At 42.9% G+C, this 258,945-nt stretch overlaps 3 protein-coding genes across 5 annotated transcripts; 2 read left to right on the forward strand and 1 right to left on the reverse strand.

Annotated features, from left to right (window-relative positions):
• The first annotated feature begins 2,443 nt into the window (after nt 1-2,443).
• On the forward strand, nt 2,444-242,594 carry LOC106605061 (plectin). Its single transcript, XM_082974927.1, has 73 exons — nt 2,444-2,719; nt 3,115-3,334; nt 140,477-140,538; nt 145,393-145,482; nt 147,262-147,339; nt 147,557-147,649; nt 150,234-150,400; nt 157,867-157,982; nt 158,495-158,595; nt 159,309-159,428; nt 161,654-161,749; nt 161,976-162,103; nt 164,501-164,594; nt 165,130-165,284; nt 165,555-165,855; nt 166,106-166,183; nt 166,340-166,501; nt 166,712-166,816; nt 167,054-167,149; nt 167,295-167,420; nt 167,749-167,901; nt 168,124-168,281; nt 168,534-168,660; nt 169,450-169,633; nt 170,796-170,953; nt 173,366-173,547; nt 173,731-173,869; nt 174,252-174,608; nt 174,866-174,949; nt 175,071-175,172; nt 175,314-175,412; nt 177,054-180,398; nt 180,903-187,253; nt 191,309-191,325; nt 206,661-207,360; nt 207,630-207,686; nt 207,870-208,040; nt 210,319-210,485; nt 210,672-210,831; nt 212,255-212,339; nt 212,831-213,075; nt 213,305-213,424; nt 213,660-213,767; nt 213,883-214,101; nt 214,664-214,867; nt 215,158-215,389; nt 215,756-215,982; nt 216,213-216,335; nt 216,436-216,537; nt 218,636-218,737; nt 218,936-219,100; nt 219,362-219,517; nt 219,712-219,909; nt 220,367-220,495; nt 230,301-230,471; nt 230,732-230,887; nt 231,070-231,276; nt 231,487-231,606; nt 231,765-231,934; nt 232,257-232,416; nt 232,569-232,763; nt 233,040-233,165; nt 233,820-233,963; nt 234,473-234,661; nt 235,075-235,189; nt 235,834-236,003; nt 236,281-236,443; nt 236,726-236,880; nt 237,017-237,091; nt 237,245-237,362; nt 237,763-237,917; nt 238,155-238,275; nt 238,399-242,594. Exons 1-73 carry the CDS (start codon nt 2,624-2,626, stop codon nt 238,422-238,424), a joined length of 20,346 nt encoding a protein of 6,781 aa, XP_082831053.1. The 5' UTR covers nt 2,444-2,623; the 3' UTR covers nt 238,425-242,594.
• On the reverse strand, nt 224,554-228,314 carry LOC106605064 (nuclear factor 7, brain). Its single transcript, XM_014200325.3, has 6 exons — nt 227,859-228,314; nt 226,684-226,779; nt 226,363-226,593; nt 226,236-226,258; nt 226,028-226,155; nt 224,554-225,927 (listed from the first exon to the last, which is right to left on the reverse strand). Exons 1-6 carry the CDS (start codon nt 228,252-228,254, stop codon nt 225,398-225,400), a joined length of 1,404 nt encoding a protein of 467 aa, XP_014055800.2. The 5' UTR covers nt 228,255-228,314; the 3' UTR covers nt 224,554-225,397.
• Nucleotides 242,595-245,428: 2,834 nt separating the features above from the next.
• LOC106605066 (riboflavin transporter 2-like) lies at nt 245,429-252,431 on the forward strand. 3 transcript variants are annotated; one of them, XM_045718332.2, is made up of 5 exons: nt 248,048-248,326; nt 248,575-248,622; nt 249,501-250,585; nt 250,914-251,037; nt 251,338-252,431. In XM_045718332.2, exons 3-5 carry the CDS (start codon nt 249,546-249,548, stop codon nt 251,548-251,550), a joined length of 1,377 nt encoding a protein of 458 aa, XP_045574288.1. In that variant the 5' UTR covers nt 248,048-248,326; nt 248,575-248,622; nt 249,501-249,545; the 3' UTR covers nt 251,551-252,431. The 3 variants fall into 3 exon arrangements, with proteins under 3 accessions (XP_014055803.1, XP_045574288.1, XP_014055802.1); XM_014200328.3 differs by lacking the exons at nt 248,048-248,326; nt 248,575-248,622 and adding an exon at nt 245,429-245,634; XM_014200327.3 differs by lacking the exon at nt 248,575-248,622 and having other exon boundaries at nt 248,056-248,326.
• Nucleotides 252,432-258,945: the final 6,514 nt, after the last annotated feature.

Here is a 258,945-nt window from a genome sequence, read left to right on the forward strand (position 1 = left end):
CTGAGGCGACCCAAAAAATGTATTCAGCCTATTGCTTGCCTTCAACATAAAATAAAACAATTTATAAAAAAAGGACATTTCCCTAATGAAAATACATCTCCCCCTACAATTATGTCAATGTATTACAATGTACATAAGTATTCACACGAAACACACTGTAGCCTGCACGTAGCCTACATAAGGTAGCCTACAATGTAGGTACGGTACTGCATGGTATACAAACACCGCTTCCAGCTGCCCTCCTGGCGGTGATTCTAAATATTTATTCAGATATTAAAATCCTCCTGCTGCAGGATTATTTTTCTCCTGTGACGAAAGGGGTCAAATTAAAATCCAACATCTGTACAGTACATTGTCCATGCTCATTTCCAGGTGTCAAAGGTACAGTAAGAAGGTGACAGTAAAGTACATATTTTCAAGGAAACCTAGACATACTGGCTGAATGGACTAGAACAGAAGAATAGAATTGTACTTTATTAGTCCATCAGAAATTGGCATTATTCTACTCTGCTCCCAACTGCCCACCAGACAACACACAACACACGTTGAATGGAGCACAGGGCATCCGCAGTGCAGTGCCCCAGGAGCTATGTAGGGGTTAAGTTCCTTTCTCAACGGCATAACGTCCGGAGATGCTACAAAGGAACTTAAACCAGCAACGTTCCAGCTACTGGTCTGTGTTTCTAACACCTGGGCTATCTACTGCCACCAGATGCACTGTGTCTCTATAAAGGACTCATTTGCACTCAGTCCAGGTTGACACTTCACAGTAGCATGTCTCTGGGATAGTGCTTCACTATCTAGGACAATCATTTGCAACTCAAATATGCAATATGCATGTCTATTAAGATAACATGGTTCTTCTCTACATCAGCTACAGTTGGTCTTTGTTTTGGCATTGACTTCACACCACCTTGCTGATTGCCACGTTTCATGAGGTGACAGGGAGACACTAGTTATCTTATCATCCTATCCATCTCGTTAGTAACTCTTTCAGGAAACACAGTTAAATAAACAGAAACAACTCTCGCTCCATTGGCTATAATGAGGCCTAGTCTGACCCACATCCTCATAGCTGAGACTAATTTCACTGTACCCCGATATATTTTACTCGCTTCACTGTATCGCCTGTGTACCCACTTTTCCAGAAGTCGGGAGGACTTCGAGTTTGGTATCAGCCAGACCTACATTCCACTGCCAGAGAGCCTTTCTGTCTGTCACCATGCCAACCAAGGATTACATGGGAAGCAAGTAAATATGTTAGTAGTTCCCGAGTCAGGAGGGGTTGAAATCTGAACAAGTTGATAAAATTATGCACTGAAGGTGATTAGTAAAGATATAGGTAGTTTCAGTTTCAGAATACTAGAGCAAAGTTTCCAATTTCATGCACTGTGGGTTCAACACATGACTTCTTGGTGTGGCAGTTTGCCTTACGGCTAGCTTCAAAATGCTAATTGGAATGTACAGCCTAACGACTTTGCGTCTATGTGGCTGTTTTCTTTGTTCTGCGTTTCTCCATTTACGTATAGATTTTGGAACTGCAACTCCTCCAGGTCGCTTTAATTTTTGATTTACGGCATTTCCAAAAGTACCATATGGGAAGCAAATGCCGTAGTCTCTCATGAAAGATGTGAGATTTGGTTTTGGGAGCTGAGATTATGGCCATTATCTTATGCTAGACAATGTATTAGACATAACAAATAAAGTTGACTTTAGTCCCTTGTCCACCAAAATAAACACACCCAACACAACAGGAAATCGTAAACAAACCCTTACCATGCACAGGGAAGAACAAGGCTAATGAAATTATGTAATCGGAGGCAGAGATCGTTAATTCATGATGTTTTCCTGTAAACATCATAAAATGCAAAACGTGCTCCCACGTGGCCTGGTTGTCATAGCAACATAACTTCAAGATGAGAGAATACGTCACGCTAGTTTCTTATTTACTTTACAACAAATACATGTATCGGTGACACTTTATTTGGATAGTCCATTTCTAGACGCTCTACAGACTGTCAGTAACATTTCAACTAACTAACTATCTACTAACACTAACCCTAACATTAACCCTTGCCTTATTCTAAACCTAACCCTAATCATAACCTTATCAACAGATAGTTTGCTGATAGTATGACTATCTGTAAAAATCGATGCAGAAATGCCTTATGCTTTTGTCTTCATCTTGTTACAGTATAATCAAATAATTTGATTACAAATATTAACAGATTTGGTATAGCTTACATGTTTTAACCCCCAAAAACAAAGACATTAGTGCATTGTAATTGTGTAACATTAGCAGAGTGGGTTTTTGCATCCCGAGCAGAGGTTAAGGTCCGTCACCTACCGATAGTGGCCACTTAGTCAGACTTTATCCAGGAAGCTCAATAGTTCATAGTCAGCCTCTTCTCGTTTTCCTATCAAGTGCCCAAGTCTACGGACAGTAAGGAATGCAAATGGGAATTTGCACTTTGTTCCACTGTATGACTGTAATATGGAAATATTTTTCTTAACATTTATCTTGGCTGCATATTTTCATGGTGGTTAATCATCAACTGGGAGTTGGGCACACAGCGAAAGTCTCCCTCCTTTTAACACGTGAAAGTTGCCTGGCTGACCCTAAATGAGCTACAAATGCTGGGTGTTTTTTAGACACCTTGACTGGCAGCAGCTGGTTGATATCCTGGTGTGTTGGCTAAGGCTTGCCGTTTATCCAGTGGTAAGTAGATCATAGAATGTTGTAGTCATTATCCTACTGATATCTGGAAATCTTTTTAGCTAACATGGATGCATGCTCTGTCATTGGTGGGACACGTTTTTTGGATGCAACATGACATGCTAGGGGATCCCAGAGAGTCATACTGTAAACCACAATAGTTCCAGTGTATCCACTTGACCCATGTTAGGAAAGGCTTCCAACTCAACCTGTTATAGACATTGCCAGTGTGTCTACCTGTGTCTGTGTATATTTGTATAATGTGGACTGTATGCGGTGTTCAATTGTGGATCTCAAAGTATTCAAATATGAACTATGTATGCTTCTAATATGCATAGGTCTATACACGTGCAATGTCTCACTGCTGCTCTCCTCCATGTCATTCTACTGTACTGTAGGTGATGGCGTCGGGGCGTAAGGACAGACAGAAGGACAGGGACCGGGAGAGGGAGAGAGCCCTGCTAGAAAGATATGGAGAGAGGAGCTTCCCTCCCCCCTGCCCTGGGGACACACTCCCCTGGAACCTGGACAAACACCAGAGGGTCAAACGCTCTAAGTCTGCCTCGGGCTCCGGGGACGTCCTGGACCCAGCTGAGAGGGCCGTCATCCGCATCGCAGGTAGGCAGTCTGCTGTCTGCAGCCCCACGACACTCCTCCTGCCAAATCTCACACATGCTGCTTTGCTATGCTACTGTTCCCACCAGGCCTCATACTAGAAAATTGGGTCTGCACTAGCTTTGTCTGAATGGGGCTAATGACACATTCTGTGTATGAGTGTGTTTAGCATACCAGCCATTGAAGTAGTTGATTTCTGTAGAATTCTGTTGACTGTTTTCATTGGCAGTAGCCTACTATGTGTATGTGTGTGTGTGTACGAGTACTGTGTTGGGTAGGTGTCTTTGGACTAAGTTTCACCAACTGAACAGGTTGTGTGGGTCCACAGAGTGTGGGGCCATAGCCAAGTATTAGGTGTGGTTGTCCATACAGGGCTCAATCAATAGAGAGGTATCTAATTCACATTGTTTATTTAGATAGTGGGAGCACATAACGTTGATGTTGCCTTCTTATTAGCTGCTCCTCCCATATACTGTAATTCGTTGGGTGGTTGTGCAGTGAGAAAACAGAACAGTTTCAGAGACATTAAGTCATCTATTTACATATTTGTCACAACTGCATCTCTCAAATGGTAGCCGAGAATATCTTATAATGGGGACGGTTGTAGATTCTCTACAGCAGTGGTTCCCAAACTTTTTATAGTCCTGTACCCCTTCAAACATTCAACCTCCAGCTACGTACCCCCTCTAGCACCAGGGTCAGCGCACTCTCAAATGTTGTTTTTTGCCGTCATTGTAAGCCTGGCAACACACACACACTATATGATACATTTAGAACCCGGCTCCTGGAAAGTGACAAAGAGCTCTTATAGGACCAGGGCACAAAATAATAATCAAGCATTTTGCTCTTTATTTCGCCATCCTACATATAAAACCTTATTTGTTCATCAAAAATGGTGAATAACTCACCACAGGTTAAGGAGAAGGGTGTGCTTGAAAGGATGCACATAACTCTGCAATGTTGGGTTGTATTGGAGAGAGTCTCAGTCTTAAATCATTTTCCACACACAGTATGTTCCTGTATTTAGTTTTCATGCTAGTGAAGGCCGAGAATCCACACTTACATAGGTACGTGGTTGCAAAGGGCATCAGTGTCTTAACAGCGCGATTTGCCAAAGCAGGATACTCTGAGCGCAGCCCAATCCAGAAATCTGGTAGTGGCTTCTGATTAAATAAAATTTTCACAGAACCGCTTGTTGGTTCTTGTTCAGATATTGGTAAGTGGACTGGAGGCAGGGCATGAGAGCGATAACGAATCCAGTTGTTTGTGTCATCCGTTTCGGGAAAGTACCTGCGTAATTGTGCACCCAACTCACTCAGGTGCTTCGCTATATCACATTTGACATTGTTCGTAAGATTGAGTTCATTTGCACACAAAAAAATTATACAACTATGGAAAGACCTGTGTGTTGTCCTTGTTAATGCAGACAGAGAAGACCTCCAACTTCATAATCATAGCCTCAATTTTGTCCCACACATTGAATATAGTTGTGGAGAGTCCCAGTAATCCTAGATTCAGATCATTCAGGCGAGAAAAAACATCAACCAGATAGGCCAGTCATGTGAGAAACTCGTTGTCATGCAAGCGGTCAGACAAGTGAAAATAATGGTCAGTAAAGAAAACTTTAAGCTCATCTCTCAATTAAAAAAAAATGTGTCAATACTTTGCCCCTTGATAACCAGCGCACTTCTTTATGTTGTAAAAGCGTTACATGGTTGCTTCCCATATCATTGCATAGTGCAGAAAATACACGAGAGTTCAGGGGCCTTTCTTTAACAAAGTTAACCATTTTCACTATAGTGTCCAAAATGTCTTTCAAGCTGTCAGGCATTCCCTTGGTGTCACGTTCCTCGTATTCTCCCTCATCGGAAGATATGTCGAAATCACTCGATGACCAATACGCAGCAGGTTGACTGTTCCACATCATCTTTATTTTAGATGGAAACGACAAAACAAAATAAACACTCAGAGGAGAAAGGTGACAGTTTCACAGGTGAAACGAAACACAGTGCAAAATTACAATTACCCACAAAAATCAAACACAAACACACCCCACTATATGGGACTCTCAATCAAAGGCAGATAGACAACACCTGCCTTCAACTGAGAGTCCCAACCCCAATTAACCCAACAGACATACACTCACCAAACTCCACATAGAAATACCTAACCTAGAACCTACCCCAACACTCACAACCCCACTATACCATAACCAAACATAACTGCCACGTCCTGACCAAATATAATACAAAAAAACCTAAGTATATGGTCAGGACGTGACATTACCCCCCCCTAAAGGTGCATACACTGAATGCACAAAACCAACAGAAAAAAAAAACAAAAAAAAAAACACACAATTAACCTCCTAACTAAAGGGAGGGAAGGGAGGGTGGCTGCCGTCAACGACGGCACAGTGCTACACCCCCCCTCCCCAACCCACCTATATTGGAGGTGGCTCCGGTTCTGGCCTACTGTCCAACAGACCGTAGACAGACCTGTTGGGCTTAGGACAGTAGGCAGACTTCTTTGGTTCTGGTTCGTGGGCCGACTCCGTCGGTCCCAGGCTGTAAGCAGACTCCTTCGGTCCTGGGAGGTGGCACAGGACTCACCAGGCTGGGGAGACCCACTGAAGGCCTGGTCCTGGGAGGTGGCACAGGATGAACCAGGATGGGGAGACCCACTGGAGGCCTGGTCCGAGGAGGTGGCACAGGACGGACCAGGATGGGGAGACCCACTGAAGGCCTGGTCCTGGGAGGTGGCACAGGACTCACCAGGCTGGGGAGACCCACTGAAGGCCTGGTCCTGGGAGGTGGCACAGGACGGACCAGGATGGGGAGACCCACTGGAGGCCTGGTCCTGGGAGGTGGCACAGGATGAACCAGGATGGGGAGACCCACTGAAGGCCTGGTCCTGGGAGGTGGCACAGGATGAACCAGGATGGGGAGACCCACTGGAGGCCTGGTCCGAGGAGGAGGCACAGGATAAACCGGGCTGTGGGGGAGCACTGGAGTTCTGGTACGGACACTCTTTACCCACACTCCAGGCTGAATGCCCACTTTGGCCCGGCACGGGCGGAGAGCAGGCATTGGGCGAACTGGACCCTCCCAGCGCTCTGGAGACACAGTGCGCAACGCCGGCGCAGGATAACCTGGACCGAGGAGGCGCACTGGAGACCAGACGCGCTGAGCTGGCACCATCCGCCCTGGCTCGATGCCTGCACTCGCATGGCACTTGCGGGGGGCTGGTATGTAGCGCACCGGGCTTTGAACGCGCACTGGGGACACCGTGCGCTCCACAGCATAACACGGTGTCTTACCAGTACCACGCTGCTTCCGGTAAGCACGGGGAGTTGGCTTAGGTCTACCACCTGACTCCGCCAATCTCCCCGTGTGCCCCCCCCCAAAAAAATTGTGGGGCTGCCTCCCGTGTCCGTTGCGCTCCCTCTCCTCATACCAGCGCCTCTCAGCTCTCGCCGCCTCGATCTCCCACTGTGGGCGGCGATAATCCCCAGCTTGAGCCCATGGACCTTTCCCGTCCAGGATTTCCTCCCAAGTCCATGACTCCAGATAGCTTTTCTCCTGGTGCCTCTCCTTGTGCTGCTCCTTCCTCTGCTGCTTGGTCCGTTGTTGGTGGGTAATTCTGTCACGTTCCTCGTATTCTCCCTCATCGGAAGATATGTCGAAATCACTCGATGACCAATACGCAGCAGGTTGACTGTTCCACATCATCTTTATTTTAGATGGAAACGACAAAACAAAATAAACACTCAGAGGAGAAAGGTGACAGTTTCACAGGTGAAACGAAACACAGTGCAAAATTACAATTACCCACAAAAATCAAACACAAACACACCCCACTATATGGGACTCTCAATCAAAGGCAGATAGACAACACCTGCCTTCAACTGAGAGTCCCAACCCCAATTAACCCAACAGACATACACTCACCAAACTCCACATAGAAATACCTAACCTAGAACCTACCCCAACACTCACAACCCCACTATACCATAACCAAACATAACTGCCACGTCCTGACCAAATATAATACAAAAAAACCTAAGTATATGGTCAGGACGTGACACTTGGCAGCAAGAGCCTCTCGGTGGATGCTGCAGTGTACCCAAATGGCGTCAGGAGCAACTACTTGGACGCGCTTTACCGCTCCACAATGTCTCCCTGTCATGACTTTTGCGCCAACAGTACAGATACCAACACATCTTGACCACCAAAGTTCATTTGATGTCACAAAGCTGTCCAGTACTTTAAAAATATCCTCCCCTGTTGTCTTGGTTTCCAGTGGTTTGCAGAAGAGGATGTCTTCCTTAATTGACCCCCCCCATAAACATAACGGACATATACCAGGAGCTGTGCCAGGCCCGCCACATCTGTTGACTCATCCAGCTGTAACGAGTAGAATTCACTGCCTTGTATGCAAAGCAGTAATTGTTTCAAAGCAATCTCCTGCCATGTCACTGATGCGTCGTGGAACAGTGTTGTTTGATGAAGACATTGTCTGTGTAGTTTTTGGGCCTTTTCCCCCTGCATTGTCCCAGCCATATCCATGGCAGCAGGAAGAATTAAGTCCTCCACAATAGTATGGGGCTTGCCTGTCCTAGCCACTTGGTAGCTCACCATATAAGATGCTTCTAGAACCTTCTTATTAATGGTATCTGTTGCTTTATTACATGTCTTACTACTCTAAAGTCGGATTAATTCTCGCTCAAAAAACTCCTGTGGCTTATTTTTCAAATTGGTATGTTTTGTTTCTAAATATCTGCACAAGAGTGAAGGTTTCATCGAGTTGTGAGATAGTACTTTTGCACATATAACACACTGTGGCTGAGGAAAGGCACTACTCCCAATATAAGTGAACCCCAAATCAATGTAGTTGTCATCATATTTGCGCCTCTTCGATGGTCCAACGTCCCTGTCTGTTGTTCGGTGCGTTCCCGGGTAAGGGGGCAGTAGCTCTTCGGCTGCATCAGATTCACAACTGTCAGTGTCCATGCTAGCTGGGCTAACAACAAATGTAGAATTACTGATGCTAGCATTGGATGTGCTCGTGGAAGCAGAACAACTTGTGTCGTCGACAGGTGCAGGTGTAGTACTGCTGGTAGTAGCAGTACTACCAGTAGAGGTGGTATGTGTGTCTATGTACGCGGGCCATACTTTTTTTTAACCCTTTATCCATTTTCGAGCAAACGGAATGAGCAGCAGCTACTTTTGGCTACATTCGGACCGTTAGTGGATTTCCTGCGAGAGAGTAACAGTTAATGTGATTGGATGTTATTTATGTGACTAGGCTACCTGTATTTGACGTCGTGTTGTTATTTCGCTGAACACTAGATGGTTTCATTTTATTGTTGGCAGTGTAACGAGGCCACTCAGGCAAGAAAAAAAACTCACCAAAATGTATAGCCCCATCGGAAAATAGAAATGGACTGTTTGAAAATCTAAAAAATATATATCTAAAAAATTAAAAAATTAAATTCTTTTGTTATTTTTATTTATTTTTTAAATGTGAATCACATTTTTATTTGGCGTACCCCCGAAGGCATTGCGTGTACGTACCCCAATTTGGGAATACCTGCCCTACAGTATACTGACACCATATTCACTCAGTCTATCTGTACTATTGATGTCCCTGATTGGGTGTATTGGGCACACGTGTAAGTAAGTAAGTTGGCCTGGCGTCAAGAGCCCAATAAGATTACATTTCACCATTGTATTGCCATGGCAACATGGAGTGTGAGTTTATGACCTCAGGTGCACGTTGGAGTGAACACATTCCCCTGAGTCCCATATCTGGTTGCAGTTAACAGTGCTAAAAACACCCCTCCTCATTACAAATAGTCTTCATTAGAAGCTTGGAGGAAATTGATGTTCCTTCCCCTCATTCTGTAGCATAATTAGAATAAGAACAACGTCATTGTCCACACACCATGTGAAAATGTGCCTTTGCTTCACTATAGCATTTTTGACATCAAACACAAACAACATTAATACATCATTATCGACATCTATCTAATTTCAATGAAACTATTCAGTGTTTTGCTTTTCTCCTCTCTGGTTAAAGTAAGGTTAAATCTACCAAGTGTTTTCTGATGAAGGCTTTGAGGCCTAAACGCATCCATTGCAACTGCTGAGATTGAAAATAAGTCTAAGAAATAGCCTACTCTTTTTCATTATATACTGTATGATTTTTTTCTTTGGGGAGGGGGGGGGGATGTCTCCTTTCCCCTGTCTCCTATGCTCTTCCTCTGTCATAGGACCTGGTGGGGCTGTGTCAGCACGCATGGGGCAGCCTTTGTTCTATTCTCTGCTGACATGCTGCCCAACGTAGGCTATAAACCCTGACAGTAAGGGGAATCATGCATATATCTCAGCCGCTAGCTCTCCGACAGCCAGCCAGGGGCATTAAGCTAAGTCTGGGGGGGTGCACATTTCAAATGGCAAGTGTACTGCCTCTGCTGCTGCATCTGTGTGTGCACTGCACAGGTACTTGGATGTGTATACATTACAGTGGGGCAAAAAAGTATTTAGTCAGCCACCAATTGTGCAAGTTCTCCCACTTAAAAAGATGAGAGAGGCCTGTCATTTTCATCATAGGTACACGTCAACTATGACAGACAAAATGAGAAAAAAAATCCACAAAATCACATTGTAGGATTTTTTATGAATTTATTTGCAAATGATGGTGGAAAATAAGTATTTGGTCACCTACAAACAAGCAAGATTTCTGGCTCTCACAGACCTGTAACTTCTTCTTTAAGAGGCTCCTCTGTCCTTCACTCGTTACCTGTATTAATGGCACCTGTTTGAACTTGTTATCAGTATAAAAGACACCTGTCCACAACCTCAAACAGTCACACTCCAAACTCCACTATGGCCAAGACCAAAGAGCTGTCAAAGGACACCAGAAACAAAATTGTAGACCTGCACCAGGCTGGGAAGACTGAATCTGCAATAGGTAAGCAGCTTGGTTTGAAGAAATCAACTGTGGGAGCAATTATTAGGAAATGGAAGACATACAAGACCACTGATAATCTCCCTCGATCTGGGGCTCCACGCAAGATCTCACCCCGTGGGGTCAAAATGATCACAAGAACGGTGAGCAAAAATCCCAGAACCACACGGTGGGACCTAGTGAATGACCTGCAGAGAGCTGGGACCAAAGTAACAAAGCCTACCATCAGTAACACACTACGCCGCCAGGGACTCAAATCCAGCAGTGCCAGACGTGTCCCCCTGCTTAAGCCAGTACATGTCCAGGCCCGTCTGAAGTTTGCTAGAGAGCATTTGGATGATCCAGAAGAGGATTGGGAGAATGTCATATGGTCAGATGAAACCAAAATATAACTTTTTGGTAAAAACTAAACTCGTCGTGTTTGGAGGACAAAGAATGCTGAGTTGCATCCAAAGAACACCATACCTACTGTGAAGCATGGGGGTGGAAACATCATGCTTTGGGGCTGTTTTTCTGCAAAGGGACCAGGACGACTGATCCGTGTAAAGGAAAGAATGAATGGGGCCATGTATCGTGAGATTTTGAGTGAAAACCTCCTTCCATCAGCAAGGGCATTGAAGATGAAACGTGGCTGGGTCTTTCAGCATGACAATGATCCCAAACACACCGCCCGGGCAACGAAGGAGTGGCTTCGTAAGAAGCATTTCAAGGTCCTGGAGTGGCCTAGCCAATCTCCAGATCTCAACCCCATAGAAAATCTTTGGAGGGAGTTGAAAGTCCGTGTTGCCCAGCGACAGCCCCAAAACATCACTGCTCTAGAGGAGATCTGCATGGAGGAATGGGCCAAAAATACCAGCAACAGTGTGTGAAAACCTTGTGAAAACTTACAGAAAACGTTTGACCTGTGTCATTGCCAACAAAGGGTATATAACAAAGTATTGAGAAACTTTTGTTATTGACCAAATACTTATTTTCCACCATAATTTGCAAATAAATTCATTAAAAATTCTAAAATATGATTTTCTGGATTTTTCTTTCTCATTTTGTCTGTCAAAGTTGAAGTGTACCTATGATGAAAATTACTGGCCTCTCTCATCTTTTTAAGTGGGAGAACTTGCACAATTGGTGGCTGACTAAATACTTTTTTGCCCCACTGTATGTGGGAAGCCTTTGCCGAGATGCATCCGCATTTTCTATACTTCTCCCAATGTGTGCACTTGCACATTCCACATCATGGATTTAACGACGGTAGAAAGTGTTAATGCTCACTTTGGGAAAAGTGTGGAGAATTGGGACCCACGTCGGTCATGTTTGTCAGTCGCAGGTGTATGGCACCAATTAAAGCCATGCATGTGTTGCACAGGAGGCTGCTGAAGGGAGAACGGCTCATAATAATGTCCGGAACGGAGCAATTGGAATGGCATCAAACACATGGAAAACATGTGTTTGATGTATTTGATACCATTCCACCCATTCTGCTCCAGTCATTAACACAAGCAAGTTTCCCCCAATGAGGTGCCACCAACCTCCTGTGCATTATGGGAGTAGGCTTTGCTCTGGGTGCAGTAGTGTTCGCTAGAGGCAGGTGTGTATGTGCAGGCTGGCAGGAACCGGAGAACTGTGCCTACTGCAGATAGTTCGCTCTTAAACACATGTATGCACTAACCTCTCCCTCGTGTGGCGAGTCTTAGACAGACAGGTTTTCAAATGTACTACTATGTATCTAATTACTTCATAGAGGCTGATTTGAATCCCTTATGGGAGCTCTCTGGCTCAGAGGAAGGAGCTGGAGAGTTGTTGGGCTCCTCTATCATGTGTTAAGGTTATAAATGAAATGGCATGAAGCTGCATCACACCTAGCAGTGACATGTGGAGTATGGCTATTTATCATATAACACTCTCCTTTGGCACACTTGGAACGTGTACGCGCCAGGGCAGAAGATTGTGTGGCATCCTTAATGTGTCCCCTGGGACCTGAACTCCAGAGCAGTGTCCCCACTTTTCAGTCACTCACACCAATGGTCAAGGGAGAGGAAGAGACTCAGGACAGCCACCCAGTGGTTGAGTGAAGGTTGGTTGAGTGAAGGTTCACCATTCACAGTGTACAGCCTTGGTAGGACTAGTGTATACCCCGACCAGAGAATTCACCGTGGATTACAATACAATACACGTTTTGAACGCCAACACCACTAGATATACTAGCCTTGATTTTGGAGGGCTGAAGAAAATCATTCAATGATTTCATCTTAGACAGGAGTAATGAAGAAATATGTTGACACTGTTGACGCATATTCATGACAGGTGAAAAAAATGCTACAATGTATTACAACATCTGGTGCCGTGCTAGTTGGACACTTTGACGGCCTTGTTGTGCTCGGAGCTGTAATGTGTGTGAACGGTGTCTGCTTCTGACAGGGTCCTCCTGGGGTAAGGCTTTACTTAACCGGCTAACATCCCTACTGAGTGGCCGTCTATTATTCATAACAGAGCTGCTATGATCTGAAGCTGTCAAAGTCACGGCGCCGTGCATGAATGCACGCACGCATGCGCACATACACACACACACACACACACACAGAGCAGATTTTAATGTGGAAAAGAGCCATTTGATGAATAGGTCCGTGTGATTCTGCACTGACTGTAATATCGATGACTGGATGAGTCAAAAGTCCTCTCTGTTCCTCTCAGAGTGTGTTTCCTGTGCTGTAAACAGAGTGAAAGAGAGTCTCTTCAGTCAGTGTAATAAATAATCCACCATTCACACGCATTGGTACTGTCTCAGTCACTGAGGGACTTTGGGTTGAAGCCATGCCTGAGGCCTGCCATCAGTAGAATCACTAAAAAGAACAGGCTGTCTGTCATTACACACTGTGGTACAGCATGTGACTTATTTTGCCTCTCGCAGATCTCCAAACACCTCAGGCATTTGCTAGACAGGGGCACTGTAGTGTGTCAGTGGAACCTTTTCTCCATCCCTCCAAAAGCCTCCAGACTGCAGTAGCTGTATTCACCACCAGGTGTCAGTCTGCATGGGAAAGCTTTCGACCCGGTCCATTTGAGCCTCTGGAAAATGTGCCTCATTCATTCTCTGTCGTTTTAAATAGAATGCATTACATAGAATATTCCATTGTGGCTGATCTTATTGGCACAATGGCTCTCCTTTCATTTCATAGAGGATACGTTTCATACTTATTGAAAAGTCAGTCAGAGGGGTTCAATTTCCTTTTTATGTGTGGAAATGACTTTGGACGCAGCATAAAATGGCTCACTGACAAAGCTCCATTGCATGCTCACGCAAATGAATGACTAAAACACGTTACTAGTATGTCACCAAGATAGAATGTCAGACTGAATGACTTGTCAGTAACCAGAGGGTGGCACCAGCCTGTTTCCCTGGCATTCTCCTGTACTGTCACTGTCAACATCATTACACAGTCCTTACAGAGTCATTAGACATGTAGTACACTGCTCATAAAACTCCATATAAGCTGGAGGCTACCTAAGCAATAGGGATTCTATATGTAATTATATATGAACCTAAGCCATGTTTTGAGACTCCTGTCCTGGCTGTAACTGATTAGCATAGAGATATGTTGTCAGAGGTAGGAGTGAGAGAGGGAGCGATCGATCGATAAACTGAGAGATGGGCTTTAGGAGGCCTCTGTCAGACACTTTGTAGCTCTCTCTCTCTCTCTCTCTCTCTCTCTCTCTCTCTCTCTCTCTCTCTCTCTCTCTCTCTCTCTCTCTCTCTCTCTCTCTCTCTCTCTCTCTCCACTAAGGGACAGCTGGCAGGAAGGTCACTTTGAAACACACACAGACCAGTGACACATTTATGTAATATTCTTAGTGTCAGCCATCTTGGTCATCACATAGATGTTGGTCTGTGACACAGATTTGATTTGTTACAGATAAATCTAATTAGAAACAAGCAGAGTGCCCAGCCCAAGGCAAACGCAAGGCCAAAAAAGCTGATATTGTTTCAGTAGAACATTGGAATAATAGTCCTGATAGACAGTATCTCTCTACGACCTTCAAATCCAGATTAATTTATCACTTGCCATATTAATTTCCTTCCCCATTGCAAAGGACTATAAATCATAGCGTGCATAAATAACGACCCACACACACGCAGTTGTAACCAGTGTGAAATGGCTAGCTAGTTAGTGGGGTGCGCGCTAATAGTGTTTGAATCGGTGACGTCACTCGCTCTTAGACCTTGAAGTAGTGTAGTTGTTCCCCTTGCTCTGCAAGGGCCGTGGCTTTTGTGGAGCGATGGGTAACGATGCTTCGTGGGAGGGAGTTGTTCACGTGTGCAGAGGGTCCCTGGTTCGAGCCCAGGTAGCGGCGAGGAGAGGGATGGAAGTTATACTGTTACACAGTTGTAGTTATGGCTTTAGAATTACAGCTCAGGAGTCTGTTATCTCCCCTGAGATAGGCTTTCTGACAAAATTTGTTTTGTGTGTGTTTGTGCTTAACTGTGTGTACGTGTGTATGTGCACGCACATCTGTGTGTACATGTGTGTATGTGCGTGCATACTGTATCTTTGTGTGTGTGTGCCTTTGCCTGCAATCTGCAGCTTCCCTGTATCCGTTCTGCTTACAATAAATGCGCTCATCGCCACCATCCTCCAGCAGAGTATTCATTAATCCCTCAGACATACATTTATAAAAGCTGCTGAGATTTGTGTGGGCCCTCTGGTTAATGACACTTCACTCTCAGGATGTACAAGGCTGAGAGAAACATTAATGAACGCTGATGGATGCTTACAGCAAACTGGCTGTTTGAGCCAGCCATACATTCTTAAAAAAACGAACGGTTCATAAAGGGTTCTACGGCTGTCAACTTTCCTTGTTAGAGAACACTTTTTTGGTTCCATGTAGAACCCTTTCACCCAATCAAGATAATCAAATAAAAGGTTATACTTGGAACCAAAAGAGTTTTACCTAGAACCAAAAAGGGCTCTCCCTACAAGGAAAGTCCAAGAACCCTTTATGGTTTTAGGAAGCACCTTTTTTTCTAAGAATAGGCCTACTTGAATATCAAACCATCTCTGTGCTTCCTGCAGAAGAAAGGAGAGTACAGAGACCTATAGGTGTGAGGTTACTGAGGTGGCATGTTTCAAGCCTGAGTGCCTTCATCAATGGCATTACACACATGGGAAAGCTATGAAGGACTCCCAAGCCACCTGGGTCAAAGCAAATGGCACAGGTCAAAGTTGGGCATGTTTAATTCCGTGTTTGTGCCATCTGTGTTTACATGTTAAACATGTTCATGCAGTGTCACTCACCTCAAAGGCCGAAGTGGACATGTTGAATTTCACGCCCATGTCAGTTGTATTTGTGCAAGGTCATACATCCCCAGGTGCTGTCAGCACGCACAGTATCATACATCACACACTCAGTGTCACACACATGCACACTAGGGATGTGACAAATGTAAAAAATATATTTTGAAACGACAAGAAAAAAAATCCAAAATTACATGTGAATTCACAATGCAGATATGGTCAGGCATATGACCGCTAGGGAGCCATTCAGTCTTGGCTACCATACGGAGCTCACCTTATTACTGTCCCCAACCCACTCAGCAACGAGGGTAGTAAATTACGTTTTTTAGGTTCTCTGCCGTGTGCCTCTCCTCCATTTTCTCAGTCCCATTCCCTCAGTCTCAGTTCTCTTCAATGGCTCGTTGCAGTGATGCATGACAGGACTTCGCCTTCCCTGTGGCTCAGTTGGTAGAGCATGGTGTTTGCAACGCCAGCATGGTGTGTGCAACGCCAGGGTTGTGGGTTCGATTCACACAGGGGGCCAGTACAAAAAAAGAAAAAAACAATGCATGAAATGTATGTATTCACTACTGTAAGTTGCTCTGGATAAGAGTGTCTGCTAAATGACTAAAATGTAAATGTGTTCATAGATGTCCAACAATCTGTTGTTAACGCCGTGTATGGGGTGTTTGAGAGCTTGCGCTTTTGTACTTGCAGAGTAAGCATTATACAATTTCTCCATCCGGGCCGTCACTGTTTTTCGACTTGGCGTGCTTGTAGTCTGGTTCTAGATATGCCATTAGGGTATTGAAGGTGACAACCTCTACCGTTGACAATGGCTGCATATCAACTGCAATCATTTCTGTAATCAGCGCTGTGATTTTGTCACTCCGTCTCTTATTGCACTTATTTTGTGTGAAGAGCCTGTCTGTCTGTTGTCAGGGGGCCTGCGCAGCTGCCAGCAACGGTTTGGGTCTCACGGTGCCTCCCTTTCAAGCATTGCACCTGTACTGCCACTGTAGCTCAATTCCACTTCGCAAAGTTTTGCATTTCACAACCTTTTCATTGAACTTCTCAAAGTATTGCCATACAGGACTTCGCTGCTGTCACTTCCCTGTCTCACTCTCTGCCATTTTCCCAAGTGTTAACGTGGCAAATCATTTTCAAGATGCATATCTCCTCCTACTAGCGTTAGGCAATATACAGATTCTCATACCGTCATAACGTTTCTGTACCATACCGGGGCATATGGTATAACTGAAAGTGCACACAAGGGGCGCTATTTAAAAAAATATATATCCAGGAGGGGATTGAACTATAAGAAATCTAAGATGTTAACAAGAAGCTTGATCTTGACATTTAGCCACGTAGCTAGCAAGTTAGCAAACCAAATGCATAGCTGGAGCCCTGAGCTGGATACAGTGCATTTGGAAAGTATTCAGACCCCTTGAATTGTCCAAATTTTGTTACGGTACATCTTTATTCTAAAATGGTTTCAATTATTTTCTTTCCTCATCAATCTACACACAATACCCCATAACAACAAAGCAAAAACAGTTTATTTGAACATTTTTGCAAATGTATTTAAAAAAATGATATCACATTTTCATAAGTATTCAGACCCTTTACTCAGTACTCTGTTGAAGCACCGTTGGCAGCGATTACAGCCTCGAGTCTTTTGGGGTATGACGCTACAAGCTTGGCACACCTGTATTTGGAGAGTTTATCCCATTCTTCTCTGCAGATCCTCTCAAGCTCTGTCAGGTTGGATGGAGTGCGTCGCTGCACAGCTATTTTCAGGTCTCTCCAGAGATGTTCGATAGGGTTCAAGTCCAGCTGGGCCACTCAAGGACATTCAGAGACTTGTCCCGAAGCCACTCTTGCGTTGTCTTGGCTGTGTGCTTAGTCGTTGTCCTGTTGGAAGGTGAACCTTCGCCCCGTCTGAGGTCCTGAGCGCTCTGGAGCAGGTTTTCATCAAGGATCTCTCTGTACTTTGCTCCATTCATCTTTCCCTCAATCCTGACAAGTCTCCCAGTCCCTGCCGCTGAAAAACATCCCCACCGCATGATGCTGCCACCATGCGTAGGGATGGTGCCAGGTTTCCTCCAAACATGACGCTTGGCATTCACGCCAATAAGTCCAATCTTGGTTTCATCAGACCAGAGAATCTTGTTTTTCATGGTCTGAGAGTCTGTAGGTGGCTTTTGGCAAACTCCAAATGGGCTGTCATGTGCCTTTTACTGGGGAGTGGCTTCTGTCTGGCCAGAAGCCACTAAAAAGGTCTGATTGGTGGAGTTCTGCATAGATGGTTGTCCTTCTGGAAGGTTCTCCCATCTCCACAGAGGAACTGTCAGAATGACCATCGGGTTCTTGGTCACCTCCCTGACCAAGGCCCTTCTCCCTCGATTGCTCAGTTTGGCTGGACGGCCAGCTCTAGGAAGAGTCTTGGTGGTTCCAAACTGTATACTGTAATTTATTTGACACATCTTAGATTTCTTACACCTCAATCACACCGAAGTACATTCATTTCCAATGGAACGCTGCATTTGCCCTGCAACATTGCGTTGCAGAGGCAGTTGCATCTCGTTCTGTGTGGTGCATACTTTGGATTTGTTGAAGGTATGCATCAGATTGTATCCGTAGACTTGACAGAAAGTAGCAAAATGTGAATGTTGAACTTTTGTTGCACACATATCCAGTAAAACTATGGTGGGATTACATAATAAAGTGACTGCAGAATTTCTTAGAATATTTTATTCATTCATTTGCCAAGTAGCATACATATGATTTATTATAAATATGTCACGTGTGTATGTGTAGGAACGGACCAAGGCGCAGCGTGCGTATCGTTCCACATCTTTATTATATTGTGAAACTTAGCCAAACAAACAATAAACTATAAACAAAACATAAACCGTGACGACAGAGGTGCAACATGCACTAACTCAAAATAATCTCCCACAAACACAGGTGGGAAAACAACTACTTAAATATGATCCCCAATTAGAGACAACGTGACCTCTAATTGGGAATCATACAAAAAAAACAATATAGAAAAAAGAACCTAGAACACAACATAGAACAAATAAACTAGATAAACCCCCCAGTCATGCCCTGACCTACTCTACCATAGAAAATAAGAGCACTCTATGTTCAGGACGTGACAAAATAGTCGAGAGAATGATTTATTTCAGCTTTTATTTCTTTCATCACATTCCCAGTGGGTCAGACGTTTACATACACTCAATTAGTATTTGGTAGCATTGCCTTTAAATTGTTTAACCTGGGTCAAACATTTTGGGTAGCCATCCACAAGCTTCCCACAATAAGTTGCGTGAATTTTGGACCATTCCTCTTAACAGAGCTGGTGTAATTGAGCCAGGTTTGTAGGCCTCCTTGCTCGCACACGCTTTTTCAGTTCTGCCCACAAATTTTCAATAGGATTGAGGTCAGGACTTTGTGATGGCCAATCCAATACCTTGACTTTGTTGTCCTTAAGCCATTTTGCCACAACTTTGGAAGTATGCTTGGGGTCATTGCCCATTTGAAAGACCCATTTGCGACCAAGCTTTAACTTCCTGACTGATGTCTTGAGATGTTGCTTCAATATATCCACATAATTTTCTGTCCTCATGATGCCATCTATTTTGTGAAGTGCACCAGTCTCTCCTGCAGCAAAGCATCCCCACAACATGATGCTGCCTCCCCCGTGCTTCACGGTTGGGATGGTGTTCTTCGGCTTGCAAGCGTCACCCCTTTTTTCCTCTAAACATAACGATGGTCATTATGGCCAAACAGTTCTATTTTTGTTTCATCAGACCAGAGGACATTGTCCCCATGTGCAGTTGCAAACCGTAGTCTGGCTTTTTTATGGTGGTTTTGGAGCAGTGGCTTCTTCCTTGCTGAGCGGCCTTTCAGGTTATGTCGATATAGGACTCGTTTTACTGTGGATATAGATTCTTTTGTACCTGTTTCCTCCAGCAAGGTCCTTTGCTGTTGTTCTGGGATTGATTTGCACTTTTCGCACCAAAGTACATTCACCTCTAGGAGACAGAACGTGTCTCCTTCCTGAGCGGCATGACGGCTGCGTGGTCCCATGGTGTTTATACTTGCGTACTATTGTTTGTACAGATGAACGTGGTACCTTCAGGTGTTTGGAAATTGCTCCCAAGGATGAACCAGACTTGTGGAGGTCTACAATTTTTTTTCCTGAGGTTTTGGCTGATTTATTTTGATTTTCCCATGATGTCAAGCAAAGAGGCACAGAGTTTGAAGGTAGGTCTTGAAATACATCCACAGGTACACCTCCAATTGACTCAAATTATGTCAATTAGCCTATCAGAAGCTTCTAAAGCCATGACATCATTTTCTGGAATTTTCCAAGCTGTTTAAAGGCACAGTCAACTTAGTGTATGTAAACTTCTGACCCACTGGAATTGTGATACAGTGAATTATAAGTGAAATAATCTTTCTGTAAACATTTGTTGGAAAAATGACTTGTGTCATGCACAAATTAGATGTCCTAACTGACTTGCCAAAACTATAGTTTGTTAACAAGAAATGTTAATGACTCCAAACTACGTGTATGTAAACTTCTGACTTCAACTGTACCTTATGTCACCAGGGCAGGTGCCAACAACGCCACACACTTCTCATCGGCAGCAGGTGAAATCCCATGGCAGTATGCCGTGGAGTGAAATGGCTATTTTTAAGAGCTCCCTAACAGAAAGGTTATTTTAAGAGCCACCCACCGTTGTCCATAAAATAGCATATTTTCCTCTGCTTGTTTTATGTCTCATTGCCCTTCTTCATTTGGAAGTTATAGTAAGGGAAATTTGGGAGTAAAGTCCACACCTTAATCCCTTCCCTCTCCCATTAACATCAGTATTATACACACCTGGCATTAGTTATACAACATACAGTTAGTATGATAACAATTGGTAACCTACAAATAGTAGAGTTTTCCACCATCTTCACTGGTCAGACAAAATGCAAGTTGGAAAAAAACAAATTAGGAAGAGAATGGATTTTTACTTTCATCTTGTCTTTTATCTGCAAAGGTATGGGAGGAAATTAAGATTAAATCTAAATGAGATACTAATAAACAAATGAAACTGACTATGAAAAAAATTGAATTTAATAAGTATTCAAGTACAGGAAAGAACATGACACGTATGTGTGTTATAAAAATGTTACAAAAAACAAAACAAATCTTGAAAGAGGTGTGTGTGTATGTGCACACATCAGCTGTAATCTATAAGAGAACAACAACTGCAGATGTGTACAGGGACTACTAATAAAGCCTAGAGCTAGTAGGGGGACTTCAGACATTGCCATAAAGAGAGAGAGGGCAGGGCACTGGAGATCTGAGGTGGAGAGAAGAGTGGAGGAGAGCTGTGTCTGTAGCCACAATACAGGTAAACACAAATTTCAACTTTAGTCTTGTAAAAGAACAACAAGAGCATCTGAATTCTCCCGCGTGTGAGTTTCAATCCAGTCAATTTTCATGCAATCTATGGACAACTAACAATGAATGCTATCCTAAGTAATGAGTAACTACTTACTTTATGAATTCCATGACTTTATACTATAAAAGCCTACTAACAAGGACATAGTAAGTTGGAAAATCTCAATTGAGGACAGTTGCATAATCTCAGTTGCATTTCCTTGATTCCTTGCGTCCTCTCCCCTCACCTCCCACTCAAAACCCATTGGAGTAGAAGGTCAGCGTGAAGGCACCGGACATTCCCTCTCTCTGACCTTCTCCTTCAATGGGCTTTGATAAGGAGGCGAGGAGAGAGGATGTGAGGAGTCAAAGGAAATAGAGTTTACATTCTCCTATGGAGAGAGAGAGAGAGAGTAATACAGATAGTCCACCCACCCCCTCACCAGTATGCCTTCCTTCTCCACTCTGCTCCATCCCTATGGTTAGTGTCACAGGCCGGCTCATAGCCTGTGGCAAAAATGAGGGGACATGAACAACAGGTATAGGCCAATCAAAAGGTTCTTTATTGTAAACCAAAAACGATTAACTTTAAACAACCTATGATGAAAATTACAGGCCTCTCATCTTTTTAAGTGGGAGAACTTGCACAATTGGTGGCTGACTAAATACTTTTTTGCCCCACTGTATACATGTGCCTCATATTAATCTGAAATACCAATTAGCCTACATGAGTATACTTAAAAAATAACCCACTTTACTTCACTATCGCAATACTTGTGACACTACCTGTGTTGTGGAAAAAAAACGTACCATTGACCTCGGCTTCGAAAAGCAGCTGATGAATTTTAACCTTGACCGCTGCTTTTCTTTGCTGAGGCAGCCTCTTCAGTGTTGGCACCAGGCTCATGGCAAAGAGGTTCTCTTCATCCTCCTTCCTGTGAGCATCAGGTTGGGCTGCATCCTTCTCGACGGCTGGGAGGAGCCTCTGCTGAAATGAGTTGAGTGGATCTGGGGGCTGGTACTTCCGATGACGCCTGGTGTGATGTTGTTCCTCTTCATTTCTCTCCCTGTTCCTCTCCTCGTTTGTCTCCGTGGCCACATCCTGTTCAACGAGGTCCTCTGCGGTCACGTCCGTGAGGGTCATAATAATCTCACCGGCTCCCAGATATAGAGGTGCTTCCTCCATTTCAGTATCTTCCATCGCTGCACTGGTGAAAGCGGTGGTCACACTTGTGGATGATGTAGAGGATATGTAAAATTGTAAAACTGTAAAATTGCCACTTGTTGTCCTAGGCACAATAAATGGATCCAGAAAAGAAAGGGTGTGGCAGAAGCGCCAAGGCCGCTGGCCTGAAGCTGCTGGCCCAGACCTCTTCTTCTCTTTCTCTGCCCTTCTCTCTCGATCTCTCTCTCTCTGATACCTGTCCCTGAGTCCTCTCCACTTCCTTCTACATTTTTCTTCTACATAGACATGAACATGATAAGCCAAACCATCACCAAGCATAACTATAGTTATTAGATAGCTGACATGGCCATCTCACCTACTGTACGCACAGACACACACAGGGTTGGGGAGTAACGGATTGCATGTAAGGGATTACAACAACAAAAAACGGTAACTGTAATCTGTTACGTTACTAGCAAAAATATTGTAATGGGATTACAGATACCTTTGAAAAACTAGATGATTACTTTCAGGATTACTTTTCAATTCAGAAAAAAATTACTTGACACTTCTCTGTTTTCTCAGACATTCAAATCAGCATTGAAAAAACGTTAAAGTTTATTCCACCTGAGCGAGTCTGACCACAAATCAGAGAACACTATGATGACATAGAAAATGTGTTTGATGGATTGCGGGAAAAGAGCAGGAATAGGCTTTTGTAGGCTACAGTCCAAGCTATGTCTTCCAATGGTACGAGTGCTGTCGGCATCCAAAGATTATCCAACTTGAATCAACACTTGGAGGTAAGGATGACAGTAGTGGTGTAGTCTATGGTGATACGGATATCACTTACTATTGATATCTACATAGCGCATTGATGTGAATCACACTGCTACTCTCTCATTTAGCTATTTGTGCCTTATGGATTGTGGTTGTTGTGGATGACTGTTAAAAAATCTAAATGTTTATTTGAACCCAATAATGGTTGAATTCAAGAAGTTTAAGCTGCCTATCAATCATTGTTTTTGAAACCAGTGGACAGCCAGTGAAAAATGTGCTCTTGCAACAGCTGCATAGTGCGGATCCCAGCCTATGGAATAAAAGTGGGGCTTTTATTGCTCAATCTCATTCATGCTGATAAAAAAAAATTTAATCCATATGCCTAATGGACACATGCTCAAACTCGCACACTTTTGATAGACTTAAAGGGGCAATCTGTAGTTGCTACATCCTTTTTTGGACTTATAAATGATATATATATATATATATATCCATTGCTTCTTGAAGAATAGAACTTATAAATGCCTCATGAGCTTAGTTCAACTGTCACACTCCACGAGAACCCCAAATATAAGCTTGTTTTTCTCCAATGTACGTAAACATTGTAAATGTAAACAAACACTGTATAGCCTCATAACATGGTTAAAACAATAATGCTGATATCATGATTGGTCAGTCCTTGCATCCATAGCTCTGTCTATTAATCTGAGAGTGATTACATTTCTCCAGGCCCATCCCTCAGCTTTTTACCAAAGCAGAGACCAGGCGACCATTTTGTTATTGTTTCATCTGTGGATTTGTCCTTTAAACAGCTGCATATTATCAAGATATCAAAGTTTAAACAATAGGCCTATAGCAAATGCAGCATATGACATTCATTTTTCACATTTAAATAGCACTTTTCAGTAGTGCTCAAAGCATGCCATTCCATGAGTGCAGCATTTATTTTTCAACTCAAATCAATGAGCCCAATCAGTCCTCCATGGTAACAAAATAAACAACAGAGTAGGGCTGGCTAATAAATCCTTTGTTTGGGGTTATGTTCAGGTAAAACAGTTTGCTTAATCTATATTTCCAAGTCCTATTCGTGAAGATCAAGGGGTATAACATTTAGTGGAATGACTGGAATTCTGATAGACTTTGGTTTTTAATGTAAAGATATAATTTAATTGTATTATTATATGTAGTAGAAAGCAATGGTTTAGAAGAAGCCCACATAACCAACCCATAAAGTAAAATGTAACATCCATATGTGGCCAGCTATGTAAACTTCAACATTGATTTATCCTGCAATAGATGTGATTCAATTGGTAACATACATTTTTGTCTTCTTCTAATGCCTCTTAAGGGGAAAGTAATCTAAAAGTAAATGAATGTAATCAGATTACGTTACTGAGGTTGGGTAATCCAAAAGTTACGTTACTGATTACAATTTTGGACAGGTAACTAGTGACTGTAACGGATTACATTTAGAAAGTAATCTACCCAACTGTGCATGCACGGTTATCTGACCAAATGATCAGGGGTAGTATCTACCATCATTTCTATTACTATTTATCTCACACATACACACTCTCTCACATACACACTCACACTCTTTCACATAAACACACACAGGGTTATTTGGCCAAATTATCAGGGGTAGTAACTGGCATAATTTATATTACTATCTCTCTCTCTCACCACACACACACTTCACAAGCTAGCTAGCCACATCTAGAACAAGCTCACAACTAAACTGACCTGGCAATCCTTCTATCGTGGACACGTTGTGTTTATGTGTCAAAAAGACAGGATTCTGCTAAAATACTTAAGCAGTGAAGTTCTTATAGTTGTAAGCAGTGGCATAGCACACACACCCTCCCCCTTCGGCCCCCAACCACAAATAACCAAAAAATCATACCTTTGGTATTTCGAAGTACCCCACACACACACACACACACACACACACTTAATACCACCACCCAACGCCATCACTACTACACACTACACACCCAACCATACAAAAAACAGAAACTTGCACTTGACTTTTCCAATTAGACTTTGCTGATCATTTCTTTATTGAGGAAAATGTACTTACTATGACTGTGATATGTGGTTGTGTCACCTAGCGATCTTAAGAAGAATGCACTAACTATAAGTCGCTCTGGATAACAGCGTCTGCTAAATGACTACAATGTAAATGTAATACACATGCACACCCACACACACAAACCCAAACCTTCTCGAACCCTCTCATGTGAACAACGTGTGTGAGTAACTTAAGCCCCATGCAAATTGCCACATGCCTACGCACACAGCATAGCACACGTGTTGTCTGCACGTATTGTAACAGGCCCACAGTGTGGTTACTTAGGTCCTATTTGGATATATTTGGCTGTTTTCGCTGCATAACATTTAGAAGTTGTCCCTTTTCTGTCCCTTTTCAGGTTTAGAAGAAGTGACTGCTAGATGCTAACTCCTGTTCGTATAAGATGGTTAGCATAGCTAGCATACAGAAATCGGTAGTTAAAAGTCGTTTTTAACTGTAATGAAGTTGATTGGTGACAATGACATGAACATGTGTTGGGGTTGGTCCATACAAGCATTATACTCAGATTTCTACCTCAACATAGTGTGAAATACACATATAAACAATAGCCTAAATGTAGGCTAATTTTGCTGAGGGGGCAATGAGGAGACTCAGTTATTTTCCCCATGGCCCTTTCCCCCACGCTTTTCCATGGCAATTTCATTATTTTGATCGAGTTCAATTGCCCTCTTTACCGCATCTACAGTGTGATGAAGCCTACTCTAGTTTTCTATTGTTAAGGCACATGGCAACAATAGAAAACTAGAGTTAGCTTCAGCACAGTACATACAGTACAGTACATACAGTACAAACAGCACATACAGCACAGTACATACAGCACAGTACATACAGCACAGTACATACAGTACAGTAAAGTATGGATGCAAGCTTGGTCTCATATCTGTTTGTGCCGTCTTGCCAACTCCTATGACCATTGTCACGCCAATGTTTGGCTTGACAATAATAATAATAATTTAGCTAATATATATTTTGTGCTTTCATAACAATCTGAAAGTGCTTCAAAAGCAAAAAAATAAATAAAAAAGCAATACATCATTATGAGTAGAATAGCTATAGTTAGGTAAATCAATAGAGGCCAAGTCTTTGAGTGTGTGCATCCTGCAAAGATGGAAAGGGACAGTTCATGGCTTGATTAGAGGAATAACCAACAATGGCCATAGGAGTTGGAAATACAGTATAAACAGATCTGGGACCAGGCTAGATGAAAATGTGGTGAATCAACAGGTGTGTGTAGTCCTGTCATGTGCCAGTAGTGAAACAGTTTCCATTTCCTGTCGAAGTGTGGATGTTTGTCTGGAACGGCAAAAACGGCTCCTTTTCCAGTGGCGAGTGAGGCGTTTGGACTTATCCTGTTTCCTCCCAGGAAAGCCTCCTGGCTGATGTCAGGGACTGGGCTTGGTCATGAGAAACTCGCTGATAGAACGGCCAGGACGGAAATGAAACAACGAGGGGAGATTTTCCTACGGTACTGTCTCTACTCCCTGCCAGTGTGCTGCTGAGGGGATCTGACATTTAAAGACACAGAAATATAACAGACTATACTTGGAGGAGTTAACACTAGAACCCTTGGGCCTCGACGGACCCACATTCAAGCTAATGAGCAGTCATTCTGACTGCAACATTCTAACATTGTAATTAATACATTTCATATATGCTATTGCAAAAATAATAATTTGGTAGTGTTTATGAAGGCCGTGGGTAACATTTATTCAATATTTTATAACACAATAGCATTTTTATTAGTTTATGTTACTGTAGGCTATAAGTAAAAAAAATATATAATTCAAGTGTTCAATCAATTTTATTTGTGTTTGTTACAACTATGAAACAGAAAGCATATGTGTTGGAACACGGTAAAAGCTTCTTTTTATAACGACAAAATAAAATGAAAATACACCAACCACCAAAACGCACGGTCAAGACGCACGGTCAAATGATGAAAACATCGTTATAAGCGCCAAGTGGCCTTGATAAATAGTGAAACTCAGCACAAACGAAATAATGACATAATGAATATAACAGCAGTCCAATATGACAGCAGTCCAAAATAGTCAATTATTGTCAGCTTGTGTGCGTCTTCACGCAATGGCGTGAATTTGATTTAATTTAGCAGTTATCCCTTGTCTTAACAATTTTCGTAACTTTCACTTGCTTGACACACTTTGACATACCTTTATTTGTTTGTAGTGCGTAATAGTCTCCGGTTTTCTCTTTATAGATGCCTTATTGTGCACAGAGGGAGGGAGCTCCAGTCTCACTTTGTTCATGGTGCCGGCCAGACTTGTTTTCTTTGCAAGCGACTTGTTCGGCAATGACGGTGTCGAATTTGGCCATAGTGACATTTCTCCCCTTGCCAACATAAGGTTCCACAAGCCTGATCACCACATTCTCCATCACTCGCTCACCTGCTGCCCATTGTGGATATTTTCTCAGATGTTGAAAGCCGTTCAGCGTGTACAATTACACGTGCTCTCACTGTGTAGCTTACTTCAAGTGAGCCAGAGTAGACTGATAGGACTGCTTTGATTTGGTGGACTGATGTTGGTTACATACCATTTTAAGACTAGAATTAGAATGGATCAATACAATAGAATGAGCCGCCCTGTTCTTCATTCACAGTGGCTGATTACATAATTAAGCATCGTTCACTTCCCCTCGCTCGTCAACTCACCCATTCTCCCCGTCATACTTTACTTCATTTATTTAATCTGTTGTTCTATGTGTGAAATTCGTTTTGGTATAACTCCAGTTCTGTTTGTGATATTAAGATTCTAACACTGACATTGTGTTACATAGACTTACAGTATTTAGGAAAGGTCAGGGACGGAGGGGGCATGACCTTCAAAATGGCAGAGTAATAATAATAAAACAAATCATGAGCAGTCAAAATGGCTGCTTTAGCGGTTCTAGTGTTAATGCATGGAATGGATACTTTATTCTTTTGATGTGACTCTTCACTATGAAATAAACACCGTTTTATGTTAATGTCGCCTGTATGGCTGGATGGATGCTTTCAGTACAATGTCAGCAATATTAGTTTTATTGCTTTCCCACCCCTATAGATGATTCGCCAACACTTCACGAAACGTCGGCTTGTATGGGTGCTGTAATGAGGCCGCTAAATCAGGTGCGATATTAAATTGTCATGACATAAAATATCTATATATAATTGTCTGGACTGTCAAGTAGAGGAGCTGCTGAATATTCAGTGTTGCTTGCTCTCGGCGTGTTCTCCTGAGGATGTCAACGTCATATCTGCACTGTAACTCGTTTTTAAACGTATTCATCAATTGAGAGACAAAACATTTACTTCCACTGCCTGGTGAATGACCCGGACACGCCAGCTAGGCAGCAACAGCATAGTGCATTGGCATAATCTGGGGAAAGGAGGGAAAAATATCCTTGATCATTAGATTTAGTTGCTTTTATTTGGTTTCTGTGATTAGGATCGCAAATACTGTACATTAGAGTATTATTATTTTTCTTCAAAACTGTGTTTGGGTCTTGCATCTAATAATGAGAATGTTTTTCTTTTTTTCTTTTTTAACCGTGAGTCAGATGGGAATTGGGCCAGCAGTAGAAATGCGGTAGCAGCTTGTTTGTGTGTGTCTTACTTGTGTAGAGGTTGCTACTGGGTATGACTGAGTTTTGTTTGGAAAGTATATGCTAAATATGTTTTTTTTTACCCAATAAATAACTAGGAGGTTATACATAGGGAGTGTGCGACTCTCTTTGTTTTCATAGCTTTACTGCTGTGCAATAGTTTAATGGTGTGCCTGCCTGATAAGTCCTGCTGGAGTGCCCAATGCTGCTCTCTCACACGTTCTCGCCTCTCTCTCTCTCTCTTTCTACGTGCTTCCCCTGCCATGTGTCTTTAAGAGGAGGGACCTGGTATTTATATTGAGTATTTATCTGCTACGTGAGGGGGGAGGGGGGGGCGGGTGCTGACCACTGGAATGAAGTTGAGAGCTGTGGAGAGCTCATACACAACTGTGAGAACTACAGAGAGGACAGACAGACAGACAGCAGAGGTTTCCAACAGGGAAAGAGAGAGAGGAGCCACTGACCTCAAAAGAAGAAGAAGGAAAAGGAGAAGGACAATAAAAAGAGGAGAAGAGGGTGACGGTCTCCATTGACAGCCATGGCCATGTATGAACCCGCATGCCTGCCCCCCAATGCAGAGGAGCAGGACTTCATCCAGGCATACGAGAACGTCAGGGAGAAGTACAAAGGTACATGCCAGCTAGGGCCCACACACTCACATAGAGGAGTGACTGCTGCTACTTCCAGTTATGACAGGATAGAGTCTGTGTGTGTGACTGAGGACGTGTGGGGGAGAGGGAGAGTGTGTGTGATATTAGTAGCTCTGCACAGGGGTGTTAACAGTATATGTGTTTGTATGAGCCTGTGTCTCTTCATCTGTCTTCCTGCACGTCTTCTACACCCTTGTGTGTGTGTGTGTGTGTGTGTGTGTGTGTGTGTGTGTGTGTGTGTGTGTGTGCGTGCGCGCAACAGGGAGTGCAGCCAGCCAGCCACAAGCTGCTCCTCCAGAGTGCTGAGGGATGTATTGATTGGATCACATGTTTGCTGTCACTCTGCCGGTCTCTCTCTGTGGCTCTCTGTGGCTCTCTGTGGCAGTTGTCAAAGTTCAATGTGTAGATTTACTCCACTGCTTTATCTTGATATGTGAACATAGCCAACTAGGTCTACCATTCTAACCTTTGACCTTAATGAAATGGAGAGGAGAGGGGCTTACATGTACAGTAAGTGCACATCTGATTGTGTTATCTTTTGCCCAGCTACAGTTTATGGGACGTGGACAGGTGTTGCTTCTCTACAATGACGTATACTGTCCATCAATTTACCGGAGCATATTATCACATTATGTGTAATCGACCACAATGAATATAAATGTTCTCTTTAATTGTCTCTTTTGAGCCACTTGGCTAATGTTCCTGGGAAAGAATGTTCTGTCATTCATAGTCTGTCACATCCATTGGTTGACGTGTCAAGATCTTCTTTTTGTTCATGATGTTCATATTGTATATAGGCTGGAATTCAATGTACAGTCTTTGTTTAAAGCGATCACCCTGCTTCCACACATCTGAAGGCATACCTGTGAGGGGAGTTTACCTGATAGTTTGTATAGGGCTGTACCCAAGACCAGTCTGTGATTTTATATCACCATGGGGAAAAAAAGCTAATGTGTAAATACATACTGCAATGTGGACTTGATTGAATTGAGCCCACAGTCAGAATATAGTGGGTTGGGGATGCACAGGTGATTATGCACTATCTCAATCATAGACTATCATTCTTCATCCATTGACGATCAGGCCTCATCCACTATCCTCATCCACAGAAAACCCCATCCACACCCCGAAACCCCTCCATTGCTATTTCACATCTGCGTTAGTGTGCCTTTGTACCCTTAACTCCTTCTCTCCATATTCCCATCTCTCTCCATGTCATTCCTTATCCCCTTACTGTTCTGTACATCAAAGCTTTAACTCCCTCCATTTCTCTCATCCTGGTGTTCCTTCTCTCTCCTTCTCCCTACATCTTGCTCCCCTTTATGTATCCCCATTCTGCTTTCCCCTAGTACGTAGTCCTTCCAGCTGATCTTTCCTTCAGAAAACAGAGAGCTCCTCTATAAATATCGCCCCAGTTTTTTGTCTCAGAGAGAATCTGGAGAATGAGCCCCTGTGCTGAATCAATTTAGCTGTTTCTGGGTGGATCTGCACATTTGTGGGTTTCTGTTTGTGCACTATATGGGTGTGCGTGTGTGTGTGTGTGTGTGGGCACATGCATGCACGTGTGTTTTTGTTTTATTTCAAGATTAGTTCACTGTGTGTGTGTGTGTGTGTGTGTGTGTGTGTGTGTGTGTGTGTGTGTGTGTGTGTGTGTGTGTGTGTGTGTGTGTGTGTGTGTGTGTGTGTGTGTGTGTGTGCCAAGAACGGTGGCAGCCAGGCAGGTGTTTGTATTTAAGACGTTCCTCTGTGTTCTCTATTCAGTCTCTGTCCTACAGGCAAGGAACGTAAAACAGGCAGACTGTCCTGCTCTGCTCCCATTATCCTTATTAAGGCACATGAGTCAGGGAGGCAATGAGCTGCTCATCTGTCTCTCTCCATCTCTCCCAGTTTCTCTCTGTCTCAGCCCCCCCCCCCCCTTCTCTCTCCATCCATCTCTGTCTGTCGCTCTCTCTCTCTCTCTCTCTCTCCATCCCTCCGTCTCTGTCTCTCTCTGTCTCAACCCCCTCTCTGTCTCTCGCCATCCCTCCCTGTATCCCCGTCTCTCTCACCTCTCTTTCTCTCACCTCTTATCTCTCTTTCTCTTTCCGTCTCTCCATCTCTCCCAGTATGTCTCATTCGCTGTCTCTCGCCTCTCACCTCTCTCTCCTTCCTGGTTGCTTGAGTTCATTATTTTAGTCTGTGAACCTGTGTTATTTTCTGTGATGTCATGGTGGTGTTTACTCAATACCATGCACAGGTGAATCTGAGGTCATGACTCATCAGACTTCTTGAAGGCAAGACCCCTTGCCGTCAACTCTTGTTCTTCTCTGCGTATCTCTGTATATAGTAGGATGTGTGTGTTTTAGTGTACCTACTGATGTCCGATAATAGAAAGTATTTAGTCTGTAAACATTGCTAGGTGGCTCGCAGTTCACATGTCTAGTTGTTCTTCCGCTAGGCGTCTTTAGCCATAGCAGCATACCGTGACAGTATTGGAGTTTCACTGGGAGATTTTATTTCATTGTCCACACTCACCACTCACCAGAGAATTCCCCGTTAGTTTTCTCGCCTCACTGTTAGAAGTAGGAACGGTTGCCATAGAAGTGCTGGATTATGGAACACTTGAATGACTGCGCTCGGGAATCTGGGGTGGAGTTGTCAGCCGATGATTCAGAAATGATTATATTCAATGAGAGAAGAAAGTTGGTGATGCATATTATGAGATATGTATATCTGTATAGAATGCTGAGTCATTGCTCTGGTAGTTTGTACTGATTGCCCTCCATTACATTAGTCAGAGTTTATATACGGTAGAAGACGTATCCCCCTGGGTGATGAAACAACTATTTGAGAATTCTCACTGTTCCTCCCATTCTGTCATACAGCAAGATGGACAACATGACACTACAGTCTTACATTCATCACAGTACGTACAGTATATAGAATGTGTCCCTCTCTTAGGAGTCACTCAGCCTGTGCTCCTTGATCCACTGTCATATCTTGAAGACGGACAGCATTAATGGATAACAATACTGTCACACGTTTGTAAGTGTGTATATAAGACGTACCCCTCTGTAGGAGTTAGTCAAACATTTCTCTTTGGTTCATTCGCAGATCGGGAGGCAACATGACGCTACTGTCTTACATTCGTCAGAGTTTGTGTATAGGACATATCCCTCTTTGGAAGTTAGTCAGCCTGTGCTCTACATATTTCATTCTCTTGTGCTGTCTCATCCCAGCATGGCGGAGGGAGGGAGGGAGGGAGGCAGGCTGGCTAGCTGGCTGACTGTCTTCCCAGCGTCCTCTAATTCACTTTGTGACGGCAGGTGATGTGGGCGGGTTGTCACTGGGCAGCCGGTGAGGAGGATTGCCCCGGTCTGGATGGACGTGCCGGGTGGACGGGCGGACTACGGTTGGCATCCACGCTCTCTCCCACCGCCAACTTCCATGGCGCCCTCTTACGCCCTGCGGGGGCTTAAAATAACCCCCAAATATAGCCCAGCCTTGTTCGGCCGGCCAATTAAATAGTTATTTTTGGCCCGGGGGCAGACTTTGATTGTACTATCTTTTTCTGGGGTATTAAACAAATATATGGACTGTGGTTAATAATTTGATTTGATCTAAATGTGCTTATGTTTTGGAACGATGGAATCATTACTCATGCCACTCAAAAAAAATTATGAATCTCTATAGCTCAATTAAGAATCTATCAGTGGATGACTTCAGTTATATTTAGGTGTCTTGTGTAAAGTCCTTTGGGAAGTGGTCAGTTACCCAGCTTTATGAATGAACAAACTATTTAAAACCAGTGGTGTCTATTCTAGCTGTGTAGTGTGCGAGTGTAGTGTGTTTGCCGCTTTAAAGCGGTGAGTGAGTGTGTATACTGAACAAATAGAAATGTAAATCAAATCAAATTTTATTTGTCACATGTGCCGAATACAAAAAGGTGTAGACCTTAGTGAAACGCTTACTAAACAAGCCCTTAACCAACAATGCAGTTAAGAAAATACCACTCCCACCCCCCCAAAAAAAACAGAATAACAAATCATTATCGAGCAACAGTAAATAACAGGGCTATATACAGGGTGTACCGGTTCAGAGTCAATGTGCGGGGGCACCAGTGTCGAGGTAATATGTACATGTAGAGTTATTAAAGTGACTATGCATAGATAATAAGAGAGTTGCAGCAGCGTAGCCATTTGATTAGCTGTTCAGGAGTCTTATGGCTTGGGGGTAGAAGCGGTTTAGAAGCCTCTTGGACCTAGACTTGGCACATTGGTACCGCTTGCCGTGCGGTAGCAGAGAGAACAGTCTATGACATAGGTGGCTGGAGTTGAGGGAGCGTGCAATGCTGACTGCTGGAATGTCCAAACAGGAGAAAAGGGGCAGTAAGACACGGTTTTAACTCTAGACACAAAAAAAGTAGGAAAAATACAGAGGGTACGGGGCAACAGAGGACGAACAGCAGAGGGGCTAATCATCTTGAAGCGGGGGGAAAGGTCTTGGTTTCCGGGGCTGTAACCGCGGCCCTATAGCGGCGTGGCATTGCCTCAGGCTTGACCTTCTTGGATACCTGTCGGTGCTGCGGAAGCGAAGTGGCCCGGGCCTTACTGAACCCCTCCTAGAGGTCCTGGTACTCTGCGGGGCTGGCGGAGAGGTGTGGGGGCAATTTTCAAGCCCCCAGGAAGATGTTCCGGGGCAGGCACAACTGACTTCAGGCAATGAGTGTGGCAAGACGGGCTGGGCCAGTTCGTACTATCACGTTTCAGGTAAGACCCAAATGCAGACTGTTGAAGTAACAATGTTTATTACAGCAACAGGCAAACGACAGGTGAAGGCAGGCAGGGGTTGATAATCCAGAGTAGTGAGGCAAAAGTACAGGACGGCAGGCAGGCTCAGGGCGGGCAGAAAAGGTCAAAACCGAGAAAACCAGGAACAATCACTAGACAGGAACAGAGGGAAAACCGCTGGTAGGCTTGACGAAACAAATCGAACTGGCAACAGACAAACAAAGAACACAGGTATAAGTACCCAGGGGATAATGGGGAAAATGGGCGACACCTGGAGGGGGGTGGAGACAAACACAAGGACAGGTGAAACAGATCAGGGCGTGACACCCTGCCCTAATCTATGGATTAGGAGGAGTGGGAGGCCATGTTGCCTAGAAGGCCTGCATCCCGGAGTCGCCTCTTCACTGTTGACGTTGAGACTGGTGTTTTGTGGGTACTATTTAATGAAGCTGCCGGTTGAGGACTTGTGAGGCATCTGTTTCTCAAACTAGACTCTCTGATGTACTTGCCCTCTTGCTCAGTTGTGCACCGGGGCCTCCCACTCTTTCTATTCTGGTTAGAGCCAGTTTGCGCTGTTCTGTGAAGAGAGTAGTACACAGCGTTGTATGAGATCTTCAGTTTCTTGGCAATTTGTCGCATGGAATAGCCTTCATTTCTCAGAACGTATAGACTGACGAGTTTCAGAAGAAAGTACTTTGTTTTTGGCAATTTTGAGCCTGTAATCGAATGCTACAGATACTCAACTATTCTAAAGAAGGCTAGTTTTATTGCTTCTTTAATCAGAACAACAGTTTTCAGCTGTGCTAACATAATTGCAAAAGTGTTTTTGAATGATCAATTTGCCTTTTAAAATGATAAACTTGGATTAGCTAACACAACGTGCCATTGGAACACAGGAGTCATTGGTTGCTGATAATGGGCCTCTGTACGCCTATGTACACTGTATTTCTGATCAATTTGATGTTATTTTACTGGGCAATTTTTTGTATTTTCTTTAAAAAACAAGGACATTTCTAAGTGACCAGTTTTGGACATACAAAACTGTAGAAACACCAGGAAATCAGCTCCAAGTGATTCTAATTCAGGAACTCTGTTCCCAAGTATTTCCATGCATAATAGAGAGAGACATGATCGTATACAAATGTAAGCAAGGTTTAAAATGAATATGTTTTAGTCAAATATTATATCTGTTTGGGCTTCTTGCGGTCAATTTGTAGTCTACAAATGATTTGTAATTATGTTCAGGCCCCCCAACACATCCTCTCAAGAAAAATCGTCCCGCAGCTGAATGCAGTTGATGATCCCTGAATTAGGGCCTACTGAATTTATTTCAATTGACTGATTTCCTGTAACTCAGTAAAATCGTTGAAATTGTTGCATGTTGCGTTTATTTTATTGTTCACTTTATATATGAGATGGCAGATCAGGTTTCCCGCAGTGGACAGGCCAGTGAGTGATGGGTGTGTGGTGGGCCTAAGGAGCTTTTTGTGGCTGATAGGGATTTTAAGGATCAGACTCAGTGATACATCAGATCTCCATGAATCACTGCTCTCTCTCTCTCTCTCTCTCTCTCTCTCTCTCTCTCTCTCACACACTCTCTGTCTCTCACTCATACACACTGTCCACTCCCTCATTCTTCTTTCTTTAAAAAAATGTAATCATTTTCACTCCCTCGTTCTTTCTCTCTCTGTCTCTCTGTTCTCTAAGACTCTGCATGCATCTCAGTCTCCTGTCGACAGGCTGAATTAAGGACTCCCAAAATGTTTTTTTGTGTGTTTTTATACCTTTAATTTACTAGGCACATCAGTTAAGAACAAATTCTTATTTTCAATGATGGCCTAGGAACAGTGGGCTAACTGCCTTGTTCAGGGGCAGAACAACAGATTTGTACCTTGTCAGCTCAGGGATTCGATCTTGCAACCTTTCGGTTACTTGTCCAATGCTCTAACCACTAGGCTACGCTGCCGCCCCAAAGTGTAACCACTTGAAATGGAAATCCATACATATACAGTATGTATGGATCTATTCATATACCACTTGCTTTTACCTTGCTACAGAAGTACTGAATTTGAATAATACATATATTTGAGAACCATGTAACCATGCTAATCACATGTGTTTCTGTCTGTCTTGTGTTCTGTCTCATAGGTAAGCATTGTCCCTCTCCTCATTGACTCCAACACAGGAGAGGGTCACTCTTTATGACTTGGTCAATGGGTGCATTGGAATCAGGTGTTGTAGCCTACTGTACTGTCTTAAATTGCTTTGCTGACAACATACCTGTGATTTTCCAGTAGTACCCTCAGTGCATGTGTCTACTTGTAAATCACCCCTCACCCTCTGCGGGAATTGTCCTACTGTGGCCCCTATGGCTATAGCTCTGTGAATCACACACACACACACACACACACACACACACACACACACACACACAGTGAACTGATGCGGAGGTCAACACAAATGCTATGTGAATGCTAAATGAAGTCATGAATAATTGAGCCTAGGTAAAAAATCTAAGTGTGTGCTGTCTACTGTGTAAAATGTGTAACATTATAAGGACATTTTCCTTAATTGAGTCGCTGCCAACAAGTTCCCTTTCAAAGAGCTTAAGTTGGCCGTTTTCCGGAGCAGACATTTAGAAGGAAAATCTCAGTAATGGAAATTTTCTGTACAGTATGTCTGTGAAATCGTTGCAGCAGAAATGCAGCGGGCTCAGAGAGTGTGAGAGTGAAAAAAATAGAGCAAGCGAGGGAGAGTATGTTAGAGTTGGAGAGAGAGAGCGGGAGAGAGAGATGGGTAAAGTATGAGTGTGAGAGTGAGTCCTTTTTTCCGTCGGACTGAACTCTGAGAGGTGTCAGAACCATGCTAAGGGAAAGACCCCGGGTTATTCCGGGTCTTTTCCCAGCCTCTATGTGTTTCTGTATTCTTGTCATTTCAGAATTCTTAGGGCCGGTGGCAGGAGCCTGGGATAGATCAGCACTCAGGTGAGAGGTCACTTCAGGGCCAGGAGGATCATGGCTAGACGGGATCCAGCTTTTGTCAAATTAACGTCAGATTTGACTTTTCGTAGCAGGTTAGGAGAACTTATGCAGCACCTTAGGATAATTAACCTATCAGGTTAGGATAATTAGGTTAAGGTTAGGAAAAGGGTTAGGGTTAGCTAAAATGCAACAAAAAAAATCAACTTTGGACTCTAATTTGACAAAAGCTTGAATACCTCCTGGCCGGTCATGGCTAGACCCTTCTAGCCATATCCGACCAGGGGGGATGATAATAGATGCTTTGCAGAGATTCCTCTGGCCTTATATGGGCTTAGGAGGGTCCGCTAGGATGCTTTCCAATTATTTACTGTCCGTTTCCTGTCAGAGAGGCATAGCTGTGCAGAAGCTACTGTTCTGTTTGATTGGATTACTGCAAGTGCAGAATCACATCGGCTTATTCATCAAATTGCTTTTTTCTACAGTAAAATCTTCAGTGTCTCTGTGTGCGCGCACTCCCTCACGCATAATGTCTGTTGAAACTCCGTTTTTAACAATGTTGTCAAACATTACACTTGAGGGAGCAGTCTGCTGATAAAGTTGGTGAAATGCTGAGCCGTCTCATTCGCGTACGGGCATGGTTTTGTCCACCTCATCTCCTCTCTTCTCAAGCTACATGACTTAACATCTTGTTTGATGTTTCTCAGCCATCTTTGTTTGAAAGCGGCATGATTGACAGTTTAGTTGAGTGACAGGTGTCAGCGTTTGATGGAGTGACAGCTCTGCATACCGCGAAAAACCTTTCAGATCTCCTTCACCCCTGCTTTAGTTTCAATCTCACGGGTCGATTATAAGCAGGAGTCACCGCATCATTTTTGCAAGAGTTCCTTTTTATGGAGACATGACTTTCATTCAACTGTTGTTGGGAATTATGTGGAAAACAACGTTTGCACCTGGACTGGGTTTGACACAATGCCTCTCTTTCTTCCTCCATCTCTCTGTGTGCCTCTGCCTCTGCCTAGGGCTACTAGGGTTAGGCTCTGGCACTTTATTAACTGCACTATGTGTCTGGGACGGCTGCCCCAAGGCGTCAGTAAGCAATGAACACATATAGGAGTAATCGTATTGCTCCTGCAGATGCACACACAGATGCATGCAACCACATGCACTCGCACCCACGCATGCACTCACACAGGCACACACACATGCAGGCATGTAGCGACAGTTACATATCGCAGTATTATATCGACACTTTGACTCACGAGTATCGATTTGATCAAAAATGTAATAAATTGTTAGGTAGAATTAGCTAGTGCTAGTCTGCTGTGCCTGCGCAAAAACTCTGATATTGTTCATCCTATAGCTTGTTCTCCAGCTTCTTTTGAAATCATAGGCCAACATCTGTTCAGCACTTTTATTTCCATGACTGATCAAAACAAATGTTCTCATGCCCTCTCTTGTTTCTCTGCAGCAGACATATAGTGAGCAATAGGTTCTCAGATAGCACACATGCGTCTGCCCAACGTAGGCGCGATGTATACAGGATAAAGCAAGAAGATGCCATTTGGACATTTGCTCTTGGCCAAGATGTCTTGCAGATGCATTTAGAGTTCTACATCGTTTATACATTGGCCAGACATCAACATTCCTATTCTGATGTCTCGCCGACATCTTCCCAATGTGCAAACGCTCTCAAAACTACACATCCCCCCCCCCCCCCCCCCCCCACGCAATTTGATACGTCGGCCAATGGTGTGCGTGTTATCAAGGGTTTGAAACATCAAATCACAATAAAAGCTCAGTATCGAATCACAATACATGTAGAATCATAAGAATCGCAATACATATCATATTGGCACTTCCCAGCTCTACATGCACATGGGCAAGCAGGCGCACATGGACACACGCACACACAGTAGGTACGCACTCATGCACGTATTTGCATGCGTACTTGTATGCACACACACACACACACACACACACACACACACACACACACACACACACACACACACACACACACACACACACACACGAACACACACACACACACTCACCCGGGGATTGGGACATGGAAGGAATGGGCCGTTAAAGAGGCATTTGGTGTCATCTCCAATCATTGCTCTAGAATCTTCCTTCCACCTCGTTTCCCAACCCTCCCTTCTCACATGCTCATTATAACCATAGCGAGGATGGTTTGTGTGTGTGTGTGTGTGTGTGTGTGTGTGTGTGTGTGTGTGTGTGTGTGTGTGTGTGTGTGTGTGTGTGTGTCTGAAAGGACTAATAGGTGTGTGTGTTTGAACATTGACATCTATGTCAAGGTGCGTGTCAACGTATCAGGATGGATTGGATTTAGTGTGAATGGCCGTAGTGTGAATTATTTTCCATGGGCCTTATTGAACCTCTTCTCTGGTGTGGAGTCTGTGTTCGTGCTGGGATGAGTTTTTAAATGGAAGTGTCTGTCTGTATGCTCTGTGAAGGAGAACGTGCTCTGTTTGATTGGCTGATGTCAATCCGTACCCTCCAGAGAGAGGGTACGGATTGAAATAGACATGAAACAGTTGAGCATTCTTCTAGCGGGTAACAGTGCACAAACAAGTCCCTAAAAGGTCATATGTTTATTAGTGATACTGTGAGCAATCAGTGAGAGATGTGGGTGCTTTCCGTGTGGAAGAGATTTAGATCTGTGTGTGTGTGTGTGTGTGTGTGTGTGTGTGTGTGTGTGTGTGTGTGTGTGTGTGTGTGTGTGTGTTAGTGGTCTGCCTTGTCATTCTCTAGCACATTGCTGCTTCCAGACACGCTGCGCAATGACGAGCCGGCATGACAGATTCACCACGAGGCCCAGGGATGCCACAGCAGGTCATCCTGCACAGCTGCCGCACACACAAGAATGCGTGCACGCATGCATGCACGTGAGTGCACACACACACACACACACACACACACACACACACACACACACACACACACACACACACACACGTAGAAAACCCTGGGGTAATACAGACTGCCCTTGAGGTATCACTTGCTACATTCTCCTCTGGTAGCAGGCTGCTTGGTTTGCCGCACATAGGCATGCTAAAGACTTTTGAGAAGTGTTACCTGGTGGCAGAGACAAATACCTAGCAAGCCATAATTCCCCAGCCTCAACAATACCAAACAAAACACTGAGCTTACACACTGTAACTTTTACCTCAGTCTGAGTGACAGAAGTTGCCGTTACCCAAACTTCTTGTATAGATAAGGAGTACCAACTTCTCTATCAGATGTGTGAACAAGGTCTCGGATACGGTTGTGGTAACTGCTTTTGATTGCTATTGATTGCATTTTGTATTACAATTTTTTTGGGGGGGTATTCTCATTTGAAAAGGAGACCTGGGTCTCAATATGACTCCCTGCAGAAAGAAAGGTTAAATAAAATGTAACGTTGGTCTCTAACCTCTCCAGCCCAGAGGGGTGTACCTCTTCTCCTGTGGGGAAGAATGGCCACACTGGAAATCAGATTGTTTTTATTTTCTTATCAAAGCGCTAAGAGAACAGCTAATTTTGGGCTTCCTGTTGTAGCCGCACTTTGGCACAGAGCAGTGTTGTCTCACAGAAACAAGGGATTGTGGGGCTTCCAGAGAAGGAAATGGCACTCTCCCCTCTTCCCCTCCTGTAGACATTTTTAATCAGTCAGAGCAAACTGGGGTCAAGGTCGTTCAGTGTTTTTCAGCATTTCTCAACCGTAGCAAAGCAAGGTCCTATCTGAGCTCTGTTATTAGCGCTCTCAAAAGCAGCGCGAATAATCAAATATGAAAAGATATTCAGCAACTCTTGGTAGGACAATGGAAGTTAGCTTTGACATTGTCCTACCAAGAGTTGATGAATATCTTTCGGCTTCAGTCTGCTCCAATGTTCACTGTTCACCTTGGTCTGAAAGGGAGTTGGCTTCAGCATTTCACCTCTGTAGGAGCCTGTGCTCTATCCACGACAAAGACTGACCAGATGAATCCAGGTGAAAGCTTTGATCCCTTATTGATGTCACTTGTTAAATCCACTTAATTCAGTGTAGATGAAGTTGAGGAGATCGGTTAAAGAAGGACTTTTAAGCCCTGAGACAGTTGAAACTTGGATTGTGTATGTGTGCCATTCAGAGGGCGAATGGGCAAGACAAAAGATTGAAATGCTTTTGAAAAGGTTATGGTTGTAGGTGTCAACTGCAACGCTGCTGAGTTTTTCACGCTCAACAGTTTCCCGTGTGTATTAAAATGGTCCACCACGCAAAGGACATCCAGCCAAATTGACACAACTGTGGGAAGCGTTGGAGTTAACATGGGCCCAGCATCCCTGTGGAACGCTTTCGACACCTTGTAGAGTCCATGCCCCGACGAATTGAGGCTGATCTGAGGGCAAAAATGGGGGGGGGACGACGACTCAATATTAGGAAGGTGTTCTTAATGTTTTGTACACTCAGTGTATAGTGTAAATGTCATGTCTTCTGGCTGACATCTTCACTGTGCAGTTCTAGTGTCATGTTAGGAATCTGTAGCTCAATGACAGGGTTTGTGTACATGGATATTTCCGTGACAACTATTTGTTGTGTCACTGCCAGTGCACATGTCTTTGTGTGAGTGTGTTTCTTTTAAAGGGCTTGTTTCTGTTTTTACTGAACTGATAGTACTTGACCTGAATTGTTGCGCAATAATCCTTAATAATCTCATATGTACATACTCTATTCTATTCTACTGTGTTTTAGTCAATGCCACTCCGACATTGCCCGTCCTAATATTTATATATATCTTAATTCCATTTTTGTACTTTTCGATGAATGTGTATTGTTGTGAATTGTTAGATACTACTGCACTGTTGGAGCTAGGATGTGTATTTGACCAATAAATGTGATTCGATTTGAATAAAGCATAATCCCAATGCATTGTAGTGTATGTGAATGGATTATTTGTGAAATTCTAGCGGTGACCGTTTCAGATGTCACATAAAGGAACGTTGTTAGCCTAGATAAACCAGTGTGAATGCTGCTCTCACTAATTGAGCACAGCATTCGGTCTGGCTTTACCAAGCTAGTAAAGCTGTGGTCATTTTAATGTATTTCACCTGGTTGCAGACGATAGATTCCCCCAGGGCCTGCTGGATGTGGTCCTTATGTGGCAGCAGTTAGAGGAGAGAGACGTATGTTTATTCTGGAGATGCTGAGGCTCCTGTAACAGAATCAATACAACAGTGGCCAGTTCCAGACAGAGGCAGACATCTTGGATGAGTCTGGCCAGGCTCCCGGGGAACACGAAGGAGCCAAGCCGGCGCCTTCAATGAAAAACTCCTTGCATCATTACATATACCAGGTATATAGAGGGAGAGAGGGAGAGAGAGAGAGAGAGAGAGAGACAGGAGGGAGAGAGAGGGGCTCTTACAGTCTTCCTCTCAGTGCTACTGTATTGATCAGCTGTGAGGTTGGCTTCCACTCAGCAGTTTGTTTAGATTATTAGACATGTGTAAGGTGACAGTAAAGCCCTGTCACTGTGGGCCTCATGTTCAGCCCTGAAACGGCTGTCTGTTTCTGCTGATTCGCTGCAATGATATCTTGGCAAGCGATAAGAGATGCACTCCCCCCCCCAAGGAGACAGCCTCTTGGCAAGGGCAACATTTTGAGCCATATGTGAGCCATTACAGCTCCCATGGCAACCTGCTATCCTCCCTGTGAAACTACAACATGCTGACTCAGCAGTTTTTTTTATCGATCTAGGAAATGCGTGTAACCTATTAGAAATGCGTGTTACTGTGGGTGGCATCCATAATGAATATGCTGTTTCATATAGGTTTTATGTAAGAAATATGGTAAAACTACTCCACTTCCCACATGCCCAAGCACATATATGATTGTGATTTGATCTGTTTGTGACTCATTTTCTTAAACAAACCAAAATAGCATTTTCTTGTCGTCTTGACAGTAACTGCTGTCTTGTTCCCTGTAAAGTTTTCTATATAAAAAAAAAAGTGTTCTCTTTTCACCCTTTTCCCACTGAGAGTCCTACTCAGAGAGTTGGGGATAGTTTGGCTGTACAGTGTAAGCACAGCCCCTAGTGGAACGTAGTCCACATAACAACATCTACAAACTCTTGGATCCACTGTTCAATTATTTGAAAGAGCAGAATGTGTCAGGCTTTGGATAAAAAGTACCTCTGGAATACTATAGCCAAATAATGAACAGGGACAGCGAATGAGTACTGTGATTATTAACTTTCAAATATTGCAATGGATACTCTATTTTTGAATTGAGTTTGAATTTGAACATGGATTTTTACAGAAGGACATGCATGTTTCGATCATCTGAAACTCACAGAATTAGGTATGCCTTCAGCTGGTGGTTACAGCATGTCTACATAAAGCTGCTGAGATGACAGCGTCTCTCCAGTGTCCAGCTCCAGCCCTCTGACCTTGACTTCTGTGGCCATTCCCTTCGAGCATGGGTGTGTGCTTTAAACCCTGGGGCCTGGTCTGGTCCCTGGTCTGGGACAGAACATAGAGGAAACCTGGCTGCAGTCATCACATTCTGTGCTCCATTACCCTCCAGCCCCATTCCATGCATTCCTGCACCAGGCCAACGCACGCCATCCCACCAGACGCCCAGCCTTTTGGGTCGGAAAACCAGCTCCCTGGGCAGAGTTAGGGCAGCTGCATGCTGTATGCCTGTCAACATTCTGTAGGCAAGCAGACATAGTGAAGCAGATCCACAGTGACAGTACCCACTCATTCTCTCACCACACACCACAGTTTATAGACAGAACTCCACATCAAGATTGTAATGTCAATAAAATGTCATGGTGTAAATAATGACTTAAGTAATAGCTGTTTGAAATACATATTCAGTTCTTATTAGAGACTTTTTGAATATTGAATGAAAGTTATGGAAGTTGATAAGCTCCAATTATTGCATGGATGATTTGGCCTTTCGGGAAGTGTATTCAGCAATATCCTCCTGGGGGCATAAGGTTGAAACTCAGGGTTCTCTTACAGTGTGTTAACATTATCTTCTTCTTATATTGAGAAGTGAATATCCGGTGAGGTGGAAGATAAGGCACTATGATCCTGTAGTGGACAGCCTTTAGTAGCAGGAAACAATGGGGGAGGTGTGTCGGGCAGAATGTGTGCCAAAGCACCCTGCCCTCTCAGCACACTCTTACAGGGGATTATATCTTGTGTGTGTGTGTGTGTGCATTTTATGCAGCTGATGTGTTTATCACTCTATGTGGGGTATTTAGCCTCTAGATTACTCAAGTGCACCTGCAAGAGGTCCTCAATTACCATCACCAGTGAGTGACCTGTGCTGAGGATCACTTTAATGAAGTAGACAGTGAGTGATGTTTCACAGGGATATTTGCTAAGTGTGTGAGTGTATGTGTCCTCTTTGTAGTGTGTGATCCAGAGACTGGGACCTGTTGTGTTTGGCTTGTGCCCGTCCATTGACTAATAGTTTTATCACCAGATACTGGCTCTGTGCAAGGCTTTTCTCTCAGTGCTGGGGGAAAGCTGTCCGGCCTAGCCGCTGCCCTGCGCTCTAAGCTGTCACATTGGACTGGAGATTTGTGTGGCTGTGTGACCTCAGAGAGATGGAATGTTTTGTCTGGACGTTCACAGCGGTGCTACCGGCGTAAACTGGCCAGAGTCTGCGAACACATTCATGGCCCCAACATTCAGGGGCGAAAGAATAGGGCTCTGAAATGGACAGGGCTCTGAAATGGACTGGGCTCTGAAATGGACAGGACTGTGAGGGAGTGTCCACTCCGATACTAGGTGCTACACTATCCCACACAGCCTTTCTGTGGTAGATTGAAAGAAAGAGAGCACTGGAAAAAGTTCTATCCTACATCCCACATTCAATCCACATCCACATGCTAGCACAATCTACAGTACTTTTTCTCTCTGCAAATGTAGAGTCCTGCTCTTCCCCTTAACCCTCCACAGAAAGCCAGTAATATCTTGACTCAAGCTACGTGTGAAAAGCATCACTGGGAGAGTGAAACGGGCTATTGGATTCATCATGGTTTTGAGAGGAGAAAAGAGTTAACACTTTAACCGGGACCACGAATAAACAGCTGTGCGGATTGACATGTTCCCCGTAAGTCTGCACTCTGCATATAAACTGCAGACAAGCACATAGCTCCAACACAGGCCCTACTGTTACAACAAAAGGCCTCTCTGCCTCACAACTTCATTCCACTGAGACTCATTGTCAGTAACAAATGCCCGCTACTGCTAATGATACAAAGTTCCATCTCTGTATCCTTGACCATATGTGACCAAGATTACTATTACTGGAACAACCCCCTTCAAAAACCCTTGTGGTCACAACTGTTTGTTATCTCGAATACACCCATCCATACTGTAGCTCAGACTTGTTTTTAAATAGCATTTGAAATCATTCAAATAGTTTGGACATGTGCTGGGGCCTTGCTGGAGTCCAAGATGGGCAGGGTTTGCACTTTTGGGAATATCAAGCTCAATCAATCACAGCTGAAGTATTTGAAAGATGACAAATGCTATGTAAACCAGGTCTGATGTGCCTAAATCTCAGTCAGTCAGTAAGGCTCTATCAAACATGAAGTGATGCTGGTGAAATATGTCTGGGAAATACCATTAAACCTCCCTCTGGCCAAACTTCAGACGTTTGCTGACTCATACAGTAGGCTGTAGTTACAATAGCAGAGGATGAATTCGATTTCCATTCATGCCGCCAAACTAGGAGTTCCTTAATTGATAGCCAGCAGCCCTGTTTGAATTTGCTCAGTGCTTATTCAAGCACACAACCAAATAAGATCATGACTGAACACAAGCAGTCAACACACTAATCAAGCATGCGAATAAATAGACTTATGGGCTCTATCTGGTCTTTATTCAGGAAGACAGAACATATCATTTTTCGTAGGGATTCATTAGAATGCACATTTGGATGTATTTCATCTAGGATGCAATGTTTACTGTGTGAAAACAAATACATTCAATGGGGTGTTAGGCTTATTCAAACACGCACAAATCTCTATGGGTGGAATGCTGTTTTGTCATATCCTTATCCTTAAAACTCCTGCTACTAGTATCAGTAGTTTATCTATCGTATCTATTGGATAAGGACTAGGGACTCCCGCTGACGTGTGCCCATCATCACTAGCATGACATCTGATCTAAGTTGGGTAGAGTAGAGGGAATACAGTATATCTCTGCTATTATCTTCTCAAACTCATTAACACATGCTGAAGAGATTCTCATGATGAATAATGAGGCACTTCTTTGGGTCCGGGGTGGAAAAATGCATTCAGCATTTAATCACATGCATGCAATACCACAAATTAAATTGGCCAGACGTATTCATCTCTCCACACCTTCTATCCTGTTTCACCCTGTTGCACCTGTGAGTGACATGTGAGCAGTCCAGTTCAAAGCAGTCCAGTTTTAAATTGGATCCACTTCTCTCTTAGTCAGCTCACCCATCTCAATGTTATTTGAGAGTTTTGTTGCTATTGTCACATCTAATTCATTACAGTTTTTGCCTATTACCTTCTGTTGGTTACAGGCTGGTTAGTCTGTCACACTGACAAATTGGGAGGTACAGGAAGAGAGGGAGGCACAGGTCCAAAGGGATGCTGGTGTGAGCCAATCCAAACAACAGTCACCCCATACACAGCTGTGCCATCTCTCTGTGTCTTTCTTTAGCTGTTTAGTCTCTCTGGTACTGTGGCATGCTGGGATAGCAGGGAACACATCCATAAGGAAATAGTCAGGGATCCCAGCCATGGACACACACACACACACACTGTTTTGTGTATGTATTTTTCCTTGACATTACATAATGGTTAGACTACCAGTTCCTTTGCTGCCAACAATATGTCACTCGTTTCCTCCCCCCTTCCTTTATTATATGAGAGAGAGAAAGCGATACTGATTGTGACTCAAATAATAGCAGAGGGTTGTGTACTCTGAATCAGACTGATGCTTCAGAATATATGGTCATTTCCATGTACAGTGCATTCGGAAAGTATTCAGACCCCTTGACTTTTTTCACATTTTGTCACATTACAGTCTTATTCTAAAATGGGTTAAATATATATTTTTCCTCATAAATCTACACACAATACCCCAAAATATATATATATATTTTTTTAACTGAAATATCACATTTACATAAGTATTCAGACCCTTTACTTAGTATTTTGTTGAAACAACTTTAGCAGTGATTACAGCCTGGAGTCTTTTTGGGTAGGACGCTACAAGTTTGACACACCTATATTTGGGGAGTTTCTCCAATTCTTCTCTGCAGATCCTCTCAAGCTCTGTCAGGTTGGACGGGGAGTGTCGCTGCACAGCTATTTTCAGGTCTCTCCAGAGATATTAGATCGGGTTCAAGTCCGGGCTCTGGATGGGCCACTCAAGGACATTGAGAGGCTTGTCCCGAAGCCACATCTGCGTTGTCCTGGCTGTGTGCATAGGGTTGTTGTCCTGTCGGAAGGTGAACAGTCACACCAGTTTGATGTCCTGAGCGCTCCGGGGCAGGTTATCATCAAGGATCTCTCTGTACTTTTCTTTGTTCATCTTTCCCTTGATCCTGACTAGTCTCCCATTCCTTGTCGATGAAAAACATCCCCACAGCATGATGCTGCCACCACCCTGCTTCACCGTAGGGATGGTGCCAGGTTTCCTCCAGACGTGATGCTTGACATTCAGGCCAAAGAGTTCAATCTTGGTTTCATCAACCCAGAGAATCTTGTTTCTCATGGTCTGAGACCTTTAGGTGCCTTTTAGAAAATGTATGTGCCTTTTACTGAGGAGTGGCTTCCGTCTGGCCACTCTACCATAAAGACCTGATTGGTGGAGGGCTGCAGAGATGGTTGTTCTTCTGGAAGGTTCTTCCATCTCCACAGTGGAACTCTGGAGCTCTGTCAGAGTGACCATCGGGCTCTTGGTCACCTCCCTGACCAAGGCCCTTCTCCCCCGATTGTTCAGTTTGGCCGGGCGGCCAGCTCTAGGAAGAGTCTTGGTGGTTCCAAACTTCTTCCATTTAAGAATGAGGGAGGCCACTGTGTTCTTGGGGACATTTAATGCTGCAGATATTTTTTGGTACCCTTCCCCAGATCTGTGCCTCGACACAATCCTGTCTCGGAGCTCTACGGACAATTTCTTCAACCTCATGACTTGGTTTTTGCTCTGACATGCACTGTCAACTCTGGGAGCTCAATTTAGAGTCTCATAGCAAAGGCATACTTATGTAAATAATGTATCTTTTTTACTTAATAAATTAGCAAAAATGTCTAAAAACCTGTTTTCGCTTTGTCATTATGGGGTGTTGTATGTAGATTGAGGGAAAAATAAGAATTTAATACTTTTTAGATTAAGGCTGTAACGTAACAAAATGTGGAAAAAGTAAATGGGTCTGAATACTTTCTGAATGCACTGTAAAATGACCCATGAGTACCAACTTGTGAAGTTCTTAGGAGCACATCAAATTTGGTGTCAAATGAAAGTGAAGAGCCTTTTTTTATTCTTATAAAAGAAGGCCTATATACATTTTGTCAGCTATTTTCCATCCTAAAATTAGGAATTAGCAAAGGCTTTGATTTCTGGTCAAACAGATGGAAAAGAGGTCTTAGAAAACATATACTAGAAAAAGTCTTAAAAGGTATTATAAATACATTAAAACGTCAATAATGTTGAAGTTAAGTCCCTTGTGAACTAATATCAAAATTCATATTTAATTTTGCATAAATTATTTGCCCTCTGTTTGAGACATATTGCCTAGTATCTTGAAATTGTTAGAAAAACCCCACATACTGTATCTTTAAGATACTGTACAATATTTTCATTCGTTTTTTTCTCATGAGGAGGGAGGATAATGAAAGTTCACAGAAGTAACAAATAAAGGTAGAGCTACCAATTAGTGTTTTTACATAAAAAAAAATAATTGATTAAGTTATTAAAAGTGAGCAGCGGTCTAAGGCACTGCATCTCAGTGCTAGAGGGGACACTACAGACACCCTGGTTTGAATCCATGCTGTATCACAACCAGCCATGATTGAGAGTCACATAGGGCGGTGCACAATTGGCACAGCGTCATCCGGTATAGGCTGTCATTGTAAATAAGAATTTGTTCTTAACTGACTTGCCTAGTTAAATTTTAAAAACCATGTCGTTCTGTAACAGAATGACTGAAAATCTTTAACAGAATGACTGCAATTGAATTGGCTAAAATAGGTAATTATAGTAGTCACAAACCACAGTTGGTTCACATGCTACTGTCCTTCCACTGGCATACTGTTATGTTCAGCTCATAATTGTGAAAACAGTCTGGATAACCGCTCGCTCTCTGTCTCTCTTTTCTCTGTCATTCTCTTCTCTCTGTCTCGCTCTCGCACTCCTCTCCTCTCCAGTTAATGTCACCTCTTCCGGCTCTTACTGAATAGTTGAGTAGAGTATAGGTCAGTACAGTACTGTAGAGTTTAGTACAGTAGAGCACACTACAGAGTACAGCGTAATTTACTGTACTGAACTCTGCTGTGCTGTACTGTACTCTATTGTGATCTACTGTGATGTCTAAACTTGTGTAACATAGACGTCTATGATTGGTTCAGATTTGGTCTGGTCCGTACCAACCAAATCTGGTCTTTTTTGGGGGTGGGGAGCGCATTAGAATAATAGTCAATGTGTAGAATAATACCCAAACAATCAGGTGTTAATCCACTTCACTTACTGTAGTTCAATAAGCAAAATGTTTTTTTTTCCCAACTCAAGGTGTCATCATATTTGACACCCCATTATTTTTGCAAACATCTTTGAATGTTACTTCAGAGTAGATATTTAAGAGAGATTTTGGAAAACTGAGGGAGATTTTCCCGTCATTCTGTTATGAAACTCTACATCTGCACTGTTCTTCAAGTATACGTGTTTTAGTAAAATGTTCAGTGGACATTTTTGAAAGTAGCCCTTGTGCATAGAGTTGTATAGTTTGTTTTCGTTTGGCATACATTTTACCTTCATATGGATCATATGGACGCTAGCGTCCCATCTCGACAACTTCCGGTGAAATTGCAGAGTGGCAAATTCAAATTAAATTACTATAAATATTTAACTTTCATGAAATCACAAGTGCAATACATCAAAATAAAGCTTAACTTGTTGTTAATCCAACCGTCATGTCAGATTTCAAAAAGGCTTTACAGCGAAAGCAAACCATGCGATTATCTGAGGACAGCGCTCAGCAAACAAAACATTACAAACAGTTAGCAGCCAAGTAGATTAGTCACGAAAGTCAGAAATAGCAATAAAATGAATCACTTACATTTGATGATCTTTGTATGGTTGCACTCACAAGACTTCCAGTTACACAATAAATGTTCGTTTTGTTCGATAAAGTCCCTCTTTATATCCAAAAACCTAAATTTTGTTGGCGCGTTTGTTCAGTAATCCAATGGCTCAAATGTGGTCACAACGGGCAGACGAAAATTCCAAATAGTATCCGTAAAGTTCGTAGAAACATGTCAAACGATGTTTATAATCAACCCTCAGGTTGTTTTTGCCTAAATAATCGCTAATATTTCAACCGGACAATAGCGTCGTCAATATAAAAGAAAAACAAGAAAGGCGAACTCTCGGTCGTGCACAGTAACCAGCTCTGAGGACATCCCAGCATCCACTCACTCAATGTGGCCATTCTCCCTCATTTTTCAGAATAAAAGCCTGAAACAATGTCTAAAGACTGTTCACAACTATTGGAAGCCATAGGGAACGGAATCTGGGTCCTATCCCTTTAAATGGTGGATAGGCTTTCATTGAAAAAAGCCATTTCAAAATAATGGCACTTCCTGGATGGATTTTCCTCAGGTTTTTGCCTACCATATCAGTTCTGTTATACTCGCAGATATTATTTTAACAGTTTGGAAACTTTAGAGTGTTTTCTATCCAAATCTACCAATTATATGCATATCCTAGCTTCTGGGCCTGAGTAGCAGGCAGTATACTTTGGGCACGCTTTTCATCCAAAATTCCGAATGCTGCCCCATATCCTAAAAAAGTTAAAGTGAGTCTCAGCATCATTATTTTACCATGGAATTGTCCATAGTCAATCATTTACATGAGGATCTCACTACTATCATTAGTTATTGTGTGGTTTTAGGGAGAGTTGTCTCCGTCCATGAGAGTGGAGCAGAGGTTGCTGTGAAATATGCTCAGATTTTGTGCCTCTCTGTCTTCAGTGTAGCCGGGGCGCTCTGTGTAATATTGAAGGAACTCAGGGGACTCTAAAGATGGGATGGGGTGGGTTATGTTGAAATTGAACATGGACCGTAACTGGAACATTTGACACAGTCCAAAGACTGGCAGTTTTTCCAGTGGCATTCCAATGTCAGATCAGCAGCTAAACAGTGATATTTGAGTATTGGTTAGTTGCCACTGTGGACAGTTACTGTAAGCATTAGAGTAGATGGTGAAAGTAATGTCATGTTGATGTGTTCTTCATTAACCTCTATGGGCTAGGTGGGACGCTCAACAGCCAGTGTAATCCCGTGGCGCGATATTCAAATACCTCAAAAATGCAAAAACTTCAATTTTTCAAACATATGACTATTTTACACCATTTTAAAGACAAGACTCTCGTTAATCTAACCACACTGTCCGATTTCAAAAAGGCTTTACAACGAAAGCAAAACATTAGATTATGTCAGCAGAGTACCCAGCCAGAAATAATCAGACACCCATTTTTCAAGCTAGCATATAATGTCACATAAACCCAAACCACAGCTAAATGCAGCACTAACCTTTGATGATCTTCATCAGATGACAACCCTAGGACATTATGTTATACAATACATGCATGTTTTGTTCAATCAAGTTCATATTTATATCAAAAAACAGCTTTTTACATTAGCATGTGACTAGCATGTGACTAGCATTCCGACTGAACACTGCCGGTGAATTTACTAAATTACTCACGATAAACGTTCACAAAAAACAACAATTATTTTAAGAATTATAGATACAGAACTCCTCTATGCACTCGATATGTCCGATTTTAAAATAGCTTTTCGGTGAAAGCACATTTTGCAATATTCTAAGTAGATAGCCCGGCATCACAGGGCTAGCTATTTAGACACCCAGCAAGTTTAGCACTCACCAAAGTCAGATTTACTATAAGAAAAATGTTATTACCTTTGCTGTTCTTCGTCAGAATGCACTCCCAGGACTTCTACTTCAATAACAAATGTTGGTTTGGTCCCAAATAATCCATTGTTATATCCAAATAGCGGCGTTTTGTTCGTGCGTTCAAGACACTATCCGAAAGGGTAAATAAGGGTGACGAGCATGGCGCATTTCGTGACAAAAAATGTCTAAATATTCCATTACCGTACTTCGAAGCATGTCAACCGCTGTTTAAAATCAATTGTTATGCCATTTTTCTCGTTAAAAAAAGCGATAATATTCCGACCGGGAAAGCATGTATACGTACAAAGAGAGAGAAAATAAAAACATCTCGTGCCCTCGCGCACGAGCCTGAGTCTCAGAGTACTCTGACCAGCCACTATCCAAACGCGATAATGTGTTTCAGCCTGGGGCTGCCTCGATATCATTCAGCTTTTTCCTGGGCTCTGAGAGCCTATGGGAAGTTACTTTTCCTGGGTCAATAGTTCTGCAGTGATCATGGTTTTGTAATGCAGATGTCAAGCAGTGCCTGACGATTTGAAATATTATACCACCAGGTTTGACACAGTACACCTGTGCTGCTGCAGGTGAAATTAGGTTTTATTAATGGGAGTGGTTCTGATTGTACCTATTCACAAAGGGCAATGTATAGCGTAAATTAACACTGAAAGACAAGGTTGTCGTCTCCAATGTTAAAGGCCAGATTTACAGTGGGGTTACTGTTTGCGTATCCTCTCACTGTTTCCCCCAAGCCTGACCGGGGATTGCTCTCATACGGGTGTGTGAGATGGCGTCTAGCCTGTGTGTTGATAAGGGATCTTCCTTCCTTAGTTTTATCTTCCATTTCCACATGACTTGGGATTTCTGGTCTGTCTGGTTCGGAACTGGGTGTGGCACGGGGATTTTATTCCTCCCCAGCTTCACTTTCCATCCTTCCCACCCATCTCTCTGTATGTCTATTACTCTATCATTCCCCTTTCCCCCTCTCCCCCCTCTCTCTTTCTCTCTTTCTAGCTCTCTCTCTCTGCCGCCGTCTCTACTTTAAAACTCACCATCACTCAAACTCTACTTGTTACAGGAATGAGTCTGAATGGCAGAGTTACACTGTGATTGGTTGAGCTATAATGAAACGGATGCCAGTGCCCTGCAACCATTGGCTGAGTCATGGTGAACGAGAGGACTGTGCTGTGCAGTGATTTGCAGAGGCACAGCCCTCAGTCAAAAGCCGGCTTTAGGCGGAGGGAGGAAGGGAGGAGCTTCCTGCAGTGTATATTCCTGTACACACAGGGTGTGTGTGTGTGCATGTGTATTTGAGAGGGACCCAAACACAGCAGCCTCTCCCGGCAAGCAGCACTACAGAGACCGAAAGAAAGAGAGCAAAAAGAGGGAGACAGAGATTGGGCAGTTCCTAAGCCTGTAGAGGAGTAGCCAGGACTCACAGACGCTTGCAAAGTCAACTTGAGGCAGAGGTACACAGTAGGAGCTGCACCGAGAACTGGCGTCAACATCATCACTGTCATCAACATCACAGAGAACTGTCATCAACCATCAACAGGAGGCCAGAGAGTCATAATGGATGGCCACAGGTCCATTCAGCAGGAGATCACTTCTCTCAAAGGTACTTTCTGTCTGGACCGTGGGCAGACTTTACTTTGTACTGTCACTGCAGAGTTACAGTATACTTGTATCGGGAGAGTTTACAGAGGAACTCTCTGTGCGTGCATCATTGTACTTAACCAGGGACAGAGACAAAGACTGTACAGACACAGACAGACAGACGAACAGACAGAGAGAGAGAGAGAGGAGAGAGACACAGCGGGAGGGCAAAGGGCAATGCCATGGTGACATTGAGACTCAGATTTTTCACTTTAAAATGTATGTCGAACAAAAACCAATGATTGCAAAGTTAAACAAACCGTACAAATCTATGCAGAATTTCCACTGAAAGTTTTACAAAACACATTTACTATAAGTACATTCCAGATGCAAAGTTTGGTAACAGAATGACGGTACAAACGGCACAAACCGTCAATCTGTTACCAAACTTTGCATCTGCATTGTTCTTAACATTTTCTTAAGAGTAGTAGTACTTGTGCATAGAGATGTATGGTTTGTTTAACTTTACAATCATTGGTTTTTGTTTGACATACATTTTAAAGTGAAACATCTGTCTCAGTTGTCTCTCAGTTGTCACTCTGTTACTGTGGAATTGCCCCAAAGCAACATTGTTTTTGTTTTTTAGGCAGTCTGGGAGGGAGGGGCGTCCGGCAATGGCATTGTTTTCAGAGCAGTGGGGGAAGTTCTAGGAGAATATCTCCAAGGTCAGACATTTATTCTGAAGCCCTGCATGTGTGTTTCAGAGAGAGAAAGAGTGTGTGTGTGTGTGTGAGAGAGAGAAAAGATGGACTGCGAGAAGACATACAGGGAAGAGTGTCTGTTTGTGTCTCTTAAGTCTGCATTGTTTGTATAGAAATGCTACTATGTCTTTGCTTCGACTGACCTGTCACCTGACAGACACCTGCAGTCCGAGAGGAGTCAGTGTGTAGTAGTGTGCTGACGGGTGTCATGGTAGCGCTAGCATCTCAACCTCACATTTCCTATGCAAACCCATCAGGCAAATCTGACTTGCACCTTTCCAGCGGTTAGTACTACTATGGCTACTCAAACCCTATGAATGAACCATTTAGAGATTTGTATTGTCTTTTCTTTAGGTCTATGCAAACATGCTGGAGTAACCAGTCAGGTTTTGTCTTCTAAAGAATGCTTCCCCATTACAGTTTCTGTTGTCATGATGTGATGACGGACACGTGATTTCATCAGCAAAACAATGCTAAGTAGGTCGAACATGTAGACCTACAACTATCTGCCACCATTTATTTGTATTATTTTGAATAGGGACAACTGTGGGACAATTAGCATGACCATAGCCTAAATTATGAGTGTTTTGATGAGGATGACGACGATGAGGATGATGTTGTCCACGATACTTACTTGCTTGTTTGCCACGTGTGTGTGTGTGTGTGTGTGTTTGCCACGTGTGTGTGTGTGTGTGTGTGTGTGTGTGTGTGTGTGTGTGTGTGTGTGTGTGTGTGTGTGTGTGTGTGTGTGTGTGTGTGTGTGTGTGTGTGTGTGTGTGTGTGTGTGTGTGTGTGTGTGTGTGTGTGTGTGAAAAATGAAATCATTCAGTAATAATCCTGTGGAGCACCAGACAGTGGTGTGACCTAATGATGTCATGACGGGCACTCCTTGACCCTGCTACCCGGCCAGCAGAGCTGAGATGACATTTCACCAGGGGGTGTGAGAGCAAAAGGAAGGTGTTTGTGTGTGTGTGTGTGCGCACGTGCGTGTGATCTTAATGAATTGAGTGAGGATACAGCAAATTCACCAACCTCACGCTGACACAAATGCAGGTCTACCAGACCCATGGGACGACTGTTGCGAGGGGGTAATATAATTTGACTCCTGTCTTAGGCTGGCTTAAGTACTCCTCTCAGCCACTGTGTTCATCAGAAGTCCAGGATCAATCGCTCTGTATAATTACAGACATGTCATTCGCACTCTCATGATTCCATATGTGTTATTTCATAGTTTTGATGTCTTCACTATTGTTCTACATTGTAGAAAATAGTAAAAAATAAAGCAAAACCCTTGAATGAGTAGGTGTGTCCAAACTTTTGACTGGTACTATATATATATATATATATATATATATATATATTTTTTTTTTTTTTAATTTGTTTTTTGCTATGTCTTTGTTGCAAATGCTTTGAGGCCAAACTGGTGGCAGTTGTGAAAAAAGACAATAGTTGGAAGAGCTGCAGAGTTAATTGAAAATAGTATTCATTATATTATTATTATATTTGATTTAGATGCTTTTTTTTATTAAGTAGGCTATTTTCTCTTGAACCATATGGTCTATTCACTATAAAGTCATGGACAGTATGGACACAGATTAAAACATATATACTATATATAAATACATTACTTTTTAAGGTATTCAAGTATAATTTACAAAAATTACCATGGATTGCCATAGATTACCTGTTAATTACCAAAATGATTGAAGACTCCGGCAGGTGCGTTTCTAGAATTTGCAGATATTGGGGGCATAGCCCAAAGCCAGTAGAGGTTCTTGGGGCATCATTGAGAGATTAGAACATTGAGAGTTTTGATATTTTTCAAGTGACTTACACCTTCCCACCTGCCACAACAGACATTGCCAGTACTCAATTACAGTAGCTCCTGTGGGTCTCTACTCTGGAACATACACTGTAGATGTATTGCCATAAACCTCCATACCACTCAACAACTTCAAACATAGGCTCTGACCTGTCCAATGAGACAAACTGAGTAAAGAATCCTACTGAAATTAGAATCCATAGAGCAGCTTTAAGTGATAGTCTACTGGGTGCTCACCCCTCCTCTGCCTCTCTTCATCGCTTTCTCTGTTGTCTGTTGCTGTCTCTCGTCTGCCCTCTTTTCTCATCCTTTCCTGGTTGTAAAAAGTGTAAAAGTAAACAATTGTTTTAATAGTAATTTCAAAAGATTTTTCACCTGTCTGTTTCACCTGTTATAATCTGTGCAAATAAATTGAACTAATTAGTCTATAGAGCAGCTTGAAGTGATAGTCTACTGTGTGCTCAACACACCTCTGTTTGCCATCTTCTGTCACTTTCTCTGTGTCTTGTCTGTTGCTGTCTCAGGTTGTTGTTTGTTACTGTCTTCTTTGTCTATCCTCTTCAGTTATAGCCTGTTCTGTTCTTCTGGTGTCTCTCTCCATCATATCATATTCTTCTGTTGCTGTCTCTGTGTCTCGTCTGGTGTGTCTCTTTAGTTTTGTAGTCTAAAACAGTCAAGGAGATACTGGGGTAGCTTAACTTGTTTTGAGCCTGTGTCTGGGTCACTGAAATCATCCTCTTCCCTACCAGTTGCCCCTGGCTGCTGCTGTTCTTAGTGTTCCACTAGCCTGATGTTCTCATCTGTCCTCCTCCTTGCCTCATTTGCAAGGTAGCAAGGTAGAGGTGCAACATGTCATTAGTTATATTTAAAGGGTGACTGTACTTCCTGATTTGGCCTCGCTTTAGATTTGGTTAATTAGGAAATGCTAGTGGCCATTACTGAATTCAAATTAGTTGGTTTCAGGGTGTGGTTGATGTGGGTGTCGTGTGTGTGTGTGTGTGAGTGTGTGTGTGTGTGTGTGTGTGTGTGTGTGTGTGTGTGTGTGTGTGTGTGTGTGTGTGTGTGTGTGTGTGTGTGTGTGTGTGTGTGCGCGAGTGTGTGTGAGAGTGAGTGTGAGCGCAGAGAGTGTATGTTCGCAGGGGGACATAGTTGGCCAAATTCAGCCAGCTGGTGTGCGACTTGACTTTTACTTTGGATGGCCTATCTCAGGGGCTAGTTAGGGACCGTCAATAAATGATGCAATGTAAATGAGACAATATTTTCATGTTGCGCACTTTTTTAGTTTTTCTCATTAAATGCTTTCAATATTTGTGTATTACTTGTGTGCTGCCAGCTGTGGGAATGTGGGCAGGGTTGAATCAAACCCAACCTTCATTTACGTTGTGATGCAGTCATGACCACAAGTCTCACAAAACTTTTTTGACAAATTATCCTATTTACACTTTGTAGTCCATTTTGACAGTATAATAAATGTTTCTGACTCATATCGATGCCACATAGGCTATTTTTTAAAATGATAAGTTGTGTTTTAGGTGCAGTTGCATTTTAAAGTTACTGTATACTGACACGACCAGGGCAACTCAACTGTAAAGAAAATTTCAAGTGTCCGCATAACCGAGCAACACAACTCCAAACATGACAGATAAGAAGCTATATAGGCTATATCAATATAAAGAGACATGAGAACCAAAACATTTTACCTGTAGAATGGAATAATACCTTTATGATTTATTTTGTCTGTTCTACCAGCTAATATGAGATTTTAAAATTACATAACATTTGAAGACACATAACTATGTACAAGTAACTGTAACAATAATGGGAAAAAATGTAGTAAATTAGGGATACAAAGTATTTTGAAAGCGGGTGCTTCCACACAGGTGTGGTTCCTAAATTCATTAAGCAATTACCATCCCATAATGCTAAGGGTCATGTATAAAGTTGACCATTATTTTGACTACCTTGGCTAGAGCTCAGTGACTTTGAAAGAGGAGTCTCAAAGTAGCATACTTGGTGTGTGTATGTCTCAGCCACCAGATCTCAACCCAGTTGAACACTTATTGGAGATTCTGGAGCGGAGTCTGAGATAGCGTTTTCCACCACCATCAACAAAACACCAAATTATGGTATTTCTCAATGAAGAATAGTGTCGCATCCCTCCAATAGAGTGCCAGACACTTGTAAAATCTATGCCAAGGCGCATTGAAACTGTTCTGCCGGCTCTTGGTGACCCAACGCTCTATTAAGACACTGTGGTGTTTCCTTTATTTTGTCAGTTACCAGTATTTCAATGTTTTGTTCACCTACAATCTAACCACAAAACTGGCCATATTTTCCCCTCTCTTTCTGGCTGCCCTCCCCTTTCCCTGATATACATGGAGTACACAGTGCAATCAAATGCTTACTTGCAGGTTAACCTCTCGACAATGCAACAAGTATAGTATAAGTAAGTACCCACTGGGCACAGATGTCAGTTCAACGTCTATTCCACATTGGTTCAAGGTAACTTAACTGAAATTATATGGAAACAACGTTGATTCAACCAGTTTGGGTCTAGAGTGTCACCCCCTTTGAAGAGGGGTTGACCGCAGCAGCTTTCCAATCTTTGGGAATCTCAGACGATACGAAAGAGAGGTTGAACAGGCTAGAAATAGGGGTTGCAACAATTTCGGCAGATAGTTTTACAAAGAGAGGGTCCAGATTGTCTAGCCCGGCTGATTTGTAGGGGTCCAGATTTTGCAGCTCTTTCAGAACATCAGCTATCTGGATTTGGATGAAGGAGAAATGGTGGGGGCTTTGGCGGGTTGCTGTGGAGGGTGCCGGGCAGTTGACCGGGGTAGGGGTAGCCAGGTGGAAAGCATGGCCAGCCGTAGAGAAATGCTTGTTGAAATTCTCAATTATAGTGGATTTATCGGTGGTAACAGTGTTTCCTAGCGTCAGAGCAGTGGGCAGCTGGGAGGAGGTGCTCTTATTCTCCATGGACTTTACAGTGTCCCAGAACCTTTTTGAGTTTGTACTACAGGATGCAAATTTCTGTTTGAAAAAGCTAGCCTTAGCTTTCCTAACTGCCTGTGTATATTTGTTCCTAACTTCCCTGAAAAGTTGCATATCACGGGTGCTATCCGATGCTAATGCAGAACGCCACAGGATGTTTTTGTGCTGGTCAAGGGCAGACAGGTCAGGAGTGAACCAAGGACTATATCTATTCCTAGTTTTAAAAAAATTGAATGGGGCATGCTTATTTAAGATGGTGAGGAAGGCACTTTTAAAGAATAACCAGGCATCCTCTACTGACGGGATGAGGTCAATGTCATTGACCGGGGCAGAGAGGGGGGGGGGGGGGGGGGGGTCTATAGCAAGAGGCAACAGTGAGAGACTTGTTTCTGGAAAGGTGAATTTTTAGAAGTAGAAGCTCGAATTGTTTGGGTACAGACTTGGAAAGTAATACAGAACTCTGCAGGCTATCTTTGCAGTACATTGCAACACCGCCCCCTTTGGCAGTTCTATATTGGCGGAAATTGTTATAGTTAGGGATGGAGATTTCAGGGGTTTTGGTGGTTTTCCTAAGCCAGGATTCAGACACGGCTAAGACACCATATATAATGATTAAACATGAAACTATTTGTGAAAAGATGTAATGTGATGTTAACCTTCTGAATGGATTTTCATAAAAAGATTAACTAGTCAGTGGCTACACCCCCATGAACCCAGACATCACATTAGGCGTCATGGACTGCCCTTTTCTCTGAAGTGTATAAAACTAGTGCTTTTGCTGTTCGTTACTCATCTTGTTGGCTGACGAAAGTAAAAGTGGACAGTTCAATATGCGCCTTGAAATTTGATAAGGACACGTGCCGTTGCATCCCCAATGTGTCTGTCTTCACTTGTAGCCTACTTCAGAGCTGCGATACCTGTGAAAAGGACCCGATCACGTGACAGGCATTGGCTAATAACAATTGAGATATCTGAGAGAGTCACGTGAGTGAGAGGTGCTTTGGAGCGTGGTGATTGGCAGCTTGGAGAAGGGAATTAGAATTATTATATTCAGCCCAAGGGCACAACGGCTGCAAGGCCTAGATTTTTTTTAGGGGGCATTACGGCAACACAAGGGGCCATGGCCGTCGATGCGGCCGGGAAATTCAAGGCCTGGTGAGTGGTCCACTACATTCTGAAATCTCAACCAATTAGAGCAGGCACCGCGTCACACCAGGGGCTTCTAGCAGTGCCTGCTACTGCCTTGCGCAGTATATTGTATTGTTTATTTTTTGTCTGTTTATTTTTGTCAGTAAAACATTTGTTTTAAATACTGCATAGTGCAAGTGGTGTGGTTATGGAAACTCATATCAGACAAATATATATACCTTTCAAAAGTTTGGGGTCACTTAGAAATGTCCTTGTTTTTGAAAGAAAAGCTACTTTTTTTGTCCATTAAAATAACATCAAATTGATCAGAAATACAGTGTAGACATTGTTAATGTTGTAAATTACTATTGTAGCTGGAAACGGCTGATTTATTTTATTGAATATGTACATAGGCGTACAGAGGCCCATTATCAGCAACCATCACTCCTGTGTTCCAACGGCACGTTGTGTTAGCTAATCCAAGTTTATAATTTTAAAAGGCTAATTGAACATTACAAAAACCTTTTGCAATTATGTTTGCACAGCTGAAAACTGTAGTTCTGATTAAAGAACCAATAAAACTGGCCTTTAGAATAGTTGAGTATCTAGAGCATCAGCATTTGGGGGTTCGATTACAGGCTCAAAATGGCCAGAAACAAATAACTTTCTTCTGAATCTCGTCAGTCTATTCTTGTTCTGAGAAATGAAGGCTATTCCATGCGACAAATTTCCAAGAAACTGAACATCTCGTACAACACTGTGTACTACTCCCTTCACAGAACAGCGCAAACTGGCTCTAACCATAATAGAAAGAGGAGTGGGAGGCCCCGGTGGACAATTGAGCAAGCGTCTAGTTTGAGAAACAAACGCCTCACAAGTCCTCAACTGGCAGCTTCATTAAATAGTACCCGCAAAACACCAGTCTCAACGTCAACAGTGAAGAGGCGACTCAAGGATGCTGGCCTTTTAGGCAGAGCTGCAAAGAAAAAGCCATATCTCAGACTGGCCAATAAAAAAAAAGATTAAGATAGGCAAAAGAACAGACACTGGACAGAGGAAGATTGGAAAAATTGAGGATTCTTTGACGAAAGCAAAGTTTCAAGGACACAATTATTATTTCAATTAAAAATCATTATTTAAAACCTTGTCAACATCTTTACTACATTTCCTATTCATTTTGCAACTCATTTCATGTATGTTTTCATGGAAAACAAGTGAATTTCTAAGTGACCCCAAACTTTTGAACGGTAAATATATATATATATATATTTTTTTAAAGTACCATCAAAAGGTTTGGGGCTGGACCAAAAACAACCAGGACTGAAGCCCAGACCTAGTAATCCCAGACCTAGTAATCCCAGACCTAGTAATGCTGCAGGATTTTGGTAACTTTGGTCAATTACAGATAGCTTTGCAACCCTATGTAAGGGGGAATCCCTGGGTCTTGTGTGAGTGGCATGCAGGGAGGTACTCCACATCCTGTCTTCCTGAAGTTCCTGCACCCTAATTTCCTTGGAGCCGAGGACAGTCAGACCAAGAACTGCAATACTGAACTCCTGTTTCCTTTCCAGGAAAGGAAGGAAACATAAAAAACAACTGTGTTATTTTGCTTGTACTTACCTAGTGTATACAGTCGTGGCCAAAAGTTTTGAGAATGACACAAATATACATTTTCACAAAGTAAGCTGCATCAGTTTGTATGATGGCAATTTGCATATACTCCAGAATGTTATGAAGAGTGATCAGATGAATTGTAATTTATTGCACAGTCCCTCTTTGCCATGTAAATTAACTGAATCCCCCCAAAAACATTTCCACTGCATTTCAGCCCTGCCACAAAAGGACCAGCTGACATCATGTCAGTGATTCTCTCATTAACACAGGTGTGAGTGTTGACGAAGACAAGGCTGAAGATCACTCTGTCATGCTGACTGAGTTTGAATAACAGACTGGAAGCTTCAAAAGGAGGGTGGTGCTTGGAATCATTGTTCTTCCTCTGTCAACCATGGTTACCTGCAAGGAAACACGTGCCGTCCTCATTGCTTTGCACAAAAAGGGCTTCACAGGCAAGGATATTGCTGCCAGTAAGATTGCACCTAAATCAACCATTTATCAGATCATCAAGAACTTCAAGGAGAGCGGTTCAATTGTTGTGAAGAAGGCTTCAGGGTGCCCAAGAAAGTCCAGCATGCGCCAGGACCGTCTCCTAAAGTTGATTCAGCTGCGGGATCGGGGCACCACCAGTACAGAGCTTGCTCAGGAATGGCAGCAGGCAGGTGTGAGTGCATCTGCACGCACAGTGAGGCAAAGACTTTTGGAGGATAGCCTGGTGTCAAGAAGGGCAGCAAAGAAGCTACTTCTCTCCAGGAAAAACATCAGGGACAGACTGATATTCTGCAAAAGGTACAGGGATTGGACTGCTGAGGACTGGGGTAAAGTCATTTTCTCTGATGAATCCCCTTTCCGATTGTTTGGGGCACCGGAAAAAAGCTTGTCCGGAGATGACAAGGTGAGCGCTACCATCAGTCCTGTGTCATGCCAACAGTAAAGCATCCTGAGACCATTCATGTGTGGGGTTGCTTCTCAGCCAAGGGAGTGGGCTCACTCACAATTTTGCCTAAGAACACAGCCATTTTGCCTAAGAACACAGCCATGAATAAAGAATGGTACCAACACATCCTCCGAGAGCAACTTCTCCCAACCATCCAGGAACAGTTTGGTGACGAACAATGCCTTTTCCATCATAATGGAGCAACTTGCCATAAGGAAAAAGTGATAACTAAGTGGTCCGGGGAACAAAACATCAATATTTTGGATCCATGGCCAGGAAACTCTCCAGACCTTAATCCCATTGAGAATTTGTGGTCAATCCTCAAGAGGCGGGTGGACAAACAAAAACCCACAAATTCTGACAAACTCTGACAAGCATTGATTATGCAAGAATGGGCTGCCATCAGTCAGGATGTGGCCCAGAAGTTAATTGACAGCATGCCAGGGCGGATTGCAGAGGTCTTGAAAAAGAAGGGTCAACACTGCATCAACTCTTTGCATCAACTTCATGTAATTGTCAATAAAAGCCTTTGACACTTATGAAATGCTTGTAATTATACCTCAGTATTTCATAGTAACATCTGACAAAAATATCTAAAGACACTGAAGCAGCAAACGTTGTGGAAACTAATATTTGTGTCATTCTCAAAACTTTTGGCCACGACTGTACACTATCATGTAGTTAAAGTAGGTGTGCCCATGCCTGATAAGTCTGGATGCTATTGTTTATGATTTGATATATTATCTTTGTTGTAATTAAAAAGGTTAAGCTCTTTGATTAGCAAATATGAAATTATCTTTCTTCTTAGCCATAAAGCTCTAACTGCCCTCATCTGGCTGGGTAATAATATAATAATGTGTGCTATTTAGCAGACACTTTTGTCCAAAGTACAGTGCAGTGAGGCTGTACATGTTATGGTTCCAGTGGGTATTGAACTAACAACCCTGGTGTTGCTTGTGCCACACTATTACCAACTGAGCCACACAGGCCCACAGTCAGTAAGAGTACTGACCCCTGTTAGCTCCATGTGATTGTGTGGATTGTTTGCACTGGGTTGTGCCCTCACACTGTGCTGGGCTAGTCCCTGAATGGCAAGCAGGGTGGCATAAAATACCTCAGCCTCTTTCAGAATCGAAGTGCTGAGACTTGACCTAGTTTTGCTGAGAGATGTTGGTGTGCCTAACCCCCTCTCTCTATTGTATACGCCTAAAAAACTCCTAATGCCACATGACGAGACTTTTAAAATCAATCAAACACAAATTGGTACTTTACTGAGCATAGGCCTTGAAACTCAATGTAAATTGTATTTTCCGTAGGTGTTTGTTTGGTAAAGCCTCAACAAAATGTACAGACAAGTATCAATATGCAAGGAGTTTGGGATGGTTATTTTCTCCTCAGAGATGTTATTCAACTTCAGTAGTTTAGTGTAGCCTATGTTCTTTGATGTGTCAACCTGAAGCTACTCTACCATCATCAAGACCATGTGAACAGAGTGCCATGCCAATAACAAACTGACCCTGATCAAATTACCACCAGTCTGATGATGATGATGATTACAGAGCACTGTTAGACATCAGTTTGACAGTCAAATCTACCCCACTGTATTGCTACACTGCTTTTCAGTCAGACTTCAAGAAGCTCCACGGTAGGATGTATGATGAATGTTGGTTCATTTGACGACAGCGTGAGAGAGAGGGGTCTCCTGACCTATCGGTGTTTGCTTAACCCTTTTCCTGGCCCTTTGTGTGTGTGTGTGTGTGTGTGTGTGTGTGTGTGTGTGTGTGTGTGTGTGTGTGTGTGTGTGTGTGTGTGTGTGTGTGTGTGCGTGTGTGTGTGTGTGTGTGTGTGTGTGTGTGTGTGTGTGCGTGCGTGTGTGTGACCATGTTTGACAGTGTTATTTTACAGCTGACTGATCATCCCCAGCGCCTCCCCCACACACCTCCTGACTCATTAGGAAAGACACAAAGGTGTGAGGACAGACAGCTTCTCAGCAAGGCATGTTCTGGTTGGCCTTTGGCCTGGGGTCAGGGGGCTGGGGTTCACAGGACCTTACTGGTGGTCCACACTTACTGCACTGTTTATTTGTTTCTTCCAATTGCCTGCTATATCTCCCCAATAGGTCTTCTTTCTTGATTTCCCTCCATCTTCTTAAGTTTCATCAGTGTTGATGTGTTGTAGGATTCCTCCTGCACCATTTCTCATACTCAGGAATGCAAAGTACAGATTTACTTGTCGTCATTGATCTCACTTGTTACTAAAATTGTGGAATCAGCTGTTTTGACACATTTAGTGGAAGCCTATGGGAGCAGCTAGCTTGCTAAACATGGTGGGGATTTGTCTGTGTGTGTGCTGCTGTGAATACAGTACTATGCTGTGTGTACTGTGTGTGTGTGTGTATATACATGTAAATTACTTTCAGAAAGTATTCATACCCCTTGATCAGTTACATATTTTGTTGTTACAGCCTGAATTCATAATGGATTCAAATCAATGTTCTTTCTCATACACAATACCTCATAATGACGAAGTGAAAAAATGAAAATGAAATACAGAAATATCGAATTTACATAAGTATTCACACCCCTGAGTCAATATATGTTAGAATCTCCTTTGCAGCGATTACAGCTGTGACTCTTTCTTGGTAAGTCTACCCTGAGAGCTTTCCACACCTGGATTGTACAATATGTGCACATTATTCTTTTTTTAATTATTCAAGCTCTAGACAGCCATTTTCAAGTCTTGCCATAGATTTTCAAGCCGATTTAAGTCAAAACTGTAACTAGGCCACTCAGGCACATTCAATATCGTCTTGGTAAGCAACTCCAGTGTATATTTGGCCTTGTGTTTTAGGTTATTGTCCTACTGAAACGTGAATTTGTCTTCCAGTGTCTGTTGGAAAGCAGACTGAACAAGGTTTTCCTCTAGGATTTTTCCTGTGCTTAGCTCTATTCATTATTTTTTATCCCCCAAAAAACTCCCTAGTCCTTGCCAATGACAAGCATACCCATAACATGATCCAGCCACCACCATACTTGAAAATATGAAGAGCAGTACTCAGTGATGTGTTGTGTTGGATTTGCCCCAAACCTAACATTGTATTGAGAACATAAAGTTAATTTCTTTGCCACATTTTTTGCAATTTTACTTTAGTGCTTTATTGCAAACGGGATGCATGTTTTGGAATATGTTTTGTTCTGTACAGGCTTACTTCTTTTCACTGTTTTCTCATTTGTAAAAATGTCTTAAAACATAATTCCACTTTGATGTGTGCCAAACAGCTGTGCCAAACTTGTAGCGTCATACCCAAGAAGACTCCAAGCTGTAATCACTGCTAAAGGTGTTTCAACAAAATACTAAGTAAAGAGTCTGAATACTTATGTAAATGTGATATTTCAGTTAAAAAATATATATACATTTGCCAAAATGTCCTAAACCTGTTTTTGGGGTATTGTGTGTAGATTTATGAGGAAAAATATATATTTAACCCATTTTAGAATAAGACTGTAATGTAACAAAATGTGAAAAAAGTCAAGGGGTCTGAATACTTTCCAAATGCACTGTACATGGAAATTACCCTATATTCTGAAGCATCAGTCTGATTCAGAGTACACAACCCTCTGCTATTATTTGAGTCACAATCAGTATCGCTTTCTCTCTCTCATATAATAAAGGAAGGGGGGAGGAAACGAGTGACATATTGTTGGCAGCAAAGGAACTGGTAGTCTAACCATTCTGTAATGTCAAGGAAAAATACATACACAAAACAGGGGGGTGTGTGTGTGTGTGTGTGTGTGTGTGTGTGTGTGTGTGTGTGTGTGTGTGTGTGTGTGTGTGTGTGTGTGTGTGTGTGTGTGTCTGTGTGTGTGTCTGTGTGTGTGGGCCAGTGACACAAAATATACATTTAATCCATTTTATACTCAGGGTTGTGAATACTTCCTGAAGGCACTCTGTATGTACATGTTCAGGGATTCAGTGAATCAGATTCTGGTGAGAGTTTAGAAGGAGGAGAGACAACAAAGACAGGAAGGAAACGCTGCAAGAGTTTTTTGAAGACTCAAGAAATTGTAGTTGCTTTTATGGGAATCTGATATCAGATGAAAGGGCAGTATTCTGTACATGGGAGCTACTGTAAAGCCATGACCCCTTGTGTGTGAAGTGGCTGTTTGCTTTTTTAGTTTGAGCCTGCCTCAGTCTGGGCAGAATGAAAGGAATTCTACAAGAAGACATGGATAGTGTGGAGCTTACTCCTTGAACTAGAGATTTACAGATGCTGTATCTTAATTTGATCATCCTGGTGTTGCAAGAAATGCCCATGTGTAGTGTATTCAAGGTTTAAAAAGCCTTCTAAAATCTATAATTTCCCCCAAAATGTTTTACTTGATTTTCCCAAATGAAAAATGTATCAACCCCCCCAACAATTCTCCAGTAATGATAATCCACATAACAATTCTCATTTCCTGTGGCTGCCGGACTATTTTCCTCCTGTGTGAAACTTGCTCAAATTAAGATACGACATCTGTACATCTATAATACTGTACCTGCACTGCTGTGGTGGGTCTAGTAGAAACACAGGTTATTTTCCGGGTGATGTTTCAATTGTCAAACCAAGTCAGCTGTTAATAGTGTTGTTTGCAAGCCAATAAACTGTGTCAGGGATGGGCAACTTTGATGGGGGTGGGGGCTACAAAAAATCTCATCATGAGGTGCCGCAGTTGCTCGTGGGTCATTTTAGAAAATTAACATTTTAGAGTTAATTTTGTGCAATTCTACACATTTTGCCATGGGGCGTATAGAAAATGTAGCAGTTTTAAAGAAAGTTTGCTGCAATTCTATACATTTTGATATGGGGTGGAGAGAGAATTTTGCTATTTTATGACTCATTTCATGCAATTCTACTCATTTTGCCATGGGCTGGAGAGGCAAATTTTCTGTTTTACACCTAATTTCCTGCAACTCTACACATTTTGTTGTAGGGTGGAGAGAAATGTTTGCAGTTTTTTATATGACATCTTAGTGAAACTGACTAACAAAATCAATGGGGGTAATTCGACCAATGTTTATATAGCTGGCCACTAGACTCATTTACCAATCTGAAAGATGTTAGTCACTCAGTTAGCCCATGTCAGCTATCAGTGTCTGAGAAAAACTGCTGATGCACAACCAAATTTTGAAATTGCACCTTGTTTATTCTACTATTCTAACCTGCAACAGTAAGTTGAGACCCCGACTGAAGGCCTTCAAAAGGGAGTCATGCGGGCCGCCAGTTGCCCACCCCTGAATAATGTTATGAAATCCAGAGGATTACTCTTCCATCTGTTCAGAGTGCAAGGATTCCCCAAAATAGGACAGAATGCCTAGGGAACAATGCAGATGTAGGATATGAGGCCAGCAGATGAGATATCTGGCTAGTGCTGAGTGATTTAACTTTTATTTTTAATTTTTATTTTTTACAGTTAATTTACCTGATGTTGGTTTAATTACTTGAATTCCCATTTTGTTTACATGTTCTTGTGAGCTGAGCGCACTGTTTCTTTAGAGAGAAATCAAATCATTCATGAGAGAAATCAAGTCAAGAACTATGTGGGACGCTGGGCAAATATTCAACCGAGTTCAGCGCAGAAACATGGTAATTAACTTCAATGATCATAATGCATTGCACTTGTTCTTCCCGGCTTGATAGTTGTAGTATGCATCTACTTTGAAGAACTAATCAAATCATTTTGTGAGACAGCTCTGCAGCATACTTAGTCAGCTACTAGCTAGCCAGCTAGTCACTAGCCTAGCTAAAATGATGTCTCAAAGACAGTACAGTATGGGGCACATAGAGAGAACGTTTGGATGTCTGGCTGGCTGGCTGGCTGGCTGCTTCTACCTGAGCAGAGATGAGATGATGATTTTAAGGAATGAAAAATTATAAAGTCATCAAATAAAAACAAAGTAATATATATAATTTCCTCTTTTTCTATTGATGTCTACCCAATGTGGACCTGACAGGGACAATGAAATGTTTTCAATGTTTTGGCAATTGAATGTTCACTATATTGGGCTTTGGAATTTCCAATAAAAAGTTCAAAAATTATTTTAATGTCATTATTTGATCATGCATTTCATGTACATTTTTTTGGTTGATGTTGAAAACCGTGATTATTTTGTTATCATACCTAAATCGAACCGACCTCAAAATCCCTCCGCACTAGGCTATATCTGGCATACTTGTTATCACTCAGTCTGTAGCTTGTTCCATTTTTTCTGCCATCTACTGTTGACTTGAGGACATCCATTTCCTACTATGGTTTCAAACATAGACCGACATGTTTTTTGGGGTCCAATTCCTATTTATTGATTAGCAGTTACTATTAGCCAATACAGATTTCTCGGTAAAAGGCCAATATCGGCCAATAATATAGGTGAACCGATATATCGCTCTAAATAAATGGGGATTGGGGAAGAGTTGCATTGGAGAGGCAATTGGAAGGGAAGATTTGCCTAGGACTGGGTGGTCATGGTAGTACAGTATGAGGGGCCAAGTTTATTGTTTGAGCCAGGACATCGGGATTAACATCACATTTTTCTCTGTATACATCAATGATGTCATTCTTGCTGCGGGGCATTCTAAAATCCACCTCTAGATCCACTGCAGACGACACCATTCTGTATACATCTGGCCCTTCTTTGGACACTGTGTTAACAAACCTCCAAACGAGCTTCGACGCCATACAACACTTCTTCCGTGGTCTCCAACTGCTCTTAAATGCTAGGAAAACCAAATGCATGCTCTTCAACCGATCGCAACCCGCACCCGCCCGCCCGACTAGCATCACTACTCTGGACGGTTCTGACTTAGAATATGTGGACAATTATAAATACCTAGGTGTCTGACTAAACTGTAAACTCTCCTTCCAGACTCACATCAATCATCTCCAATCCAAAATTAAATCTAGAATCGGCTTCCTATTTCGCACAAAGGCTCCTTCACTCATGCTGCCAAACATAACCTCGTAAAACTGACTATCCTGCCGATCCTTGACTTCGGCGATGTCATTTACAAAATAGCCTCCAACACTCTACTCAGCAAATTGGATGCAGTCTATCACAGTGCCATCCGTTTTGTCACCAAAGCCCCATATAATACCCACCACTGCGACCTGTATGCCCTCGTTGGCTGGTCTTTGCTACATATTCGTCGCCAATCCCACTGGTCATCTATAAGACTTTGTTAGGTAAAGCTCCGCCTTATCTCAGCTCACTGGTCACGATAGCAACACCCACCCGTAGCACGCGCTCCAGCAGGTATATTTCACTGGTCACCCCCAAAGCCAACAACTCCTTTGGCTGCCTGTCCTTCCAGTTCTCTGCTGCCTATGACTGGAACGAATTGCAAAAATCACTGAAGTTGGAAACTTATATCTCCCTCACTAACTTCAAGCATCAGCTGTCAGAGCAGCTTACGATCGCTGCATCTGTAGATAGCCCATCTGTAAATAGCCCATCCAACCAACTACCAACCTCATCCCCATATTTGTTTTTGTTTTTCTACTCTTTTGCACACCAGTATTTCTACTTGCACATCCTCATCTGCACATATATCACTCCAGTGTAAATTGCTAAATTGTAATTACTTCGCCACTATGGCCTATTTATTGCCTTACCTCCTTACTTCATTTGCACACACTGTATACAGATTTTTCTATTGTGTTATTTACTGTAACGTTTGTTTATGTGTAACTCTGTGTTGTTGTTTTTGTCGCAGTGCTTTGCTTTATCTTGGCCAGGTCACAGTTGTAAATGAGAACTTGTTCTCAACTGGCCTACCTGGTTAAATAAAGGTGAAATAATAAAAAATAAATGAACATGACCTTGATCTACTGTAATGTTCTATCCGAAGGCAACACCCTTTGCAGGGCAGTGGCCCTGATTGACATCTCATTACTCTTTTGAAGTTATTTGCCCAAGTCTTAAAAGGAGTGTTTGGCTTTCCCATGGATCACTGGTGGTATGGTGGTTGGGGATGCGTCACTGCCTGCTCTATCAGGAAGAATCAGAACGCCCTGTTCAGTTTTATCTGACCCATTCGTCTGTCTAGTCTGAGAGTCCTGAAACAACAACAGTACACTTGGGATTTATCACTGATGCTCTAGTCAGCTGGCTACTGTATACTAGCGGAGGTGGCTACCGTGTTTTGGTGTGTAGAACAATGGCTGGGTGGCTGCTGGTCCCATTGTCGTCTGGTATTGTTTATGTCTGCTTGTTTTGGTGGGGCAGGGAATGGGATCTCCCATCCGACGGTTGTCCTTCCCAGTTTATCCCAATTACTTCATCTGGGAATCCCATCAAACACTCTGGCCTTGATCCTGAGGGAGATGTTGATGGATTGTGTTTGTGTGTGTGTGTGTGTGTGTGTGTGTGTGTGTGTGTGTGTGTGTGTGTGTGCGTACTTGCAAACATGTGTGTATGTTGGTGCGATATGGAAATACTGCCTTAGATATCATAACACTGTCCCTGGATAACCACTCAAGGATAGCTTCTATTGAATGATCTCTTATATATAGGGGGATTTTTAAAGCATTTCAGTTGGTAGGAACAGAAAAGGTTGAGAACCCTTGAACTAGTTAGTAATAACAACCTTTTAGTGAATATAGCCATTGTCAGCAGTGTCCTATTATTGTTGAACAAACAATGCTGAATCATACATTCATACAGCTGTATTAGTTAAACTTCAACAAGCTTGGCAGCACATCAACATTTCCAAAATGTCACCAGATGGGATTCAGACCTGCATTCCTGTGGTTTCACATCAATTCACAATTTCCCACAACCACTCTGCCACACCGGCACTACAAGCTTCCTGAAAGCAGGACATTCCTTTGACATGGTCATCACTGGTAGGAAATGCATCACAGGACTGTTTTCGGCCTCTGTTGTCCAGCTATTCACAGTGATTGTGAGGCCCAGGGGAGCAGTACACTAGATAAACATAAGGCATTTTCCTCCACAGCTGCAGGTTAGGGCTTTCTGGGTGAAGTGGGTGAAGTGTCCCTCTGCTGGTGGTTAATATGTGGTCAGGACAGAAGCAGAAACAGGGTGCAGCTGGGTTTTATTCACTAGTGCACACCGTAGCAAAATGTTTTGCAACGGAAAAGAAAGAGATTTTTTTTGGTATTTCGTAAAAAAATGTTTTATGAGAGATTACAATAAATGGCATTGGACAACAACGACAAACATTCTCCACGCTTTTCTTTTTAAACCGCCGACCAAACAGACAGTCGCGTCCCTCACCGCCGTAACAATCACATCCCTCGCCTCCGGTAACCCCCCGCCCCATCTAGTGTTACTAAGATTTGAAAAAAGATTGTGTCCATTGTCTTGGTGCGGAGATACAGTTTCACTCAGCTCAATGGTCACAGTGGGGCCTCTTTTGAGGTCAGTGTTTGCGTACTGCTGCAGTCGTACTTAGCTTGTGTCGTGCTTACATACAGTATGCCATTAGGCCATGATAACTGTAAATGATTAACTGCATGCACATACAATCATCAGTCTCCAGCTGCTCAACACTGCACCTTTTTGAACTACACCACCGTGAAGCTACACGTGTAGTAACGCATGGCACACATACACCACACATGCTACACATTCTTTAGTGTTACAGTGACTTATCAAGTCTAATGTTGTACACTACACCTATTTGCTTTGTACTTACTCGGTATAAATGCTGCATAAAGGTCAAGAAACAACCTCTAGCCCCACCCCTTAGACTTCCATAGACTTGTATAGATCTTTAATAATTGGGTGGGCGCAAGCAATACAGTGTAAAGTATACATTTAGTCTACTAGAGGGCAAGGTGGAGCTATTACCATATTTCTTACACCTGTCTAATTCTTTCACATCTACATGCAGTGTTTAAGGGAAGGGGATAGTAGATTGTTTCTACATAGGGCACATTATGTATTCTACGGCATGCCCAAACAGACTGTACCAGCCCCCCCCCCCCCTCAGAAGAAGGGTTGGCAGAGGGCCATGCCACTAAACCACTCTGTCACTGTGCCAGAATACTCAACCCCCCCCCCCCCCCCCCCACTGCTGCTTTCATCAAGTCTGTTCGTCTGTCCGTCCATCTGTATCTCTGTCTGCATGTCTAGCTATCTGTCCGTCTGGCTGTCAGTCAGGATATATACTTCACTCAACCACAGGATCTCTCAGGAGGTGCAAACTGTTTTAACGCCGCTAGCTAAGCTATGAACCGGGCAATAGAGGATGGCAGCTGGGGATGTTATCAAAGTATTGCACTTGTCTCCCTTATAATGAATCACGAGCCTGCGTCTCACGTCTCAAGTGCACAGTGTAAGTGGTTGGCTGGTTTGCATTTGTCACTGAATCGAATGCAGAATCATTTTCGGGATTCTTGTTCTGTTCTTTTGAAGTTTTTATTCCCGCTGGCCTTTGTTGCTGATCTGAATACCTCGCCTCTCTCAAAGCACTTGAGTGCTGCATTGACACACGCATACACACACACACACACACACACACACACACACACACACACACACACACACACACACACACACACACACACACACACACACACACACACACACACACACACACACACACACACACAAGCGGTGCTTACATGGGCCTTATGAGTGAGGGCGGCTCTAACCTGTGAAGAGGGGGAGGGGGCCTCCTATTCTGTGGAACTATGAGGTGTGACATGTTAGAAAGGGAGAGGACGATAGACAGAGACCAGGCTGCACAAACTGAGATCAAGAGACGGGGAGAAAGAAAAAGAAAAGGTTTAGCAAGAACTCAAGAGACCCACCTCCTGCAGTTCCAAAGGTCTCAGTAGCTGCTAAGGCATGTCTTCTTCCTACTCCTCGACCAAAGGTAAGACAGCGGATTGTGTTAGCGGTACAAATGTGGACGCCGAAAGTGAAGAAATCCAAAGAATGGTGGAGGAAACAAATGCAGGTGCAGAGTATGCGTGACAGACCCTCTGGACTAGCCGGGGAGTATAGACTATAGCACCATAGACACCATAGACCATAGCAGACTAGAGCCAACACACAACAAGTGTCTGTCTGTCTGTCTGTCTGTCTGTCTGTCTGTCTGTCTGTCTGTCTGTCTGTCTGTCTGTCTGTCTGTCTGTCTGTCTGTCTGTCTGTCTGTCTGTCTGTCTGTCTGTCTGTCTGTCTGTCTGTCTGTCTGTCTGTCTGTCTGTCTGTATCTATCCAGGGGCTGCATATTGTAGGCCAGGGCGATTCAGATCCTTCTGCACCATATTTACTTCAAGGTTACAAAGGCATAATGTGTGTGTGTGTGTGGGAATGAAATATGGGGAGGTGCAGAGACCACACATGCATATCTACAGAGATTAGTGCATACAAGTTGATGACATAAACAAACATAATGTGTTGAGCCTGGTTCTTAAGGTTCAGCCTGGCTGACTGCCAATGGGCTGTTTACGCTACAGTTCAGCTAGTTTACTGTGTGCTCCTTCTGTCTGTGCTTGCAGGGTAGACAAGACCGCAAGCTTGAGTGCTGGTAATGGTTGTGTATACCTTAGTCATTTTTGCTCTTGGTTTTGTTGTCCTTATACCTCTGCCTTGGTCCTGTATGTGATTGATGTTCATTTCTAGACTGCCCCAACAACTGCCCCAACAATTGGTTATTTTAATGTCATAAGAATCCCAAGTCTAACTGTTGATGTGGGTGAATCTGTTTGCTGTTTTGCAGGATCAAGCAACTGTACCCACCTGACCTCTGTTCTACCTCTACTACATACTAATCTGTCTACCACACACACACACACACACACACACACACACACACACACACACCACACACACACACACACACACACACACACACACACACACACACACACACACACACACACATATATACACTGCTCAAAAAAATCAAGGGAACACTTAAACAACACAATGTAACTCCAAGTCAATCACACTTCTGTGAAATCAAACTGTCCACTTAGGAAGCAACACTGATTGACAATAAATTTCACATGCTGTTGTGCAAATGGAATAGACAACAGGTGGAAATTATAGGCAATTAGCAAGACACCCCCAATAAAGGAGTGGTTCTGCAGGTGGGGACCACAGACCACTTCTCAGTTCCTATGCTTCCTGGCTGATGTTTTGGTCACTTTTGAATGCTGGCGGTGCTTTCACTCTAGTGGTAGCATGAGACGGAGTCTACAACCCACACAAGTGGCTCAGGTAGTGCAGCTCATCCAGGATGGCACATCAATGCGAGCTGTGGCAAGAAGGTTTGCTGTGTCTGTCAGCGTAGAGTCCAGAGCATGGAGGCGCTACCAGGAGACAGGCCAGTACATCAGGAGATGTGGAGGAGGCCGTAGGAGGGCAACAACCCAGCAGCAGGACCGCTACCTCCGCCTTTGTGCAAGGAGGAGCAGGAGAAGCACTGCCAGAGCCCTGCAAAATGACCTCCAGCAGGCCACAAATGTGCATGTGTCTGCTCAAACGGACTCCATGAGGGTGGTACGAGGGCCCGACGTCCACAGGTGGGGGTTGTGCTTTACAGCCCAACACTGTGCAGGACGTTTGGCATTTGCCAGAGAACACCAAGATTGGCAAATTCGCCCTGTGCTCTTCACAGATTAAAGCAGGTTCACACTGAGCACGTGACAGACATGACAGAGTCTGGAGACGCCGTGGAGAACGTTCTGCTGCCTGCAACATCCTCCAGCATGACCGGTTTGGCGGTGGGTCAGTCATGGTGTGGGGTGGCATTTCTTTGGGGGGCCGCACAGCCCTCCATGTGCTCGCCAGAGGTAGCCTGACTGCCATTAGATACCGAGATGAGATCCTCAGACCCCTTGTGAGACCATATGCTGGTGCGGTTGGCCCTGGGTTCCTCCTAATGCAAGACAATGCTAGACCTCATGTGGCTGGAGTGTGTCAGCAGTTCCTGCAAGAGGAAGGCATTGATGCTATGGACTGGCCCGCCCGTTCCCCAGACCTGAATCCAATTGAGCACATCTGGGACATCATGTCTCGCTCCATCCACCAACGCCACGTTGCACCACAGACTGTCCAGGAGTTGGCGGATGCTTTAGTCCAGGTCTGGGAGGAGATCCCTCAGGAGACCATCCGCCACCTCATCAGGAGCATGCCCAGGCGTTGTAGGGAGGTCATACAGGCACGTCGAGGCCACACACACTACTGAGCCTCATTTTGACTTGTTTTAAGGACATTACATCAAAGTTGGATCAGCCTGTAGTGTGGTTTTCCACTTTAATTTTGAGTGTGACTCCAAATCCAGACCTCCATGGGTTGATAAATTGGATTTCCATAGATTATTTTTGTGTGATTTTGTTGTCAGCACATTCAACTATGTAAAGAAAAAACTATTTAATAAGATTATTTCTTTCATTCAGATCTAGGATGTGTTGTTTAAGTGTTCCCTTTATTTTTCTGAGCAGTGTATATACGCACACAGAATGCAGCAAGGCCTATACAGACAGATGGATGCACTACACTGTGCACACACACACATCTGCTTGTCTGTCAAAGGTTCAATAAATTAAATTCACCCCCATCATTTAAACTCTTTCGTTGATAGCCCTCTTCCTGCCCTCCTCTCAACTCATTGTATGAAAAGGTCCTGGGGGGGGGGGGGGGACGACGACGACGCAATGAATTGACGAAAGACTTGAGATTCACCTCAAACTAATCCAGACCAGACCAGTGCTTTATGGGAACAGCTGGCATCAGTTATGTACTGTAGAGGTTGAGCTCATTAGGCCTCCATTTCTGGCTCCTCTTCTAAACACTAAGCAGCACGGTGACCTCTCCAGATCAGCCCGTCTGTCTGTCTGTCCAACTGAATGTGAGGCTGCAGCTAATTTATAGTCTAGTGGCCACTGCCTAGGCTCCTTCTCATTAAGAGTATTTTAATGGAGAGTGTGTTTGTGTGCGTGTCCATGTGCGTCTGCGTCTGTCTCAGTGTGAAAGGTCCCTCTGTCTCCATCGACCTCCCATGGAATGGAATGAGGAGCGTGTCTGGCTGTGATTTTTGTGGCCAGTTGAGTTTAGGAAAAGCATATTATGCAGAGTTTCTGATTGTCGTGTGTGTGTAGTGGGTTGGTGGATGTGTGGGTGGGTGGGTGCGTGGGTGGATGTGTGTGTGGGCACGTGCATGTGTATGTGGGCATGTGAATGTGTGTGTGTGTGTGTGTGTGTGTGTGTGTGTGTGTGTGTCCTCAGAGAAGAACATTTCTCAATAAAGTAGTGTATATTTAAGTCATGGTGTCAACCTTGAATATAACCGATTACAATGATAGAGTTACAATGCTTTTTTCTACTTTTTGACGCGCTCCCTTGAGGCTTGACAGGTTTGAGTCTTTCTGGCCCTTGTGCAGCTGGTTTGCGTCCTTCCAGGAAATGTGACTGTCCTGGAATGTTCCAGAGTAGGAGTCGTTATGAGTTCAGATTGTTTCCATCCCAGATTGTCATTGTGCTCTTTGATTGTTGTCCATTTCCAAAGTGCACAGAACAACCCGTACGTCACACAGAACGTTTTTTCCCCCCCCACCCACAATCATCACTCACTTGCCTGGTCCCAGATCTGTCTGTGCTGTCTTGTCAACTCCTATAGGAGCTGGCAAGACGGCACAAACAGATCTGGAACAAGGCTACGTCACTGTTAAACATCTTGAATCATGGAATCTTGGGTGTTAGTTCCTCTGAGGATACCACCCTCGTAGTAGATCATTGATGAGTAAATGATGCCGGCTGTTGTACACCATTGCCTCTTTTAGACAAGGCCTATTTTAAGGCTACTCTATAGAGGTCCTCTGGTTCAGAAATGTCACCAAGGTGGTGATTTAACGTAGTGTTGGTTATGCACTGGAAATAGCAGCAGGGCTTCGTGGGTGGTAAATGCACAGGGCAGGTTGGAGTGACCTCAGTTTCAGGCCAGCTGTAGTGGATGAAATGTCATAGTAGCCTAGTTTAAGTTGAAGTTGATAAAAAATGAAAAACGTCACTATCTCACGTTGAGGAACACTCCGAAATAAACACATCACATAATGACAAGCTACAAAGGCGTTACTCTTTTAGGTTTAAAGGCTAAAGTAGGCAACAATAGGCTATAAAGTGAATGCACCAATTTGTAAGTCGCTCTGGATAAGAGCGTCTGCTAAATGACTTAAATGTAAATGTAAATGCTATATGGGTACTTGCTACATTTTAAAAAGGTAGATGCCCAGGTAAATTATACAGTGTCAAGTCAGTTAATGACTAAGTGTCAGTATTTGACTTGATATTTGAAGTAGACCTACTAGCCTCTGTCTCTAGTAGGAAAGTTATATTGAACTTGTATTAGTAGATCATTTCTACATTGATATACAGTTAGTATTAGATTATACTAGTATAATTATACTTCCATTTGGGATGAATGGTCAAAACCCACAAGTGCCCCAAAGTAAGCTTATTGACTTATGGCAAAAGCTTAATATGACACATTTTGAACATATGGCTCTACTCTTTTATCCCAGCAGGTGGCAATGTTGGCAAGTCAACCAGGCCTTGCCATGGTGTTAGGTCTCTCGGTGCAAACTAGGTTGATGTGTCAGGAGGATTATATACAGTGCACACTTGTACAACGACCATAAATCTATCAGTGAAACATCCTACTACTAAGCTATCCCCTCTGAAAGCTCAATACTTGTGGCTTACTCTGCTATTCAATTGTTTTTGTTTGCAAAACTCCGATGTGAAAGAAACGTTGAAACAATTCAAGTTGTAGGCTGATCCCGTTGTTCTCTTTTAACTGAAGGCAATGTTTCGACCCTGTATCACAGACGAAGTGGGAAGAAGATTTGCCCTAGAGATTTACTCCTGCTAACCACGGGAAGTTGAATAGCCTCACATGAATGGGTTCTGAGACACGCAGCTGTTTAACTTAAGACTTTGAAAGAGTCTTGGGTTGTTAAATTGATATGTTTGTCTTGGTATGCTTTACTAATTGCGAACATATGGAAGATGCGCATTGTCTATACCTATTTAAAAGGTTTTATGTTCAAATAATATATGCAATGAACTAATGTCTTGTTTCTCTGTCTTTTTCAGGTGAGTTCTTCTTCCGTTGTTTGACTCATCAGCAGGAAGGGTAGGACACCAGGGTCTTCTGCCGTCTGTCTCAGTATAGGTACAACACTCTAATAACATGAGCATAACATTATAAGGGATAGAAGGAATCCACATAAAGGTAAATGTATGAGAAAATGTTGGACAGATAATGTTATTGTAATGGATGGAAATAATGTTTGCCATGAGTGTTCTCTGGCAGGTTTATTGGTGGTGCTGTTTTGCATTTGCCGGATACGGTATCTGTATGCAAGGCTGGGATTTGTATAAGAGATGACGGGACAATGTGTACAGATGTAGAAGTGCAGCCTTTCTATTTCTTTGCCAAGTCCATCACAATGATGCATCGAGTTTCAGGGCAGTGTAGTTGTGCAGGGAGCTGCCTTGTGTCCAATAGTTAGGGGATATTTGAGTGTTTCAAGGTGAACAGCAATGGACAGTGAGGTAATAGCAATTGTCTCCAAGGTGGCGTATTTGGGAAATGATTCATTGGCATGTAGATATGAAATTCCTTACATGTGCATGTAGAACACACACATATATATATATACATATATACACACACTCGCACACACATAATGCAACAAGGCCTATACAGACAGATGGATGCACTACACTGTGCACACAGACACATCTGCTTTTCTGTCAAAGGTACAATACAGATAGCCAACTGTTGTTTCAGTCTGTTTTTGACGGATCTAAAGTTTTTCTGAACATGGCCTAAAGCACAGTAACACACACACACACACACACACACACACACCACACACACACACACACACACACACACACACACACACACACACACACACACACACACACACACACACACACACACACAACATGTGTTAATCATACTGAAACATCACTGTAACAGGGTTGGTTTTGATGCTGTCTTGAAAGAGAGCCCCTCTAGTGAAGGAGAAGGGCTGGGCTGTGACTTGCCCTATTCCAGACCATCTATACTCACGTCTTAAAACTCTCTGGAATGCTCCACGCCCCTTTTGACCTGTGAAGGTGCTGTAACACCTAGATGAGAAACACCTGAGTCAGAGGGCTTGCCAAAAACTGGAGACTGGGAGAGGTCACCACCATGGTGCAGTTTTGGTAGAGGAGCGTGTTGTTGTTGTTTTTTTAGGATGGGTGGTGTAGATAAAGCAACACACGTGCTCTAACTTTCGACTTTGCATCCAGTTTTGTGAAATCAGTATGTGAAGAATGTGTGTGTGGGTGGGTCTGACACAGCTTGAAAGGACTTTTCAGTTCAGCAATTTACTTTCAAGTAGCTAGAGTCAACAGAGTCTTGACTGTACATGCGTTTACATGTCTTTTGCAGACCCTCAGAAAGCAGCAGGTGGTCTACAAAAACATGTAGAATGAAAGTACAGTTAGAGATAGCATGCTGATAAAGTAACAGTTGAGGTGCATGGTTGAGCAGGCCAAGGACTCTACAACCCTCTTGCTAGCTAGGCTAGAGTACACTCTTAGAAAAAAAGGTTCCACCCTCTGTGGAAAGGGTTCTACATGGAACCCAAAAGGATTCTACCTGGAACCAAAAAGGGTTCTTCAAAGGGTTCTGCTGTGGGAACAGTTGAAGAACCCTTTTAGGTTCTCGACAGCACCTGTCATTTCAGCACCTGAGGGCATGCAAAAAACCTGGCCACACCATGCATGTGTCCTCTTTCTGTTAGACAATCGAAGGGAGGTTATTTTGAAAGTAAATCCATCTGGTTGGCATTAAATTCCTCTCTAGGGAGGCTGGTATTACTTTCCATCCACCAGTGTCATTCAAGAATGTCCGCTCATCTTTATTCTTGCGAGCCATTATCAAATCTTAAGCTCGCTATGATTCTCTCTGTGAGAGACTACCTCCACCTTCCACCACAGGATAAAATTAACCCATATATTATACGTGTCTATGTGAATGCAGAGCCGTAGGATTATCTTACTGATTTAAGTCTGTTTCTAATCACAAACGAAATCCTCCATAAGATCAAAGTATGTTTGTTGACTTTCATGTATTGTCTCTAGTGGCCATAATAGGTTACTGTACTACTACTCTCTGGGGAGCTGCAAAGCGTAAATCTCAGATTTGTCAAGGGAGAAACATGATAGGCTGCTGGCCATAGATATACTATATACTATACTGTGCAGCTTTTTTCTCTCTCTCTCTCGCTCTCTTTCCTTCTCTTGCTCTCTCTCCCTCGCACTCTTTTTCTCTCACTCTCCCTCTCTCTGTCTCTCTCTCTCTCCCCCCACAAGTCCACACTCTCTGAAGGACAAACTGTGAACACGCTGTAACTCACACCGTAACTCACACTGTTGCCCTTAGCCCCTTCTGGGTGGGGTCTGAGAGGCCCACATACTGTAGGCTTTTTTATAACCAGAGGAATCTGTCCTCGGCATTGTTTAATTTAATGACCAGCGCTGAAATGAAGGACTGAAGAGCGAGTGTACTCTGCCTGTTGTTTGGATTGGCTCTTTTTCTGCAAGGAGTGTGTTTGCTTTGCTAGGTACTCATAGTGTAAAACAGGATAGGGGCGAGACCCAGTCCAGCCTTGTTAATAAGTGAAGGCAGCGATGGTGACTGGTGACATTAGCAAATGCTAGATATTAAGAGCCCAGAAAATGTCAGGTGCTGTATTAAAAAGAATTGACGCTTGAGTTGAGGCTAGATCATTTTGGTCATGATATGTTTGGCTCTAGATATAGCCTAATGCTGGAGGACTCAGAGAATGACCTTTTTTCTAGAGCAGTGAATCCTAATGCTATTGAGTTGATGTGGGCTTAAAGGCTTAGCATCTCAACCACCACTGAACAGCGCCCCTCTGCGATCATTCTCAACCTTAACCGCCGTGTGATATTTGAATTGCTCTGCTGCGCTGTAACTTTGGGGTGCGGTGGATTTGTGGATTTGTTGTTCTGCCCCTGTGGCCCTGCTGAACACATGGAGCCGGGCCAGAGGTGTCTCAAAGACACCGTGTGAAAAAAAGAAAAGAAAGCTTACGCTATGAGATTGTGCTCTTGGATTATTGCGTAACATTTAAGCAATATCCTCCCAATCATTTCCCTTGGTGTGGCATGTTTATCTTTGTGACAGATCCTTGACCTACAACAGCTATAGTGATGTTGACTTTATAAGCGTAATAAGAGTTCTAACAGTCACCTCTAGCTATTTGGCATGTTGTCTTGGGTTTATGCTGTGTAATGACTCAGAAGTTAGGACTGCTACATTTTATACACTGAACTATACATGTAGAACTCCTACGAGCCTAAATGTAGTAGGAAATTTGTCCTACATGTAGTAGGAAATTAATCCTAAATGTAGTAGGAAATTGGTCCTAAATTTAGTAGGAAATTAGTCCTAAATGTAGTAGGAAATTAGTCCTAAATGTAGTAGTAAATCAGTCCTAAATGTAGGACTCCTACATTTAGGACTCCAACATTTATAGACTGCTAGTGGAGGTCTCACCTGTTCTACCCATAAGAGTAAACAAGCTGAGAAGGATCTGAACCATAGAAATATAATTCTAGTAATTCTGTTTCTATGGGCTCAACTTATATAAAAGCACAGTTTGGTCATGCGAAAGGTCTCGGAAGTTTCTTCATCTCTGCAAATACACAACATTACCAAATGTATGTGGACACCTGCTCGTCAAACATCTCATTCCAAAATCATGGGCAATAATATGAGGTTGGTCCCCCCTTTGCTCCTATAACAGCCTCCACTCTTCAGGGAAGGCTTTCCACTAGATGTCCAGCCACAAGAGCATTAGTGAGGTCGGGACTGATGTTGGGCAATTAGGCCTGGCTCGCAGTTGGTGTTCCAATTCATCCCAAAGGTGATCGATGGGGTTGAGGTCAGGGCTCTGTGCAGGCCTGTCAAGTTCTTTCACACCGATCTCGACAAACCATTTCTGTATGGACCTCGCTTTGTGCATGGGGACATTGTCATGCTGAAACAGGAAAGGTCCCTCCTCAAACTGCTGTAGCGTTAAGATTTCCCTTCACTTGAGCTAACTGCCTAGCCTGAACCATGAAAAACTGCCCCAGACCAGTATTCATCTTCCACCAAACTTTACAGTTGGCAGTATGCATTGGGGCAAGTAGCGTTCTCTTGGCATCCGCCAAACCCAGATTCGTCCGTAGGACTGCTAGATGGTGAAGTGTGATTCATCACTCCAGAGAACGCGTTTCCACTGCTCCAGAGTCCAATGGTGTCACGGCTGTTATAAGGAACAGACCAAGATGCAGCGTTTTCGTAGTTCCACATAATTTATTTACTGTGAAACTAAAATGCACTTAACAAAACACTGAAGGGAAAAACAACAAACCGTGATGCAGGAGGAACACACACACTCACAAAATATAATCACCCACAAGGTCAGGTGGGACAAACATCAACTTAAATATGGCCTCCAATTAGAGACAACGACAACCAGCTGCCTCTAATTGGAGGTCATGCCAAACAACGACCAACATAGAAATACAAAAACTGGAACTGAACATAGACATACAAAAACAGATAAACACCCCCTGTCACGCCCTGACCACTCTACCATAGAAAATAACAACTTACTATGGTCAGGACATGACAAATGGTGGTAAGCTTCACACCACTCCAGCCGACACTTGGCATTGCGCATGGTGATCTTAGGCTTGTGCGGCTGCTTGGCCGTGGAAACAAATTTCATGAATGTTCCAGACAAACATTTATTGTGCTGACGTTGCTTCCAGAGGCAGTTTGGAACTCGGTAGTGAGTGTTGCAACCGAGGACAGATGATTTTTTACGCGCTACGCGCTTCAGCACTTGGCGGCCCCGTTCTGTGAGGTTGTGTGGCCTACCACTTCGTGACTGGGCGGTTGTTGCTCCTAGACGTTTCCACTTCACAATAACAGTACCTTCAGTTGACTGGGGCAGCTCTAGCAGGGCAGAAATTTGACAAACTGACTTGTTGGAAAGGTGGTATCCTATAACGGTGCCATGTTTAAAGTCACTGAGCTCTTCAGTAAGGCCATTCTATTGGCAATGTTTGTCTATGGAGATTGCATGGCTGTGTGCTCGATTGTATACACCTGTCAGCAACTGGTGTGGCTGAAATAGCCGACTCCATTAATTTGAAGGGGTGTCCACATACTTTTGGATATATAGTGTATATATTGCTTCACTTCAGTTGCTGGGGATTTTTCTTGGCATTGTAACTTCCTGTAGTGCCCTTGCATTCAGCCTTAACATTCAGAAATGTACACGTTTACCATTAATTTCTCCCTCCAGCACCTCTGTATAGATGGTTTGACTTCACTTCATGGTTGACTTTATACCTGTCAGTCACTGCCGTTGGGGCGTCGCCTGTCTCTCTTCACCTCCATAACAATGGTATGGGAGGATTTCAGGAACTGTGTATTTTCCCTCCGAGCATACACTTAGAATAAACAATGTAGTCATTGTTTAAGGAATGCTCCTCTTTACTTTCCTCTAAAATAAAATTTGATAAATGTAAAAGTTGTACTGAAACATTGCACTCTTAGAGCAAAAATAATGTCCTCAAGTTTCCAGTTAAGAGATAAACAACTTCCAGTCGGATTATGGCTGGTCTATGCCTCTTTTAGCCTCCCTAAGTGGGTAAAATCTATTGATTAGTTCAGTAGATGTTGAACCAAGGTTGCTATAGTATTTTAACCAGAGGGTCTATTTTATTTGCCTGCTCACCTCACTTTTCAAAATGTTTAATCTCTTAACCTAACGCCATACACATTTTATTAAATGTTTATCTCATCTCTATTAGGCTGCTATTCACAAATCTGCTCAAACCTAACAACTTACGTTGACTGCTGAGAGAGATGTACTGTAGGTTATAGTAGGCCTGCACAGCCATTCTGCAGAACAGTTATCTGCCGAGTGTCATTAAGATGGGTACTACACACATGATAGTTGGTATAAGGATTCAGAAAGAGAGCTTAGGGATAGTTCCCTTTCTGGTTCTCCAGCTAATGCCTGTAGAATGAACACATCCTGCTATGTGGCTGTCTCTGACTACTGTATCCCTGTCCCTGGAATCCCAAAGAGCTCCCTTTGTGGAGAGATCAGCTCATAGACAGTCCATTTGATGATAGCTAGAGAGGAACGACAATGTTGGAAAGTTACTGCTGACATTGATGTCCAGAGCTGTTAGAGGAAGGACCCTTTTTTTCTCAGCAACAAACAAACTAAATAAATTACAGCAAGCTGCTTTTATAGTTCTGGCAGTTCTTCCAGTTATTTTTTTCCTCTCCTTTTCCGCTCAGAGGAAAGAATGAGACTGATTCATTCTCTCCAAATGGAGGGATTTTTATGGGCAAAATGTGGATAGTAAATCACCTTATTGTGTGTGTGTGTGTGTTTCATTTGTGTGGTGCCCGCTGTGCCCTGTGTGCATACTATGTGGGTGTGTTTGTTGGTTTAAATGTTGACGAAGTTGATTGTCAGGATGCCTGCCTAAAAATATAATACAGCCAAGCCTCTTCAGGTTGCAATGCAAATTCTCCCCCAGTCACTGCCAGTAAGGAAGGGTATCCTGTGTCAGTTTTGTTTCGGCGACGGTTGCTGGGACAACAGTCGCGTTCTTTCTGTCCGTGACCTCAGCCACGGACAGTTATTTACGTAGCCTGTGTCCCATTTACAGGCGGCGTTACTATGGAAACGCGTGGATCAGCATGACCACTCCCATGTGTGGTTTTGTAGTCGCTGAATGTCGCTGAGTCATAGCACAAACATTCCCAAGGTTTTAATTGTGCTTTTGCTCTCTCAACACTGACTTAACTGCTGCCCTTTGTTTTACTGTGGGACACTTTTGAGTGTGAGACTTTTTTTCTTTGTCACCCAGATCCTTCCTCTGCTGTGCCTTCCCCATGCTGTGTAGTTTAACTTCCTTAATCATATTAACACTGTGGAATGAATGCTTCCCTCTGGTCTGGAAGCAGCCGCCGGCTCTGGGTGGCGCAAATGGGCCGAGCCCAGTGTTGGCTGGCACTCCTGGCCCGACGGACATTTTCTCACTGCTCCTCCATCTTAGTTCCATTTCAAACTCGGACAGGAAGTACAGGAGAAAATTAATAACACTTATCACTCCACAAACGGCCTGGTTAATAGTGTAAGAAGAAGTTAATGATAGGGTATTGGTTGTAGTGTGTCTTATACAAACAATGTTGATGCAACTCTTATTGAAACAGTGTCCTTGTAGTGTTATCTTAATTCCACACTGCTCTTGTGATTAAAAACAGAAATAATGCCACAGGCGTTTCTACATGTTCAAATGACACCCCAAAATGAAAAACCTCATAAGAGAGTTATCACCAGTGCTGTCTAGGAAAGCAAGCACAGACAGGTCTGACGCCTGCAGGATTATTTTGTTGTTGAAATCTGTTGTCTTTTCTGCCTCGATCTTGTCCTTCAAAGTGCGTTGTTAAATCGACTAAGAAGGCATCCAGGCAAGAGAACTAATGTGCACTGACTCATATCTGTGTGTCCCAAATGTGTTGCGAATGTTGTCTTCCAGACCATGTCCTCTCCCAAAAGATGTACAATTTGTGTAATCCATCCCCAGCCACTCAAAACAAAGAGAGTATTGATTATTAATACAGGCTTTAACTGTTATGGAGGCTTGAGTAAGGGAGGATATCTGGATCTCTTTTTCGATTTCTCCCACATTTCACCCTCCAACTGTCTGCAGAAGAACGGAATGTTTCTTTTAACAACCTGGACAAGGCCTAGTCACTCTCCTCCATGAATTCAGGGATGAGTGAGTAGGAGAGAGTAGAAGAGAGGCGAAGATTGACTGTGGGGTGAACTTGGGTAACATTGCAATACTGTATTGCTGCTTTTACTGAGTAAGACTGAGTATAAGCGAAGCAGGCCAGAATCACGTCTTGCTTTTGTCCCTTCTCTAGTTTTCTCTCTGCCTCTCTATTGCTCCATGGCAATGTCCGCCCTTCGTCTTAATCAGCAAGGCTGAAATTTGTGAGGCCTCCAGGGACAAGGCGCCATGTGTGTGTGTGTGTGTGTGTGTGTGTGTGTGTGTGTGTGTGTGTGTGTGTGTGTGTGTGTGTGTGTGTGTGTGTGTGTGTGTGTGTTTGTGTGTCTCGCCTGACCGAGTGTTTCTGGGACAATGTGTGGGTGCTCTTAGATGTAGGGTGTACGGGGTAGCGAGAGAGAGGGGCGGGCAGGAGCCCGGAGAAGGACACATTGGCTCCTGGGAAGGACTCAGATTTATGGTGTAGGCCTCCTCAGATGTTGCTTTGTCTTTATGGGCACATTGGACATAAGATGAAAAGAAGCCCTTGTTCCAGCCCCCCCGGCACCTCTACCCCCCCCCCCCCCCCCCTCTTTCTTGTCACATCTTGCATGCAGTGTGGATCTGCAAGATGGGCAATAGGTTTCACATGGGGGAGAGGAGTGGTTTGATCCTGGCCTAAGGAAGTGGTGGAAGGTTTAGTATAGTCTAATGGGTCTGGGGCGTTGGAGAGGTTGGAGTGCATGGACCCAGGAGAATCTGAGGTGACACTGAGAGGTCAAAGCGCCGTGGACATGGCTGAGAGGTCAATGGGCGACCCTCTGGGAGACCGCTTCTGGCGCAGCCCTAAGAAAGGTAGGAGACAAACCAGACTGATATGTCATTCCTAAGAAAGGTAGGAGACAAACCAGACTGATACAACATTCCTAAGAAAGGTAGGAGACAAACCAGACTGATACAACATTCCTAAGAAAGGTAGGAGACAAACCAGACTGATACAACATTCCTAAGAAAGGTAGGAGACAAACCAGACTGATACGTCATTCCTAAGAAAGGTAGGAGACAAACCAGACTGATACGACATTCCTAAGAAAGGTATTTCCTTTGGACAGGTGGATGGTTGAGGTGCATGCCTTAAAGTGTTGTTCAGAGCACTCCTCCCTCTCCCACATTATTTTTTCCCAGTTGCTTTTCAGTTTCCCACATTTACAAACGTTTTAGACGGATATGTTCTGCAGGTACTGCCATCAGCCAAGTGTGTGACTGAGATGATTTATTTTGGTCTAATTATAAATACGATAGAGTTTGTGGCTACTTTCTTTTACGTTCTAAGCGTGGCTGTCCTGCTTTCCATTCTGCGTAGTCTGCCATCCAGAGGGGCTATAGCGGAGAGATTGATATGAGAGATTATTGGACCCCATAGTCTGCCTATCAATGGTTAATCCTGACTGGAGAAAAAATGAAATAATCATTCTGATGTTTTGGCTGCTGCAGAGCTGTGCTGTGTGGAAATCTATGGCTCTCACAGGGGATCTGTTTCACATTCCCTCCTGACCTCCGATCAGATCCCTATGTCTGCGGGAACTTGTTTACAGCACACAAAGCCTTGGTGTACAAAATGTACCACCAAACTCTCAAACCTGATTTTCATTATGAAATGTTACACGAAAATATGGGATTTTTGGCATACATCTTACTTTTTCTCTTCAGAATTGAAACATTGATGTGAAATGAAGCTTTGCTCGATAGTCTGACAGGTTTTACAATACCAATGATGTAGTTGATAAATATGGTACCATAATGTAATATACTGTAAATCTGCACGACTCCGCTACAGACCCGTGGTTTCAGCCCTTGCCCATAGTGAGTTCCATTGGGCTCCTCTGCCAGGGACTGCAGGGGGCGCAGTTACAGTTAGGTTGGTCAGCGTGCACACCACTGTCCTCCACCAAATGTCAGCTCATTAAATTAAGACAAGTAGCAACACTGGGAGAGGGAGAGGTGCTTATATTCATTGGGTGAGGGATCATCTCTGACTTTATATCCACTTTCCACTCTGGAAAAGGAGAAGTCGTTTTTTACCTCAAGCTCTGCACCCAATTTATAGGTTTTCCATGTGTGTTTTGTGCCTCTGAGAACTCGACAACAGCCAAGCTGCTCTCCCTGACACCAACGCTGCTGCTAAAATGATTATTAATACCACTACGCTACTGTTCATTGATTATTGATTGCCATTATTAGTATCTATCTATTTATCCTGCTACTGGTCACTTACTGCTGTTAACATTTATATTACCATTAGTATATTACCGTAAGTATTTGTACCTATATTCTTGCTACCAGTCACTTTTCAGCCCTGTTTACATGTATATCCACCTATCATGCCTACACTGACACTCTTGCACACTCTCACACTAACACCTATACACATATTTACCATCACGCACACACTCAGCCACCACGTATGCTGCTGCCATATTGTTTACTATTATTAATATTATTATTATTTTCTCCTGCTACCAGTCACTTTCTCCTAAGCCCTGCCTACATGTACAGTTGAAGTCGGAAGTTTACATACACTAAGGTTGGAGTCATTAAAACTCATTTTTCAACCACTCCACAAATTTCTTGTTAACAAACTATAGTTTTGGCAAGTCGGTTAGGACATCTACTTTGTGCATGACACAAGTAATTTTTCCAGATGATTTCACTTATAATTCACTGTATTACAATTCCAGTGGGTCAGAAGTTTACATACACTAAGTTGACTGTGCCTTTAAACAGCTTGGAAAATTCCAGAAAATTATGTCATGGCTTTAGAAGCTTCTGATAGGCTAATTGACATAATTTGAGTCAATTGGAGGTGTACCTAATGCCTACCTTCAAACTCAGTGCCTCTTTGCTTGACATCATGGGAAAATCAAAAGAAATCAGCCAAGACCTCAGAAAAAGAATTGTAGACCTCCACAAGTCTGGTTCATCCTTGGGAGCAATTTCCAAACGCCTGAAGGTACCACGTTCATCTGTACAAACAATAGTACGCAAGTAGAAACACCATGGAACCACACAGCCATCATACCGCTCAGGAAGGAGACGCGTTCTGTCTCTTAGAGATGAACGTACTTTGGTGCAAAAAGTGCAAATCAATCACAGAACAACAGCAAAGGACCTTGTGAAGATGCTGGAGGAAACAGGTACAAAAGTATCTATATCCACAGTAAAACAAGTCATATATCGACATAACCTGAAAGGCCGCTCAGCAAGGAAGAAGCCACTGCTCCAAAACCACCATAAAAAAGCCAGACTACAGTTTGCAACAAAGATTGTACTTTTTGGAGAAATGTCCTCTGGTCTGATGAAACAAAAATAGAACTGTTTGGCCATAATGACCATCGTTATGTTTGGAGGAAAAAGGGGGATCCTTGCAAGCCAAAGAACACCATCCCAACCGTGAAGCACGGGGGTGGCAGCATCATGTTGTGGAGATGTTTTGCTGCAGGAGGGACTGGTGCACTTCACAAAATAGATGACATCATGAGGACAGAACATTATGTGGATATATTGAAGCAACATCTCAAAACATCAGTCAGGAAGTTAAAGCTTGGTCGCAAATGGGTCTTCCAAATGGACAATGACCCCAAGCATACTTCCAAAGTTGTGGCAAAATGGCTTAAGGACAACAAAGTTAAGGTATTGGAGTGACCATCACACCGCCCTGACCTTAATCCTATAGACAATTTGTGGGCAGAACTGAAAAAGAGTGTGCGAGCAAGGAGGCCTATAAACCTGACTCAGTTACACCAGCTCTGTCAGGTGGTTTGGGCCAAAATTCACCCAAAATATTGTGGAAATCTTGTGGAAGGCTACCCGAAACGTTTGACCCAAGTTAAACAATTTAAAGGCAATGCTATCAAATACTAATTGAGTGTATGTAAACTTCTGACCCACTGGGAATGTGATGAAATAAATAAAATCTGAAATAAATCACTCTCTCTGCTATTATTCTGACATTTCACGTTCTTAAAATAAAGTGGTGATCCAAACTGACCTAAGACAGGGAATTGTTACTAGAATTAAATGTCAGGAATTGTGAAAAACTGAGTTTAAATGTATTTGGCTAAGGTGTATGTAAACCTCCGACTTCAACTGTACATATCTACCTCAACTACTCCAGTATCCCTGCACATTGTACATTTGGTACTGGTACTGACCCTGGATATAGCTTACATTCTCCTTTTTATTTTAATTTTATTGTTATACTAGTTTGATATTGAATACTGCACTGTTTGGAAGGGCTTGCAAGATAAGCATTTCACTGTAGTTTTGCATGTGACAAATAACACTTGAAACTTCCTCTTGTATAACACACAATAGGCTATTCTTCAGATGTGACATCAGCATAATTTTTATATAGGTGAACTCTGCCAATGACTGTCCAAGAGAAAAGTGCTTGGCACACCAACATCTTATGTAAACGCGTAGTTTTTACCACTTATCCATTCCGACTTGCCTTACTTGATTCCAAAACTATTTCATTTATTAGGCAGCGTCTGGAGACAGTTCTAGCTTGGCTGAGTTTGCAGAACAGCTCTTGGAGTCTGACATTGATCTCTGCACAATATGTGTGTTTCTCTCTCTCTGTTCACTTCTCATGGCCTCAACATCCTCTGTGTTAACATGCCATAACTTTCTCCCCTCACAGTCGAAGTAGATGTTTAATTTAAATTATCTGAGAACAGTCAACTTGTTTATTTTACTCACAATGTGTGGAATGCCAATGGCACCTCTTTTTCTCTCCTTCTCTCTCTCTCTTTTAGCCAGCTCATGAACAAAACACTGCTCCTTTGTCTGCAACAGTCCTCTGTGGTTTCCCAGTCTTTCCTTCTGGTGTTCTTTGATGGTTTACCGACAGAGGCTGTCCTTGCGATGCCAACTCACCCACCACACCTCTCTTCTCTGTTCCTCTGGTTTAGAACTTCATGCCAAGTCACACCAGTGCCCCTGAAGCCCTCCATTGTGGATCTTACTAGATCATCCCAATTTATTCGCCCGCTTCGTGCCAGGGGTTAATCTATGCTGCTCTGGCCCTCTTGTGTTTCAAAGGTGCCACTCAAGACTGGCCAAGTTGCTAATTGGCATGGCCCATGAGTGAAGCTGCCATGAACAAGACACACTGTAGATCAAGGTTACCTCAGTGAATGAGCTTTCTGGCCCTTAAGGTCGCTTGATGCTGCTCTGGTCATAAACCATGTTATAACAAGTGATCACTCAAGAGATATAGAATTATGGGTTTAAAACCTGCTGACCTTTGTTATTTTTTTAAGCTGTTAGTCACCTGGATGACACTTTTAACCATTACCGTACAGAGAAGGGGTTAAAAGGTGCTTTCTAAAACTAAGTATCAAATCAAATGTATTTATATAGCCCTTCTTACATCAGCTGATATCTCAAAGTGCTGTACAGAAACCCAGCCTAAAACCCCAAACAGCAAGCAATGCAGGTGTAGAAGCACGGTGGCTAGGAAAAACTCCCTAGAAAGGCCTAAACCTAGGAAGAAACCTAGAGAGGAACCAGGCTATGAGGGGTGGCCAGTCCTCTTCTGACTGTGCCGGGTGGAGATTATAACAGCACATGGCCAAGATGTTCAAATGTTCATAAATGACCAGCATGGTCAAATAATAATAATCATAGTAGTTGTCGAGGGTGCAACAAGTCAGTAACACAAGAGTAAGTGTCAGTTGGCTTTTTCATAGCCGATCTTTGAGAGTATCTCTACCGCTCCAGCTGTCTCTAGAGAGTTGAAAACAGCAGGTCTGGGACAGGTAGCACATCCGGTGAACAGGTCAGGGTTCCAGCAGGTCTGGGACAGCAGGTCTGGGAAAGGTAGCACGTCCAGTGAACAGGTCAGGGTTCCATAGCTGCACGCAGAACAGTTGGAACTGGAGCAGCAGCGCGGCCAGGTGAACTGGGGACAGCAAGGAGTCATCAAGCCAGGTAGTCCTGAGGCATGGTCCTAGGGCTCAGGTCCTCTGAGAGAGAGAAAGAAAGAAAGAAAGAAAGAAAGAAAGAAAGAAAGAAAGAAAGCAAGAACGAAAGAAAGAAAGAAAGAAAGAAAGAAAGAAAGAAAGAAAGAAAGAAAGAAAGAAAGAAAGAGAGAAAGAGAGAATTAGAGTGAACATATTTAAATTCACACAGGACACCGGAAAAGACAAGAGAAATACCCCAGATGTGACAGACTGACCCTAGCCCCCGACACAAACTACTGCAGCATAAATACTGGAGGCTGAGACAGGAGGGGTCAGGAGACACTGTGGCCCCATCCGATGAAACCCCCGGACAGGGCCAAACAGGTAGGATATAACCCCACCCACTTTGCCAAAGCACAGCCCCCACACCACTGGAGGGATATCTCCAACCACCAACATACCATCCCGGGACAAGGCCGAGTATAGCCCACAAAGATCTCCGCCACGGCACAACCCAAGGGGGGGCGCCAACCCAGACAGGAAGACCACGTCAGTGACTCAACCCACTCAAGTGACGCACCCCTCCCAGGGACGGCATGGAAGAACACCAGTAAGCCAGTGACTCAGCCCCTGTAATAGGGGTAGAGGCAGAGAATCCCAGTGGAAAGAGGGGAAACCGGCCAGGCAGAGACAGCAAGGGCGGTTCGTTGCTCCAGCCTTTCCGTTCACCTTCACACCCCTGGGCCAGACTACACTTAATCATAGGACCTACTGAAGAGATGTGTCTTCAGTAAAGACTTAAAGGTTGAGACTGAGTCTGCGTCTCTCACATGGGTAGGCAGACTATTCCATAAAAATGGAGCTCTATATGAGAAAGCCTTGCCTCCAGCTGTTTGCTTAGAAATTCTAGGAACAATTAGGAGGCCCGCGTCTTGTGACCGTAGCGTACGTGTAGGTATGTACGGCAGGACCAAATCGGAAAGATAGGTAGGAGCGAGCCCATGTAATGCTTTGTAGGTTAGCAGTAAAACCTGGAATCAGCCCTTGCCTTAACAGGAAGCCAGTGTAGGGAGGCTAGCACTGGAGTAATATGATCAATTTTTTATGGTTCTAGTCAGGATTCTAGCAGCCGTATTTAGCACTAACTGAAGTTTATTTAGTGCTTTATCCGGGTAGCCGGAAAGTAGAGCATTTCAGTAGTCCAACCTAGAAGTAACAAAGGCATGGATTAATTTTTCGGTGTCATTTTTGGACAGAAAGTTTCTTCAAAAGAGAGATCAGGGTCCAAAGTAACGTCGAGGTCCTTCACAGTGTCTGTCAAGTTGCTGAGGCTCCCAAAACCCTGTTACCCCAATTGGGATGGTGTTCTTCGGCTTGCAAGCCTCCCCCTTTTTCCTCCAAACATAATGATTGTCATTATGGCCAAACAGTTCTATTTTTGTTTAATCAGAGGACATTTCTCCAAGTGCAGTTGCAAACTGTAGTCTTGCTTTTTTATGGTGGTTTTGGAGCAGTAGCTTCTTCCTTGCTGAGCAGCCTTTTAGGTTATGTCAATATAGGACTTGTTTTACTGTGGATATAGATACTTTTGTACCTGTTTCCTCCAGCATCTTCACATGGTCCTTTGCTGTTGTTCTGTGAATGATTTGCACTTTTCGCACCAAAGTATGTTCATCTCTAAGAGACAGAACGCGTCTCCTTCCTGAGCGGTATGACGGCTGCATGGTCCCATGGTCTTTCTACTTGCATACTATTGTTTCTACAGATGAACATGTTACCTTCAAGCATTTGGAAATTGCTCCCAAGGATGAACCAGACTTGTGGAGGTCTACAATTTCTTTTTCTGAGGTCTTGGCTGTTTTCTTTTGATTTTCCCACAATGTCAAGCAAAGAGGCACTGCGTTTGAAGGTAGGCATTGAAATACATCCACAGGTACACCTCCAATTGACTCAAATTATGTCAATTAGCCTATCAGAAGCTTCTAAAGCCATGACATCATTTTCTGGAATTTTCCAAGCTCTTTAAAGACACAGTCAACTTAGCGTATGTAAACTTCTGACCCACTGGAATTGTGATACAGTGAATTATTAGTGAAATAATCTGTAAACAATTGTTGTAAAAATGACTTGTGTCATGCACAAAGTAGATGTCCTAACCAACTTGCCAAAACTGTAGTTTGTTAACAAGAAATTTGTGGAGTGGTTGAAAAACAAGTTTTAATGACTCCAACCTAAGTGTATGTAAACTTCTGACTTCAACTGTACATGGAGACTTAATCAAGTCATCTTGACTAGTCGTCTTGACTTAATAAGCTAGTCGTCTTGACTACTTTCTTGTCTCTTTCTCTCTTGCATCAAAGGTTAAACATTTTTTAATACGAGACAGAATGCGATCGGATCATCATCTAATTGGCCTTCACATAACTCTTATAGAATTTCCACGTGGAGGGGGATATTAGACATTTTATCAAGGTTTACTGGAGGACAACTTATTTTTAACTAAGACAAAATCATTTATAACTGGATTTTTCTAGTATAATATAGGTTAATTAAATCCCCTTATTGTTTGGGATACCTTTAAATGTACCTTCAGAGGTCATTCAAAATTCATTAATAATAAAAAAGCGGTTTCTGGCTAAAGAGACAAGACTAACAAGGGAAATACATTATCTAATAGTACAGGTAGAGAGCAATCACAACAATACTATAGAGATACAAAATAAGTTAGAGGAAAAACAAAAAGAACTTGAGGAACTTATTCAAGAATGATCTAATGTAATCTGTTACAAAAATAAAGCGAACTGGATGGAATATGGAGAAAAATGCACCAAATTCTTCCTGAATCTCCAATACAGGAACGCTAACAAAAAGAATTTGCAGAAACTCGTTACTGAAGATGGAGTCATCTATGATTCTCCGAATGATATTGTAAAAGAGGAAGCTAAATATTTTAGGCAGATGTTCTCTTTTCCGTCTCATCCTCTCCCACTAAAGGAAGATTACGGTAAGGAATTCTTTCCAAATAATATAAAAATGGAAAATTAACAAATGTACAGAAAGATCAGTGCGAAGGCCAAATTACAGAGGAATAACTTTTTGAGGCTATTAAATCCTTACACTCTGGAAAAACCCCAGGGCTTGATGGCATACCGGTCGAGGTATATCAAGCCTTTTTTGATATACTAAAAGCTCCATTGTTAGATTGTTTTAACTACTCCTATGGAAATGGTAGTCTGTCAGGTACTCAGCAAGAAGGTCTGATTTCACTATTATTAAAACAAGGCCCAGATGGCAAATATAAAGATCCAGTCTATCTAAAAAACTGGAGGCCTCTTTCACTTCAATGTTGTGATGCAAAAATACTAGTGAAATACATAGCACTCAGAATTAAAAGGGTTTTACCAGGTATTGTTCATCCTGATCAGACAGGTTTTTTACATGGGCGATACATTGGATATAATATACGACATCTACTAGAAATAATATAACATCATGAAACATCTAAGAAGCCAGGCCTGGTATTTATAGCGGATTTTGAAAAGGAATTTGATAAATTAAGACTGGATTTTATTTATAAAGGCCTGGATTTTTTCAATTTTGGGGATTATCTTAGTAAATAATGGCTATAGCTCAAAGAGTTTTGAATTGTCAAGAGGAGTTAAACAAGGGTGTCCGCTGTCACCATAACTATTCTTGATGGCCATAGAAATGCTAACTATTAAAATCAGATCCAATAACAACATTAGAGGATTAGAAATCCAAGGCTTAAAAACAAAGGTGTCCATGTATGCTGATGACTCAAGTTTTCTATTAAGTCCGCAAGCTGGATCCCTGTAATGTCTCATTGAAGATCTAGATAACTTTTCTGTACTCTGGACTAAAACCGAATTATGATAAGTATAAAATATTACGTATTGGATCTTTAAAAAATACAACTTTTACATTACAGTTTACCGATAACATGGGCTGATGGTGAAGTAGGCATACTTGGTATTGATATCACAAAAAATATAAATAAGCTCTCCACAATGAATTTCAATAGAAAACTTGTAAAAATAGACAAGATCCTGCAATCATGGAGAGGTAAATACCTGTCTATTTATGGAAAAATTGCCCTGATTAACTCCTTAGTCATATCTCAGTTTACTCACTTACTTACGGCGCTGCCTACTCCTGATGATTCATTTTTCAAATCATATGAGCAAAAAATATTTTGCTTTATCTGGGATGCTAAACCAGACAAAATAAAGCGTGTCTGTCTGTATAATGAATATGAATTGGGTGGTTGAGTTTATTAAATATAAAAGCACTAAACCTCTCTCTAAAAGCTTCACTTATTCAAAAGTTTTACTTGAACCCAAAAGGGTTCTCAGGTAGATCACTAAGAAAAGCTCATCCATTGTTTAAAAATTGCCTTTTTGCCTTTGTGCAGATTGCCATGTCTCATTTTCGATTATTTGAAAATTATACTTTTTTCAAAGTATCTCTCTTTTTCAAACAAGCATTGCACAGCTGGCTACAATTTCAATTTCATCCACCTGAAAAGTTAGAAGAAATATTACAACAAATATTAAGGCTGGACTCAAATGTGCTGGTTGATAAAATACCTGTATTTATGCGAAAGATGTTTGAAAATTGTATTTTGTTCTTAAGTGATATTGTAAATTGGAATGGTACAGTTATGTCCTTCATGGAGTTATCAGAATTATCGATTCCATGGTACAGGGTGTATGAGATGATATATAAAACAACGCAAGATTCAAGACTTTGTGCTTTTCAGCTAAAATGATTATATAGAATTCTTGCCATCAACAAAATGTTGAATATTTGGGGCATAAAATCCTCAATGCTCTGCAGATTTTGTTGTGAGGATACAGAATCAATAGACCATTTATTATGGTATTGCCCTCAGGTAGCCTGTTTCTGGTCTCAGCTTCAGGAATGGCTGAAAATGCATAGCATTGATCTAAAATTGACCCTAGAAATAGTACTGTTAGGAGATCTGGAGAGACTGGATCAGTTAATTAATAGAAATATACACTGCTTGCACAATTATTAGGCAAGTGAGTATTCTGATCTTATCATTGTTTCTATTCACATTTTCGAACTCCAAACCATATAAACTTGAATGCTTATTGGATTTAATAATTTTCAGGTGATATGTATTTGTGTAATGAGGGAGGGTGTGGCGAAAGTGAATTACACCTTATATCAAGGTGTGCATAATTATTAGGCAGCCTCATTACCTCAGGTAAAATGGGCCAAAAAAGAAATGTAACTGACGCTGAAAAACCAAAAATTTAAAATGCCTTTCAGACGGATGCGACACTCTTTAAATAGCTCAACTATTGAGCTGTGACCACCGGACATTCAAATGTTTTGTTGCGAATAGTCAACTGGGGCGCAAAAAACGCATGGGGAAGAAAAAGCGCAAATTAACTGCAAAAGACTTGAGAAGAATTAAACATCAAACTACCAAGAACCCATTATCCTCCAGTGCCACCGTATTCCAGAACTGCAACCGACCTGGAGTGTTCAGAAGTACAAGGTGTCAAGTGCTCAGAGACATGGCCAAGGTCAAGAAGACGGAAACAAGACCACCACTGAATAAGATTCACAAGTTGAAGCGTCAAGATTGGGAAAATAAATACCTGAAGACAGATTTTTCAAAGGTTTTATGGACAGATGAAATGAAAGTGACTCTTGATGGACCAAATGGATGGGCCCGTGGCTGGATCAGTAATGGACACAGGGCACCACTTTGAGTCAGGTGCTAGCAAGGTGAAGGAGGGGTACTGGTATGGGCTGCTATCATTGAGAATGAGGTAGTTGGACCTTTTCGGGTTGAAGATGGACTGAAACTCAATTCCCAAACCTACTGCCAGTTTCTGGAAGATTCTTTCGTCAAACAGTGGTACAGGAAGAAGTCCTCAGCATTCTAGATGGCCATGATCTTTATGCAGGACAATGCTCCATCACATGCATCCAAGTACTCCACTGCTTGGCTAGCCAGCAAGGGCCTCAAAGATGCCTGAATAATGACCTGGCCCCCTTCCTCACCTGACTTAAATCCTATTGAGAACTTGTGGGCCCTTCTCAAACGTGAGATTTACAGTGATGGAAGACAATACACCTTTTTGAACAGCATTTGGGAGGCTGTGGTTGCTGCTTCAGCGAAAATTGATCGGGAATGGAATTAATTGTATTTAAAAAAATATATATCTTCTTGGGGGGACTGTGGTAGGGGTCTCGAATGGTTGAGGGACAGCTATTGAGGACTGTGGGGGGATCTTGGAGGGTTCAGGTTCACTTTTTTGGCTTTGTGGGAGATCTGTCAACGTGTCCTTGAGCAGGGCATTGACCCTGGATGCTTCCGTGTGTCGCTCTGAATGGGAGTCTATTGGATGACTGGTGTGGTGTAGTTGTTGAGCAGCTTCACTGCAAGTATATTGTATGTTTCGGATATTAAAATTTTTAAAAAGAATCCTGTTGACTCGCTCTCCTTATTTCTCTCAAGTTGAGATCAGGTCAACTCCAGCCAATTTTTACATTCTTCCTCCCAGAGACAGAGGGTAGGAGTCTCAGTCATTTATTAGCAGCTGTAATTACATCTACAAGCCACATGAATTTCAGCTCCATTTGATTCCTGGACATATTACTCTCAATGCAACAGATATACACAACTGGTCTCTAAGAAATATCCTGATGACCTTTGTTTCCCCCTGGGAGTGGCTGGAATCGCTCGGGGTCTGATATCAGAGTGGGCAGGCAGTAGGCACGTGTCTTGGATGGGCCATTGAGCCCCAGAGCACAGACCGTTACAGTGGGCATGGAGCCCAGTCAGCGTCGCTGGTGTGGGTGCTGACATGTCTATTCTGGGCAGTGTGGGTTCTCTGACACGTCCTAGCAGACTTACCAGGAACAGGATCTGGCTGGAGTGGACTTTCCTACAATCACGCCTCTCTTTTGTTTCTGATGATCTCGTTCATCTCTCGATCTATTATCAATGTCTATTTCCACTGCCTGGACCGACGTTGTCCCATTGCCAACTTCAGCAGTCCAGAGATAACAGCTTATTCAATACAGTGGAAACTCTTCCCCCTCCGTTAGACATCTATTTCTGACCATTCATTTGTCTGATAATGCAAACATACAGTATTAGCAATCATAAAGCAATTGCAACCATTATGACATGTTGAAAGACTGAATTGATGGTCAGCTGTGTTAAAGAGAGTCATGTTTTTGAGGAAGGGGTTATAAATGGGTCTGGGCATTTAGCCAGTTCATAGGTCAATATGAGACATTGGGTGGTTCAGTTAGCACTGTGTGCACAAACGGTGGATGAAATCCCACTGATGGGCAGTTCTAAGAGGAGGGTTCAGGCATGTGGATGCAAATTATCCCTAATGAGGAGTGCTGGCATGGGTAGAGGGGCACAACTAGGGGACATGGCATGGCACAGTGAAATTGGGGCTAATGCCAGTTTATAGTTTTTAACCAGGAGCACATTTTCTTAAGAAAGTAATAGTGTAATCTCTGTTCATTATAACCTGATAGATCATGATGCAGTGCAGGAATGCAGTTATTCCTTTTGAAATGGATGATTAATTGGATACATTTCGTTTTTAAAGGAAAAATGAAATAGTGACTTATAGATCTGTCGTTATCATTGAAAACAAGTCTAAGAAGCGATAGATCTGTTCTATGTGCGCTATTTCTATGCTTCCCTTGCTTAAGTTTAGTTTTTGCTTCTTTTACTTTCGGTTTTGTATGCCAGTTTCAAACAGCTGAAAATACAATATTTTTGGTAATTGAAAATATATTTTACAGTGGTTTAGATGGTACAATGATTCTCTACAGTTGTTTTGTCACATCGCATTTTAGCAACCAGGAAATGGCAAAGGCATTTTTGCATATTGCAACTTTTAATAGGCTTACAAATGCATACCTGCACCACCTTCCTTTCTGTGGTTAGGCAGACTGTAGCATGTCAATGATCATCCATTCCATTTATTTTGTAATCGCAAGGAATGTGTTTGCAGTAGTTACCTTCAGCATTCCTTGTGGTTTTACGCTATTAACTGTGGCCACCGCCACTTCTTGTGAAAGAGTTGCTAGGCTTGAGTGTCTGTAAATACACGTTATGTTAAAAGGTTACGGTGTTTTATAATTTAGCTATCCATGTTGGCAATAGAATAAGCTTTCAAATGATGTCCACCTGACCCAGATTGCAATTTATAATGGAATGTTTTTGGATTATGTAAACAACAACAGTAATTGTGTGATGGTGGGAACACAAAGCTGTGTTCCAAACAAAACAACAAGTGTGCTTTCTTCAGTTCCTCAGCGGCAAAAAAAGCCCCTTACAGTTGAAAACTATTTTCTTGGGTCATAAAAGTGCATTGAAATTACCCAGTTTGGACAGGTGTGTGGCCAATTGGAGACACCAGTTAGACCTCTCACTCAAACCTTTGTAATCATGTTTTTCTTATCTTGCCCCTACTCCAAAACTACAGTGAATATTCTTATTATGTTGAATATATCCAGAGTATTTTCAGATTTTGTTATTGATTGACAAATGCTGTGAAAAGTACAGTAAATGTCAAAATGCACAAAAAAATCTACATTGTAATGTTTGGATTCAGTCTTGTGTCAGGTGAACAGTTGTGTCCTCACTTTTGGTCGGACAATTTCCAGTCTTTTCTTTCAATTGCTACCCTACTCATGCATATGCTTTTTATAGTTCCTTTTTTAGAAACATTTCAATTTGTCCCTATATAACGCATAAAAACAAGTCTTCAGTGTTCATGAAGTAGGCTATTATTGTGGCAGTAGGCACTTTTTTTAAATGAACGCCTTGGATCTAATTGCATGCAGTTAGGTTTAACGAGTTGTCTGTATTCCTAAAATACAGACCTAAAGAGCGCAATTACATCAGGTGATTATTTAGGATGACTTGATTGGTGATGGGAGGCTGACTTGCGCCTAATGGTTGTATAGTTTGACAGAGAGCGCAATGCTAACTGTTGCAGACAGCTGTCTGTGAAGTGACAATAGAGTCAAGCTGCCCTGAACAACATATTTATGGCCCACTGCAGCCCTGAAAGAGGATATAGAGAGAAATAGTAATGGTGTCTTTTTGTAGGCACTAACTCCACCATGGGTCCTTGGACAAAGCCTATGGGGAAATGGATGGTGTTTTTGGAGGGTTTTTGGATATACGCCAAAAGTAAGGTTTGTGGTATACGTTTTGTTCTATGAGATAATCTTCATCAGCTAACGTCACTTTTGAATTTTGAAGCATTTATGTAATCGTAAAAAATCATAATTCATAAAGGTCATGTTAACTGACTGATATTATCTCATAGAACAAAACGTATTTCCTAAGCCTGTTCCATTGCCATTTTTGTTCCATTGCCAGTGTTCCAGTTCAGAGTAAGACAAATAGAGCTCGCCAGCTTGTAGTCCTAAAACCCGGAAATGAGTTACCTCTGGTTCGTTCAGCCATTCCTATTGGGAAAATGAATGGGGAAAGAATAGGGTTTTGGGATAAACGCCCAAAATAAGGTCACCTCTGACCTTATTTTGGGCGTTTATCCCAAAACCCTATTCTTTCCCCATTCATTTTCCCAATAGGAATGGCTGAACGAACCAGAGGTAACTCATTTCCGGGTTTTAGGACTACAAGCTGGCGAGCTCTATTTGTCTTACTCTGAACTGGAACACTGGCAATGGAACAAAAATATAAATAATTCAGTGTATGGATCTGGATCTGACTGCAACCCACTGTGGTTGGAAATAGTAGCCTATGAGTTTCCTCATGGCTCTTTTTCGTTGTCGCCGCAGGCGTTACTCACATACAGGCACTACTCAGTGAGTTTCTGTCCCAAGTTTTTCGTGTACCTGATAAATGGGTGAACAGAATCTAATTTAGACTAATGAAATGTTCAGCCTCGATCTCCTCCCCTAAGGGCACGGTGTCCAGTTTTTCTCTCTTACACACGTGCATGCACTAGAGACTCTCTCTGACACATCGATAGATGAGAGAGACAGATGCACTGAAGAGAGAGAAGTGATCTCGGGGGAAGGTAATCTGATATCATGTTACTGGGTGCTGTGAAAGGGCAGCTATAATGCACAGGCTCTTTATATAGTCGAGTCAGGAAATACAAGTTCACTGGCTATATCAGGGCATCAACCTTCCATATGAGCCGTTTGGACAGTGGGAATAAGTGGTTCTTACAGCCTGTTGCATCACTTTAATGGGTTCCGTTGGGAGAAGTTGGTGGGACTCTTTTATTTCCTCTCCACCTGGTGCTGACTGTAATCGACCAACAAAACACTGACGTGAATGGAATTGAATTAAATCAATTGATTGATTAGTTTTATGAGTGGGATCTGGCTATACCTCTTTGGCTCGTAAACAAGATTGATTAGTGAAATCATTTCAGTCTATAGGGCTATTTGTGTTTTCAACCGTGACTTGTCTAACTATCAAGTTACAGTAATCTAGTTTTAGTCGGTCACATCAAAGCTTATGTCCACATTACCGTAGCTGTGGCTGTAGCCTATCTCTCTTTTATCTCTCACACTATCTATATATGTCATACTACATTCAAGAAGAAAGTATTTCTGCTTTCTTAGGCATGGGGTCTGGAGACATGCGGTTCTCAGTCAGATCCTCTGTGTCTAGGGCAAAAGTCATGCAGTCAGTGATACTGGATCTGAAATGTGTAAACCAGGGTAGTTGACGGTGACAAGCTTCTCGTAAGTAAATGTCTAGTGTGTCTCTGCAGTGTAGGATGGTATGCCTAAAGGGTGTCTCCCTTTACTGTCGCTAGCTAATCTTTCCTGTTCCAACCCACTACAACAGTGAGTGACAACGTATGTGGGTGGGCGTCTTCTTTTAGTAACAGCCCTGCATATGCTCAAGTACTACAGAGGTGTGTTAGTAGCTTCCATTCATTTGACTTTTCTTTCACTCGCGTATCCTAATCTAATCTCGATTGCACACATGTATTTACCCCCTCATCAGTCATTTTCGGCCTTCTGTCATTGTTTAAGTTTGTTTACTGAGAAGGTTTTTTTTTCCATTCCAACTTTTCCTCAACTGTGGAGAGAAGGTAGGAGGAGCCGTTTGGAGTAGTGTGCCTCTCTCTCGTTCTCTCCCTCTCTCACACACACACATACACACACACACACACTCTCTCTCTCTCCTTCTGTCACTGCCGCTGCATGCATCAGACCGGAGTCTGTTCACTTCCAAGCAAGTCTGACTGAAGGGGGGAACAGTATTCTATTGACTTAGTTTCTGGATTCTTCACAACATTTTCTCAGAAAAACGTTCTCTGTTTCCTCACGCGCTCAAAGGCAACAAGAAGAGAGTGAAGAAGAAGCAATAAGAGAAAATAAGAGGATTTATTCATACTTTTTGTGATTGGATTGAAAAGCACGTGCAGACGGTTTTAGCCACTGGACCCTTTCAGAGACTGAGAAGTGAGGTCATCCTGTAATACATTCTCCCTTGGCGGAGTGGCTCCAGCTTTGCTGTTAGTCATACTTTGAAGAGACAAACACACACACACACACACACACACAGAGCAACAATGGTGGCCGGAATGGTGATGCCCTTGGTGGACTTGAGGGCCATCTACGAGCTCCTGTTTCGCCATGGTGTCATGGTGGCCAAGAAAGACAAGCGGCCCCAGACCAAACACCCAGAGATCCCCAGCGTGGGAAACCTGCAGGTGATCCGCGCCATGGCCTCCCTCAAGTCCAGGGGCTACTTGAGGGAGACTTTCGCCTGGAGGCACTTCTATTGGTACCTGACCAACGAGGGCATTGTTTACCTGCGCGACTACCTCCGTCTGCCTGCTGAGATCGTCCCCTCTTCCCTGCAAAGGGTTCACCATCCAACAGCAACCTTGGCCAATGCCCAAAGGGCAGCGCGTGGGGTCCAGTCAGTGGACGGCCCCACATCTTATGTCCCCAAACCTGGCAGGGAAGAGAGTCAGGAGGCGATGGCTGAGCGCCAGGTCTACCGACACAGGAGGCTGGACGCAGCCGAGGAGGAAGGCCCCTCTGACAGGACGCCAAGGTTCAGAGGTCGCCCAATGGCCTCCGAGCCGGTCAGACCAAGAGCATCATGGGAATCTGAGTCCCAGGCCCAGCCTCCCCTGTGGAAGGGGCGGGGCTTCCGCACTGAGGCTTCAATGATGGAGGAAAGCCAGGGGAAGAGGGCCTCCACGGTTACCTTCTCTCAGACCACTGAGGCTAGTAGCAGTAAAGCAGTGGTGTCCTCCCAGGAGAAGATCATCACTAAGGTTCGTGCAGAAAGGTCCCAGGTGGTTCCGGTTCAGAAACATTCTACTTCAACACATGAATCACAGGTCAGCATCAAGTCAGTCTCCTCCAAAACAGCCCTCCCATTAGCTGTTACTGCAGTAGCTAGTGCTGCAGGAGCTGGGGCTGCAGCAGTGAAGGTCTCAACTGAATCCTCTTTCAATAAAGCAGGTAAAGAGAAGCCCAAGAAAGCTACAGCTGTTGAGGAGGCCCCCAAAGTCTCTGCTGAACCTGTACTCAGTAAGCCAGCCATCCCAGCACCCCTGCCCCCTACTAAAAAAACAGAAGTGAAGGTGATTCCAGAACCCAAGAAAGCATCAGAAATGACTGTCCCCCAAGAGACCCCCAAACTCTCAACCGAACCCACCAAATCATTCAAAGTTGATATCACTGATCCCTTATCAGTGGTCAATGGCAAAGACAGTGTTGTCACTGAAAAGGTTATTGAAAAGGTTATTGAAACTAAAAAAGGGATGATTGAAGATTGCTCCAAATCAAAGAAGAAGAAAAAATCTCCCAGAGAAATAACGAAGGCTGTGATGGCTGAATCACCTGTCACAAAGGTGTCCCCAGAAAAAGGACTGAAGACCCCTGAGGAAGAAACACAGGAGCCCCCCAAACCCCCACCAGCTTTTATATCATCAATAAAGCCCAAGGGACCAGAATCCACTAAAGAAACGAAGGCTGAGGTTCGAAGAGAAACTAAGGCTGAGGTTCAAAAATCAAATGAGGCTGATCATCAGACCCCCAAACCAGCAGTGGAACAGAGCAACACTAAGTCTATAGTATCACAAGCTGCACCCCACCCCATTGCAGCCCCTCAAGTGCAGGAGAAGGCTGAGACGACCAATAAAGTGACCTCAGGCTCATCTGGAAGATTTACCCACGGGTCAGAGATGAGTGTCACTAAAGTGGAAATGGTGAAAGTGCAGAAGACCATAAAGATGGAGATGACACAGGAAGCCCTCAAACCTGTGGAGATTACCTTTACACTGCCACCGCAACCACCACAACCTGCCATAGTGCCGGAGGCTAAAGCCCCTATAGAAACAGCTGTGGTTGATTCATCAAAGGCAAAAAAAGCGAAAAAGAAAAAGCAGGTTTGTTCCCCAGACTGTGAGACCACAACCACAAAATCATTATCCCCACCTGCAGCTAAAACATTATCACCAACAGAGAAGGTGACGATGACCAGGGCCGCCGTTAAGATTGACCTCCCAAACACCCCTGGGGCAAAAGTAATGGACTGCTCTCCAAAGATGCCTCAGGAAAGAATGTGGTCTGAGGAAACCAGCATGGCAGCAGCTGTGCAGGCTGGGGCCCCTGCTTTAGACAAAGGAGAGGCGGAGCCTGCCCAGCTCTCTGCTGGAAAAAAACGGGAGGACTCGAAATCAAAAACCTCTGCAAGGGAAGCACCCGTTGCAGCCGGAGAGACAGCGTCAGCCAGAGCCGAGGCACGGGCCAGCCTACACACTGAGCAGGGGGAGCTTCCCAGAGTTGTTGCACAACACGCTCTAACAGCAGCACAGAGCACAGAGGAGAAGAAGAAAAGTCTATCTGTTCCTCCCAAGGCCTCGGAGCAGGAGAAGGAGAAGGACAAGGAACCCCCACAGATCCCTGCTACCACTGCAGCCACCACCCCTCTGCCAGCACAGCCTCACCTGGAGTACACCTGTGACCAGCCTGTAGACGAGGCCAACATGAGGAAGAAGATAGTAGTGGTGGAGGAGGTGATTGAGGTGCAGCGCATCACTAGCCCGGAGGCAGTGGCTGGAGGAGAGGTTCCTCCTGCTGTTGTACCTGAGATAACAGGGCAAGAACTGGACTTTGATGTCCTGCACGCACTGGCCGTTGAACGGGCTCTCCTGGCCGGAGGAGCGGTGGTCGAGTCCGCCCAGAGCACCATCTCCGACGATGACTGGGACCACTCTCTGGACGTACCCGAGGAGAAGACCTTCCCCAACTTCATAGAAGGTTTGAGAGAATTTCTTGTTTCCCCCTAGTTACTTCCTGTCCTGTGTGTTTGATGTGTGATGTCACTGCAGTTGCCAAGGTTTCCTCCCTTGTATGTACTGTGGGAAGTCGTAGGTGGGCGTTGTGGTGATGGCACTGCCATGTCTTTTACCATGTGCTATTATGTTCTATTTGCTTATGGAATAAACTGTGTTTTAGGTTATTATACTTCTCTTCACAGTATATCATTTGAAGTTGAACTTATGGTATTACGTTGGTGAGCAGAAATCTGTATTATAGTCCCAAACCCTAGTTTTCTGTGTTTGATCTATTCTATTATAGAGTCGGTTGCTCATTAGGGATAGTTTCAGTGAGATGACGAATGAGTACAAACCAATTACGATGAAGCTGTGATTTAGGCATCTGTGAGAGAGAGCATGCTACTTTAGTTTCACTGGCCGGGGAGATAACTCACACTACAAAGTGACAAATGTGATAGATGTCCATGCATAACTGCATATTGTAGCATACGAAGCATGTTGAAACACGTACTTTATTCTACAGACCTCAGTGCCACATGACTTTGGTTTTAGACTTGAGCAATGCACACTCACTGTCTCCCTGCCAGAAATGATTCAGACCTGCAGTAATTCCCGCGGTGTGGCTATGCTCTACGCCTAGCTTACTCCCCTCCTGTCTTTTCTCCGTGGAGATGACCTGCGTGATAAAGGGAAGAAGAGAATGAATGAGAGAAGGGGGGTGTGGTGCTTTTGGACACTTTCTCTCTCTCTCTCTGTGTGTGTTTGTTTTAGTCAGGAAGGCTGTGTTCTTGGCACTGTGATTATTCTTTTTTTGGAACGCTGGTCTCCAGTTCCTGGTTTCCCCTCTCGGGTCAGATAATAGTATGCCGTTGTATGTGTTATCTAACAACAGGCTTCGTTAGGTGGGCTTTCTGAACAATATGTTATCACGCCTGCTGACAGCTCCCTGCCCCACCCCCCACCCCAGATTGGCTCATGAAAAGTGCTGGAATGTGCATAAAAATGTTGGCAATGCTATCCTGTGTTGTTGGCTTTGACTGAACTGAAAGTATAAATCGTTGTTTCTCTGCTGTTTGCTGTTATTAAAGCAAGATGCGTGTTGGTTGACACTGGTTTTTGAGATGTGTTATGTGGGTGTTAATGGGTGTATATTGTAGCATATAACCCTTGCACAGAGTGGCAAGAGACAGCAGTACACATGGGCGTTGTCTGTACTGTTGTGTGAGAGAGAGAACAGACATGAAATTGGAATAGTTTGCTCATACCATAGCTGTACTATTCTGGGTGTGTTTTCTCGGTTCCACACGTGACACTGCTTCTGCAGGTCTGGTGTAAATTAGCAGCATTGCTCATATGACAGGCAGTGGTCAAGCTGTGTTAGTCATCAGGAGAATGACTCCACTTTCAGAAATTTGAGGTTAGTGTGTGTTTACAGATCACCCAGTCAACAGCATTTAGAGCGTTTGAGATCTGGGTCAAATAACACGCCTGGATGCAAAATCTTCTTCAAAATGTCCAGTGGCATATTGTTATACTGTATGCTAGGGCATTACATTCCTTTTCTTTTGGCATCAGTGCAAAATGTAAAGAAAATAAGGTTCCTTGCTCTTTATGTGAATATCATGGGATAAAAAAAAAAGCTGTATAACTGATCGGGCAGGAAAGCCCAACATGCTTCAGAGTGCCATCCTAACCACCGATAATACCAATGTTTGCTAACTCACTGCTGCCACCTACAGTGGAGGATTCATAATAGCCATGTGTATACGCGAATTACCCCAGAAATACCACTGTGAAAGCGTAGTGCCTTTCTTTGGGCTATTTTTAGTCATTTTGGAATGCATGTCATGTGACCAATCATGGAGTTTGTCAATCATACCGTAAGATACATTAGGCACGGTATCTATTTGAAGGAATATATCCGGCAGGGATTGAAAATGCCGTCAAATGGAGATGTTTAGCAGACACCACATTGGTATGTGGGTGTCTCTTCACGTCTGATGATCCTAGAGCGTATTAGTATTGATAGTATTGATGGTATGAAGTCTAATTATATAGCTGTAAGATTCAGTAATACCCTCAGATTGTTCTGCACCATGCCTACTTTTATACAAAGTTGGGTAGCACTGTCTGAGACTCTCAGAACTCAGTCAACCCTTTCTCAGACTTCTGTCAATACGGCTTAGGTAGAAATCAAAACAGGGAACTTTAGATCTGGCATTGACAGGTTCGTACCTTGTCGCTTTAAAGCTCTTTATACATCAGGCCAAGCCAACCGTGACTCTTGATCTGGGAAATCCCAGGAAAACACTTACACTGTGTCTGTGACATTTGCAATCATGTGTGATGAATGAATAGCACTGCATGTTCAAACAAAAGCTACATTGTTTATGATAAATGGGGCTGCCTGCTGGCACCATGTAAAAGTGGGGCACAACAGGCCATTACCCTAACCCCAACGCATATTTCAGACATGTCATGTTGTTTTCCTAGGCTTCTCCCTACTCGGTGCACGGCATTCACACATATTTGTGTAATATATGAAATTACCAGCAGCTGAGGATTCTCCTCTGTCCCTTTTCATACTAATGGCTCACGATTGTGGCGGGGCGTATGTGAGTGTGTGAGCCTGACCTTTCGTGAGTGAAAAAACATGGGGGTCGAGCACTGTTAGCCGTCACGCTATCAGTAGCCTGTGTTGTGACATCGCAGCTATGAGCATGTTGAGTACAGTGTAAGGGTGTAAATCTGGGCTTTGCTGTTGTGCTCAAAACAAAGTTGGGTAGCTCAGCTGCTCCTATGTCTTTCCACTGACACCACCTGGCATGTCTCCTGGGTTGGGATGGCACCTGTGTGTTTACAGGCCGCCTGATGAGGAAAACACGCGTTGCTCCATATTTCCAAAATAACGAAATTAAATGAGATATCGTACTTCGTCTGCTTGCACAGAATTGTAAATTGCATCACATGCTTGATGTCACACGGGTCTGATCCACTTGTAGGAATGTTTATCAAACAATTAAACAATGTAGATACTAGTATAATGTTTCGCTGAAGTGTATAAATGTTGTGTAACATATACAAAGTCCTCTCACAGGAGCCTGCTGGGTATTGTCTTCCAGCGTAGGCAGGCAGAGTGGCTGCCAGTTGGAGCAGAGCTGGCTCACATGGAGGAAAAAGGCGGCTGGAACAACCAGCGTTAATTATAGTTTGTAATACAATGTAATGAGTGCAGACTGGCTGGCTCACGTCAGAGTGACTGGGAGATCTACTGCCTCCATATAACAGTTAATTCACTGTAGTCTAAACTATGGAACAAACACACAAATCAATAGCATATGTTCCTATAATGAGTACTAGTCCAAGATGAGCTGATGTTAGGTATTTTGTTGTGTTACAGCCTGAATTTAAAATAAGATTGTGTGTCACTGGCCTACACATAATACCCCATCATATCAAAGTAGAATTATGTTTTTTTGAAATTTTTACAAATGAATGAAAAGCTGGAATGTCTTGAGTCAATGAGTATTCAGTTTCTTTTTGGTTATGGCAAGCCTAAATACGTTTATGAGTAAAACATGTGCTTAACAAGTCACATTGTAAGTTGTATTTTTTAAGGACTAGCTTGTCTTTGTACCCCACACATATAATTATCTCTAAGGTCAAAACACAGATTCATCCACAAAGACCAGAGAGGTTTTCTAATGTTTCGCAAAGAAGGGCACCTATTGGTAGATGGGTAAATAAAAAATGCAGACATTGAATATCCCTTTGAGCATGGTGAAGTTATAACACTTTGGATGGTGTATCAATACACCCAGTCACTACAAAGATACAGGTGTCCTTCTTAACTCAGTTGTCGGAGAGGAAGGAAACCGCTCAGGGATTTTACCATGATGACAATGGTGACTTTAAAACAGTTAGAGTTTAATGGCTGTGATAGGAGAACTGAGAATGGATCAACAACATTGTAGTTAATCCACAATACTAACCTAATTTACAGAAGGAAGCCTGTACAAAATAAAAAATATTCCAAAACATTCATACTGTTTGCAATAAGGCACTAAAGTAAAACTGCAAAAAATGTTGCAAAGAAATGAACTTTTATGCGTTATGTTTGGGCAAATCCAACACAACACCTGACTAAATACCACTCTTCATATTTTCAAGCATGGGTGGTGGCTGCATTATGTTATGGTTGTCATTATGTTATGCTTGTCATCTGCAATGGAATAGAGCTAAGCACAGGCAAAATCCTAGAGGAAAACTTGGTTCAGTCTGCTTTCCAACAGACACTGGGATACAAATTCACCTTTCAGCAGGACAATAACCTAAAACACAAGGCCAAATATACACTGGAGTTGCTTACCAAGACAACATTGAATGTTCCTCAGTGGCGTAGTTGCAGTTTTGACTTAAATCGTCTTGAAAATCTATGGCAAGAGTTGAAAATGGCTGCCTAGCAATGATCAACAACCAACTTGACAGAGCTTGAAGAATTATTTTAATAATAATGGCCAAATATTAAACAATCCAGGTGTGCAAAGCTCTTAGACTTACCCAGAAAGACTGGGTGAGTCTAACATGTATTGACTCAGGGGTGTGAATACTTATGTAAATTAGATATTTCTGTATTTCATTTTCAATATATTTTCAAAAATATATAAAAACATCTTTTCACTTTGTCATTATGGGGTATTGTGTGTAGATAGTTGAGAAATCAATTTTGAATTCAGGCTGTAACACAACAAAATGTTGAATACTGTAAGTGAAGGGGTATGAATACTTTCTGAAGGCACTGTATGTGGCTCAGGTATGACTATCCTCCCCTGGGTGTTGAGAGGAGGGAAGGGAACAGATTCTAAAAAGTAAATGTTGATTTTGTGATGTGTACACACACATGTGCACGCTCACACAGACACACACACACACGTACAAACAAACTCCCACAACACCCACCCACATACAAAATACTATAGGGTTTTTCTACTCATTTCAAAGGAAACATTTCACCTTTAACACAAACCTACCAAACTGTAACAGTATGTTTTGTCAGCAGATACCCACCTGACGTTCTCTAAGTCAAGATGGAACATTAACTAGAGCAGAGAGGGACTCCATGGTTTAGAGAGAATATGTGAGCTTTCTTCATTAGACATATAGAACATGTCTATACATGGGGCCCTTTTATGGTTTGGTCGAAAATGGATGTGGTTTTATGGTCAGTTAAATGAACAATTCTGTATGTTCCAATTGTGTGCCTTTCTTGGACACTGTTCTTGTATTTGTTACATCCAGTCTTTCTGTTGAAAAAAAACTCCTTTATAAAAAATGTCTTTACAAAAGGTTTAAAGATAGCTGTATTTCTCAGGTCTTCAATGTTCAAAGCCTTTTTAGGCACTAACTCCTCATCACTCCAGAAATGTGAGTGATGTGTGTATGGGTACCACAAGGGTGAACTATAGGGGAAAGGGGATACCTAGTCAGTTGTACCGAATGCATTCAACTGAAATGTGTCTTCCGCATTTAACCAAACCCCTTTGAATCAGAGAGGTGCGGGGGCAGCCATAATCGACATCCACAACTTTGGCGCCCGGGAACTGCCTTGCTCAGGGGCAGAACAACAGATTTTTACCTCGTCCACTCGGGGATTTGATCCAGCAACCTTTCGGGTACTGGCCCAACGCTCTAACTATCTATCTGTTCACATATAGAAATGCCAATAGGAGGTCATGTCTTTGGACTACTCTATGAGCCCCCAAGGGGTGTCGTAATATAGCTCTATTTCAGAAATGACTGCACCTCTTTATTGGTTAATTTGGTGGAAATATTCCACGTCATTATCACTAGGAACTGTGTTTGGACCGTAGATAATCCTATAAGAACATTAGTTCCTAGCAGACAAAATATTGAAATCTTCAATATCTGTAACTGTATTTTCAGTTTTACAGAGCTCCGAATGACTAGGCCTAGTTAACGTTGAACACATAATAATGATTTTAGAAAGGCCCGTTTCATCCTCAAACATAGGGGACCAACGAAAATGTGTCTAAGAAAGTAAAGTTGTGAATGGAACATACATTGTCAATACTGCAATTCACAATGCCACATGCACACTTAGATGCATAGCCAGCAATTAAAAAAAGCTATATTTAGCCAATGTTATACATTGCAGGGGTCCCCAAAGCATCAGGGGGTCATTAGTTAGAGAGGCTTGGATTAGGTCATGCCAATCTATCTCTCACTAAACTGGAGTGTGTTCACTGGCATCTCGACAGTTAAGTTTGACATTCCTAACCCAGTGCCAAAGAAGACCACCAAGCCAGCCTGAGCCGGAATAGTTCCAGTTCTGGATATGAGATATTGTCATTTTTGGGCGTTTTGTTTTGTGTTTTTCTGTTTTCACTTTTCCATCAGGTTTATGTTAGAGTACATTGTAATTGACACAGTGCTTCATTGAGAACCATTTGTCCTGCTTCACCTGTTGATGTTTCACTTGTGTCTTCATGTCACATAGATGATAGGCTTTTGGCAGAAAGCTCAACTGATCGTAATGGTATTAGATGATGGCTATATTATTATTTGCTGACAGTATTAGCTGATGGACATACTTCAGGTATGTAGGCACAGTATGTGCTCAGGCAAACTGTATACATCATCAGATTCCTCTTAAATGGGTCAGGTCTCTTTCCTGGCCCGGCTGAAACCTGTGACATAATCTCACTGAATAAAGATCTCCTCATCTGAGAAGAAAAGTAGCCTGGCGTAGTGAGCTACTGCAGCAAAAAATGGCCGCCAGAGTGGTTCCATCAGCTTCTAAACTGTGATGGTGTGATCATCTGTCCCTGTCTGGTATTTATAGGCCCACCGTAAGCTTCAATACCGCCCCTTGCCTCCCCCTCTCCTCCTTCCCCCTCCACAGCCCCCCCCTACCCCCTTGCCCCCCTTCTAATTGTGAGGCCACTAGAGAGCAGGCTGACAAATCCTAGCAGCAGGCACGGGGCTGTTAAAATTAAGAAGGTGGAGAAACGGGGCAGCGGAGAGCAAACAAACAGGAGTCCTCCTCTTTCCCCTCATTCCCGCTGATTCGGTTCTCTCTGTTCCTCCTGCTTCCTCTTCCTCTCTCTTTTCCTGACAACATAGATGAAGATCATACCTGGTAGGTCAACCGACTAGGGTGACTGTTGTTGTGGTCAGTGTCTCTCTGTTGGCTGTCCGTCTGTGTGTTTTTGGCAAATGCGGTGTGTGAAATGTTGTTGTGTTGCTGAGAGGGGGACACACACACACAACCGTAATACACACAGACACACATTCCCCACTCACACACACACACACACACACGCACACACATAAACACCACGGCCGCTTAACCGCAACCTTCAGCTACCGAAGTAGGGATTCTATTCCATATTTAAACCTGTTGGCACTATGGCAGACTTGAATTGCGAATCATGTCTGCGTTTGATGGCTCTCTGTGTCTGTCCAGGCTATTTGTGAATAATGAATAGATAAAAAAATTAAAAAAGACAAATAAAGCCTACACCTGTTTTCCTGTCTTGCACAAGCCTTGCTCAAGCCACAAGTGTCGCCAGGCCATTTGGGATTGTTGTTGTGTGTAAGCAAGTTAACCGGTAGTCTATCTGTTTCTTTCATAGAGATTTCGAAGGCAGGATTATTTGGTGACACTTTAAATTGTCTGTGCTTAGTTCCCTCTTATTCTTGAAGGAAATGATTTGCAAGATAGAGGTGATACTGTACATAGGGCATGTGTGAAAGTGTAATCGATGGGCTAGTATGGTAAACATGCCGCTGCCCTCTCTATCTCGGAGACAGAGATTGAATAATGCATGTGAATGCCACAACGTTTGCGTAAAGACCTTTACCCTCGGATGATGGGCCTTACTATGATTATCATTCTTACTTCGGGCTGGGCTTTCTTCTTTTGAAATCACTCAGTGACAGGACCATTTAGGTAACACTTCCAGACCAACCAATCCTGCTTTAATTGACCTAACAGACATTTGCATCACCTGCTTCTTTGTGAAATAGTGTAGAACTAGATCCTTGTTTAGTTGAACTACGATGTACTGTATGTGTAGAGGTTGAAAAAGAGGGGGGATCATTCATTGGGGAACATACTAGTGATTAGGCTGCAATGAGAGAGAGAACGGGGAACAAAAAGAACATTGATACTCTAGGATGGAATGAGTCAGAGAGGGGGTTCAATTCAATGTGGTTAAGAACACAGTACTTTCAATGTAAACTTCCACCTACTGTCAATGTTTACTTAAATTATAACCATATTATCAGATTGTTTTAGTGCTACTATTTCAAGAGGGAGAAGAGGATTTTGACATCATTTTACAGTGGTACAGTAGTTTTTTTTTTTTAACTGTTCCTTCATTTGAAGTCTAACTTGCCTTTGTGACTCCGTGTGTGTCTCTGTATGTTTAATGAACAGAGTCTAGTAAAGTGCCCAGTGTGACTAGATACACTTTAGTTTAGACAGCCCTTTGCAGTGAAAGCAGATACTGTAAACACGGAGTGGGCTGGTTATTAAAGAACAGACACACATTATAGAAATATACATTTAGAATGTAGAGAGAGGAAGACAAGAGAAAGGAAGAGAAAGACTGAGTTGTAAACACAGAGGACTAGATAAGGGACAGAAGAAGTGTTGAAAAAAGAGAGGGCATAGCAGCAAGTGAGAAAGCTAGGGGTTCACTGTTTTGGCCGGGAAAGGTTGAAACTGCCCATCTTTATTTTTTAAACCACCCTCCCACCTTCTCTTCTCCTCTGGCACACCCACACGGCCCTACTCCTCTCACTCCATGCCCTCCCACCTGTCTGTCAGCGCTGCCAAAGTTGTCCTGAGTTTTATCTCTGTCCTAATGCCAGCTGTGGCGAGCCCCCCCAGGACACATGTTCCCCGCGCTGGTGGTTTTTGGGCACATAGTGACCCTGATCGCAGTCTGGCGCTTGACGAGACTGAGGAGGCAAGGTAAGAGAACTTCAGGAGAGGGGAAAGGGCTTTTCAATGTTAATCTCTTCCAAGAATACACACTAACCTTAAATTGAAGAGAGTCAAGGTCAAGAGGGTGTCTCCTTTTCCCTCTAGTTTTTTCTCACCAGCCCTCTCTCTTCCTACAGTCTCTGTCTCTCTCTCATTCTTGCTTTACTCTTTTCAGCCCTCTTGTGTTGGAGGTTAACCCTCTAAATGCTGGCTACTATCCTAGTCATGTTAGCAGTCATGGTATGTGGTATGAGAGGCATGAGGGAGTGTGGATGATCTGTTTACATCACGCTAGTTGTTATTCTTTGGATCTGAATCAGTGTCCAAGGTTTGAAAGGAAGTCATTACTTATATCACAAATATATGAATTGCAAATCTATCAAGACTCTCTGAACAAATAGTAGCGTTAGTATTTACAACATTTATTGTTTATTTATTGTTTAGATCCCCACCAACCATTTCCCACATCCTTTGTGAGAAATATTGTTTCAATGTCCTATATTTTGATGTTAAAGTCATTCCACTCTCAATACTGCAAAGGCAAGAGAGAGAAAGTTTACGACCGGCATTAAGTCCTCTATCCAAGACGTGTTTGTTTTTGTCCTGTTATTGTCCCGTGTAAATATTCTGCTTTTTTCTTTTTTTCTGTATACATTTCAAACTCTTTTTCCATTTTCAAATTAAATGTACCTTCCTGCAACCCGCCTCATCCAATGTGGTACGGATCTGCAATTTTTTTTAGACCTTGTAACCGGAACATCAGGAGCTAGCCTTCAGAAGCCAGCCAGCTAATTAGCTACAAGCTATTTAGTCATTGTTAGCCACTGCTAGCAGTCTTTACCTTTAGCACAGACACCAGCCGCTTTAGCCCGGATAGCCCGGATAATATCTGTCAGTCTGCACAGCGCGATAACATCCCCGAGCATATCAGAATGCTTTTTTCCCCCACTACATCACCAGATTCCTGCCGCAAGCTCTAGACCATTACACCGGATCATCGCAGCTTGCTAGCTGCTAGCGAGTGGCTATCGTGACTAATGCCCTTGTCCAGAAGCAAGCACCAGTTAGCCTCGAGCTAGGCCCATTCCCTCGGCTAGCAAACGAAGAACACCAACTACAACACCTCTCTTGCCAATTGGCCTGGACCCTTTGTCGACACGGAGCCCCGCCGATCCATCATGACTGGTCTGTTGACGTATTTCGTTGATGTGCTCTCAACCGGCCTCTGCGTCGCTGATGTCGGTGAGGACCCAGCTACTAGCCCTGGCCTGCTAGCTCTGAGTGCCGTGTCTCCCGCTCGCCTAGCGTAGTGACGACTGCCAAGCGGCTCCCTGTTTTGTCCATTGCTGCTTATTAGACCCTATGATCACTCGGCTACACAGCTGATGTCTGCTGGACTGTTCATTAACACGGTACTTCATTTTGTTTATCTGTCGGCCCCTACCTTGAACTCAGGCCCTGTGTGTAGCTAACTGACCCTCTCTGCCCATTCATCGCCATTTACCCGTTGTTGTCTTAGCCCTCCCAATCAAACACCTGTGATTGCTTTATGCCCCCCTCTAATGTCAATATGCCTTGTATACTGTTGTTTAGGGTACCTCTCATTGTTTTGTTTTACTGCGGAGCCCCTAGTCCCGCTCTACATGTCTCGGTTAGCTCCCCTGCCCCACCTCCCACATATGCAGAGAACTCACCTAGCTTAACTGGCACTTCCAGAGATGCAGCCTCTCTCATCGTCACCCAATGCCTAGGTAGGCTGGACACATGACATTTTTAACAATGCTTTTTTCTAATAAAAAGTAGTTAATTGCATCAGCGGTGGAGCCCAGTTTTATAATATTACCATATATCCCAGCTGCCTGCCGTAGTTTTGAAGTAATCACGAAAAAACAGGCCTTATTTTAGGGCATTTTTCACCCTGCCAGCTCCTATTAGTTCTATTGAGCACTGCGGCACCAACTCGCCTTCCGAACGTTGTAATCCCATTTTGTTCTACTATGTCACAATGGCAGCTTCGCAATGGAGACCTGCTCACATTGTTTATAGTTCAAATTTAAAAATAAAAAAATTCCTCACGTTACTCTGAGGTCACCCCATTGTTTACTACAGGGAAATATAGGTATGTCTGTCTATTTTGCCAAATATCTCGCAATGTGTATATTTTGATGTTTTCAATTCGGACACCATGCTAATCATGAAAATCTCCTCTTTCGATTTATGTAAGCCTGGGCAGTGTATCTCGTTGTCATCAAACGCTAGACCAGAAATAGTCAGAAGTTGCCATTTTTTTCCTGCTTCCTCATTATGCAGACATAAGCACACTTGGCACCATTGAGGTGCGGATGTTTACTTTCTACACGAGTTGTTATTTTTCAGTTTCGTCCTAAGAACAGATTGTAGTGGTAAAATAAAAAGGGATACATTTTTTTGGTGCCATTTAATCTAAATGGAATTCTAAGCTTCACTCCAGTCAAAACAGGCTCTGCGAACGTTCGATTCCATTCATTTGCTATGGGCTCATGCTAGCGTTCCAGCTTAGCCAATGTTCTAAAGACGTTTTTCAGCATTGGGTGAATTTTGACTCGTTCTATTGTCCAGCCTAGCCTAGGTTAACCTCCATTGTACTCGCACCCTACCATGCCCTTGTCTGTGCATTATGCCCTGAATCTATCCTACCACGCCCAGAAGTCTGCTCTTTTTACTCTCTGTTCCGAACGCACTAGACGACCAGATCTTATAGCCTTTAGCCGTACCCTTATCCTACTCATCCTCTGTTCCTCTTGTGATGTAGAGGTTAACCCAGGTCCTGTGTGTCCCAGGTGCTCTTATTTGTTGACTTCTGTAGCTGGAAAAGCCTTGGGTTCATGCATGTTAACATCAGAAGCCTCCTCCCTAAGTTTGCTTTATTCACTGCTTTAGCACAGTCTGCCAGCACTGATTTCCTAGCCGTGTCTGAATCCTGGCTTGGAAGGCCACAAAAAATTCTGAAATTCCATACCCAATTACAACATTTTCTGTCAAGAAAGGGGGTGGAGTTCCAATCTACTGTAGAGATAGCCTGCAGAGTTCTGTCCTACTATCCAGGTCTATGCTCAAACAGTTAGAGCTACTACTTTTAAAAATCCATCTCTCCAGAAATAAGTCTCTCACTTTTACCGCTTGTTATAGACCCCCCTCAGCTCCCACCTGTGCCCTGGACACCATATGTGAATTGATTGGCCCCCATCTATCATCAGTTCGTACTGTTAGGTGACCTAAACTGGGATATGCTTAACACCCCGGCCTCCTACAATCTAAGCTAGATGCCCTCAATCTCACACAAATTAACAAAGAGCCTACCAGGTACAACCCCAAATCCGTAAACATGGGCACCCTCATAGATATCATCCTGACCAACTTGCCCTCTAAATACACCTCTGCTGTTTTCAACCAGGATCTCAGCTATCACTGCCTCGATGCCTCCGTCCATTATGGGTCCGCGGTCAAACAACCACCCCTCATCACTGTCAAACGCTCCTTAAAACACTTCTGCGAGCAGGCCTTTCTAATTGACCTGGCCTGGGTATGCTGGAAGGATATTGACCTCATCCCGTCAGTAGAGGATGCCTGGTTGTTCTTCAATAGTGTCTTCCTCACCATCTTAAATAACTCACGCCCCTTTCAAAAAATTCAGAACAAAGAACAGATATAGCCCTTGGTTCACTCCAGACTTGACTGCCCTTGACCAGCACAAAAACATCCTGTGGCGCACTGCACTAGCTTCGAATAGTTCCCGCGATATGCAACTTTTCAGGGAAGTCAGGAACCAATATACACAGTCAGTTAGGAAAGCAAAGGCTAGCTTTTCAAACAGAAATGTGCATCTTGCAACACTAATTCCAAAAAGTTTTGGTACACTGTAAAGTACATGGAGAATAAGAGCACCTCCTCTCAGCTGCCCACTGCACTGAGGCTAGGAAACACTGTCACCACTGATAAATCCACGGTTATTGAGAATTTCAACAAGCATTTCTCTACGACTGGCCACGCTTTCCACCTGGCTACCCCAACCCCAGCCAACAGCTCTACACCCCCCGCAGCAACTGGCCCAAGCCCCCCCGCTTCTCCTTCACCCAAATCCAGACTGCTGATATCCTGGAAGAGCTGCAGAATCTGGATCCCTACAAATCAGCTGGGCTTGACAATCTGGACCCTGTTTCCTAAAATTATCCGCCGCCGTTGTCGCAACCCCTTTTACTAGTCTGTTTAACCTCTCTTTCGTATCGTCTGAGATTCGTAAAGATTGGAAAGCGGCCGCGGTCATCCCCGTCTTCAAAGGGGGAGACACTCTAGACCCAAACTGTTAAACTATATCTATCCTGCCCTTCTTTTCTAAAGTCTTCGAAAGCCAAGTGAACAAACAGATCACCGACCATCTCAAATCCCACCGTACCTTCTCTGCTATGCAATCCGGTTTCCGAGCTGTACCTCAGCCACACTCAAGGTCCTAAACAATATCATAACCACCATCGATAAAAAACTGTACTGTGCAGCCGTCTTCATCGACCTGGCCAAGGCTTTCGACTCTGTCAATCACTGTATTCTTATCGGCAGACTCAACAGCCTTGGTTTCTCTAATGACTGCCTCGCCTGGTTCACTAACTACCTCTCAGATAGAGTTCAGTGTATCAAATCAGAGGGCCCGTTGTCCGGACCTCTGTCAGTCTCTATGGGGGTGCCACACGGTTCAATTCTCGGGCCGACTCGTTTCTCTGTATATATCAATGATGTCGCTCTTGCTGCGGGTGACTCTTTGATCCACCTCTACTCGGACGACACCATTCTGTATACATCTGGCCCTTCTTTGGACACTGTGTTAGCAAACCTCCAAACAAGCTTCGATGCCATACAACACTCCTTCCGTGGCCTCCAACTGCTCTTAAACGCTAGTAAAACTAAATGCATGCTCTTCAACCGATCGCTGCCCGCACCCGCCCGCCCGACTAGCATCACTACTCTGGACGGTTCTGACTTAGAATATGTGGACAACTATAAATACCTAGGTGTCTGGCTAGACTGTAAACTCTCCTTACAGACTCATATTAAGCATCTCCAATCCAAAATTAAATCTAGAATCAGCTTCCTATTTTGCAACAAAGCCTCCTTCACTCATGCAGCTAAACATACCCTCGTAAAACTGACTATCCTGCCGATCCTTGACTTCGGCGATGTCATTTACAAAATAGCCTCCAACACTCTACTCACAAAATTGGATCCAGTCTATCACAGTGACATCTGTTTTGTCACCAAAGTCCCATATACTACCCACCATTGCGACCTGTATGCTCTCGTTGGCTGGTCTTCGCTACATATTCGCCGCCAAACCCGCTGACTCCAGGTCATCTATAAGTCTTTGCTAGGTAAAGCTCCGCCTTATCTCCGCTCACTGGTCACCATAGCAACACCCACCCTTAACACGCGCTCCAGCAGGTATATTTCACTGGTCATCCCCAAAGCCAACATCTCCTTTGACCGCCTTTCCTTCCAGTTCTCTGCTGCCAATGACTGGAACAAATTGCAAACATAACTGAAGTTGGAGACTTATATCTCCCTCACTAACTTCAAGCATCGGCTGTCAGAGCAGCTTACCGATCGCTGCAGCTGTGCACAGCCCATCTGTAAATAGCCCATCCAACCAACTACCTTCCACATCCCCATATTTGTTCTTGTTTTCTGCTCTTTTGCACACCAGTATTTCTACTTGCACATCCTCATCTGCACATCTATCACTCCAGTGTTAATTGATAAATTGTAATTACTTCGCCACTATGGCCTATTTATTGCCTTCCCTCCTTACTTCATTTGCACCACTGTAAACAGATTTTCTATTGTGTTATTGACTGTATGTTTGTTTATTCCATGTGTAACTCTGTATTGTTGTTTTTGTCGCACTGCTTTTGCTTTATCTTGGCCAGGTCGCAGTTGTAAATGAGAACTTGTTCTCAACTAATCTACCTGGTTAAATAAAATGTTTTAATGAAAAATAAACCCAACTTCCCCCCTTCCTCTCTGGTGGGAGAGAGGGGGGGGTGGGGTGGGGGCGCTGCGCTGCGCTACCTTTGATCCCCACCCGGGAGCGAGAGTCATGACACAACCAATAATAACAAATCTGAACAAATACATATATATATATATATATATACACTGTATAATAAAGAAAACATAAGAAATAAGAGAGGAAGCTATATACCGGGTCAGTGTCATTGTAAGTGGGTGTGGCTAAGTTAAACCATTAAAACTCTTTCTCTCACGTACAATGTGCATCACCTTTCATTCCCTCTCTGAACTTTAAACTTTCCATTTGTGTTAAGTATAGCCCCAGGCAACCACACCTAGCAAATTCTTCCTTTGGGGGTCATGCCAAATACAGTATTTCCACTGTTGTTCATGAGGGGTCTGCCTTTTTGAAGGATTTGTCTTTCTTTCTACACCTATTATCTATAGTGTGTATCTAGTAGGTGTGTGATATTCTGAGGCTGGTTAGAATTCAGAGGGTGTTTCCCAGACGGTTGATGGAACGGTTTGAAGTGTTTTGCATAATTGGTACATACTTCATCAGTCTAATTCTCAGGCTTAACATGTTTTACAGGTGGTTCACAGTTTAATCAAGGCTTATAGCAATCCTTTCTCATGTAGATAGATATAGCGATTGTAAATACAACATAGAGATTGTGCCGGGGGGGTTGTCACCCTACTTTTACAGTAACTCAAGAGTTGCAACATTTTTATTAGAATTGATCTTTGCTTACATTTGAACACACACAAATCATTATCTGTTGTCCAAGAGATGACACAAACACTCATAATGCTGTAGTAGGCTGATGCTATAGAAGGACTGGGGTGAGTGGCTTGGCACTGAGTTTCTGGTGTGGAGGAAAGCTCCACGGTGTTTCCTGCAAACAATCACAACTCCCACACCTTCTACTCTGGAGGCTGCGACCGACATTCCGGGAGGAAGGGAGGGAGGGATTCAATTTGATTCACTTGTGTGCTTTTTATCATTCCAGGAACCATGAGTGTGTACAAAATAACACATATCCCCCCCAACACCAACACTGTCTGTAAAGCTGTGTTGGTGTGGGACAGTATTCATAACAGAAAGTTCCAGAATTTCAAGATAAACAGTGGACATATGCAACATGTGCACATGGAGAGCAGAGAGTTATAAATGAGACATGTAGTTTGGTTCAGATTGTTGACTTTGGATGCTGTTCAGTGTCCTCTGGGAGAAGGGGAGAGGGCAGAGCAATTGGCCCTGCCAAAACACAGAGGAACAACGTACAGACCTCATGTGGACCTCATGAGTGCCAGTCATTGAGGCTGTATTTTTGAGTTGCTCTGGGACCATGGAAACACATCCGGTCCTAGGCTAAGAGTTTATTTATACCTCTCAGCCCTCACCGGGGGATTTCTCAACAGCACACCCTCATTAGTATACATACGCATCATACTGTATATCCCGAGAAGTTCTTTCTAAGTGATATTTAATCTAGGAGAAGTATCTCCCATTATCTGTGAAGCCCTAAAACCCTTGACAAAGCTATGCGACTGCCCACTAAAGAGTACTGGTTATCCCCAGTGGACAATCTCCTGATGAAAGCTGAAAGACCTTAACACACAAGACAACTGTTCACCTGCAACAAGGTGCAAGAGATCCAATATAAGATTATGCAAGTATGTTCATTGGACTCCCATCATATGTAATAAATGAATGAAGAATTCTCTGACACCTGTTGAAGGAAAAGGCACTCATGGCCATCTGTTTTGGACTTTAATTACAACTTTCTGGAAAAATGTCAAAACGTCGTTGGAGGGCATGTTCACATGTCTTATAATAATGGATGGACCAATGGTTATTTCCACCAGTTGTCATCGTGAACAGGCCCTCACTTACCTTAGCACAGCTCAATCTTAAGAAATTACTCTTTGTGGCCTGCAAATGTGTTTTCCTTAACCGGATGAATAACAATAAATCAGTGGTACTGTGAGATCTTGTGTTACCAATGGAGTAAATTAGTGCTATATTTAGGAACAAGGAAGGCGATTTCTATGCAATATGGGATCCCTTTTTACTCTCCCTTCCTCCTAATCTTGCAGATACCCTAAGAAGTGTCAATATAAAAAGTATATGCATTTATTGGTCAACTGGACCTGGTCTCTTTCTTGTATACAGTACAATAAATATATTGTTGTATAGGCCTCTATACTCTTTTAGGGGTATTTACACACTACAGCCACACACAGTCAAATGATTTAAGGTATGTAAGGAAAATACAAAATAATAATGTTATTGAAATTTATGAGAAAAAATATTAAAGTAATGAAAAATTAAGAGCAGAGAACTGAAAGGGAATGTATAATTGTTATTGCTTTTATATGCTTTTGTTTTGGTGTTTGTTGGTTATGTTATTTTGGAATTAAAATATATGTACAATTTGTGTATGATGACCTGAAACAAGGAAAATGATATAATAATGAAAATATATGTATACTTGAAGAGTACTGGTTACATTTGAATGTTCATGGCCATTGAAGAGTACAGGTTTGTTGTACTCAAACAACATGAAAGCCTATACTGGATAAAGCTATGCAACATTTAATGATACAGAAATGGAAGCTTGTCTGAGTGACAAGCTTCCATTTACAACATACAGTGCCTTCAGAAAGTATTCATACCCCTTGACTCCACATTTTGTTGTGTTACAGCCTGAATTCAAAGAGGATTAATACATATTTTTTCTCTCACCCATCTACACACAATACCCCATAATGACAATACATTTACAAATGTATTGAAAATGAAATACAGACATATCTCATTTACATAAGTGTTCACACCCCTGAGTCAATATACATGTTAGACTCGTATTTGGCAGCGATTACAGCTGTGAGTAATTCTGGGTAAGTCTCTAAGAGATTTGCACACCTGGATTGTTTAATATTTGCCAATTATTATTTTCAAAAAAACGATCACACGATCATGGGTGTGGGATTAAATGGGATTTGTATTTAAACTGACCTATTCTAACAGCCCTTCACTTCACCCCTTAGGTTATCATCATCATTACTGTGTGCCTATGATGTTCAAAGCCCCCTCTCTGTCAAGCCTGATGCAAATCAAATACAAATTAGTCTTCTCTCTTGACAATGTGATATCCGTGTCTTTCTCATCCTTACCTTGGATGATCTGGTTGAGAAGAAAGACCTGATGAATTCCGATTGTACAGTACATTCACACTCAAACACCCACTTAACAGCTGCCATTTAGACACACACGCACACACACACCTCTTCATCTGTGTGAATAATAAAGCCATAGCCTTTTTAACAAATATCGGATTACTTGCTGAATAGATGTAACAATGTTATCAGTTGTTGTCTGGTTATTCATGACACAATGGGGATGTTTAGTATTACCATTTACATTTTAAGCAGACACTCTTATTTCCACGTAGTCGGCTCGGGGATTCAAACCAGCGACCTTTTTGATCCTGGCCCAATGCTCTTAACCGCTAGCCTACCTGCCGCCCAGAAATCTCTTAGTTTTTTGTTTGTACTGCGGGAAATTAATTGGTTGTTAGGATCAAAGAATTAGGAATTTAGAATTCGATTTGGATATGTGACCGACCACCTCGATTCGGTCTTATGATGCAACATTTGAAAATGTGTTTTTTTTAAAGTAGAGACTCAGAGCTACAAAATGGTATATAATGTACTGCAGTTGGGGAACAATGGGGAAGTAATTCTACTTTGAAAGTTGATAAACTTGTAATCCCACTTTTAAGAAAATTTCCCTTGAATGTTTTGATACTGCGACTGGAGAGCTCTTCTTTGTCTATACCTATTCAGCATAGTTCACACCCTCTTAAGCCTTAGCCCCACCCATATCTTTAAGGATTCACATGAGGGCATGTGCTAAACAGAGTGAGTAAGGTTAAACAACCAAAGATTCCAAGATTAAAAGTGATGAAAGTATAGTAGCTTACAATAAGGAAAAACTCCAGGTAAAAATACACTTTATCTAGTCCTTGGCCTATATCTTAATCTGACTTTGGTGCAGGTCATGTTGTTAGTCTCTGGTAAACACACACAATATCAAATAAAATCTAAGTTTATTTGTCACATGCACAGGATATAGGTGTAAACGGTACATTGAAATGGTTACTTGCATAGCAGCAATATAAAAAATAAAGTGCCCGGATAAAAATATTGAATAAATATTTTCTAATTATTAGATGATGCTTACCTGGACACACTTGTATAAATTGATGGGTCATGTGAAAGAAAATGCAATAACTACCTCCCAGCCACATCTAGCTGTGGATGGGTCACTATTGTCTAGACATGTACACATGTTCATGTAATACAATAGATGGCCTTAATCATCCCCAGACACATTAAAATGCTAATCAATTTATAACATTTTTTACACGTGTTTTTCTGGATTTTTTGGTTGTTATTCTGTCTCTCACTGTTCAAATAAACCTACCATTAAAATTATAGACTGATCATTTCTTTGTCAGTGGGCAAACGTACAATATCAGCAGGGGATCAAATACTTTTTTCCCTCACTGTATATACTGTATATATCTATTGATATGGAACAGAGTACAAGTCCATATACCTTTGGGAAAAAGAAGGACCCAAATGAGATGGGCAGGGCTGTCTTGAAAGTGAAACATTCACCCATCCATTAGAAGAAAAAATTTCTCTCCTTTGACTGTTGCACCATGGCCAGTTCACTCTGAAAGCGAGTCTGTTTGCATTCTTGCGCTCTGGATTATCGGTGAGCGGATCTTGAGAAATCATGTCGCTTTTCACCTGTTGAAGTTATGGCGACGCAGGGGAGCCCCGAAGTTCCAACTGGAGCAATGTCATCTTTTCATCTGGGAATTGATCATGAACGGGAATATCACCTGCACGAGATGAGCTATGCAAAAAGAAGCAAATATTTGTACAGCAAAATGTGTTGTGTAGGTGAGTGGCAGAAGTATAAATACTGACATGGGGAAGGGTTAAGCAAAGTAGCCGTTCCCAACACTGGTTATAGTCCTACAGTAGTAAATATGATCACATGTAATACAATTGTATTCACAGGTAATAATTGAAGTTTATAATTGAATAATTGAAGTTTAATATATGGTATAGGGCCCTGTGTTTTGCGCAATCATTTGACACAGCAAGATTTGTTCCTATATTTTAAATCTAATCCAGAATTGAGAATTACACCAAAAATGTAAACAATTGTCTAAGGATGGTGCTGGACCACCATCCTCAGGCATGTAACACGATTGAGCAAAACACAGGGCCCTACAACATGATAATTAATATAGTATTATTTTCATTTAATGGTTTCCATTTCCAAGTGAAAATGAAAATGTCCTTTCAATTAATGACCATTTAAATCTTAGGCAACTGAATGTTTTCAGAATGTATGGTATAATTCTCAAATAAATACATTATACATATTAGTAGCATGTGAGATTTGTGAATGGGGGAGAAAGCGTAAGAGACTTGATTATCTGTCTCTTTTTAGTGTTACAGTTAAACTAGTCCTGGATTCCATTTATATAATGTCGGATGTTTTGCTGATTGCCTCCAGCTGTCTCATGTCCAACTCGCTTCCATATGTGTTTACAGTAGAACACTGAAGGAGCTCTTACTCCCCAGCTCTCACGCAAATCACAAATGACTACCATCATGGACTTTGGCAAGCCTTTCCAATGGGGTGGTCTTCTTGACTCACAATCCCACATGAATATACACATGAATTAGACTCCCAGCTATTTGTTCTCTATGCATGGGAACTGCCTACAGGTAAAACTGTTAACAGTTTAGTATTAGTCTATAGTAATGAATAACTACTCCAGTATATGCTACGTTTTAAATAATAATGCACTTATTCCTCTGTAATACAGTTCACAGGTTTTTATTGCACTCTGGGTGTGACATGGCAGCTGGATAATCTGCAGAGTGACTGTGGGAGGGGAGGGGTTTTATTGGGTATGGATAGTACTCTGTGGATGACTCACCCTGACTGGATTAAGCAATGTCCTGACAGTTAGGATCAAGTGTGTCATTCAGCTAAGTGTCAAGTGTCTTAAGTAACACTTCCAGTTGCTTGTAACTATCTATAACCCAGTTTTAGAGTATTCAGTGGGTATTTTTTAATATTTTTTATTTCACCTTTATTTAACCAGGTAGGCAAGTTGAGAACAAGTTCTCATTTACAATTGCGACCTGGCCAAGATAAAGCAAAGCAGTTTGACACATACAACAACACAGAGTTACACATGGAGTAAAACAAACATACAGTCAATAATATAGTAGAAAAATAAGTCTATATACAAAGTGAGCAAATGAGGTGAGATAAGGGAGGTAAAGGCAAAAAAGGCCATGGTGGCGAGGTAAATACAATATAGCAAGTAAAACACTGGAATGGTAGATTTGCAGTGGAAGAAAGTGCAAAGTAGAAATAGAAATAATGGGGTGCAAAGGAGCAAAATAAATAAATAAATAAATACAGTAGGGGAAGAGGTAGTTGTTTGGGCTAAATTATAGATGGGCTATGTACAGGTGCAGTAATCTATGAGCTGCTCTGACAGCTGGTGGTTAAAGCTAGTGAGGAAAATAAGTGTTTCCAGTTTTAGAGATTTTTGTAGTTCGTTCCAGTCATTGGCAGCAGAGAACTGGAAGGAGAGGCGGCCGAAGGAGGAATTGGCTTTGGGGGTGACCAGAGAGAGATACACCTGCTGGAGCGCGTGCTACAGGTGGGTGCTGCTATGGTGACCAGCGAGCTGAGATAAGGGGGAACTTTACCTAGCAGGGTCTTGTAGATGACCTGGAGCCAGTGGGTTTGGCGACGAGTATGATGCGAGGGCCAGCCAACGAGAGCATACAGGTCGCAGTGGTGGGTAGTATATGGACCTTTGGTGACAAAACGGATGGCACTGTGATAGACTGCATACAGTTTATTGAGTAGTATGAAGTCTAGTTGTGTGTCCCCTTCCATAAATGCACTCTGAGAGGGTCTGAATAGCACCATCATTATATTTGCTTTTTCATACATTACTTTTTGTGTGATTTGAAATGTCTAATGTATGCAGGATTGGCAAGTTTTCATCACTCTGTCTTTTTATTACTTGTTCATTTTTCATGAAAACTAGATCCAGGAGTTTTTCTTCCTACTATGTAACTTGACTATAACTGACTTATATGGAGCCCAGAGTTTATCCTGGTTAGGTCATTGCAACAGCAAAAAAAGTATCGCAACATAATAACAAGACCAGCAAAAGTCACCCTGTCCTCATTGTGCTTTGTTACCATCTAGTGATCACTCTGTGAACTTTCTATTATTTTCTCCCTCCCGAGGAGAACCACTGTTTTCCTTTCTCTATGAAGTTAGTCAATCATGGAAGACACAGCCCCCAGTCTAAAAATGCAGCCATGAGTAATATAACTAAAATAGCCCAGCCACTGGCGCAAAACGCTACCGTATGTTTGGAGATGTTGCCACAGCAACCCCTCTCAGGTTCCTCTTTTTCCACATTCAAATGTACTGTCGTTCAGATAATTCTCAATTCAGCCCTCCGCTAATGTTGGTCAAATATGAAAACCAGTAATAATGATTTTTGAAGGGATAGGGAATGAAGTGAGAGTGATGTTTTGACAGGTATTCTCAATAGCAATATGTACCATTTCCAGCGCTGTTGCCCTCAGTCGAAAACTATTGTACATAATGAGTACATAGGCTGGTGTAGTATGATACCATCTCCAAAAGAGGGAGACTGGGTGTTGTATTGCAAAAGTACTGTACCTACATCTTGATTAAACAGACACACTATAATCTCTGTGTAAGTTTACTAAAGGAAAGTTCACGAGAGTGAGCGCTAATTTACAGATGTGGGGCTTTCCACCATGGCTCTGGGAGCGGTAGACTAATTAGCCATTTTCAACCTCAGCTGTCAGGGGTAATCCATTCCTTGTTGAGTCGGAGTTAAATTGGGCTTACAGCTTCATCTTTTAATCTAATTCTGACTATGACGTTTCATCCTGTGAAGATAAAGTCGGACCGTGAGTGAGTCATTCCATAGCTATGGCAGAAATCCCCTCATGTCTTGTTATACAGACAGAAAAAGTGCATTGGAGACTGGACAATATGGCTCTTGAACTTCATGAATATCTCAAAGGTACACTGTGCTGATGACCACAGCTGACCCAAACTGGGTGTACACACACACACACACACACACACACACACACACACACACACACACACACACACACACACACACACACACACACACACACACACAGTCAGGAACAAGGTGTATCCCGCTTGTTCCTCTTGGTTTTATTTTATTAACATTCCGAGCACACGCTCCCACTTGCATTGGGCTGTGGGAGCGTGACAGGAGAATGGGAGGGAGAGAGTCAGTCAGGTGGATGTCCCTCTAAGGGAGAGCTGAGGCTGCTCCCTTCTCTGGAATGAAGGGCGTTAACCCTACCCTCCAATCCTCCCCTCTTCTCACCTTTCCTCGCTCCATGATCTTATGACTATCTAAACCATGATGGCGGATTTCTGTTCTGCTTTAATCTCTGTTTTCTGAATGGAATCATGTTCCCTGTGACTCCAATACCGATTTTCTGGGTCAAAATGCTTGACCGGATGATTTTTACAGATGAACTTGACATGAGCCATATACACATGCTCATATGGAGAGCATAATGGCTTTGACGTTCCAACTTTGAATGGTCAGGCAATAGCATTGCATTTATGTGACCTTTTACAGTTGTGAAAGAGTTTAAACAGATAGGGCGTGAATAGTGTTGTGATTATCTGATGTTATCTTCTGTTTACTTCGGATGGTTCTCCATTCCTCTCCCCTTGAACTCTGGGTTAGAATGTCTGCGGGGGACACTCTTCTATCTCTGCAGAAGTAGGCCTACCTCTCCGGAGGTTTTGCAATGGAAAACGGGAACAAACCTTTCTTATTGGACAAGTTTAGGAGGTCACTCCATGTTTCAGTCCGTTTTGTGGCTCATGAACACAATCTTGGTTTATTATGGCTGTGATGCTAATCTCTGCTGAGTTGAGATAGTGGAGTGAGTTGAGTGAGTAGGATTGAGTTGTAACGCCCTGGCCATAGAGAGGGGTTTTTTGTTCTTTATTTTGGTTAGGCCAGGGTGTTACATTGGGTGGGCGTTCTATGTGCATTTTTCTATGTTGGTTTGTTTCATTGATTTTGGCCGTGTGGCTTCCAATCAGGAACAGCTGTAGAGTGTTGTTGCTGATTGGGAGTCACACACTAGTGCCTGTTTTTCCGTTGGGGTTTTGTGGGTAATTGTTTCTGTTGTGTGGTTTGCACTGACAGAACTGTTGTCTTTCGTTTTCCCTGTTTGTTTTTTGAAGTGTATCATTAAAAATCATTATGACCACTTACCACGCTGCATCTTGGTCCCCTCTTCCAGACGATCGTTACATAAGTACAATGAGAAGCAATTTGAAATGGAACCTAGTTGTTTTCTATTTGAAATGGAAAACAACTACCACTGTTGATTTTGGAGAAAAATCACAATTTCCGTCAACCCAATTTGACAGATCTTTCAGAAACAAGGACGTAGTATTTTGGGAGCTGTGCAGAGGATTCGCAGTGATATATAGACGTGTTTGGTGTTTTCATCTGGGACTTTCTACAGATATATAGGCTTGCGGTATGTTATTTTCTATTTAGTTTGGAGATGAATACACAACTGATAGTGTGGGATGCTGACTCATTCTGACATCTGACAAACATCTGACAAAGTTCGGCTTTGTAGAGTCTCTAAGTTCTTTGAATATGCATGAGCCTTGAAATTAAACATTGGGCATACAAATTAGAGGGGTTGATCCAGGGGTTTTCCCCCTCTTCCCTCCACCAGAATGATCCATTCACATCATCCACAAAGAAACGCGTGAGCTGAGTTCCCACTTCTGGCTTGGTTGAATAGCTGTATCCCTGAAAACCGGATGCATCTGGTTGTTGGCAAATCCGCTAAGGGTGTCCACATATGACGCACAGTCAGTGTGGGAACACATGAGGAGAACCCCAAGACACTCTCATACTTTAATCTGCCCCGTTCTATGTAGCAATGAGAGAACCTCAAGCATGTCATTTAGAGAGAGAAAAAAAATCTCTTCATGTTTTCAACAGTCTTTATGTTCTTAAAAGGCCAAACGTTGCATCTGGTTTAGATGAGGGCAAATGAGGGAGCAGGGTTATAAGCATGTGTAGACCTTAATGATACATCCTTTCTTTGCAGCGTCTTTGGCGAAAACAGTTTCATGGGTAAGATTTTCCACGGTATCTCTGACGTTGGCTGCTCTTTTGAGTTTGGGCCTTCCTGTGACATTCCACATTTCCCATTGTTATGCCCCCCTGGGCTTGGTATTGTTATGTGTGAAGTACCTAACACCCTGGTGTTGGTACAGTGCCTTGGGAAAATATTCAGACCCCTTGACCTTTTCCACTTTTTGCTACGTTAGCCTTATTCTAAAATGGATTAAATAAAAAATGTGTCGCAATCTACACACAATAACCCATAATGATAAAGCGAAAACAGGTTTTTAGAAATCTTTGCAATTTATTAAAGATAAAAAACAGAAATACCTTATATACATACTGTAAGTATTCAGACCCTTTGCTATGAGACTCGAAATTGAGCTCAGGCGCATCCTGTTTCCATTGATCATCCTTGAGATGTTTCTACAACTTGATTGGAGTCCACCAGTGGTAAATTCCATTGATTGGATATGATTTGGAAAGGCAAACACCTGTCTATATAAGGTCCCACAGTTGACAGTGCATGTCAGAGCAAAAACCAAGCCATGAGGTCGAAGGAATTGTCCGTAGAGCTCCAAGATAGGATTGTGGCGGGGCACAGATCTGCGGAAGGGTACCAAAACATTTCTTCAGCATTGAAGGTCCCGAAGAACACAGTGGTCTCCATCATTCTTAAACGGAAGGAATTTGGAACCACAAAGACTCTTCCTAGAGCTTGCCGCCCGGCCAAACTGAGCAATCGGGGGAGAAGGGCCTTGGTCAGGGAGGTGACCATGAACCCAATGGTCACTCTGATAGAGCTCTAGAGTTCCTCTGTGGAGATGGGCACATGACAGCCTGCTTCGAGTTTGCCAAAAGGCACCTAAATACTCTCAGACCATGAGAAACTGGTCTGGTCTGATGAAACCAGGATTGAACTCTTTGGCCTGAATGCCAAGTGTCATGTCTGGAGGTAAACTGGCACCATCCCTACCGCGAAGCATGGTGGTGGCAGCATCATGCTGTGGGGATATTTTTCAGAGGCAGGGATTGGGAGACTAGTCAGGCCGGAGGCAAAGATGAACGGAGCAAAGTACAGAGAGATCTTTGATGAAAACCTGCTCCAGAGCGCTCAGGACCTCAGACTGGGGCGAAGGTTCACCTTAAAACAGGAGAACGACCCTAAGCATACAGCCAAGACAACATAGGAGTGGCTTCAGGAGAAGTGTCTGAATGTCCTTGAGTGGCCCAGCCAAAAACTGGACTTGAACCCGATCTAACATCTCTGGACAGACCTGTAAATAGCTGTGCAGCGACACTCCCAATCCAACCTGACGGAACTTGAGAGGATCTGCAGAGATGAATTGGAGAAACTCCCCAAATACAGGTGTGCCAAACTTGTAGCGTCATACCCATGAAGACTTGAGGCTGTAATCGCTGCCAAAGGTGCTTCAACAAAGTACTGAGTAAAGGGTCTGAATACTTTTGTAAATGTGATATTTTAATCTTTATACATTGGCAACATTTCTAAAAAACAGTTTTTCTATGTTATTATGGGGTATTGTGTGTAGATTGATGAGGGAAATAAAAAACGGTTTAATAAATTTTAGAATAAGGCTGTAACGTTACAAAATGTGGAAAAAGTCAAGGGGTCTGAATACTTTCCGAATGCACTGTATGGAGAAGGGTGAAGTTGCCCTTAGACACTGGTCTTGGGTCAGTTTTGCATTTCCCCCATGAATGGTTAGGGTTCAGAATGGGGCAGGGGAAGCTGATCATAGATCTTTACCTAGGGTAAACATCCCACCGGAGCTGTTCGTATCATTATGTCACACTGCTGAAGAGAAATGCCTAACATTGGTGTTCACGCCTGTGAGGGGAAAGCCCTTTGCCACCGCATAGCAGTGTTGACCTTCAGGTATAAAATACTGTACGGTCCAGTATGTCAAGCTATTTACGATCCAGTGACAAGCTATCAAGTTCTATACAATAAGCTGCACCCAAGATGTACCTTTATATTTCATGCTTATACAACACATTTTTTATGTTATATGGCGTAATTTTGATCTGTATGGCCAGATTTGTCACATACTGTATCATCCTCTTGCAGGCCTACCAATCCTCGCTGTGTGTGGGGGGGGGGGGGGGGGGGGGGGGGGGGGGGGGTGTGTAAGGGTGTGTGTTTGCTTGGGGTGGTGGGTTAGAATATTTAGGTTAGGACTTTGGCCCAGTGCACCGGCCAGCAGAGAGGAGATCGCAGACACATTCCAACAGCTCATCACATCGCCGTGCTCTGTCAGCATCCTCCTAGCTGTATAAGCCGTGGTCCACGATCAAATCCCTTTCACTTCACCTCTTTTCTAGCTTTCTTTCAACCCCGTGCACATTGACATTTGATTCCATCAACTCACTCTGTTTCATAAAACTCCCAACCTGTTTTAAGGTGTCAGTAGCAGTTAACGTGTTGTGGTCTGCTAAGCACATAGAAATCAATGACATCATCTGTTAATCCTTTCTTTCCCAGGCTACACTATCCAAACTCTCCTGTGAGAGGTGACCATATGAATCCTCAATGTTTTTATGTTTAGCCTCCAGCACTGTCGAAGTGTGATTATGTGTGTGTTGTTATTACTGTTCTCTTCCCTTGTATGTCTTGGACTGTACAGTATTATGGTATTTGCTTGCGCTCCTTAATTCCTGTTCTTGCCTAAACGTGTGGAAGTACACAAAGCTATTATTTGAGGTGTGCCTCTCCACAATTTTCACATTTTGTGAACTTAGTGTCAAATAAAACAAACACACACACACACACACACACACATCTTGACACATCAACTGCTTCATGTTTAAACAAGATGCAATGAATCACCTCACATTGGAAAGAAAATTGTTATTTTTTTTTACATCCTTCCTAATGTCATGTCAGACAAGGTGTGGAAATGAGATGCATACCTTCTTAATGCTTAGAGGACCTGTTGGTCACACCCTGTGGCATTGGTTTGAGTGTCAGCACCCTACAGTTCTTATAGGGGCTCAGACCACAGTGAAGGGACCTTTAGTGAAGCCCCGAAAATACACAGGCATGGGAACCCTGAGGGGTATACTACAAAGCAGATTCAAGGAGTTCGCCAACTAACTAGCCTAAATATTGTCTTGAAGTAAAATGCATGTTTTTTAAAGATCTTGAAATGGGTATGGTCTAATTGATTCAATAATCAAAAACACATATTTAAGTTGAACTTTTTTAATGAACTAGAAAATCAGGTAATTTATTTTTGTTTACCAAAGTAAGCTGGCTAGCTCCTTGATCCTACATTGTAGTATAACCCCCTGTTCTTACCTGGGTCTGTCTTAAGTGTATTTTGGGTCTTCCCATGTTATTATGAGGGAATGAGACACCAAAACAAGTCCTCACTGATGACCGCTCACTGATATAGTGTCTTATCAGTTATCTGAATGGTCATCTCTGGGTTAGAGGCTGATAAAGGACTGATAATCATAATCACTGGTTCAACAATGCTAGCTGGTTGTAGTGGAGTTGTGCTAGAATGTCTCTGTAATGTCTTTACATGTGAGTGTTGAGTTTGAGGAAATCAGGTCTGTGAGCGTGCATGAGTGTACTTTAGTTCATGCTGGTGTAGTTAAAGGGAAAACAAAACACACACACACACACACTGCCAGGCCTTCAGCAGAGCAGAAGGAATATATACTCCTTCACTAATTGTCTAGTTCGAGAATCTACGTGTCCTTAGATGAGGGTATAGATAGTACTGTATAGTCTTGTTGAGGGTTGGGTCATGGCTGATCTCTCAGTGTGTGTAGATGCCAAAGTAGCCCTTCCCTCAGCCTCCCCCTTTTCCTCATAACACTGAGTAACACCCACAGCTCTCTCAGGAATGCCGTGAGTAGGCAATGATTAATCACATTTGTGGTGTGTGTGTGTGTGTGTGTGTGTGTGTGTGTGTGTGTGTGTGTGTGTGTATGTGTGTGTGTGTGTGTGTGTGTGTGTGTGTGTGTGTGTGTGTGTGTGTGTGTGTGTGTGTGTGTGTGCGATAAAAAGTAATTAGAAGTTGAACTGTGTTCTAAAACAATATGAAATTATATCAAACCGTAAAACAATAATATTGTGTTATTTATTCCGGTGCCATTCTTCGTTATTGCTTATACAGCCACCGTAACGAAGTATAAGGATTCAGGGTGTGTACTGTGTACTCTTCTGTAAACGAAGGCAAGATGACAAGTAAAAGTGTATGCAGATGGTGTCTTTTATGGCACAACGTCCTGCTGGCCACCACACCTTGTCTGATCACTCACTCTCCTCTGTCCCCGCCCCCTTCCTGCTCTCACCAGCCACACCAATATGACAGGGCAGAGGAAGGGGTGTGGTCGAGCCTTACCCACCACAATGTCCTCCAAACACACAGGCAGTTATCATTCTGTACAGATCAGCACAAGGACAGGCCCAGACACTGTACCCCACAGGCATAACTTATTGCTAAAAGAGGAGAGGGAGACAAAATCTATGGGAAGAAAAGAAGAGAAGAGCTCATACGGAGGTAGAGCGAGAGAGGAATACATCATAGGCTAGATCGAAAGTGCTGACTGGAACTTAGCCACACGACTGCATGCTCCCTCTGAGTGAAAGGAGCACCGAGGAATTTTCAAGCGGAAAAAGAGCAGGAAAGAGAGAACCGTTTTAGCTACCGACAGAAACCTTGTGGTGATACAGCAGTCACATAGAGCGCGCTAGAGGGGACTTTTGATTCATTCATTCGGAGTTGAGTGGCACCATGAGCGGTCAGCAACAGCGATACAGGAACTTCTCGACAGATAGTAGTGGTGGCAGGGATGGAAGGGACAGGGTGCCCTCAGACGAAGGCTACTACCAGGGGATGCTCAAGTCTACGGACGGCAGGAAAGGTACCAGTATGACAGCATTAACCTAGGAAGCTATGTGTTTACAGTACATGAAAAGTTTGACTTTGAGGAGTTTGGTTTTATGTATGACAGTGTTCACCTAGACAGTGTGTCAAATAGGTTCATATGGAAAGTTTGCCCCTGATACTATGGTTCGTGATTGCATAAGGGAGAGAGTTACAATTCTGGGTGTTTTTTTTTCCCCCTGTGAAAGGAAAAGTTTTACTACTGTAGTTACAGGTTTGGACCATTTTCATATCCCTGCACAGACAAGTCTCTTCAGAGGTTCAAGTCAGGGCCTGATTGGCTAGTCTGTGAAATAATGAGCCCCTTCATGATGCTGAGATACATACCAACTGTCAGTGTCAATTTAAATTGAAAGAGGGCTTGTGGCTTCCACTGTGAGCCTTTTGTGCACTCTAAATTACAGTTTGAGCTTTCTCTAATCATCATCTATGGGAATACATTTAGATTTAAAATTACGTTTTTTTTTTTTTCTGTAATGTTTTCTGTGTCTCTCCAGTGGTCCACATTTGTGACGAAGAGTGGACACGCCCACCAATCTAACACATCAGCCGTTCCCTCCCACCCTAGTGGTCAGCGAACCCATTCACAAAATGTGGGGATGAAATCTCAGTAGGCCTATACCTTGTTGATAACTCCTATAGAATGACCCAAAAATATTCCTTACCCCAGGACACTTCAACGGTTGACTATCCAGGAGAACAAAGAAAAAGGAGCACTAGGTTTCTGCATAGATCTGAAATATTTATATACGGTACACAAACAGGCTCCCGTTTCGGCGTAAAACGCCTTCAAGACTCTAATGATGGTGTTTCATGCCGAAACGGGAGGCTGTTTGTGTCCTTTAAATTTCTTTTTTTTTTGGTTTTCTTTCTTTTCCTGCATAGTCACCCATTGAAGTGTCCTGTGGTAAGGAGGTAGGACTTTCGCCCTTTTACCATTGTGAGTTTGTGATCACTGTGTTTATCTTTGGCATCACACAATGCAGTTGAAATAGTTTGTCTTAGCCTGAGTCATGACTGGTGCATTGTGTATGCTGATTGCAATTGACTTCACATAAACTGTGAACAGGAGTGTCCCGTATAAATCAGGATAGCCCTCGTATTGTAGCTTTATTGATGAACGACATAGAATGACAGGGGTCAACGTTCCGCTAGTCTCCAGGCACACACACACACACCCTATGGTTGCCACGGCAACGTGTTTCCATAACACAATAGCAACATGGCGGACGTACCCACCTGAGAATACAAAAGCCTGCGGGTTCAGTTTGCAGTCACAGTGAATCAGCACACACCGTTGTCCTTTGGTTCTGCAGTGCCTAGCCTGTGAGTGGTACTTAATATGCTTTTCACTACCTTGTAAGACTGATAACGTTTAACTTATGTAGCATGTTTAACAGTTCATCCAGTAACATGACCTGAGCTGTCATAGGAGTAGCTGAAGACCCGAGGCTTCCTTAAAGTTGCACTATGCAAAAGCAAAACTTAAGAATGGGAAGCATAGAAATACCGCTTCTTAGACTTGCTTTCAAGTAGAATGATAGATCTATAACTCACAATTCTATGTGACTTTGGTCGGGTCGGCCAAAAAGTAACATAAGGGAAAATTCAAAAAAGAAATTCTACTTCATATTCATCATCTCCAGCACCACCCCAACATCAACATATGTGAAAATGGCGCATTTTTATTTATGTTTTTGTAGAAAAGATAGAGGAAGATAAGTGTTTCCAATGACATCATTGGTGTGCATCGTGTGATTTTATTATTTTCATTTGGCATTGTCTACACATTTTCTACTAATTGGTTGATGATGTCATTGGAAACATTTTATCTTCCACTATCTTTTTTTACTACAAAACATAGAAACGCGCCATTTTCACATAAATGTTGATTTTGGGGTGGTATTTTCCCTTAAGTGGTACGGTAGGCTTTGATAAAGAACCTTAAATGCAGTTTGTTAATGAAATATTATTAGTATGGACACCCATGTCTTTTATCTGGATAATGAGATATCAGTGTATTAACGACAGTATTTTCTTCAATGCGACGTGTGACTTTCAAAACAAACCTATTGGAAAATCAACAATCTTTCAGTGAAGTGGTCTGGCATGATGAAAAACAGTTGGTGATATGGCTGTTGGTTGGGGAGGGTCAGTGTCTACAGTTCGTACGTCAGTGTCTGCGCTCTGCAGTATGTTTTCCAGTACCCCAGGGTAGTGGGTTGTGTCCAGGTATTTGACTGAGGGTGTGTCAATTCCACTCAGTATGGTGAGGCTGAAACCGGATCTATCTGCTAGATGTGGTTATCTGCCCGTTAAGGCACCGTTGTCTTACTCTCCGAGAGCTACCATATCTTGTCATGTTCAACAAGCGCAACGGTGTCCGTTACAGTACGTAGCAACATATGTGCACATACAGTACCAGGCCTATAGAGATACTGAACACCACTAAGCCTCAGGCCCTGCCTGTAGTCATATCTTAGTGAATAGCACTTGCAGACACAACTCGACAATGAGGGTGTATATCTAGACACTGACTGTGCTATGATGATTTCTGGTGAGTCAGACATGTTTAGTCCAGACGCTGTGCTATCATGTCTCGCTGGGCTAGACTAATCCCATCCAATGACTTGTCTTTGTCTCAGGGAAGAACAAAACGATGGCGGCATCTGGAATATTTGTTAGATTTCAGCTCTTGTTGTTCTTGTTAAATGTATTCTAAATCCTTCTCCTTATCCCTAATACCCTGCAATCTGTTTTAATTTAGACGGAGTTTTCTCAACCTTCGTAAAGAATACCTCAATATTACATATTCATGTACTCAGAGGGTTTATCAAATATTTTAATTTTCTTTACGTTAGTTTTTTATAACCATGTCTGATGTTTGCTCTTTGTGTCTTGCAGATGAACGGGATCGAGTACAGAAAAAGACCTTCACAAAATGGGTGAACAAACACTTGATAAAGGTATGGTCACACACTACCAGAGTACATTTATATGCTCAATAACTCAATACCTAACTTACTCTCCCTATCTTGCTTACTTTAATGCACCCATTACTGGTATCAATAGTTTCGACACAAAGACAATCACATGCACACACACACACACACACACAGACTCATTTTTAACCAACATCAGTTTGATTTCAAAAGATTTGGTTAAATTTTGATTTTGAGCTTTACTGGACTTCTCACAACGACAGTATTCCTGTGTTATTATCCATAAATATCAGTCACATGTCACAGAGCTAATGAAAATGGCTGAAGTGGTTACTGAAGTGGCAGAACAACCGCAGAAGTTGCAAAGTAGGATTTATGTTGAGTTGGATCACTACTGGTCCAGAAGTGATGTGTACGAATGGCAAATGGCAGATATTTCCTTCGTGAATCATACCTCATAATTGGCCAACCAACCACATGGGGGCTGAGCTGTGTGTTTTCTGACGGTTGCAATTTAGTCTCTCTGCAAAAAGGGATTTTTAGCTTCAGAAGTCATTTTGCCACTAATGACAGGAGTAGGCTAGAATCTTTGGCGTGAATCGTAACGACATCGGCCAGATACTTTATTGATGTGTTTTGGATGTGTAGTTCTGTTTATCAAATTTAAAACGGGGACGAATCTTAACAAACACCAGGGCTTGTATTCATAAAGCATCTCAGAGTAGGAGTGCTGGTCTAGGATCAGTTTTACCTTTTACATTATAATGAATGGACATGGGGTGACCTGATCCCAGATCAGTACTTCTATGGGATACTTTATGAACAAAGGCCCAGATAGTTTCTGTATCAGAGGAAGACTATGTTCTCACCTTTTTATGTTTACAATAATTATTTTTGGAATAGGGGATATCTGTGTTGGTATGTTAGTAGATGAGATGTGACCGTCTGATTTAACCATTACTGCATTACTATGAGTGGAGCTGGGGTCCATTTTGGTCTAGCCATGCTGAACATGCAGGTGCCATTGAAGTCATGATCCCATGTATTCATGACAACACAATATTATGACAGCGAGTTTTGATCCCCCATCAGACAGATATCCACAGATATCAAACCATCAAGTGGTTGTTTTTTGAATACCATCTCATCCTACTACATCAGTACAGTCAGACAGGCCAACCTTTTTGGAAGAGCTTCATTGAAAGTGACATGCATTGGTCATACACAGACATGCAACACACACACACACACACACACACACACACACACACACACACACACACACACACACACACACACACACACACACACACACACACACACACACACACACACACAGAGACAGAAAGGTTACTGGAAGTCATGAGTGTTTGGTTTCTAGCTTGGTGTTTTGATGGAAGGTTTACCAGAAGACCAGTCTCTCTTTGACTGAGTGAGTTTGTAAATTGTGCTGTTGTCACCCTTCTCTTCTCTTCTCACCTACCTCACCCCTGCCCCTTCCCTTAGGGCTGAAAACCATTCAATTCACGAGGGGTCCTCTACAGAGGAGGGGGTGGGTTAACAAACCAAACAACTCACTCTGGAGTTTCTCATTAGAAATCAAAAATTACCCCCACCACGACAGCCCCTCCCACTAGTACATGTAGAAATACCCCCCGCTTGCCCCGTGTCATAATTAATTTGACAAAATCCCACCGGTAACCCAACGGTTACAGCCCAAGCCATTAAGGGACTCCTCATAATTCTCCATTCTCCCTCAAAAGAAACAAACCCATTAATTTCCCCTCGAAAAAAGGAACAAAAATAGCTACACAAAATACTATTTTCCTTTCCATGCACACTGTATGTGCGCCGTGCGGTGCGAACACACTCTGTTCCTGATATAACACACAAGCACACAGTCTTTTCATTAAGTGTTTTATGTGAGTCACAGACATCTGGATTCGTTTTGCTCTTTTCCTCTGAAGCACCACATTCTGTTCTGGGCCCAAGGCCCGGTGGCTGCTGGCTGGGCCAACAGTAGCACATGCACTACACAGACTGACTGTTGAGTCTGGGTGGCTGACTGCCTGCCCGCCCTTAGCTCTTTGCTAGTCAAGGTCCTTAAGTGCTCCTTACAGACATTATCAGAGGAATCAATCTGTGTCTCTTGTCTTCCCACTACCATTATGACAAAATGGTAGACCTATGTGACAAGATTTGCATCTCATTTAATGTTCGACAAACGGCGATGACGGTACATTTTACCTTTAGAAAGTTTAGATTAAGTAGGCTATGTATTGACATGAAGTAAACAAATGCTTAATTAAGAGCTTTCTTAGAGAGAACTGTCTTCTTAGAAATGGTTTTATACCGTACACAATATGTGGTATGCAATGCATTGTTACAGAACTAGCCTAGTCATTAAAATGAAATAGCAACCCAAGCAAGGTTTGAAAAACCATAATTGGAAACATCACGCAGGAGAATTTTTAATATAGCATTTTGCGGTGAAACGAAAGTGTTAATATTCTGTCCGTGTGAAAGCCTGCTCTTCTGATGTTGAACTAATGTTGAACTAATGTTATTAATGCGTTTCTAGTGGGCACGTCCCGGGTTGGACCATGAGGGGTTGTAAAAGGATATGGAATAACTTTCACTCGAGCATAAATCTTGTTGTGTGTCAACAAGGGTGGGAAGACCGAATGTAGGGTTTCACAACCATTATTTTACGGTGTTATGTAAAAGGAAATCCACTGTATCTTACATCATTCTGTAGATTTAATGCCCCGTTCACTTTTAATGAAGTGTACAGACCAGAGAGACATAAAGTATCCCTATTTTCTTATACAATGACGTGTGTGGTTTTTATAGGCGTTCGACATTATAATAATACGTGTAACCCTAGGTTAACTGAAGGACGCATCACCTAAAGTGTGTTTTGTAATGGGAAAGTGGAGTCTAGTGTGTGGTTTGTGGTGGATGAGGGGTTTGCAGGTTCTGTGTTGACTGGCCTAATGGTTTTAACCTTGAGGTGCTCACAATGAGGACCGATCAAATGGATCACTTGACTCGAGTTGACTGGAGTGCACACGACACCACATGATCATGTTGACTCAATCTGAGCTTCTTCAACATGGGCTATTGTGTTTTGATGACAGACAGGGTTTAAGAAAATGCTACAGGATAGCAGAGAGAGACTGTTGTAGCTACCATAGAGGAAGCAATGAGAGAGAAGCATTTCACACTACAATTATACTGTAGAATGCCTTCGAATTTAAGTTGGATATTGACTGATTTGAGGTCATTTGGCCGCATTGTCGTATTGTAGCCCCGCGCAGTTGAACTGAAGAAAAACACTTGAATGTTATGCGATCTTGTCCCATCAGTTCCAGACATACAACTTGTATAATATTGTTGAAGTTGGAGACTCTTAGTTGGAGTTGGACAATCTTCCGCGATTAATGTATAAACAGTGATCCCTAGTGGCCATCATCAACCCTCGCTGCATTTCAAACCACCACCGATGGAGTGTGTACACCACAGGTGGACAGGAGTGGGTTACTGTGTTCACACACAGGGTTGTATAACTACTTATAACACAGTATTATATAAGGACTTACCATTGATGCCAGTTATAAATCAAGGTAGTGGGTGTTACAACTTGCAGGGGCGAGACTTGCATACATACTTGCATACATACCATACCTGTACATACCTGTGCGAGGACAAGGCAACACACTGACACAGTAGCAAGGCATTACATGCAATCTCCCAACATTAACCATGTCATAAAGCGCTAATATCAGTAACCATTTTGACCATTCTCTTTTATTCTGTTCATCTAACCTTTTTCATTTTCTTTCACTAAAGCTCCATTTGAATAATTATTCATTATAATCTCAGACTCATATTCTCTTCCTCTTTTGGTCATTCTCCCTCTCTATTCCCTTGTTCTCTCCGTCTCATCCCTCATCCACTCGTTCTCCTCCGTCCAGCATTGGAAAGCAGAGGTAGGTACCAGCTGTCTGCAAGCCCCAGCAGGAGGGCACTGTATGTGGGACAGATTCTGATGAGCATGTAGCTGACTTTCTCCCTTTCCACCTGAACACTATCCACTCCCCACACCTATGCCATCGCTGTGAAAGTATGAGGAATTAAACTGATGGTGTCACACAGAAATAGGACTATGCCTTGTGGACTGTGGGGCCACAAATCCCTCAGTTTCAGTCATTCCCTACGTCTCTTTCTAAGCTTACACCCTCTTCAGCTCACGATCACAGTTTATCTTTCTGACTGGAATTGATTATAGCATGCATGCAGTCCCAAGACTCACTGGAGTATCTGTTTTCATGTGCAGGTATCTGCCTGTGTTTGTACTGTTTATATGTATGTGCGAAAGATTTAGTTGTTTTTGATTGATGTGATTTTTTTTGGTTGAATGAAGACTCCCTGTCTTCCGTCCATCCATCATCTCTCAGTAGATCTGGCAGCTGCCAATTAGCAGGTGTCTGAGTGTCGAACTCAGGCTGATTGGTTGCCCGAGGCCATGCGTTCCTGTCCTTTGTACAGATATACTGGTGGAGCGAGGGGGAGAGAGAGAGAGAGAGAGCTGCTGGTTTATAGCATGAGCCGTGTAGACTGATCTGAGAGGAGCTTGAACATTTTGTCTAGTTTTATACTGTAAAGATTGGTTGCTTTTTCCAAGGTTTACTGTGAGAGGACGATCCACATGTCTAGGTACCCTATCAAATCAGACTCATAACCAGATCCAGAATATCAAAACGTTATTACATCAATACAATGCACGGCTTCTAGGTATTTTGTCTAGGTGTTGCAAAAATGCATTGTGATGACAACCCTTGCCTTACATCTCTCCCTTCTCTTTCTGTGGAACAGTCACAACGTCAGGTCACAGACCTGTATGAAGACCTGAGAGATGGACACAACCTGATCTCCCTCCTGGAGGTCCTCTCTGGGGAGACGCTGGTGAGTACTGCTGACTTCTGATTGGTGAATGGACTGACCTTGACCACTGATCCCGACTTCTGATTGGCAAATGGACTGACCTCGCCTGACCCTAACCCTAAGAAACAAAAGTCTAACCCTTATTTATACCTACCTAATCCAAACCGGTATACCATCCCTGAAGCAAAGCAAAACATTAGTTAGACTTTCAAGTCGTAGCACAACTAACAAGACAGTAACTGGAAAGTTAACAAAGACCCATTAACAGTCTAAGACAACCCCTGCATACCTAACTTTCATTCCAGTCCCCAGAAATGTTAACTATTTGTAGTTGTTTAGATTTTTTGAAATAAGTCAGTAAGTCAACACTGGATGCTTGCACATTATGATGATGCATTATAGGTTACTGCAGATCTCTCTGGAAACCTTGCACTCTGTCTCTGCTACAGTAGCTCATCGCTCCGCTGGCTCTGCTGGTCTTTGCTCATCTACCAGACGCCTCCATGGTCCTAACACATTAACCCCACTTTGGCTTCTCTTTTTGAACTGTGTGCTCCTGTCTGACCCTTCTCTGGTTCTCCTTCTCTGCTCCTCCCCTCTCCTCATGTCCCCCTCATGTCCCCCTACACTTTCCCCCCCTTTCCTGTATGCTGACCTTTGCCCTTTGGCCTATGCCTCCTCTCTTTGCACTGCTCTTTGCTGGGGCTAGGCAAGGGAGAGAGACGTGGTCAGGAACTTGCGGTTGGTGAGTGGGGTTTTCTATAACTCGGCCGCCATTTTCTTCTTCTACTTCATGTGGCTTGAGTCATCCATTACCCAGTGGCTCGGCTGTGCATGATGCCACTTGCTGTGCTTATGATTCCATTTTTTTTCCCTCCTTTGGGCATCACCTATTTCTCATTGACAAGCTTGCAAAGTCTCAGAGGTGCATTAACCATTTCGCCGCTGGCTGTAAACAAATACCCTCTGTTATTAATAGGTGCCATGGCTGAATGAAGGAAGGACATAATTGACTAACTACTTAATTGACTAGTCATTGATGCTATAACAATACTTGAAGCACTGGAAATTATCGGTTTTGAAATAACTTTGTTTCTGTGTGGCTCAATTACTAATGCTTATTACATAGCACAAATACAGTATTCTTTGGAAGTGGAAGTCTTCAGTTCATTGTTCTCCATTCAGAACACATGTATGAAGTGGTGACACAATTCAAAACCAACCAAACAACCAAAGATTCCTGTACCTAATAACTAATCATGTTATTGGCTCAGCCAATGCATGACTGATGCTCCCCCCCTTCACCCCAAATATATCTCCTATTTACCTCTGTGTTTGACTGTCGAATGTGAAGAACAGGTATGATGTCATTCATGTGGTTTTATAATGAGGGAAGTTGTACATGGAGATCTGTGAGACACATCAGTTATTCATCGTATTCTTTGTCGTTCATCTTTTCCTTTGGAGGAAACTCGTGTGTACTCTTGTCATTGAGTCTACAATTTATTTCCCAATTTCCCTTCTCCTGTTAGTTGGATATTGTCGTAGCTGCATCACATTTTTCTCTTCCGACGTAATGTTTCACTCGCATTTCTCCACTCCTCTTCTAAGGTAGCATGAACTCCTGTCCAGTCTGTTTCTAACCCCTCCCCCCACCCACTCTCTCTCTCTCTCTCTTTCTCTCTCTCTCTCTCTCTCGGGCTGTCTCTCTCTCTCTCTCTTTCTCTATCGCTCTCGGTCTCCCCCTTCTTTGTCTCTCCCTCTCTCTGTCGTTCTCTCTCTTGCCCCCTCTCTCTCCAGCCCAGAGAGAAAGGCCGCATGAGATTCCACAAGCTGCAGAATGTACAGATGGCACTGGACTTCCTCAAACACCGACAGGTAAGAGAAACAACAATTGAAATATAATAATGGAGATAATGTAACAAATTAGTTACCCTCTGAGTTTACTTCTCTTGTACTGTATTAAGATGACTTACTGTAAGTGACATGACTGAGACAAATATCTAAATGCATTGGAACAGGGTAATAATGCATCTACTATGATGTGAACTACTATAATTGTTAAGTCTCGCTCTTCTCTGTCGTCCAATCACAGGTCAAGCTGGTGAACATCAGAAACGATGACATTGCGGATGGCAACCCCAAGCTGACCCTTGGGCTGATATGGACCATCATCCTTCACTTCCAGGTGTCCTACTCTGTCAGTGTTGTGTTCCCATATCATATAGCTCCTCATCCTCCTATCCCCTTGGCTCTGATCCAAGCCAATCATCAACAATCCCAAATTGAACTCAATCCAATCATAGTTGATCTCAATCACTCAATGTTACCACATCGCTTTCAGAAAATCAAATTGCTGTCAAATCTGTCATCAAATTATTATCAAATATATTTCAATCATAGTATTATTACAGTTTAATAATTATAGTTATTTTAGCAGAGGTGGAAAAAGTACCCAATTGTCATACTTGAAGAAAAGTTACTCAAGTAAAAGTGAAAGTCAGCCGGTAAAATACTACTTGAATATAAGTCTAAAAGTATTTGGTTTTAAATTTAAGTATCAAAAGTAAATGTAATTGCTAAATATACTTAAGTATCAAAAGTAAAAGTAAGTAATTCAAAATTCCTTAAATTAAGCAAAGCAGACTGCACCATTTTATTTCTTTTAAAATGTATGGACAGCCAGGGGCATACTCCCACACTCAGACATTATTTATAAAAGATGCATTTGTGTTTAGTGAGTCCACCATGCCAGAGGCAGTAGGGATGACCATGTGTTCTCTTGATATGTGCTTGAATTTGACAATTTTCCTGTCCTGCTAAGCATTCAAAATGTAACTAGTGCTTTTGGTTGTCAGGGAAAATGTAGGAAGTTAAAAGTACAATATTTTCTTTAGGAATGTAGTGAAGTAAAAGTTGTCAGAAATATAAATAATAAAGTAAAGTACAGATACCCCAAAAAACGACTTAAGTAGTACATTAAAGTATTTTTTACTTAAGTACTTCACACCACTGCTTTTTTTCACTTTTCACAACTTTCAACCAAAATCGAACGACATAGTGAAATTTTTTGTTGATTTGACATTGAATTCACCCTAGTTGACAACTCAAACAATTGTAAATCAAAAACTAGAAGTTGAACTGACGTCTGTGCCCAGTGGGTATACTCTACACCAGTCTTACTGCACAATTTCAATAATCATTTCAAATAATTTAGCTAGGCTTGATTGAGTTTGCCTGGCATAATGGAACCAATACAATAGTCAAACCCTGCCCAACTGGCACTCCAGGAAGGCTTAAGTAAACATGAAAAGTATTTGAAAGATGTCAAATAGTATTTGAACACAGGTCTGTTTGGGACCCATGTTCCGATGAAGGCAGAGGAAATAGAAGAACATTGTGTCCTGCAAACTATTCTCCAAGGTAGAATTGAATATTGGTTCCATTAATCCAGGTAATCTCAATCAAGCCTAGCTAAAGTATTATAAATGTTTCAAATCGTATTTGAAAACAGGTCTGATACCTCCCTTACTTGCTATGCTATGCTGTAAAAGCTTTGTGAAATAACACATGGACTTTCTATGACAATACATTATTTGATTAGAGAATGGCTGGCACTGCCAGTTAAAATGGAGCTATACGCCCACGTGGCAGCCTTGGTTGAGCAGGGCACAAGAAGAGATGTTGGTTGTGAAGTAAGACTGGTGTAGAGTATACCCACTGGGCACAGACATCAGTTCAACTTCTAGTTTTGTTTTACATTTACATTGGTATACTGTACTCCATCTACTGCGTTGGATAGAGAGGCGTATCTCCCATTTCTCAGAAGGAGAAAAACAACAGGGTCGGAGCCTGGTGAGTCATCATAGGCATTCTCCTCTTCTTCAGAGGGGTGAGGTTTAGGGTGGGGCCATCGAGGGTGGATTGGATCCCGAGGAGAATACACACACACACACACACACACACACACACACACACACACACACACACACACACACACACACACACACACACACACACACACACACACACACTTACAGTATACCCACACACACCGACTACAGAAAGAGACCAGTAGGCAGAGAATTTGGTAAATGAGCGGTCTTTTGGCAAGAACAGAGAGTACCCTCTGAGCCTCTGGTGACTGTGACTCATTTAATTTCCATTCCAGCCCAAATAAAGTCCTGCCACATTAGCCAATGGTGTGTGTTCCCGCACTGGACCAGATAGTGCTTAAGTTGTGTCTTGAGACCCAAAGCAGGAGCAGTCTCCACCAGCCATCCCTCCCACCTACCCAATGACCGAGGCATTGAGATCTAGTTGGCTGTTCCCTTTGATGTCATATATGTACTATTGATGACAGAGTTGCCTCCCCTGGCTGAAAAACAATATTTTTTCTTGTTTTCCACCACAGATCATTGAGGTAGACAAACCTGATTCATATTGAACCAGATATCATATGATTGAATCAAACCCCATCCATTACAATGCATAATCAATTTTCTCAAATAGATGATATCTTTATTGTTTCAAACTATCTCCCTCTGCCACCATGGCAAGCAGAGTTGGGGTCAATTCCATATCAATTCATTCAATCCAGGAAGTAAACTGAAATTCAATTTTCTATTCCAAATCTCGTCATTGAGGAGGCGTTTTCATCCAATTTTAGTTAACTTTCCTGTATTGACCCAATTTAAATGGAATTGACCCCAACCCTGGTAGCGTGTGGCCTCCTCCCCTGTCTAACCCCGGTATCTATCCTCCCCTGTTAGATCTCGGACATCCAGGTGAATGGCCAGTCAGACGACATGTCGGCCAAGGAGAAGCTGCTGATGTGGTCCCAGCGCATGGTGGACGGCTACCAGGGCATCCGCTGTGACAACTTCACCACCAGCTGGAGGGACGGCAAGCTCTTCAGCGCCGTCATCCACAAACACCAGTAAGTGGTCCTCTGTAGGTCAGTTGGTAGAATATGCTGCTTGTAATGCCAGGATACTGGGTTAGATTCGCGGGACCACCTGTACGTAAAATGTATGCATGCGTGATTGGCTAAAGGGTCTGCTAAATGGCATATATTGTTATTATTTGGCGGTCGACACCTCAAGCCACAATACGTAGTGTAAGATTTACAGTATTTAGTCTCTGTACCCAGAACCAAATCTTTGGTAAAGTATGTCAAAAGAGACTATACTGCACCTAATGTTCAGATACTGGCGAACATCTTTGGATTGGAACATCAGAATGTTACACGTAAGCCATTTGTTGCCCCAAATGTAGCCATTTCAGGTTTATTCTTAAAGGTGAGATTAACCCCAAAAATAGTACCCCAAATGTACCCCTTAGTAGACTGTACCCACTCATGTTATTACCCACAGTAAGTGGCATTATTAGGTGTTAATATGTCTTGTCCTAGCGTCTCTGGTAGTGCTAAGCTATATGCAATGGGGTTGTCATGACACATCGCACTTACGTTTTATTTGATATGAAGCAGATAGGGCAGGAATGGGACATATTGTCAAATGTCAAATTGTAGTGTGTGCCATGCTAGTTCTGACTAGTCCTTCAAATTATTATTATTTTATCACAAGGTCATACATAAGGTAATATATAGGTACAATCATTGGTAGGTATGCTTGGTAGAAGAGCTGCTTCAAATGTACAATATAAGTAGCTAGCTGCTTGACCTGCTTGACTGGTATCTAAATTACCAGTAATTCATAGTGGTATTTTTCTCTTTTTTTAATGTGTCCAAATCCCTCCCCATCCACCCTGGGCAATATTTATTTTATTTAAAAAAATATATTTGTATCCTCGTATTGATGTTCCACTACAGTTGTAGTGGGAAGTTTACATACACTTAGGTTGGAGTCATTAATATTCGTTTTTCAACCACTCCACAAATTTTTTGTTAACAAACTATAGTTTTGGCAAGTCGGTTAGGACATCTACTTTGTGGGTCAGAAGTTTACATACACTAAGTTGACTGTGCCTTTAAACAGCTTGGAAAATTCCAGAAAATTATGTCATGGCTTTAGAAGCTTTTGACAGGCTAATTGACATCATTTGAGTCAATTGGAGGTGTACCTGTGGATGTATTTCAAGGCCTACCTTCAAACTCGGTGCCTCTTTGCTTGACATCATGGGAAAATCAAAAGAAATCAGCCAAATTGTAGACCACAAGTCTGGTTCATCCTTGGGAGCAATTTCCAAACGCCTGAAGGTACCACGTTCATATGTACAAACAATAGTACGCAAGTATAAACACCATGGGACCACGCAGCCATCTTACCGTTCAAGAACGAGACGCGTTCTGTCTCCTAGAGATGAACGTACTTTGGTGCGCAAAGTGCAAATCAATCCCAGAACAACAGCAAAGGACCTTGTGAAGATGCTGGAGGAGACAGGTACAAAAGTATCTATATCCACAGTAAAACAAGTCCAATATCGACATAACCTGAAAGGCCGCTCAGCAAGGAAGAAGCCACTGCTCCAAAACCAGCATAAAAAACTGACTGGTTTGCAACTGCACATGGGGACAAAAATCGTACCTTTTGGAGAAATGTCTGATGTTAGGCCATAATGACAATCGTTATGTTTGGAGGAAAAAGGGGGAGGCTTGCAAGCCGAAGAACACCATCCCAACCGTGAAGCACGGGGGTGGCAGCATCATGTTGTGGGGGTGCTTTGCTGCAGGAGGGACTGGTGCACTTCACAAAATAGATGGCATCATGAGGAAGGAAAATTATGTGGATATATTGAAGCATCATCTCAAGACATCAGTCAGAAAGTTAATGCTTGGTCGCAAATGGGTATTCCAAATGAACACTGACCCCAAGCATACTTCCGAAGTTGTGGCAAAATGGCTTAAAGCCCTGACCTCAATCCCATAGAAAATCTGTGGGCAGAACTGAAAAAGCGTGTGCGAGCAAGGAGGCCTACAAACCTGACTCAGTTACACCAGCTCTGTCAGGAGGAATGGGCCAAAATTCATCCAATTTATTGTGGGAAGCTTGTGGAAGGCTACCCGAAACATTTGACCCAATTTAAACAATTTAATGGCAATGCTACCAAATATTAATTGAGTGTATGTAAACGTCTGACCGACTGGACATGTGATAAAAAAAAATAAAACCGTAATAAATCATTCTCTCTGCTATTATTCTGACATTTCACATTCGTAAAATAAAGTGGTGATCCTAACTGACCAAAGGCAGGGAATTTTTACTAGGATTAAATGTCAGGAATTGTGAAAAACTGAGTTTAAATGTATTTGGCTAAGGTGTATGTAAACTTCCGACTACAACTGAACATCTACAAAAGTATGTGGACACCTCATCAAATTAGTGGATTCGGATATTTCAGCAACACCCATTGCTGATAGGTGTATAAAATTGAGCACACCGCCATGCAATCTCCATAGAGAAACATTGGTAGTAGAATGGCCTTACTGAAGAGCTCAGTGACTTTCAACCTGGTACCGTCATAGGATGCTACCTTTCCAACAAGTCAGTTCGTCAAATTTCTGCCCTGCTAGAGCTTCCCCGGTCAATTGTAAGTGTTTTTATTGTGAAGTGGAAACGTCTAGGACCAACAATGGCTCAACTGTAAAGTGGTAGGCCACACAAGCTCACAGAACGGGATCGCGGGGTGCTAAAGCGTGTAGCATGTAAAAATCACCTGTCCTCGGTTTCAACACTTACTACCAAGTTCCAAACTGCCTCTGGAAGCAACATATGCCCAAGAACTGTTCGTCGGGACCTTCATGAAATGGGTTCTCATGGCCGAGCAGCCGCACACAAGCCTAAGATCACCATGCACAATGCCAAGCATCGACTGGAGAGGTGTAAAGCTTTACACTGCTGGAGTGGTGTAAAGCTCGCCGCCATTGGACTCTGGAGCAGTGGAAACGCGTTATTTGGAGTGATGAATCACGCTTCTCCATCTGGCAGTCCGACGGACGAATCTGGATTTGGCGGATGCCAGGAGAACGCTACCTGCCCCAATGCATAGTGCAAACTTTAAAGTTTGGTGGAGGAGGCATAATGGTCTGGGGCTGTTTTTCATGGTTCAGGCTAGGCCCCTTAGTTCCAGTGAAGGGAAATGTTAACGCTACAGCATACAATGACATTCTAGACGATTTTGTGCTTCGAACTTCGTGGCAACATTTTGGGGAAGTCCCTTTCCTGTTTCAGCATAACAATACCCCCATGCACAAAGCGAGGTACATACAGAAATGGTTTGTCGAGATTGGTGTGGAAGAACTTGACTGGCCTGCACAGGGCCCTGACCTCAACCCCATCGAACACCTCTGGGATGAATTGGAACGCATACTGCGAGCCAGGCCTAATCGCCCAACATCAGTGCCTGACCTCACTAATGCTCTTGTGGCTGAATGGAAGCAAGTCCCCACAGCAATGTTCCAAAATCTAGTGGAAAGCCTTCCCAGAAGAGTGGGGGCTGTTATAGCAGCAAAGGGGGGACCAACTCCATATTAATGTCCATGATTTTGGAATGAGCTGTCTGACGAGCAGGTGCCCACATAATTTTGGTAATGTAGTGTATATCTAGTACAAATGTAAACTAGGTACGTAATCAATCAGACACTAGTTTCAACAAAAGAGAGAAAAGTTTTCCATGTCTTATAAAATAAGTTTGTGTGTCCACTTAGTGTTTATTTCTCAGTTCTGACTAGTCCTGAGGTAAATTACATTTTTATTCTAACTCTGTAGTTGTTAAATCTCCTCTCCTGGCCGTACTTGATTGTACAGGTTTCAGGCAGCTCTAATAAGACATTTCTTTGAACTTGTCAGTGCCCTGGGCTTGGAATACCACAGGTGGGTGTTGTCTCAGATGGATACAGGTACTGGCACTGATTTGAGCACTTACTGTATATGCTGTTATTATTATGTTATTAGACTCACTAATATACGTTCAGGTGGAGAGGGTGCTGTCTGAGGCACCTGGGTGGTGTAGAATTGGGAAAGATGGGTTTGTTTACTTATCCTTTCATAAGAATCTATTTTTTCTAGGGAGCCTTAAAGGGAGTGCTCCTAATCTCAGCTTGTTACCTGTATAAAAGACACCTGTCCACAGAAGCAATCAATCAATCAGATTCCAAACTCTCCACCATGGCCAAGACCAAAGAGCTCTCCAAGGATGTCAGGGACAAGATTGTAGACCTACACAAGGCTGGAATGGGCTACAAGACCATCGCCAAGCAGCTTGGTGAGAAGGTGACAACAGTTGGTGCGATTATTCGCAAATGGAAGAAACAAAAAAGAACTGTCAATCTTCCTCGGCCTGGGGCTCCATGCAAGATCTCACCTCGTGGATTTGCAATGATCATGAGAACAGTGAGGAATCAGCCCCGAACTACACGGGAGGATCTTGTCAATGATCTCAAGGCAGCTGGGACCATAGTCACCAAGAAAACAATTGGTAACACACTACGCCGTGAAGGACTGAAATCCTGCAGCGCCCGCAAGGTCCCCCTGCTCAAGAAGGCACATATACATGCCAGTCTGAAGTTTGCCAATGAACATCTGAATGATTCAGAGGGAAACTGGGTGAAAGTGTTGTGGTCAGATGAGACCAAAATGGAGCTCTTTGGCATCAACTCAACTCGCCGTGTTTGGAGGAGGAGGAATGCTGCCTATGACCCCAAGAACACCATCCCCACCGTCAAACATGGAGGTGGAAACATTATGCTTTGGGGGTGTTTTTCTGCTAAGGGGACAGGACAACTTCACCGCATCAAAGGGACGATGGACGGGGCCATGTACCGTCAAATCTTGGGTGAGAACCCCCTTCCCTCAGCTAGGGCATTGAAAATGTGTCGTGGATGGGTATTCCAGCATGACAATGACCCAAAACACACAGCCAAGGCAACAAAGGAGTAGCTCAAGAAGAAGCACATTAAGGTCCTGGAGTGGCCTAGCCAGTCTCCAGACCTTAATCCCATAGAAAATCTGTGGAGGGAGCTGAAGGTTCGAGTTGCCAAACGTCAGCCTCGAAACCTTAATGACTTGGAGAAGATCTGCAAAGAGGAGTGAGACAAAATCCCTCCTGAGATGTGTGCAAACCTGGTGGCCAACTACAAGAAACGTCTGACCTCTGTGATTGCCAACAAGGGTTTTGCCACCAAGTACTAAGTCATGTTTTGCAGAGGGGTCAAATACTTATTTCCCTCATTAAAATGCAAATCATTTTATAACATTTTTGACATGCGTTTTTCAGGATTTTTTTGTTGTTATTCTGTCTCTCACTGTTCAAATAAACCTACCATTAAAATTATAGACTGATCATTTCTTTGTCAGTGGGCAAACGTACAAAATCAGCAGGGGATCAAATACTTTTTTCCCTCCCTGTACATATAGACATGAATATGAGAGTGGATGAGTGGAGACATGTCTGTGGTCTCCCAAAGTTTAGGCGGAGTCCTAAAAAGTCAGAGACAGCCACATTATCTGTAAATAATAGTGTTTTCCAGCACATAACATGTAATGAAAGCTGCACCGTGCACATCCCCATGGAGTCTGGATGAATCATGAGAGCGACTAAAACAGGGACATGTGATGAGGGAAATCTGGGTAAATACCCAGCAAGGTGTGGCACTAAAGGAAGGAAGAAAGAGAGGCCCACAGGGCAGGTTCAATCAAAGCTGTGCGTGTACCTGCAAAGTTGAGCTTCACCCTGCTCTCTCTAACAGAGAGCGAGAGAGAGAGATAGAGAGAACACTTTTTAAGTTGTGAGTGTCACCTAAGGCATTCTATTTACTAGCTGATTTTCGTAAGGAGAGAGGTGTGTCACTGTAACACTCCTACTCAAACGACGAACACCGCAGAGTTACTTTTTGCACAGCCTACAGTCGGCACTATCCACCAATTTGCAGCACTTTTTTTAACCACTTATTTGGAGGATTGAATGTTGTTGTCACCCTGGGAACTAAGGACCTTACGTTGGACTGGTGAAAGTTACAGTTGATATCCGGGGAGCTGTTTTGGATAGACAGGGCTGAGGTTGGGAGGTCAGGTCAGAGGGGATGACAGAAGTTAGTCTCCTAGTGATACCGAGATGTTTCTTCTCTCACGGAGAGGGTTGAGCACTCTTTGTAACCTCAACATGAAGACTGTGAAGACGTCTCATTGAAGACGTCAATGCTCGGGTGGGATTTACCTGCACATTCTGCAGACTTGGACCCGGCTGTATCCTGAACAAACGCCAAACCATCACAAGGAAGCTTGTTAAAATGATTGGCGCAGCAAGCCTTTTGGAATTGGAAGCTCACTGTTAAGTGCAAAGTTTTCACTTGCCACTGGAAGAGTACGAAACATCTAGCCAGCTAGCTCTCCGTTTTGGGGAGACTACAACTCCCAGAAGGCACCATGATGTCAAGTCTGAAGAGGAAGCTGTCCATGAAGTCCAGGAAGAGGACTGGCAGGTCGTCCAGCAGGGTCACAGGTTTGGTCAGCTCATTGGAAGACCGTGTGGTCATGCAGTGTGACGATATCCTCTCAGAAGGCTCCTCCTGCGACTCAGGCCAGGGCTCCCACAGCTCAGTGGCCCACTCCAGCTGCGACTCCCACTCAGGGGACCATGAGCTGGGCCAGGGGACAGGGTTGGGACATGACTGGAGCCCCCACAGCCTCCAGGGAGGGGAGGGGAGGCTGGTCAGCCCCAGTAGGGTTGAAGGGAAGCCCCCCAGGCCACGGAAGCAGCTCTCTCTTAGGGAGGTGCGGTGCCTGGAATCAGCCCCAAGCCCTGGGGACTACTACGCTGTCCGCTCCACCTATCGCGTCAAATCGCTGTACGGATCTGCTCTAAGCTTCTCTCTTATTTGTCTTGGGCTTTACTTTCGCAGTATATCAGAATAATGTGAACATAATGTAAAGCAAGAATGAGTATACTGTGCCATAAAATATTACATACTTAAACAGTGACATTTTAACTTAATGGGTGCAATGAAAAATGAATTAGAGAGGGAACTTTTGTTACAGATTTTTTTTTTTTTATGTTTACATTGGTCAAGAATTGAATTTGAGTAACAGTATGATTTGAATGTTTCCCTATGGCTATTTTCTGTTCACTTACTATCCTCTCCGTGGTGCAGATGAGTGTAACGGGGAGCGAGTGTAGGTGCTTATATCATTTGAAATATGGCTGTCCTGGTTGTCTGCTGCAGCCCCGTGTAACATTCCATTCGTATATAGATGCCAAGCACCTCAGGGGAGGCAGGTGTTCACTGCAGATTTATGACATACAGACGTGCCATTTAAAAAAAAGTGATATGTAGGTATGTAGGTATGAATTATCAGTATCTGCCCGGCCTGTCCTAATACCCTCCTCACCTGTCTACACTGCCTTTACACCAATCATGACGGATTTCCCATGGTTCTGTCTCCTTAGGCCTAGACTCATTGACATGAGTAAGGTGTACCGCCAGACCAACGTGCAGAACCTTGAGTACGCCTTCAACGTGGCAGAGACAGACCTGGGCGTGACACGCCTGTTGGATCCAGAGGGTAAGACTGCACAGAGATCCTCCAGTACATGTACGTGTGATGAGGGCTGACCTCAACACCAGGGGTGGAATCACAAGTGCACGCTGTAGCAAAAATGTTTCGCAACGGAAAACGTTTTTCCAACGAAAACAATAGTTTCTATTCGGGAAATTCCCTCCCCATTTCGTTGTTTGCTTCTGTTTTGTTCTCCAACCACGTCCCAGCTAACTTTGTACTTTTGATATTTAATGGAAGAAGAGGCAGGGGTGAGAGACTCCAGATGGAACTTGAAGAGCTTATAACTTGAAGAGCTTATAAACCATACCCCCCCTTCTCCAAATCCACCATGGACATGATCTACATGTATAACTAATATTTACACTCATCTTCACGTACCAACTAATGACTGGACACACTTAACTTTTTGTTTTACAAGGAGCCTCAAAGTACTTAATTCAGTATTTGGTATTTGCAGCGTCTCCATTCCTCTTTTGCTGTGAAAAAAATCTTTAAACACACAATTATTTCCCCAGATGTTGACGTGCCGCACCCTGATGAGAAGTCCATCATCACCTACGTGTCATCCCTGTATGATGCCATGCCCCGGGATGTCCAGGATGGAATCCAGGCTAACGTGAGTGTATTTCTGACCACCGCTGATCTCTGATCACTTCATTATTTTTATAAGATTGTCCCTAAACCTGATATACTCACAAACTGGACATACCTTATGTCTGAGACTCAGATTGATAAATTCAAAAGGGGGCACGCTAAGCCACTGTTATTGCAATCCTACTTTCAATGAGAGTGAATTCCGAGGACCCCCCGGATTACACAGGCTTGTGACAGTCAGAACATGTCATTTGTTTTGTTTATGACACTGTCGTCCAGAGTCGCTTCAGTTTGGAACCACAGTGGAAGTCCTGTGATCCTAAATGGAGCTGCAGGAAATTAGGAACCTTCTGTGTTTACCTCAAAGAACTTTCTACCCAATAAACACCCTCTCACACAACAGCATGATCCCAGCACATAGAAGAGACCCGTTGGAAAAGCAAAATGGTGTACTGTATTGTATTGCCAAAACAGATTTTAGTGTGCCATTTGTACTCCAATGATAACTAAACATATAATGAAAGTGAGTAAAGGAGGGAACTTTTTTTTATTGCACATGTGTGTACATATGCATGTGCACACACACACTACTTTCTCTCTCTCTCTGTTGACACCTAATTGAGTGAGGGTGGTGTGTGAGCAGGCGAGTTATCATGGCTCTCCAGGAGAAGGCTCTTGCTGTCTGTTGTTAAACCCTGTTATTGTCTGCTGTTTCCTGCTGTGTCTGTGATACAGGAGCTGGAGCTGCGCTGGACAGAGTACTATGAGCTGGTCACTATCATTCGGCAGTGGATAAACCACCATGTCGTTATCTTCGGCGAGAGGAGGTTCCCAGGCAGCTATGAGGAGATAGAGGTGAGTCTCCTACTTGGACAGTTACTAGTAGCGCTGTTGTGACTGGGATTGGAATGCTACTTGTGGCTGGTCATATAAAGTTTTATTGCTAGACATAGGTGTCATGTCCTGACCATAGGGTGGTCTTATTTTCTATGGTAGAGATGGTCAGGACGTGACTAGGGGGGTTTATCTCGTTTTTTTTCTATGTTATGTTCTAGTTCCTTTTTTCTATGTTGGGGTTTGGTATGATTCCCAATTAGAGGCAGCTGGTCATCGTTGTCTCTAATTGGGGATCATATTTAAGGAGTTGTTTTTCCCACCTGTGTTTGTGGGAGATTATTTTTGAGCTAGTGCATGTAGCACCGCTTCGTCACGGTTTGTTGTTTTGTTTATGGTTTATTGTGTCTTGCATAGTTTCACATTAAAATGTAAATATGTGGAACGATACCCACGCTGCGCTTTGGTCCGTTCCTACACACACTCGTGACAATAGGAGCGTGTATACTGGAGCTTGGGTACTGAATATACTGTATGTGTTTCTGTGTCTATATATCGGGGTCTGAAGCTAAGGCATTTTTTGTATTGCTGTGAATTATGTTTATTACATTTCTCCACACACACACACCTTCATTTATTTTCTGTTACCATAAGCCTATTCAGAGGTGATCCCATGATCAAATCGTTCTGGAGATTCGTTTCTCTGAGCTCTTACTGATATGTATGCGCACATGCATCAACAGAAGTCATGCACTCCTGAGATGCGTGGTCGTGAAATAGTTAAGCCATTATGACCAAGCGGGTAGCTCTGCCATTCGATACCACATCAAACAGAGCAATTACAGTATGTGTCCAGTCTAGAGATGGCGGGCATCGTGTGACATCTGGGTGGATGGTACTGGAGCTGAGAAAAGCAGACCTGAAGGCAAACATTATTCTACCTAAACCTCAGTGGAATCTTCCGTACTGCCCCAACCCATTCCCTGGCTAGCACTGAATCGTAAAACGTTGCGTGACTGCAACTTTCTCTGTGGAGATAAAAAGGGACTGTCAGATAAAGGCTAGGTCAGCTAAGTTCTCCTATTGGATAATGTATATGACATTCACGAACCTATCAGTTGCTGTAATCTGTTTCCAAATCTTGTACAGTACATACAAAGGAATTGTACAGTTAAACAGAGGAGGACGCACTTCTGTGTCCAATTTCCTTTATCAACTCGAACACCAATTATATGGGTTTAACGTGCTCACACCTCCTTTTCATCAGATGTAATGGCATGATCAGAATGAGCAGTACAAGCAGTACAAGGCTGGGTATATTGTGCTTCAAGGTAGTCTAGTTCCAAGATCTCTTTTCCTAGAAAATGGTTCTCAAAATACAGGCAAAAGCAGTATCTCGAGAAGTCTCTATTTGTTTCTATTTGTGTTTATATGCCATGTCTTCTAATAAGGCATCTGACTTTTCTATGGATTCTTTTCAACAGCCCTTATCTTTGTTAGCGTGAGTCTTTGTTTGGGAAGGTGTCAAAATAATCTGGTTAACCACTTTAGTGATCCAGTACCATACTGGATTTAGATAATCCCATGTTTAATGGCCAATTGAAAAGGTCAAGCTCTGTGTGTATGTATGTGAATTAAGGACATGGGAACATGTTATAAAGCTACAAGGTTACAATCCTTTCTCAAGAAACTCCCACTGTGAGAATGTAAACATGTCAACTAACTCATCAAGAACTGTAGTTTTACACGTCACCGCTTTAGCAAATCAGAATCATCACCTAGACTAGAGTCAATGGAAGCAGTTTGGTTAAGTACTGCTGTTGTGGTTGGGGTCAATTCCATTTCAAATGGAATTTCAGTTTACTTTCTGAATTGAATGTCTTGAAATAGAATTGTCCTCAACCCTGTTTAGTGTTATGTAGCGTTTAAAAAGGAAGCAAGAGTAGGATGGATTGATTCACTAGCTAGTAAGGTAGGTTGCCTTGCGGTTAGAGCATTGGGCCAGGAACCAAAAGGTCGCTGGTTCAAATACCTGAGCCGACAATGTGAAAAATCTGCTGACGTGTCCTTGAGCAAGGCACTTAACACTAATTAGCTCCAGGGATGCCGTACTACTATAGCTGACCCTGTAAAACAAAACATTTCACTGCACATTCTTTTTTTTATATATACAAAAATGTCCCCTTTGTGACCGTTCGTTTGAGAACGTTAAGAAAATGTTCTCCTTCATTCTGTCTCTCTTTCAGATCCTGTGGCGTCAGTTCTTGAAGTTCAAAGAGACAGAACTGCCTGCAAAGGAGGCCGACAAGCACCGTTCCAAACTCATCTACCAGTCCTTTGAGGTTAGCCATGCACAGAGCTTCTATTCTATTATTTTTTATTCTGTTTGCATTCTAGTCTATTCGATTAATTCTATTCTATTGTATTCAATTGTACTCTACTCTATTGTATCCCCTTCCATTATACTCTAGTCATTTTTTTGACAGATTGATATAGATAGATAAAGATGGTTGTATGATTTATGGCTAGAGGTCTAACACTTATTATTTTACACCACCCCCTCTACAGAGTGCAGTGCATGCTGGTCAGGTCAAGGTCCCTCCAGGCTACCATCCCATTGATGTGGAGAAGGAATGGGGCCGTCTGCACGTGTCCATCCTAGAGAGAGAACGACTGCTCAGGATAGAGTTTGAGAGGTGAGTGAGTAAAGCTGTGTGGTGGATATCAATGTCTGGCCATATTATTCCTGATTCCACGATTCCATCAATCCTCATCTGGATCTAAACTGGACAGAAATATAAACGCAACATGTAAAGTCTTGGTGCCATGTTTCATGAGCTGAAATAAAAGATCTCAGAAATGTTCCATATGCACACAAAGTGTATTTCTCTCAAATGTTGTGCACAAATTAGTTTATATCCCTGTTAGTGGGGATGCCAAGATAACCCATCCACCTGACAGGTGTGGTATATTAAGAATCTGATTAAACACCATGATCATTACACAGGTGCACCTTGTGCTGGGGACAATAAAAGGTCACTCTAAAATGTGCAGTTTTGTCACAAATCTCAATACCACAGATGTCTAAAGTTTTGAGGGAGTGTGCAATTGGTATGCTGACTTCATGAATGTCCACCAGAGCTGTTGCCAGAGAATTTAATGTTCACTTTATCATAAGCCGCCTCCAACATAATTTTTGAGAATTTGGCAGTGTGTCCAACCGGCCTCATAACCGCAGACCACGTGTATGGCGCCGTGTGGGGGAGCGGTTTTCTGATATGAACGTTCTGAACAGAGTGCCCCATGGGGGTGGTGGGGTTATGGTATGGGCAGGCATAAGCTACGGACAACGAACACAATTGCATTTTATCGATGGCAGTTTGAATGCACAAAAATATCATGACGAGATCCTAAGGCCCATTGTAAGGTCCATTTTTTAAAGGTATCTGTGACCAACAGATGCGTATCTGTACTCTCAGTCATGTGAAATCCGTAGATTAGGGCCTAATGAATTTATTATTTCAATTGACTGATTTCCTCATATGAACTGTAACTCAGTAAAATCAATTAAACTGTTGCTTGTTGCGTTTATATTTCTGTTTAGTATATATCTACTCTCTTCATGAGACCTTGTTAGTTTCTGCCTGTTTTGTTAGAAAATAATTGGTCTTCATGGTACAAAATGGGTAGAATATGTTATTGTTCGACACAAGACAGGTCATTGATTCATTGGTCTGTGTGAGAGAATCCTGGATAACTAACTCCATTAGTCGATTAAACCCAGTTTTCCTTGGTTGCACTGCTCTGGGGCCTTGTTTCGGCTGGTTTGTCTACAGCCAGCTCCTCTTGAACAGTAATGCCATTGGCACGCCCGAGGTTTGCTATCTATGATGCCGTAGGGTCTCGGACACTGTCCTGCCTGATTTCTCTAAGCTCTTCAGGGATGACTTCATGCGTCTTGACTTTAGATGGACGTTTCCACTAGTTTCTTTGATTTAAGTAGCGCCACAAAGCGTCGATTAGAATATCAGACCGTTGAAGAATGCAACTTACTTACAGAGAATGAATCATGATTCATATAAAAACCACAGAAAGTGACGGATGGATTCTTATCAAGCCAATTCTATCGGACCATTTCCTTGTAGTTACATGTGCCGTTTAAACCGCTGCAAGAACAACATCTGAAGCTAAGTAACGCACAGTAATTATATTACCCATCTCCCCTAATTCGGAGACTCCATATCCAGATGTTATGATTGAATCATGTTTTCCCTTTGCAATGAAGGGATTGCAAAGAAAGACATCCTCTGTTCACAAGGGCCAAGTCTTGTACAGAGCGATTTTATTTTTACAAAATGCTTTCTTGTAACTTAATCAGATATGATTATCTGTCAGAAGACATCAAATACCAATATTACCAATATCATAAGGCTAGATGGCTGGAGTGGTGTTGTGTTGCGAGTTGTCTTGAAATGGGCTGGTCCACTGTCATAAGACAGCCTTGTTTGCTGGGTCCATTTTCAGTATAATGGGCAGTTCTCATTTGCTAGTTTCAACTAAGTTCATCAGACTGGACAGTGCTCTATCTGGGCAGCCTTTTTCATGAACTGGGATGAGGAATGGCTGAACAAGCACAGCAGAAATCTGTCTTACACAACGCAGCAGGCATTTGTTGTCCCTGCCAAGATGGGAGAGAATTCCCATGACACGATGGGGCTGTGTTAAGAAGCGACACCTCTCTACATGGGACTTTAAAAGGGAGAGCATAGGGACAAGAGTATGGCATTTGTGACGGACCCTTATAGAGTAGAGTACCTGCTGCATTCAAAGAGGCTGTAAGTGTCTTGTTCTGGACTTTCAGTGATTGCGCTGTTGTGGGTAATTGTGTTACTATGTTATGAGGTTTTTAGCTGTGGCCAAGCAAGGAATATGTTATATTTGATACTCGATATTCTAAATCGTGACGTAATTTTTTTTCGTTTGTTTGTTTTTCTATTGATTCGTTCACTTTTAGCATGGTACAGAAGTGAAATGTTATACCAGGTCAGTGTTTTGTCCAGATGGGTGTTAATGCTCCTCTTCTCTTCCCTCAGGCTAGAGAGACTCCAGAGGATTGTCAGTAAAGTCCAGATGGAGTCAGGTGTGTGTGAGGAGCAGCTCAACCAGCTGGAGACCCTGCTGCAGACGGTGAGTCTTGGACCATTAACACTCTGACTGTACAGTGAGGAGGCCTGATGCTGGGCCTGGGACTGGGGCTGGGACTGAGGCTGGGACTGAGGCTGGGACTGAGACTGGGACTGAGGCTGGGACTGAGGCTGGGACTGGGGCTGGGACAAACTAAGGACAGCCATTGTCCTCAATTATGTAAAGCTGCTATAGGCCAGTGATTTTCTAACTGGAGTCAGATGCTCCAGTTAGAAAATCATTAGCTGTCTGGTTTTGAATGAGGTAGTAAACAATGTGTCCAGTCATCACCAGTGAAAATTCTCCCTATCAGAACGGTATTCCCTCTCCTGTCATACAACAGCGTGAGGTGGGCTGGATAAGTACAGTCTCACATATAAAATGAAGATCTTATCTCCAACAACTTTGGAAAGCCATAAAATCCTTCAAGTGGAGGAGGCATTACTTGTCTGTCAACCATAGAAACCATTTACCTTCTCTGTCTCTCGAAAGCTCATAGGTTAATGACATTAATATTGGTATGCCCTCCTCCCTCTAGGACATCCGTCTCCTGAGTGCAGGGAAGCCGGCTCAGCACACTGCCGAGATGGAGCGGGACCTGGACAAGGCAGACGGCATGATCCGCCTGCTCTTCAATGACGTGCAGCTGCTCAAAGATGGTCGCCACCTGCAGGCCGAGCAGATGTACCGCAGGTGTGTTGGCCATGTCAGTTTCTCACAAAATGGATAATAAAGTATCTATTTTCTATTTGATTCTATTATATTATATACATTGATCGATTGCAACGATTTGCTTTGTTAGGATAAAAACAATTTTCTCTAAACTATAAATGATATCCCCTCCTCCTCTAGTCATGAACGCTGATTGAAACCTAAGCTTGTTGCGTAACCATAGTCATGTAACTGAAGAAAATGTGTTACAGGACAGAACACTTACCTGTCAAATGCGTGTCGTTCCCACAGGGTATACCGCCTTCACGAGCGCCTTGTGAACCTGCGCACCGATTATAACCTGCGCCTCAAGTCGCAGGTGATCCAGTCCATCCAGCAGCCCTCCACCAGGGCGCGTCCTGAGATGGACGAGGTGACCCTGCGCTACGCCCAGGACCTGCTGACCTGGGTGGAGGAGAGTCAGAGGCGGATTGATGAGGCCGAGTGGGGCTCGGACCTGCCCACCGTGGAGTCTCAGCTGGGCAGCCACCGGGGCCTGCACCAGACCGTGGAGGACTTCCGCTCCAAGATCGAACGGGCCAAGGCTGACGAGGTACTAGACCTTAAAGGGGCAAAGGTGAAATATGTTTTAGTGGGGTGTTATAATAACTTTGTTTCATAGACTCTCCATGTCTCCGTATATTTCCATATCACTTTGAATGAGTTGACATCATGTTCTTTTGTATTCGATCCGAGGGAATGGAGACATTACCTACATTCATTACCAACCTCAAGTGCTAGATCCTCTCTATCTGACTGTGACATTACATTGATGTGGCCTGTGTGTCTCTTGTGTCCCTCAGAGCCAGCTATCCCCAGTCAGTAAGGGGACATACAGTCAATACCTGGGCAAACTGGACCTTCAGTATGCCAAGCTGCTAGTAAGATCTTTATTCAGAAGCATTCTATTGGGTTAAATGTAATATTTTTGGGTAAAGATGCTGTTATGGCCAACTACCACCAGTCTTCTGATATATACACACACACAGTATGCAATCTAATTTATATCTTCCCTCTTTCACCGCTCTCTCTCCCAGAACTCCTCCAAGTCTCGTCTTCGTAACCTGGACTCGCTCTATGTGTTCGTCAGCGCGGCAACCAAGGAGCTGATGTGGCTCAACGACAAAGAGGAGGAGGAGGTCAACTACGACTGGAGCGACCGCAACACCAACATGACTGCCAAGAAAGACAACTACTCGGTAGGTCTAACCGCCCACTCAGAAAAGCATATACATAACTTGAAAAATATATCAGAAATGCTGTTAAGACAGCTTGGTTGCTCAAATGCACATTTTCTGAAGCATAGAAAAAGATTGAATAGATCATACAGTATTTCCAAACTCTGGAGTAGTGTTCATCTGAATGTAAGGCTGTTGATAGCTCATTGATAGCTCATCTTCATTCGGAAGGGTCTGATGCGTGAGCTGGAGCTGAGAGAGAAAAAGGTCAACGACATCCAGGCCACAGGAGACAAGATGCTGAAGGAGGGCCACCCCGGCAAGAAGACAGTGGAGGTGAGCACAGCAATACCCCGTAGTGGTCTCCATGTGCAATAACAGGGTAAACCTGGATGTATGCATTAGTACACAGAACCGCATACCGTAGTAGATTGTTTTGCAACTGAAAACAAGCATGTCTTATTGGACAAGTTCAGGTAGTCCCTCCATGTTTCAGTCTGTTTTACCCCGCTTGGTGTCTAATGAACACAACCCTGTTTTGCCCAACTCTTGATGTTCCCCTTTAATTTCCAGGCCTTCACAGCAGCCCTGCAGACTCAGTGGAGCTGGATCCTCCAGCTGTGTTGTTGCATCGAGGCTCACCTCAAAGAGAACACAGCGTACTACCAGGTTTGGATGCTCAGAATAATTTTCAAAATAGAGAATGGCTCATAAACCTGCATGGTTCCATGAGTAATAGTTCCAAACACAATTGTTGATGTTCTCATTGATTGTTCAAACACACATGCCCTTATCCTCTTGTGCTTCTTCGCAGTTCTTCTCGGACGTGAAAGAGGCTGAGGAGAGGATGAAGAAGATGCAGGAGATGATGAAGAAGAAGTACAGCTGTGATCGCTCCACTACGGCCACGCGACTAGAGGACCTGCTGCAGGATGCTATGGTGCGTAGCCTACTACACAGTTGGACTGCGTATGGATGCTTGTGCTCACATAAAACGTGAGGTCACCTAGCTCTGGGACCCATATTCATAAATCGTAAGAGTAGGACTGCTGATCTAGAATCAGGTCTGCTTTTTATATATAATGAATGGAAAGGGGTTCCATGATCCTAGATCAGTACTCTTACTCTGAGATACTTCATGAATATGGGCCCTCGTCATAGGCAGAACTTTAGTCGCTCAAATGCAGAGAAAGCAAACCAGGAAACTCTTTATCTTTTTGTTCCATCTTTTTCGGGGGAGATTTTGAATGATTTCCCTTCTTCACCAGGAGGAGAAGGAGCAGCTGAATGAGTTTAAGACTCACGTGGCCGGCCTGAACAAGAGAGCCAAGACCATAATCCAGCTGAAGCCCCGTAACCCCACCAAGTCCATCAAGGGTAAACTGCCCATTCAGGCCGTGTGTGACTTCAAACAGATGGAGGTAATCATATCATCTTTATCATGACATTTTGAAGGTATCTGGTGTAGGAATGACGCTCTACCTATGTAGAGGAAGTAGAGACTTACTTTTCATTTGTTTGTTTCGTTCATCACTCGTTTTTCTTCCGATTCATTCATTCTTCCTGGTTCATTCATTCATGCTGGTCTAGCCATCCACCATCCGCGGACTGTAACGTCTCATGTACTCTGTCCCTCTGTGCAGATCACCGTTCATAAGGGTGAGGAGTGTGCTCTCATCAACAACTCCCCACAGCCCAACAAGTGGAAGGTCCTTAACCGCTCAGGCATTGAGGCGGTGGTGCCTTCAGTCTGCTTCCTGGTTCCACCTGTCAACAAGGAGGCTGTGGACAGTGTGTCCAGGTGAGACTCTTACATCAATACACAGTGCTCTCCATCAATGGATCACGCAGAGCCCATTTTTCTTCTTTTTTTTTTGCCACCTCCCATATCTGTTTGCGCTGTCTTCCCTGACAATGACTATAGGAGTTGGCAAGATGATACAAACAGATCTGGGACCAGGCTGGTTTTTCGTGACCTAGCCATGAAAAAACTCTGGGCCCTAGTTATATTTGTTTACAGTACAATAACACTTCCTTCTGTCTCCTTCCACAGTCTGGATTCTGGTCACCAGTCGATGCTGATCCTGTGGCAGAGAATGCATGTGGACATGAAGAGCATGCTTTCCTGGCAGTACCTGACGAGAGACATCACACAGATACGTACCTGGAACATCACCATGGTAAACACTAGTCATCTGTGTTTTTGTTTATCTTAAAACAAACATTTAGAAAGATATATAGTGAATAGAATAGTTTGACATTAGTTAACTGTTTGAAGTTTAGACTTGTACTCTTTTAAGTTAAACGTGATCCTCACAGACAGTCAATCAAGTGACCCTGTGATAGGGAGTCAAGTGGTCACCCTGTTTGTGTTACTGTAAGTGTGCTGAATTGAATGGGGAGATTTCCCATACCATTGTTGCTTTACGGTGAGGTTGAGTCTCGAGCTCTGTTATTTATAGAGCAGACCATGTAAACATGGACAAGTGTTTTATTGAGTTAGAAAACCTCATGGGTTTCCAAATGGAATTATTGGCGGGGGAAAGTTCTTATACTGTTACAACAGTAAGGAGCAGTGTCTACCAAAGTGTTTGTATTACGTGACAAACTAAAAGCCTTGATTGTATTGTAGATTTGATTTTATAAAATGTGACCGTCTAAAACAGGTTGTTATACAAGCAGGGTACATGGACAGAATGACAGTGACAAATTGACAATTCTGATAGATTCCTCTCTCAAGGAGGTTTTTTAAAGATGAACATGCCTCAGCTTGACTATTTACTTACCTCTCTCCTTATTCTACCTCTCTCTCTCTTTTTCCCCTGCTCTCCTACCTCTTCTTCTCTCTCTGTCTTCCTCCTTCCTCCCTCCCTCTCTCCTTTTCCCCCTATTTCTTCCTCTCTCCTCCCTCTCTCTCTCTCTTCTTTCTCTGTCTCCCTCTTTCCCCCTCCCCTCTCTTCCCTCTATAGTTTAAGACCATGAAGGTGGAGGAGTACAGGCTGATTATGAGGAACCTGGAGCTTCACTATCAGGACTTCATGCGTGACAGTCAGGATTCCCAGCTGTTTGGTCCACACGACCGTATGCAGATCGAGGGCGACTACTCTAAGACCACACAGTTCTACGACAACCTTCTGCGCTCTGTGGAGAAAGGTCAGTTCCACCTACATACTCATGAACAAACACAACAAACCTCTGGAACCCTTTATTTTACAGCCTGGTATGGGGTATTAGTGGGTACTTTCTGGTTTGGTGACTACGGCTGTAAAATAAAGTTTTGATCTCAGTAAGGGTGGCATCTACTCTCCTTCTCTGAGTACCACCAGCAAACAGTCTTTTATACAGTGGATGTGTGTAGTCAGGGGTGAAGGGCGTGTTACTGTACACCAGTTCAGCAACATTGGGTAACTGTCAAATTCACCTTTCAGGACCAGTGGTTATAACCAAAGGTGAGTGTGTCACGCTAAGCTATAGCTCTCACAGGCAACAGTGAACCGCCATGCTCTTGAACTATGGATGATTGGGTCATTCAAAAATGACCGATTTGTAGTTTTCGTCACTCCACCCCCGTCAACTTACAGTGTTCACATTGACAGCAATGCTTTCGCTAGCTCTTACAGCTTTTGAGTGCATGATATTTTTGTCTTTTTTTTGTTGTCCATTTTTCGTTTCCAATGTGGCTTTGTTATTTTTTTATTTTTTTTTGTCATGCAATATAGTGCTTTAGAAAGCACGTTCAGGTAGTGGTCAAGCTGTGTTTCGCTGTGTGTGGAGATACCACTGCACAGTGTAGTCGCCTGCATAGAGGATCATTCGGAATGAAATATGCTTTGTATGAATGCGTATCAAGCTGTGTGTGACACACTACATGTGAAAACATGCATGTCTGATCATGAACCATATGAATGCACTGCACAAAGGTGTGTGTGTGTGGGGGGGGGGGGGGGGTATATAGCTTTCTCTATCTCTATCTGCAATTGTAATTCCATTCAAAGCAATGAGGTATTGCAAGGTAAAGAACGTACATGGAAGACATCAAGGGAAAGGTTTCACCACACTACATTCAACCCTCTATCTTACTATACCTACAGTGACCGCACACCCTTCCTGCCCTAAGCTCCTCACCATGATAATATAATAATTGTATTATTGTTGCCACTCAGCAGGCGCTTCTATACGAAATGATTTACAGTACAGTTAGTGCATACATTTTGAGTACGTGTTCCCTGCGGGTATTGAACCCACAACCTTGGAGCTACTAGTGCCACACCCTTACCATCCTAACCGATCTCCACAATGTCCACGCTGCACACAGGTGAGCAGGACGAGTCGATGTGTGTGACCTACATCACCCAGATCAAGGACCTGCGTCTACGGATAGAGGACTGCGAGGCTCGTACCGTGGCCCGCATCCGCAAGCCCGTGGACAAAGACCCCCTCAAAGACTGTGCCCAGAAGACCACCGACCAGAAGGTACTGTACCTAAACTGTAATAACTAAAGAATTCTGACTTAGGTCTAACCTGTTTATTGGACAGGTCTCCTCCGTAAAAGACCCTCAGTGGATCAACCTGTATAATTAAAGGATAATGAAGTATAACCTATATACAGGTAAAGGTAACGGTGGGGGAGGGGGAGGGGCACATCAGTGCTAGTGTCCATGGCACAACAGATACCGAAGTTAATCACCAAAAAACAATGGTGTTTTATTTGAACACTGGGAATAACATCACAAAGAGCCCTGAATGTATTTTTAACAAGGAGCTACTGTAAAACTGTTATGGAGGGGGAAGCACCAAAAATGTGATACCAAGCAGGGTTTGGTAGGTTACTTTCTAAATGTAATCCATTAGTTACATGTCCAAAATTGTAATGGATTACTTCCCCCTTAAGAGGCATTAGAAGAAGGCAAACCTTTATATTACCAATTTACCAACATCTATTACAGGATAAATCAATGTTAGCGTTTACATAGCTGGCCATAAATGGATGTTGCATTTTACTTTATGGGTTGGTTATGTAGGCTTCTTCAAACCCATTGCTTTCTACTACCAATAATAATATGATTAGGCTATATCTTTACAGAAAAAAAACTAAGTCTGTCAGATTTCCAGTCATTCCAGTTCATTTAATACGCCTTGATCTTCAAGAATACGACTTGGAAATATGGAAATCTAGATTAGCCAAATTGTTTTATCTGAGCGTAACCCAAAAACGAAGGACTTATTAGCCTACTATGGTTTTGTTGTCATGCAGGCTTATTGCTTTGAGTTTAAAAAATAAATGCTGATCTCATGGAATGGCATTCTACGAGCACTACTGAAAAGTGCTATTTGCAAAAAATGTATACCATATTCTGTGTTTTGCTATAGGCTTGTTGTTTCCGTTTTTCTTTGGTGACACTTTGATACTTCAATAATTTGCAGCCATTTAAGTCTATCAAAGTGTGCGAGTTTGAGCATGTGTCCATTAGGCCTATGGGCATTTTTCTGAATCAGCACAAATTAGATCCAGCAATAAAAGCCCCACTTGTGGTCTTCTTAAATTAATCTTGTTTTTTGACAGTATGGAGCACAATACCACGGAGGAGTTTAGAAGGAAGGAACTCCCTAAAACTCCCTAAATGAGAGAGCACCAGTGTGATTCAGATCAATGCGCTGTGTAGTTATCAATAATAAGTGATATCTGCTGTCGTCCTTACCTCCAAGCGTTTATTCAAGTTGGATCATCTTTGGATGCCGACAGCACTCGCACCATTGGAAGACATAGCTTGGACTGTAGCCTACAATAGCCAATTCCTACTCTTTTCCTGCGATCCTAATGCATTTGGTGTGTCATCATAGTGGTCTCTGACTTGTGATCAGATTCACTCAGGCGGAACGAACTTGAACTTGCGCCTTTTTGCAAAGCTGATTTGAATGTCATTGAGAATCATTTTTTCACAAACATCCTTTTTGAATCTAGTTTTTCCAAAAGTGTCTGTAATCTGATTACAATATTTTAGCTGGTAACGTAACACAGTTTTTTGTAATTTTTTGTTGTTGTAATCTATTACATGTAATACGTTACTCCCCAACCCTGATACCAAGCTACAGACTGGCACCAGAAACAGGACAAAGCACTACACAGAAAAGGAGAGAGAGAGAATGAGGAAGAAAGAGAATGAGGGAGAAAGAGAGGGAATGAAATACAGAGAGAGGAGACAGCGAGGCTTAATTACAGCAGATTGCAGCTATGGATAGGGCTTTCTGCAGTGAGGGAGAGAAATGTGAGAAAGAAGGGGGCTTGAGAAAGGAGATATACACATACTGTACAGGAGCCAAGTACAGCAGGAAAGAGAGGAACGATGACTCAGTAGAAGGGTGGATAGGCGGGGCGGAGGTAGATCGAGAGGGAGGGAATGGAATGGCATGGTCACCGCCTTCTGCGCAGCCTCTGACGGGGGAAGAGGGAGAGAGGAGAAGGCGATTCATGAGAGTAAGACAGAGAGCGCAAGAGGGAGAGAAAGAGAAAATTGAGTCGTGTCTAAGCTCAGTGTGTCCAGTAAGTCCCTGGGCTGTGTTTCTCTATGGAGACTGAGGGAGACTGGCTGGAAGGCCCACTGGCCAGCCTGCTGATCCAGCTCCTCTGGACCCTGCTGGCTCTGGGCCTAGTGGGGATCCTTTCTCTGCTTCTCCACCACAACCCCTGGCAGCTCCTCACCCAGAGAGTCCACACACAGGTCAGGCTCAGGAACACACTGCTTCCTTGGACCTGATCGAGGGGACTCATTCAGCATTATGATACTCGGTGGAAGTTTGTAATCAGAGGAGGTTTCCTCCCTTTGTTTTGCTATTTGTCCTTTCTTTATCTTAATCGTCATGTGCTTGTTTTTCTCCTCTTTCAGAAAGTCCAAGTAGAGCTTGAGGGTATCAAGAAGAACCTGGACCAGGTGGCCGTGAAGACCGAGGAGGTCCTGAATACCACTCCTAAGCAGTCCAGCACTGCGCCTGTCCTGCGCTCTGAACTGGAGTTCACCCTGAAGAAGATGGACCATGCCTACATCCTCTCCTCTGTCTATCTAGAGAAGTGAGTCGACTCGTCGGTTTTCTTTCTGTAGCCAGTTGCTGTTCCCGGGGTTCTTATTGCCCTGACAAAAGCAACAAACAAGCAAGTGAATAATGCAAAATTATATTAAAGCCACATTAAATCTCCCACGCCACTTCCCTCCCCGTCCCTCATCCACTGACTTTTCCTTCTCCTTGCCTGAAGGCTGAAGACGGTGGACGTGGTCATCCGCAACACGCAGGGGGCCGAGGGAGTGCTGAAGAAGTATGAGCAGCGACTGCGCGAGGTCCAAACTGTTCCCGATGACGTCAAGGAGGTGGAGATGTACCGCACCCAGCTCAAGGTGAACTGACTGGACAGCACTGGGCACAGCTTCAGCCTTTATTCTTGTGTTAAGTTTCCACTGGACAACCAGGCTTCTGTTCTCAGTTCTCTCAACACTTGCCTCCTGTTGTATGACACAGTTGGTCCGCTTTTTCACAAGCCAGGGAGCTGGGAGAGGCTTTTGCATGAACGCTACTCAGTAGCTCGATTGTGATGTTTATTACATTAGAAACACATGCGCTCTGGGACATTAATGAACTGTGTGGGATTCGTTATGGGTTTGTCGACTGCCAACGCTCATACATTTTTACGTTTCATATATATCATTGGATATATATCATTATTGACATCTTATTTAACATACTAACTGTTGTTCTTCCCTCCCGTCTCTTTCCCTGTAGAAAATGCGTGCTGAAGCGGAGGGTGAAAAGCCTGCATTCGATTCCCTGGAGGGCGAGCTCGGAAAGGCAGCAGCCGTGAGCGAGAAGATGTCTCGTGTGCACAGTGAGCGTGACGCTGAGCTGGACCACTACCGCCATCTCCTGTCCGGTCTCCAGGACCGCTGGCAGGCTGTGTTCTCCCAGATGGACCTGCGTCAGCGGGAGCTGGAGCAGCTAGGTCGCCAGCTGGGGTACTACAGAGAGAGCTACGACTGGCTCATCCAGTGGATCGGTGACGCCAAGCAGAGGCAGGAGAAGATCCAGGCCGTGCCCATCAGCGACAGCAAGACTCTGAAGGAGCAACTGGCCCAGGAGAAGGTAGGCTACTGTACTGATGGGGGCATATTAGGGGTCCATTACATCACTGCATTGCTCTAGGTGCTTAGCTGATCAACTGAACATTCTGAAACTTTGTGAAAATAAATAATTGACATTGTTTTTATACTTCTTATTCTGTATACTACTTGACTATGAATGTTATAAAGGTGTGTTTTGTGTAGTTCTCATCACTGAACATATACAGGCACACCTTGAAGTCACATCCAGACTAATTCTGATTATTTCCCCCAACATAGAAACTTCTGGAAGAGATCGAGCAAAACAAAGAGAAAGTTGACGAGTGTCAGAAATATGCCAAGGCGTATATCGACACTATCAAGGCAAGCATGCACAACATTAGTGTACAAACGTGGAAAGCATTATTGCATTCACATACAGCTTTATTTAAACGTCTCCATTTCATAGGGTTTAGTGTTGAAACATCCTGTTTCTTTTTATTAGGATTATGAACTCCAGTTGGTGGCCTATAAAGCACAGGTGGACCCTCTCTCACCCCTGAAGAAAACAAAAATGGATTCTGCCTCGGATAACATCATTCAAGAGGTCTGTGCCGCTTGTGTTATCTGAACGCAGACTGTCATTCTCTGACAACCATTTGCAATGTTAGGAGAAAAGTTTAGATCAATAGTTTAAGCCGACACACACTATAATCAAAGGTTTCCTGTTTTGTTTCTCCTCCATCAGTATGTGACGCTAAGAACCCGCTACAGCGAGCTGATGACTCTGACCAGTCAGTACATCAAGTTTATCACCGACACACAGCGCCGCCTGGAGGACGAGGAGGTGCGTGACAACACACTGGGATATCCTAACCCTAACCCATTGACAACCAATGAAAAACAAACGCATGACCGCTCTCTTGCTCGCACAAATGCATACACACACACATTAATGTATGGTTGACTTGACATTCCTACATTTTGAGGTAAAGTATGGTTTGGAACATTGGCATTTGCATGCTGTACTGTACAGGAACTTGTACAGGAAATCCTATCGCTTAGAATGATGGCCAAGCTGAGCTGTTCGGCAAATATGAACGCTCTACCAAAAATAATCCTAGTGCTAAGTGTCATGGTTTTCAGATGGGAACCAGGGACTATCAATATACATTAGAATATGGCTAGAGTGTCATATGAAATGTTTACGGTGCCTTAAAATATCCAGGACCAAGCAGATACTTATCTATTATATGAACATCAATGACAATTGCATACTCTTTTGATAAGCAGTATTGACCTTGTCACGAAATTCAATGAATCGATGAAACGTTTATGTTCAGTCTGAAGCAAAAGAAAGAGAGCATCCTCAAAAGATTGAGACCATTGAGAGGAAATTCCAGTGGGTTAGAAGAAATAACTCATAGGATTTGCACATTTTATATTTTGGCCTATTCATTTTCATGTCATTTATTGAGGCGTGCCATAATATTTTTTTTCAAAGGGCGTTATTTCTTTCACTATGTCTTTTTTCTCATTGGCCACTCTTTCTTACATCACAATCTAAGCTCTCCCACTATATGCTTCAGGCTGACTGCCATGTTCTTCGACTTTCCTTTTTTTCAGATTAACACAAATTTTCCGTCTCACGTTCTTTTCTAACCCTAATGTTTTGTTCGTTTCTTTGCTTCTCTTAACTGCTTGCCAGTGCTTTGTCATGATGAATGCTTATCTTGTTTGAGCGTTAAAAGAGGTAAATAATCCACTACGCTCCAGTTACTATTCTCTCATTATGTTCCTTACCTTCCATACCCTCAGGCTTCAATTCATCACCTAAACTGCCAAACATTTCCATATTTACCTTACATTCACTTCCTTCCATGTCTTGCTTATTCTGTGTTAGCATGGGCTTTAGGTGCTATTTTCTTATGACATTTTCAGACTATCCTTGCACTATCCCTGCTTTCCCCTTTGGACATATTCGGCTCAGTTCCTTGATAATAGTGATCTAAAGAATCAACGTAACAGGTTGTTTAACAGTGTGAATAGATGAACTAGTTACTGGTTGATTGTGATGTCATTTTTGAATAATAACTTTGTTTGAATCATTTCAAGCTGAAAAGATAGATGATTCAAAAATGAATTATTCACTTTCATATTTCACTTATGCAAAATGGTTGATCACAAATTAATTCCCTTATGGACACCAATATTTAAAAAGATACACTTGCATGCCACATGAGTTCCTCACTTTCTTGTGTTGTGAAGTGATGTCTTGTCTCCATACATTAATTGTTACATATCCATTTTCCATCTTACTTGTTTCTACCTTGAATTGTCTTTGTCGAAGATAACTTGCTTTAACAGCATCCTCCTGAATGAATTTACATCTAAACATATATATCTTTAAGCTAACTATTAACATTAACATTTAACCTGTCATGCTTAATTTTTATATTTTCTTTACCATTTGCTTCCACTAATACAGAAAGCTGCTGAGAAAATGAAAGCGGAAGACAGGAAAAAAATGGCAGAGATGCAGGCTGAGTTAAACAAACAGAAGCAGCTAGCTGAATCTCATGCAAAGGCCATTGCCAAGGCAGAGCAGGAAGCTCAAGAGCTGAAGCTCATGATGCAGGAGGAAGTCAGCAGGAGACAAGTTGTTTCTGTAGATGCAGAAAAGCAAAAGCACAATATCCAGCTGGAACTACATGAGCTCAAAAATCTCTCAGAGCAGCAGATCAAGTCCAAGAGCCAACAGGTAGAAGAAGCCAATCAGAGCAGAGTCAAGATTGAGGAGGAAATCCGTATCATCAGGATCCAGCTGGAGACCACTGTCAATCAGAAGTCTACAGCTGAGGATGAGCTCAAGCAACTCCGGGAAAAAGCGTCTGAAGCCGAGAGGCTGAGGAAGCTTGCACAGGAGGAGGCTGAGAAGCTCCGCAAACAGGTCAACGAGGAGACCCAGAAAAAACGCAAGGCAGAGGAAGAGCTCAAGTTAAAGTCTGAGGCTGAGAAGGAGGCTGCCAAGCAGAAGCAGAAGGCTCTGGAAGACCTTGAGAAGCTGAAGATGCAGGCGGAGGAGGCGGAGAGACGCATGAAGCAAGCTGAAGTGGAGAAGGAGAGGCAGATCAAGGTTGCCCAGGAGGTGGCACAGAAGAGTGCTGCCACCGAACTCCAGAGCAAACGCATGTCCTATGTTGAAAAGACATCAAAGCTGGAGGAATCACTCAAACTAGAGCATGTCACTGTCATCCAGCTGCAGGAGGAGGCAGCTCGTCTTAAGAAGCAACAGGAAGAGGCTGATATGGCCAGGGAGGAGGCAGAGAAGGAGTTAGAGAAATGGAGGCAGAAGGCCAATGAGGCACTCCGCTTAAGGCTCCAGGCTGAGGAAGAAGCTCACAAAAAGAGCCGTGCCCAGGAGGATGCCGAGAAACAGAAGGAGGATGCTGAGCGTGAGGCCAGGAAGAGGGCTAAAGCTGAGGAGTCCGCACTGAAACAGAAAGATATGGCAGAGCAAGAGCTGGAGAGGCAGAGAAGGCTAGCTGAGGGAACTGCTCAGCAGAAACTCTCAGCAGAACAGGAGTTAATCCGGCTAAGGGCAGACTTCGACCATGCTGAGCAACAGAGATCCCTGCTTGATGACGAGCTGTACCGCCTGAAGAATGAAGTCAGTGCAGCTGAGCAGCAAAGGAAACAGCTCGAAGATGAACTGGCCAAAGTGAGGAGTGAAATGAATGTACTCCTGCAGCTAAAGTCCAAGGCAGAAAAGGATAGCATGTCCAACACTGAGAAGAGCAAACAGCTCCTCGAATCTGAAGCTGCAAAAATGAGGGACCTTGCTGAGGAGGCAGGAAAACTTAGATCCATTGCTGAGGAAGCCAAGCGACAAAGACAAGTTGCTGAGCAAGAGGCAGCTCGTCAAAGAGCAGAAGCTGAAAGGATCCTCAAGGAGAAACTTGCTGCCATTAATGAGGCAACTCGCATGAAGACTGAAGCAGAAATTGCCCTCAAAGAAAAAGAGGCTGAGAATGAGCGACTCAGACGACAAGCTGAGGATGAAGCTTACCAGAGGAAAGCTCTGGAGGACCAAGCCAGCCAGCACAAGCAAGATATTGAAGAAAAGATCAATCAACTCAAGAAGTCATCTGAGAATGAGTTGGGAAGACAAAAGACACTTGTAGATGAAACTCTCAAGCAGAGACGAGTGGTTGAGGAGGAAATTCGCATTCTCAAGCTAAACTTTGAGAAAGCCTCATCTGGCAAGCTTGATTTGGAGCTGGAGTTGAATAAACTGAAAAACATTGCAGAGGAAACACAGCAGAGTAAACTCCAAGCTGAAAAAGAGGCTGAGAAACACAGGAAACTTGCCCTGGAGGAGGAGAAACGCAGGCGCGAAGCAGAGGAAAAGGTAAAAAAGATCACTGCTGCAGAGGAAGAAGCAGGCAGACAGTGCAAAAATGCACAGGAGGAAGTGGAGCGCCTCAAAAAGAAAGCAGATGAAGCCAAAAAGCAGAAAGAGGATGCTGACAAGGAAGCAGAAAGACAGATTCTCGTATCCAAACAAGCAGCACAAAAATGCAATGCAGCAGAACAGCAAGTTCAGAGTGTCCTTGTCCAACAGAAGGAGGACAACCTCATGCAGAAACAGCTCAAGGAAGAGTATGAAAAAGCCAAGATGCTTGCAAAACAGGCAGAGCTTGCCAAGGAAAAGGCAGAGAAGGAGGCTGCTCTTCTCCGGCAACAAGCAGAGGATGCAGAACGCCAAAAACAGGCCGCTGTGCTCCAAGCTGCCAACCAAGCCAAAGCTCAAGAGGAAGCCGTAAAATTGAGAAAGGAGGCAGAGATCGAAGCTGCCAAGCGAGCACAGGCTGAGGCTGATGCAATCAAACAGAAACAACAAGCAGATGCAGAGATGGCAAAGCACAAAAAGCTTGCAGAGCAAACAGTGAGTCAAAAGTCTCAGGTAGAGAAAGAGCTTGCAAAGGTCAGGCTTCAGCTGGATGAAACTGACAAGCAAAAATCTGTCTTAGACGAGGAGCTGCAGCGCTTAAAGGACGAAGTCGGTGATGCGGTCAAGCAGAAGGCCCAGGTAGAAGAGGAGTTATTCAAAGTCAAGATTCAGATGGAGGAGTTGGTCAAACTGAAACTCAGAATTGAGCAGGAGAACCAGCGTCTTATCAAAAAGGACAAGGATAACACTCAGAAATTCCTGGCTGAGGAAGCTGAGAACATGAAGGAGCTTGCAGAAGAAGCTGCCAGACTCAGTGTGGAAGCCCAAGAGGCTGCACACATGAGACAAATCGCTGAATCTGACCTCGCCCAACAGAGGACACTTGCAGAGAAGATGCTAAAGGAGAAGATGCTCGCCATTCAGGAAGCATGTAAACTGAAAGCAGAGGCTGAGATGCTCCAAAGACAGAAGGACCTGGCTCAAGAGCAGGCCCAGAAGCTGCTTGAGGATAAACAACTGATGCAGCAGCGTCTCGAGGAAGAGACTGAGGGCTTCCAGAAATCCTTGGAAGCTGAGCGCAGGAGACAGCTGGAGATCACAGCCGAAGCTGAAAATCTCAAAGTCAAGGTGTCCCAACTTAGTGATGCTCAGTCCAAAGCAGAGAATGAGGCCAAGAAATTCAAGAAGCAAGCAGATGAGATCAGTGCCCGTCTTCATCAGACAGAGCTAGCGGCTAAAGAGAAAGTGTCTGTTGTGGAGAAACAGAAACTGAGCAGCAACAATGAGGCTGATGAGCTACGCAAAGCCATTGCTGATCTAGAAAAGGAGAAGGCCAAACTGAAAAAGGAGGCTGAAGACCTACAGAATAACTCTAAAGAGGTATTGTGTTAGAGATGGCATAGTAGTGCAGCCTATGTCATTGTTAACCATCTCTCTGAAAACAAACCATCTTAAATTATTTCATTACATTTCTTTATCTATTCCTTCTTAAAATTAACCACTTACACAGTTATATTATATTGAGTTATATTTGTTTTACAGTACACTAAGCTTAAAAAGATCATATCCCTTCCAGATATTTTTATTTTGTCCAGTTGTACAAAAGTATAGATTCATTATTGGTGGTGTTCCCCATAATGTTCTTCCCTTACTGAGAAGAGTATATATACTATTATGTAACATAGGAATAATTACATCTATTATATATTTTTTTTAACTATTTGGGTCTGATTCTTATAAGTGGAGGGCATTGTACTAAAATGTTGTAATTTCTTTACTATAATGCACAATATGTCGATTGATGGAGTTTTTCGTAATATTTTAAATACAAATGAAACTCAAATTGTTCTAATTATGTTCTTGCTTTCCATTTTTCTCAATTAGATGGTCAATGCTCAGCAGAAACAAATCCAACACGAGAAGACAGTACTCCAGCAGACATTCGTCACAGAAAAGGCGGAGCTGTTGAAGAAGGAGAAACAAATTGAAGATGAGAAGAAGAAGCTTGAGAACCAGTTTGAGGAGGAGGTCAAGAAGGCCAAGGCCCTCAAAGAAGAACAGGAACGCCAGAGGAAACAAATGGAGCAGGAGAAAAATAAACTTCAGGCTACCATGGATGCTGCCCTCAACAAACAAAAAGAGGCTGAGAAAGAAATGCTCAACAAGCAAAAAGAGATGCAGGAGCTTGAAAGGAAAAGACTTGAACAGGAAAAGCTGCTTGGCGAGGAGAACAAGAAACTTCGTGAGAAACTGCAGCAGCTCGAGGTTGCCCATAAAGAGCCAGTCTCCCACACCAGAGAAATCGATATCCAGACTGACGATGTGCCTGAGGACGAACTGATCCATATGACCATGGTGGAGACAACAAAGCAGGTTACCAATGGCCAAAGTGTTGGGGAGGAGGTTGACAGTAAGAAGGATACATTTTCTTTTGATGGCATCCGCGAGAAAGTACCTGCAAGCAGACTTTATGAAGTTGGCCTTTTGACGAAAAAGGAGTTTGATAAGCTGAAGAAAGGCAAAGCCACTGTGCAAGACCTCAGCCAAACTGACAAGTTAAGAACAATTCTGCAGGGCAAGAACTGTATAGGGGGTGTCTTGACACAGTCTAATCAGAAAATGGCAATATATGAAGCTATGAAAGAAAAGAAAATTACTCCTGGCTGGGCTTTGATCCTCCTGGAGGCACAGGCAGCATCTGGCTATGTAGTAGACCCAGTTAAAAACAAGAAACTCTCTGTCAGTGAGGCTGTGAAGGAAGGCCTGATCGGACCTGAACTGCACAACAAAATGCTGTCTGCTGAGAGAGCTGTCACTGGTTACAAAGACCCTTACACCGGTAACAAGATCTCACTCTTTGAAGCTATGAAGAAGGGCTTGATTGACAGAGACCATGCCATTAGGCAGCTTGAGGCTCAGATAGCTACTGGCGGACTCATTGACCCCATAAACAGCCACCGTGTGCCCATCGAGACAGCATACAAACAGGGGCAGTTTGACACTGAGATGAACAAGATACTTGAGGACCCTTCGGATGACACCAAGGGATTCTTTGATCCTAACACCCAGGAGAACTTAACATACTTTCAGCTAATGCAGAGATGCAGCACAGATCCGGAGACAGGACTGCTGCTCCTGCCCATCACTGACAAGGCTGCTCTGAGCACGTCAACTTACACAGAGCAGGAGACCAAGGATGTGTTCAGCAAGACGACTGTCTCTGTGCCATTTGGAAAATTCAAAGGGAAGACTGTAACTATCTGGGAAATCATCACCTCTGAGTACTTTACCGAGGACCAGAGAAAGGACCTTATTCGTCAGTACAAGACAGGAAAGATCACAGTGGAAAAAATCATCAAGATTGTTATCACTATGGCAGAGGAAAAGGAAAAAAAGAATGAAATCGCTTTTGAGGGTCTGAGGGGAACAGTCCTTGCTACTGAACTACTGGAGTCAAAGATAATCGACAAAGACCTCTACAACAAGCTGCACACAGGCAATAAAACAATCAAAGAGGTGTCTGAAATGGAGCCTGTTCAAAAATCCTTGAAGGGTACAAACTGCATTGCAGGTGTAGTTATTGACTCAACTAAGGAGACTATGTCGTTCTATCAAGCCATGAAGAAGGATATGATGAGGGTAGGGCCTGCTTTAACTCTCCTGGAAGCACAAGCAGGAACAGGATTTGTTGTTGATCCTATAAAGAATCAGAAGTTCACTGTTGATGAAGCTGTGAAAGCAACTGTCATTGGTCCTGAGCTACATGAAAAACTACTGTCAGCAGAAAGAGGTGTTACAGGCTACAAAGATCCTTACACGGGAAAGACTGTGTCTTTGTTCGAAGCAATGAAGAAAGAACTCATTCCAAAAGATCAGGGCATCAGACTCCTAGACGCGCAGCTTGCAACAGGAGGCATCATTGATCCAGTGAAAAGCCACCGCATCCCACATGATGTTGCCTGTAAACGAGGCTTCTTTGATGACGAAATGAACCAGATTCTGAAAAATCCAACTGATGATGTTAAAGGCTACTTTGACCCCAACACACAGGAAAATGTCACATACTCACAGCTATACAAGAGATGTGTCACTGACAAGAAATCTGGCCTTCAGCTTCTACCTCTGTCTGAGCAAGCAATCAATGCGAAGGAAGAACATGCATACACAGAGGTCCAAACCAAAGAGGCCATGAGACAAGCAACAATGGAGCTGCAGTCTGGTCCACTCAAAGGGAAGAAACTCACTATCTGGGAAATTATCCACTCTGAATATATTACAGAGGAACAGAGAATTGACCTGATGAGGCAGTATAGGTCTGGAACGATTACAATAGAAAAGATCACCACGATTGTGATCACCATTGTAAATGAGAAAGAGGCTAAGAAACAAGAACAAGACAGCTTCAAAGGGCTTAGAGCACCTGTCTCTGCCAAGTCACTGTTTGATTCCAAAATCATTGACAAAGCTACGTTTGACATGCTCCAACAAGGCAAAAAGACACCTACACAGGTCAGCGAAAATGTCAATGTAAGCAAGTACCTGCAGGGCTCTGACAGTATTGCTGGTGTCTACCTTGAACCAACAAAGGAGAAGATCAGCATCTATCAAGCTATGAAGAAAAATATTCTGAGACACAACACAGGCCTGTCACTTCTAGAGGCCCAAGCTGCCACAGGGTTCATTATAGATCCAGTGAAGAACCAGTACCTGTCAGTGGATGATGCCGTTAAAGCAGGCGTTGTCGGCCCTGAGTTACATGAGAAACTGCTTGCTGCTGAAAAAGCAGTCACTGGTTACAAAGATCCCTTCACGGGCAAAACAATCTCTCTCTTCCAAGCAATGGAAAAAGATCTAATCATTAAGGAGCATGTCATGCCACTCATGGAGGCCCAACTGAGTTCCGGAGGAATCATTGATCCTGTGAATAGCCACCGCGTTCCTATTGACGTTGCCTATCAGAAGAGCCTTTTCAGCAAAGAAATGACACACACCTTCTCGGAACCATCTGACAATAACAAAGCTTTCTCAGACCCCAATTCAGATGAAAAAGTAACATACAAACAGCTGAAAGAGAAGTGCACTAGAGATCCTGATTCAGGCATGAACCTTCTACCACTTTCCAAGCCACAGGCCCCAACTGTGGTGGAGAAGACATACCTCTACACGGAGGAACAGACGCAGAATGACCTGACCACAACCAAAATTGACCTCCCCAGTTCACTTGAATCCCTTGCTGGAGGCTCAAAAAGTCTCTGGGACATCATGAACTCAAATCTACTTCCTGAGCAAGAGAGGAAGAAGCTGATGGAGGAGTATCGCTCAGGCAGTATCACTAAAGAGCGCATGATCATCATCATTATTGAGATTATGGAGCAGAGAGAGATCATCAGAGGTGAAACTGTTAAGTCCTGCAACACAATCAGACGTAGGGTCACTATCGAGGAGCTCTACAATTCCCGTATCATTGACCTGGAGACATTCAACCTGCTGAAGCAAGACAAAAGAAACATCCGTGACATTATGGAGATGCAGAGTGTGAAGCAGTATCTGTTTGGCACGGGCTGCGTTGCTGGTGTCATGTCTGACTCCACTTCCAGGATGAGCATTTATTCAGCGATGAAGAGAGGGTTCTTGAAGCCTGAAATTGCCCTTAGTCTCCTGGAAGCACAAGCAGCAACAGGATTCATAATTGATCCTGTGAGAAACGAGACACTCACTGTTGATGAGGCTGTCCGCAAGGGTGTGGTCGGCCCAGAGATCCACGACAGACTTCTGTCTGCTGAGAGAGCGGTCACAGGCTACAAGGATCCTTATAGTGGCAAAATCATATCTCTCTTCCAAGCAATGAAAAAGGACCTTGTTATGGAGGAATATGCTCTGAAAATGTTGGAGGCTCAGACTGCCACAGGAGGCATTATGGATCCTGAATTCTACTTCCACCTCCCAGCAGACATTGCCACACAGAGAGGATACATCAACAAGGAAACAAATACAAGGCTTGCTGATGACGTAAAGGGATTTGTTGACCCTGTCACTGAGGAGAAACTTTCTTATGCCCAATTACTCAAGAGATGCAAGATTGACCCTACCAATGGGATGCGCTTGCTGTCACTGGGAGACAAGAGACTGATGTTCAAAGGTCTTAGAAAACAGATCACCATAGAGGAGATGTTACGCTCTCAGATCATCGACCAACAGACGGTCAATGAGCTGAATGAAGGTCTGATTTCAGTGGAAGAGGTTAGCCGTCGACTCCAAAAATACCTTGAGGGCACAAGCTGTATCGCTGGTGTTTATGTAGAGGGAACTAATGACCGTCTATCAGTCTACCAAGCCATGAAAAAGAACATGATCAGGCCAGGAACTGCCTTTGAACTGCTTGAGGCTCAGGCTGCCACAGGCTATGTAATTGACCCAATCAAAAATCTCAAACTTACTGTCAATGAATCTGTCAAGATGGGAATAGTGGGGCCAGAATTCAAAGACAAGCTTCTCTCTGCTGAGCGTGCCGTGACAGGTTACAGAGACCCCTATTCCGGCAAGACAATCTCTCTGTTCCAGGCCATGAAGAAGGGGCTCATCTTAAAAGACCATGGAATACGTCTCCTTGAGGCTCAGATTGCCACTGGCGGAATCATTGACCCAGAGGAGAGTCATCGCTTGCCAGTGGAGGTGGCCTACAACCGTGGCCTCTTCGACGAGGAAATGAATGAGATTCTCACAGATCCATCAGATGACACCAAGGGTTTCTTCGATCCCAACACTGAGGAGAACCTGACCTACCTCGGGCTAATGGAGAGATGCATCACTGACCCAGCTACTGGCCTTGTCCTCCTGCTCCTGAAGGAGAAGAAGCGTGAGAAAAAGACCTCCTCCAAATCCTCTGTCCGCAAACGCCGAGTAGTCATCGTGGACCCAGATTCAGGCAAAGAGATGACTGTCTATGAGGCATTTAGAAAGCAGCTCATTGACCATCAGACCTACCTAGAGCTTTCTGAGCAGGAGTGTGAGTGGGAAGAGATCACGCAGACATCCTCTGATGGCGTTATCAAGTCAATGATCATCGACAGACGGTCAGGAAGACAGTATGACATTGATGACGCCCTCGCACGAGGCCTCATTGACCAGACTTCACTTAGTACATACCGCTCCGGAAACCTGTCAATCACTGAGTTTGCTGACATGCTGTCTGGAAACATGGGTGGCTTCCGCTCCCGGTCATCCTCTTTTGGTTCCACCTCTGGTTCCACCTCATCATCATACAATCCCATGAGCCCCATACCCTCCATTAGACCCCCTGCAATCATGTGGAATGACCCCACGGAGGAGACTGGCCCTGTAGCCGGAATCCTGGATACAGACACTTTGGAGAAGGTGTCAGTCACAGAGGCCATGCACAGGAACCTTGTGGACAATATCACAGGCCAAAGATTACTTGAGGCACAAGCCTGCACAGGGGGCATAATCGACCCAACTACTGGGGAACGATTCGCTGTTACTGAGGCAACCGAGAAAGGGCTTGTGGACAAGGTGATGGTGGACCGTATCAACCTGGCTCACAAAGCTTTCAATGGATTTGAGGACCCAAGAACCAAAGTGAAGATGTCTGCCTCCCAAGCTCTAAAGAAAGGCTGGCTGTATTATGAAGCTGGGCAACGTTTTCTGGAAGTCCAGTACCTTACGGGGGGGCTGATTGAACCGGATGTTGAGGGCAGAGTCTCACTGGATGAATCCATCAGAAAGGGCACAATTGATGCTCGCACTGCTCAGAAGCTGAGAGATGTGAGTGCTTACTCCAAATACCTGACATGTCCCAAAACCAAACTAAAAATCTCCTACAAAGATGCCATGGACAGAAGCATGGTTGAGGAAGGATCTGGCCTGCGACTGCTGGAGGCCTCCTCACAGTCAAGCAAAGGGCTGTACAGCCCATACAATGCCAGCAATTCCGGGTCTGCCGCTGGCTCCAGGTCTGGGTCCAGGACTGGATCCAGAACAGGATCCAGAAGAGGCAGCTTTGATGCCACAGGTTCCGGTTTCACCATGAACTTCTCATCCTCCTCCTACACCAGCTCCAGCAGTTATGGTGGCCGCAGATATGATGCAGGACCTCATAATGGGCTCAACATGGATGAGCTAGCCCAAGCCCTTACGGCTCTAGCAATGATCAGGCCATGCAGCTTAGAAGGACAACGAGCCTTCCCAATGATGATACCAATGCATATCGCGGTTGCATAATTTAGAGGAAAAATCAATTGACATTTGAAAAACAAATAATTAATTTATTCTGCTCCTCATGTGGTCACATTAGGAAATGGCTGGAAGTAATTAAATGCAGTTCCTCATAAAGATGTTCAAAACAATGCCTTATCTCTCCAGCCTTAATTTCTTAGAATTATTAGATAAATTAACTGTTTTGTTCCGTTTTATTGCAATTTTTATTGATTAGGAAGTCAATTTATATTTTAAGAGCAAAGTTTCGGATTTAGTTTTTACTTCATAAAAAGTGACCACAACTGATTTTATAGTTCGGGTTAACACAACTTGTATACTTAAGCTTTCCTTAACGAACATATGTACTTCGAACAGATATATTTTTACAGTTTTCTTTTTCTTTTTAAACTTAAGAATATTTTTTATCCACTTTCTTTTATCTGTTTGACAATATTCTATGAAATATGCCAACATAGATATTATAGTGATGCTTTTAGATGTCTTCATATTTCTGAATGTCTGTATAGAGTTTGACCCAGAGTTTAAAAAAAAAGTGAAATATGTTATCTAGCAAAGTAAAACAAATAGTCGCAGAGCAGAATAAAGAAACACTACATAAACAGTGGAGGAAGACTGCAACATTCAAAGTTTAATGAACTGCTTCCCTGCCTACATCCCAGACAACATTGCCCTTTCTGTTCAGTGGACAGGCCCATGCACCAAGTCATCACCTTATTCTTTAATCACCCACTTCAAAGTTCTGAACTATTACACCCATCATTATGGACTACTATACCCACCATTTACCTCTTATCAAGTGTTCCTGGTAGACTGTCCTAAGAAGATTTCAGGCTTCACCATGCTTCCTCTGACATTAGAGGCAAAGATCTGCATCCTGGATGTTGCTTTGGTTCTTGTAAGTTGAAATCAGTTTTCTGATTTGTAATTTGGTAATATAGTTTTGTAATGTACTTTCCTTTTATCCCTTTCATCACAGCCTTCTCTACTCTCCTCTGATTCTGTTTTTTTCTCCTCCCCCTTTATCGCTAGTATTTCAATTCTAGTTTGAAAGAAAGCGCTATCAAACGTTTTTATTAGTTGGATGATTATGATCATGCCTTTTTCACCTCAGTATTTTAAGATGATTGATTCCCTTTTTTTGACAGATGTCTCATTCCATCAGAATTCGATGGGGATTTGCAGGTACTCAGATTGGCTTGGCTGATGAGTCTCTTAACGGGGACGATATCCCAGTTCAACAGCTTCAGCATCCAGAAATTCAGGTAAATTCATCATCTACCAAATAAAGCATTAAATAATCAAATACATTTGCTATTTATTTGTTTGCATTACAATTATTTATTTTTTTGTTTATTTTTTTTTGTTACTGTTATTGGTTTTGTTGTCTCAAAATTATTATTTTTGTTTTGTTTTTAGATCTGCCATTGAGTACCTTGCTTCCATTGCACCTCCCTCATTTTTGAAGACAGTTGAGGCTTGTGACCCCTGAAGTCTCCCTGGGATACCATACTAGGAACAAACTCCATGAACTTTTGTCCAACATTCTTACTTGAATATTGATCATAATCCCCCTATTTTGGATTACACCACTTACATGTACACATCACTATGTTTATGGGCTTTCACATGGTCAGCACCATGAAGATGAAATGCAATGTAATCTTAATTTCTGTAAGCAACATCATTGTAACATCAGTCAAAACCAAAGTAAATAGTTGCTGAGATGACATTGCAATATATGATCTGATTTTACAATACATTGAATGAATGTACATATTTTCTAGGATCAAGACATTTTCCTACATTTTACATATTTCCTTTGCAAAAATGATTTTGAAGCTTTGTCATATGTTGCTTTTAAACCAGTATAGTAGTTCTTGTTTTCCATACCAAGAATGTTTTTTTTCTGTTCTGCTTCTAGGAAGTGTTTTACTTCTGTAAATCTTCATTTTCATTTGTCATCATATTTTTCTTATATAATACATTTTTGCTTTGCATGTTTTACTAACTTGGTAATAAATATTTTTGGAAAAAATAAATTGTAAGAAGAAGAGAATAGAACATGTATCTGCTCCGCAAAACGTGTTTCGTTAAATGCGGATTTAAGTGGTAACAAGATATTTAATCAAAACTAACTGGTTGGTTTTGCTCATTAACAGATTTTTGTGTTGAGTGGCATGGTGAATGGAATCTGGTGTATGTTTTGATGATAACACTTTAATGTAAATAAATGTGCTATTAAAAAAGGTAATCTTGTCAACTACATTTCAATATCCAGGTAAATCACACATTCTGACAATGGAATTATCTACACAGTGACCGTACAGCATACAGAACATATCACTAATATTAAGCATAACACATAAGATTACATTGTGTGTACCTGTAGGCGCATTATATATTTTCACACTAAAGGCTATGAATCAATTTATTGGTAGAAGCATCTGATATACTGTATGTTTTTCATGCAAAATTGCTCAATTGATGCAAATGACTTCAGTTTAAGCCATTGTATTTAGTGGTAGGCCTTGTACTTTAGTTTAGTCATTTTATTGTGGTATGCATATACTTAAGCTTAAAACCATTGTTTTGTACAGTGGTGGAAAAAGTACACAATTGTCATACTGGAGTAAAAGTAAAAATACCTTAATAGAAAATGACTCAAGTAAAAGTGAAAGTCACCCAGTAAAATACTACTTGAGTGAAAGTCTAAAAGTATTTGGTTTTAAATATACTGTACTTAAGGAATCTGAGCCCTAGGAAGACCTGAGCCCTAGGAGGACCTGAGCCCTAGGACCATGCCTCAGGACTACCTGGTGCCTGCTGCCTGCTGCTGCTCCAGTTTCAACTGTTCTGCCTGCGGCTATGGAACCCTGACCTGTTCACTGTGATTACTATTATTTGACCATGCTGGTCATTTATGAACATTTGAACATCTTGGCCATGTTCTGTTATAATCTCCACATGGCACAACCAGAAGAGGACTGGCCACCCCTCATAGCCTGGTTCCTCTCTAGGTTTCTTCCTAGGTTTTGGCCTTTCTAGGGAGTTTTTCCTAGCCACCGTGCTTCTACTCCTGCATTGTTTGGGGTTTTAGGCTGGGTTTCTGTACAGCACTTTGATACATCAGCTGATGTGAGAAGGGCTATATAAATACATTTGATTTGAATCAAAAGTAAAGGTAATTGCTAAAGTATACTTAAGTATCAAAGTAAAAGTATAAATAATTTCAAATTCCTTATATGATAGCCAGGGGCACACTCCAACACTCAGACATTATTTACAAATTAAGCATTTGTGTTTAGTGAGTCTGCCAGATCAGTGGCAGTAGAGATGACCAGGGATGTTCTCTTGATAAGTGTGAATTGGACCATTTTCCTGTCCTGCTAGACATTCAAAATATAACTAGTACTTTTGGGTGTCAGAGAAAATGCATGGAGTAAAAAGTACATTGTTTTCTGTAGGAATGTAGTGAAGTAAAAGTAGTCAAAAATATAAATAGTAAAGTACAGATACCCCAAAAAATGGCTTAAGTAGTACTTTAAAGTATTTTTACATAATTACTTTACACCGCTGGTACTGTATACCATGTTAGTATCATTATAGGTGAATTAAGTAGTATTTCATGCCCTCTACTTGCTGTCTGCAAGCACTACTGTCTGCATTATTTCATTTCACCATTATGAGGGCACTACTAGTTTGACTTACAAGTCATTTCAACTCATGTCCTCTTGGAATCATACGAGCAAACAATGAACCCTCCTTCACGATTCAGCTACCAACTTCATTTAATGGATACATTTTCTGTCAGCGACTTGGAGAATGTTATTAGAGACTTAGATATACAGTGTCTGTGTGTTATGAATGGGCGGGTGTGGAAGTAGTGCTCTATCGGCCTATCTATATGTCTGTGTGTGTCTTTCTATGCCAATGTTAGCCTTTGATATTGATGGAAGATCCAGCCAATATGAGAGATGGGCCGTCTACCTGCCAGAATACCTCTAATGACTGCCTTGACTACCCTTCACTGACCCTGTCCCTCCCACACCTCCCAGAGAGGGGTGACGAGGAGGTAAGTCATCAGAGAATGGGGTGAATGTATGGAGAAAATGTATGGAGTAAAAAGTATATTGTTTTCTGTAGGAATGTAGTGAAGTAAAAGTTGACCAAAATATAAATAATAAAGTATAGATACCCAAAAAAACGACTTAAGTAGTACTTCAAAGTATTTTTTACTTAAGTAATTTACACAACTGGCCCTGTATGCCATGATAGTATCATTATAGGTGAAATAAGTAGTGTCTTTAATGCCCTATACTTGCTGTCTGCAAGCACTACTGTCTGCATTATTTCATTTCACCATTATAAGGGCACTATTAGTTTGACTTACAAGTAATTTCAACTCATGTCCTCTTGGAATCAGAGGTCTTGGAATACAAGCAAACAATAAACCCTCATCCCCTCATTCACGATTCAGCTACCAACTTCATATATACATTTTCTGTCGGCGACTTGGAGAACGTTATTATTAGAGACTTAGATATACAGTGTATGTGTGTCTGTGTGTTATGAATGGGCAGGTTTGGAAGTAGTGCTCTATCGGCCTATCTATATGTCTGTGTGTGTCTTTCTATGCCAATGTTAGTCTTCGATATTGATGGAAGATCCAGCCAATATGAGAGATGAGCCATCTACCTGCCAGAATACCTCTAATGACTGCCTTGACTACACTTCACTGACCCTGTCCCTCCCACACCTCCCAGAGAGGAGTGACGAGGAGGTAAGTCATCAGAGAATGGGGTTGAGGCAATGCTTTGGGAAGACATTGCTGTAACAGACCTACCAGTAGGGGGCAGTAAAATGAAATACCTACATTTGAACTTTGGTAGTACTATACTAAAGTATCGATGAGGACAAACTCAGTGTCCTGATCACTACCAATTCAGCTGCACTACTTCACGGTATTATACTGTATATTGAGTGAAAGCAAACACAAATGAATAATCTCTGATGCATTGTTATTTTTGTTGTCTGTTTCAGGAAGAAAGGGGGAGTGTGTATGGATTGGCAACACTCACATCCAAGGAACAGAGCTCTGGGTATGGGTAAATGCAAAAACAAAGTAGCCATGGTTCAATTCAACACATAACCCATCACAACTTCAACATTTCAACAATTCACATAATTGGTGAATTTTCCTTTGTGTATGCATTTCAAGATCGTAACATTTGTAATTAAATACAATTTCAATGTGTTAGACATGTTGCACTGGGCTCCATGCCCAAACTGAACAAATGGCTGGTGATGATGACAGTTGGTCGATTGTCACAGTTTAGTGGACCAGTGTGCCTGGATCTAAAGTCATTGACCTGAATGGTCAAACAGAACAAAGACAATAACAATAAGGAACTGTAAAGCACACAGTGTAAAAGGTCCAGTTACAAACATTGGGTAATTGGTATGGTTATTGGTTATCGCAGTAAACAATGATTTTAATGAAAGAAAAAAAAAATGTCAATAGTGAAATGAAAGGTGTCTCCTCGTGCTCTCCCACACAGGTGCGGCGACTACAACCGCTTGACGGGAGTGCACTTGAAGATATGTAGAAACTGATTTTTATCAGAAACGCGCAATGTCGTTTACAGACATTTGTTTACATCCCTGTTAGTGAGCATTTCTCATTTGCCATGATAATCCATCCACCTGACAGGTGTGGCATATCAAATAGCATGATCATTACACAGGTGCACCTTGCACTGGGTACAATAAAAGGCCACTCTAATGAAGCCCTTTTGTGGGGAAAATCTCATTCTGATTGGCTGGGCCTGGCTTGCCAGTGGGTGGGCCTGGCTCTCAAGAGAGTGGGCCTATTCCCACCCATGGCTGTGCCCCTGCCCAGTCATGTGAAATCCATAAATTAGAGCCTAATGAATTTATTTCAATTGACTGATTTCCTTCTATGAGCTGTAACTGTATAATCTTTGAAATTGTTGCATGTTGCATTTATTGTTGTTCAGTATACAAAAATTGCTGATCTTTTTAAACGCCTCACCCGATAGGCATGGAAATACCCTCAAATTGAAACTGACCATCTGCACTTTAACCTCATAGTCTTTGTTTAATTTCAAATCAAAACTTTTGAAGTATAGAGCCCAAAATAGAAAAAATGCTTCACTGTCCCAATAATTATGTATAATGACACTTTAAATTACAGTATTTATCCAGGTTATTATTCATGATAAATAGTAATTTGCTGAAAATAAAAAAAAGAGGAAAATTCTATTATAAACTGGGTGGTTCGAGCCCTGAATGCTGATTGGCTGACAGCCGTGGTATATCACAAGTATGACAAAACATGTATTTTTACTGCTCTAATTATGTTGGTAACCAATTTATAACAGCAATAAGGCACCTCGGGGGTTTGTGGTGTATGGCCAATATACCACGGCTAAGGACTGTGTATAGGGCTCCGCGATGCGTCGTGCCTAAAAACAGCACTTAGCCGTGTTATATTGGCCATATACCCCCTCGTGCCTTATTGCTTAAATACAAAGTCCCCTTTCACTGTAGCTGGAAAAGCAGTTTGCAATACTCTAGGTATTTGAAGTTACTGTAGGTATCTGATTAGGCAGGTATTGATATGTATATGAGATTAATAGTGACATAGACACAAGCTTTGTGGGCTTGTATGCTTCCAGGAGGGAGTCAGAGGAGTGGAGCCAATGGCAGGGGGAGTTCAGAGGTCAAATCCGAGCCCTACGACACTGGCTGAAGAGCATGGAGATGAGGCTACCTCCTCTGGACCATATGGTCAGTTGGGTTGTTGAGTTGTTAGGTTCCTTACCTTTCTCTCTTTCACTTATGTAACTCACAGCTTGAATGTCATTTGTTTTATATATATTTCTAAGAGATGTTATGTCAACATTGCTAACATCAGTCTTTCCCCGCTGTAAAATTATTCTCAGAGGTTTAGTGCACATTACGCACTTAGCAGTAGAATGAATAGGGCCTTGGCATATTTAGTCAAGCAAAATCCTTTTAGTGGATTCTGCTGCAAGAGGCTATCAACCTATTGCCATCATCATCAATGGATATCCACGGAACCATTAAAGATGAACATCGTCCTCCATCCTCTGTTGCTGTGCATCCAATAACAGAGAGTAAAAGACACCGAAGGAGAGGGGGCTGGATAGTAAGTCAAGGAGAAGAATGAGTGAACAATGTTGATATATTATCCATTCACAGGATGCTAGAGGACTGGACAATACCCATTCCCCATGATGCAACTTGTTGGTCTAACACTAATTGTGTGGGCTGGGAGAAATCCAAAGAAGATTTCAAACAAAAACAGTGATTTGAGGCTGGCCCCTATTGTGTAATCTACTGTCCCCATGGCGCTGGGCTGAGCATCACTATCGAATAATATGCCCTAAGTCCCAGAGAAAAAAATGCTTTCTCACCCAGGGGGCTGGCATGATACCACTAAACAGAGAGCGAGAGAAAAACTGTGCAAACAACAGAGCAAGAGTCAGAAGGGAGATACACATTACACATACAGGCGTATGACTTCAGACAGAAGGAAAAAGAGCAAGGGAATCAGTGAGAGAGAAGAATCTAGAGCCAGACGGACTCAAGCGGAGATCGAGGTGGTGGTCTTAGCTCCTCCATATCCTGCAGCGAGTTTCCTTTGGGGAGAGGGGCAGGCAGGCAAGCTCTTTTGTGCTCTGCTGGGACAGGGAGGCTGGAGAGACGCTCATCAGTGGAGGCCCACTGCACACATGAGCGAACACCCTGAAAGGACATTAGACTCAGATGGGAGGATGAGGACAGAGAGAAAAAAAAGAAAAGAAAAACAGGATCTTACAGACAGAATACTTTGTTGTGTATAGCCCAGCCATTCGTCTTTTTTATCTGTTAGTAACGCATAATGAGATTTAAGTGTTGCACAATAATTAGTGTGTCTTGAAGGGTGATATTTTATATCACAAACATTAACAGGGTTTTTTAAGACTGTGGATAATGAACAAGGGCCTCAACTCCGATAATTAGCCTAATCCACAGATTTAAAGCGGACTAGCATGAAACATTGATATGACCAGACTGAAGAGCACACCACGACTCTTTACAACACAAACACTGATTGAATCAATCGCCATACTGTGTTTTTCAGCATCATCTTGTTACTCTCTGCATTATTTAGCCCTTTTGTCGTCTTTGTGTTTATTTTTTTGTGGTTGTGAGTACTGTGTTACCACAGAGTGAAGGAGGACCTTATTGTGATTGATAGGTTTTGGTTGATTTAGTGTTACTAAAAGCTCCATTGTCCTAATTGTTTGTTTGATTGATTAATTGATTATAACGCTAAACGGCGTAACAACCGAACCTTTGTGTAGTCTTAACATTCTGTATACTCCCCTTGTCCTCAGGGTAAATAATGACCCGCCTTCTCTAAACCCCTAAAATAAAGCAGCTTAATTGAATTTTAAACCCTGAATCTAGTCTTCCCTGTGGCTCAGTTGGTAGAGCATGGTGTGTGCAACACCAGGGTTGTGGGTTCGATTCCCACGGGGGGCCAGTACAAAAAAAAAAAACGAAATGTATGCATTCACTACTGTAAGTCGCTTTGGATAAGAGCGTCTGCTAAATGACTAAAATGTAAATGTATTTTGCATGAAGAAGCAACCTGTTATTCATGACAAACTTTGTGAATATCTGGGTTTTCCCTCTTCACAATGCAAAAAGACTGCATTTAATCAGTGGACACCACTCGTTTTTATTATTATTATTGCTAAAGGTACTGCATAGGTGTAAACATCAATTTTTTAGCAAGAGATAGCACTTGTATAGCCAAAGAAAGTAGCAGAAATGTGCAGAAAGTAGTTTTGAATGCATTTCATTGAGATAAGGCTACCTCATCTGGACCATTTTTTGGCAACATTGTGATATATTCTTAGATACTGTCAACTACAAAATACTAGTATTTTCCCATTTGTTTAACCATTGTATTAAACAACAACAATAAATAAGAATAAAATAAGATAATAGATACAAAACAAAAACGTGAAGAACATAAATCAATCAACTCTAATTAGAACATGTAGTACAGTATGCAACTATGTGTGCATGGATTTTGCAGATGTATTTCTCATATGTGCAGCACATAGTATTTGTTTTACAGTCCTTCTTTTGGGGGCAGAATTGGCATCTCCTCCTCTTGCCTGCCCCAGCTGCAGCCTCAGGTGTATCAGGACAAGATTCAGCCCCCTGAACAGCTTTCACAAGCGCTGCAGAGGCTGCTGTACAGGGGAGGCGCTCCCTTCTTTGAAAGTGTGGGGTTACAAGTGCCTTTCCCAGCTGCTCCAGGAACACCCTCCTCTTGGTCCACTTATCAGGCATCCAGGTAGGGTTGATCTTGTTCCATATCACGAAGACATTGTATGAGGACACATCAATGATGTTATGGAAGATGACCAGGGGCCAGCGGGCAGTCATCCTTCTGCAGCTGTAAGTTCCAATCACCTTATCCAGGTTGTCCACGTCTCCTTTGTTGTGGTTGTAGTCCAGGATGATGGCTGGCTTCCTGTCCTCACGATCACTGATCTCAGCCGTTTTGTGCAGTGTGCTCAGGAGGACCACATTCTTGTTCCTCTTTGGGAGGTAAGAAACTAGAGTGGTGGTGGGGGTGAAGGCAAACTTTGATAAGAGGAGTGCAGGGGGAGCTCAGGCTTGTTCTTTCAAACTGTGCCAACCATGGGGATATTTCTCTTCAGGAGCTGCTGGCTGAGTTCAATCAGTAGCACACATAATCTCAATTTCTCATTGTGTGTGTGTGTGTGTGTGTGTGTGTGTGTGTGTGTGTGTGTGTGTGTGTGTGTGTGTGTGTGTGTGTGTGTGTGTGTGTGTGTGTGTGTGTGTGTGTGTGTGTGTGTGTGTGTGTGTGTGTCTTTGTGGTTTTTGTGGTGTGTAAATCATTTTATAACTGCCGGATCAAAAATGACCCTAAGACCATCTTTGTACCCTGGTGGTGTACAGCTTTCATGGAAATATGATCAAAGCAATGTTTCACTTTTTCTAATGTTGTGGTCACTCTAGGAAAAGTCATCAAATTTCAAGTTCAAAAAATATAATTCAGTGGGTTTTCTCTGCTGTTAAACATAGTGGCAGGCCATTTTTAAGACAACACAAGGGTTAATTATTTAATCTTATAATCAGGGCTCAAACTGGATAGATACACATGACCTTCTGGTGAACGTATCCAATAGTTTTTCTCTAATATTGAATTGCAAAATATTTTTGCATTATGATGCCATCATCACGCTTTGTTGTAGTGTGTGACTCAAAAATGTGTGTATGACACATGTATGACTCAACTCAACTTTTTATGAGCTATAAGGTAGACCGCTATGTTCAGTGGTGAACTGAGAGTGTGGGGGCTCCTGTGCCTCTCCCAGTGAGCATGGGTTAAATGCAGGTAGTCTTTTATCAGTACTGTGCCTTTATCACAGTGCACCCCTCCATAAGCCTTTGTCATGTTAATGCTGCTAGTCTGCTCCACTGCTGCTTTCAGTATGGTCTGTGGGGACTCGTTAGTTAGCTAGGCTAACTGCGTGAATGAGACACAACACAACTTCCTCCAACTTGCCAACAATACACAGGAGAGAGACACACCTGCTCCTTAACACAGGTCATGCTCTGACAGTGGGACATGTTCTTTAGAACATACTGTAGCAAAATGTTTTGCAATGGAAAACAAACATTTGACTTTTGAACGACAATATCAGATAGTACTTCACTGTTTCACTCCGCTTCGGGACATTTTATTCCGTTCCGTGACTTACCTTGTTTCTCCATACAACCTAACAGCTTCCATAAACCAAGTTAAGGTGATTCATAAACAGCTGTGAAGAAGAAATTTGATATTTAAAAAAAAAAAGTAGGCCTAGAGGTTTACGTTGTGAAAATGACTTGAAAAGTTTGCATTGTGTAAGAAGTGCTGTATTGCGTCACTCAAAAGTCAGAAAAGCAATCTCTCCATTCAGAGAAACAAATTAAGGCCAAAAGTTCCTCTCTTCTTTGTCGTGTCCCCCCGCTAATGAGGAACTGCTGGATAAAGGGTGTTTGTGTCCCTCTGTCTCTAAAGGTCTCTAATTTCCCTGGGTTCGCTGCAAAGTCTGCGTCTCAAATAAGCCCTGCACACATAACCTGCAAACAGACCAGGAAGACGGATGAGAGAGCGCAGTCTATTCTCCTCTCCTCTGTCTTGATGGCAGTGGGCAAACAGTAGTCCCTCTCTGATGAAGGCAGATAATGACTTGGGAAGATTTGTTTGTGTTGATTGCTGTGAGTCACTAAGTGGTAAAGATAGGGAGGGGAGGGATTGTGTGTGTGCATGTGTGTATGTATGTGAGTGTGCGTGCGTGCGTGCGTGTGTGTGTTCATAATGTTTTGAATTGTGATTGAATTGTGATTATCCACTTCTTTATGGTCCTGGGATTTTTGTGATTCTTTAGCATTTGTGATCAACCTTTTCATAGGAATACTAAGGTTATTGACAATGTAGCCTCTTCTTTTATGTTCTGACTCTTTACAATCTAATCTTCCGGCAGGTAGCCTAGTAGTTAGAGTGTTGGGCCAGTAACCGAAAGGTTGCTAGATAAAATCCCCGAGCTGACAAGGTAAAAATATGCCGTTCTGCCCTTGAACAAGGCAGTTAACCCACTGTTCCTAGGCCGTCATTGCAAATAAGAATTTGTTCTTAACTGACTTGCCTAGTTAAATAAAGGTAAAAAAATCAATTTAAAAAACATGAAATTCCTGTGAACAGACCAATCACATATGGAGGTTCGGTTGCTGATTTTGTTGTTGAATCCCTCCACCCTCCATCCTGTGACTAAGATTTCCAGTATCCAGGCACCCCAGGGAAGCCCCTAACTCCTTTTCACCCAAACCCACACATTTCTGGGAAGCAATCCCTTTAGTGATAAATAACTGTGTGTTTGTGCGTGTGCATGCGTGCATGTGAGTATGTGTGTGTGTAATGGTGTTGAATGGTGCTTTAGTTTTGACCCATAAAAGGGACCCCTTTTTCATTTCCTCGTGAAGAGGGCTCCCCATGTGAGGGGTGGGCATGGCTGCAGAAGTGCTAATTACCACATAGGCTAGTAGAGCCATAGAGGAGCCACTGAGGTCTTATTTAATTGGAAGGCAGAGAAGAGAGGGAAGAGAAGGAAGATTGTGGAGGAGAAGGGGGGACATGCCATGCAGCCAGCAGGATTCATCTACTTTAGTGCTGTCAGGTCTTCTGGCACATGGGGTCTGTGATCAAATTTGGCCCCATTTGCAACCAATTTGGAATCGTGTACTTTTAGACCCGAATATCCCATCTCCCCATATCAGAACCTACACTTCCCAGTCTTACTTCCCAGTCTTAGACGGGAGGTTAATGGTAGAGAAACTGGGAAATGATCAACTGCCTGGCTGCCCAGCCTGTTAATAGTGTACGTGTGGTTGAGGCCATGGTTCAAAATGGAAAGGGACAGCGGGTTTGGTGAAACGATTCAATTATTTCTAAGAGGATTTGGAGCTAGCTGAAAACCAGGATCAGGTGTTGTGGGTTTAGAACAGTGGAACTGGCATACCGGGGTATCATCCATGCCAGACCCACTCGGGGCCGGCTCACTTGCTCTTTGTTAAACAGCTGAAGACACTGCTGCTCTCTTATGGGACCAACCGAACCCTTATCTGGAGTATTGCTACTATTTTGAAAGCTTGATATTTTCTGCCTGCAGTATCAATCTCTCTGTCAGTTGCAGATGTCCGTGCATTTCTGTCATTGCCTGCAGGTTCAGATCTTTGGGACAGAGAAGCTAAAGTATGGGAAGTCCTAATATGTGAGACTAGTATAATTTAGGACAGACAGGGATGGAGTAGTCACAGGGTTAAATAACTTGACCCCATGGGAGTGACGCTATTGAATTCACTGTTCCTTCGCAGCCAGGGCATTTTCAGTCTCCTTTGTGATTCATGTTATCACCTCTTTCCCAGTTACTCCTTGTCCCTCATTGTTTTCAAAGTGGCAAGTAACACTGTCATAAACAAACATTCACTCCTGGGAAAATAAGCCTAAGCAAGGTTGAATCTTGCATGAAGACATGCAATATCAGTATGACAATATCTTGGCATTAGTGTAAAACATGTTACGTTTACACTACAGAAAGATGGTGTATGGCTAATCAGCTAATCTTGGCACAGTGAAACGGGAGGGACATGTGATTTCGTGTCCCCTTCTGTCTTTGCACAGAAATAGTCAATATTTCGCTCCCTATTCCATCTGCCATGCATTTTCTCCTCTGACTAATCATTCTAGACATTGACTCCCATTGAAAGACTGTGTAGATTATGGAAGAGGGAGACTGAGAGTGTGTGTGAGAGTGAGAGAGAGCAAGAATATTGGAGGAGGGAGAGAGAAAATAAGGAGAGAGAGAGAGAGGCAGACAGACAGACAGACAGACAGAGATAGATGTTAAATTAGGTTGTTCAGGGCTTCAGGGAATAAACACCTCTTTGAAGGGGGTGACCTAAAATGCACCTGTCCTCCAGGGCTTCCAGTGCACCTGCTGCCCTGCACCTGTCCACTTACTCACAGCTAGTAATAATCCCAGCTCTGACCCCGGGGGAGATCACTACACACATCATCTCCAGGTGATCACATGAGTGTGTGATTAGCTGGTTTCATTCAACTGGGGTGTTGGTTTCCCTAATCTTAGTCTCCATGTAATAGATAGGATAGGAAATAAAGCAATTAGGTTACATAGTGTTAATGTAAAAAGACAAATCACATGTAGACGCTATTGTATATTTGAGATGTAGTTAGATGCAAATGTAGTTTGATAAATGATATCCACAGGGTTCCATCATAGCTTTCCCAAGAGTCAGAGGTCTACTTTGCCCACGTCCAATTTTCTCAGTTTCGTCTTCATTTACGTTTTTTGATTTTCATTGGAGTTGTAAGGGTCTGGAAGTGATTTGAAAAAAGTAATCAGAGTTGTTTTACAGTAATTAGTTGTCTTTGTTTCTGCTGTGGAGGCTGCTGCACTGACTTTGAATGGAGATGGGGGTTGGGTGTGGGTGGGTGAAGGTCCCTCCTTTTGTGGCCTTGCGTTGCTCGCCCCTGCCGGCGCTGTGTGAGCTAGAGACAGAGAGAAGGGGCTGGAGGCAGCTGGAGGCATGTGAATGTTTTGAGGGCGGCCCGGGGCTCTTTAGAAAGCTTTTTTCTCACTCTCTCTTTTTTTTTTACCAGAAGCAGCATGGAGTTTCAGAGCCAAAATAAAACCTTCTAGGGGAGGGGCTATCGAAGGGGGGAAATTGAGGGAGGGAAAGCGAAAGGAGGAAGGTAAAGGGAAGCCCTTTGCTGTCTAACTGTCTGGTACAGGAGCACAAGCGGTGTAGATTGTGCCACTGGTCTGCGGTCATATGGAGCTACCAGTGTGACCTCAATGTGAGAACTATTCCTGGCTGGGAACTGAGGGAATCTAGTTGAGCCGTTGGGACTACATTGTCTTGATCCGGGTGTACCATCATCCTATTGGTGGTGTGAACAAGGAAGGAATTCCTCTATCGGAGCTCCAACAACAAAGGAGAAAAGGAGAGGAGCGGAGCTGGTGGGAGGGGAGAAGGGTGGTGCTGTGAGAGGGGAGAGGAGGACATTGTTTGCCTGTGGCTGTGGGCAACGGAAAGCATGGGTTATCAGGCCTTGTGTGTTTTTGTTTAGAAAGTGTGTTTTGATAGGCGGATGTCTGAGTGAGTTGTGAGCGTATGTGTGTGAGAGAATATGCATGTGTGTGAGGAGACTTCTTGGGAGGGGAGGGAGGCCATTTAAAGGATGCTCTAACAAGGCAGGATTTTTTTTCTCTCCTTTTTGAATGGTGACTGAGGACTAGCTGAATTCCTTTGCTCTAGCCGTTGTGCTCGTCTCTGCTCCAGGGTAAGTGTGCGTCCCCTAAATCTCAAACCGCCAAAACTGCCACCAGGCCTGGATTGGCTTATAGGAAAAGTTCAGTAGGAGTTTACTCTTCTGTGATTGCAGCTTGGAAGCGCATGTGATGATGCAAAGTGGCTATGGCCATTGGTTCACTGGTCCACATTGGCTCAAAGGGACAGTTCTGAGTCTGAACAGTGAATGTGAAGCTAGAAGTATGTTTTTATTTTTACTCCCCACGTAGGAAATATGTATTTTTGATTGTTTCATACAGTTGTAAGTATGATGTCTTCGTGATAATGATAATGTGCAGTAATAATGTGCAAGATAGAATATTCTAATTTACAGATTTGATTCAGGAAGAAGGTAGTGAGTTTGATATGTGAAATTGGGAAAATTGTATGCACCATTGCTACATTTTGGCAGGATCAGAATGATAAAAATAGCATTGTGGTGTTAGAACCAACATGTGCTGTTTTAAATGCAATTCACCAAAATATCAAACAATTTCACCATTGGATGCAACCATCACGTAATGTCTTACCATAGCCAATTTGCATCTTGGGTTTCATTTAGTCGAGATGTAATATTATTTCCTAGATGCAACGTGAGGTGTTTAAATCAACAAAACAGTTTGATACAATCGTTTGTGGCACACTTTGTTCTGTTTTAGTCATGAACGGATTACCTTTTTTAATATCTGTCATCAGAAATCTCACTGGTGAATGCACAGCTGTCAGCTTTAATTAGAAGACCACTATCTTGATTACCACATAGAGACCCTCCATGAATTGTGACTGGCCTATCTTTGTGGGGCTCTAAGATTGTAATTCTATGGTTAATGGAATCAATGGTCTGGTTTGCCCATCATTGGATGCATTTCTTTGGTTTGGATACACGCTGAAACAATTGTGGCAGAACACCAGACTCTCTTTTGTGTGCGAGAGTATGTTGGTGTAGGTGTGGGATGGGAATGTGCTTCTCACAGACACTCACCGAAACAGAAACTCACACACATTCAAACTGTCTAGTGTCTTTATCAGCGATACATAGATTTCAATTTGTAATGAGTTAATAGTATCAGACATTTTACTGCTCTTTCAGGTCTCATTGCATGTTCCATATATTGCAGAGTAGCCCTTTATTGTGACTAAATTTGATTCATCAGGAAATGGTCTGCAGGGATGGATCATACGTCAGTCTTGAGAGCACACAAAGGGCAGAGTCTAAATCAAGGGTCATTTCTAGGGGAGGTGAAGTGCAATGGACCGGGTCATCTGAGATACGGGTTAAGTGAAATGGTTGCCTGGCTTCAGCTTTAGCGCAGAACTAGCTACTGTGCACATTCATATCATATAGCAACATAGTCTTATTAAAATATGTCAAAAGAGTATAATTGAACAATTGGTTAGCCTGTTGTAAAATTATTGCTTGGGTTGTTTGAATACTTAGTTAAATCGCAGTATGGCCTTGCAGATTATGACGGACCTGGAAGATGGGCTCTTAGAACGACCCAATTACCTCATACAGTAAAGTTGAAAGACATAACTGATCGTTTGGTCGTTATAATAGTTAAACAAATAGCTACCTGGACTATCTGCATTGACCCTTTTTGCACTACATTTTGACTCTTCACATACACTGCTGCTACTGTTTATTATCTATCCTGTTGCTTAGTCACTTTACCCCTACCAATATGTACATGTCTACCTCAATTACCTCGTACCCCTGCAAATCGACTCGGTACTAGTACTTTGTGTATATAGCAAGGTTATCGTTACTCATTATGCATTTATTCCTTGTGTTATTATTTTCTATTTTTCTCTCTGCGTTGTTGGGAAGGGCCGTAAGTAAGCATTTCACTGTTAGTCTACACCTGTTGTTTACTAAGCATGTGACAAATACAGTTAGATTTGATCTTATTAGATTGATGCGGTAATTAGCATCCTCAGTGTTTGTTTTCAGATGGCATTTCACTGTTAATGTAGTAAACGTGTCAGTAGGATGACACACAGCATCATCACGCTACGTACAGTATATCTCATAGGAATAGTTTACAATAGCACACTCATGTAGCCTGGAATCCAACCTGATATGCTCTGTTTCCATTGTCTTCTATTTTGAAGTGAAACAGTGGGGAAACAGGACATATCAGTTTGAATTCCAGGCTACACGTTTTTTATTTAACTAGGCACGTCAGTTAAGAAAACAATGGCGGCCAAACCCTTACCCGGACGACGCTGGGCCAATTGTGCACCGCCCTATCACTCCCAATCACAACCGGTTGTGATACAGCTTGGAATCGAACCACTGCACTGAGATGCAGTGCCGTAGACCGCTGCGCCACATGGGAGCACATCAGGTGCAATAGCCAGTCAGACATGGCACACCCTTTGCCTTGGTTTGTTAACCTACTGAACATGGACACAGCCGCCTGGCCGCAGATACTCTCTGGTTCTCCTCTGGGGAATATGAGGCTGTGATTAAGGCTAACAGGGTAATCATTGATCTTGAGCTGGGGCTTTGTCTGTGAGCCACTCTCCTCTCTGATTCCCCCTGGGTTCCATGCTATGGCCTACATCATCTGCGTTGCAGACATGTGCATAATACGACTGTAATTACTAAAATGCACATGGAGAGGTCTAATCAAAATGTTCATTTCAGCTACAGCCTTATTATATAATAGAAGACAGATACATCCTGGTATTTAATGTGGATCATGGCTGTGAAACAAAATGAACTGAATAGAATTATGAATAGAATAGAATTACAGTATGACATGAAATTGCTGACAGAGACACAATGAGGTTGTATTCTACTACAAGCCGAACAAGCTGTTTTATCTCCAGGAAAGAGAACAGCCGAATCTAGTCATTCAGCTAATTGTTTCGAGCTCCTAACCTGTCAATACTGAACATTCATTGTAACCAAAAAACAAAGAGCGGATACAGCCAGCAAGACGGCACTGTAAAATGTGGCGTCTTCTGGTCCAGCGAGCCAGAAAACAGAAAACCCTCTTGGCAGGTTTTTTGGAGCGAACTTCCCCAATTTATCTGACCTGACCAGCCGAGACCAGTTGCGACCAGCCGTGACCTGGAATGACCTGTTGTCGATCCACAGGCACTAATCCACTCTGACCTCAGAGGAAGCAGTAACAGCAGAGTATAGCAGAGCCCCTCCCTGGCAGCCCCCGATGGGCCCACCTCAGCCCCTGTAGGCCAGGATAATTACACTCATCTTTGAACCCTCTGTCATTACAATGACCATACTGTGGAGAAGTAACAGACAGTCTGAAACCGTCCCTATTCATGGATAAAACTCATGGCAGTTATGTTGGAATTAGTCAATGAACTCTTGGAAAAGGATGCATTGTAAGCCATGAAAATATGTTTAATATTTGAAAATGGTGGCTTACAGTCCAAATTGTTGCGATGATGTGATTTGTTAGTGATCAGCCACAGCAGCAATCATGCTCCTATTATCATGTTTACAATGCTTCCTGAGCCCAGTGTCTCTGCAGTTATGTCAGGTCATCACAAGCAGATCAGAAAGCGGAACGGTGTCCTGTGTCATCATAGACATCTTTTATCTGTGATTCCCCGACTATGCATCACTGCCCTCAACCGTCACGCCCCCCCCCCCCCCCCCCCAGCCACCCCTACTTCCTCCACCCCCTCCTCAGCACATAATAAAGAGGCGGCGGCGTTTTTATGCATGTCATATTTGATTATGGGCTAAATAGTTTCCCCAGGGCCGGGCCGGGCTCGGAGAGGGCTAGAGCTGGCAGGGGAGAACTGGTCCTGCCTGCCAGAGCTCAACAGTGGGTTTCCTAACAGTGGGTATCCTTCAACATTCTGCTTTCAGTGGACAGGCCTGTCACACACATTTCAATAGCCAGAACGTTTTAGCTGGTGCCTGTTGCAGGCCATCCAAGACCAAGAGAGCCCAGATCAGTGCATGTGGTCCAAGGATGACAAAGAACCAGCCTTGTCTGCACAGTAAGCCAGCCAGGAGTCCCTGCCTCTGCTGTGCTTCAGTTGATTTTACTGTACTACTCCCTCTCTCTCAACAAATGGGCTGTGGTGGCGCGTGGTTAGAGATGGAGTGAATAGGTAGTTAACCTCTCATGGATATGTTTCTGCAGTTGTAGTGGTTTTCACCATATTTTAGTTAGTGATTACTTTCACAAGTCATGCACATTGCAAATAATATGATATTTAGCATTATCCAAAGTTGGTCCAATAACATCAGCGATCAACAAAACATTTCATATAAATCAAACTGTTTTGGGGGGGTCAAAGAGGAGTGATTTTACAGTTGGATGCTCACCCCAAGCCCCCTTGTCTCACTCTAGGCATCTGAAGGATCTCCTGCATGCATGGCAGAGGGGGCCACTCTCGCCTATTACCTCACTATCCCCTGGGCTGAAGGATTATGGGTAATCTGATCAGCCGGCCCAGCTGCCTGGGCCAGAAGTCCAAGCAGGTGAGGTCCGACGAGGACTTCCTGAAGGAGTGCTACCAGCGGCGCCGCGAATGGCAAGCTCCACCCCTGACACACCATGGGGAGGCCAGGCGGGAGGAAGTGGTCAGAGAGAGGGAGGAGGAGGAGGAGAGGGTGACAGATAGGACAAAGGAGGATGAGGTGGAGGATGAGGTGTCTCACAGCAACACCCCTCCCTCGGACAAACCCCTCAGGACCAGCCCCTCCCCCGCCCCCACGGTCACCACCATCAGTACTCTGGACAATGCCTGGCACGGCACCCCCTCCCCTATCAAGACATCCAGGAACAGCACCCTGACCAGGAAGGCCGTGGTCCAAGAGATCCCCTATGGGAGATCCCCTCTAGCCCAGCCTGGCTCAGTCCCAGGCTCAGCGGAGAGGAGGGCCAGCTTCCAGAGGAGAGACTCCAGAGAAGGAAGCCTCCAGAGGAGAGACTCTAGAGAGGGCAGCCCCTGGTCCTGGAAGACCTTGGCCTCCCATGAGGTCACGGAGGTGACAGAAGTGACAGAGACAGTTGTGACAGAAATTGTGGAGGTGACGGAGTACCCTTCTGGAGAGAAGGGCGGAGACCCCATAGTCACCAGGACTGTTAGGGTTCTGACTGGAGCAGCTGAGGAACTCGCTGAGGTCAATATAACTTCAACAGCAAACAGCCTCTCTAAAGTGTCTATTATTATTCAGTACAGTAGACTAGGATTTTACTCCTTCCCCCCCCCCCCTTTCCATTCCATTCTTTCATTGAACGTCTGAAATTCAACTTATCATCTTTACCGCTCTGCAATTTCCTTAACATCTCTTCAGCAGCATGTGCTACAGAATGTGTTATGTTTTTGACCGGTGCACTTTTTCAGAAAAGTAGTTTGTGCAATGTGTTGACTTTTATATTTCTGTCCCAGCTGCATAGCGATGGACATTCTAGTTCAGACCAAGATTCCAGCTTGGACCGTTGGAGGGTAAGATATCCAGTGCATTGCTCTGTTTTTTATGTGATTTACTATTTAGCATTATCTCAATCGCCTCTGCACAGTATGAAAGTAACACTGATATTACAGCATGGTTCCATGGTGTCCATGGTTTCATATTGTATAGTTACTATAAACAGTGTTAATGCTGTGTCGTGCTCTCTTTTCCTCCAGGGAATGAGATCTGCCTTGAGTCTGAGAGACGATTTTGCAGATTCTGAAACGTTCCATCAATCCCTGGAAGCACTGTTGACCTGGGTCTGTGAGATAGAGGAGCTGACAGCCAATCAGAAGCCTCCATCTTCAGAGGTCAAAGTGGTGAAAGCACAGCTACAAGAGCAGAAGGTACAGTACCAGTCAAAAGTTTGGACACACCTACTTTTCTTTATTTTTACTATTTTCTACATTGTATAATAATAGTGAAGACATCAACACTATGAAATAACACATATGGAATCATGTACAGTAGTAACCAAAAAAGTGTTAAACAAATCAAAACATATTTTGTATTTGAGATTCTTCCAAGTAGCCACCGTTTGCCTTGATGACAGCTTTGCACACTCTTGGCATTCTCGCAACCAGGTAGACCTAGAATGCATTTCAATTAACACGTGTGCCTTGTTAAAAGTTAATTTGTGGAATTTCTTTCCTTAATGCGTTTGAGCCAATCAGTTGTGTTGTGACAAGGTAGGGGTGGTATACAGAAGATAGCCCTTTTTGGTAAAAGACCAAGTCCATATTATGGCAGGAACAGCTCAAATAAGCAAAGATAAATGACAGTCCATCATTACTTTAAGACATGAAGGTCCGTCAATCTGGAAAATTTCAAGAACTTTGAAAGTTTCTTCAAGTGAAGTCGCAAAAACCATCAAGCGCTATGATGACAATGGCTCTCATGAGGACTGCCACAGGAAAGGAAGACCCAGAGTTACCTTTGCTGCAGAGGATAAGTTCATTAGAGTTAACTGCACCTCAGATTGCAGCCCAAATTAATACTTCACAGAGTTCAAATAACAGACACATGTCAACATCAACTGTTCAGAGTAGACTGCGTGAATCAGGCCTTCATGGTCAAATTGGTGAAAAGAAACCACTACTAAAGGACACCAATAATAAGAAGAGATTTGCTTGGGCCAAGAAACATGAGCAATGGACATTAGACCGGTGGAAATCTGTCCTTTGGTCTGATGAGTCCAAATTAGAGATTTTTGGTTCTAACCGCTGTGTCTTTGTGAGATGCAGAGTAGGTGAATGGATGATCTCCGCATGTGTAGTTCCCACCGTGAAGCATGGAGGAGGAGGTGTGATGGTGTGGGGGTGCTTTGCTGGTGACACTGTCTGTGATTTACTTAGAATTCAAGGCACACTGTACCAGCATGGCTACCACAGCATTCTGCAGCGATACGCCATCCCATCGGGTTTGCGCTTAGTGGGACTATCATTTGTTTTTCAAAAGGACAATGACCCAACACACCTCCAGGCTGTGTAAGGGCTATTTGACCAAGGAGAGTGACAGAGTGCTGCATCAGATCACCCGACCTCAACCCAATTGAGATGGTTTGGGATGAGCTGGACCGCAGAGTGAAGGAAAAGCAGCCAACGAGTGCTCAGCATATGTGGGAACTCCTTCAAGACTGTTGGAAAAGCATTCCTCATGAAGCTGGTTGAGAGAATGCCAAGAGTGTGCCAAGCTGTCATCAAGGCAAAGGGTGGCTACATTGAAGAATCTAAAATATATTTTGTTTGTTTAACACATTTTTGCTTACTACATGGTTCCATACGTGTTATTTCATAGTTTTTATTCTACAATGTAGAAAATAGTAAAAATAAAGAAAAACCCTTGAATGAGTAAATGTGTACCAACTTTTGACTGGTACAGCAATTTACAACACGGTACACAAAATATCTAAACTTACACAAAGCACCCACGGCTAAGTAACTATAATGCTTGATCACTTGCATGAGGATACTTTAAATATGGAAAATGGCGCTGAGATCATGGAAATAGTAAAATGCTCCCTTTAATATATGAAATCCCTTGAATTCAGGGCTGAATAGGGAAGGTTCACTCTTACAATTCCTGGGGCGAATTTCCTTTCTAGCAATTTACCTTTCAGTGTGAACCAGCTCCCATTGTGAGTACAGTGGGTGAGGTGAAACCTGCCTGGCTCCTCACAATGCAAGCCTAACACTTGAGATGGGGCTTTCACTGCACTCACACAAAGGAAGGAGAGACTAGAATAAGGCACATGTACCCAAATGTAAATTCTCAGGACTAGCAAGTAGCAATGACTCTCTGCAGCTAAGACCGGAGTCGTCTGAGCTGTAGTTGTCCTAACTCCTAATACATCTATTTGAGGTATTCTCTGGCTTTACACTTCACTTCTCAATAGTTATTGCCTATTTTCAAGCATTTGTAAGATTACACTGGATGTTCCAAAGTAGCTCATCCCCAATTTATCACAGGTTTTGACTTTTTATTATTGTGAAAATGATGAGTTTCACCATCAGAAAGACAATGAGTAAGACTTGGTGTTTTCCCTGGTCAGGTACTGTGATCAGGTAAAACCCCTGGTCATAACAACAATAAGGCAATGGCTGAGTATCCATTATCATCTCACAGCTCCTGCAGCGTCTCCTGGAGGACCGGAGGCATAGTATGGAGACCATGATGCTGGAGGGCCCTCATATGGCCGAGGCCTTTCCAGGGAAGGAGGGGGAGCAGGCCAGGGTCCAGCTCTCCACGCTCAGACACAAATGGGAGGCCTTACTGGTAGATGCAGTGAACAGGTCAGCTCATTGAACTGTGGTGCTGTCCCTTCATGTTATGCTATGCTATGCTATGCTATGTCGTGTCGTGTCGTGTTTTGCTTTGCTTTGCAATGCTATGCTATGCTATGCTATGCTATGCTATCATGCTGTTGGCAGCGTGGGCTGAGCTGTAATGTAATGGGTGTTGTGTATTGGGGTTGACAGGCGGGGCAGTCTGGAGCTCATCCTGCCCAGGGCCAAGCTCTTCCAGGAGAGGGTGGACAGCCTGCAGCAATGGCTCATCTCTGTGGAGCAGGACTTGGCCGAGCTACGCAATGCTGAGAGGGAAATGCTACACCTCCCCGAGGGTACGGAGAAAGCCAAGGTAAGATATCATCTATGTATACGTTTCTTCTGTATGCAAGCCTACTGTGCCTTGCAAAAGTATTCACCCCCTTGGCGTTTTTCCTATTTTGTTGCACTACAACCTGTAATTTAAATACAATTTTATTTTGATTTAATTTAATGGACATACACAACATAGTCCAAATTGGTGAAGTGAAATGAAAAAAATTACTTGTTTCAAAAAATTCAAAAAGGCAAAAGTGGTGCGTGCATATGTATTCACTCCCTTTGCTATGAAGCCCCTAAATAAGATCTGGTGCAACCAATTACCTTCAGAAGTCACATAATTAATTAAATAAAGTCCACCTGTGTCCAGTCTGAGTGTCACATGATCTGTCACATGATCTCAGTATATATACACCTGCTCTGAAAGGCCCCAGAGTCTGCAACACCACTAAGCAAGGGGCACCACCAAGCAAGCGGCACCATGAAGACCAATGAGCTCTCCAAACAGGTCAGGACAAAGTTGTGGAGAAGTACAGATCAGGGTTGGGTTATAAACTCATGAACCAGGCAAGGAGGGCATTAATCAGAGAGACTAAAATTGAGCTTTTCGTCATCAAGGAAAACGCTATGTCTGGCACAAACTCAATACCTCCCATCACCCCGAGAACACCATCCCCACAGTGAAGCATGGTGGTGGCAGCATCATGCTGTGGGGATGTTTTTCATCGGCAGGGACTGGGAAACTGGTCAGAATTGAAAGAATGATGGATGGCGCTAAATACAGGGAAACTCTTGAGGCAAACCTGTTTCAGCCTTCCAGAGATTTGAGACTGGGATGGAGGTTTACCTTCCAGCAGGACAATGACCCTAAGCATACTGCTAAAGCAACACTCGAGTGGTTTAAGGGGAAACATTTAAATGTCTTGGAATGGCCTAGTCAAAGCACAGACCTCAATCCAATTGAAAATCTGTGGTATGACTTAAAGATTTCTGTACACCAGCAGGAACCCATCCAACTTGAAGGAGCTGGAGCAGTTTTGCCTTGAAGAATGGGAAAACATCCTAGTGGCTAGATGTACCAAGCTTATAGAGACATATCCCAAAAGACTTGCAGCTGTAATTGCTGCAAAAGGTGGCTCTACAAAGTATTGAGTTTGGGGGGAGGGGAATAGTTATGCACGCTTAAGTTTTCAGTTTTTTTCTCTTATTTCTTGTTTGTTTCACAATAAAAAAAAATATTTTGCATCTTCAAAGTGGTAGGCATATTGTGTAAATCAAATGACACAAACCCCCCAAAAATCTATTTAATTCAAGGTTGTACGGCAACAAAATAGGAAAAATGCCAAGGGGGGTGAATACTTTCGCAAGGCACTGTATACCATGTGCCATATACTGCATGTTTATGTACCAGTGGAGGCTGGTGGGCAGAGAAATCATACTTTTGTAATACCCCTCAGGCTGTGGTGGAAGAGATCAAGGCAAAAAACGCTGACTTGCTGAAAATTCAACAGAGCGGTCATGATCTCAAGGAGAAGATTTCAGGTAACTTAAATGAATGTTGCAAAATCAATGTGTTTGTAAATGTTTACCCTTACCAATACACAAAATCCATCAACAGATGACTTACATAAAGAAACAACATGAGTAGCGACATGTCACAGGAGGCTGTTGAGGGATAGAACGACACATAATAATGGCCGGAGCGGGGCAAATGGAATGGCATCAAACACATGGAAACCATGTGGTTGATGTATTTGATACCATTCCACCCATTCTGCTCCAGTCATTACCACGAGCCCGTTCTCCCCAATTAAGTTGCCACAACCTCCTGTGCTATATACTAATAGTAATAACATGCTAAAAGTAACAACATGCTAAAAGTAACTGCATGCTAAGAGTACTAACATGCTAAGAGTACCAACATGCTAAGAGTAGCAACATGCTAACAGCACCAAAATGATAAGATTATCCACATGTTAAGGAGTAGCAACATGCTAATCCTACACGTCTTTGTGTTGGTGTGGTCCCCACAGAGGAGGAAGCCCAGCAAGTGCAGGAGCGTGTGGACAGCCTGAGGATACGCTGCTCGGTGTTGAGCCTGACCAGTGGTGACGTGCTGCAGAGACTGGAGCAGGCGCTGGAGGCGTCCAGCCGCTGCACCTCCAGCCAGGAAGACCTCCACTTGTGGCTTGGCCGCATCGAGAGGGAACTGCTGGGGCCTGCTGGGGGGCAGACTGGGGGTGGAGACACGGTGCTCTGTGCTGCAGAGAGACAGAGGGTAAGAGGCGGGGCTTAGCAATGTTGCCTGTGTGCATAACTGATATGAGGATGATGGACTGCTTACTCACGAGTCATGACTACTCACTGGGTCCCGTGCATTTAGGCAATATTGATCGTCTTCTGATAAGGATGAAGTAGTAGGAACTCTGCACACACTTCAACTAGATAGCAATGTGGACTTTTATTAACCTTTTATTAACCTGTCTGTATGTGTATGTTATTGTCAGTTGGAGCAGGCTGTGGTGAAGGAGATGGCCTGGTTCAGAGACACTGCCCTGGGCCTGGAGCAACTCAAAGCTATTACTCTGGAGCCTGAGCTTATCTCTGCCCAACTCTATGAACAGAAGGTGAAGAGACCCATTGGAACTACATTTTAAAAGCTACTTTGTCCCTTAGGGCGACCCTATACAAGCCCGTTCATCCACCTCTACATATGCTTTGTTTTGTTCTGCAACCACCTATGTAGATTTGCATAGAGGTCCGATGATGTGTGATGTTTGAACGTATGTCTTGGTTTGCAAAGGCTTGTGTGTTTGCACAGCATTTCACGTGACATACTTTTGTTGTGTTGTGTACATGAAGATCCTTGCAGTGGAGATTCTGCAACACAAGTTCAACATTGAGAAGATGGTGAAGATCGCTGAAATCTTGCAGACATACGGTGATGAAGGGGAAATAGGGGATCTGCAGGTACATACTGTACCATCTTACCCATGATAACATCTGACTATAAAACGTTCAAACAAATGAGACAAGCTAATAGCATACGGGTCACGTTAAAGCTGTTGTCATCCGATCTCCCCAGATCCCATTGGATGCCTTACAGGAACAATGCAACACCACGTCAGCCACCAACTCCCATGTGGTCCTGCAGCTGGAGCATGCCCAGTCCCTCTTGGTTCAGTTCACTGAGGGCCTTGCTGAGGTTTCACCATGGCTACAGGAAACCCAAGCGCTCATTGGCCAGCTCTCCCTGAGCACCATTAGCTACAAGGCATTTCGAGAACAACAGGACATCTTACAGGTAGCAGAGACCTGCCTTTGAGTGGAGTGCCAATTCTTTTTTTTTTTTCCCGTTCAACAATGATGCCCTTTTAGACTTCATAGCTCCCCCTCCGTTTTCTGCTCAAATGTGCTGTTCTACTGTTCTTCCCTTGTAGATTATTCAGCTCCGTTCATTAGAGTACTTTAATCTACTTGAAAGGTTAACATTGAACATTCCCACAGGTATATAAAGACATCTCTATTCTCCTAGGTAGTTAATGGAAAGTGAGACAAGGTGAACCGTGTTACCTTTCCTCTTCAACAGTTCTCAGGGATAGAAATGAGACTCCTCGTTTTTCAAACATAGCCATTTACATGCACTCTACAATTCCTTTACCATGCCCAAAAAATCATCTGGGTCATATACATTAGGTACAAAACGGAAGAAAACGTGGAGGAACTACCTGAACTTGTCCAATTAGAAACTGTCCTTTTTGTTTTCAGTTGCAAAACTTTTTACTACTGTGTGCCCTAATGAATACAACCCAGATCTATGTGTCTAAGGATCTATTTCTATGACCCCCTAACCATTTCTCACCTAGGGCCTAAGGGAGTCCATAGCAGAGCATAGACCTCTGATAGCACGGCTGGGCTCGCTGGGGAAACGTCTGTCAGAGCTTAGCCCTGCCCAGGGGGAGGAGTTATGTCATAGCGCCAAAGAGGCTGAGGAGCAGCACAGGGCCATCAGGGACAGGGTCAGAGAGGTTGCCAATCTACTGGAGGAGTCCCTGCCCAGATACACACAGGTGACAGTATGCACACACTGCTGCATGAACGCAGGCAAGCATGCATGAAGACACACATGCAACACAAACACACACACACGAAGCGCACGCACGCACACACGCACCCACTCACACATAAAGACACACACATGAAGACACACACATGGTACATGTATACTTACTGTAAATACAGTACATATAGCGGTCTCGCCAGACTCTGCATACTGTGAGAATAGATTATACACATAGAAACATGTAAACATTTGACCATCACATACACCCAGTAACACAATGGTGTCTTGTCTCTGTAGTTGAATGAGAGGATGACGCTGATTAGAGAGAGTCTGGATCGTCTGCTTGGTCACATGCAGTCCACAGCCTCTCTGCAGGGTCAGACCCCACGCATCCAGGAGCAGCTACAGGACAACAAGCACACCCTGGCTGAGCTCTCCAAGCTGGAGCTGGGCCTAGGGAGTATCCGGACCCAGGCTGACGAGCTCCTGGCCAACACACAGGCAGCTGGGGACGCCTCCATCGGTACAGGTACACTCCTCACAAAGTGCCGAAGTGTTGGTTCTTTGCATTAAATTGTTGGGAGTATAAAGGGCTGTGTAACTTTCTTTTATGTGAGTTGTTTGAATCAATTTGGAGCTTTTCTGTTTAGCAGCACACATCTGGAGAGGGAGAATCTTGAATTTATCTTGAAACACCTTTGACAGAGATGCTGCTTAGGTTACCTACAATGGGTTACATTTATTTGGAGTGTCTAGAGAAAGTAATTTGAGAGAAAATACAGTGATGTCCCTGTGACTTGCAATGATTGTGACATGTAGTTGACATGTGTATGCGTGTCAGCTAAATGACTAAAATACAATGTATTATAATGACTCTATTCTGTGTTCTCCCTAGCGATCCAGGAGCGGGTGTCTGGCCTGACCCAGCTGTGGGAGGAGGCTCAGAGGCAGGCTCAGGAGAGAGATGGCTGGCTGCTCAACCTGCTGGACCTGGCCCTCAAGTTCTGGAGCGATGTTAGTGACGTGACGGCCGGCTTGAACGATGCCCAACAGGCTGTCCTGGACCTGAACGCCAGTAGGACAGACTCAGAGACCATCCGCCAGAGCCTGGAGACCATGCAGGTAACTGTGGACGGTGGAGCTGTTGGTTTGATCTTAGCTGCTTAAGATGAATGAGATAGTTCAGTACAATTTCCAGTGAATGTGTTTTTTCCCCCATCCTCTGTCAGGTACTAAGACGATCCAAGACGATCTATTTCAACTAATGTACTTTACGCTGTCCACTTCAATTTATCTCCCTTCTTACCGATTCCATTGTGGGCTCTCTCACCCCTGACTATATCGCCTTACAGACACTCAGGGAGGACATCGACAGTCTACAGGGGGACCTGGACACGCTTGGCATTCTGGGAATGGACCTGATGTCAGCATGTGGGGATACAGACAAACCCGATGTCACCAAGAGCTTAGATGAGGTGAGGAGTGAGAGGAGGTAACATTTATGTTAATATTCATTTTCTGTAAGACAATCATTTTTCTATGTGTTTCTAAATAACTACATCACTGACTCCATAGCTCTACTGCACATGGAACAACCTGAGTAAACTTTGGAGTGAGTGTCACAAAAAGCTGGAGCAATCTTTACAGATGGCTCTACATTACCAGGACACCATGCAGGTACGTGTGTACAGTATGTGTGCGTGCATGCGTGTGTAGTGCATGCGTGCATTCGTTGCGTGTGTTTGTGCGTGTCTGTGTGTGGGAGCCGGTCACTAACATATCCGTATTGTCACTTAGCTTTGCTTGGCTGCCGCTTCTCCTCTTAACTCCCCCAGTGCAGTGGCAATCAGCCAACAATAAACTCCACTAGTCTTTTATGTCCATTGCAATGGCAGAAACCAGACTCTAGCTCCCTGTAGTGTTGGTGATGAGTGACTGACAGACTGTGCACTTCCCTGCCAATGGGAAACAAATGGTGTTAACTGTGAGAGGCGCAGTCTATACCCGAGGTCTGGGAAGCCAGCCTCAGTGTCGCCACTTGTACAAGTCAGCAGGATCGCATGTTTCATTGTTCAATATGGAAGTTATTTCACCACTTCAAAATACATACAGTTGAAGTCGGAAGTTTACATACACTTAGGTTGGAGTCATTAACTCGTTTTTCAATCACTCCACAAATTTCTTGTCAACAAAGTATAGTTTTGGCAAGTCGGTTAGGACATCTACTTTGTGCATGACACAAGTCATTTTTACAACAATTGTTTACAGACAGATTATTTCACTTATAATTCACTGTGTCACAATTCCAGTGGGTCAGAAGTTTACATACACTAAGTTGACTGTGCCTTTAAACAGCTTGGAAAATTCCAGAAAATGATGTCTTGGCTTTAGAAGCTTCTGATAGGCTAATTGACATCATTTTAATCAATTGGAGGTGTACCTGTGGATGTATTTCAAGGCCTACCTTTCAACTCAGTACGCATTTGCTTGACATCATGGGAAAATTAAAATAAATCAGCCAAGACCTCAGAAAAAAATGTGTAGATTTCCAAACGACTGAAGGTACCACGTTCATATGTACAAACAATAGTACGCAAGTATAAACACCATGGGACCACACAGCCGTCATACCGCTCAGGAAGGAGATGCGTTCTGTCTCATAGAGATTAACGTACTTTGGTGCGAGAAGTGCAAATCAATCCCAAAACAACAGCAAAGGACATGGTGAAGATGCTGGAGGAAACAGGTACAAAATATCTATATCCACAGTAAAACAAGTCCTATATCGACATAACTTGAAAAGCAGCCCAGCAAGAAAGAAACCACTGCTCCAAAACCGCCATAAAGAAGCCCAACTACGGTTTGCAACTGCACATGGGGACAAAGATCATACTTTTTGGAGAAATGTCCTCTGGTCTGGTGAAACAAAAATAGAACTGTTTGACCATAATGACAATCGTTATGTTTGGAGGAAAAGGGGGAGGCTTGCAAGCCGAAGAACACCATCCCAACCATGAAGCACGGGGGTGAAAGCATCATGTTGTGGGGGTGCTTTGCTGCAGGAGGAACTGGTGCACTTCACAAAATAGATGGCATCATGAGGTAGGAAAATTATGTGGATATATTAAAGCAACATCGCAAGACATCAGTCAGGAAGTTAAAGCTTGGTAGCAAATGGGTCTTCCAAATGGACAATGACCCCAAGCATATTTCCATAGTTGTGGCAAAATGGCTTAAGGACAACAAAGTCAAGGTATTGGAGTGGCCATCACAAAGCCCTGACCTCATTCCTATAGAAAATGTGTGGGCAGGACTGAAAAAGCATGTGCGAGCAAGGAAGCCTACCAACCTGACTCAGTTACACCAGCTCTGTCTGGAGGAATGGGCCACAATTGACCCAACTTATTGTGGGAAGCTTGTGGAAGGCTACCTGAAACATTTGATCCAAGTTAAGCAATTTAAAGGCAACACTACCAAATACGAATTGAGTGTATGTAAACTTCTGACCCACTGGGAATGTGATGAAAGAAATAAAAGCTGAAATAAATCATTCTCTCTACTATTATTCTGACATTTCACATTCTTAAAATAAAGTGGTAATCCTAACAGTGCATTTTACTAGGATTAACAAAGTTTAAATGTATTTGCCTAAGATGTATGTAAACTTCCAACTTCAATTGTAGCAACTATTAATAGTCTCTTGTGACACAAACTGTGTGCATATGAATAAATTATGTTTTTAAGCATATAAAAATAGTTTCTTGTTTTTTCACAGGGGCTTTTCGAGTGGCTCAAGTCAGCAGAGCTGAGATCCACAGAGGAGTTCTTGGTAGGAACTGACCTGGAGTCAGTCAAAGAGCAGCTGTGTGATCTCAAGGTGAGTCTACTATACACAAACAGAACACACTGAAGAGCTCCCACTCTTTCCCAAACTCAAACCAATAATTTATCATGGGAGCAATAAGCAAGACATTCCATAATTGTCACTTTAAACCTTTGAGTCTTTTTCTGATTCTGAATCTTTCTACATTGCCAGCTCTGTAAAATATCTGAAACATTTGCTGTTTCTCCTCAGGAGTTTAAACGGGAGCTATACCAGAAGAAGATCGAGATGGAGAGCCTGAACCACCGCTTTGTGTGCAGGCTGTCTCCAGGCTCTGAGCGTCCCGGATCTGTCTCTCCCCTGTGTGACTTCAGACAGCGCTGGGACAGCCTGGAGGCAGAGACTGTCAGCAGACAGGTTAGACTCCACTCAATCACTCATCAACATGTGCAATTCAATTGGCTGGGACTGGTTTCCCAGACACAGATTAATCCTAGTACTGGATTAAGAAGCACTTTCCATGGAGAAATTCCATTGAGGATGTTTTTTAGTCTAGGATAAGACTTAGCCTGTGTTCAGGAAACCGACACCTGTTCAGTATTTTTTTTAATTGCTAGGGTTATGGTATTGAAGAGGTCGGACAATGCGTTAATGTGTTTTCACTGCTTGTGGTTGCAGCATCAGCTGGAGTGTTCCCTGCTGGGCCTGGGTCAGTTCCAGAACACTCTGGATGAGCTGCACACCTGGCTCTCCCACACAGCCGACCTCCTCCAGGGCAGTCGGCCAATCAGCATCGACCTGCAGGCATGCGAGATAGAGCTGGCCAAACACAAGGTTTGTGACTTAAATGGATCAACACAATGTATTGGGATCAATGCCATTTTAAAGCTTCTGACACCTATGGGTGTGTGTGTTTGAGGAAGGATGATACTATTGGATAATTTCTCTGAGCATAAGATGTTTGTATGCAAATATGATGTGTATTACAGTATTGTCATCAAGTGGTGCTATGTTCTTCTCCACTCTAGGTGCTGCGTAATGATGTCATGTCCCACGTACGTACGGTGGAGTCTTTGAACCAGGCGGGGCGGGGCCTGTTGGAGGTGGGGACTGGGGACAGCCCTCACGGTCTGCACCCGCGGCTGGAGCAGCTGAATGAACGCTGGGAGTTTGTCCGCTGTGAGACAGAGCGCAGACAGCTAGAGCTGGAGAACAACCTCAGTCAGGTGAGGAGATTGGGAATAGACCAAGTGGCAAGTTAAAGGTTATTTTTCATGATCCCTCCATCTCTTTTTCTCATTCACTATCACATATGCAAAGAGATGCCAAATTTATTAGAACTCTTAGGCCAAACTACTTATTAGAACTCTTAGGCCAAACTACTTATTAGGACTCTTAGGCCAAACTACTTATTAGAACTCTTAGGCCAAACTACTTATTAGGACTCTTAGGCCAAACTACTTATGACTCTTAGGCCAAACTACTTATTAGGACTCTTAGGCCAAACTACTTATTAGGTTTCTCCCAACATTCCGATATCACTAGTACTGAATGATTATTTGCTTTGTGGTGCCCTCTAGGGGTGAATCTGAAATATTGCAGTCATAACAGATTATTAATTGATAATTAAATGATTCTGAATATGGTTTTCAGAGATGTATTTATGATTTTTTTCTACCCTAGGTCCAAGATGTTACCATGGAGATCCAGGATCTTCTTCAGTGGTTGGAGAACACAGACCTGAGGCTGTCCTCCAGTAAGACAGTGTGGGGGATGCCTGACTTTGCCAGCGAGAGGCTCAACGCACACCTGGTAAGGCCAACCCAACACCGCACACCAACTCTACCCCACCTCAATAACTGACCTAGCCAGTGGCGATTTTAGCATGTAAATCTTGGTGGGGAAAACCCCTCCCCCCCATATTTTTTTTATGCATGCCAGCAAAGCCACACAACTACAAAACACAACTCTAAACAACACATTAATTGCACTATAACAGTGACAAACGGTGCCCACAAACTGTTAGGGACTACATAAAGCTGTCCCAACAGCAGAGTCTCAACAGCAGTCCCAACACCTTACCACTGCTATCAGCGGAGCCTTGTCTGGCAGCGAAACAGTTCATATAGCATAATTTACTGCCTTTTAAAAAAACATAGCTGATATGGCTGACTTGCTTAAACAAATATGGTTTCAACTGACAATTGAGATGTACGAACTATGGCATGAAGGGATGATGAGCAGATAAGAGGCAATCTGTAATTTTGATTAAGGCATTAATGAGCGAGCTAGGGCGGACATAGTCATTCGGAAAGTATTCAGACCCCTTCCATTTTCCCACATTTTGTTACGTTAAAGCCTTATTCTAAAATGTATTAAATAAAACATTTTCCTCATCAACAAATACACAATACCACATAATGACAAAGTGAAAACATATATTTATTTTTTTGCACATTTATAAAAAAAGATAAAGAAAATACCTTAAGTATTCAGACCCTTTGCTATGAGACTTGAAATTAAGCTCAGGTGCATCCTGTTTCCATTGATCATCCTTGAGATGTTTCTACAACTTGGAGTCCACCGCTGGCAAATTCAATTGATTGTACATGATTTGGAAAGGCATACACCTTTCTATATATGGTCCCACAGTTGACAGTGCACGTCAGAGTAAAAACCAAGCTACGAGGTCAAAGGAATTGTCCATAGAGCTCCAAGACAGGATTGTGTCGAGGCACAGATCTGGGGAAGGGTACCAAAACATTTCTGTAGCATTTAAGGTCCCCAAGGACACAGTAACCTTTTGGAAGTTTGGAACCACCAAGACTCTTCCTAGAGCTGGCCGCCCGGCCAAAATGAGCAATCAGGAGAGAAGGGCCTTGGTCAGGGAGGTGACCAAGAACCTGATGGTCACACTGACAGAACACCAGAGTTCCTCTGTGGAGATGGGAGAACCTTCCAGAAGGACAACCATCTCTGCAGCACTCCACCAATCAGGTCTTTATGGTAGAGTGGCCAGACGGAAGCCACTCCTCAGTAAAAGGCACATGACAGCCTGCTTGGAGTTTGCCAAGCTTGCCATGATGAAACCAAGATTGAACCATTTGGCCTGAATTCCAAGTGTCACATCTGGAGGAAAGCTGGTACCATCCCTACGGTGGCACCATCATGCTGTTTGGATGTTTTTTAACGACAGGGACTGGGAGACTAGTCAGGATCGAGGGAAAGATGAATGGGAAAAGAGAGCTCAGGACCTCAGACTGGGGCGAAGGTTCACCACCCAACAGGACAACGAACATAATCACACAGCCAAGACAACACAGGAGTGGCAAGTCTCTGAATGTCCTTGAGTATCCCAGCCAGAGCCCGGACTTTAACCTGATCCATCATCTCTGGAGAGACCTGAAAATAGCTGTGCATTGACGCTCAACCATCCAAACTGACAGAGTTTGAGAGGATCTGCAGAGATGAATGGGAGAAACTCCCCAAATACAGGTGTGCCAAGCTTGTAGCGTTATAGCCAAGAAGACTCAAGGCTGTAATCGCTGCCAAAGGTGCTTAAACAAAGTACTGAGTAAAGGGTCTGAATACTTATGTAAATAATATATTTCTAATTTTTATTTTATTTTTTATAAATGACCAAAAATGTAAAAAAATATCTGTTTTTTCGTTGTCATATGAGGTATTGTGTGAAGATTGTTAAGAAAACACAAACAATTGAATACATTTTACAATAAGGCTGTAACATAACAAAATGTGGAAAAAGTCAAGGGGTCTGAATGCTTTCCGAATTCACTGTACCTATTTGTTCAGCACTTTTGAAATGTACAGCGACAGAATTCAGAACATGGGTCGTTCTTACAGTATTCTCCATGTACACCAAGTCATAACCGTAGGATATATAAAGGGGGCGTATAAGCAGACAATGACAGCTCTTACAATATTCAATGATTACATTTCCCTAAAACAGGCTATAGGCTACATGTGCACCACCAAGTCAGAACAGTAGGCTAAATTATGAGGGGAAAATGGACCACATTGTAAGGGTGAGGCACATGGGCTACTAACAGCTTACTACACAACATACAGTATACTTAGTATTACTTTCTTAGCTACAGTATACATATCTCCCTGGCATATTACATCATTCATGCAGCAGCATACAATACATTTTGGACTCACCTTGTTGTGCTGTGCTTACTTGAACAGGAAGGTGTTGCGGCGGTCCTTCGGGCAAATTTTGTCATCAAAGTCTGGCACTCTCTGGATTTATGGTGCTTTCAAGACAACTGTGAACTCTGAAAAAAACAAGGTTGAAACATTTTTATTTATTTACCTTTATTTAACTAGGCAAGTCAGTTAGAACAAATTCTTATTTTCAATGACGGCCTAGGAACAGTGGGTTAACTGCCTGTACAGGGGCAGAAGGACAGATTTGTACCTTGTCAGCTCGGGGATTTGAACTTGCAACCTTTCGGTTACTAGTCCAACGCTCTAACCACTAGTCAGTGATCTTCCGGTTGAAGCTCTAGAAAGAGGACCGAGTTCCGACTTGCAATTCTGAGTTGGATGACCGAGTCAGAGCTAGTATTTTTCAGAGTTCCCCGTTGTCTTGAACTCACTGAAGTCTGAGATTTCCCAGTTCCGAGTTTCCAGTTGTTTTGAGCTCAGCAGAAGTTATGCTGGATTGACAGAATGGCCAATGTTAAATGTTTATCCTTTTAAACTTGGAAAAGAGACCCTTAAACCCAAACTTGGACCACACACCCACTCCACTGAATAGCAGGCAAGTGATTGCTTTGCACAGTTAGCCACTGATTCCTTCCAAACCACTCATTGTTGAATTTGCGATTTCCAACTTGTTGTGTAACGTTTATATCCAATGGCCGATGAGCACCGATACATTTTATCTATAATTTCTCTTCATTATTTCTCTTCATATGACAAGGATTGAAAAGGATTTGCCAGTAGGTTGTCGACATGATTCATGATGATGACTGCTAGCTTGCTACTTTTGAAAGTATGATGTTGACATGATCAATCCAATCAAAGCTACTGTAGATATGTGATTTGATGTAATTTTATCTGTAGCCAATGACCTTGAGCCGTCTTGGATGGGCACTTCTAATGTAACTCTATGGCAGCACCCAAGGGGCATGAATTTTCTAGCTCTACCTGTATATTTTGCGGTGACGTAGTGTCCCCATGAGTGAAAGAACATTGAGCCAATTACAGCGCAACTAGAGAACATTACCAGCCCCACGCTCCGTATATTCTGCTGGCTGCCCCACCACCACAGAAAGCACTGAGCTAGGCTGAAACACCTGCATGTTGGAGCTGCCTTACTCAAGAATGCAAAAAAGAGACCATGTTTGTATGCAGCTTTATTGACTCAATGTATGACATATTTTTAATTTACATTGTTTGCAAACTGATATGACACATACTGTATTAATGCCAAAATAACATGCAAACAGGCAACAACAAAATAAACTAAACTGCCCTGAATGACAGGTCGCCACTGGACCTATCTAGTAGCTGCCCACAGAAACGGTCCAGTGCCCTGATCAAAAAATGAAATCTAAGTTCAGAGATTCATAGTACTATAGGGTGAGACCCCTTTACCCATCCACCTGTATCTCATTGAAACCTACTGTGTATTGTAATTGTAGGTTTTTACAAGGTTTTGTCTCAGCTCAGAGGAACCTACTCTGACTGTATGCACATTTTACGGTGTGGCATTGAGCAATAGTGATGTCTATATAGCTGGATATCCCCATCTAGTGGTTGATATCTTTAATGACAGTACATTCAAACTTTTATTTGAATGTGTAAATGCAAGTTTTCATTGAATGACTAGGAAGGTGCAATTGAAACTTACATATATAATTTATTTTGATTAATGACATTACATTTTTTTATATACTGTAGCAACTGCTTAAAGCACTTGTTCATTACTTCTGAGATGGCAGAGTGTCTTATTATCAGGATCGGTGGGTCCCCCACGGGACGGTTGAGCTAACATAGGCTGATGCGATTAGCATGAGGTTGTAAGTAACAAGAACATTTCCCAGGACATAGACATATCTGATCTTGGCAGAAAGCTTACATTATTGTTAATCTGACAGCACTGTCCAATTTACAGTAGCCATTACAGTGAAAGAATACCATGCTATTGTTTGAGGAGAGTGCACAGTTATGAACTTGAAAAGTTATTAATAAACAAATTAGGCACATTTGGGCAGTCTTGATACAGTTTGAACAGAAATGCAATGGTTCATTGGATCAGTCTAAAACTTTGCACATACACTGCTGCCATCTAGTGGCCAGAATCTAAATTGTGCCTGGGCTGGAATAATACATTATGGACTTTCTCTTGCATTTCAAAGATGATGGTACAAAAAATACAAAGAAAATGTTGTTTTTTCTTTGTTTTTTCTTTTACCAGATCTAATGTGTTACATTCTTCTACATTCATTTCACATTTCCACAGACTTCAAAGTGTTTCATTTCAAATGGTATCAAGAATATGCATATCCTTGCTTCAATGTGTTAGATTTGGGTATGTCATTTTAGGCGAAAATTGAAAAGGGTCCGATCCTTAAGAGGAGTTTTAGTCAAACAATTTTCACAACCTTCCAGCTAATGTCAGTACATAAAGTCATTACATAATTGCATATGTTTGTACATTTTGTCCTCACTTGACCCTGGCAATTAGCTAGTTTTCGCCTTTCCCGCTACAAAAAGGCGCAGTGGGCAAATCTTACTTCCACTACTAAAGTATGGGAACACCTTTTCAGTGAATTTGTCTTTGAAGGTGTACAGAGTAGTGTTCTTGGTGAGGTCGCAGAATGTCACCTCCCCTTTGTTACAGTTCAGTAGTACTCGGATCACTCGTGGGCTCTCATCTACCTTGATCTGGACGTGCGATTTTATACCTGCTTTGTATTTCCCACTGATGTGTTTGATGATCCACAATCCACTCTGAGGCTCCATTTTGACTTGCGTCTTGCGTGGCATGGACTCTTTGGCTACTCCTAATATCCAGTTATCATTATCTCCAACCTCCACATCCCAGTAATGGATGCCTTTACTGTACCCTTCAGAACCCAACACTCCTACATTATGAAACCTTTCGGGATTATCTGGGAGACTCTGCCTCTCGTCACAGTATGTCATAGTGGTGAGGTCATCAGAGAGTGTGAACTTAGTGGACATTGTGTTCGGATCCATGGTCACAGGAGCTATAGGGATGTATGCAGAGATGTTGTATATTAATATTGAACTATATTGGTGGGAGACATACAGTAGAGAAACCCATTTTGGCGGGAAAAATGCACTCACTGTAGTCAACAAACTCAAACATCTTCTCCCAGACTTTGAACTTGAGAGATCCCACATGTTTGGCCATGTCAATCAATGCTCCTGATACTACCTGAGTATCTTCAGTATCTGGGAATGTGCAATCGGCTCTATGGTAAAAAAATGGATGGCGTCAGTGGAATGGGAAAAATTATTAATATTTAGACACTTAAAAAAAAAAGTGATTTACCTGTTAAGTATGGCCTTGTAGTTCTATAAAAAAGAACGAGGACAAACGTCACTTTTAATATCAGGCGACTGTGAGAGAAACAGTTCCACAGCAATGGGATTTTTAACATTTTGACAGACCCCCTTACCTGCAGGAATGTGATATTGTCAACTTCCATTTCCTTATCGATAACTACAATCGTCTCTGAAAGGGTTGTGATCTCTCTGGTCAATGCCTCAGCTTTTTCTTGCATCACTTCAGATTTCTGCTGTTCTTCCTCTCTCAGGGTAGCTATCCTAGCAGTCTCTTCCTCATCTAGGAACTGGTGGAGTTTCTTAAACTCTCTGCTGATCTGCTCCTCTGCACATTGGGCCTGGCCCTACAAAAGAACATATTCAACTCAACTTTCAACATTGCTCAAACGCTCACTCAAATGTTGATGTTAATTAAAATGCATTATAACAGCTACCTTTATGTGCTCCACCCAGCTTTGATGACACATCTTGGCTGTGTTCTTGTTTTCTCGTTTGCTCTTCAAAGTGGAAACCACAGCCTGGATTTCACTCTAGATTGGAAGTGATAATTGTCAAACATCTGATTTAGTTACCCACACTGTAAAAAAAACCATGTTGATTCAGCTTCAAAAACCAAGGCAACCAGATGCAATAGCATTTTTTTGTTTGCGCAACATTTGGGCGTATTAGCTCAACCAACATTCACAAATTTGTTTGAATTTTAGGTTGAGTGAAAATACAATTCAACATGCCCAAATGTAACTAGAAATCGTATTGCATCTGGTTGGTTGCTTTGGGTTTTTGTGTTGAATAACCTGAAGCCCTCTAATCTCTTTTTTTGTGCTAAATAAGAGTGGGATAAAAAGTTGGAAAGATGATGTCAGGGATTGAACCCTGCAGGGTGCAGTATATGTGCATAGAGCCGGGATGTTACCCCTTTGCCAGTAACTGAAAGGTCGCTGGTTCGAATAACCGAGCCGACGAGGTGAGAAAAATCTGTCGGTGGCCTTGAGCGAGGGACTTTTAATCCCTAATTTGCTCCAGGAGCGCCGTACTACTATGGCAGATCCCGTAAAACACATTTCACTGCACCTATCCGGTGTATAATTTAAACTGAACAAAAATATAAAAGCAACATGCAACAATTTCAACGATTTTACTGAGTTACAGTTCATATAAGGAAATCAGTCAATTGAAATAAATTCATTAGGCCCTAATGTATTCATTAAGCCCCACCCACTTGGGAGCCAGGCCCAGCTAATCAGAAGTTTTTCCCCACAAAAGGGTTTTATTACAGACAGATATACTCCTCACAAGACAAGACCAACGGAAATTGTGCTCTCAAAGACAGTAGATAGTGGTTTTCATCCTCTCTGGTGCTGTGCTCTCCTCATCAATGTCAAAAATGAAGGCGCGTTTGTGCAGTGTCTTTCGTCATTGCCTTCCACAAGCAAACATGAACTTGCAATTTTACGCAACAAGCTTTTTCAAATTCAGCTACATTTTTTTTTTTGAAGTCCACTCAACTCAGACAATTAAGCTGATTAAGCAATTGGTTTTGTCACTGAGGGAGATACATTGCCAGTTAAATGAAAGCAAAGTAAACAAAAAGTTTACAAAATGGTCTCACCTTCAAATCAGGCACAGCCTCCTCAATGGGATAACAGTCATGACCTTTATGTTTTTTTGATGTGTAGCAGACAACGCAGATGGGCTGTTTATCGTCGAAACAGAAGATTTGAAGTTTCTCCCCATGCTGCTGGCAGTTGTTATCAGATCTGATGTTTTCACCCCCCTTCTGTAAGGAATCACAGAGACTCTTTAAGGCGAGGCTTAAACTCTGCTCGTCAGATGAACACTCTTTTTTGCATACGGGACACAGCGGATTCTCCATATCCTTCCAGTATTTCTGCAGACACTCCTCACAGAAGCTGTGGCTGCATTTGAGGACCACAGGGTTCCTGAAGATGTCACAGCAAATGGGACAAGAGAGGTGCTCCTCCCAGAGAGACAAACTGGCAGCCATTCTTTTTCACACACAGGGATCGTCTGTGCTATTCTTTCCCCGTTGGTTGAAATGGACCTCACCCACAAGTTACCAAGAAACGAAACAGAAACTAAACTCACTCTGCCTCCGTGCAGAAACTCAGGCTTGGACGTATGTACAGTATAGTACCTACCGATAGGCAAAATATTGTACAAACTACTATGTTTTTTTGTCCATTGTGTGTTTCAGTTTGCGGAATATTTAGTTAAAAGCCTGGAATAAATAAATGGGATACCTATAATTAAATTGTACATATATTTAGCTTCTATGTGGTAAATGTGTGTATATAGATTGTGCATAGGCTTGTCTCCCACATAAATCTTCTCTTTGTGCCAGACTGGGTTCAAATGCCTTCTGTTTCTTTTTTTCTGTATTTATTTATCTGTATATGGTATGTATGTACGTATGTGTGTGTGTATATATACAGTGTGTATGTATGCATTTATGTATGTATATTTTTGAAATGTTTGAATAACCTTATTTACTATTATGTATTGATTTTTACCTTACATTTTTCACTCTTTATGCGATGCGTAATGCAGAGAACACCAGAAGAAGAAATTGAATTACCACAGTGAATTATTGTAATGTTTGTTTATGTGCCAATTAATCCCATAAGGGATGAGTTGCCAAATGGCGATTTGACACGAAAATAAAATGTTACTCATTAATTCATACTAGAGTGACATAAAACAACAAAAACTACCATTTTGTGAGGACTTTTACCTATGTGAGCACACCTCTTTACCACTGGATGTCAGTAAGTATCCAGACATTGCAAAAAGCAATGGTTATTAATGGTGAAGACATGGAAATTCTGAAGGTATTGCTTAAAACGGCGTAAAAATAAAGACATGGTCACCTCATGACACTGTTGTAATACAGTATGTAACATTTTACCTTTAAAATTTGGTGGAAAAAGTCACAGTGAATCCCATTCAGGGTAAACCTGTCCCAAGGTATGCTTTAATCTTTTTAGCAAGCAGTTCCAAGAGCTTCTACTAAATGTTATTGTCTGCCATCTCTCTTTCTTTAAGATGGAGTGGCAGGCAGGCAATGCGATGGACCCAGGCTTAGTGATTCATTATTTATCTCACACTGTCCAATGTTCTCCCTCCCAGGCAGCTAGGAGCCTTATTGGTGCTGAGGATGGCTGTCAATACCCCTAGGTTCTAATGAGCTTAGGCAGTTTGACATAGTGCTCTCTCTTACTATTATCCCTGGGACTAGTCTCAGTGACGGATGCCTTCTGGGGAGCATCAAGACCACTCCACCAGTCTCACACCACTCTCAGGGTGTTACGGAGCGGACAGTACAGAGTGTTAGTGTGTTGTGCACTTCCCTAAGGGTCCTGGGAACAGGAGAGGGTGCTAGAGCCCAGTGCCTGTCCCAAAATAATCTTCCTCTTGAGCTGACAGCCAGGCAGTGTGTTGTGCCTAGTGCTGTAATCAAGTTGCTAAAGTGGACTTGAGTACTACAACACTGGCACTCCCCAGAGGGTCCTGAGAGAGGACCGGGTGCTAGTGCTCAGTGCCAGTCCCAAAATGTCCTAATCATCTTTGTTCAATGTCACAATGCCACTGTGCTGTAGAGCTCCTTCCTGCTGCACAGACTCTGGAGAGACAGAAGGTATTGATGCCGATGGCTCTGAGAGCATATTCAACATTGTTATCAATAGATTACAACGGTGTCCTTGCAGCCTCATATCAACCGATTTGCAAAAAGATGACAATTAGTCAATAGGCTATTTCTCTCCTGTTCTACGCAGTTACGGTGGACAGTAACTAGTTAGTAGATGGACATTTGACTGCATACATAAAGAATAATATTTTGTCCATTAAAAAATATATATATCAGTTTGAAAGGAAAGTGGGAGACGTACTGTATATAAGTGGACATAGTGGATGCTGAGCAGGGTTCAATCCCCCATTGCAAGGGGATGTCGTCCGGAGCCCGCTACGTAAACCACTAGGTCTACGTCAAACTCTTTTAAACGCCCCCTCTTCCCTCTCTGTACCGCCCCAGGAGCTGTGTAACGAGATGGACTCCAAGCTCCATGCCTACACAGACGTGAGGAACGCCATCCACAGGATGTTGGAGAGCAGCAATGTGACCCGGGGCTCCAGCACTGAACACAGCCTCTGTATCCTGGAGCAGAAGTGGGCTACCGTCTACGGGAAAGTACAGGATCGCAAGGTGAGAGTGAGACTTAGGCTGCTCCCAGATCTATGTGCTTTAGCCAACTCCTCTGACCATTGTCAACATTACATACAGGGTTGTGTTGATTAGGGCATGCAACGAAAAGGAGCATTTCTTACTGGATAAGTTCAGGTAGTCCCTCCCTTTTTCAGTCAGTTTTCTTCCAACCCAGATCTGGGACCAGGCTAAGTGACACCGACGAGGGGCCTAAGAACATGATGACCCGAGTAAAAGTGTGATATCTGTTCTGTTCGTAGGCTAAGCTAACCGAAGGGTTGAGCCTGGCGAAGGAGTTCCACAGTAATGTTCAGGAGCTGCTGACCAGGATGGCCAAGTATGAGGAGGCCATAGGAGTCCTGCCTGCCCCCAGCTTCGTCCTGGACACAGTCTGTGGCCAGCTTCAAGACCACCGGGTGGGTTTGTGTGTGTGTGTGAGTGCCTGCATGTGAGTTTGTGTTTGTGTGTATTAGCATGCATGTGCACATGCATTTGTGTGTCTATGTGTGTGAGAGTATGTGTTTGTGCATATGTGTGTGCATGTGCGAGTGATGCCTGTGTGTGTATATGATAAATCATAGTGTATTTCCCGCCTCAGACTCTGGTGAGTGAGGTGAACTGCTACAGTGAGAAGAAGACAGTGGTGGAGACTGCAGGCTCCAGGCTGACCGAGCTGAGCAGGAAGGAGGACTGTGACGTGGTTCACAACCTGATCATGACCGTACAGGACCGCTACAGGAAACTTCACCAGCGCACCACAGAGAGGGGCCGAACACTAGAGGACGTCAAGAAGAATGCAAAACAGGTATAGATACAGAACCATCTCTGAAATATAGTTTTTTTGGTAATTATGAACTATTCTGTATTTTCCACCCCACATTATAATTTTTTCCCCGACATCCTCGGTCTATTAACTCATCGTAACCCTCCAAACAGTCTTAATGCCTCAGTTTCAATAGTCCAATTTAGAAGGGCACTCATGATAACAAGCACGCGTTATCCTCTAATATTTCAGTTCAGTGAATCTTGGCGCCTCGTAGTGGACTGGATGACTGAGGTGGAGCAGACGCTGGACACACATAAAGAGATCGCTGTGGACCACGAGGAAATTAAACTGCAGCTCACCGAACAGAAGGTAGGCCTAAAGAAATTATATAAATAATTGTAGCTCTTCTGAATATTTTTCAAGCTTGGAATGTATCATTTAAATCTATTGTTTTTGTCAATGGGATAGTTCAGCAAAATTACATATTTCCCTTTAATTCCTGTATTTTTCTGTATGTGTGCTCCTAGGACTTCCAGAAGCTTCTGCGTTCGAAGCGACCTATGTACGAGGCCACTCTAAAGAGTGGGCGGGGCCTCCATGAGAGGTCTCAGAGCGCCCAGGACAGACAGCACCTGGAGAACCTGCTCTCTGAGCTCCGGGACTCATGGGATACCATCAGTGGCAAATCCATGGAAAGGTGAGGGACACAATGCACTGCTGAAGGAAATGGCATTTCCACACAGCTAAAATTATTTTAAATACTGGTCCCAATTTGCTCCCTACCTCTTACCCTAGGCCTTTGATATCTGTAGACCTGAAGGGATAGGATAGGTTCAATCCAAATAGTTGTGGACTATCCACAATTTTGCTTCCACCTAACAGATCTGCAAACATTGAAGGGATCTACAAACATCAAAGCCAAGGGTAGGGATAGGGAGTGGATTGTGACCGGAAATCAATTTGGGCAACACGGTTGGCCAACTTTGACAGAGTATATGATCAAATAACATTTTCCTCAGGCAACACAAACTGGAGGAGGCACTGCTGTTTTCAGGCAGATTCACAGATGCTCTTCAAGCCTTGAATGACTGGTTATACAGAGCAGAGCCACAGCTGGCTGAAGACGTACCTGTCGGTGGGGAAAAAGACATGGTCAACAATCTGATCGACAAGCACAAGGTCATTTTTTAGATATTCTGTGTATGTGATTCGATAAGATATTGAGGCTTTCCTATGGACACCATAACAATACCTTTCTTGAGGTATGACAGCAATACAGGGTATGAAATTCCTCTCAAGCTGACATTCTCTTGGACGCTCTTGTTTCTCAGGTGTTCCAGAAGGAGTTGGGGAAGCGAGCCGGGTGCATTAGGACCCTGAAGCGCTCGGTGAGGGACCTGACCAGGAGCAGCACTGCTGATGCCCATTGGTTGCAGGAGCAGATGGACGAATTGGAGGGACGCTGGGAGGATGTGTGTAAACTGTCCGTATCCAAGCAGGCCAGGCTGGAGGCAGCCCTTCAACAGGTAACTCACCATACTGTCTTATTCACATTTTACGATCATATTTGACTTATCTTCAGTGTTAAGTAATGTACTTGTACAGTATGGACGGGGTATATCAAAGATCACATCTCGGATGAGCCCCCAGAAATTGTCCAAGTCATTTTCCCCCCTCTTGGACAATAAAGTATATCCTTCCTAAACACTTTACTTAAAGCCTGCAGGTATAATGATTTATGACTTGTCTTTCTATTAAGGACAGTTTATCTTATTGTCCTTTCATATGTGTGTCTCTGTCAGGCTGAGAAGTTTGACAGGTTGGTCCACTCCTTCCTGGAGCATCTGGCGGAGGCAGAGAGGGTGCTGAAGTACGGGGTCATCCCTGAGGAGGAGGAAGCTCTGCTGGCCTTTCGCAAACAACATGAGGTAGGTAGACATTTCGACCTAATATCACTGTAGCCTCCATTATTAAGGTGCATAAATAGCATAATAACAATTCATAGCAGGGCTTGTAGAGGTTGCAAGATACAAGTTATAAAAGCCTGATGCTTTATCTAGCTTTTGATAATAATAATAATAATTATATTAATAATAATAGTTCATGGTATTTATAAAGCGCTTTTCAAGAACCCAAAGTTGCTTTAAAATTGTAGAAATGAAAAACAAGAAACTGAAATCAAAACAAAACAATGCCAAACTAAGCAAAAGGACATAAACGTGAAACAAAGAGTAGGGTCTGGGCTCAAGGAAGGGAAAAGGTGTGATGTGTCAGTGCATGACTGAGTGAGCAGGTGTTGTGTGTGTCTGTGAGTAAGTGGACGATAGTGGGTGCTTGAGAAGAGTGTGTGAGGATAGTGGGGTTAAGGGTAGACCATGATGAAGAGGTAGGGCTAGACTGAAAGATGGACTCAGATGGCTGGAGGGAGGTAGTTTCAGTTTTGTGGTTGCCTTTTCAGTTTTACTGACTTTCAAGATGCCAAGCTTCAGATAATTTTGTATTTACTCATAGTTTTATAGTTTGATGGCATTACCCAGTAGACAGGCGGTGTAATGAGCTCTGTGTTTGTGCCGTGTGTCCAGGAGTCAATCAATTCCCTGAGCTTCCAGGAGATGGAGCTAGAGAGCATCCGGTGTCTGAGTGAGGAAATCCTGTCCTCCTGTCACCCAGACTCCATCATCACACTCAAGTCCTGGATCAGCGTCACCAAGACCCGCTACGAAGAGGTGAGTCCACTCTTACCTACTTAGGACTTTACGTAGGACAAAAATATAATGACTATGACTTAAGCGTTGTATCGGTGTAGCCTTATTTCTTTGAGGTATTTAAATTTGCCTTTGCGGAGCCACCAGAAAACACTGAGATCCGGTTTTCAGGGATACAGTATTTTACAGCCAAACTTCTGCTTCCCCTAAAAACTGAAGTGGGATCTCTGCTCAGGTGTCTTTCTGCACCTGCTACGCTAGGTTATATTTACATTGACCATCCCCCACAAAAAAAAACGGTGAATGTTTTATCCATTTTGAAGATGAATTGTGTTTTTGTTGCTGCCTGTGAAGTGCTAGCCGGTGCAAAGGGAATGAGTGAGTCGGCCAGCCAGACAGCCTGTCAGTCAATCTGCAGTCAGTCGGTCTGCAGTTAGTCCTTTTCTGTTAGGTGGTCTTGCTGATTGCTGAATACAGAATCCAGGTATAACTTTTTGCTGGTGTTCCCTCTCTCTCTCTCTCTGATTCAGGTGCAGACTTGGGCCCAGCAGCAGGGCCAGAGGATCCAGGCCAGCCTGTCTGCTCTGGAGGCTGAGCGGGAGAAGCTGCAGCGCGTACTGGACTGGATCTCATCCGCCGAGGAGGCCCTCAACCTCAGAGACCAGGAGCCACCGGCTGAGAGCATAGAACACAACCAGGAACTCATCGTCCAACACATGGTATAGTACATAAACACAGAGTTTCACAGACCCAAACCATAGATTCTCTACGAGCTACAAACCATACAGTGCACAGGACTAACAAACACAGCTAAACAGTTGCAATTCACACAGTATACAATTACCAAATACATTTACATTTGACATTTTAGTCATTTAGCAGACACTCTTATCCAGAGACGACTTACAGTTAGTTAGTGCATTCATTTTAAGATAGCTTTATGGGACAACCACATATCACATAGTAAGGACATTTTCCCTCAATAAAGTAGCTATCAGCAAAGTCAGAGCTATTAAGGGGGAAAAAGTCAAGTGCGGGTATTAGTTCACAAAATACTATTGATTTTTTTCTTTACAGACTCAACTTCTTTTTAGTTAAGACTCAAATAATAACTCACCATTCCTCTCTCCAGGTATTCATGGAGGAGCTGAACCGAAAACGACCAGATGTAGAACATGCCACAAAATCCTGCAAACAGAAGCTGATCCCCAAACAGCAGGCTTCGCCGTGCCGCAAGGCACTGACAAGTAAGTGAAGGGTTAGGGTTTGCAACCTGTTGGCTTAGGGACTTTGTATATTATTGAATAACTGTTTTACTTACAGCACTAATCTGAGCCATATTAAAATGTTGACGTGCACATTTTTTGAAGGATTATGTCAAACATGGACAGATTTTACATTAAAGGCCCAATGTAGTCAAACATGTAATTAATTGTCTTGTGTTTTATACTGTATATATTTCCACAATATGAAGTTGGAATAATAGTGTGAAATTGTGAAAATGATGATAATGCCTTTTTAGTGAAAAGACCACCTGAAAGTTCTGCCTATTTTGATGGGATTGAGTTTTGGCCTGCCTATCGGCATCACCGGGCGGTAAATTACTTAAAAGACTAAAGAGAGTTCCAAACCTCTCTGCCAGTAACTGCTCCTTTTCAGTCCCCCCTCCACCCAATCATACCACTCCCAGACAGTCCTTGCTAAATTCTTGCTTGAGAAATTCCTCTTTGCTGTTTTTGTATATTTTTGACCACAGTAAGGTACTTCATTGTTCCCCAGAAATGATTTGATATTGAGATAAAGCATTTTTTTAAATTGTTTTTATGTACAATGCTCCTTGAAGTTAGATACTAAGCTAATTGAGGTATCCATCTTCCTGTGTTTGCTCCAGAGAGGAGGAGCACTCTGAAACTCCAGCCTACAGTAGTCCCTCTCCCCCTGGAGAACCTGGACCCTCAGACCCCTCAGCTGAGTCAGCTGGTCAGCCACTGGCAGAAACTCTGGCTCCTGGCTCTGGCCAGACAGGGCTGCCTAGAGCAGCACGAGCAGAGACTCCAAGAGGTGACTGGCACAACATACTGCCAGCTATGTGTTAACTCTTTGCTTCACAGCGGTATGCTGCGTTCCCATACATGCTTTATGAACGTAGTTGTAAACGTTTGTGAGCAGCTATTGGTGCATTAAAGTGCATTAGTTAATAAGTAAAAATGCATTATGAAGAGTGTATTCAGAAGTGTTACCGAGTTTCCCTTTCAATAGCTTCAAATCTGGATCTAAATTACTTTATGTACAGTGTTAATGTTATTTGACACTAATATTATTGATTTTCAACAAACAGATGGAGGAATTTGCGAATTTTGACTTCAACGTCTGGCGCAAGCGCTACATGCAGTGGATCAGCCACCTCAAGTCTCGGATCCTAGATGTGTTCCGAAACATCGATAGGGACCAGGATGGACGAATCAGCAAGAAGGAGTTAATCGACAATGTCCTGGCATCCAGTAAGCCCTGCCCTCATACCCACTCCTAGCCTCTCAGCGTCTGTCACTCAAACCCTATATCCATTTAATCAATATCATCGCCCATTCATTATTGATTTGATTTGTGTATAAAACTGCCACTTGGTACTAATGTCCTGGAGAGAACGATGGCCTTAATTAATCAGCAGAAACCTTCGATCAGTCTGTTATTAAAATGTTATTTAAATGTCATCTCCCATCACTGATTCAAAGTCTAAAACTTAAACAAATCCACATGAACAAATCCACATATTACCTTTTTAGAATTCCCCACCAACTCCCTGGAGATGAATGCAGTGGCTAATATCTTTGACATGAATGGGGACGGCTTCATTGACTACTATGAGTTTGTGAGTGCCCTCCATCCCAGCCGGGATCCCTACAGGAGGACGCTAGATGCCGATCAGATCAATGAGGAGGTAAAATGTCTCCCAGAGTTGTTTTCATGCCCATGATCTTCAAAGGTGTAACAGCATACAGTTCCACGTATTACACCTAAACACAGCTGTGTTTGATGAACGTTATCTGACTGACTGACTCCCGTATCTCCCTCAGGTGAGTCGACAGGTGTCTCAGTGCAACTGTCCCAAGAGGTTCCAGGTGGAGCAGATCAGTGCCAACCGCTACAGGGTGAGGGACCTTAAACCTTTGACCTTTTGATTGTATGTCGATCATTGTAACAAGGAACATGTGTTGAACTGAACCCAGTGAATACTTTGGTTATAGGGTTGTTAATGCCAGACTATTGAAACCAGTTATGTTTTTCGTTGGTCTCTGCTGTAGTTTGGGGATTCCCAACAGTTGCGGATGGTGCGCATCCTGCGCAGTACCCTGATGGTACGAGTGGGAGGAGGTTGGACAGCACTTGATGAATTCCTGGTCAAGAATGACCCTTGTAGAGGTTAGTGGAGACTTAAAGTAGGACTGCATTGATTGTTAAATAATTCTCAAATATAAGGTTTTAACTTTTAGCTTATTTTCGTCTTATCTTGGATGTTGTCATTTCGTCCAAACCGTTTTGAAGTTTGTTAGCTGGTCATTTAGCAACGTCCAGAATCTCCTGGCTAGCATTTTTTTTAATAGCAATGCTAGTGGAACAGCTTGTATCAGTTTTTAGCAGTGCATTCAAAAGCATGGGGACAGCGCCCCTGGGGACCTGAGAAGCACTGTAGAGCTCTTTCCGTATGCTTTTAATACAGTCCATTTACACTTGCGTTGCATCCACTACATCCTCCAAAAAATGCTTGCTTTAATGAAGCCAGATTCACAATGACCATTGATGTCTGTTATTTATTTCACAGTGAAAGGTCGGACGAACCTAAAGATAAAGGAGAAGTATTTATTCGACAACTCCCAGAGAGGAGGCTCGTCTAAAACCCTGACGGTCAGCAGGTCCAACTCCAGCCTGAGTCTCTACAGCAGCGCCTCGGCTCCAAGCAGCCCCCTAACACGCAAAGTAAGATCACGTCCATCATAGTGTACTACCAAACCCCAAAACACTATTATCACTACCTGTGTATAAGCCTACAAACCAACAAGGTAAGCTTACCACTGTAACTTTATACTAGCACCAAACCAACACACTCTCCTTTGTAGAAGTATGATAGTCCTCAAAGCAATAAGGTAAGATCACCTATTCATGTCATTGAGGTGACTAGTATCATGGTTTGATCACCTCTATTCCATGTTCCAGGCCTTACTGCGGAGGAGTCTCTCAGGCGACCGCTGCATCCGGCCCAGGAGCTCCATAGCTGCTCTGGGGTCAGATCTACAGTTCTCCACTGCGGGGGATGAGGATTCTCTTTCACAATCAGGTGTGTACAGTAAATCAACCCTCTATGAACGGAATTTGACTTGCAATTATAGTACTGTTCAGATGAGTTCAACATGATAGCCCCTCCATTGACATAATGGCTTTTGTTTTTTTGTATTTTAAGAGGAAGCTGAAAGACTTCCCACATGATGAGGAAGGTATGTCCACTACGCGCATCATGTGAATGCTACAGTGATGAGCTCCACTACAGCCTTGGGGTCCAGAGAGAGAGAGAGAGAGAGAGAGAGAGAGACCAACAAGACAAGGCCTCAGTCACAAGCCCATAGACTGCCACTAAGGGGAACTCCACAACCTTCAGAAGTGATACAAAAGGGCCTGATACTCTATTAGAGACTGTGTTTGTAGGCTCTGTGGAGAGCCTCTGATTGGTCAGCTAGGGATCTGGACATGACCTCTGACCTAAACCTGGTCATATCCCGCTACACTCCTCGCTGAGTCATTGTATTGATATAGTCATCATTCCGATCATCTATATCAATATTCAACTTCAACACTGGTTTCCCAAATATGACAGAGTCCGAGTATAGAGATACTGGAACAGTCTGCATGGATACGAATTGCATGACGGCTATCAGTATAGCTTACAATCTAGCTTCAATATTTGTTTTACCCTGCGCCCTTAGAAATGATGTCAGGGCAAGCTGCGATCAAGCAACGGTGTGGCCTGAAGCTAAATCACAAAACTCTACAAGAACAAACACGTGTATTAGCAGCAACTGGATTTTCATTTTCGAAGCTATATAAAGTCAGGATTTCATCATCAACTGTCATAATTAGTTCCTTTATGTTACTGTGTGTACTGCATTTCTCCTTTGAAATGAGTGGGTCTGTAAAATGCGCTCAAATGCAAATACGTGAGTAGGCCCTGTATTTAGTAACAAGACACAGAACGTCCAAAAGATGACGCCAAAAACCTACACAGCCAATGGTTTCATCGTCTTTCACCGTTGTAATTATTTTCCCATGACATAATAGAAACACTAGCTTGGTCCCAGATCTGCTTGTACTGCTTCGCCAACAACGTCCAGAGTAGTTGGCAAGCCAGCACAAACAGATCTGGGACCAGGCTAAGGAAACACTGCTGGCGGGGCCACATTGCTATTTCATGTTTCAACTTCAACCTGAACTGAAGCTACACTGTCAGTTAAAGGTTTCTTTTTAACGTCCTGTTAAAGTATTGTTTTAAATGCTACATTGTAAGATCAAAACTTGTATGAAGATGGGCATGGGTTATTATTTTGTTGAGATTATTTTCTCAGGTTTGGTTTTGCCTTTTGATGTTTAAGGGTTCAATGTTTAAGTGGAACATTACTGTGATATTGTAGATGTATGTACTTTTTATGTTACTGCTGTATAGTTACTGGAGGTTTTATATGACAGGACATTTGAAAGGCAAGTTATGTTCTTCACACATTAACTTCTCCCCATGAAATGCACTTTTTATTTACTGAACTACAGTCAGTGCATCGGTTTGGTTCTGTATGTGTGTGTGGTGACACATTTTCTGATTTAATTCACTTAGCTTCAGTGTTTAGGACTAGAGAAATAGACTTACGTTTATTTTATTACCGATGAACAACTGTTTCACGGGGTGTGACCCTCCCGAAATACAAAAGTGTAGTTCTCAATGAGATCTTGACTTTCTTTCTTCCATTCTGTCTTAATTCGGACTATTTTATGCACAATCAACATATTAATTTACAGTTGAAGTCGGAAGTTTACATACATTTAGGTTGGAGTCATTAAAACTCGTTTTTCAACCACTCCACAAATTTCTTGTTAACAAACTATAGTTTTGGCAAGTCGGTTAGGACATCTACTTTGTGCATGACACAAGTAATTTTTCCAACAATTGTTTACAGACAGATTATTTCACTTATAATTGTACTGTATAACAATTCAAGAAATGTACATATACCAAGTTGACTGTGTATTTAAGGAAGCACAGTTCCCGCTCAGCCCAGTCAAAACTGTTCGCTGCTCTGGCACCCCAATGGTGGAACAAGCTCCCTCACGACGCCAGGACAGCGGAGTCAATCATCCCCTTCCGGAGACACCTGAAACCCCACCTCTTTAAGGAATACCTAGGATAGGATAAAGTAATCCTTCTAACCCCCCCCCCCCCCTTAAAAGATTTAGATGCACTATTGTAAAGTGGTTGTTCCACTGGATATCATAAGGTGAATGCACCATTTTGTAAGTCGCTCTGGATAAGAGCGTTTGCTAAATGACTTAAATGTAAATGTAAATATTTAAACAGGTTAAAAAATTCCAGAAAATGATGTCATGGCTTTAGAAGATTCTGATTGGCTAATTGACATAATTTGAGTCAATTGGAGGTGTACCTGTGGATGTATTTCAAGGCCTACCTTTCAACTCAGTGCGTATTTGCTTGTCATCATGGGAAAATCCAAAGAAATCAGCCAAGACCTCAGGAAAACAACTGTAGACCTCCACAAGTCTGGTTCATCCTTGGGAGCAATTTCCAAACGCCTGAAGGTACCACGCTCATCTGTACAAACAATAGTACGCAAGTTTAAACACCATGGGACCACACAGCCGTCATACTGCTCAGGAAGGAGACACGTTCTGTCTCCTAGAGATGAACGTACTTTGGTGCGAAAAGTGCAAATCAATCCCAGAACAACAGCAAAGGACCTTGTGAAGATGCTTGAGATAACAGGTACAACGGTATCTATATCCACAGTAAAATGAGTCCTATATCGACATAACCTGAAAGGCCGCTTAGCAAGAAAGAAACCACTGCTCCAAAACCGCCATAAGAAAGCCCGACTACGGTTTGCAACTGCACTTGGGGACAAACCGTGTAGCACAGGGGTGGCAACATCATGTTGTGGGGGTGCTTTGCTGCAGGAGGGACTGGTGCACTTCACAAAATAGATGGCATCATGAGAAGGAAAAGTATGTGGATATATTGAAGCAACATCTCAAGACATCAGTCAGGAAGTTAAAGCTTGGTCGCAAATGGGTCTTCCAAATGGACAATGACCCCAAGCATACTTCCAAAGTTGTGGCAAAATGGCTTAAGGACAACAAAGTCAAGGTATTGTAGTGTCCATCACAAATCCCTGACCTCAATCCCATAGGAAATTTGTGGGCAGAACTGAAAAAGTGTGTGCGAGCAAGGAGGCCTACAAACCTGACTCAGTTACACCAGCTCTGTCAGGAGGAATGGGCCAAAATTCACCCAACTTATTGTGGAAGGCTTCCCGAAACTATTGACCCAAGTTAAACAATTTAAAAGCAATGCTACCAAATACTAATTGTGTGTATGTAAACTTCTGACCCACTGGGAATGTGATGAAAGAAATAAAATCTGAAATAAATCATTCTCTCTACTATTACTCTGACATTCTTAAAATAAAGTGGTGATCCTAACTGACCTAAAGGGAATTTTTACTCGGATTAAATGTCAGGAGTTGTGAAAAACTGAGTTTAAATGTATTTCGCTAAGGCGTATGTAAACTTCCGACTTCCAACTGTATGTCTCTTCCTTCCTTTTGAGCCTAGGCATATAAGCAAAAGGTCCCACCTATAGCAAACGTTCCTCACGTGTCTCTCAAACAATTACACCTCCGCATACAACAACTATCAGACAAAGGATTGATTTCACTCACCATGACTGTGTAGGTGCTACAATTCCTATCAATATTATAGACCCAAAGAAAACTGTTTATCAGGTGACATACTTGTGAAAGTCTACACCCTCAACTCTACCTCAGACAGATGAGGCTTGAGGCTGACGATGTCCTAAAATTGACACCGTACATTATTTTGTCTGTAGGTGACATCTGGACTTGTCCCTGCTCAGTCTTGTATAGTGCTTGCCTTCTCTATCGTTTACTGTATGCTTACCACTGTAAGCAAGTGTGTGTATGTTACCACTGTTAGCAAGTGTGTGTGTGTGTGGGTATGTGTTAAGTGTGGGTTTTCGATTTTATTGAGACTGGTCGAAGAAGGGTTAAATCTTATATGACAAAAGCAGTGGAGTGTGTATTTTACATGTGTGTACACAATACGGTTTGGGCTTATGCAGTTCTGATTAAGAAAAACAAACAACGATTCATTCCACTGTTATTTTACGCTTCAATGTTAGAATGTTGGGCAATACAGATCTCAATGTACTGTAAAACACAATAGCCAGATTATTCTACTGTACATGTCAATTTCTATATCCAGCACTTGTTCTGGTATCTAATTTAGGAACACTGTAGAATAATGTCACTAATAATGTTTTAAATCTATTGTAAAATAAACCATTTGTAATGAAATGAAGAACATTTTTCATATTTTATTACACACTTTATAGCTTTGATTTCCTATAATTTATTTCTGACCTTCAGACATCATCACCGCTCCATTTAAACACATGGGATTCTCATAGTTAATTGTTACAGAGAAGTGACACGTAGGCTAATAATGAATGTATAGTATACTCTATGTTAGTACTCTGTGAAATAATTTAGAGATAGGAAATCATCCTGATAGCATCAGTTAGCATGAACAGGGTGCTGAAGGAGGATGGTACATAAAATCAGGGAAGAAGCTATTCCTAGTCTCAAATGATCATGTATTTTGTTCCTGTACCTAATAAGAGTATAGAAAGAACAAGATCTAACGTAATTCCCAGGTGGTCATCTTACTCTGTAATCTTTGTTTCTGCTTTCTCCACACTAAGACCCTTCATAAATGTCCAATTTCCTATTAATACATGTCACCCAAAACACACAAATGTGTATTGTTTAAAATGGAGCCACAAGACCCAGCAGAAAGAGAGAAGGGGAAGAAAACGGTCAATTGTGTTTCCACACACACAGCCAGCACCAACTCAGGTCATGAGAGTGACCTGCTTGACCGGCCTGGCCTGAAGTGAAACCACCATAGTGTCCTGTGACTGGACTTGTGTCCAGTTCACGAGTTCCCACCAGACCTGGGTTCAAATAGTGTTTGCTTTCTCTCAAATACTTTGATCTAGGGCTCTATTCAATCTGTAAAGCTGAAGCGTTCCAGATCCATGATAGAAATGTAAAGGTCACCGTGAATGCAGACTCCGCTGAAGCGGAAACATTGCCTTTTTAAATTTCAATCGCGCTGTAAAGCTGAACTTCTGCGGTGCGGAGTGAATAGAGCCCCGCGTTGTGTTCGATTGAGCCTGCTTGGAGTGTTGAAAGGGTGGTGGTGGCAGTTTTAGGACTATAGTTCCTTGTTGATTCCATTCCGCCAGGCAAGCTCAATCAAGCGCAGCTAAAGCATTTGAAAGAAGACATAATGCTGACTCAACACAGGTCTGCTTTGCACACACATCAAAATGCAACATCAAAATTCTGTTCGATGTGTGTTGAAGCCTGGCATTGTCTAACAAAACAACATCAGGACAGTTATGATACACTATCCATGCCTCAAAATAGACCAATGTTCTGTTCTCCCTAGTCGTTAACCCTTCACCTCTGGACAGAGGGTGTCTCAGTCAGGATAACACATGATGTGAATGCCCTGCAGAAGGACCAGAGGGAGTTGCAAAACAAAATCAGATGAGAGTTGGTCATTTACTGTACTGCTGTAGCCATACAGGATGGTCTCTGTAATGTTGGGAAACATGTTTGCCACATTAGGCTGTATACCTATTTAGTTACGCTACTCAGTACCTCAGCATCCTAGGCAATTGACTTGGCTGACTATACTTTTGAGTGAACGTGCCCAATGAGAGCAATTGAGAAAAAATTCCTCCAGGCAGACCATGGGCTCCTTCAACTGCACAGTCGAGGGTGAGTTATTTTGTCCTGCTTGGCAGACTCAACACTCTTACTGTGCTGATAATGAAGGAAAGAATAGTCAGAACAATGCCATGCAGCTTGGATCCCTTCCCAAAGACAGGAAAGAGCTAACTTAATGAGAGACCAATGAACTGTGTTACTGAGGATGGTTCACAATTCACAGCCAAACACTGCCTGACATCCACCTTAATCCCATGGCTATAGGTCGCATGAATCTGACCAACCATCCTGGATTACAAAAAGTCAATCTGAGAAAATGTTTTCGTAACTCTAGAACTTTATCAGACAAAAAGTAGAAGCCCTGCATGATAGGATAGGTTAAGCAAGGGTGGTGGGTGGGCAGAGGCAGAGATGGGTGGGCACGTGGGAGGGGATGTGGGAGGGATGGGGAGGGCTCAGGGAACAATCGGAGAGTTGTTTGTTTATTCGTAAAAATAATGAGTTTGTGGAATTCGGAGCAGCTTACATTTTGTAAAAATGCACACTAAAAACTTCAAAAATAATAAACAATATGTTTTCGGGAACTCCAGAACTTTATCAGCAGAAAACAGTTAAAAGTATACGCCCTGTATTAAAATCTTGTGAAACATAAATGTGACAAAGAATGCTGACAACAAATGTGCAGAGGTAAAGGATGTGTGTAGGATTATTATTTATGTTTTCTACAATGTTGATTTTGGGCTCTGTAACTCCCAGCACCAAAATTGTGATAAGCTTGGTAGTGTGGGTGTTAAAGATTGAGAGAAATGTTTTCTCTTTGGTAGCAGGTTCAGATGATAGATGCTCAGTAAACTGTGTCTACTGTACTGTAAGCATGCTCAAGTTTGAATGAATAAGCGTCAAACCAGGGTGAAAATAATTTGAGGAAATTTTCAGAAAAATAAATATCTGGCCTTAATTGAGTAGAGGAGGGGGGTTGAGATAGAAGGTGGAGGGGTGCTCGTTCTCTGCACCCAAATCAACTCCCATCTAATCAAGCTCCAGGCCAATCAGGTCCATTCATTTGACATCATGGAATTTATGCTGAACAAAAGCTACCATGCAGCCCCCCCCACTCTGAAGTCAAAAATCACAAGCTGCTGTCCGAAGCTGTCGTATGGTTGGCTAAGCTGGGCTACACACCCACCCTTCCAACCAGCAGGGAGGGCATAACCCTACTACCCCACCCTACCTCACTTCCACAGCCGCCCAGCTCCTCTCCCCCTCTCCAGCCTCTGTAGCCCAGGACATCGGCTCCCTGACTGGACCCCTGTGAACCAAAGTGCAGCGAAGCCCCCCCCCCCCCCCCCCCCCGAGTCACGTGATAGTCTGGTACAGTAGTTATACACACACAGCACCATCCCACTGTTATTTAACAGACAGACATCATCAGCAACCTGCACAAGGTCGCTCCAGAGCGTAGCGTATCAGCCCGGCAGCCTCACACACACACATATACTCTGTCAGAGGACCATCACATTGCGCTGTGGGACTCAAACACCGGCAGCCAACATCCATCAACTGCATCCTACTCTGTCCGACTGAGAGGAAGCTTACAGAGTCAGGTAGGCGCTTCCTGTCAGGTGTTTCGGTCAGGATTGGAAATGTGTCATTAGTAGATGAAGAACTCCTATATCATGTTTTGAGAAGAGTTGAGTTAGGTGTTGAATACCGTCATGTTACATGGCCATCTGAGGTTGAGGATCACTGGTAATGATATATAATGGGGTGGTATTTTTCCTGTTTGCTTCATGAGTTATAAAATCATCACTTTTATTTGACTGTCTTTTTATAGATTTTATTTGACACATGACAATTACTTTTCAGGTGTGCATAACTATCATTTATCAAGTTCACACGGTAATTGGGATGGACTAACAGAAGCATATTTGACTGTATTTGGAAAAGAAATGACATAACATTTTGGATTGAGAGATGCAACAAGTTGATCGGGTCTCTTCAAAGATAATTGAGGGACTTTGTATTTTTCTTACTTTACCGTACTGTACATCTTACCTAAGACGACATACCTCATAGGATTTAAATGTAAATTCCCGTTAAGTTCTATACCCCCTTTTCAAGCAATTAGTGGTACAGTACAGCATATCCAATATGCAGTTTGGTGTTTAGTTTTTCTTCTTCTAGCAAGTAATCTGTGTGAAATTAACTTAATTGCAATTATTTCCATGTCTTATTTTACAGTCAACAACAATACTGAAACTTTGCCAAGGGTTGCACAAGGAAGAAAAATATGAATGGTCTTTTTGTCACAATGATTATTCATGTAAAGTAGAAATGATGGCTGGAGATTGGTTATAGCTGTACAATACCAAACTAATTGAAATGCGTGAAATACCGTATGGATGATGTTAGAGCTTTTCCTTGAAAAACATGGGGTGGTTGAAATGCAATTGCCGTTGCATTGCATGTTAATGTCAAATGCAGATGAATGTACTTTCTCATCAGTCTTCATATCACTTTGTCTTTCTCTTGTATAACTGTCTGGGATACCTTTCATAAGAGGTGAAGGAAAAAAACGAAATCAGATGCTTTTAGCACCATCTACTGGTCTACTGGCAATGTACCGTATATTCAAATGCGTTTAACTAGTACCATAGGCCTAATTAAGATTTTTGTTGATTTCTACTGAAGATTTATTGTGAACGGTTAAACAAAAATGGCATAGTTCAAATACTTGTTTCATAAAACAGAGTTTGCCACACTGACGTGTGATTTTATAAATGTATTTATTTTGCCAAAAGTGCACTTCACAGCCAATCCTTCACTGTGAAGAAACATATGTTCACTCTAGGCTGCATCCATCTGGTTTTTGGCAAAAACAAAGCAAGTTGTAAGAGCTTGAGGAATCACCTGCTGTTCCTCTTAGGGGAAAATAGAAAAACAATTAGGTAATAATCCTTTATTATTGTAGAGTTTTTGTTATTGCATGGTTTCAATTGTATGCTAACGTGGGTAACTTTCTCTCATTAGACTGGTTCATATGTTCCAGCTACATAACGCAGCGTTGGACCCAATTACACAGCCCAACATTCATCTGAATCAGGAGACAATCGTTAGACCAGAGCAAACTAAAGCAAATGTTAGCTGACTGAATCCCTATGTGAGAAAAGGTTTGAGGCGTGATGTACTCCAAAACAAAGGATTGTCGACAACATTCCAGGTAAACGCTGCAGATGCCAACTCAATTGGAAATTACCTTTAAATGTCAAGCGCGCTGTAATCCGGTTATGGATTGAACCCCGGCCAAAATCGTGTAATGTCAAATGAACAATTAGAAAAGTTCAGCAGCACAATATGATTGTGACAACATCTATAGGCACAATACTAGAGGGTAGAACATATAGATAAACACATGTATCAATCTCTATGGGGTAAACACATTTAATGACTCTCCAAGGATTCAAGGCTGTTGGAGAGACGTGCTGAGAATATGGGACTGTGGGACAGGAAGAAGATTGAGCAAACAAGTCAACCCTGCTTTTCATGGGTTTTGGGTGTGTTGTCTTACAGTGAAGTCATAGACATTACAGATACACAAAGTGGTCAAAGTAGAATATACTGCATTTCCTTTGAGTTGGTTACTCAGGGGCACAGTAACAACTTGTTTCATCATCAGCCTTTTAGGTCAGTGCAAAAGGAAACCGGTACTGTTATAAATACACAGCTTCTTATGACTGGTGTGTAGTAGAGTACTTGGCAGCTGCCTCTATCTCTCTCTCTCTCTCTCTCTCTCTCTCTCTCTCTGTCTCTCTCTCTGTCTCTCGCTCTCCCTCTTTCTCTCACGCTACAGCCAACGTTTTCTGTTTAGGGGGGGCAGAGCCAAGGTCATATTTTCTAGGGGTGGAGGAGAGGGGGAGGGTACGGTAGTTGACCACTCCCCCTGCTGCTACTGCAACTTGCTCTTGTGCTCTAGGGGCAGCAGGGAGGCAGAGCTGCAGAGCACATGGCAAAATTATTTTTCTAACTAGGCTCCTTTAAATCCGGGGGATTACAGTGTCATAGACAAGAGGAGCCTGTGTACTTCCTGTTCTGTCAGTTGAATGGGATACACGGAAGTCGTGAGTGGGTGTGTGTGTGTGTGTGTGTGTGTGTATGTAAGAGCGATAAAGAGGGGGGTTGGAATATGAACTGAATGTACACATTTGCCGGCTGATGTAGTAATGCTCTGATCACAGTGGAGTGAGAAGTTACCCAAAAGAGAAGGAGATATAATAGGCAGTCCCACTCCGTCACAAGGTAAGATTATCATTCGTCTGAGTCTAAGGGGAATTAGAAAATAATTCCACAAGCCTCTGTAAATCCATCTGCTCCACACTGAAGCTGAGGCAGTTTGTTAATTAGGCAACATGGGATGGAGAAATAGTCTAACCAATAGTAATATTGGTTAGACTATTTCCTCATCACTCACATCCCATGTTGGCCTTATTAATAAATTGTCTCAGCTACAGTGCGGAGCAGATGGAATTATTATGTCTTCCGTGTAGGATGGATTCAAGCTGACGAAGAACCAGGAAGAGAGGAACTGAGTTACTGTGAGGGTGACTTATCAACAATTCAGTTACAGACGTTGAATTACAGGCAACTATGAATCAGCAGAAGTCACAATAACGCCCTCTTACCACATTGTACTTGCACAGAAAAGGATGACGTGTAGGTTCAGCCTGTGTGTATGGGGGCTGTTCTGAGACTAGTGAGTTTGTGTGTGAAAGGTCAGGTACTCTGTACCAGACTCAACATTTGGGGGGACGGGGACGGGGGGGGGACGGGGGGGGATGGGGGGAGGCTGCAGTCTGAGTCTTATGGTCACATTCTGTGTAGCAGACAGGCTGGCTTTTGTAACCAATGACAATATGGGTGAGAGGATACCAACACTTACACATAGGCTAACCTTGAGGAGAACCAAGGGAACTATGAAAATGTGTTCATATAATGTTGTCATTGTGCTGATGTTGCAGAGCTGAGAATGGGTATTTTGATTTAGTTCTGTGTTCTGTGTTCTGGTACAAGGAATAGTTTGTTGGTATGCCTTTCAACACCCCAACAAATATCAGTTCATGTTGTTCACTAGTTTGCTCCAAATGGGGGAAGGGTGGTTGGGTTGGAGGGTAATAAAGGAAATATATATTTTTTTAAAGATGTATTTATATATATGTATGTATATATATATATATATGTATGTATATATATATATATATATATATATATATTTGCAAAAAAATATATGTGGGATTGGAAGTGATGCAGACAATTGTATTGATTGAAGCTACAATCTATCTGCAATATTAAAGCTGATTTATACCCCCCCCCCCAAAAAAAATATACAAATAAAATATCAGTACATGATCAGTATTATGGCAATGTATGTTGTTGCATTTTAATCATGAAATTATGCATTGTTTGTGTGTTTCAGGTCCTTTATGCAAGTTGTTTACTGGCTGTGCCCCTGCCCTTCACCATGACTCTCCTAACCCACGTGCTGGCATGCCTCTTTGGCATGGGCTCCTGGGTGGCCATTAACGGGATATGGGTGGAGCTGCCCCTCATTGTGCCCGAAATCCCAGAGGGTTGGTACCTGCCCTCTTACCTCACTGTGCTCATCCAGATGGCCAACGTGGGGCCCCTTTTCGTCACCCTCATGCACCGCTTCCGCCCGGGGAAGCTGGACGAGCGGCCCGTCATCTACTCCATAGTGGGCCTGGGTGTGGTCGCTACCTTCCTCCTGGCCTTCTTCTGGAAGCACACGGTGCCCCTAGCGGGCGCTATGCATAGTGTCCCCCTCCTAGTGCTCTGTTTCCTACTCTCTGTGGTGGACTGCACCTCCTCGGTCACCTTCCTGCCCTTCATGATGCGCCTCGGGCCCCAGTACCTCACTACGTACTTTGTAGGGGAGGGCGTTAGTGGCTTGGTGCCTGCCGTAGTGGCTCTGGTGCAGGGGGTGGGGGTGGTTCACTGTCGGAATGCTACAGTGGCTCGCTTAGCCAATGGGACCTTAGGGATTAACTCCACGGTAGGGGCCAGTGGAGAGCTCCAGGCTCAATACCAGCCCGCTAACTTCTCGGCCCAGGTCTTCTTCCTCTTCCTCAGTGCCATGATGGTGGTGTGTCTGGCCGCCTTCGTCTTGCTCAACCACCACCCGGCCGTGGCCAGGGAGAGGAAGCGTGAGCACTACTTCAACAGAGGCCAGGCAGAGGAGAAGAGTGACCAAGCCCTGTCCCTGTCTCACAGACCTCAAGAGGAGAAGCCCATGATCAGTTCTCCGGATGGCCACCGGAGAGCCCGGCGGAGCTCCTTCGGGACGGGCTTCTACAGTGGGCCGGAGGTGACGTTCATCTTTGTGGTTCTGGCCTGGGTCAATGCCCTGACCAATGCAGTGCTGCCCTCAGTGCAGTCTTACTCCTGTCTGCCCTACGGGAACCAGGCCTACCATCTGGCGGCCACCATGGCAGCCGTGGCCAACCCCGTGGCCTGCTTCATCGCCATGTTCCTGCCCTTAAGGTAAACCCAACTCTGGATTAGCATAACTGACTGATGAATAATTTACTGAACTCTCACTTACAGACTCTCAGATCTATGCAGTCACCAGTGAAGGCTGTTGAAGGTATGGGGAGGAGTCATTGTAATGGCTGGGATAGAATGACTGGCAGTCACTGAATCAAGTTGAATTCTATAACAAAAATACAGAATAAACAGCATTAAATAACATTGTACTGTCTCATCCTAAAACATACAGTATTTCAATGGATCATTTAAATGATCCAAAGACCTTGCATTTTCCAACCCACTTCCTCAACTCACCTTTTTGCTCTACCTTGTCCTTTTTCAGGTCGTTGGTGCTGATTGGGCTTCTGACAATAGTTGGGACAGGGTTTGCTACTTACATCATGGCCATGGCTGCACTGAGCCCCTGTCCTCTACTGGTCCACAGCGCCTCAGGAACCGCACTCATAGTAAGGCTCTTTCTGTTATTACGTCAAGAAATAGAGAAAATACACGTGTTACGTTGCAAGGTTGCTGATAACATCTGAACACAACATTACTTCAATTTGATTTCATTGGGCCATTGAAAACGACATGTTTCTGAGTGAAAATGGGATGTTTGAGGTCAAACAAAGGCTTCCTAAACAACAGTAAACAATCAAACTCATGTCCATGCTATTCAGTATGCAGTTAATGATCCTCTAATATACTGTGAATATTGACACAATGCTAGTATTTTGTTTGTAATGTCTATCTACTCTCTGTTGTAGGTCATAGCCTGGGTGTTGTTTGTCCTGACCCTCTCCTATGTGAAGGTGATCATTGGGGTGATCCTTCGGGATGAGGGCCACAGCGCCCTCGTGTGGTGTGGAGCAGTAGTACAGCTTGGCTCCATGCTGGGCGCCCTGTCCATGTTTCCCTTGGTCAGTGTCTATGGACTCTTCAAATCAGGGGACCCTTGTAACACCATGTGCACAAAGTAGGGATCAAGATGTGGCTTACTGTTGAAACTCACTGTAGAAAACAAAAGTTGTTGGCACTGGAAATGTATATTTCATCATGTGAGTTTGCCTCTTTAAACTGATTTTGACGTATCTAGTCTGTTGCCAAAGCAATGAAATATCTCCCTATGGTTGCGGAAGGATCTCTTTGAAGCACATCCTCAGATTAGGAACTAAATGTCACCAAACACACACACACACACACACACACAGACAGACACACACACACACACACACACACATGTTTTCCGTTGAATAAAGTTGAAAAATATAGGGTCTTAATTTGATCACCTTGTTGCAAGATAGCTTTTTCTGCAATGCAGGAGCTTTAAAACGTGTAGTGTATTTGAGGTTTAAAAAAGGCTTCTGAAGTTTGCAATTTCCACTTTGACTTTTCAGACTTCATTTTCCCTTGCGAAAAATCTTTCATTCCCTACAAAAATTCCCATGAATTATAATCCACCTAATAATTCACATTTCCTGTTGCTGCAGGATTATTTTCCTGCTGTTGCAAAATGTAAAGTGTGGGAGGCCAACTGTTATTGTTACAAAGATGATGATATTTTATTGCTAAGCTTTTTAGAATTCTTCTTTAAAAGAAGATGAATGCCTTGTTTTACATGAAGGGTAATTAAGTATAGTGTTATAAAAGTGATGATTGGAATATGTTACTGGGACAAAACAGTGCCTTCATTTTGGAGTTTCTAGCACTGCAAATGTCAACCAAAAGGTCATTTCTGTTTATTCTTTACCAGTCTATGTTTTATGTCTTTTTTACATGCTTTGTATACGACCTTACTGCAGTTATAATGTAATGGACTGTAATTATGTGTGGCTCAAGTCAATTAAAATCTATACATGTATATGTTTTGTATTTCTCTACTAATTGCTGACCTCATTATCAACTTTCTGTAGTTTATTTATCACTAGCATGGGTATAAAGCATCAGCGTAATCGTAATCATACTTAGATCCTTCGCTTCCAGAATTTGACCAGTAGATGTCAGGCTAGGATAGTGGTAACACAAGCTGAGCGTGAGCTCTGAACAGAGCAGGGGTCCACATCCTGGCATACAGCTCAGACCTATGGATATCACATATGCCTTCAATCTGACAGGAAGATCTTATGGAAAAGTATTTAGCTATGAATATAACTTTTTTTAAAGTTTTTTTGTTGTTGCTTAACACTGCTTTCTTAAGCAAGCGTGTATAGTTCATTTTGTGTAGGTATGTTTCTGTTCATGTATTTACATTTGATAGATTATCGGTGTAGACTTACAGTATGGTTTAGGATTGAAAAAATGGATTGATATACATAACACATTTACTCACATTAATGTTACAATGAATATAGCCCTTTTATAATAAGGCCATATTCAAGATAATTTTATAAATATCACTGTATCACATTGATAGTGGTGAAGGATAATTGTTTCTATATTTTTAGGAGACCATACTTCTTTTCTTTTTTACATGACTCATTTTCTATTTGCCCTTCCTTCTGCTTTTTGAATGCATCTTGAAATTGCTCAAACTACTGTAGGAGTTGTGCATGTCTCTTGGGTATTGCCCCATGCCACTAGAGTCATGTCTCGATCATTTCCCGAATCTCACCCACTCACAGTAACTTAGAGTGAGAGCAGTGGATGGGTGCAGGTGTGTGCTCCTTTTCTCTACAGGCCCTAAAGATAGAGAGCACTGAGGAACAAAGTCATAGCCTGATTCAGGCCCCAGTGGATTCATCATCTCCTGTTATCTCATACCATACATATGCTCTTATGTCTCTTTGTGGCTTAAATGGTTTAAGTGTGCAGGGGCCCATCAATTACAGAGGTTAGAGAACTTTAGGTGCTGAGTAATATACGCTTGCTTTGATTTGTCCTCTATTTGTCGAGAGAACCCTGGCCAATTAGGATGCTTCTTCCGTGAACGCTATTGCTTCTGTGAATGTGCAAACTGAAATGACCCAAATCTCACACTGTCCGTTTCCCTCTCTTGGCTCTCTTTGATTATGCGTACAGCATACGTTGTGATCCTAATTTGAATTGAAAACATATGAGGGGAAATCCTAGCTCCCGCTGCTCTTTAACGGGCCGATGTGGAATTGGAGAATGCTGAGAATGATTGAATTTTGTGTTAAGGCCAGGAACGATCAGGTCTCGCCTGGCGTTATGCAATCGACCATTCTCCCCTCACAACGCGACGTCTGGTAAAAGCCAGAGAGGGAGGGCTGGAAAGCCCGACGTCTGGACAAGACCTAAAAGGGATTTCTCTAAATGATTCAAGACAATATTAAAGGAATGCTGAGCGATCAGAGGAGCCAAATGAGATTTGATTCACAGGCGACTGCTTTTAATATTGCTAAATGAATTTTTTTACACTGTGATGCTTGACACACTATATTTCCTGACGGACGGAAACATATGGTTCCTATAGGAATCCTGCAATGCACTATTATTTATATAATTATGTCATGTCTTTTCGTTCTACTCTTTCCACCTGCTTGGCTGCATTTGAAAGTCTTATTACGCAAAGGCTGGCTTACTCCCAGGCCTTAAAATTACCACTTTGTCCAAACTCATCAAAAACACTTTTATTGCAACTTCATACTATCATTTTGGGCCCTTTGGGGAAGGCTAGAGACTTTTGTTTTCCGTTTAGCCCATTACACAGTTGTCTTGTCTACTCTTTTTGTGCGACAATGTACAAAGTAATCAAAAGTTAAAAGCAACACAAGGTAGGCACCTAGCAAAAAAAAGCTAAGCTTTTCTGATAAAACATTTATATGGGCTATATTATATATCAGGCAAGCAATCATTGGAGATGACAGGGTTGCCTTGCGATTAAGTCCAGTATGGGTTTACAAAGTAGATGGCTACTTCTAATATCATCCTTCTCCCACCCCTTATCAACCAATTGTAGCTGGCTGACCTACATCAGGAGTGTACTATATGTATTTTTTGCAATACTTCATAAAATAAATTACATTTGTGAGATGAATTAAGTGAATGAGTTAGGTACTCTATGAGTGACAAGCTTTACTGCTCTACCATTCGTGAACCATGAGGTCACACACACGCACCATTCACACGCACGCACAAACAGACCCACACACACACATACACACAGTCCCATCACAGAGAGTGCAGGGGCTTCTGTTAACATAATACTCAGCTGTTATGAGTTTTCTGTGCTACAATGCACACAGTAGGGACTATGAAACAGAATGTCCGAGCTGCGGTCAGAGAAGGAAATACCTCTGTGTTTACTGGCTCTCTAAAACGTGGAGGCACTTCCTTGTGAGTCCTCTGCGAGTCGTCTGCTGAAGGCCTAGAAGCAGGGCATTCAAAACCGATTTGAAATGGATCACAAAAGTTCTCATGTGAGGGGAATTACTGGACCCCAAATGGTATCAGGTGAGGAAAACCCTGTTGGACCACAGAATGTGAGGAAAAATAAACAGTTGTTGATGACAAAGGTTAGTTGTGACGGAAGACACTATTTTCTTAACTTACTTAATTGTTTTGCTCTATGTGATATATTTTCATGAAGGTAAGACTAGGGGCTCTATTCAATCCGTATCGCGGAAGTTCAGCGTTACAGCGTGATTGACATTTAAAGGCAATGTTCCCGCGTTAGCCGAGACTGCATTCATTGTAAACACTGCATACGTTGGCTCAATCAGAAATTACCTTTACATTTCTATTGCTTCAGCGATACAGATTGAATAGAGCCCTAGACGTTCACTAAGCTTTTTATTTCCACGTCTAACACACATCTTTAGCTAGTCTGGCTATGCTGATTCTCTACACACTGAATAAGGCTGCGGCCGAAACGTGTCCGTTCAGAGAAATTTGGATTCATTGAAGATTCTTTTCTGGTGTCCTGTCCATCTCATTTACTGTATTCGGACAGTGAACCAGACTTAAACCTCCTGTTGAGAAGTCCTATAGTCTCCTCTCTGTCAGGAAGCCAATCCACCAGGGGTGTGCCAGCAGGTCACCCCGAGGTCACGCCGGGCATCCATTAGAGTGCTTATTTAGTGGATTGCTCCTTTAAGAGGAGGGATCGGCATGTTAAGGCAAAGAAACATTCCCCCTCGTCCCGCCCCCACCCTGCTAACAATCAATACAGAGGGATCATTAAAATGAATAGCTGGACATTCCCCTTTTCTCCGGATCCTCATTGTGAAATCAGTGTCAGGGGATATGAAGATTGAGCCGAGAGAAGGCGTCTAAAAGCCTCCAGTGATTGTCATGAAGTCATCTTAAGCCGAGAGCCCGTGGCTGAGCGAGAGAGAGAGAGTACTAAGCACCCACCTGAACTCTGACTAGCCCTGCTTTTAGCCCATTAAGAGCAGCCCACGTGTCTGCTGCTACTGTAACATCAACACAGCTACATAGCGTATACAGAACTGTATGGTAGACAAGCTTGAGTGCAAATAGTAGGGTCGATGACCGGACTGTATGTGTGTGTTTCAGAGGTTTTTCGCATGAGTTTAGAGCACTAAAAAGGAATCAGAAGGGGATATCGGAATTAACCTGTTATGGCTAGGGGGCAGTATTTTCACGGCTGGATAAAAAACGTACCCGATTTAATCTGGTTACCACTCCTACCCAGTAACTAGAATATGCATATACTTATTACATATGGATAGAAAACACCCTAAAGTTTCTAAAACTGTTTGAATGGTGTCTGTGAGTATAACAGAACTCATTTGGCAGGCAAAAACCTGACAAGGTTTCAGGCAGGAAGTGGCCTGTCTGACAAGGTGTCGTTCTTCTTGTCTCTGTTTATTGAAGAGTGAGGATCTTAGCTGTCCCGTGACACTTCCTACGGCTGCCATAGGGTCTCAGAAGGCGGTAAAAAGCTGAATCGTGGCTTTGCAGGCTCTGGCTGAAAAAAAGTAGCGCGTTTGGGTAGTGGCTGGTTACAGTACTGTGAGACTCAGGCTCGTGCCTGACGCACGAACAAAACGGCGCTATTCGGATAGAACGATGGATTATTTTGGACCAAACCAACATTTGTTATTGAAGTAGCAGTCCTGGGAGTGCATTCTGACGAAGACAACAAAAGGTAATCAAACTTTTATAATAGTAAACCTGATATTGGTGAGTGCTAAACTTGCCGGGTGTCTAAATAGCTAGCCCGTGATGCCTGGGCTATGTACTTAGAATATTGCAAAATGTGCTTTCACCAAAAAGCTATTTTAAAATCGGACATATCGAGTGCATAGAGGAGTTCTGTATCTATAATTCTTAAAATAATTGTTATGCTTTTTGTGAACGTTTATCGTGAGTAATTTAGTAAATTCTTAGTGAATTCGCCGGAAGTTTGCAGGGGGTATGCTAGTTCTGAACGTCACATGCTAATGTAAAAAGCTGGTTTTTGATATAAATATGAACTTGATTGAACAAAACATGCATGTATTGTATAACATAATGTCCTAGGGTTGTCATCTGATGAAGATCATCAAAGGTTAGTGCTGCATTTAGCTGTCTTCTGGGTTTTTGTGACATTATATGCTAGCTTGAAAAATGGGTGTCTGATTATTTCTGGCTTGGTACTCTGCTGACATAATCTAATGTTTTGCTTTCGTTGTAAAGCCTTTTTGAAATCGGACAGTGTGGTTAGATAAAGGAGAGTCTTGTCTTTAAAATGCTGTGAAATAGTCATATGTTTGAAAAATTGAAGTTTTTGTATTTTTGAGGAATTTGTAATTCGCGCCACACCTATCATTGGATATTGGAGCAGGTGTTCCGCTAGCGGAACGTCTAGATGTAAGAGGTTATTAACCTGTTAGGGCTAGGGGGCAGTATTTACACCGCCGGATAAAAAACGTACCCAATTTAATCTGGTTACTACTCCTAACCAGTAACTAGAATATGCATATACTTATTAGATATGGATAGAAAACACCCTAAAGTTTCTAAAACTGTTTGAATGGTGTCTGTGAGTATAACAGAACTCATATGGCAGGCAAAAACCTGAGAGATTCCTTTACAGGAAGTGGCCTGTCTGACCATTTATTGGCTTTCTTTGACATCTCTTTCCAAAACAAAGGATCTCTGCGGTAACGTGACACTTCCCACGGCTCCCATAGGCTCTCAGAGCCCGGGAAAAAGCTGAATGTCGTCATTCCAGCCCCAGGCTGAAACACATTATCGCCTTTGTCAAGTGGCGATCAGGGGACAGTGGGCTTAGGCGCGTGCACTGGTCGCCCCCGTCTTTCTTTTTTTTCCTCTATTTACCGAAACGCAGATTCCTGGTCGGAATATTATCGCTTTTTTACGAGATAAATTGCATAAAAATTGATTTTAAACAGCGGTTGACATGCTTCGAAGTACGGTAATGGAATATTTAGAAATGTTTTGTCACGAAATGCGCCATGCTTGTAACCCTGATTTACCATTTCGGATAGTGTCTAGAGCGCACGAACAAAACGCCGCTGTTTGGATATAACAATGGATTATTTGGGACCAAACCAACATTTGTTATTGAAGTAGAAGTCCTGGGAGTGCATTCTGACGAAGAACAGCATAGGTAATAACATTTTTCTTATAGTAAACCTGATTTTGGTGAAGGCTAAACTTGCTGGGTGTCTAAATAGCTAGCCCGTGATGACTGGGCTATGTACTTATAATATTGCAAAATGTGCTTTCACCAAAAAGCTATTTTAAAATCGGACATATCGAGTGCATAGAGGAGTTCTGTATCTATAATTCTTAAAATAATTGTTATGCTTTTTGTGAACGTTTATCGTGAGTAATTTAGTAAATTGTTAGTAAATTCCCCGGAAGTTTGCGGGGGGTATGCTAGTTCTGAACGTCACATGCTAATGTAAAAAGCTGGTTTTTGATATAAATATGAACTTGATTGAACAAAACATGCATGTATTGTATAACATAATGTCCTAGGGTTGTCATCTGATGAAGATCATCAAAGGTTAGTGCTGCATTTAGCTGTGGTTTGGGTTTATGTGACATTATATGCTAGCTTGAAAAATGGGTGTCTGATTATTTCTGGCTGGGTACTCTGCTGACATAATCTAATGTTTTGCTTTCGTTGTAAAGCCTTTTTGAAATCGGACAGTGTGGTTAGATAAAGGAGAGTCTTGTCTTTAAAATGGTGTAAAATAGTTATATGTTTGAGAAATTGAAGTAATATTATTTTTTAGGATATTTGAATATCGTGCCACGGGATTAGACTGGCTGTTGCGTAGGTGGGACGATTTGGTGCCACCTACCCTAGAGAGGTTAAATGCGTTGGATCGATTGACACACTGAAACCTTATGATGATATCAATCAATGGACTCTTTTTGAATGATTTTCGATTCAAGTCTCCTCAAGCACAACAGTATGTCCTCATCAGAATTGT

Source organism: Salmo salar, chromosome 05 (assembly GCF_965601325.2).
Source record: "Salmo salar chromosome 05, fSalSal1, whole genome shotgun sequence".
Taxonomy (NCBI): Eukaryota; Metazoa; Chordata; class Actinopteri; order Salmoniformes; family Salmonidae; genus Salmo; species Salmo salar.

Bases quoted from the DNA above. Each gene is read 5' to 3' on its own strand.
- LOC106605061 (XM_082974927.1), top strand. From the start codon at position 2,624: ATGAGCTACAAATGCTGGGTGTTTTTTAGACACCTTGACTGGCAGCAG. The intron at 174,950-175,070 runs GCAAGCATGCAC...TCTTTTTATTAG, and splicing joins CGTATATCGACACTATCAAG to GATTATGAACTCCAGTTGGT. The intron at 237,918-238,154 runs GTAAGATCACGT...TCCATGTTCCAG, and splicing joins GCAGCCCCCTAACACGCAAA to GCCTTACTGCGGAGGAGTCT.
- LOC106605064 (XM_014200325.3), bottom strand. From the start codon at position 228,254: ATGGCTGCCAGTTTGTCTCTCTGGGAGGAGCACCTCTCTTGTCCCATT. The intron at 226,259-226,362 runs GTAAGGGGGTCT...TCTTTTTTATAG, and splicing joins ACAATATCACATTCCTGCAG to AACTACAAGGCCATACTTAA. The intron at 226,156-226,235 runs GTAAATCACTTT...TTTTTACCATAG, and splicing joins TACAAGGCCATACTTAACAG to AGCCGATTGCACATTCCCAG.
- LOC106605066 (XM_014200328.3), top strand. From the start codon at position 249,546: ATGACTCTCCTAACCCACGTGCTGGCATGCCTCTTTGGCATGGGCTCC. The intron at 250,586-250,913 runs GTAAACCCAACT...GTCCTTTTTCAG, and splicing joins GCCATGTTCCTGCCCTTAAG to GTCGTTGGTGCTGATTGGGC. The intron at 251,038-251,337 runs GTAAGGCTCTTT...TCTCTGTTGTAG, and splicing joins CCTCAGGAACCGCACTCATA to GTCATAGCCTGGGTGTTGTT.